The 288,358-nt window shown below is 44.8% G+C and overlaps 4 protein-coding genes and 2 pseudogenes across 5 annotated transcripts; 4 read left to right on the forward strand and 2 right to left on the reverse strand.

Moving 5' to 3' along the window:
• On the forward strand, positions 4,520-138,567 carry SCARA5 (scavenger receptor class A member 5). Its single transcript, XM_018051873.1, has 9 exons — positions 4,520-4,870; positions 8,877-8,997; positions 36,778-36,906; positions 83,169-83,843; positions 97,566-97,646; positions 100,408-100,506; positions 102,368-102,424; positions 126,013-126,207; positions 136,467-138,567. The coding sequence occupies exons 2-9, from the start codon at positions 8,883-8,885 to the stop codon at positions 136,601-136,603; spliced, it is 1,488 nt and encodes a 495-aa protein (XP_017907362.1). The 5' UTR covers positions 4,520-4,870; positions 8,877-8,882; the 3' UTR covers positions 136,604-138,567.
• Positions 162,099-192,251, forward strand: PBK (PDZ binding kinase). The gene is made up of 8 exons (XM_005683557.2): positions 162,099-162,292; positions 163,881-163,958; positions 166,046-166,139; positions 177,188-177,330; positions 179,539-179,708; positions 181,318-181,447; positions 190,518-190,697; positions 191,239-192,251. Exons 2-8 carry the CDS (start codon positions 163,901-163,903, stop codon positions 191,436-191,438), a joined length of 975 nt encoding a protein of 324 aa, XP_005683614.2. The 5' UTR covers positions 162,099-162,292; positions 163,881-163,900; the 3' UTR covers positions 191,439-192,251.
• LOC102184905 lies at positions 165,071-165,897 on the reverse strand (annotated as a pseudogene).
• LOC108636537 lies at positions 187,456-189,229 on the forward strand (annotated as a pseudogene). The gene has a single exon (XR_001918416.1). The product of XR_001918416.1 is annotated as an elongation factor 1-alpha 1 pseudogene (transcript).
• Positions 197,567-225,795, reverse strand: ESCO2 (establishment of sister chromatid cohesion N-acetyltransferase 2). Its single transcript, XM_005683558.3, has 11 exons — positions 225,311-225,795; positions 223,888-223,948; positions 222,323-223,148; positions 219,849-219,942; positions 216,765-216,822; positions 213,360-213,486; positions 212,075-212,206; positions 210,916-211,005; positions 210,096-210,239; positions 202,203-202,378; positions 197,567-198,863 (listed from the first exon to the last, which is right to left on the reverse strand). The coding sequence occupies exons 1-11, from the start codon at positions 225,702-225,704 to the stop codon at positions 198,731-198,733; spliced, it is 2,235 nt and encodes a 744-aa protein (XP_005683615.2). The 5' UTR covers positions 225,705-225,795; the 3' UTR covers positions 197,567-198,730.
• On the forward strand, positions 227,339-261,288 carry CCDC25 (coiled-coil domain containing 25). The gene is made up of 9 exons (XM_013965862.2): positions 227,339-227,470; positions 232,651-232,698; positions 235,885-235,924; positions 239,208-239,259; positions 245,271-245,346; positions 249,565-249,668; positions 249,860-250,062; positions 254,053-254,098; positions 258,045-261,288. The coding sequence occupies exons 1-9, from the start codon at positions 227,443-227,445 to the stop codon at positions 258,072-258,074; spliced, it is 627 nt and encodes a 208-aa protein (XP_013821316.1). The 5' UTR covers positions 227,339-227,442; the 3' UTR covers positions 258,075-261,288.

Here is a 288,358-nt window from a genome sequence, read left to right on the forward strand (position 1 = left end):
TACTACTGAAGCTAGACATATGGTGAATGACTCCATGTATATGAAGTTCAAAAACCGGCAGAATCACCTATAGTGATGGAATATGGGATGGTGGTGACCAGTGTTGGGGGGATTAGGAACCAGGAGGGCCAGAGAGGAACTTCTGAGGAAGGGTCTGTTCTGCTCTTGACTCAGGTGTTGGCTCCTATTCAGTTTGTGAAGAATGTACAAATTGGATTATGTTTTGTCCATTTTTCCTTAGCTACGTTAAACTTTTAAGATTTTTTTTTTTTTTTTGGTTGGGGAAAAAAAGAATCTCTTGGGTGGAGGCGGGGTGGGGGGGAAACAAAGTCAGGCCTGAGGGTGAAGGTCTGAGGTTCACCTAGCCTGAAGCCATGAGGAACCGCTTGAAGGTTGCCAGGCTGTGATTCCCGGCTCTCAGACCTTCTCTCCCCCTGGACTGAGATCCTGAAGGAAAGCGCTAGGTCCAACTCATGTTTGTGAAAACATTCAGGATATGCTGCAAGAAGGTTACACAACAGATGTCTGTCGAATGAATAACTGAGTGGATGGAAGGAATTTCTACAGACGAAGAGGCTCCAGAGTAGAGGACCGCTGTGGATGTTGCGTCTGAGAGCCTAGCATTGTGACCTTCAGTTTCAGCATTGCTGGGTTTCTCCATATGAAAACTGAGGATGGTAACGCTCCACCTCCACCCTAGAGGGTTGTTGGGACAATCAAATGAAATCATTCAAAGAAAGCGGGAAGCGCTTGAGCACACTAATGGACCTCCCTGTCTTCCACATCCATAGACGCAGCTACTTCAGTTTATCCCACTCTCCTTCAGGGCAAGCAGTTTCATAATACTGTCTGGGTGGAGAAATCCCTATTATAAATGCCTTCTATGGGGCTTCCCTTGTGGTCCAGTGGCTTGAACTATGAGCTCCCCATGCAGGGGGCCTGGGGGTTCGATCCCTGGTCAGGGAACTAGATCCCGAATGTAGCAACTAAGAGATCCCACAAGCCGAAATGAAGATGGAAGATCTTGCATGCTGCAACTAAGACTTGGTGCAGCCGAAAAAAAAAGAGCAACTGGAACTCTCATATTCTACTATAAACAAATAAATAAATAAATGCGTTCTGTGATTAAATGGAAGCAAGCCATGTTGTGGACCATGCTGATTTCAGGTGACAAGAAGTTATCATCTGAGCTAAGAGCTGCCTATGAAGGACTCTCACCCACTCGAAATCTTGCCTCACAGGTCATTCCTATACTTAACGATGGAAAGCTCTTTGCTGTTTGGGTGGCTTTATTCATAAGAGACAAAAATTAGAAACAACCCAAAAGCCCATCAAAAGGAGAATGGATAAACAAATCATGCTCTGTGCATAAAATGGAATGTTACTCAGCCATAAAGAAGAAACTAGAATGAGCTACTGCTCCAGGCTACCATACAGACTACTCTTATCACTGGAAGAAGGGAAACGAATCAGAAACGAACAAAGGAAAGGCACCTCCTCTTGCCTGAAGCTGAGTGTAAAAGGCTAAGCTTCATTCTTCCTGCAATTTTATAGCTTAAAGGTTCTACATCCACTGCTGGGTCTCACTTGCAGAGAACTCCATGTCTGTGTCATCAATTGCCAATGGTAAAGGAAGGCTCAGCCAAGAGCCTGGGCTACACTGGGGTCCCCATTCTTCCCTTTCTCTATGGCCAGGGCACAGCAGTGTAGGAGTGTTAAGAAAAATGCTTTGTATCCTTGTACACTGTTGGTAGGATTGTAAATTGGTGCAACCACTATAGAGAACAGTAAGGAGATTCCTTAAAAAAACTAAACATAGACTTACCATATTCTCCACCAATCCCACTCCTGGGCATACGTCCAGTAAAAAACAAAAACTCTAATTCAAAAAGATACATTCTCCCCAATGTTCATAGCAGCAGTATTTATAATAGCCAAGACATGGAAGAACTGAAATGTCCATCAACAGATGAATGGATAAAGACGACGTCGTGTTATATGTGTGTGTGTATACACACATGGCCGTGTGATGGAATATTACTCAGCCATAAAAAAGAATGAAATAATGCCATTTGCAGCAACATGGATGAACCTAGAGATTATTATACTAAGTGAAGTCAGAAAGAAAAAGACAAATACCATATGATGCCACTTACATGTGGAATATAAAACAGGACACAAATGAACTTATTTTTGAAGTAGAAATGGATTCGCAGACATAGAAAACAAATTTATGGTTACCAAAGGGGAAAGGGAGTGGGGAAGGGATAAATCAGCAATTTGGGACTAGCAGATGCATACTATATATATAATAGATAAACAAGAAGGATCGGGGTGCTTTTTCTGCCCCTTTCTGATGCCTGTGTCGGAAGCTTTCTCTATCTCCTTTATACTTAAGTAAAACTTAAAAAAAACAACAACAACAAGGATCTACTGTATAGCACAAGGAACTCCATTCAATATCTTATAATGTATAATGGAAATGATTCTAAAAGAATATACATGTATAAATGAATCATTTCGCTGTACACCTGAAACACTGTAAATAAACTATATTTCAGTAAAAATAAAGAACGCTTTATTTCACATAAAGTAGGACATCACCAGGGTCTCACCAATCACTGCATTTATTGCTGATCAATACATCCTCTACAATGAGATGCTCGGAGACAACACTTTGAGCACATTTCCTGCTATTTGTAGAATGACATTCCTAGGGACACTGGTGACTTGATGGGTGACTGAAACACACTCTTTTTCATCAGAGGCAGTTAGGGGAGTGGTCAGGGGCACAGACTCTACAGTCACACTGCCTGGAGTAGGATCGAGCTCTGGCACTTGCAGACAAATCACCTATTTCCTCTGTCTCTATAAAATGGGAATAATAGCAGTGCCTGGGCTTCCCTGGTGGTTTACTGGTAAAGAATCTGCCTGCAATGCCAGTGATGCTGGTTTGATCCCTGCGGAAGGGAAGAGTCCCTGGAGAAGAAATGGCAACCCACTGGAAATGGCACTCCAGTATTCTTGCCTGGAGAATTCCACAGACAGAGGAGCCTTGTGGGCTACAGTCCATGGGATTGCAAGCATCGAACATGACTTAGTGGCTAAACCACCAGCAATAGCAGTGCCTACCTGACAGGGTTGCCATCAAGGTTAAATGAGTTAATATATGAAAAGCACTTGGAATTGCCTGGCACAGGGAACATGTGATGAAATGTTTTCCTCTCACTTCCCCTTTCGCCTCCTCCTCCTCCTCTTTCTCCCCATCCTCTCCCCTCCTCCCTCTTCCTTATCCTCCAATTATAATTATCATCATCATTACGATATAATTACTGCTTTTTCCAGTAAAACGGAGCCTCGGAGCCCCACACTGTAGCTCCCTCCCAGGGACGGTCAAGAGGCAGTTACTGACAGTGACTAAGACTTCTGTGACTCAGCTGTGGTTTGGTGGGATGGGGGGTAGAGCTGAGCCCTGGCAGACTGTTCTCAGGTACAAGGTCTGACGCTCCAGTGCTAAGGCTGAATTTGTAACCAAGAAACAGGCATATGTTTATGAACGTGACCTTCAGCGCTCTGTCTCTGGGGTGGGAGGTGGGGGAAGGGCCACACATACAAACTGACCATGTACCATGGTTCAGATTGTTTTCAGAATTTCTCTGATGCTTCTCCCATCACCATCTCAACCTGAATGAAGGTAATCACCCCCTCAACATTTTGGTGAGAGCTCCTGTTTTTACACATTGAATATAGCTATGCTGAGGTTTACAGGTGTGTGGTCAGACGCTCAGTTGTGTCCCACTCTTTGTGACCCATGGACTGTAGCCTGCCAGGCTCCTCTTTCCATGGGATTCTCCAGGCAAGAATACTAGAGTGGGGTGCCATGCCCTCCTGCAGGGGATCTTTCCAACCCAGGGATCAAGCCTGTGTCTCTTATGTCTCCTAGGTTCCTTACCACTAGCGCCACAGTTATCTGTGTCCAAGCCTGCCTCTCAGCCTGGGTTGCGACCCCCTAAGGACAGCAGCCTCCTCTCACTCACCCCTGTAGCCTAACCCTTGTACAACGTCGGGGCTCCAGAAACCCTGGCTTCCTTGATGAATTGCATTGAACCTGACTTTGGGAAGTTCCTTCAGCACCCTCAGAGTCCTCTTCTGAATCTCCCTGGTGTGGGCAATCTGTGTCCCTTACGGGTAGATACGCCTCCAAGAAAACACAGAACGTAGTAATTCTACCCCAAGTTTGGTGAATGAACTGAGCAATGCCAATTCTGTCCTATAAATAAATTTACAAGGCTGGGTTCCTTGCGCAGCTCCTAAGCCAGGTCTAGCTGCCATTCCGCTAGAAGCTTTCCAAAAAGTATCTTGAGCAGAGCCTTTAGAACAGGAGGGTGGAGTCCCAAGACCAAGACGCAGCAGGCATGCCTGTGTGAAGCTGTAATGCTGAGATTGGCCACTAGAGGGAGGATGCGTTCTCGGCCCCAGGGGAGCCTCGCAGTTGCTCCAAGAACTTTATAAAGCCTGGCGGCCAGTGCAGCTGCAGTTCACAGCTCAGTCAGTACCTAGCGGAGCCGCTGGTGCCTCCACAGAACATCTCGAGCGCTGCCCAAGGCTGAACGAGGCCAGACACCAAGACAGGGACTCCCACCTGGGCACAAGGTTGAGTCTTGCCTTCTGATCCTCCTGGAGAAGTGACCCCCGAGACCCTGGGCACCGGGCAGTCTCTATGACTCCGTCTGGATTCGGCTGGCTGTGGGGACAAGCTCTGAGGGGCTGCCTGGGTCTCAGGGTGGGGGCAGTGGCCAGCTCTCCAGCCACCATGGCAAATGCCAGGAACTGAGGGGACAGGTTCTGCAGCTTCACTGGGGGCACTCAGGTGAGTCTGGGCACTGACTGTCCTAGCACCTGGGCATGGCTTCCTAAAGGCAGCCGGAGGTCACAGGGCACAGGTTTGGGCATCGCGGGGAGGTGCAGGTCCTGGGAGGGGAGGTCATTACTGTCAACCTGGGGGATCTGCCGGATTTTCATCCATCTGTCTGGGCTGGTGAGTGTGGGCATTTGGGAGCCAGAGAAAGTGATCGCCTTAGTGGCAACTCTGCCATCCATCTGTCTGGGCTGGTGAGTGTGGGCATTTGGGAGCCAGAGAAAGTGATCGCCTTAGTGGCAACTCTGCCTGGCTTGTGTCAGAGCTCCAGAGCCTCTTCAGGGAGCAGATGGTACAGGTGACAGTCTCTCCACGCGTGTGGTGAATGTGTGTGCATGCGTGTGCCTGTGGGTGTGCCCAGCAGTGGAACGTAGGAAGGCAGAGCTTGTTTATAAACCATCTGCACCTCTCTAGTTCTGAGTGATGCTTCAGACGATCTGAGTACAGTTAGAGGAGGAAAGGGCTCAAAGCCTCCTTAGCAAGGTCCAGAGAGGACCTTGTTCACGGTGATCCCTATCTGATTTTGAGGAGTTACGAGCCCTGTAGCGTTAAATGCTGGAACCCAGCAAGGCTGGGGCCACCACCCCTCTGCAGGAAGAACTGATTGAGTCCTGCTGCTGCCTGGAGGGGGGCTTTGAGAATCAAGGTACGGCTCTCAGGTCTGGTCTGCATTCACGATTGCTTTCGCAAAGGGGTCCAAATGGGATTGTTTCTGGGACTAGCTAGGTGGGAGGGAGGCCGAGGGAATCCAGAGACCCCTGTGCCAGGCTGCTTGGCAGGATCAGAAGATGCTGGGGGGCCGTGGGTGGTTACCAGGCTCCACCACCATCTCCCTACCTGCCCCATCCATACAGCCCTCCCATGTGCCCTGATCCACGTGAGACTCACAGAGACCTTGTAGCTGGGAGGTGTGTCCTCCCCATCGCAAAGGCTGAGGCTGGATGTGTTAGCTGACAGACCGAGCTCCCCGGGGATAAGATGTGGCGCCAGCTTGGGACCCCATGTCCTCTGAGCCCCCGCTCCCCACAGGTCACTTTGGTGTCTACACCCTGCCTGGGTTTCCATGGCACTGGCCCCCTCCCTTCCAGCTCTCTTAGCTCCAGGGTCCCCACCTGGCCCTCTTCCCTGCATCACTGTGGGACCAAAAGGTGGCCTCTGAAAGGGACATGCATCCTGGCCAGAGCAGCCTCGTGCGGAGCCAATGCCCTGGGTGGGGTTAAATGCTGGAGGACCTCCTCTCTGACATTCTTCAGTTCCTGCTCCTCTGGGCTTCACTTGGCTTATCTTTAGAATGGGAAAAACGGACCAATGCCACCTGCCCCCTTGCAGTGCCCCTGGGAGGTGGGGAGCTCCAGATGGCGAGGATCTGTATGGTGTGGGAGGAACATACTCCAGGTCATGCTCCAGGGGTGGAGGTGGAGGGTGGAGGCTTTGCTCTATCATCACCACACTTGGCAGTCAGTTGCTCAGACTTGGTCCAAAGGCTATACAACCAATGATTGGAAGGTCTAAATTCCTGCCCCCTATTCCTCAAGAAAGAAAAACAGCACCAAATAAAACCTGGGGCAGACAGAAAGCTCTTAGGTTTCATTCCCCAGTAACACACATTAGCAGAGTCGGCTGAGCACTTCCCATCTCAGCGTGCTCACATCTGGCCCCTCTCCCTCTCCCCCGCCCCCAGGCTCCAGCTCCACCAGCTGAGGGGTGGGGAGGGGGTGCTGGGAGGGGCCCGACAGACACATTCCAGATAAGGAGCCCCGCCTTCCAGCTCTGGTCCAGGAGCTGATGGGCAGAGAGAGAAGGCGGAAAGGCAGATGGGGAAACTGGAGCAAGCCCAGCTCTGCATCTCCTCCCCTGGCACTCGGTGCCCCCACAGGCTCTGGGCAGCAGCTGCTGTTGCCTTTGGCAGAGAGCGGGTTCCCCCTCTCAGAGGAGACACTGGCCTCCTGCTTCCCCGCTCCCCAGGACTGAGGCCAGAGGGTGGGGTGCCGCACAGAGCACTCGTGAAATGAGGGCGTGTCCTCTGTAGCTTAGCAGCAGTGGAGCAGCCTGGGGCCCCACCTCGAGGCCCTCCCTGGGTGGAGGACTTGGACGAATGACTGGTGTGGAGGAAGGGCCCACAGGGTCTAGGAACACCCTGAGTGGGCAGGTGCATACAGGCGTAGGTGTGTACACGTGTGCGAGGCATGTGGCTTCTCATCACTGGAGGTCAAAAGCAGACACCTCATCTGTCCCTCCAGGGCCAGTGGAAAGACAGGTGGATGGCCACTGTAGGCTCTGGCCTCCTCTTAGCCCTGAGGTCATAGGTCCCTGGAAAGAAAGGTCAGGTTACGAAAATAGGGGATTTGTGTTTGCTGCATCTGGCAGAGGGATCTAGCCAGCCTCTTCCTTTACTGTCCCCGTTTACTGGAATGGGGGTTGCCTCTTCCCTTCAGTCAGTGGCCGGTGTCCCCTTCCGGCCACCTGCCAGGCCCTACCCCCTCTCCCAGTCGGCTCTCTGGTCCTCAGGGTCGAGTTGGCTCCATGCTGGGCCTAGGACCCACCCCCACCCCCCCTGCCCCCTGCCATCCTCCCAGGGCACTTATCTTCCAAAGAATTCACTCTTTAAAAGTGGATTTTTGGGTTCAATATCCACATAGCTATGGGCTTTCCTGGTGACTCAGTGGTTAAGAATCTACCTTCAAAGCAGGAGACCTGGGTTTGATCCCTGGGTTGGGACTATCCCCTGGTAGAGGGCATGGCTGCCTGCTCTGGTATTCTTGCCTGGAGAATTCCATGTACAGGTGAACCTAGTGGGCTACAGTCCATGGGGATGCAAACAGTTGGACACAGCTTAGTGACTAAACAGTAACAATCTACAGAAAGAGTATCAGAACTGAAAGTCAACATAAACTAATGACTGGAAATGAGCTAAAAGCAGAGAGTCATTTGTGAAATCACTGAGCGTCTATGCAGGAAAAGGATATCCAGTATTTTATGTAAATAAACACTTTGTGATCCAGCCCCACAAATGAATTCTTCTGATTATACAAAGAACGCAAACATATCGTAGAAAACCCCCAAAACACAGAAAACAAAACTAAGCGCAAATCCCCACAAGCCCCACCAGATTCCTGTAACACGTCTCACCCGGAGAAGCCCAGAACATCTCCGCATATAATCTCCCGTCGTGCACTCTGGAATGTGTAGACACTGCAAAATGGAATCGTGTGGTGCACGCTTGTGTAAACGGGGCTGGGTCATTTCAAACAGCGTGGCACTTCCCCATGTCGAGGGGGCATTCCGGGAATTCCACGGGGTCAACTCCAAGCCCCAGCCACCCAGGAGACCATCCGGACAGCAGAGCCCTCTCCTGGTCTAGGGCTGTACAGGCCTTGGTGTCTAGGGGACCCCACCAAGGCCTCCTGCTCCCCAGGCTCCCATGGGGGTCAGTCCTGCCTGTGGCCCCCTGAACCCAGCTCCTCTGACCATGCCAGCCAAGTTTGGGAACAGTTCTGGTTCTAGCTATGTTGGCTGGTGGTCTCTATACTCTGTTTCATGCCTAGTTCCCCCCCATTTCCAACACAGAGCAGAATCCCCAGTCACCCTACCGTGCCCAGGACTCCAGAAGCTTGGAGAGTATTCTGTTTGGGTCAGGAGGTTTGGCTCCTTCCGGCCCCACCTGGCATGGCCCCTGGTGCCCTCCCCCGCCAGCTCAGGGCTCCAGCCCCACCCAGAGATATGAGAGGGAGAGGATAGATAGATCAGAAAGGTCCCCAGGACCGTGACCGCTCCAAGCCAAGGAAATTGAGGAAGGGATTGGGATCCTGGTGGCTGACGCCTACCGATGAGGAAGGGTCCCTGTGTTCAGGCTCGAGGTCGTCATGGTGATGCCTTGCTCTACAGATTTATTTCCATCTCCAACTACAGCTTTTACTCTCCCCCACCCCCATATCTGCTCTCTCCTCTCCTGTTGCAGGACGCGATGGAGAACAAAGCCATGTACCTGCACGCCACCGTGAGCGACCGCGACTCCAGCTCCATCTTTGAGGAGCCCTTTGATGGCAGGAGCTTGTCCAAGCTGAACCTGTGTGAGGATGGTGAGTGCCGTGGGCTCGGTCTTGGCTGTGAGGTCAGCCCTGACCACCCCTACCCTCCTACCCCACCCCACACCGCCACCTAATACTGCATAGGTTGAACTTTGTGCTTGGAAAGGTCTTTTCTCATTCATGCATCTCAACACACCTATGTGACCACAAAATGAGACCCATTTCACAGATGAGCTAGTGGACTCTGAGAAAAGCATTTGGCATCACACAGCTCGGGCTTCCCTGGTGGCCCAGGGTTAAAAAACCCTCCTACCAATGTAGGAGACCCAAGTTTGATCCCTGGGCCAGGAAGATCCCCTGGAGAAGGGACTGGCAACTCACTCCAGTATTCCTTTTTTTTTAAGAAATCAAATAATGAATGGTGTCACCTTTAGTGGTAAAATAAGGAAACAGCAAAATACAACAGCAAAGATAGAGTTTCACATCATAATGGTAATTTCCCTTAACATAAATAACAAACCACAGGCCATCCAACTTGGCAAAAGGAAAGTATGGGTTATTACTCAACCATTTTAGATTTAAATTTGTTACTACTGTACACTGCTGCACACTAATGTTGATTGATCCTGATACATTCTTTGGTAGTGCTGAGGTTTTTGTATTTTTTTTTTCATGGTAAGACTTTTTCTGCTGTTATAGAACCCATCACTCAGTCATGTCCGACTCCTTGCAACCCCATGGAATGTAGCCTACCAGCCTCCTCCGTCCATGGGATTTTCCAGGCAAGTGTACTGGAGTGGACTGCCATTTCCTTCTCCTCACTCCAGTATTCTTGCCTGGAGAGTCCCCTTGGTCAGAAGAGCCTGGTGCGCTACAGTCAACAGGGTCACAAAGAGTCTGATGTGACTGAGCAACTAAATGACCACGATCATGCAGCCCATCAGTCACAGAGCAGCCCCAGCACTGAGTCTTCTCACTCCTAGCCCAGTCCTTTTGCCTCTCTGCCATCCTCTCCTCTTCAGTGAGGCTGCGGGCACGCAAAAGGCAACTGAACCAAGAAGCCCAGACCCCTTCCGGTGACAGATCTTCAATCCGCTTCCCAGGGCTTTTGCAAGGAGGGATGCACCTCTCCAGGGTGCTCATCCTCCCCTGAGACTAAGGCCCCAGTTCATGGCGCAGAAAGGGACCCCCTCTCAGTGCACGGCACTGCATCTCTGGGGGCTAAAACCCTGGAGCAAATGGATGCAGTGTCCTCCTGAGGAGCTCGGGGCATCTCGCCAACAGCTGACTCCTCTACATCCAACACGAGATCCACACTGAGTAGCTGCTTAATAAAGGCTTGTTGTCTGAATGAACACACTCCTCTTTGCAGTTAGTATAGGAGAAGAGAGCTTCATCCTCACTTCAATGATGAACTGAAGGAAACTCACGTGAGAGTTTTGTGAAGCTTTGTGATCAGTGAGATGGAGACTGGCTATCTCAGTTAGGCTTCCCCAGGGAAACAGAACCAGTATGATGTCTACACTTATGAAGAGACCGATTATGAGGAATTGACTCACCTGGCTATGGAGGATGGGAAGTCCCATGATCTTCCCTCTGTAGGCTGGAGACCCAGGAAAGCAGGTGGTGTAGTTTAGTCTGAGTCAGAAGGCCTGAAAATCAGAGAAACCAATGGTGTCAGTCACAGTCTGAGGGCCAGAGAGGATGAGATGCTATGTCCCAGCTCCAGCAAGCAGACGGGAAGTAAAAAGCCAATCCCGCCATCTTTTGTTGTATTCAGACCCTCCCACCCACATTGAGGAGAACAGTCTGCTCTGATTCCACCAATTTAAAAGCTAATCTCATCCAGAAACACCCTCAGAGACACCCAGAATGTTTATTCTGGGCATCCCACAGCCAACCAAGTTGACATAAAATCAACCATTCCAGATGCCTTTATTCAAACTTTCTCTCGAGCGCTATGTTTCATTGTGCTCCACTCTGCCAGCTGCCTTCGTCTTGAAATTCCTCAAAATTAGAAATGACTCCTCATTCAGCCCCATCTTTGCTCCCACCAGGTGCTGAGAGCAGGGAGGGAAGTTGGGTGGCTCAGGTAGGGATCGGGGATTGTCTCAGCAGGGAGAAGAGAGAGGAGATCTGGGCTCCTTTCCAGGTGGTGCTAGTGGTAAAGAATCCGTCTGCCAATGCAGGAGACATAAGACACTCCGGTTTGATCCTTTGGTCGGGAAGATCCCCTGGAGGAGGGCATGGCAACCCACCCCTGTATTCTTGCCTGGAGAATCCCAGGGACAGAGGAGCCTGGCGGGCTACAGTCCATGGGGTCTCAAAGAGTTGGGCACGACTGAAGCGACTTAGCACGCACACACCTGGCCTAGTAAACTTCCCACCATCAGAACTGTTTCTCTGGATTCCAGTTAACAGACACATTTTGAGGACCCACAATGTGTCAAGTTATGGGTTAGATGCCAGAGATGCTCCAGAGAGAAATTAAACCATTCTTGCCTTCTAAGGGCTTCTGATCCCAGTGGAAGGGACTGGTATGGAGACAGTCACTCACCATGTAAAGAAGGTAAAAATATGTGATTATTAAAGTCAAGAAGGATGAACACTTTCTGGTAAAGGCCTTAAAGACTGAATACCATTTTGTAAGAGAAGAGGTAGATGGGAAAAATATTACCAGCTGAGCTGCACTGAGATGGGCCAGTGTTTCTGTCAAGTTAATGACACCTGGGAAGAGATGAAGGACCTCGGGGTGTTGATTCACTAGTCAGTGATCAGCTGTTCCCTATCATCACATCCACAAAGGTCAAGGTGGCTTTTACAGCCTTCAACTACCCTCTCTCCCCACCAGCCCATCAATAAACAGGCCTGGTTTGGCAAGAAAGAACTGGGGTACAGCTCAGAGGGGTAATTGTAGGACCATGAGGACCAGTATTGGATACCAATGGGGAAAGTCATGGCAGGGAGACCCTGGGGTGGGAAGAGGCCTGGGGGGCTGTTGTTGGGTCATCATCTCTCCTTTTGACCTCATCATACCCCCCCTTTACTGAACCTGGGATTTAAAAGGCCATTTGGGGCTTCCTTGATACCTCAGATGGTAAAGAATCTGCCTGCAGTGTGGGAGAGCCGGGTTCAGTTGCTAGATTGGGAAGATCCCCTGGAGAAGGAAATGGCAACCGGCTCCAGTTGCCTGGAAAATTCCATGGACAGAGGAGCCTGGTCGGCTACAGTCCATGGGGTTGCAAAGAGTTGGACACGACTGAGTGACTGAGTACATGGATGAACAAAGACAGGGATCTTTGAAATCTAAAGAAGGCGGAACAAATCACTTCTAAACCTGATTTGCACATTGTCTGGGTCTCCTCCACACTCATTCCTGGATGCCAGACATGGGGTGGGGGCGTGAGGATGCGAGAAAGACCGGAGTATTGAGATGAAACAGCCACCTAAAAGCTCCTGGGTTTCTTGGATTTCCCCCTTCCCTGTCATTTCTAAGAGGGAAATGGTGAGCTCTGACTTGGGGAAATTCAAGCCAGATTTGGTCTGTTTCCCCAGCACTTGGCTTCTTTGACCCTCATCTCTGGAGAGGGAGGAAGGGGTGGAGCTGGCAGGGGCAGAGAGAGGTGGATGGGAGAGCAGAGGTGGACAGAGGTGGGGACCAGCCCGCCCCCCAGGCTTTGAGTAAATGAAAAGCAGAGTCGCTGGGGCTCCAAGTCCCTCCCCGTACTTTCCCCTTGAAAGCAGGGAGGTGGGAAGAGAGGCAGTGCCTCCCCTGGGCCCCACGGATCTTAGGATCAGCGGAAACAAGCTGAAAAACTGCAGCCTAGATACTGAGGTATGCGTGCGTGTCTCTTTGTGACCCCATAGACTGTAGCCTGCCAGGCTCCCCTGTCCATGGGGATGCTCCAGGCAAGAATACTGGAGTGGGTTGCCATGCCCTCTTCCAGGAGATCTTCCCAACCCAGGTATTGAACCCATGTCTTCTGTGTAGGACTCAGGATTTAACGCAGGAGGGACTTTAAGGTGTTAGGCTGTACATGTCTTATTTTCAGGCACTGGCAAACCCTCCCCACTCTCCTCCTGTACTTTCCTCTCCATCTGTCTTTTCCTCCTACCCTGCCTCCATCCCTTCCCTTCTGTTCACAGACCAGGTAGGAAGCTGAGGGGCTATTCAGGCTCCCCATCCCCGCCATGACCCCCTCTGGCGTGGTGCCTCCCACATCCTTCCAGGCTCTCTCCCTTGCACCCTCAGCTCCATGGTGCCACCTTGGGGAGCTCTCCGTCCTCTGCACCCCGTGGCCGGGCCCCCTCTTAGGACCCCACCTGCCTCCTCCCTGTGTCTGAGCCCCACTGCGGACAGGAAGGCGCCCAGGGCAGGGGCCTCCTCACCTCCGGGTCTCCAGTGGGGAACCCCATGGGTTTCACCTGTGTGGTTGGAATTCATGGGCAGGCTCATGGCAGAACGTGACCTCCAAGGTCTTCCAGCCAAACCCTCTCTGACCTTGGTGCCCGCTGACGCCTCCCACGGAGGAGAAACCCACAGCGAGGCAGGCTGGGCCTCGGCGCCTCCTGCCCCAGCTCCCTCTGTGCCTGCCCCTTCACTCGCTTACCTCCGGGATCCGGCCCTTCTCTTCCCGCCTGAGCAGCTGAAGCCTCTCCTGTCTGGCGCCAGTAGGCGGAGGGCTGGGCGTGGGTGATGTTTGGCAGGGCCTGGCTCTTCCACGGCCCTCTCCATGGGCCAGCGAGAGGTGTTAGTGTCAGAAAAATATTGCAGTCATGCTCACCCCGCGGCCTCGGGCCCTCCACCACGCTCTGAGCATCATCCACTGGCTGCAAATGGGCGGCCCGCGGAGGTAATGAGTTACACATGCTACGCCTGCAGCCAGGCCGCTTGCTGAGTGTAGGGTCCGAACTCCCTGTTCCCGCGTCCCTGCCCCATAAAATTAAATTATTCTCCTCAGGGAACCCCCACGTCTGCTTTCTCAGCCATCAAACCTCCTCGGTTCATCCAGCGTAGCTGAGGGCTGGTGGGCAGCTGCCCAAGGGTGGGAGTGGATTTCCAGGGAGGCCCCCAGCTATCTTGGTTCCGCCCCCTCCCCAGGTTGCAGAATCAGGCACCCAGGCGGGAGAGCAGAGATGTTAACTCGTGCGGTGCCGCGTTACGGTGCGCTCAGTTCGGTGCGCTCTGACTCCGGCTGCGCTCTCTCGGGCTGGTGGGCAGCTGCGATCCCCGGTGTCTCTGGCCCCATTCTTTCCACAAGAGGGAAGGACAGCCAGGGAAGGTGCCAGGAGCCTGGAGAGTGAACTTCGCCCAGCCTAGGATCTGTGCAGGGTGTCTTCCATTGCCCCTCCACGGCCACCCCCTGCCACTCAGCTATCGGCCTTGTGGGGAGCCACCGTAGCATTGAAGATGGGAGATGGGCGTGTTTATTTCCAGATCCTGCTCTATGGGGTCACCTTGGGCTGCTGTGTCCTTCCGCCTGAGTTCACAGCTCCTTGTAACCACGCCCTCCACGTGGCTTTCTGCTTCCAGGCTCCCGTAAGTGCTGCCCTGGTGGGCTCTGAGAGGCCGAGACATAAGGCTGAGGACACCACTGTGACCCTTGTGGGCGTCTCACACCTTTGGCTACACCTTTGCGCATATTCCCTTTTTTAAATCCTGTGACATTCTCTGATTTGAGCGGGCTGTCTGCCTCACTGGGGTCCTGACGCCCTCATCCTCAGTGTTCCCATCTGCAAAATGGGCATAACGTTACTCAGCTCTTGGGACCTTGGAGGAATCAGGTGATATAACCTGAGTGAAGCATTTCGGACCTCGTACACCCTCAGGACACAGATACTTCACCTCCCTGCCCTTTGGGGAGTCCCCTGAACACCTTGGGGAACTGGAGAAGGACAGGGGAGACAGAAAGGCCAGGAGCAGCAGCTGTCACCCAGGGCCTCCCAGGAAGCACCCATGCCACTTCTCAGAGACCCCCGGCCCAAACAGTGTTTTAAGGTTGGTTCCTCCCTTTTCTTAAAGAAAGCGGGGTTTGGGTTAGTGGGCTTCCCCCTGAAGCCTAGATTCTCAAGGAAACCGAGCAGTTTCTTTTAGTCCTATTCTCCGAGTAGTAGAATCTGTAAGGAATATTCTGGGTCCCCAGGGCACCTGGGTCTGTGGCAAGTCCGTGTCTATCCATTCCCCACCTCTGTCAAAGTCACTAGGTCCCTGAGGTTGCCTACTGGAAGAGTTAGGGGTGTGTTTCACGGTCCCTGGCTGGAAGCTGGTTTTGCTTCAGACCCACGGCCTTGCTCGCCCTGGGCACCTGGGGGCACATGTAACATCTCTAACATCCATAGTAGTCTGCCTCATCCGTCACAGGGATGATGGCCCCGCATGACGGCAAGAAGCACTGGCCTTGGAGTCCCATGGACAGGGCTCCATGTCAAGCTCTTGACAGTTGCAGCCTCTGTAATCCTGATCGGGGGCTTCCCATGTATCTCAGGAGTAAAGAATTCACCTGCCAAGGCGGGAGACACAGGAGATGTGGGTTCGATCCCTAGGACAGGAAGATCCCCTGGAGGAGGGCATGGCAACTCACTGCAGTATTCTTGCCTGGAGAATCCCATAGACAGAGGAGCCTGGCGGGCTACAGTCCATGGGGTCGCAAAGAGTTGGACACGACTGAGCGAGCAGCACACAACCCTGTTTGAGTTCTCAGCTCCCTCTCCTCTGTAAAATGGAATAATAACGGCTCAAGACTCAGGGTCCTTGCCAAGCGACATGAGTTACTCCACAGTTAGTGCTTGCAGCACCTGGTGTGTGCTGAATGCTCCTGACCATTAGATCTTAGGTCGCATGTGGTCGCAGCCTTTCTGTCTGCCTGGGTCCACCCTGGGGCCCACCCAAGGCGCCCCAGTTCCTCCTCATGCTCTGTTTTCAGTCTTCAGGACAGAGAGCTTCATCCCTTCCTCATTCTAGGTTTATCTGGGGTTGATTCCTGGTGTCAGATAACAAGCAGTGGGATGGACGCCGCCTGGCTTTTCTCCATGTCTTTCCCGGGCCATCCACCTGGCCTCCCTGGCCCCTGTCAGCCTGTCCATCCACAGTCATGCTGAGCTGTGTGTCCCAAGTTCCCTCTGGCTGGCACTGCATGCTTTGGGCTCATCCAAATGTCCCAATACCCAGCGCTGTGTCTTGCCCATAGAAGGTATCTTGACGTGCTGAATGGCCAACCACATCCTTGTTCACCAAGCGCAGAAGTGCCAGGGTAAAGGAGGGCTGAGAGAGTTGAGTTTAAGACATAAGGAAAGTGAAAGTGAAGTCGCTCAGTCATGTCCAACTCTTTGTGACCCCATGGACTGCAGCCTATCAGGCTCCTCCGTCCATGGGATTTTCCAGACAAGAGTGCTGGAGTGGATTGTCATTTCCTTCTCCAGGGGATCTTCCCGACCCAGGAATCGAACCCTGGTCTCCCACATCAGGCAGACGCTTTACCGTCTGAGCCACCAGGGAAGCCCCCATAAGGAACTGGGACTTAAGTCATCCAAAGAGGACAGGGTTTTGTAGTGCTGCTGATGCGAACAGAAGTGAAAGATCTTGGGTCCTGCCTTCAAGGGGCTCAAAGTCCCCAGAAGAATTCGCCTGCCAAGACGGGAGACGCATTGACTGCTGACAGACCCTGCCTTACAGTGTGATTCATTCCCTAATGGAAGTGCAGTTAGAGGGGAGAATTTCACAGTCTACCTGGGGGAGAGAGGATGTTCTCCTGTGACATAAGAGTGTGGAGGCGTGGACAGGAGCAGTTTTGGAAAGGCAGTGGGGTTCACAGTTAGTAGGTCCTGGTGAGATCAGGGAAGCCTGAGGGGATGACAGCACCAGGAAGACGGGAGGGGCAGCTCTCACCTGGGATGTGTGAAGTCAGGATTAAGAAAGGGCCTCGCTTATTGGTAGAGCCAATCAGACTGTAGTGTGAGCCACACGAGCAATTCTAAATTTTCTAGTAGCCACACAGAAAGATAAAGAGATAAATCTGAAAAAAAAATTAAATACAGGAACATATTTAATCTAATATATTCAAAATAGTTGGTTGGGCTTCTCAGGTGGTGTTAGTGGTAAAGAACCCGCCTGCCAATGCAGGACATGTAAGAGACATGGGTTCAATCCCTGGGTCGGGAAGATCCTCCGGAGAAGGACATGGCAACCCAATCCAGTATTCTTGCCTGGAGAATCCCATGGACAGAGGAGCCTGGTGTGTTAGGTCCATAGGACTGCAAAGAGTCAGACATGACTGAAGCAACTTAACACACAGCACACATTCAAAATATTATCAATTTGATTTGTAATCACTGTAAAAGTGCTGTAGATATTTGTATATTCTTACTCAGGCTGAGCCTTCAAAATCCAGCATGCATTTTTGCATTCTGAGCCTGGCTTATCTTTGGCCACATTTCAAGTGGGTCAGAAAAGATGTGACTTCAGAAGAGAAAGAGTCAGAGGTGGAGACTGAGAGACAGCAACAGTGATTGCAGAGAGGGGTAGGGGAGCAGTGTCCTTTAGCAATGAGGAAAAAGTGTACAGTTGTGTGATGTGGGAGGTGGGGCTTTTAGGAAGAAGAGAAAGTTCTGGAAGTAACAATGAGGAGCAAAGAAAAGTACCCCCTGCACCTTTAGGTTGCTTGCATGAGCAGAGGAAAAAGAAATCTACACTTAAGGGAAGCAGGTTTCAGTTAAAAAAAAAGAAAAAAAAAAAAGAAAAGAGATCTTCCAAGCAGAGGTTGGGGGAATCAGGAATTTTTCAGATGACTGGCTGGAAGGTCCGGGACCACAGTGGGAAGTTTTCAGCAGACTGGGAGGGAGATGTTAAGGAGGATAAACAGGGCTGCCTGAGGATTACAGTGGGTGATGGGGAACCCTGGGGCTTCATGCAGCTGGTAGAAGCCAGGACCGTGGCTGGGATGCTGGTCTTGAGGCGGAGCTGCTGGCAAAGCTGAATGTTGGTGATGGGGGTCTTGGCAGGAGTGCACAGAGTCCTAGAACTCCAGCACCCCCTCCCTGGTGTGTGTGGGCCAGGGAGGGAGGGGTCTTGTCCTGGAGCACCAGGAGCCCTGGAGATCATTTTGGCTTTCGTGGAGGCAGGGAGATCGGGGGAGGCCAGGGCAGGTGATGGGAGGATGGCAGGGGTCCAATAGAAGTGATGACCCAGTGTGATATATGCAAACTATCTCAGCGCAGTGGCTCCCCTGGATGCAGCTCGTGGCGCAGGCAGGCACTGTACCTGGGGCTTCAATACATTGTCTGCGTTAAACCTCAGCTTGTATTGTTAGTCCCAGTTTGTCAATGAAAAGACGAAGTCTTAGATGAAGTTAATTGCCCAAAGTCACCCAGCTAGTCAGAGGCAGAGCCTGGATTCCAGTCCATAGCTCTCTGATCCTTAAAATGCTGCCCCTCAGCACAGCTCACCTGGTTCACTGCAGTTCCAGGACTCAGAGACCCTGTGCATTCAAGAACCAGGCTGCTCGTGGTGAAGGGCTCTCAGCGGATTCTTGGGAGTTTCAGAGGTGGAGCTGTCCTGGGTTATGACATAGCTAGGGCAGGGCCGTGGGAATAAATGGCTGTGATGCAGGAGACAGATGGAATGAATTATTCTAAAAGGTGCCGCTGGCAGGAAATAGATATAAACTCAAATAGGTTTGGACAAGAGCATAAGGACGGAGTCTTAAGTGGCTTTGGCGGGAAGCCTGGGACAGTAACCTCTATGGACATTAGGTCAGAAAAATGCCCCTCCCTCCCCTTTCACTCCACCATCTCCTGGGGCTTCTGGAGTCCAACCTGCCCGTGCAGAGTTCAGCAGGAGGATTGGGAAGACATAAATAAAGCCATGAAGAGGGGGCCCAAAGAGGTAGGGTTGGCGGGGACCCTGCCCTGCAGACACATATGCTGGCTAACCTAAGATCCAGCCACAGAGCTGGTGGGGACATGTGATGGTCCCAGCCTTCGGCATGGCATCCTGAAGCCCACCTGCTCCCTGGTGCTTTCCCACTTCCAGTTATCTGGCTTGAGGTTGAGTTCAAGTCAGGATAACCAAGATGTTCACAGCAGGCAGAAGAAGCCTTGTCTTTAGGAAATCTTGTTAAAAGAGTCTGTCACACACAGTGAAATAAGTCAGAAAGACAAATATGGTATATTAACCCATATATGTGAAATCCAGAAAAATGGTAAAGTTAAATTTATTTGCAGGGTAAGAATAGAGACACAGACACAGAGAATGGACTTGTGGACCCAACAGGGGAAGGAGAGGGTGGGAGAAAATGAGAAAGTAGCATTGACCTTAATATGTACACTTGGAATTCTCCAGGCAAGAATGCTGGAGTGGGTTGCCATTCCCTTCTCCAGGGGATCTTCCCGATCCAGGAATCAAACCTAGGTCTCCCATACTGCAGGCAAATTTTTTACTGTCTGAGCCACCAGGGAAGCCCCTAACACATATGCTATCATGTGTAAAATAGATAGCCAGTGGGACCCTGCTGATTAGCAGAGGGAGCTCAGCCCGATGCTCTATGATGTCCTAGAGCAGTGGGACGGGGGTGGGTGCAAGGGAGACTCAAAAGGGAGGGGATATATGCATATATACATATAACTGATTCACTTCGTTGTACAGCAGAAACAAACCCGACATTGTAAAGCGATTGTATCCCAATTAAAAATAAAAGAGAGAGAGAGGCAGCTGCAGGGATGGGGCTGGCTCTAATCTCGGGGACGCAACAGTGAGTGGTGGCGTGAAGCAAGATCTTAATTTCTCTGCCTGGGAATTGAACCTGGATAGCCTGGATGGAAACCAGGAATTCTAGCCTTCAGATTAGCAAGGACTAGAGGCTAGAAGCTGTTTTTCCTTGGATCTTTGCCACCAGTGAAAAATGCATTTATCATGGAGGCAGAAACTGTAACCTGCCTGCCTGCTAAGTTGCTTCAGTCATGTCTAACTCTTTGCAACCCCATGGACTGTGGCCCACCAGGCTCCTCTGTCCATGGGATTCTCCAGGCAAGAACACTGGAGTGGGTTGCCATGTCCTCCTGCAGGGGATCTTCCCGACCCAGGGATCAAACCCACCTCTCTCACATCGCCTGCATTGGCAGGCAGGTTCTTTACCACTGGCGCCACCTGAGAAGCTCTAGAAACTGTAAATGCAGGTATGAAGTTTATCATTAGAGACACAGCACACCAGCAAGTGGGAGAGAACATAGGGAAATGGCTTGCTTAGTTAAGAGGCAGAAGCAAGGCAGAGGTGCGCACAGAGAGAGAAAGGGTGTGGGGTCCCCCTGGTGAGAAGGAGCCCAGTAAAGAGGCAGTTAAGTCATTTATACAGGGCAGTTCTTCCGAGTCTTTGTCTTCCTTCAGGCCGATTATCTGGCTTCTTTTTCCACACCTGACCTACCCTGGGACACTCCCTGGGTGCACACATACCCCCTCAGGCAAGATGCATCTCGAAGTGAAGGCTTCTAAGAGGAGTAAGGCTCATTATAGTAAATAGTAGTAAATGTTGCTCAGTCATGTCCAACTCTTTGCGACCCCATGGACTGTAGCCTACCAGGTTCCTCTGTCCATGGGATTTTCCAGGCAGGAGTACTGGAGTGGGTTGCCATTTCCTTCTCCAGGAGACCTTCCAAACCCAGGGATCGAACCCAGGTGTCCCGCTTTGTAGGCAGACGCTTTACCTGGCCTGGTGTTATCCGTTGACTTTGGGCCCACAAGGAGCCTTTCTGCACAAGTATAATGTCTCCTTCTCCCAAAAGAGGAGGGAGCAAAAAGTCCTTTAACCCTTGACTCAGTCAGGGTCTTGCCCCTCTTTGTCCCTGCCATCACTATTGCCTTGACTATCACCTTAAGGTGTTCACAAGAGACAAAGCCTGGCTATTTACCCTGTTTCTGTTGTCACTTCCATTTCGGAGGGCAAACAGGAGGCTGATTATAAATGCCTTAATGGAGCCCACCTATCTCAAGAAATGCTGACAGTTGTAAGTACCCAGCCTGAAGATCACTTCTTCCTTCCCCATGAAATGCAAACAGGAGGCCAGTTGTAAATGTCTAACCTGGAGCCCATCTGTTTCCTACATCAGCTCTGGTCTCCTCTCCTGGCACTCAGTGGAGGTTAGTTTCTATCATCCATGGTCACCTTGGGGAGCACCGGGAATCCAACCAGTGGAGGAGGGAGTTGGAAGATAGACAGTACCAGGGTCAGGGGGCAGAGGGCAGCAGTCGGGTCGTGAGGTGCAGACTGAAGAGGATACTGAGCGTAAGGGGAGACCGGGCAAGCTTCCTGTCTGCAGCTTGCAGGAACCCTTTGGTTTCCTTTTGCCCTGCTCTCCCTGCATGTTGATTCATTCAGCACTATTCACTTTTTTTTATTTTTCGAACTTTTTATTTTGCATTGGGGTATAGCAGGTGGCTCAGTGATGAAGCATCTGCCTGACAATGCAGAAGACTCAGGTTCGATCCCTGGGTCTGGAAGATCCCTTGGAGGAGGGCATGGCAACCCATTCCAGTATTCTTGCCTGGAAAATTCCATGGACAGAGGAGCCTGGTGGGCTACAGACCATGGGATTGCAAGAGTCGGACACAACTGAATGATTGAGCAGGAAATAGTCAGTTTTTAACAAACAATGTTGTGACAGTTTCAAGTGAACAAGGAAGAACATATCCATTCTCCTCTAAACTCCCCTCCCATCCAGGCTGCCACATCACATCGAGCAGAGTTCCCTGGAGCACTATGCACTGTTAACAGTGTCTCTGAAAATGATCTTATAGTTTGTCTACAAGTAACAGTGAGCTTGACCTTGTCCCTTTGCCAGGCAAGTTCTGTCTTGGCATCTTAGCTCTCTGGCCCTTTTCTGACCTCAGTGTACGCTGCCAAATGTACGAATTCACTCCTTCCTTCTGGAGCTGGAAGGATGAAGGCCTTCCTGATGTCCAAACCTGGATGAAAGATGACGTCCCAACCCTAAGGGCGGCTATTAAAATGTAAATGTGACATCTTAAGTATTCTAAGCATTTCCAGGACATCCAAGGGGAGCTGCCTTTTGTGTGTAGGTTTATGGGGCTGGAGATGGGGGTCTCTGAAAGATGCTGACAGACTGAAGGTGAAAAGGACACTGCCTTGCCAGGGGGTGGAAGAAAAACCAGCCTTCCAGGAGCCTCAGCTTATGGGGTATGTCCTTTCCCTGCCCTCTGTGAATGGCCTTCCTGCTAAAGGCATTTTGTTTTGTGATCAGGAGTATAAAAATGGTTGTTCTGGTTAAGTCTTCAAAGCCCAAAGTTATTTCTGGATAGTTTAGACCCTAGAGAGCTTCCTTGGTGTTTCAGATGGTAAAGAATCTGCCTGCAATGCAGGAGACCTAGGTTCAATCCCTGGTTTGGGAAGATCCCCTGGAGAAGGGAATGGCAACCCATTCCAGTATTCTTACCTGGAGAATTCTATGGACAGAGGAGCCTGGCAGGCTACAGTCCATGGGGTCGCAGAATAGTTGGACACAACTGAGTGACTGAACAACAACAATTAAAAATACAGTGAAAAATAAAAGAAACAGCACAATACCTGGATATAAAGATGAACTGTGTGTGAAGAGGAAGCTGTTTCTTATCCCAAGGCCCCAAGATGTGGAAGTATCAAATACAGAAACTAGAATACACATTTTAAATTTTGTTTTATTTGTTTTTAATTTGGCTGTGTTGGGTCTTAGTTGTGGCACTCAGGATTACTTGCCCCTCGGCATGTGAACTGTTGGTTCCCTTACCAGGGATCGAACCCACATCCGTGCACTGGAAGGTGAAGTCTTAAGCACCTGACCACCAGGGAAGTCCCTGAATACATGGTTATTGCAAAAGCCTAAACAGTGGCTTGGAGGGCCCAATGTGTTTGTGTTTGTTTACTAGACTCTCTTATCTACACATAGCCAACAGATGTTGACTGAGTGTCTGCTACATGCCAGGACCTGGGGGATCCAGAGATGAATCATAGATCTCATAGACCCTGCCCTCTGGGAGCTGACTTAGGACAAATCTGTATTTCCGTTCACTGATGAGTGCGATTCTGTTCCCATTATTAGCTGTCTGATCACTGGCCATCCGCCAGTGCAGCTCTATACATGACAACTGTTGGTTCCAGCCCTTACCAGGGGGCAAAGGTTCAGTGGGTCTGAGGACCGTCATCTTTGCTCAGACTCACTGAACTTCCTTCAGTGGCCCAGCCTCTACTGTTTCCTGTGCAGAGGTCAGAGCAGGGGTGCTTCTGAGCCTGGAGGCCTCAGAGATGGTTCCAGTTCAGTTCCATACAGGTGATATGGGCTGTGGCCCTAGGCTTCCTGTCTTCAAAACTAGATCCCCAAGCACCCTACATGTCCATCGACAGAGGGATGGATAAAGAAGCTGTGGAACATGTACATAATGGAATATTCGGTTCAGTTCAGTCGCTCAGTCATGTCCGACTCTTTGCGACCCCATGATTCGCAGCATGCCAGGCCTCCCTGTCCATCACCAACCCCCGGAGTTTACCCAAACTCATGTCCATTGAGTCAGTGATGTTATCAACCATTTCATCCTCTGTCGTCCCCTTCTCCTCCTGCCCCCAGTCCCTCCCAGCATCAGGGTCTTTTCCGATCAGTCAACTCTTCACATGACGTGGCCAAAGTATTAGAGTTTCAGCCTCAGCATCAGTCCTTCCAAGGAACACCCAGGACTGATCTCCTTTAGGATGGACTGGTTGGATCTCCTTGCAGTCCAAGGGACTCTCAAGAGTCTTCTCCAACACCACAGTTCAAAAGCATCAATTCTTCAGCACTCGGCTTTCTTCACAGTCCAACTCTTAAATCCATACATGCCCAATGGAAAAACTGTAGCCTTGACTAGATGGACCTTTGTTGGCAAAGTAATGTCTCTGCTTTTGAATATGCTGTCTAGGTTGGTCGTAACTTTCCTTCCAAGGAGTAAGTGTCTTTTAATTTCATGGCTGCAGTCACCATCTGCAGTGATTTTGGAGCCCCAAAAAATAGTCTGGCACTGTTTCCACTATTTCCCCATCTATTTGCCATAAAGTGATGGGACCGGATGCCATGATCTTCGTTTTCTGAATATTACTCAGCCATAAAAAGTAACACGTCTGAGTCAATTCTAGTGAGAGGGATGAACCTAGAGCGTGTTATACAGAGTGAAGTCAGAAAAAGAAAAACAAGCATCGTATATTAACACATATGTGTGGAATGCAGAAAAACGGTACTGATGAACCTATTTTCAGGGAAGGAATGGAAGCGCAGAGGCAGAGAACACACTTGTGGACACAGTGGGGAAGGAGAGGGTGGGATGCACCGAGAGAGTGGCATTAAGATGAATGCATTACCATATGTAAAACAGATAGCTAGTGGGAAGCTGCTATAAAACACAGGGAGCTCAACTCAGTGCTCTGTGATGACCTAGGGGGTGGGAGGGAGGTTCAAGAGGGAGGGGACATGTATACACAAGCTGAAACTAACACAGCATTGTAAAGAAGTTGTCCTCCAATTGAAATGAAAACAGAACCCCCCCTCCTCACCCCCACCAGATAAATGGCCCTTCCAACTCAATTGGTGGCAGGAGTTGAGGGAGTGAGATGGGTGAGGGTGGGATATTAAAGGTATCCATTCCTGTCCGGAGGACTCATTGATTCTTCAGACCAAGGCAGAACAGGGCATGGGCTGGATGTTGCTCTAGCAGCCAGGAAAGAGTAATGATTTAAGTGTGGAAATAGCTGAGCCCTGGCCTCCACGTTCAGATGATTTATTTCCTCTGATGCGGTGCCAGGAGAGGAATTGGGAATCTTTTCAAGAGGGATTCCAGGGTCACTCCATTGGAGGAGCGTCTCTGGCCCCAATTTAGACCGAACACTGAGCCCACTGTTGTTATATATAAGTTTATTTATCTATTTTTGGCTGTGCTGAGCCTTCTTTGCTTCTAGGACTTTTCTCTAGTTGCTGAGAGTGGGGGCTTCTCATTGCAGTGGCTTCTCTTGTTGCCGAGCATGGACTCCAGGTGCTTGGGCTTCAGTAGTTAGAGCTCCCAGGCTCTGCAGCACAGGCTCAGCAGCTGTGGTGCACAGGCTTAGTTGCTCTGTGGCTTGTGGGATCTTCCGGATTGTGGACTGAACCCATGTCTCCTGCATTGGCTGGTGGATTCTTTACCACTGAGCCACCAGGGAACCCCAAACCCTCACCTTCACTGCCTTTGTTGTTTTGAGTCTCTCTGCATTGACACAGCCTTCCTTCCAACCACGTACTGCCCATGATGGATAAGAGTACAGGCATCTCTCCTGAGCCCCAGGACCTCATTCTTTTCCTGGCCCCTCCCCTCCTGCTGGGTTACAGTGACCAGCCAGCTTACCTTGACTGCCCTCTGTCCCCTCCCACCTGGCTTTCTCTCTCAGTCCCTCAGCCCCGGTTGCAAAATTATATGCACATCAGCCAGAGTCTCTTCCCACTGATGCAAAATAAGCACACAAGCCCCTAATTGTTCTCAAAAATTTTCATGCAGAGTAACTTGAGAAACAGACAGGGCCGGAGAAAAATAACAAATATTGCAAGGAAGTTACAAAATATCTCTAGGAGTACTTGGAGAAACTGTCCTAGGCCATCATAACATCTAAATTGAATTAGCTCCACCATCCCTCCCCCTCCCTTTCTTAGAAATGGGATCCCATCAGATCACATGGAATACTGTAGTTTCCTTCGTCTCTTGCCCTCACAGGGCTGTCTGCCTCGAAGACTCAGGCGTGTGGGCCAGTGGGCCAGTTGGTGCTGGGTGCTCACCCGGACCCCACTGGTGGTGTGGGACCCTCCCAGACTCAGGTCAGATGAAACTGCTCTGCCATGCCCTTGCCTCACACCCTCTCCTCGCTTTATTGAGGGAAAGTAAACAGAGGTCCCCGTGAAAGCCAGAAAGCCAGCTGTGGCGGCTTCAAAGACAGAGGTCATTTGGGGCTCTCTATTATGATGAACAATGTGGGTGATGAGTAACCAGAGTGAGGATGATGAAATCAGCCTTGGGTTTAACAAGATCCTTCGATGAAACGAGTGCCAAGGTCCCTCCCAGCCATAAAATCCTTATCTCCACCTGCTGTGTAGGAGCCGTGGGACCACTGAGAACAAAAGAGAAAAAGGCTGTGTGTTGTGTGTGCGTGGGCTCTGCCGCTTTAGTCAGGTCTGACTCTGCGACCTGTGGATGGTAGCCCGCCAGGCTCCTCTGTCCATGGGACTCTCCAGGCAAGAACACTGGAGTGGGTTGCTGGCTCTCCTCCAGGGGATCTTCCTGACCCAGGGATCCAACCTGTATCTCCTGCATTGCAGGCAGGTTCTTTACCCACTGAGCCACCGTTGTTGTTGCTGAAACTCAAGTAGGTGTCAGTTGAATCATTTCATTCTGTTTTATTTTATTTTTTTATATTATTTAGACTCAGATTCTTTCGGAAGAAGTTAATACCCACTTTTTTTCTGTTTTTTTTTTTTTAATTTTAATATATATTTTAAAAATTTACAATGTTATGTTGGTTTCCGCCATACAATAATGCAAATAATACCCATTTTTGGTCAAATGCAATTTGTGAGTACTTTTTCAAATTGGAGGCAAATAAATTCAAAATAACTCCCCAAATGCCTTAAAGTTATAGTTAAGAAATTGAAAATAAGGGACTTCCTTGCGGTCCAGTGGTTAAGACTTTGCCTTCCAATGCAGGAGGCAATCCATGATTGGGGGAACTAAGAGCCCACATGCCCCATGGCCAAAATACCAAAACATAAAACTGAAACAATATTGTTAACAAATTCAATCAAGAGTTTAAAAAATGGTCCACATCAAACAAAATCTTACAAGAAAAAAAAAAAGAAACTGAAAAATCAGTTTTGCAAAGAAAGGCTAAATTGATGCAGGGGCTGCCTCAGAATGCTTTCTCAGGCTCTCCCAGCCAGTATGAAACAGAGGCAGGCTTTGAATCAGCCTGCTCAGAGCCCCATACCCATGTTTGTATCCTTGAGAGTGTCAGGAACCCTCACTGCCTAATACAATACGTCCTCCAGGAAACAAAGGCCCTGTGGTTCCGGGGCTCCCACTGACATCGGGGGACCATCTCCAGACTCTTCCTCAGCTCAACCGTTTGGGGCTGAGTAGTTTTCAGATAAATTTTCCTTTTCTGTTCTTTAATCTTTGCTCCTAATCACCTCCCTGCCCTCAGCAGGCAGTATTTTAGCAAAAGCTCTTTAGGGTGCCTCTTATTCCCATGATTAAAAGGGATGCTTCACAATTTTAACCTCAGGGAATAATAAATAGTTTTAGGCAACCCCCTTTTGTGTGTGTCCTGTTAAAGAGAAATTAAAGTTTTAAAATGAAGCTCTGATAATAGTGAGACTTCATTGATTTTCCAAAAATATGTCTTCATGTTGTTTGATAATGACAAATGCCTTACTCCAGAACTGGGTACCTGTTGCCATAGATACGTGATTTCATCATTGACTTGGAATTAGGACATCCAGGGGAACAGCTCAGGCTTCTAGATGTCTAAGAAGAGCCATGCCTGATGATGCTACTCAGCCAGGATTAAATGTCAATTCAGTTCCAATGAATTTCTCCCACAATTCACCTCTATAAGCACTAAGTAGCAATTCCAAATCATGGGTGAATAAGGAAAGCCAAGATTTTATTTTTTGGGACCAAAATTTTGCTCAAAAAATATGTTTTGCAGCCAACAGAAATGTGTCAACTATTTGCATACAGTAACTTTGAGAACCAGTCTTTGCACCAAAAATGAATGGATTACACATGTCTTTGTTCTTGCAAAGAAACTTATTGAGATGGTTCTGTTGTGTGCTGGTTGATGGATAGGGAGATGTGTGAGTCTCAGGAGACCTTTGGAAGACAGAGATGGAAATCAACAATTGTGAATAATGAGATTAGTACCAAAGATAAGGGCAAGGTTCTGACATGGTTATTTCAGTGGCACTTTCTCTTCAACATTCTACCTTCTGGATTACTATCATGAACATACAAAATGTTTTGTTTTGCTTCTCAATAAGAGAAGTCTTCTGTGAAGTGCATCAACATTTTTTCCCCTGCAACTTTCACTGAACTGTGATTTAATTACTTTTACTAACATCAGTGATTCTCAGAATTCAAAGTGATCTATGGTGTGAATTTGCTGTTTTAATAATTAGATATTTATTTTAATGGAATAAATATCATTTACTTATTCCATTATTAGTCCATTCAGTTCAGTTCAGTCACTCAGTTGTATCCGACTCTTTGCGACTCCATGAACCGCAGCACGCCAGGCCTCCCTGTCCATCACCAACTCCCGGAGTAGTCCACTGAAACCCGTATCCATCAAGTCGGTGATGCCATCCAACCATCTCATCCTCTGTTGTCCTCTTCTCCTCCTGCCCTCAATCTTTCCTAGCATCAGGGTCTTTTCAAATGAGTCAGTTCTTCGTATCAGGTGGCCAAAGTATTGGAGTTTCAGCTTTAGCATCAGTCCTTCCAATGAACACCCAGGACTGATCTCCTTTAGGATGGACTGGTTGGATCTCCTTGCAGTCCAAGAAACTCTCAAGGGTCTTCTCCAGCACCACAGTTCAAAACCATCAATTCTTCGGCGCTCAGCCTTCTTCACAGTCCAACTCTCACATCCATACATGCCCAGTGGAAAAACCATAGCCTTGACTAGACGGACCTTTGTTGGCAAAGTAATGTCTCTGCTTTTGAATATGCTGTCTAGGTTGGTCATAACTTTCTTTCCAAGGAGTAAGCGTCTTTTAATTTCATGGCTGCAGTCACCATCTGCAGTGATTTTGGAGCCCAGAAAAATAAAATCTGACACTGTTTCCACCATTTCCCCATCTATTCGCCGTGAAGTGATGGAACCAGATGCCATGATCTTAGGTTTCTGAATGTTGAGCTTTAAGCCAACTTTTTCACTCTCCTGTTTCACTTTCATCAAGAGGCTCTTTAGTTCTTCTTCACTTTCTGCCATAAGGGTGGTGTCATCTGCATATCTGAGGTTATTGATATTTCTTCATTAGTAATAGTATAATAAGAAGACACTAATTTTTCTGCTTATGAAGATGATAGAAAATTCCCTTCTTACATAAATTTCAGTTTAAGAAAAGTGGAGTGAGGGCTTCCCCGGTGGTCCAGTGGTTAAGAATCCATCTTGCGATGCAAAGGTCACTGGTTCGACCCCTGATCGGAAAGATCCCACATGCCCCAGAGCGGCTAAGCCCACAAGTCACAGCTCCTGATGCCAGTGCGTCTAGAGCTTGTGCTCCAAAACAAGAAAGGCCACTGCAGTGAGAACCCCGCACACCCAACAGAGTAGCTCCCATCCGCTGCAACTAGAGAAGGCCCTCCTGAGGCAACAGAGACTCACAACAGCCAATACATAAATGTTTAAAAATGGGGCTTCCCTGGTGGCTCAGATGGTAAAGAATCTGCCTGTAATTCGGGAGACCCAAGTTTGATCCCTGTGTTGGGAAGATCCCCTGAAGAAGGGAATGCAACCCACTCCAGTACTCTTGCCTGGGAAACCCCATGGACAGAGCAGCCTGGCGGGCTGCAGTGCATGGAGTCGCAAAGAGTCAGACACGACTGAGTGACTAACACACACGCGCAGTAGAAAAAGGAAATAATCCCAGGAATACTCAGCTCTGGCAAAATTGTGCAGGCTTCATGTGGATGCAATGTGCAGAGTCTGAGAAACCATCCACTGACTACTTCCAGCCATTCATCAGGAAGCATGACTCCCCACTGAGATAAACAACATCTCCCAGCCTGCCATGCAGAATCCATTCTGCACATAACTTGGTACTTATTTTTGAGTTGCTCTTTGCTCTTTTGAAGCCACGGTCTTCTTTTAAGGCTCTTGAGCCTCCTTCTCTTGTCTTCTTGATCTCCTGAGATGACACCCTCCTTTCTGGAGGCCATCAAGAGGTGAAAAACCTTTCCCTTGATTCTCCTAGACCTTGGAAGAGCTTTTGCTTTGTTTTGGTGGCACTCTTCTCTCTCTAGATCTGGTTTTTTGTGTAACCAAACAACTATGTTTAATAACTAACAGCTTTGTCTGGTACATTCCTCAGAACTGTTCTCATATGGAGGAAGAAAGTTTTCTTCTTAAAGTCATATGTTCAATCGCTCAGTCATGTCCAACTCTCTGTGACTCCATGAACGATAGCCCAGAAGGCTCCACTGTCCATGGGATTCTCCAGGCAACCCACTCTCCAGGAGTGGGTTGTCATTTCCTGCTCCAGGGGATCTTCTGACCCAGGGATCGAACCCTCTTCTCCTGTGTCACCTGCCTTGGCAGGTAGATTCTTTGCCACTGAGCCACCTGGGGAGCCCCTATTCTTGTCTTCTATAAACCTACATCTTAAAGTCATAGTTTTCAAATTTAAAAATAAGATGATCATGCTAGAGAAAAAGAGTAAATTTCAGCCCATCTATGAAGGCCTGGGCTTCAAAGCCTTGAGTTATTGCCTCCTCCAGGCAGACCCTGGGATGAGCTGCTGACACGAAGAATCATTGCCTCTGCAGTACCACACTTGGCTTGTGCCTTATCACCCCACTATACTACTTAATTCCACCTCTGTAATAGTTATCTGTTTATACATCTTCCCCTCAGATGTGAGCATCTGAAAGGCAGTGATTTTATCTTCATCTCTCATTCAACACGTTTTCTGAATGCCTACTATATGCCGGCACTGGTTTAGGAATTGAAAAGTTGGACATAAATGATACTGACAAAAATCTTTCCCTCAAGCAGCTTGCTGTCTTTGTGTTTCCCACTGCCTATCATAGTGTATTAGTTATCTACTGCTGTGGAACAAATTGCCCCAAACCTTAGCAGCTTAAAGCAACAAAAATTTATTGTCTCACCCTGTTTCTGAGAAAGCCATGGGGGTGAAAGGACACCTAAGATTCTTTTTTTCAGATCCAAAATGTTGCTCAGAAATATGTGTATATACATATTTATAATCCCATATATTTAATTTGTATATGTATAATCCTATTTGGCAGTAGTCTGGGAGCAACTTAGCTGGGTTGTCCTGGCTCTGGGTCTCTCATAAGACTGCTGTCGAGATCTCAGCCAGAGTGTAGTCATCTGATGTCCTGATTTGGCTGGAGAAACTACTTCCAGACTCACTCACGTGGCTGTTGGCTGAAGGCCTCAGTTCCTTAGCTTGTAGCCTCTCCATAGTGTATTCATGACATAGAGGCTGGCTTCCCCCCAAATGAATATTCCAAGAGAGATAAAGAGCAAGCAAGGAGGGAACAGCAGTGTCTTTTGTCTCATCTCAGAAGTGACACGCTATCACTTGTGCCATATTCTATTGGTCACACAAACCAATCCTGTAGAGTGCAGAAAGTGACTGTGCAAGGGGGTGGGATCCTCTGGAGCCATCCTGAAAGATGGCTGCCACAGCAGGACAGTGGATGCTTAATAAAAGTCTGTTAGAGTTTTTACTGTTCTTGGGTTTTCTCAAGGCAAGAATACTGGAGTGGTTTGCCATTCCCTCCTCCAGTGAACCACGTTTTGTCAGATGCAAAGAACTGACTCATTGGAAAAGACCCTGATGCTGGGAAAGACTGAGGGCAGGAGGAAAAGGGAGCAATGGAGGATGACATGGTTGGATGGCATCACTGACTCAGCGGACATGAATTTGAGCAAACTAGCTCAGTTGGTAAAGAATCCACCGGCAATGCAGGAGACCCTGGTTTGATTCCTGGGTCGCGAAGATCTGCTGGAGAAGGGATAGGCTACCCACTCCAGTATTCTGGCCTGGAGAATTCCATGGACTATACTCCATGGGGTCGCAAAGAGTCAGACACAACTGAGCAATGTTCACTTTTCTTCTTCTGGGAGATGGCGAAGGACAGGGAAGCCTGGCATGCTGCAGTCCATGGCATCGCAGAGTTGGACGCAACTTAGTGAGTGAACAGCAACAGAACTTTTATCTCAATGATCCATAAGTCAAAACCTTTCCTTTTTTTTAGTAGACTAATTTTTAGTGCCGTTTTAGGTTTTACAGTAAAATCCAGTGGAAACTACAGAGAGTTCCCACATGCCCCCTGCCCCACACATGCACAGCCCCCCTTACAATCAACATCCCCCACTAGGGAGGTACACCTGTCACAACTGACGAACCTACGTTGACATCATTATCATCCAAAGTCCATGGTTTACATTAGGATTCCCTCTTGCTGCTCTGCACAAATGTGCAGTGTTACAGGCAAATGTGCATTGATACGCATCCATCATTATGGTATCGTACAGACTGGTTTTACTGCCCTAGAAGTCCTCTGTGCTCTACCTATTCATCCCTCCCCACTCCCGGCCTTTGGCATCCACTGATCTTATAATTGTTCTCATAGTTTTGCCTTTTCCAGAATGTCATACAGCTGGAATGATACAGTAAGTAGCCTTTTCAGGTTGGCATCTTTTACTTGCTAATATGGGCTTTCCAGATGGTGCCATCAGCAAAGAAGCAGCCTGCCAGTGCAGGAGACATAAGAGATGTGGGGGTTGGTCCCTGGGTCGGGAAGATCCCTTGGAGGAGGGCATGGCAACCCACTCTAGTATTCTTGCCTGCAGGATTGCATGGACGGAGGAGCCTGGCAGGCTACAGTCCACGTGGTTGTAAAGAGTCGGACACGACTGAAATGACTTTGCACACATGCACACAGTTACTAATAGGCACTTAAGTTTCCTCTTATCTTTTCATGGCTTGATGGCTCATTTCTTTTACTTTTTAAAAAAGCAAATAAGTGAATATATTACTGATTGCATGGTCTCGGAGCATTTTCAATCTTCCACTAAACTTAAATAATTTGGACGGTTTACTTAGCTAACATGCTGCTGCCATACTACATTAAAAAATTAATAAATGTGTTTTGGGCAGACTTAGTAACTTGTCTTTACCCTATATTGTCTTCTTTCTTTCCCTTACAATCCTTTTCACTAGCCATCTTGCCAGAATCATTCAGTGGAGTTCCGCTTGTCTAACCATTGGTGGAAAATCTCTGTTTGAAACCCTTGTTCTGTTTAAAACAGATTTTGTGTGATGTACAAAGTAATAGTTTTTTAAAAGAACTGAGCTCTCTCAGAGGAAGTTCTGTGTCGTGTGTGTTTGTGGACTAAGGGACCTGTCACCAGTGGCACTTATGAGACAGAAGCCTCGGGTAGAGGAGAAGGGAGCTACTCTTTTTGTTTTTTTAATTAAAAAAAGTTTTTTGACCAGGCTATGCACCATGCTGGATCTTAATTCCTTGACCAGACATCAAACTTGTGCCCCGTGCAGTGTTTAAGTGTGGAGTCTTAACCACTGGACCAACAGGGAATTCTCTCCACTCTTTTTTTGATGGGAAAAAATTAGAACTGTATCACTGAAGTTTGACCCACTCTTACAGTGAGCTAGAAACAAACACGCAACAGCAAAACAAGATGCAAGTCCGTAGTCTTCTTGGCTCTGTGATTTTCCTCCCCTCATTTTGCCAACATTGAAGGTCAGCACAGACTTGACAATCAAGGGATGATGTTCTAATTAGTGGGAGTAAAAGAGAAGAAGCTTTGCCCTCGTAACTCATTGGTTTAGGAAAATGTTTTCATCACTAGAGGAAGGAAGAGGTCCCGATTATTTTGTTTTCCTTCTCAAGCTGAAAAATTTCAAACTGAATGGCAATTAGCACTAACACATCCCTTTATAAATCATGAAGTAGCCTCACTGGTCAATCCATGACTCTGTATTGTTTGCACTTAATCTTTTACTGTATTAATGCTCAGCTTACTCAATGGACTTCCTCAAGCTCAGGCAGGAGAAGGCAGTGGCACCCCACTCCAGTACTCTTGCCTGGACAATCCCATGGACAGAGGAGCCTGGTGGGCTGCAGTCCATGGGGTCGCTAAGAGTCAGACACAACTGAGCGACTTCACTTTCACTTTTCACTTTCATGCATTGGAGAAGGAAATGGCAACCCACTCCAGTGTTCTTGCCTGGAGAATCCAAGAGACGGAGGAGCCTGGTGGGCTGCCGTCTATGGGGTCGCAGAGAGTCGGACACGACTGAAGTGACTTGGCAGCAAGCTCAGGCAAGGTATAATGTAAGTGTTGTGCCTTAGTAAAAAAGTTATGTGCAAAAAAAATTATATCAACATCTTTTTGAGATAATAGATTCTTTTTATAATGAACATATAATTGTCCAGTGAAATTGGAACGGTTAACAGCACATGGTTAAACTTAATTAAACCTTCAAGAGAAATAGGAAGGGGTCAAACAAAGCCAACAAATGGAGAAGCCCAAGATGAATCTGGGATAAACGTAAGGATAATGGCATTTCAGCCTGGGTATCTTCTGGTCCCTCCCAATAGCTAGGCTGCCATCCTTCTCATCATCATCTCAGGAGGAAGCAGGGCTTAGAGCAGGAGAGCTGATACTAATATTTAGGGACTTCCCTGGCGGTTCAGTGGTTAAGACTGCGCCTTCCAATGCAAGGCTGTGGATTCGATCCCTGGTCGCAGAGCTAAGATCCCACATGCCTTGGGACCAAGAAACCAAAACATAAACAACAGAAACAATATTGCCACAAGTTCAATAAAGGCTTTAAATTTTTGTTGAAAAATAGTTGTGCAATACATGATGCTATGCCTATGTTCCTGAGGGAAATAAACTCAGGTTCCTGAGGGAAATAAACTTTTCTCTACTGAGTTGCAACTGGCCAGCCAGCTGTTCTCATGAGAAACAAACAAAAGCGACAAAATGCTACAAGAAGCTTGCATATTTAGGAGCAAAACAGGTTATAGATCATACTGTGTGGGAAAAGATAGAACATTCTGGAAAAGAACATTTAGGGTACATTAGAAAGATGTACTTTGCGCAAGACTTAGTGGAAAATCAGGTTAACTCTTCAAAATTTGCTAACATTTGAGGGTTGACGAGAATGGTAATTGAATTTGTATTTCTCGACAATGTGTTCCAAGTCGTACCCGATGTTTTATAGAAGTATTATGTAAGAGTTCTACTTAGCTGTTTTAGCAACAGTATTTTCAATAAAATAGAATAAATGAGTGGGAAAATGTTCCTCACTGAACAGTACCTCTGGTGAGCTATGGCAATGCTACCTGATAGGTAATAAGGAGCCCCCGAAGCACCTCCCTGGTGAATCCCAAGGTACCAAGGATCACAAACATCTCAGCATCTTTTTTTTCTTAATTCTAAAAAAATTGGATATCTTTTGGCTGTGCCTCATGGCATGTGGGATCCTAGTTCCCTGATCAGGGATTGAACCTGTGTGCCCTGCCTTGGAAGCATGGAGTCTTTATCACTGGACCGCTAGGAAGTCCTATCACAGCATCTCTACAAATGTTTTTGAATACCAATTATTTCAACATCTATTGTCAACCTTTTCTGGCTCCCACATCTGCCCCCCTGTGCAATGAACAGTTCTCTAGTTGGCAATACTCTCCCTTGCAGGGGGTGGGGATTGAACATAATACGTGCACGTTATGAAAAAAAAAAAGCTCCATCATTTCTTATTTGCCATGCTGGGAGTCAGGGCAGAATGGCATCTCTTCTTCTCTGTCAGTCAACTGAGTAGGTGGAGACAGGTGAGCTTGCTGGCCTCTGTAGCAGTCGTCTGAAGGAGGCTGGAAGAAGAATTCTCGTGGAAAGATGACCTGGAATCAGGACCTGGCGTCCTCACCCCAGGGTCTGTCCCTTACATTTGACAACCTTTATCTATTAACCGAAGGGATTGAACTAGACAATCCGTGGGGTCCATTGTGCTCAGACACTCAGTCGTGACTGACTCTTTGAAGCTCCATGGACTGTAGCCAGCCAGACTCCTCTGTCCATGGGATATTTCAGGCAAGAATACCGGAGTGGGGTGCCATTTCCTCCTCCAGGGGATCTTCCCAACCCAAGGATCGAACCCGTGTCTTTTGCCTCTCCTGAGTTGGCAGGTGTCTTCTTTGTCGCTAATGCCACCTGGGAGGTCCCAAGGTCCATTAGAACTCTGGTATTTTGCTGTTCCATTTTGACCAGAACCTGGTGAGCCTTGAATAGTTTCACAGGATGGAGTTCTGTACTATGTTTTCCTGTAAATCTGAACCCAAGGTTGTAAACTGGTGGTCAGCCCTGCCATATAAATGTGTTTTATTTTGTTTACATTCCCTAGTGGTTTTTTCTTTCCTTTGTCTTTTTTTCCCCCCTAATTAGTTGTCAACACATAAAAAAGGGAGATTTCATTTCTGGCTTGTCTTAAAATTTTTGGACCTGTCAACACCTGGCCCTCGTTCCGACATAGCAACCGCTTCCAGATGGGGCATGCACTCTTGGGTTCCCCAGATCCACCTGGCCCACCTCCCTTCCCTGCCACTGTTAGAAGCTGGAGTTTGCAACCTCTTTTTAAAATGCTCTCCATCTTCTCCTGATCACGTGGGACAATAACATTTGTAAAGGGCAGCCTATACTGGCTTTCTCTGTTACTTGCACTGGCTCCAGGAGGGTGGGTTTGTGTGGCCATGTGAGCTGTTGGGATGCCTTCTGGCTCATTCATGAGCAGAGGTTAGGAGGAGAGAGAGAGAAGCTGAAAAGCTTATCACAGTTCTGAGACGCTCCCTACCATTCCACCTGCATTACAGATGTGCAGAAGGTGTGTGTGGTGGGGGGCGGGGGGGTGGGGAGCCCTGCCGCATGAACATCCACGTGCATCAGGGAGAGATGAGACCAAAAGAGCAAAGCGGCTTTGGGAATTTTCAAATGCCTTTTCCCCTCTTCTTCCCACCCTTATTGTTAGGTCCATGCCACAAAGGACGAGCAGGTGGCTGCTGTACCCAGCTGGGCTCCCTGTCGGCCCTGAAGCATGCAGTCCTCGGGCTCTACCTGCTGGTCTTCCTGATTCTCGTGGGCATCTTCATCTTAGCAGGTAAGAGCATCCTTTGCCACCCTGGCCTTTAAGTGAGCAGGAGATGAGAGTGGATGGGAAATGGGGAGGGGGAGCCTCTGCTGTTCATTCTCACAGTCAGGAGTCCAAACACCACCCTTGTTACCATGGAAACCACAAAGGGGGAAGCTGGCTGGTCTTTCTGACCAGGCATGATCCTGAACAGCACTGCTCATGTCGTGTTGGATGAGTTGGCAGGGGCTATGTGAGGGTGGGAAATCTCCAAGTCCCGGAGCAGAGACCTAGCCACTCTCAAGAGGCTTCTGCCTTGTCCTGACTCATCGTGTCGACACTGTGCGTTACACTGGGCCTCCCCAGAGCTCTGTGCTGTGGTTTGCACTGAGCAGGCTGGTTCCCCTGTCCTGGGATATGATGGAAATAGTTACAAGACACTTCATTGCTGAGGTTAATCAGGGTTGTGGTCAACCTGCTGCCCCTCTGTGATTCCTGGGGGTGGGATGAATTTGCCCCAGGTCAGCCGGGCTCTTCTCCCCAGTTTCTGCTTATAGAATAGGCTGGTGATGGTCTGGATTTTGGACCACGTTCTCTAACCAGGAAGAAGCAGAGCTAATGGACTCAGGAAGGGATCAGGTGGAGGATCCCATACTTTGAGCAGTCCAGCTCACACACAGGTCATCCCACTGTGATGGAGATGGTGGAACACAGGCACGGAGGCCATGGTGGTCTCTCCTGACTCCCACCCGAAGGGAGAGATGCTCAATTCCCACCTATCTCTATGGAGATATGAAAGGCTTGACAAAGTGAGGCCAAGGCATCAACTCATGTCAGCATCATTCATCTTACATGAGTGCCTCCTTTGTGTCAGATTCCATGCTAGGATCGGAGATACTGATAAATAAGACCCAGGAGCTCCCCTCCAGGAGGTCCCAGTCTAGGGGACAAGGCAGGAGCACAGAGGCAGAGTCCTGTCTCATGGCAGAATGCAACAGGGACTGTGATGGTGCCTGTGAAGTTGACACACAAGTGCTATGGTGATCCAGTGGAGATGCAGACAGAGGAAGTGAGGATGCTGCATGGAGATCCTGGTGGGGAGTGTGTGAGGGGTTAGTCAAAGAAAGTGTCCTGCAACACAGAGCTGACTTGGAGTGCTGAGTGGAGTCCTTGACTTAAATCTTAATTCCTGCCCTTAACTCTGGGAGGGAAACGCAGGAAAAGGGAGGCTAAACTCTTGCAGATGACCCCTCAGGAGCGAGTCCTGGTCTTGTGTCACCTTCTGTCAATGAGTCTAATCACTTGGACCCTGTGCTGGGATATTCAGTGCTGCCTTTGCCCTGTGATTTCCACACTCGGAGCAGAGGGTATCACTAGGGGTGGTATCTGTCTCATCAACCATCAACTTTGACCTGGGGGGAGCAGCCAAGAGCAACAATGAAAGAAACTTATGATTCATCCCAGGGACCAAGAGATGATGTCCAGCCAAAGGGTTTTCTTTTTTTTTTTTTTTGCACATGTTCTTGGGCTGCTCAGTGAGAGATTGGGATTTGGGTTTTGTGGGCTTGGCAGCCATGACCATAACAGATTTCCAGAATTTTTGGAAAGTGTTTCAGCGCAGCAGGAAAGCTGAGCTATGGTGTTACAACTACTCAGCTTAGTGAGAAATTTTAGGTGATGGAAGAGGGTCTAGAGGTGAGAGCCAGGCTGGTGGGGACCCTGGGGCAGATCCCTGGAAGGCCTGGGAGGCCTGGAAGGGCATCGTCTCTTGTGCAGAGAAGGGTTGCTGGGGAACGAAGATTCCCTTCTGGTGTCTGACAGGCTGCCAGGTGGGAAAGGGTGGGCAGAGTTCTGTGTGGTCTCAGAGGGTAGAACTAAGTGAATGGGTGGATTTTGTAACGAGACAAATTCCCATTCAAAACAGAGGAGGGTTTCTAACCAGAAGGGCTACCCAGCTCGACACAGAGAGTTGTTTTTTTCTCCTGGCTTGGAAGTTGAATGGGATTTACGATGACCATTCTGGAAGTTTCAGAAGGGGAGGCGGCACATGGTTTCCTAATCTCATGGAAAAGTTGCCTTGCTCCCTTAGTTATTCCGTGTGAAAACCTGGGGAGGATTTTGATCATCATGATTACCTTTGAACCCGAAGTTCATGAGTACCACAGTGCCTCTGGGGATGAAGATTTAGGGGTGGATTGGAAGCAATCTGATGAAGCAGAGTGTTGGGCTTTATCTCTTGGCTCTGTAGCCTGGCCGCTGTCACCTCCCCAGGTTCTTGTCTGGAAAATCATGTGGGCCTCTGGATGGGTTTCCCAGGTGACTCAGTGGTAAGGAATTTGCCTGCCAAGCAGCAGACTCATGTTCGATGCCTGGGTGGGGAAGATCCCCTGGAGAAGGAAATGGCAACCTCTTGCCTGGGAAATTCCATGGACAGTCCACGGGGTCGCAAAACAGTTGGACACAACAACTAAACAACAACAACCGCCAATAAAGGACTACCGCCCCCAGCTGCCTCTCCCTTGGAGAGGGGACTTAGGAATGTGATGGGTAAGCCTGCGGTTCTTCAAAGGGGCTCTGCCTGAGCTTCAGTAGGAAGTTTCTTCCAACTGTCCTGATTGAAGACCTCCAGGGATGCTCCGTTTAAATACCAAGGTGATGGGAGATTTATGGTTCCGAGTAAACCAGAACTAGCCTGGCCTTCTGGTAGATGTCCTGCTGGAGCTGCTTCCTCTTTTGGGACAGAATGTGTTCTCCAGTGCCCTGCAGAGGTCACCTGGCACAAGATGGGCTATGGACTGAATTGTGTCCCTTCCAAAATGTATGCATGAAGCTCTAACCCCCAGTGTGATGGTATTTGGACAGTGGGGCTCCAGGGAGCTAATTAGGTCGTGAGGATGGGGCTCTCATGATGGGATTGGTGACCATATAGGAAAGGAGAGAGACACAGAAAGAGAAAGATGGAGATCTCTGCTAAGTGGGGACAGGGAGACAGGGCCCTCTGAAGCCAATAACAGAGCCCTCACCAACAACCAAATCTGCCTGGGCTTTTTTTTGGCTGCCCTGGGTCTTTGTTGCTGCACAAGGTCTTTCTCCAGCTGAGGCATGTGGCTTCTCCGAGCACTGCAAAGCATGGACTTTAAGGACATGCAGGCTCAGCAGGCGCAGACTGTGGGCTCTAGACCACGGGCTCAGCAGTTGTGGCGTAGGAGCTTAGCTGCTCCATAGCACGTGGACTCTTCCCAGGCCAGGTGAAACTGGTGTCCCCTGCATTGGCAGTGAAATTCTTAACCACTGGGCCACCAAGGAAGTCCTGCCTACACTTTGATCTTGGACTTCCCAGGCTCTACAACTGTGACAAACGAATGTCGGCTGCTTAAACCACTGGCCTGTGTTATTTTGTTATGGCAGCCCTAGCTGACTAAGACAAGAGGCGTTCTGTTTGAACCACTCTTAGGCTTCAAAACCTCCTCATTGACACAAAGCTTATACAACTGACAACTGGATGCTAAAATCATCCGCTGCAGGAAGTGCCATGTCTGAATACCTGACGGATAATATCTGATTGTAGAACAAATGCTTGTTCTTACTTCAATATTACAAAATTAAAACCTCATTACAGAAATTATTACTCTTTTTTTTAAAGGTTTTTCCAACGTGGACCACTTTCAAAGTCTTCACTGAATTTGTTACAATGTTATTCTGTTTCATGTTTTGATTTTTTGGCCATGAGGCATGTGGGATCTTAGCTGCCTGACCAGGGATCGAACCTACACCCCCTTCATTGGAAGGCAAAGTCTACTGGACTGCCAGGGAAGTCCCTATAAAATAGTATTCTTATAAAAATTCTCATGGGCTTCTCTCAACTTCTTGGTTTATCCAAGTATTCAAAATAAAAGGCAAATACTGCACCTGTGGCTATGCAACATCTCAGCATCCCCTCTCAGAAGGTTAATCCAGCCATTACCCAAATTTTGTTCTCAACTGAGCTTTCTACCCAATCTACCTAACTATCCATCCCCCACCAGCATCCTCTTGGGAGCTTTCCTCTGATTCTCCCACACCGTCGCTGGGTTCTATACCCATGGGATTCCATCATTTCCCAAGGAACCAGCATCAGGCCATTCTTCCCAAATTCCTCTAAGTCTTTCTATGTCTTCAACTCATTTTATTATCTGGACTGGTGGTTCCCCTGTTATGTTTCCATTCTGTTCTGGGTTCATGTTTTAGACAGTACGGACTATCAGGCTTTAAGTTCATGAACAAGAGAATTGAGACTAGACGTTCATGTGCTCAGAAACTCCTCCAATTAGCCCTTTAGGGAAGATGTCCCCTGTGATGGAGTTCAGGAGTTAGAGGAGGTTCGCCCTTATCCATGACGGTTGTGAGAGCACTGTGATGATAAAGGGTGGTCATCAGGACCTATGTCTTCTTCCCCTTGTCTGTCATGCCTCCACCGAGAAATCTGAATTCCCATCACGGCAATGATACAGCAGAAAGGGGGACATCTGGGGATCTAGTCTGGTGGAAAGAGGGAGCGTTACAGCAATGCGGACTGCAGAACTGAACCAGCAAGAGCTCCTGGTGAAATATGGGCTCCTCTCTTGCCTTAACTGAATCCTTTCTGAACAGCAGCAGTTATTGCCATCAACAGCCTCAGGAAGTGCTTAACTTGCACATGAGTGCTTAGTAATTGCAGGACACCAGAGTAAGCCCTGGCGTCTTTAGTCCGTTCAGGCTGCCATGACAAACTACCACAGACCAGATGGTTTAAAAGACAAGCATTATGGCAGGCTGAGGGGGATAGGCAGGGAAGGAGAAGGTGAGAAGAACTGAGAGAGTAGCACTAAAACGTATGCATTACGATGTGTAAAACTATTTGGTTGGTGCAAAAGTAATTTCGGTTTGCAATGTTGAACTTTGCCAGTTGATATTGGAACACATTCTTAAATAAATGTGGTTCTGTTATTCAAAAAAGAAGAAGAAAAGAGCAAATTAAACCCAAAGTAAGGAGCAAAAAAAAAAAAAACCATTAATTTCTCACCGTCCTGGAGGCTAGGTAGTTTGAATTCAAGGTGGTGGAACATTCTGTCTGATGAGAGCTCACTTCTGATTAATAGGTGGCTGTCTTCTTGCTGTGTCCTCATGTGGAGGAAAGAGCAAGGAATTTCTCCAGGGTCTCTTTTATAAAGGCACTAATCCCATCCAGAGGACCCCACCCTCATGACTTAATTACCTTCCCAAGGCCCTACCTCCTTGATGGTAATACCTTCACTTTGGGGGTTAGGATTTCAACATATGACTTTGGGAGGAACACAAACATTTGTCTATAGCTGGGGAATAAAAGATGTAAGTTTTGCTCTGGGAGGATTTAAAAACATAACACACACATGCATTAGAACAGTATGATGTAGTATCTTATGCTCCATGCCAAATTCTGCAAAGGAGAGCCTGGTTCTGGAGAGCTGGAGGGTTGGGGCAGTGTCGGCTTGAGAGAGCTGAACACCAGCTCACCCAAATGCTGTTTAAACTGAGCACTCCTTTTCTTTTTAACTTTTTATATTGGAGTATCGCCAATTAACGGGGCTTCCTTGGTGGCCCAGTGTAAAAAATCTGCCTGTCAATGCAGGAGACGTTGGTTTGATCCCTGGGTTGGGAAGATCCCCTGCAGAAGGCAATGGGAACCCACTTAAGTATTCTTGCCTGGGAAATCCCAAGGACAGAGGAACCTAGCAGGCTACAGTCCCTAGTGACTACACAATAATAGCCAACTAACACTGTTGTGATAGTTTCAGGTGGACAGCAAAGGGACTCAGCCATTCATACACATGTAGCCTTTCTCCTTTGAACTCCCCTCCCATCCATGCTGCCACATAACGTTGAGCAGAGTTCCCTTTGCTATACAGTATAGGACCTTGCTGGTTATCCATTTTAATACAGCAACGTGTACATGTACGTCCCAAACTCCCTAACTATCCCTTCCTTACATCCTTCCCACCCAACCCACTGCAACCATAAGTTCCTTCTCAAAGTCTGTGTGTTTCTGTTTTGTAAATAAGCTCATTTGTATCATTTCTTTCTAGATTGTACATATAAAGGATATCATATTGCTCCTTCTTTATCTGACTTGCTTCAATCAGTATGACAGTCTCTAGGTTTATCCATGATGCTGTAAATGGCATTATTTCATTCTTTTTTTTTAAAATGTTTTATTTATTTATTTGACTGTGCTGGGTCTTCGTTGCTGCACAGACTTTTTCTCTAGTGATGGAGAGTAGTGACTACTCTCTGATTGTGGTGCCCAGGCTTCTCAATACAGTGGCTTCTCTTGCTGCAGAGCAGGAGGGGCTCTAGGGCAGGAGGGCTGCAGTAGTCATGGCTCATGGGCTCTAGAGCACAGGGTTAATAGTTGTGATGCATGGGCTTAGTTGCTTTGTGGCATGTGGGATCTTCCTGGACCAGGGATCTAACCCATATCCCCTGCATTGGCAGGTGGATTTTTTTTTTACCACTGAGCCACCTGGGAAGCCCTATTTCATTCTTTTTTATGGCTGAGTGATATTCCATTGTATATATGTGCCAAGTCTTCTTTATAGAGTCCTCTGTCAATGGAAATTTAGGCAGCTTCCATGCCTTGGCTGCAAAGAACCTTGGGTTGCACCTCTTTTTAGATCACTTTGTTTCAAGCAAGTCTGTCTCTGACTTTGCAACCAGAGAACAGTGTGCTCAGAGCCCATACCCCTTTATACCACAGATGACTGATACCATCACGCATCTTGGAATTTAAAGCATGATGCCCTCAACCTTCCCTGGGACACTGGCAGGAACAGCATGCGCAGTGCCATCCTGTGCTCTCTGTGAGGCTGCCTTTGAGGACCGTGTTTGTTCTGTCACATAATGTCCATGAAGAGGGCCTGGAGAGAGGGGTTTTCTGCCTTAGTCTCAGAAGGAGAAGTACATATCCTGAGGAATGAGTTTGTTTTCATCCGAAGGAGGCTGTGGATCTTAAAGTAATTAAAATCACTTTCAGGGAGGCAGTTAACGCAAACTGAGAGCTGCTGTCACCGCCTTGTAGGATGTGTGAATTTGTAGGCAATTAAAATGGGAACCTGGAGACCTTTATGGTCCACCCACAGCCAGTGTACTGACTTCCTGGAAAGTGTTTTTTCTGCTAGTCTCATTTTTGCTTTCATTTAGCGTCTCCAACTTGTTCTTCCTTTATATTGGTCTCATCTCCTGTTATTTAAGAGTATTTCACGTATCCTCATAAACTGCCTTAATCCTTTTTTGGAACAAGGTAGGGTGTTATGCCCAGTTTGGTCTCTTAAAGATAATTCTGGGGACTTCCCTGGTGGTCCCGTGGTTAATATTCTATATTTCCAATGCAGAGGGTTCAGGTCTGATCCCTGGTTGGGGAACTAAGATCCCACATGTGGCGAGGTGCTGCCAAAAGGAAAAAGTAATGATCTTACCTACTATATTCAGTGCTGCAAGTGCACATTGTCTTAAATATGTGGATGAGTGAATGAATGAGAGACAAGGCAACTTGGACGGGATCTTATTTGTGCAAAAAAGATGGTTTTTCTGTTTGAGCCAAGTGTCTAAAGGACATGGTAAATATAGAGTTACTGTCCAAGACCATGCCTCGTGGAAGAAGTAAGTATATAGGTATGCTATATTCAGATACACACTTCATGGTGTCTACTGTGCTGGCATCACAGCCTTCAGGGAGAATATTAGGACAGACAGGGCCATGCAGCTCTTCATTCTGGTTAATGCCATGGACTCTGAAGCCAGCATGTCTGGGTTTGAATCTCCCATTCTCTGTTACCAGCTATGTTGCCCAAGGGACCTGAACTTTCTCTACCTGAGTTTCTTCATCTGAAAATGAGAGAAATAATTATACCTGCCTCATTGCGTTGTTCAGTTCAGTTGCTCAGTCGTGTCCGACTCTTTGCGACCCCATGGAGTGCAGCATGCCAGGCCTCCCTGTCTATCAGCAACTCCCAGAGCTTGCTCAAACTTGTGTCCATCGAATCAGTGATGCCATCCAGCCATCTCACCCTCTGTCGTCCCCTTCTCCTCCTGCCCTCAGTCTTTCCCAGCATCAGGGTCTTTTCCAGTGACTCAGTTCTTCACATCAAGTGGCCAAAGTATTGGAGTTTCAGCCTCAGCATCAGCCCTTCCAGTGAATATTCAGGATTGATTTCCTTTAGGATGGACTGGTTGGATCTCCTTGCAGTCCAAGGGACTCTCAAGAGTCTTCTCCAACACCACAGTTCAAAAGCATCAGTTCTTCAGTGCTCAGCTTTCTTTATAGTCCAGCTCTCATATCCATACATGACTACTGGAAAAACCATAGCTAGATGGTTTTGACTAGATGGACCTTTGTTGGCAAAGTAATGTCTCTGCTTTTTAATATGCTGTTTGGGTTGGTCATAGCTTTTCTTCCAAGGAGCAAGCGTCTTTTAATTTCATGGCTGAAGTCACCATCTGCTGTGATTTTGGAGCCTAAAAAATAAAGTCTGTCACTGTTTCCATTGTTTCTGCCTCTGTTTGCCATGAAGTGATGGAACCAGTTGCCATGATCGTAGTTTTTTGAATGCCGGTTTTTAAGCCAACTTTTTCATTCTCCTCTTTCACTGTCATCAAGAGGCTCTGTAGTTCTTCCCTGCTTTCTGCTATGAGGGTGGTGTCATCTGCATGTCTGAGGTTATTGATATTTCTCCCAGCAATCTTGATTCCAGCTTGGGCTTCATCCAGCCTGGCATTTCGCATGATGTACTCTGCATAGAAGTTAAATAAGTAGGGTGACAATCTACAGCCTTGATGTACTCCTTTCCTGATTTGGAACCAGTCTGTTGTTCCATGTCCAGTTCTAACTGTTATTTCTTGACCTGCATACAGGTTTCTCAGTAGGCAGGTCAGGTGGTCTGGTATTTCCATCTCTTGAAGAATTGTTGTGATCACACAGTCAAAGGCTTTGGTGTAGTCAATAAAGCAGAAATAGATGTTTCTCTGAAACTCTCTTGCTTTTCCTATGATTCAACAGATGTAGCAATTTGATCTCTGGTTCCTCTGCCTTTTCTAAATCCACCTTGAACATCTGGAAGTTCATAGTTCATGTACTGTTGAAGCCTGGCTTGGAGAATTTTGAGCATTACTTTGCTCTTGTGTGAGATGAGTGCAATTGTGTGGTAGTTTGAACATTCTTTGGCATTGCCTTTCTTTGGGATTGGAATGTGTTGTTATGAGAGTTAATAATATAAATCTAAAGCTTTTAGACAAGTGCCTGGCACACATAAGACATGATAAAAGTGTGGGATGAATTGGGAGATTGGGACTCATACATATACACTATTGATACTATGCGTGAAATCAATAACTAGTGAGAACCTACTGTATAGCTCAGGGAACTCTACTCAGTGCTTTGTGGTGACCTAAATGGGAAGGAAATCCAAAAAGAGGGGATATATGTATAGGTATAGCTGATCCACTTTGCTGTGCAGCAGAAACTAACACAACATTGCAAAGCAACTATACTCTGATAAAAAGACAAACACAATAAAAGTAGTAGTTACTGTAACTGCTATTATAGTAATACTGCCCTTGGTGGCTCAGATGGTAAAGAATCTGCCTGCAATGCAGGAGACACAGGAGATGCAGATTCGATCCCTGGGTCAGGAAGATCCCCTGGAGAAGGGAATAGCAACTTCCCTTCTCCACTCCAGTATTCTTGCCTGGAGAATCCCATGGACAGAGGAGCCTGGTGGCTTAGTCTGTGAGGTTACAAAGAGTCAGGAACGACTGAGCGACTGACGCACACACAAAACACAGTATTACCGCTACTATCAGTATTATTGCTCTTGCCTTTTCTTGTTTTCTTTGCAGTCAGTTAAGCTTGATAATATAAACTGAGAGTCAGAAAAACTTGGGTTTAGCCCCATGTCCTTCACTAATACCCTGTGATTGTGGAAAAAAATCACTTTGCCATCTGAACCTTTGTACACTCATTTATAAAATGAGCAGATTGGACTAGACCAATGTTTCTCAAACTTTGACGGTTACCTGCATTAACAAATACATTTTACATGACAAGTAGTTCACACATATGTTCATAACGGAAATGATCTTAAATGGTGATGAATACTGATGAATTTCTATTCTATTCTGTTCATTTAGCAAAAGATGGTCACAACCCATATATTTTTTATGACCCACAAATGGGGTACAAACCTAAATCTGAAAAACAGTTGGCTAAAGGAGAGTTCTGTTGGTCTGTGTATCTTTCAAACATTCTACGACAAGTTATATTCTCTTCAGTATAAGCGCTTCCCAGATGCCTCAAAGAATCCACCTGCAAGGCAAGAGATGCAGATGTGGGTTTGATCCCTAGGTCAGTGATATACCCTGGAAGAGGATATGGCAGCCCACTCCAGTATCCTTGCCTGGGATATCCCATGGACAGAGGAACCTGGCAGGTTACATGGGGTCGCAAAGAGTGGGACATGACCGAGCACTTCAGTATATGGATTTTGAGAGAAAATTTCTGAGTTCAAGTCCAGGCTGTGTCTCTGAAGGTATCTATAATCTCAAGGCAAATCATTTAACCTTTCAAATCCTCAGTTTCCTCTTCTATCAAATAGGATAACAATGGTACCTCCCCGCTAGGACTGTTGTGAAGATGAAATTAATTCATGCATGAAAACTCTTAGTGCCCGGCACATAGAAAGTGATCAATAAATATTAGATATGATTTTGGTTTTACTATTATCATCATCATCATTATTGGAACAAGCAGAGGGATTTTGCTGTCAGAATAGCAAAGGATTAGAAACCTCTTCGTTTTGCCTGTGCACGCAGTGGCTTTGTGTATAAACAGAGGGAACTAGGTGTGCCCAGTGCCGTGGGAGGCGATGTGCTCAGAGTCCACATGGTTTCAATAAACTCACTGGGGTAGGAAGCCTGGAGACCCTGAGGGGCCCTGGACTTGCAAAGGCAACGATGGGGTCAGGATGCCGAGAAACAGAACAATGTCTCCGGCAGTGCGGGTGAGCCAGCTCTGCAGTGCCACTTGGGAGCTGAGCCTTGGAAGGGGTCTCAGGGGGATGCCATGAACACCCTCCCTCCCAGGGCAGGAACCTCCCTCCTGACTTCCAGATGGAGGAGGCAGTGTGCTCTTAAGAACAGCCATGGACAGACCCACCACAAGCTCCTGCTCTTACGGACAGGAGCCACAATCCTAGTCACCCTCGACTGTCCCATACTCGCTGTTTCTCATTTCTCAGGCAGGAACAATTCACAGTGAGGCTCTTCCCTCACCCTCATGATTATTCTTCAGTGAGTTGGAAACACCAGGCTCAACAAGCCCCATTCCTTCAACAGTCATTCGTGAGACCTGGTTTGCAGATCTCTGTGAGATTCCCTGGTCTTGCACATTACAAGTTAGAGTTTATGTGCCTGCTACAACCCACTCCAGTGTTCTTGCCTGGAGAATCACAGGGACAGGGGAGCCTGGTGGGCTGCCATCTATGGGGTCGCACAAAGTCAGACACAACTGAAGCGACTTAGCAGCAGCAACAGCTCCCCTTCAAGGACTTCCCAGGTAGTGCTAGTGGTAAAGAACCCACCTGCCAATGCAGGAGACATAAGAGACACGGATTTGATCCCTGGCTTGGGAAGATCCCCTGGAGAAGGGAATGGCAACTACTCCAGTATTTGCCTGGAGAATCCCATGGACAGAGGAGCCTGGTGGGCTACAGTCCATGGGGTCACAAAGAGTCAGACATGACTGAATTGACTTAACATCATCTTGAGCGCCCCCTTTTAGTCCAAAAGAAAGCTCTTTCACGGTAAGGCACTGTGTCTTGTTTGTCTTTGCATTCCCAGTGCCTAATGTAATACCCTGCACACATAGTAGGTGCTCATTTAATGTGTGGCCTAAACTGAATACCTCAATATAATGGCCATCCTCCCAACAAGCATGCATGCTCAGTTGTTCAGTTGTGTCTGACTCTTTGAGACCCCATGGACTGTAGCCTGCCAGGCTCCTCTGTCCATGGGATTTCCCAGGCAAGAATACTGGAGTGGGTTGTTATTTCCTTCCCCAGGGATTAAACTCGTGTCTCTTGTGTCTCCTGCACTGGCAGGTGGATTCTTTACCACTAATGCCACCTAGGAATACCACAGGTTTTAGTGGTAAACAGCCTTAAACCACGGGACTCCTGGTGTGGTCTGGCCAGGGTGGGGTGTGCTGGGCTGTGATCAACATTGTTTCTGTTTTGGCTGTACCACATGGCATTTGGGATCTTAGTTCCTTGACCAGGGATTGAACCCGTGCCCCTTGTGGAAGCTCAGATTCCTAACCCCTGGACTGCCAGGGAATTCCCAGATCACCTTTGATCTGGACCCTCTGTGTATGCTGATGTAGCCTAAATTTGCATGAACCTTCTTGGCAGTAACTCACTGTAACACACGACACCACCTCCAAGTGATGGAGGGCTGGGCAGTCACGAATAATCAGGTCCTCTGCCCACCCACCCCAAGCCCAGATTTCTCTAAAAAGGAACACTGCCTCCTGAGGGCTCCTCCATCCCACATCAGTACAGCTGGCTTTTGGTGGCTTGGTTGTTGCCTTTACTTAAACACAGATCTTGTTAGTGATCCCAGTTCAATGTCATCACACTGCTTTCTGCCAAGTGTTGGAGCCTGTTGGGTGAGTTTGAATCCGGAGTCAGACATCTGTCACTGAGCTTTGCCTTTCAGCAGGGTGTCATCAGTCATTTCTGGGCCAGCATCACAAGCCGCTCCCCTCCCTACAGCCTGCCGCCACGTGGACGGCTCCCAGGAAGACCGGACCCAAGGCGCGCCAGCCCAGGCGCACGAGCTGCTGTCCCGTGAGGTGAGGCAGGGAACACCTCACAGACCCCCACCAACCTTCAGCCTTAAACCTAAACCTTCCCCTCCTGAGAGACCACCTTTCTCCTTCATCACACGTTGGGCTTCCCAACTTCTCACGCCGTCAGGGCTCCCCTGGAAGTACTCCAGCCTCACCTTAGCTCCAGGGCAGAAGGATAAAAAGCAGGAAGAGATTTTACATCATACAGCTCCACACAAGATGCCACTGGATGGGGGAACTTTATGTCTCTCTGACTCTGACGGAGGCTAACCATCCCTGAGATGAGAAAAGTGGGCCCCCAGGAAGGTCACCTACAAATTTGACAATATGCTTTCTTGGTCTTTAGTCAAATTGTTACAAAAACTGGATGGGACAGGGCAGAGGACCTGTCTCAGCTATATCCCCTAGACTTCTTCTTCTAGATGAAGTGCCAAATCCAGCCACTGCCTGTTTCTGTCAATAAAGTTTTATTGGCACACAGTTACACCCATTACTTTATGTCTTATCTACAGATGCTTTTGTACTACCAGGGCAGAGTTGAATGGTTAGTTCAGAGACCAGGGGTTTCCCCTATAGCTCAGCAGGAGACACAGGTTCAATACGTGGGTTCGAAAGATCCCCTGGAGAAGGCAGTGACAACCCACTCAGGTCTTCTTGTCTGGGAAATCCCATGGACAGAGGAGCCTGGTGGGCTACAGTCCATGGGGTCACAAGAGTCAGACACGACTGAGTACAGCAACAACAGAGACTAGACTGCCTGCAAAGCTAAAGATAATTACTCCCTGGCCCCTTACAAAAGTTTGCCGACCCCTCCCCGGGCTTGTCCTGACCACTAGCAAACCTTTCATCATTCGCTTCTGGGTCGGGCTTCATGGTTTTCAAAGAATTTTCACATATGCAATGTCATTTAATCCTTCGGATAATTGAAGGACTCCAGAAAACAGTTATCAGTATCTGGATGAGGAACCAAGCTCAGGGCAGTTGCCTGTGCTGGCCTGTGGACCCCGCCAGGCAGCAGGAACCTGGACCAGGACAGCAGATACGGGTGAATCTGGGACTGCTCGCACCCCAGACGCCAGCTTGTGGCACCACCTACTGCTCAGCATCCAAGTCACAGGGGCTAGAGGTAGACTGCCAGGGTACTGATCTTGGCTTTGCCATGTACTGTGTGACCTTGGGCGGGTTACTCAAGCTTCCTGAGTCTTGGTTTCCCCGTCTATAGAGTGGCAGTGGTAACACTCTCACTTTACAGTGCTGTGGTGAGGCTTATGTTAATCCATCCATATAAACTGCTTACACTAGCCTATGGCATGTGAAAGTGAAAGTGAAGTCGTTCAGTCGTGTCCGACTCTGCGACCCCATGGACTGTAGCCTACCAGGCTCCTCCCTCCATGGGATTCTCCAGGCAAGAGTACTGGAGTGGGTTGCCATTTCCTTCTCTAGGGGATCTTCCCAACCCAGGGATCGAACCCAGGTCTCCTGCATTCCAGGCAGACGCTTTAACCTCTGAGCCACCAGGGAATAGCCTATGGCATGTAGTTATGAGTAAATATCACCAGTTCTGTTAAATGATTGTAATCAAGAATAACGCCCATCAACTGGGGAATTCCCTGGTGATCCAGTGTTTAAGACTTGAGCTGTCATTACCCAGGGCCCAGGTTCAATCCCTGGCCTGGGAACTAAGATCCCACAAACTGCAGGGTGTGGCCAAAAACCAGCTAACCAACCAAAACAAAACAAAAAAACCTCCCATCAACTGTACCACAATCCAGCCCTCATTTCACATGGTTCTGGAGAAGACTCCTGAGAGTCCCTTGGACAGCAAGGAGATCAAACCAGTCAACCCTAAAGGAAATCATCCCTGAATATTCATTGGAAGGACTGAAATTCCAGTATTTTGGTCATCTGATGAGAACAGCTGACTCAATGCAAGAGTCCTTGATGCTGGGAAAGATTGAAGACAGAAGGAGAAGACGGTCTCAGAGGATGAGATGACTGGATGACGTCACTGGTGCAATGGACATGAACTTGGGCAAACTTCAGGAGATGGTGAAGGACAGAGAGGCGTGGTGTGCTGCAGTCCATAGGGTCCCAAAGAGTCAGACATGACTGGGTGACTGAGCAACAACAATACAGAAAGTATTGAGAGAGACTTGTGAATTGTTTTGATTTCTCTCCCAGAAGCCAGGATTGGAGGAAACTTTAGAGGCACTGTAACACAGCAGCCAGGTCTTGCTAAGAAAAGAGCTTACTTATTTAAGCAAATAAGCTTGCTTGAGTAAGGCTATTGCTTCCTTCTTCAGCTTTTAACCCCCTCTTCATGGCTCAGTATTTGCACCTGTGAAGCCTACCTTTCCGTCTGCTTTCTGGTTCTATCTTCTGCTGTGCGTGCCCTGAGTTATCATGTAGATCTCATCACTAACTGATGACTAGGAGAGTGGTCTGGGATTGAAGCTGAGCCACTATCTCTTGTTCTCTGCACTTTTGGAGAAAAGTTATAAACTCTGGGAATTTTTTGCAATGATTCTAGGCGTTATGCCTCATCTGCCCCTGCCCAGGGGCTTGGAGCCCTCTGGCATCAAATCCAAAACAACAAATGCTTGTTCAGTGGCAACAGCATGCCTGAGCACTGTGTTAGACACAGCAAGATGTCAAGAGGGATGAGGAGAGGCACTGGCCATAAAGATCATACCAACTGGAAGAGCAGATGTGTACAGATAAACTGTAAAACACAGCGTAGAGCAAAGAACAAAAGTTTTGGAACCAGGCAAACCTGAGTTCAAATATCAGTTGATCATTTATGAGCTGTGATCTGGGAAAATTATTTAAACCTCATTTTAAAAAAACATTAAATTGGGGGTAATAACGATCACTTGACTGCAGGCATGGGATTAAAAGACACTTGCTCCTTGGAAGAAATGCTATGACCAACCTAAATAGCCTATTAAAAAGCAGAGACATTACTTTGCCAACAAAGGTCCGTATAGTCAAAGCCATGGTTTTTCCAGTGGTCATGTATGTGTCATGTATGGATGCTGTGCCATGTATGGATGTATGTGGATGTGAAAGTTGGACCTTAAAGAAGGCTGAACGCAGAAGAATTGATGCTTTTGAACTGTGATGTTGGAGAAGACTCTTGAGAGTCCCTAGGACTGCAGTGAGATCAAACCAGTCCATCCTAAAGGAAATCCTGAATATTCATTGGAAGGACTGATGCTGAAGCTGAAATTCCAATACTTTGGCCACCTGATGTGAAGAACTGACTCATTGGAAAAGACCCTGATGCTGGGAAAGATTGAAGGCAGTAGGAGAAGGGGATGACAGAGGATGAGATGGCTGGAGGGCATCACTGACTCAATGAGTTGAAGCAAGTTCCAGGAGATGGTGAAGGACAAGGAAGCCTGGTGCACTGCAGTCCATGGGGTTGCAAAGAGTCGTTTGAGACTGAGTGAGTGAACAACAACCAGTGTTATGAGGATTCAGTGAAATAACATTAAGTGTCTTGCATGATTGATCCTGGTTTAGGGGCTCCCTGCTATTGTCTCTAAGAAATCCCTCAGAGCTGGGAAACTGAGTTTTTTGGCCCCAGCTGTCCTTCCAGCTGAGCAGCCCAGCATGATCTGATGGCTGGCAGGCATCTCTGTGCTCCTTTGTGAGATCGTTTTAGGAACAAACCAAAGGATGCAAGGAATTGGGGCAGTGTGTGGGCTCAGTCACTCAGTCGTGTATGACGCTCTGAGGCTCCATGGACTGTAACCCTCCAGCTGTCCATGGATTTCCTAGGCAAGAACACTGGAGTGGGTTGTCATTTCCTCCTCCAAGCGATCTTCCCAACCCAAGGATCGAACCCCCATCTCCTGCACTGGCGGGCAGGTTCTTAACCACTGAACCACCTGGGAAGCCTGTAATTAGGGCAGAGGGTGGGTTACGGCCCCTTTGTGTGTTGTCGGCTCGCCCTGCTGGGGTGGTCTCATTCTGCAGCCTCCCCTCCTCGGGAAATCCCTTAAGAGAGGCAGGTTGGGCTCTGCTCCAGCTTAGGGCACATGGGTGGCCTCTCCCAGTAGTCCCTCACCACACTCCTCTCTGATGAGAGCATCACTCAGGGCTCAGCTGTCATTCTGGGGGCTACCTGGAGGCAGCTCTCCTTTTCTCAAGATCTCCTCTCTGTGTGGGGTCTTTGGAATCTCCACCCTGACTTAGCACCTTCATGAACATGGAGGAGGGCAGCGAAGGTGTCTGAAGTGACTTCTAGGAGGTGATGGTGCCAGTTCCAAGGGCGGAGAAGTTGGGAATCCTTCAAGGTCCTGGCCATGCTGAGTCACCCTGGGAGGGATTCCTTCTACAAAAGTGCTTTGTTTCTCTTTCTTGCTGTTGTCAACGACAACGGGGTCTGGCCAGTTATCCTCAGACTAACAGACTAACGTTTCAGCATACTATCTGCCAGGGTTTTGGAAAAAACACATCTTTCTGGGAGGAGTGGGGCAAAGGCGTCTCTGGTTTTACCAGTTAACACCTGTCTCCTGGCCACTAGCAGCCCTGGAGGCTGAATAAACAAGCAGATTGCCTTGGGGAAATCAATGCCCTTTCAGGATCTATAAAAGCAGTGAGTACCCTTTGGCTCTGAAATCTACTGCTTGACTCAGTGCAATGATTTCAAAGGAAAACGGCAGGTGTCCAGAAGTCCTAGTATGTTATCACTCAAAACTAGAGAAAACTTGAACGTCCAACCTTAAGGGATTGTTTCGCTAAACGACTGTAAATCAACACAAAGGAATAGTACACAGCCATTCCGAATGATAACTATGAAGCAACACGGAGAAGTGTTTATGAAATTGTGTGTCAAGGGAGAAAAGACTGCCCAGTTGCGTGTGTAGGCTCCAGTGCGATTGGGCAAGTAGATGTGTGTATGAAAGGAGAAAGGGTGGAAGGGAACTTGGAAGAACGAAAACAACTGTGGTAGAGCAAGGCTTATTGGTACACATTCTTTCTCAATTTCCTCTAATGTTGTTGGTGATTTAATAAAACCACCCTTTAAAAAAGCCACCGGAATCCTGTAACCCGGGGAACACAACACCCAGCTCCCAGCGTCCTTTTATTGTTGTTTAGTTGCTAAGCTTATCTGACTCTTTTGCAAGACCCCATGGACGGTAGCCCACCAGTCTCCTCTGTCCATGAGATTTCCCCGGCAAGAGTACTGGAGTGGGTTGCCATTTCCCTCTCCAGGGGATCTTCCTGAACCAGGGATCAAACCTGCGTCTCGTGCATTGGCAGGCAGGTTCTTTACTGCTGAGCCACCTGGGATGATTAGGACAGAGGAAAATTGTCTGCACAGGCCAGAGAGAGAAGCTGTGGCTCTGGGTGGGTTAGTTTGTATTGGGTTGGGCTCTTACTATCACCTCCAAGGAGGCTACCCAGGGAGGGTCTGTCTCTTCCCAGCCAGGAAGAGATGTCAGAACATTGAAATATACAGAAAATTAAACACATAGACAATACACAGCCTCCCATGGGGAAGAGGAAGGACCTGGCTTCCTTGGTCTCAGCTCACGTACCCCAGTGCAGTGTCCCCAAGGACGGGGGGCAGCACTGGTGGGGGGCACTCACGTTCTAGGTTGGGCTCCGTCTTCGGTCTCTCCTGGGCAAGTCAGCAGCCCCCCTTGGAGGACAGGTCTCCACACCATGGTCCAGCCCCTGGCGCTTGGTCTTAACACCACCACTAGCTGTATGGCCGGGGTCGGGGGGCAGGCCTTGCCCTGGGGAGCCTGGAAACCTGATCCTTTGGTTCATCAGTGGTTATCAGCTGTTGGCTACCTAGAAAACCTATTTCTACACTTGAGGCTCTTTAGAGGTTATATCGGGGTCTCCAGGTTGATCATGTCTGGACTAGACCTTCGACATCTTACCAGCTCGGAAAAGTTCCCCCGATCCCATGACTGTACCCTCTTTGCATCCACTTAGCCCATCTTTCCCCTCACTCTTGTATTAAGGCTGCTGGTTTCTGCCACTCACCACTAAACCATGACCTGTGAGGGCCACATGTGAATACCTTTGAATCAAGCACACTAGATTTTGAAGTTACACAGACTTGGACTCGAGTCCCAATCTGTTCTTTTTCACTCTGTGACTTCTGGCAAATCACTTAACCTCTCTGAGCTGCAGTTTGCTTCTTAGCAAGTGGTGATCCCCATGCCATCCTCTGAGTGATGTGGTGACCCTTGGATTGAGGCCGTGTATTGAAGCGCCCACCGTTTCTCTTGGGAAGGAGTCCCAGTACACCATACATTACGGTAATTCTTGGCATGGCCCACATCATAAGCTATTTAGGCCATACGAACCTATTTTTTTCTCTTAGAGCTGAGCGCTCAAATAGGTATTTTGTAAGAGATCTAAGTGCGGTTGATTGAGTGGGTGTATCCAGGGTATCTCTTATATTCCAGGGAAAGAGTCAGCATCAGTGTTTTGGGTGTTGCTGAGATGGATGAAGTTATCACCACTTTGAGACCCAGGCTCCTGGCTTGGAGCCCCTGCCCTGCCCCCATACTTTAGAGAGCCCCCTCCATCCCTCCGCTGACCACATCACTTCCCACAAGGCGAGGAACCCTGGGGACCAAGAGAATGTGACCGCCTGGAGCCCTTAACTTGTCCCCCCTGGTTTCTGCACCAGGGACCTGGCACTGAGAAATTTCCTGCCCCGAAGGTCCAGATCTCTTCCAGGGCTTTTGGACCATTTGCTGAGGGCAAATCACATTGTTGGCCAGAGGGTGGCAAAGCCGGAGCTGTTTGCAGATGTTGAGGGGATGGGAGGGTGGAATCGGGATGTCGGGGTGTCCCCAGGCATGGGCGTGAGGCACACTGTGGTACACGGCCGCTCGGGGGTGGGAGGGTGAGGGTCCCCTCACTAGACGGGGCCCTGGACCAGGTTCTGGGAAGGCGTACATGTTCTCTGGCTCTTGTCAAATCCCAGGTGTGGGTGAGTTCATGGCTACAGATGTGCTGGTGTCACTGCCTCAGACCCCGAGACTGCCTCCACTCGGCAGTGGCCATGTGCTAAGCCCAGCCACTTCTTGGGGGCTCTGGACCTCTGCTGGCTGCAGGGACTCTGCTCAGAGACAGTGGGAGCAGGATGAGGCAGGGGCTGATGCTCTCAGCCCAGGCCTCACAGGGAGGAAGGGTACTCAGAGAGCCACACGTACTCCCTGAGCCTTCCAGGTCTCTGCTGGGGGCCCTGTTGACACCCTCAGACTTGCGCAGGACCAGCCTGCTGGCCCAGCTCTTGTTCTTTCAATGGCAGCTCTGCTCCCGTCAGCTGGGGCAGTGTCCACCCCGCCACCGCCCCCCGTCCCTCTGCAGGAGCCATGCCTGTGCCCACTGGCCGTCTTCACCAGGCCGCCTGCCGTGGAGGGTGCAGACCCAAAGCACTGCCAGGCTTCAGGCAGGGTGGCTCCCCTCTGGCTCCAGTCCCTGTGAGCATAATAATTGGTTTCTCCCATGACGAGCTCTTTAAAGGGCTGTGGTCAATGCGGAAGGGGGAGTGGATGATTTATCACTGCTATGCTGCCCTCTTCTCGCCTTCTTTGCTCTCTGAGCTTTCACGTGGCAACTACAGCCTGATGCCCAGATACCCAGTTTGTGGTGCCCGAAGCCCCCGCCTCCCCACAGGGCAGCTGCCACCCTCACCACTACAGCCGCCACCACGTCACCATCACGTTCTATTTTACATCCACCATTTCACTTGGTGAGGTGAATATCGTCCCCATTTACAGATGAGAAAACCGAGGCTCATGAGACTGCTGGTTCCCACAGGTGACTAAGTTTCCATTAAGTTTATTATTTATTTATGAATTTATTTTTTACTGTGACGCACAGCGTGGGAGGCCTTAGTTCCCCGACCAGGGATTGAACCCACGTCCCCTGCATTGGAAGGTGGAGTCTTAACCACTGGACCACAGAGGAAGTACCTTCATTAAGTTTAATTGGCACCTGTGGCAGGAGTCAGAGCTGGGCTCAGCCTGGGGTTTCCCAACCAAGAGCTGGTTCTACATACCCGTGCTACCTCCGCGCGGTTTCTACCCGCCCCCAGTGAGGGGAGGAAGCTCAGCTTGGAAGCAGAGTTCTGTCCACAGCTCAGGTCTCCCTGAATTCACCATGGCTTCCCCACGGCTCACAGCCTCTGGGTAAGAAGTAGATAGAGAAACGGAGGCATCTGGTTATGAAGGGCAAGGAGGATGGGTTTTCACGAAGAAGGCTATTTCCAAGTCAATCCACAGTTCCATCCATTTGAAACTGTTCCCATAGCCTGGCGATGCAGGTTTTTTTTTTTTTTTTTTTAATATAACGTCTGCTTTTTTAGCACACAGGATACAAACAGACCCACAGAGCGGGTTGTAACGTATCATAAATGACAGTAAAAAGCATGAACTCTCGAGGATGAATTTTAAATTTTTCTTGATAACACAGGGGGTGATGGAGACATTCCTCCTTTCTGCGTCCCAGTGCTTTTGATTTAACTAGGCATTTGGACTGGAATAGTTGTTTTTTTTCCCCCCTCCTCTCAATCTTGGAAAATGTCTCACAGCTGTAGCCGCCTGCTCTCAGCTGTTTGTTTTTCTTCCTTGGAGAGGGACTTGGGAAGGTTACCCACCAAACCCCAGGGGAAAAGGCAGTTTGAAGGCGCACCAACCCCTGAACACGTGGGGCCTAGGCTGCACTCTGTATCCCAATGAGCAGAAAAGCTGCTCGGGTCTCCTGACCGCCCTCAGAGTGGGGCTGGCTGCAGGCCCCTCCTCCTTTACATTTGACGGCAGAGAAAGTGGGGGAAGGGGAGAAGGTTCCAGCCCACGGGCCCCAGGCCAGGCCCTGAAACTTCAGTTGTAAAAGCTGAGCTGGGGCTGCATCAGTGGCTCCCAGTCGGCCCATTTATCATCTGGTCTTGGGTGGGACTGACCAGAGCCTGAGTAATGTTTGCCTGGGGCGCGTGTGTGGACCCAGCGGGACACGCCCCTCAGCCCCACCCTCACCCCAGGGGACGGGTCCCCAGACCCAGCGGAGGCTTCTTCCATCTTCCTGCCCCCACCCCACCCCAGCTCCTCTCTTTAGGCTTCTTCCATCTTCCTGCCCCCACCCCACCCCACCCCAGTTCCTCTCTTTAGTTCCCCTTAAGAATTTTTTTTAAAAATGTGGTAAAATAGACCTAAAGTAAAACTTAGCATCTCAACCATTTTAAAGTGTACGGTTCCGTGGCATTAAGTACATCCACATTGTTGTACAACCATCTCTACCATCCATCTCCAGATTTCTTCTCAAACTGAAACTCTGTAGCCTTGAAACATCAACTATCCATTTCCCCTACCCCTTGCCCCTGGCTCCCACACTTCTGCTTTCTGTCTCAACAAATTTGACTATTCTAGGGACCTGGGGTGCTAAGAGTCAGACACAACTGAGCAACTTCACTTTCACTTTTCACTTTCATGCATTGAAGAAGGAAATGGCAACCCACTCCAGTGTTCTAGCCTGGAGAATCCCAGGGACGGGGGAGCCTGGTGGGCTGCCATCTATGGGGTTGCACAGAGTCAGACACGACTGAAGTGACTTAGCAGTAGCAGGGACCTCATATATGTGAGACCTACAGTATTTGTCCTGTTGTGACTGGCTGATTTCACTTAGCATAGTTAATAGCCTCAAGTGTCATCCATTTTATAGCATGTGATAGGACTGCCTTCCTTTTTTAAGGCTGAGTAATATTCCTTTGTGTGTGTCTATATATTTTGATGCTGGGAAAGATTGAAGGCAATAGAAGGGAGCAACAGAGGATAAGATGGTTGGATGGCATCACTGATACAATGGATGTGAGTTTGAGCAAACTCCAGGAGATAGGGGAGGGCAGGAAAGCCTGGTGTGTTGCAGTCCATAGGGTTGCATAGAGTCAGACACAGCTTAGCAACTGAACAACAAACATTCCTTTGTGTGTGTCTGTATATACCTTGCTTTCTGTTTATCCATTCACCTATCAGTGGATGCTTGCTGCTGCCGCTGCTAAGTCATTTCAGTCGTGTCCGACTCTGTGTGACCACATAGATGGCAGCCCACCAGGCTCCCCCGTCCCTGGGATTCTCCAGGCAAGAGCACTGGAGTGGGTTGCCATTTCCTTCTCCAGTGCATGAAAGTGAAAAGTGAAAGGGAAGTTGCTCAGTTGTGTCTGACTCTTAGCGACCCCATGGACTGCAGCCGACCAGGCTCCTCCGTCCACGGGATTTTCCAGGCAAGAGTACTGGAGTGGGGTGGATACTTGAGTTGCTTCCAACTTTTGGCTGCTGTAAGTAAAGAGTATAGCTGTGCAGATAACCATTCAAGTCTCTGTTTTCAGTTCTGTTAGGGGTGTCCCCCTAAGTAGAAATGGCTTACCATTTGGATTTTTGTACTTGAAATTTCCACAAGACAGTCTCACCACCTGAGACCTCTGTTTGCTGGGAGAGACAGCAGAGATTGAAGGAAATTTGAGAAGAAAACCAAAAGCCACAGAGATAATAAACTTACATCCTCCCACATCTCTCAGCACAGTGATGTCACTGAAATAGAAATGGGACAGGGTTGTTATTAGAAATGCAGACTGCCAAGGCTCAGTGTGTGTAAGTCGCTCAGTCATGTCTGACTCTTTGTGACCCCACAAACTGTAGTCCACCAGGCTCCTCTGTCCATGGGATTCTCCAGGCAAGAATACTGGATGGGTTGCCATGCCCTCCTCCAAGGGATCTTGAACCCAGGTCTCCTGCGGTGCAGGCGGATTCTTTACTATCTGAGCAACCAGGGAAGCCAGGGTTCATCCCATCCCTAAATCGGAATATCTCCAGGCTATCGTCTCAGAGTGACTTGTGTGCTTCTGATTTGCAGCGAGTCTTAGAGCCACTGCCTGTGGACGTTCCACTTACCGGGCTGAAGATGGTTAAAAGGACCTCGTGAGATCCTCTGTGGTCCCGGGCACACTTGGAGTGTGGATAACCGCCAGTCTGCCATACCCGGTGTACTGATTGCCAGATCCTTAGCCATAGCAGCCTGAACCCTCCCTGGCTGGGCCGACTGCAACAGTCAGTTCAGGCTGCCATAACAAAATACTGCAGGTCGGGTAGGTTAAACAACAAAAATTTATTGTCTCATGGCTCTGGAGACTGGACGTCCAGGGTTAAGGTGATGGAAGGGTTGGTTTCTCTTGAGTCCTCTCTCCTTGGCTTTTGAAATTTTTTAATTAATTTTTTTTAATTAGTGGCTTCATCTTGACTGCCTTCACTTCTGCGTGGACTCTTCTCTAGTTGCCGTGAGCGGGGTGCGGGTGGGGCGCTTTACCCTTTAGTTGCCGTTGGAGCGCTTCTCGTTGTGGCGGCTTCTCTTGGTGCAGAGCACAGGCTGTAAGGTATGTGGGCTTCAATAGTTGCGGCTCCCAGGCTCAATAGCTGTTGAGCTTAATAACTGCTCTTCGCTATGTGTGATCTTCCCGGACCAGGAATCAAACGTGCACCTCCTGCATTGGCAGGCAGATTTGTTTTACCGCTGAGCCACCGGGGAAACCCCTCTTGGTGCCTTTTGACAAGATCATATGCCCCTGGTCTCTTTCTTCTTATGAGGACACAAGTCAAATTGGATCCAGGTTCCACCCTCATGGCCTCATTTGAGCTTACCTCTTTACAAACTTTACCTCCAAATACAGTTAACATTCTAAGGTCCTGGGAGTTAGGACTTCAGCACATGAACTTGGGGGGCAGGGACACGGTTTAGCCTATAGCTCAATCCTTCCCTCCTTTACTCAATAGATGATTATTTTATCTTTTTTTTTTTTAGGGAAACACATAGAGTATTTATTAAGAGGGAAAAATAGTACAATACGTGTGGTTAGACACAAGGGCAGACTCAGAGAGAGAGAGAGTGGTATCCTTGTGGTAGTTTGAGTCACTTTTATGGGACATTTCTTCCGGGTTTCCTCTGGCTGATCGTTCTAAGTTGTCTGGTTCAGAGTCTGTATTTGGTATACCTCCGTGTCCTCCCATGTATGTGTGCTCATCAATAGATGATTGTTTTAAAAATTTTTACTTTGCTCAAACGTAACAATACCATCAGAAAATAGGATAAATATTACTCATAATTCTACCACGAAAAAATCAGTTATTTTTAAGCATCCCAGTTTTGATCCTTAGATATGTGTGTGTAGATGCTTAATTTTAAAGCAGGTGGACTTCCCACGTTGTTGCATGATAGACCTCAGAACTGTCATTTTTAGGTCATCATCAAAGTCCACCTAGTGGATATACAACTAGGAAATTATTCCTAAATGGATCAGCCACAGCTTTCCCCGGTTTTTCACTCCTACAGATAAGAATACAATGAATTTCTTTGTGCTACTCCGTTTCCCTTCTTTTGGACTTTTCCTCAGGGTAAATTCCCAAGTGTGAGATTATTGGACAAAGGATGTGAACATTTTTGTGGCTCTTGATACATTTTGCCAAATTGTTTTCCAAAAGTATTTGACACTGTCATCAGCAGCGTATAAACACACAAGATTTCACCCGATTCTTGCCAGCATGATGTAGCACTGTCCCATTATTTTTAGAGAGTTTTCATTTTATTTTGCATTTCTTTGATAATGAATCATCTCATAAAGTTTTTTTATATATTGGATTATTAACTGTATCATCTCTTAAGAAACTGCCTCGTTAAGGCTTTTTCTAGCTTACCTATGTGGCTAAATAAGTAACTACTACATGCTCATGGGGGACTAGGGAAGTTTAAGGCATAGTTCTTACCTTCCAGAAGCCTAAAATCAGCAATCACATTTAGTCATTGCTGATTTCTTTGTACTCAGTCCACTGCTTTGCACATTTTCTGTGTTCAATAAAAATTTTGTTGCATGTAGTTTAATCCCAGGTAACATGTTTATTTTTTGCAGTTCAGAGATCTGTATTCCATTCAAAGAAATGCAGGCTCTGAATCCCAGAGAGATAGCCTGGACCTGATAATCTTACATGCGTAAGGGTAGGGTCCTGTGCTCCAGCATAGGGAAGGTGTGCTTGACAGTAATTTTAGAGCAAGATTCAGGGTTTGAGGTTGGCAGAATGAGTAACTATGTGATACCGCTGCTCATCAAAAGCTATCGCAATCAAAGCCATATTAATAGAGGGGCAATGTGTAGAATAAGGGAGCTGACAGTCCCATCTAGACAGCTCCTCGGTGTCATTTTTCTTTCTCTTTTCAGTTTTTTATTTTGAAAACCATTTTAAACCTACATTGTATTATGAGTGTCTATGTACCCTTCACCTTGGGCCATCAATTGTTAACATTTGGCTGCTTTTCCTTCTCTCTCCCATCCTCTCTCATTGTTATTACTATTTTTGTTTTATTGTGGAACCATTTGAAAATAAGTTGTAAACTTCACTCCTAAATACTTCCATATGAATTTCCAAGAACAAGGAAGTTTTCCTATATCACCACTTAGGGTTTTTACATTTAGAAATTTAGTATAGGAACAGTACAATCATAAATATATAGTCCATAATTAACTTTCTTCAATTGCCCCAGTAGCTGAAGCTCCAATACTTTGGTGACTTGACACGAAGAGCCGACTCATTGGAAAAGACCCTGATGCTGGGAAAGATTGAGAGCAGGAGGAGAAGGGGGCAACAGAGAATGAGATGGTTGGATGGCATCACTGAATTCATGGACATGAGTTTGAGCAAACTCTGGGAGATAGTGAAGAACAGGGAAGCCTGGCGTGCTACAGTCTATGGGGTCTCAGAGAGCCGGACACCACTTAGCGACCGAACAACATCCTTTATAGCAATTTTTTAAACCTACTGCAGGATCCAAGCTTCTGCTGAAACTCAGCATCTGAATAGAAACTCAGAGAGAAAGTCTTGGGTGAAGTAGAGAAGAGTAGCTTTTCTTGCTTTGCCAGGCAAAGGGGGCCATAGTGTGCTAATGCCGTCAAGACAGTGTGGCCCCCCCGGGGGCGGTCAGTGAGGAGGTTTACGGTGCTCAAGGAGCAGAGCATGATCAGCTCATGGAGAGTTCTAGGACTGGTTGGCATCAAGGTGAAGTTGCAGGCATCATCCACCCTCTGGCTTCAGCCAGTCTAGGGCCCATGCTCCTGGGGTCAGCAGTTTTCATCTGGAGGGGTTGGTCTGCTTCCCGTAAAAACAGCTCGGGAATGTGTGTCAGGCCTTTCTATCTTTCAGGGACGGGGTGTTTGGTGACTCTGCTCTGTGGCAGATTTATAGTCTAGGTCATTACTAGTTCCTCGCCCCAACGGCTATTCTTTGTTTAAACATCTTCCCTTTTCCCAATCATTAACGCTCGAATCAGCATTTTACTTCAGAAGACAAGGACGCAGGGGCTTGTACGCAGTTTCAGCCAGGACTGCTCATTCAGTTACCGTGTTCCTTTAGCCTTTCTTTTCTCTAAAATCACTCCTAGCCATTGACTGTTTTTCATGACAAGGATATTTTTGAAGAACACTGGTCTGGTGCTTGGCATAATATCTCTGTTTGAGTTTGTTTCTTTCTCTGTGATTAGATATCAGTTAAACATTCATGGCAGGACCATTTCATAAACCTTGTTCAGTGAATCCCACTGAGGGAGTATTATGTCATTTTGTTCCTTATTGATGACGCTGACTTTGATCACTTGGTTGAGGGCTTCATTTACTGTAAAGGTACCTTTTATTTCTTTTCTAATTCAAAGTGGTGGAGACTCTTTGGTACTGTCTAGATATACTGTACATATACAACAGTGTCTCACTTAATCATTTCATCATCCACTGATAATTCTTGCCTGAATCAGTTATCACGAGTCTGGTCATAAAATGGTATTTTTCCTAGCCCACGCCAGTGGCACTAGAGTGGACGCAGACCCTGGAGTGCTGAGGCTGGCTTCAGTTATGTGTATCTTTCTTCAGTTATGAATTGTGATGTCAATAGCTTGATGTTGGCCATAGTGAGAGTATTTGTTAATACACCTCAGAAGTTGGCAAGCACTACAAAGTGGGATTTCTGCTTTTCCCTCGGAGAACTGGTTGTTAAACATTTACTGTGGAATGCAGATAAGCTGAGACACATTCAAGGGAGAATGGTTTTGGTGGTGAGGGAATTTGAAACCTTAAGGAAAGGGAATCTGTAAAACTATTATATTAATTTAAAAGTAATAATAAAAGGAGGGACTTCCCTGGTGGTCCAGTGGTTAAGACTTCACCTTCCAATGTAGGGGGTATGGGTTCGATCCCTGGTCAGGGAACTAAGATCCCACATGGCGTGTGGCCAAAAAAAAAAAAAAAAAAAAGAAGCTATATTGTAACAAATTCAATAAACACTAAAAATTGTCCACATCAAAAAAAAAAATCTTAAAAACAAAAGGAAAGGGAATCTGTCTTCAAATCTTAAAATGATGACCTTGTGGGAAATCTTTGTTATTGAGGAGAGAAGACAAAGCTAGTGCAGGTGATGGAATTCCAGTTGAGCTATTTCAAATCCTGAAAGATGATGCTATGAAAGTGCTACACTCAATATGCCAGCAAATTTGAAAAACTCAGCAGTGGCCACAGGACTGGAAAAGGTCAGTTTTCATTCCAATCCCAAAGAAAGGCAATGCCAAAGAATGCTCAAACTACCGCACAATTGTACTCATCTCACATGCTAGTAAAGTAATGCTCAAAATTCTCCAAGCCAGGCTTCAGCAATATGTGAACCGTGAACTTCCTGATGTTCAAGCTGGTTTTAGAAAAGGCAGAGGAACCAGAGATCAAATTGCCAACATCCGCTGGATCGTTGAAAAAGCAAGAGAGTTCCAGAAAAACATCTATTTCTGCTTTATGGACTATGCCAAAGCCTTTGACTGTGTGGATCACAATAAACTGTGGAAAATTCTGAAAGAGATGGGAATACCAGACCACCTGACCTGCCTCTTGAGAAACTTATATGCAGGTCAGGAAGAAACAGTTAGAACTGGACATGGAACAACAGACTGGTTCCAAATAGGAAAAGGAGTACGTCAAGGCTGTATATTGTCACCCTACTTATTTAACTTATATGCAGAGTACAGCATGAGAAACGCTGAGCTGCAAGAAGCACAAGCTGGAATGAAGATTGCTGGGAGAAATATCAATAAGCTCAGATATGCAGATGACACCACCCTTATGGCAGAGAGTGAAGAGGAACTAAAAAGCCTCTTGATGAAAGTGAAAGAGGAGAGTGAAAAAGTTGGCTTAAAGCTCAACATTCAGAAAACGAAGATCATGGCATCCGGTCCCATCACTTCATGGGAAATAGATGGGGAAACAGTGGAAACAGTGTCAGACTATTTTTTGGGCTCCAAAATCACTGCAGATGGTGACTGCAACCATGAAATTAAAAGACGCTTCCTCCTTGGAAGAAAAGTTATGACCAACCTATATAGCATATTCAAAAGCAGAGATATTACTTTGCCGACTAAGGTCCGTCTAGTCAAGGCTATGGTTTTTCCAGTGGTCATGTATGGATGTGAGAGTGGGACTATGAAGAAGGCTGAGCGCTGAAGAATTGATGCTTTTGAACTGTGGTGTTGGAGAAGACTCTTGAGAGTCACTTGGACTGCAAGGAGATCCAACCAGTCCATTCTGAAGGAGATCAGCCCTGGGATTTCTTTGGAAGGACTGATGGTAAAGCTGAAACTCCAGTACTTTGGCCACCTCATGCGAAGAGTTGACTCATTGGAAAAGACTCTGATGCTGGGAGGGATTGGGGGCAGGAGGAGAAGGGGACGACAGAGGATGAGATGGCTGGATGGCATCACTGACTCGATGGACGTGAATCTGAGTGAACTCTGGGAGTTGGTGATGGACAGGGAGGCCTGGCGTGCTGCGATTCATGGGGTTGCAAAGAGTGGGACACGACTGAGCGACTGAACTGAGAGAAGGGAACCCATTAACACCCCAGGCAGTGTGCATCCCCACCACTCACTCACCTTCCAGCAGAGCTGAGGGGCGTGGCACCAGAGGGCAGAGGTGGGTGGGGGAGGGGAAGCTTCTCACTCTGGTCTTGGAGGAAACAGTGTGGATGCAGGTCTGCGAGGTGCAGAGGACACAGAGCTCATGGCTCTCATATCCTTGGTAAAGTGGGCACAGAGTTACTTCTAAGGATGATGGGTAAAGCAGGCCTGGGTGTGAAAGAACATGAAGACAGTTTTGAATAGCAGCTAAGGGGATTTCTTCCAACCTACCAACCCACACAAGCAGATCGATGCCAGGTATATTCCGACAGCGCAGGGATGGGCCAGGTCAGCACAATTCTTCTCTGAGGTCCAAGAGGTTAAAGCAAGGGAAGGAGGGTGATGGAGCTGCCCGGGGTTTGTCATTGATGAGTACAAAGTAGGAGAACTCCCTAGAGGCCCCCGGCATTTGAAAGTAGTTCTGACTCCCAGTGCAGCCGTGAATCAGGCATAGCTGGAGGAGGTCGGGAGGAGGTTGAGTTACCAGGATCAATGTGCCTATTGACAGTGGCAGGTCCCCTCTTGATGGGAAGCTGACAAGCTTGGTGGTGCTGGTGGTAGGAGAGAGGGGAGTCAGTGTTCGATTTCTTTGGAAAGCATCCAGTGATTACCAGGTCCCAGGGGAAGTGGTAGGGAAGGGTCATCACCCTCTTCATCCCGCAGGGCCCCAGTGGGTGAAGAACCGTGGGTTCAGAGTGCCAGTGAGTCACAAACAGGAGGAAGATGAGGGATAAAAGGTGTGTGGGACTGGGTGTCGCTGGCTGACGGTGGAGAAGACGTTTCTTTTCACTGCCCTCGGTTCTTCATTTAATGTAAATGAGGATTCCATGCTGGTGAAAGGATAAAATTAGGTAAGGCACACAGCAGTGTTTTGTACATGTCAAGCTCTATACAACTCTTCAAAGTACCATCTTGACTATTAATGTCAAGTTTTTTGATAATCAGTGAAGGAAGAGAAGGTACCTAGAGTAGAAGGTTACCTGAATACCAGTAGTGTGAATTTGACTAGGACTTCTCCATAGATCTGGGGGTTTCTTTTCACATGTTTGATTTCCTCAAATGAGATGACATTTACATAAAACACATAGGAGGGTGCCTGGCCAGTAGTAAGCGCTCAAATAGAGTTTACCCTCATCTTCAATCTCACAACCACCTCCTGAGATAGATGTTAATTCTATTTTTAGAGGAAAAGGGGGAAACTCAGAACAATAACTTATCTTGTCTAAGAGCAGCAAGGGAAATCGTGGACAGGATTCAAACCCAGGCCTTTGCACTCTTAAGCTTGGTATCCCTTCCTTTCTAATCTACGTGTGAGGACCCATCCAATTTCAGAGTCTATGAAATCCTCAAATCTACTTCCTGTATATAATCTGCACTTCATACTCAGATGTCAATTTTTGAAGAACTGTACACGTGAGGTGCATGCAGTGTTCTTTTTAAAATTACAGCATGTTACAAATTGTCATTAAAATCGTCTCCTTTTGTAGAAAAGACTCTGAACCTACATAATCCCACATCGTGATTGGTGATTGTCACTGGCACAATTTTCATATGACTCTTTCACAATACTAAATAATTTTGCAGTACTAAAGATATCCAGTCTAATCACGCTGGATACTCTGGGGACCAATTAATATTTCAAAATAATTCATACTCGTGGAGTAAATGTTTTTAATTGGAAAAAATCTGCCTCTTTGGGTAAAATGCTTTTCCATTATTATCAGTGGTGATTCGCATGGATGGGTGGATGGATGGGTGGATGGGTGTTTTGACCAAAAAAAGATGCATAATGTGTGAGAGCTGTGATTTGTTTTATTCGGGGGCAAAATGAGGACTGCAGCCCAGGAAACAGCACCTCAGATAGCTCTGAGAGACTGCTCCAAAGAAGCAGTGGGGGAAGGTCAGTATATAAGATTTTAATGAAGGGAGAGTTTAAAATAATCAAGTCCTTACTTTCGAAAGGGTTTTCTGCTAGTCACGAGGAGCTGATATCACCGTGAGGGATTTAGTGCTTTTCTAGATATGAGGTGATGCAAGGATTGGGATCATGAGACCAATTCCTAAAACTATCTATCTAAAGACCTATGCCACCAGCTTCCCTGGAGCACAGAGTGCTTCACTCTCCACCCTGAATTCCCTTCAGGGCGTGTTGAAGGTTGGCAGCTGCAGCAGCAAAGGGTTCAATCTCTGCAGGGGCAGATGGCAAATGCGCTTGGCAACCACCAGTGTATAGTTGACAGGTGGATGGATGGGTGGGTTGATAACACATTCTGGTTTCCTGGACAGCAGTGTGATACCATATCGATAGAAAGAGATAGGAACTGGGTCTTATGATACGTGAGCCCAAGCCCTGATTCTGCCACCAACTATTAGATGACCTGGGACATTTCCATATCACCTTTATCAGCCTTTGTCTCCTCTTGTGAAACTGGGAAGTACATGATTCTTAAGGTCACTTTTAGGTCAAAGCATCCATGATCTAACTGTGCCAGGAGTCTGAATTCTCAAGAACAAAGATACGAGAGATCTGACACGTTGGCTGCAAACGTCATGTTCTGAAAAAGGAAACCCAGTAAAGTGCTGAGATTCCTGGCAAGTCTGGCCCAGATTCCTCACGTGCTTTTTTGTGAGAATAATTTCCAACCTCCTTAAAATACTCTGACAGGCTCAAGAAGCAAAGAAAGATGGATCTGAGGAAACCTGCCAGTGGGAAGAGTTCACATCACTCCAACCAAAAGCCGTGTGGAAACCCTAGGGGACTGATCCTGAGCTGTTTGAAAACAAGCACTGATGGAACAGATTGTCCAGAAAGATAGAAACACAGAAACATCCTCGCTGCCTTCGCTGATTTCAGACGATGGCCTCATGTGACTGCTGCTGGGGAGGCAGGCTGGAGAGATGGAGGGGAGCATCAGGAGGGCCCCATTGGAGCCGGGGAATGATCCATGCATAGAATACAGCAGAAAGTCACATAGTATTTTGTATTATTATCCGTGATAATTCACATGGATGTGTGGATGGATGGATGGATGGGTGGGTGGGTTGATGGATGAATGGATGGGTGGATGGATGGATGGATGGGTGGATGGATGGATGGATGGGTGGATGGATGGATGTGTGGATGGATGGATGGATGGGTGGGTGGGTTGATGGATGAATGGATGGGTGGATGGATGGATGGATGGGTGGATGGATGGATGGATGGGTGGATGGATGGATGTGTGGATGGATGGATGGATGAGTGGGTGGGTAGGTGGGTAGGTGGGTAGATGAATGGGTGGATGGATGGATGGATGGATGAATGGATTCAATCTGGATTTGCCATTCACTAGTAGTGTTTTTTTGAACAAGCCACTCAATCTCTCTAAGCTTCATCTGCAGAACTGGGCATATGAACATGTCATGTATTCTTTTCTGAAATGGCCAGGTGGATGTGGCCCTGAGAGGAGACAGGTTCAGGCCGAGTTTCTTGTGCTCACAGATACCAGAGACGGGAGACACGCAGGCCACACAGAACCTCGTGGGGAAGGGGGGTCAGAAGGCAGAAGACAGGAGTGAGGGGAACAGTCGGGCCCCAGCCTTTATTGGGATTTCTGTGAGAAAGACAAGGCAGTTCTAGCTAGTTTGAATAATTTTGGTGGACTGTGGGCTATAGAGGTGTTCTCTAGTTGCCTTGGTACCCAACCTAGGGAAGATTGAGGCAGAGAAATATTGTTTCTTGGGGGCAGAGAAAAGAAGTGTGGCTCCAGATTGGATAGAAAAGGTCCCTTTGCATCTCTGAGAATTGGCTAGCTTCAGGAGGAGCAGTCTCTCCCCAGCCAGAAAAGTTTCTTAAGATGTCAGAATATCATAATACACAGAAAATCATTATGTATACAGACATACCTCAGAGATCATGTGGGTCTGGGTCCAGACTACCACAATAAAGTGAATTTTGCAATAAAGTGCATCACATGAATTGTTGGGTTTCCCATGTGTATAAAAGTTATGTTTACACTGTCCTGTAGTGTATTAAGTATGCAATGGCATTGCATCTAAAAAAACAACGTACATACCTTAATTTAAAAATACTTCATTGCTAAAAAATGCTAGGACTTCCCTGGTGGTCCTGTGGTTAGGATTCTGTGCACTCCCACTGCAAGGGGCATGAGTTCAATCCCTGGTCAGGGAACTGAGATCTCACAATGTTCATGGTGTGGGCAAAATAATAAAATAAAATAAAATAATGCTCACCATCATCTAAGCCTTCAGAGAGTCATAATCTTTTTGCTGGCAGGGCAGGGGAAGAAGAGAGAAGGATTGAAATATGGCAAGAATCACCAAAAAGCGATGCAGAGACGCAAAATGAGCAAACGTTGGGAAAATGACACTTGCTTGATGAAGGGTTACCACAAACCTGGAATTTGTACAAAGCACAGTATCTGCGAAGTGCAGTAGAGCAAGGGGTGATAAAACAAGGCATGCCTGTACGTACACACACACATACAATACAAGACACATCCCATCTGAGAAACTAGATCTTTGACTGGTGATCTCAAAGGATCTCAAAAGTTAAAATATATGACAACACCCAAATTAAAAGATTGAAAATATTAATTTATTTTTGGCTGTGCTGGGTCTTCGTTGCAGTGCAGGCTTTCTCTAGTTGCAGCGAGCAGGGGCTACTCTCTACTTGCAGGCCATGGCTTTCTCATTGTGGTGGCTTCTCTTGTTGCAGACCATGGGCTTTTGGCACGAGGGCTTCAGTAGTTGCAGCACGTGGGCTCAGTAGTTGCAGCTTCTGGGTTCTAGAGCTCAGACTTGGAAGCTGTGGCCCACAGGCTTAGTTACTTCTCAGTATATGGGATCTTCCCGGACAAGGGATCGAACCTGTGTTCTCTGCATGGGCAGGTGGATTCCTATCCACTGGACCACTTGGGAAGCCCAGGTTTTTATTTCTTTATAGCTATGTTCCATTAATAAGTCTTTGAGGGCCACTTTCTAGAAATAACTGCAATAAAGGGTGTAACAGGGGCTTGGAAATCACCTGCTTTTACTGTCCACCCCAACTTCTTTCCAGTTAATCTCTAGTAAAGGGCCTCACTTATATGGGTTAAATTGCATCCCCTCAACATTCAAGTGTTGAAGTCCTAACCCCCAGTACCCCAGACTATGACTGTATTTGGAGACAGGCCTTTTAAAGAGGTGATTAGAGTCAGATGAGGTCACCAGGTTGGGCCCTAAATCAATATGATTAGTGTCTTTATAAGGAAAGGAGATTAGGACACAGACATGCACAGAAGGAAGGCCACGAAAGACACAGGATGAATAAAGCCAGCTACAAGCCAAGGCGACAGGCCTCCAGGAGAAATCAGACCTGCTGACACCTTGATCTTGGACTTACAGCCTCCAGAACTATGAGACAACTGGTTTTTAATTTCTGTTATTTAAGCCATGGAGTCTGTGCTATTTTGTTATGGTAGCCCCAGCAAAGTAATATACCACTTATTTGGTTTTTTTTTAAAAAATACATTTTAAAAAGAAGGAAAAAATAAGGACAGATAAAGGGATAGTTAGGGAGTTTGGAATGGACAGGTGCACACTGCTATATTTAAAATAGAACCAACAAGGACCTACTGTACAGCACAGAGAGCCCTGCTCAGTGTTACGTAGCAGCCTGGATGGGAGGGAGTTTGGGGGAGAATGGATACATGTATATGTACGGCTGAGCCCCTTTGCTGGACACCTAAAACTGTCATAACATTGTTAATGGGCTATATTCCAATATAAAATAAAAAGTTTTTAAAAAGACCCATAAAAGGAAGAAAGGAAACAATAATAACAAAAAGCATACCCACGTGTAGAACGGTTTTTAGATCTGCTTCTCTCAGGATGGGGCTTCCCGTGTGGCGCTGATGGTAAAGAATCTGCATGCCAATGCAAGAGACACAGGAGAAGTGGGTTCGCTCTCTGGGTGGGGAAGATCCCCCTGAAGAACAGAATGACTACCCACGCCAGTATCCTTGCCTGGAGAATTCCATGGATGGAGGAGCCTGGCAGACTACAGTCTATGCGGTCACATAGAGTCGGACACGACTGAGCGACTAACGACACACGCATGCACCCCATCAAAATGCTGGACTTCCTGACATTGCTCGTAATGATTTCAGATACTCTGGCCTCTGAAGTGAGGGTCCTGGGAACAGCTTCCTCAAGAAGAGCCTTTTTCATCACAATTTGTCTTGGATCCCATTTCCACGGTCATCAAGACTGAATTATCAGAGACTCCGTTGGCTTGGACCACCAAAGGGAACGCTTGTGCCAGGAGCACAGAGCACCCAGCACACCTCTGGGGAAAGTAACCGACATATTGGTGGGGTTTTTCTTCCTCTGAGGTTGTGCCAGGCCATCCTAATGTGGATATCCATGGCTGTCCACTGGCCGGCAGTCAGCCTCCGCTCCGTGTATCCCCCAGTTCAGCGTCTGTGATCCTCCATGGGCCAGAGACAGGTCTATGTATAAAGGCTGGGCATCTGGGTTGCGCCATTTCAGAGATGCCATCTGCATCCTTCATGCTTGTTTCCTGGATCCTACCTGAAGGACCTAAAATTGGCCACTGGACTTACTCAGGGAGCCCTCTCGTCCCAGAACTGACAAAGGCCACTGCACACAGGCATTCGGGACAGCACACCCAAGTGGGTAAAGCGTGTGGCCCTGGGAGCCGCTGGTTGATGAGTCTTCAGGTGAACAGAGCATCAGAAAGCTCTGGCCACCTGGGCAAAGACTTCTGGTTTCCTTCTCAAAGGCCTCCTGCTGCTCTGAGCTGGGGCTGCAAGCTCCCGGCTGTCTTCTGTGTGAGTGCAGGGGATGGTGGGCTGCAGATAAAGAAGCCAGTCTCCAGCCTGTAGACGCTGATCCAGGACGTACCGCTGAGTGAGCTCGGAGCGGGGACGTGTAATACTGGGCAGGCCAGAAAGGTTTTCAGGTTTTTCCAAAACAGCTTACCGAACAATCTGAATCAAATTTTAAGCCAATCCAGTACTTTAAAAAAAGTGAATAAGCTCACCCCAAATTTACCAGCGTGGCTCAGATGGTAAAGAATCTGTCTGCAATGCAGGAGACTTAGGTTCGATTCTTGGGTTGGGAAGGTCCCCTGGAGAAGGGGCTTCTGGGCTACCCAGTCCCATATTCTTCCCTGGAGAATCCCATGGATAGAGGAGCCTGGCGGGCTGCAGTCCATGGGGTCACAGAGTCAGGCATGACTGAGCGACTAACACACTTTCAAACTTACCAATCTGCTGCTTCCCTCTTTGGGTCCTTATACATGTCCTCTCATACCTCACCTCCCCCGTCTGCTTCATTTCCCCTGCCTCTGCCCTTCATTTACAAAACACACATTCAAAAATAAAATAATCCAAAATTTCCAGAGAGCGAGAGCAGGGCAGTACAGCCCCAAGCATGGGGCCCTTTCGCATGTGGGGCCTTGTCACACACCACAGGCTGGCCCTGGTTTCCTCCTACCTCTTGGAAACTGGGGAGCCCTAGTGAAAATGTGCATCAGTTTAAGTGCTAAAGATCTACCAATAACCTCTCTAATATGCAATTTGGAATGAGCATTATGGTCCACTTTTAAATGAATTTTCTATTAAAGTCACATGTATCCAGATCTCAGGAAATCCAGCCCAGTGTTACAGACTTCCTGAAAGAAAGCCCCCTTTCTTGTCTCTTTCTTGGTGCTTAAATTGAGGTGCCTGACTTGCAGTTTCGTTTCAGCCCCATCTTTCCCCAGCTCTGCCCTCAATGTGTCTCCGTGCATGCTCAGTTGTGTCCGACTCTTTGCGACCCCAGGGACTGTAGCCCACCAGGCACTTCCGTCCATGGGATTCTCTAGGCAAGAATACTGGAGTACGTTGCCATTTCCTTCTCCAGGGGATTTTCCCGACCCAGGGATCAAACCCTCATCTCCTTCGTCTCCTGCATTGGCAGGCGGATTCTTTTACCATTAAGACATCTGGGACGCCCCTTAACATGACGCTCTGTGAACTCTGATACCCACCTTCCTCCCATCAGCATCATGAGCCTAAATGAGGACAAGGCCAGGATGGCTGCATAGGACCGTGAAACAGCCAGGCAGGTCCACCTCCTACTCACAGATGGACTTGAGTTACTCACTGCGTCGCTTCAGTTTCAATTTTTCATCTGTGAAATGGTGATACCATCTGCCTGTAGGCTTGGGAGGACCACACAGTTATATGGCCCCTGACCGCATTCTAGAATCTGCTCCCCTCCTCCACCGGCCTTCTCCATCAGACTAGGATACCAGTTCTCCATGCCCCCCACCCCTCGACACCCAAACCACTAACAGTTCCCTCTCACTTCTAAGGCTGATGCAGGACTTCTGCTCAGGTGGCCTAGAAAAAAGGGGGAGAGATACTTTCTGCTGTTTGTTTTGTCTAAGGGTGGGACCAGCAGGGCCTTCATAAACTAAGCATCTTGAGCTTCCTTTCACTCTTTCCTACCTTCTGAAGCTCCTTCATCTGAACACAGGCAGAATTCCTACTTCACAAGTGTGCTGGGAAGATGAAACGAAGTCACTCCTAACAAGAGACTGAAGCTGAGTTTGGCATATTTTTGTTCAATCGCTGAGTCATATCCGACTCTTTGTGACCCCACAGTCTACAGCATTGTCCTTCACTATCTTCTGGAATTTCCTCAAACTCATGTCCGTTGAGTCGGTGATGCCATCCAACCATCTCTTCCTCTGTTGCCCCCCTTCTCCTCCTGTCCTCAGTCTTTCCCAGCATCAGGGTCTTTTCCAAGGAGTCGGCTCTTTGCATCAGGTGGCCAAAGTATTGGAGCTTCAGCTTCAGCATGTGGTAGGTGCTTAATAAATGTCATCTTAGGAGATGACATTTCCTCAAGTAGACTTTGGAGTTCAGTATGGGGCTGACCACCCCTGCAGCAGGTATGGAGGACAGAAGACTGGATAATGGGACTGATGACCCCAATCCATCCTTATTTATGCTTCTGGCATCTCTGGACTTCTCTGAGCCTCTTTAATTTTTGCTTTTTGAGGATATTAGGAATTCCTGCAGCACTGCCTACCTCCCAAGATGAATTATATTTAAAATTAAGGGAGATAATGAGTGTGAAACTTTATATAAAGATTAAAGGATTATTAACACAAGTGCTCAAGGCTTAGGACTCCAAACCTCAAACAGAACTCTTTGCTTTTCTTCCTCCAGCTCACAGGTACCTCCCCTGCTCTGCTGGCACAGTGGGTGTGTCTGATGTGTTTGGGGAACGCAGCCTCTCTGGTCAGTCTGGAGCACCTTGACTTCACCAGCATATGCTTGTTTTTTAATGAGCATAAAAGATGATTATGAAAAAAAAAAGATGATTATGAAACTGGGAGCCAGCCCAGGACTGGGGTCTGGGTGGGAAGGCTGCAGGAGATGTGTTTGTGTGACTCACCTAGCCCAGGGTGTGGCCTGACAGATATTCATCCATCAATCAAACATTATTACAAAGTGTACATGAACACATTCATTAAGATTCAGCAATTAGTACTGAATCAGAATCTGAATTAGAATCCATGATTCCTGCCAAGCAGCCTGACTCCCACCTGGGTTTATGATGGGGAACTCACTAACCTTCAAAGCTTATTCCCTATTTGTGCGTCTCTGTTAAAAAGTGTATTCTAGGGACTTCCCCGGTGGTGAAGACTCCATGTTTGCACTGCAGGGGGTGTAGGTTAGATCCGTAGCTGGGAAAAAATAAGATCCTGCATGCCACGTGATGTGGCCAAAAATAAATAAATAAATAATAAAATAAATTAAAAGTTTATTCTGTGCTTTCGATCCTTTCGGTTCAGTTCAGTTGCTCAGTCGTGTCTGACTCTCTGCGACCCCGTGGCTTGCAGCATGCCAGGTATCCCTGTCCATCACCAACTCCCAGAGTTTACCCAAACTCATGTCCATTGAGTTAGTGATGCCATCCAACCATCTCATCCTCTGTTGTCCCCTTCTCTTTCCCTCAGTCTTTTCCAGCATCAGGGTCTTTTCCAAAGAATCAGTTCTTCGCATCAGGTGACCAAAGTACTGGAGTTTCAGCTTCAGCATCAGTCCTTCCAATGAACATTCAGGACTGATGGTGTCACAAAGGGAGCTCTGAACCCCAGTGACCTGAATCTAAAGTCAGTCTCCTCTGTCTACCAACTGTGTGACCTTGTGAGTTACTCGACCACTGTGTGCCTCAGTTGCCTCGTTTGGAATATAAAGATCATAACAACACTTACAGGCTTATTATGGAATTAAATGCATTAATATGGGAAGTACTTAGAACATGTCTGGCACAGAGTAAGGACTTGGGAGATGCCAGTAATTATTGTTACTCTATGATTTATCTCCCCTTTGTGAAAGTATGAAAGCTAAAGAATAGTTAGAGCAATTAAAAGTAAATACAGCAGGCAGAGAGATAAATGAACTGTTTGCATAAACATGAATTAAGAGTCACACTCAAGGAAGAATTGTTCCCTGTTGAGGACAGCAAACATCTGGAAGGGATTAAATGGGGCTAAGAGGGGGTGGGGCAGTGTGAGCCGAGAACACACTGTGACTGTTGCAAGGAGATAATTCATTGCTGGGGTGGGGGGGGGGCGCGGTAAGTGATCCCGAAAGAGGGAGGCTGCTCTGGGCTTCTACAGCATCACTGGATGCCCAAAGAGTATTTACTCCTTCAACTAATTTTGTTCTGATTAGACTGAGTACCTAAAATACCTATATCATTAATTTGAGCTAATTCATTAAATTAAAAAAAAACAAACCAGAAATCAAATTGTAAAGATAGGTAATGCATTGCCTTGAGAAAGTCACTTCTAAAATACAAGTATACTAACATAAAATAACAGGCTACCATTTTGTATCTGTGACATTAACCATATGAAAATTGTAATACTCAGTGCATTGAGGTTTTATTGAAACTGGCACATTTAAAAATCTATAATGTACATGTATGTGTGTGTGCTAAGTCACTTCAGTCGTGTCCGACTCTTTGTGACCCCATGGACTGTAGCCTGCCAGGCTCCTCTGTCCATAAGATTTTCTAGGCAAGAACACTGGAGTGGGTTGCCATTTCCTCCTCCAGGCGATCTTCCCAACCCAGGGATCGAACCTGAGTCTCTTATGTCTTCGGTATTGGCAGCTGGGTTCTTTACCACTAGTGCCACCTGGAAAGCCTACAATGTAATTACAAATAGGTATCACTTCTGGGAAGTGATTTGGCTAGAATTTTTTTCTTTTTGTGATTTGGTTGGAATTTTTAAGAGTTATAAAAATGTCTATAACTTTGGCTCTACTAATCCAGCTTCTAGGAATTTATTGGTAGGAAAAAATTCAAGAGAAGGAGGGACCTTTCTGCACTTGTTTTCCATGATTGAGAGTGGGTAAATTACCAGGCATCTCCCTCATGGGCTCTTAGGCAGCCATCAGAAGGATAATTATAAAGGACAGATGGGGAAAGTGTGAAATAATCATTCATAAATTTAAAAAGCACAGAAATTGAATTGTAAAGACTGGGTATGCATTTGGATGGAACTAGAAGAAAATGGAAAGGAAACCAGTGTTCTTTGTGGGAGGTTGTGAGATGGTGGAAGAATTTTTTTTCTTTCTTTCATTTCAGTTTATGTTAAAATAGGTTGTGCAATGAAAATTAATCAAAGACTCAGATGGACTCTCTAGGAAGGGGTAGCTGATTGTCAACCTTCACCATACGGGCGAGTTTCAGTCCAGTTTTCTGAGAGAGACGGGGTCTCAGATCTGAAAGCTGGGGGCTGACAGGCAAGGCGGGGGACCTCCTAGGGCACAGGGACCACCTGCAGAGGGAGGGAGGGGCTGGTGGGAGCTGGCAGAGAGTGGCTTTAAGGGAAACTGCCTCCTTCACAGTGTTGCCTCTAACAGGCCTGAGCTAATGAGCATTAAAGTCACGTAGTTGCATTGTTCCTCTTAGTCACTCGCAATCCGAGTGTAAAAGTCAGAATTAACAAACCTGGTGTTTACTGCTTCTGATGAGCTGCGGTGTTTCTCTGAATCTCAGAGCATCAAGAGCACAGGCTGACACTAAAATATCAGGCTTTCTGGTTTCCAGCTGCTCTGTCTCAAATACTTGTCAATCAATCTGGTTGAATATCGGACAAACACAATCAGGTCCTGGCCTGCGATGACTTCTTAGGCAGACAATTCCTGTGGTTACTTGGGTTGTGATTGCATCATGGATTCATTTCCCCAGAACCTTTACTTCTATTGACAACTCTTTTAAAAAAATATTTCTTTATTTGGCTGCATAAGGTGTTATTTGCAGCAGGAAGAATCTTTCGTTGTGCCCCGTGGGCTTTCTAGTTGTGGCTCAGGCTTAGTTGCTCTTCAGCATGTAGGATCTCAGTTCCCTGGCCAGGGGTCAAACTCATGTCCCTTGAATTGCAAGGTGGATTCTTAACCACTGGACCTTTCCAGGGAAATCCCTTGACAACTCTTTCACTAACTTTTCAGAGTAGTGGGGCAGTGAAGGGAACCACTGGACCAGGAGTCAGGAAGCATGCCATTTCGCGTGATGTACTCTGCATAGAAGTTAAATAAGTAGGGTGACAATATACAGCCTTGACGTACTCCTTTTCCTATTTGGAACCAGTCTGTTGTTCCATGTCCAGTTCTAACTGTTGCTTCCTGACCTGCATATAGGTTTCTCAAGAGGCAGGTCAGGTGGTCTGGTATTCCCATCTCTTTCAGAATTTTCCACAGTTTATTGTGATCCACACAGTCAAAGGCTTTGGCATAGTCAATAAAGCAGAAAGAGATGTTTTTCTGGAACTCTCTTGCTTTTTTGATGATCCAGTGGATGTTGGCAATTTGATCTCTGGTTCCTCTGCCTTTTCTAAAACCAGCTTGAACATCTGGACGTTCACGGTTCACGTATTGCTAAAGCCTGGCTTGGAGAATTTTGAGCATTACTTTACTAGCGTGTGAGATGAGTGCAATTGTGCAGTAGTTTGAGCATTCTTTGGCATTGCCTTTCTTTGGAATTGGAATGAAAACTGACCTTTTCCAGTCCTGTGGCCACTGCTGAGTTTTTCAAATTTGCTGGCATATTGAGTGTAGCACTTTCATAGCATCATCTTTCAGGATTTGAAATAGCTCAACTAGAATTCTATCACCTCCACTAGCTTTGTTCATAGTGATGCTTTCTAAGGCCCACTTGACTTCACATTGCTGCAGAGTTCCAAAGAATAGCAAGAAGAGATAAGAAAGACTTCCTCAGCGATCAATGCAAATAAATAGAGGAAAACAACAGAATGGGAAAGACTAGAGAGCTCTTCAAGAAAAGTAGAGATACCAAGGGAACATTTCATGCAAAGATGGTCTCGATAAAGGACAGAAATGGTCTGGACCTAACAGAAGCAGAAGATATTAAGAAGAGGTGGCAAGAATACACAGAAGAACTGCACAAAAAAGATCTTCACAACCAAGATAGGTCATAAATATGCTCATGGCTTCAGTCTCTTTATCTGTAAAATGGGGAAACTTTTTACCAAAGACTGCCTAGACTCCAAGTCAGTGATGCAAGTCTGAAAAACTCAGTTTGGTCCATAGTAGAGAGTCTTCTGCCCAGAATGAAGTTGAAGACCCCTCTTCCAAACTTCGCCCAGTCTTTATACACCATGGAAAAAACAAATTTAGATCAAGCCCTACCCTGTAAGGGGATGTTGACACCCTGTTATGTGCAGAAGAGGTTAGCCAGGAGGTATGGAGGCTCAGAAGCTAGTCAAGAGATAGCTGATGAAGGAACTGCTGACTTTAACCAGAAGCATTGTTACATAGCCAGGATGTGATCACTGTCTTTGAGATTCTGAAGAGCTGTTTTGTGGGAAAAGTAAAATTCACTCGCTTTCTGTGACCTCAGAGGGCAAAATCAGTGGTTAGAGAGTACAGGGAGGCAAATTTCAAGTCTGAACAGAATACAGAACATTCCAGCACTTAGAACTAACTGAAAGTGGAGAAAATGGGTATGAGCAGAGGTTGGGCATATGATTTTCTTGGAGATTAAAGTGCTGAGTGAACACTTTAATTTTGTTGACTATTTTCATTTTTTTGTTTCTGGGTGTGCCATGTGGGATGCAGGATCTTAGTTCCCAGACCACGGATCGAACCCTGCCCCCTGCAGTGGTAGCACTGGACTGCCAGGGATGTCTCAAGGGAGAATTTGAAGTGGGGCTCAAATGCCCCTCTAATGCTGTGAGCCTCTGGATGTAATCTGAGATGACTTACATCCTCTAGGGCGGCCACCATAAATGCAGTGCACTGGGAGAAGCATCAGCTCCAGCACCCACAAAAGCACCTTCCTCCGTCCCAGCTTGAGGTTCAGGAAAGAGCTAGTGTATATGGATCCTCTCATCACTTGAACAACCTGTGTACCAGATTCCCCGGCTCTCTCCATCCCAAGATTTGCAAGGCAGAATTCCCTCTGTGCCTCCTTCGCCTCCACCTCCTACTCTGCCCCGCCCCCACTAACTAGTTTCCATTTTTCTGGTGTGTAGATCAGAGAGGGAGACAAAGCTGTGGACAGTGCACAGCCGGTAGACCAGCATTCCTAGACATCCCAGGATGTACCAGGGTTTGCTGTGTCCCTAAGTGCTCCATGAGCATGCTGGAGACACCGGATGCTAGATGATAATGACTCAGAGGCACGCCCCTCCCCTTCATACTGTGAACTAGCTGCTTATAATCAAGAAGAGGAAACCTCTTTTTCAAGAGAAAAGGGTGGGAGACCATTGAGGTGGTTGTTTGCCTGAGGGAAAAGCACACGTGCTAACTCACTCAGTTGTGTCTGACTCTTTGCGACCCCATACTGTAGCCTGCCCGGCTCCTCTGTCCATGGGATTCTTTAGGCAAGAATACTGAGTGGGTTGCCATGCCCTCCTCCAGGGGATATTCTCCACCCAGGGATCAACCTGAGTCTCTTATGTCTCCTGCACTGGCAGATGGGTTCTTTACCACTAGCGCCATCTGGGAAGCCCCAGAGAAGGGAAGGTATGGATGTAAAAAAGCATCTTCCCCAGCCTAGAGGGAATGGGACCCCGAATTGAGGAGTAGGAATTACCAATGCTGCCCGGAGCCTGGCTGAGTCTGCTGCTGGCATGGTCCCTTTAGGCAGTTCCAGAGCAGACTTGGAGGGCAGCATCTGGGTTCCAGAGCACGTAAGCCCTCTGGGTTGGAATCTTGTCTCCATGTCTTACTTGCTGTGCTGCCTGGGGCAAAGGTAACATCTTTAGCCCTAAAGGGGGGGGGGGGAGTAAATAAGGGCCCTTTGGGGCTCTTTAGTTGCTCAATCGTGTCCGACTCTTTGCAACCCCACAGACTGTGTAGCCTGCCAGGCTCCTCTGTCCATGAGATTTCCCAGGCAAGAATACTGGAACGAATTGCCGTTTCCTTCTCCAGGGGATAAGGGTACCTCCCTTCTAAAGTGGAGAGGATGACACACAATATTGGAGGGTAAACCTCGTGGAACTGCTGATGTCTGATCCTTTCCAAAATTTAAAAAAAAAAAAGAGAGAGAGAGAGAGAGACCGGTTCCTACGGATCAACCTCATCCATAGATAAGTCTGTGCGTGCATGCGTGCGTGCGTGCGTGCATGCTAAGTCGATTCAGTCCTGTCGGACTCTTTGTGATCCCGTGGACTGTAGCCCGCCAGGCTCCTCTGTCCATGGAATTCTCCAGGCTAGAATACTGGAGTGGGTCGTCAGGCCCATCTCCAGGGGATCTTCCCAACTCAGGGATGAAACCTGCATCTTTTACGTCTCCTGCATTGGCAGGCGGGTTCTTTACCACCTGGGAAGCCCATACATGAGTCCAGGGGTTCCCAAACTCAACCGCATCTTATAATTACCCTGGGCTCTTGTTAAAATTCCAAGGCCTGGGTCACCTCCCAGACCCATCCAATCACAATTTCTACAGGTGGGATCCCTGGCCGGGTGATTCTCACGGGCAGACGTGTTTGGGGACCACTGGCTGAACACTGTTTAGGGGATGTGTGAAGGCGCTTCCCTGGTGGCTGAGAGGTTACAGTGTCTGCCTGCAATGCGGGAGACCCGGGTTCGATCCCTGGATCAGGAAGATCTCATGGAGAAGGAAATGGCAACCCACTCCAGTACTCTTGCCTGGAGAATTCCATGGACGGAGGAGCCTGGTAGGCTACAGTCCACGGGGTCGCAAAGAGTCGGACACGACTGAGCAACTTCACTAAGGCGCTCAGCCTTAGCCACTTCTGCTTTTCCTTCCTCTCATTGAGCGTCTCCTGCCGGGGCGGGGGTTGGTGGAGGATCTCCGCAGCCGTCTCATCTCTCCCCCTCCTCCTTCTCCTTCATCTCCGCAGTGTCCAGGCCCCGGAGCTCCCCGGACGACCTGAAGGCGCTGACTCGGAACGTGAACCGGCTGAACGAGAGCTTCCGGGACTTGCAGCTGCGGCTGCTGCAGGCCCCGCTGCAAGGGGAGCTGAGCGAGCAGGTGTGGAAGGCGCACGACGCGCTGCAGAACCAGTCGGACTCGCTGCTGGCGCTGGCGGGCGCGGTGCAGCGCCTGGAGGGGGCGCTGTGGGGGCTGCAGGCCCAGGCGGCGCAGAGCGAGCAGGCGGTGGTCTTGCTGCGGGAGCGCGCTGCCCAGCAGAGCGACGCGGCGCAGCTGGAGCTCTACCAGCTGCAGGTGGACAGCAACCGCAGCCAGCTGCTGCTGCGGCGCCACGCCGGCCTGCTGGACGGGCTGGCGAGCCGGGTGGGCGCCCTGAGCGACGAGCTGGCGGACGTGGGTGGCGCGCTGCGCGGCCTCAACCTCAGCCTGTCCTACGACGTGGCCCTGCAGGGCACGCGGCTGCGGGACCTGCGCGTGCTGGTGAGCAACGCCAGCGAGGACGCGCGCCGCCTGCGCCTGGCGCACCGGGGCTTGGAGCTGCAGCTCAAGCAGGAGCTGGCCGTGCTCAACGGTGTCACCGAGGACCTACGCCTCAAGGACTGGGAGCACTCCATCACTCTGCGCAACATCTCCCTGGCCAAAGGTACTCCCCTCTCCGCCACCCACCAGGCCCTCGGGGACTGCGAGGGCCCCTCCCTCTCAGCGCTTCTTCCCACATGATGCACATGACTCCCCCAGGCCTTGAAGTCCCGCTCCCTCCCCAAGCTCCACACCTCCTTTATTAAGTCTTGCCCTCAAAGACCCTGGAGTGTCCCATCGAAATGGATTATGCGCATTTCCAGGCCTGCACAGGATAAAGGTCCTCCGTGCCACCCCGCTCCTCCCCCCAGACAGCACACACTCAGTGTTCACACCCCGAGCCATGAGAATGGCCAGGGGTGGCTCCCGGGGCCCTGGGTGGTCAGAGCCTTGGATGTGCCAGCTGGAGCCTCCAGGAGTTTGGGGGTGGGGAGGAAAGCAGGGCTCCAACTGGGGATAGGGAGGTGCTCCCCCAGTGTCCTGGTGCTTCCATTGTGTTGGGTTGCATCCCAGACATCTACAAGGCCTGCACTTGCCCAGCTTTAAGATCAAAGAGAGAGCCTGGAGTCAGCAACAGGAACATGGGTGGCTTACCGGAAAGGGGAGCTGGTAAGTCTGAAGCAAGGTTCTGGAGCGACTCCTCACTGTGTGTGGCAGACATCTGGCAGGTCCTGGCAGTGGTCTTTGCTCCTGGGGGCAGGGGAGATTGCCAGTTATAGGGGGATTTGATGTGGGGTGGGCTCATTGGTTACCACGGAAACCAGCATAGAGGCACGCCCCTCACCTCCCCTTTGATAAGCTGTCACTAGCTAGGGCCCAAGGCGAGTATGTAGAAGGTCAATGATGTGAGTAGGTGTGGGTGAAGCAGGCATCGGTCAGGTGGGGGATGGACAGAGAGCAAGAGAACAGCCATCTTGGGTGGCTTGACCGTACACAGGTGGAGCTACAAAAAGTGGGAGAATTCCAAATTTGAACCTGCCCTTCCAGGCTGTTATAAAGCCATAGTTCATCCAGGTAGAAGATATTTTATTTTCTTTAACAGTGTGTTAGCTTCATTTTCCACTCTTACATATAATGGCAAAAATGTGCAGGCCTCCATTCGACCTGTTGCTCCAGGTCCACAAACATCAGCATCTTTACAGCCAACCTGCCTCTCTTGCAAACCTGACTGACTGCACCCCTACTCACCTCTCCCCAATTCCTTCCCACTGCTGTCCACCCTGCACATCATTGTCAGAAGCACAGTTAGTGAAATGTACTTTTCCTGCACGAGCCGCTGCTCAGAACCTGCCATGACTGCTCTGGAGTCTGCCAGATTCACCAAAAGTCCTTAGGCTGACAGTGGACAGTGATAATACCACTTTGGACACCAGCTCTGTTGGGTACCAGGCCAAGGGTAATTGATAGAATGTCTTTTGTAAACAATCACGAGATTCAGGAAGCTGCTCACAGTGGCAGTCTGGGAGGTGATGGGCCAGGATTTGAACCCCAGCTTTTCTGACTGCAGAGACGATGTGCTTTCTGCGGCATCCCTGTCCCCAGCCTGTCTTTCCTGCCGTCTCCTCCACCTGGTCCCCTGTATCAGAGCTCAGTCTGCAGGGGCCAGTCGAGCAATGTCAATGCGTACAGTGACTTTGGTGTCAGGGGAATAGTAAAGGTTATGACAGGTCTGGCCCATTTTGGCCTTGGCCTAGACAAGGTCTTCCCATTTTTTCCAGAGAAACCAGAAATGTGGAATGTTCTAGAAATTTTTTAATTGTTTAACTCTGTGGGCCAAATACAACATATCTGTGGTTCCTGTGTGGTCCGCAGACAGCCAGCTTACACCTGCTGCCCCGTGTGAAGCATCCAGTCCAGTGGGACGTGTCTTGTCCCTGCCCTGGAGACACACCCCTCCTTGCCCACTCCCCCGGCTTTCCTCCAGCCATTCCTCCCACTGCAAAGCCCCCTTCTTCTTCCTCCTCATCCAGACCCCACTGCTCCTTCCCATCTCACTCAGACCCACCTCCTCCAGGAGCCCCCTGGCCTCTCTAGTTCACTGAAGTCTCCCTCCTCTGAGATTCTGTATTTATCAGAGCAGAAAGTAGTCATGATGGAGACTTCTACTTGCATAAAACTTTCCAAGTCCGGTTTATAATAATAAAACATCATTTGGTTTTAAAGTGGGTCCCCATCACCAGCTGTGAGCTTGGTTGAAGACAGGGTTCACTGGAGAGCCAATAGGATTTCTGCAGAGAAGCAGCTGAGGCTCCTCCAGGAAAAAGTACCTGGCTTACTCCAGGCCACACAATTAGAAATGATCCGACCTAGGGCTTTTGTTTTCAACAGCTTTAGAAAGGTATAGTTTGCATGGCTTTCCTAGTGGCTTGCTCAGATGGTAGAGAATCTGCCTGCAATGCAGGAGACCTGGCTTTGATCCCTAGGTTGGGAAGATCCCCTGGAGAAGGAAATGGCAACCCACTTCAGTATTCTTGCCTGGAGAATCCCATGGAGAGCCCATGTCATCAGAGGACTGGTTTTCTTTCCTTGGGTGACTTTGGGTTTCACGTTTCAGAAATCAAAGAACAGGAGGCAGCGTGTCTTCTTCCAAATCCACACCCTTGGGGTCTCAGCTTTTCGTTTCCTTGACCTCCCCGGTCTGCATGCTACGTTGTTTCAGTCGTGTCCAACTCTTTGCGACCCCATGGACTGTAGCCTGGCAGGCTGCTCTGTCCATGGGATTCTCCAGGCAGGAATACTGGAGTGGGTTACCATGTCCTCCTCCAGGTATCTTCCCGACGTAGGGATCGAACCCACGTTGGGTTATGCCTCCTGCATTGGCAGGCAGGTTCTTTACCACTAGCACCACCTGGGAAGCACCACCCCAATCTGGTCAGTACTTAGTAACAGCAGTGATTCTGAATCATAACCTACAGTGAACCTACAGTTGAACAGAAATTTTGTCAACATTAATTCTCTACATGGATATTAATGACTGCTGATCCTCACATCCTGCAAAAAGGGTGTTATTGAACCCATTTTATCTTTTTTTTTTTTTTTTGGCCATGCCACGTGGCATGTGAGATCTTAGTTTCCCAAACAGGGATTGAGCCTGAGCCCTCTGCAGTGGAAGCACAGAATCCTAACCACTAGACTGCCAGGGAAGTCCCTGAATCCATTTTATAGTTGAGAAACTAATGAATTTCCCAATGTTTATTACAGTTGGCAAGTGACAAAGTGACAAAGCCAAGGTTCAGAGTGGGTCCTTCTGGCTCAAAAAAGCATGTTTTTGTCACTAACTGTGGTACTTTCCAGGGTGGAGAGGGGCTGGCTAGGAGCCAGGAAGACAGAAGACAGAGTGGGCCCTCAGGTCTGTCCCTGTATTTGGGAGGTAATCACTCCTATTTGGGCTTTCCTGTGGCTCAGATGGTAAAGATTCTGCCTCCAGTGCAGGAGACCCAGGTTCTATCCCTGGGTCAGGAAGATCCCCTGAAGAAGAGAATGGCAACCCACTCTAGTATTCTTGCCTGGAGAATCCCATGGACAGAGGAGCCTGGCAGGCTACAGTCCATGGGGTCCCAAAGAGTCAGACATTACTAACACTTTCAGGGCACTCCCCCTTCCTTCCTCTTCCGGTCCACAGATGATGTCCCCATGCTTCTTGCTGGTGCAGCCTCCTTGGCCTTACCAAGCGTTTCACATCTTTAGTGTCTGAGTCCACTCTCCTTTTGGCTCAAGCTAAAACAGCTCCAGATCACCCATTTGCCACGGTTCTTTGGTGGAATCCTCCAAGTAGTCTTTCTTTGGTTCTGAAACTAAGTTCCACACTTGCTTCCCTTATACCGAAGTTTCCTCTTAGCTCTGCCCAGGACTGCCTTGCAGTCTTCAAGCTTTGCATTTTTTTTAAAATCGGTGTTTATTTATTTACTTTTGGCTGTGCTGGGTCTTCGTTGCTGCACCCGGGCTTTGTCTAGTTGTGGTGCACGGGCTCCTCATTGTGGTGACTTCCCTTGTTGCGGAGCCCGGGCGCTAGACCACAGGCTCAGCACGAGGGCTTAGTTGCCCCGTGGCATGTGGCATCTTCCTGGACCAGGGATCAAACCCCCTGAACTGGCAGGAGGATTCTTTACCGCTGAGCCACCAGGGACATCCCAAGCTTTGCATTCTTGATGGGCTGCTGGCTCTTCAGAGATGAGCACCATTTGGCCCCTGCCCCTCCCAGGACCTCTACTATGCTGTCTCCCTGTCCCTCCTCCCTCACTCATGGTTGCTGGGGACCCAAATGGTGTGATTAAAGAGAATTCTCTTTGGCACAGTGGAGTATAATTACCATGTTACTGCAACAACACAGAACTCTACCCTGGCTTTTGGATAAGGGATTTTTTAGCAGATAAGCTTTGCTGAATTTGTATCTTGTGGTCTGAGTGGCTTTTCTTTACTAGTTTTGTTCAGTTCCACTCAGTCTTTAAACACGCACATACCGCACACCCTCCCCATCCGGCTTTTCCTGGCTCAGAATCCACAGATGCTCCACTGTGTATACTTTTGTATATATGAACTTGTTTATGTTATTCTTGAGCGTGACCCCAAACGGTTGCATTCTCTCGCTTTGTTCCACAGTTTTTTAGGGGTTTTGCCTCTGGCTTGTCTTTTGTGTACGTTCACGGTGGCGCTCTCTGTTTTCCTGCTTTGCGTTCTCAGCACTGATCAGGTCTGTTGAAATCTCTCTGCGGCGCTGAAAGAAGCAGAGAACCTAGATGATCAGGCAGGCGAGGCGTTCCAGGAGGAGGAAAGCTAACCAGAGAGGGGAGGCTCCCAGAAGGGGTAGTGTGTGAGCAGGGGCCTGACGGCAAGACTCTGCAGCCACATGTTCAGCTGCAGCAGGCTTTGTTCGCTACGTGGATGTTCATAGACTCCCAGAAGGTTAGAGTGACGAAGGGGCTCTGAAATCAACTAGCTCATCCCTCATTTTGTAGTTAAGGCCCTGGAAGCTCAGAGCAGAGAAATGACCTGCCGACATCGAATCCCCAGCCAGTGGCCCTGCTGGGCGAGAAGATTCATCTCTCAGTTCATGAAAGCAAGTTGGCAAAGCATACTTATCCGTGGGCTGCTTTTTTGAGGAAAAAAAATAGACCATCTAGTAGAGAGTCCCATTCAACAAATGTTCATATGTGGGGACTGTGTCTCCCCCTCCCGCCACAGCGAGTGGCAGGGGGCTCTGTTGTTTCTGGGAGGGGAATGGAGCAGATAACATTTGAATGAGCTTTCTTTTTTTTTTTTAAGTGTTTATTTATTTTTGGCTACCCTGCGTCTTCTGTAGGCTCCTTGTTGCTGTGTGCAGTCCTTTCTCTAGTCGCAGTGGGTGGGTTAATCATGCGGCTTCTCTTGTTTGGAGCACAGGTTCTAGGGTGCAGGGGCTTCGGTAGTTGCGACACACGGGCTTAGTTGCCCTGTGACATGTGGGATCTTTGTTCGCAGGGATTGAATCCATGTCCCCTGCAGGCAGGCGGATTCTTAACCACTGGACCACCAGCGAAGTCCCCTGAATGAGCTTTAAGCTTCTCCCCGTTCGCGCTGTCACGGTCTCATCTTCTCTGTTTCATTGGAACAGGTCAGAGCAGAGGTGAGCTGAGGCTCTGCTGGGGCAGGAGGGGAGTGCATGCTGTGGAAGTCATTAGTTGCACCCAGCCTTGCGCACTGACCCTTTGCCTGAGGCTCTGGGGAAAGCTGGCTTTGCAGGCTGGCCACAGGCTGGTGCATACAGCCGGGGCCCCAGAGAGGGTACAGGAAATGAGGCCTGAGAGCTCATGACAGTGTAAATGTCAGTGTAAACGTCAGTGGTGAGAATCCGGAGCCCCAGTGACATCAGGGAAGGGGAAGCAGAGCCCTTAGTTGCGGGACCCCACCTCCAGCAGCTGGCCTGGGATTAGCATACTTCTGCTGCAGTGTTTACGTTACAGTCTCGGGTCGCTGTTTCGCTGGCTTCAGGCCTGCTGCATCAGCTACCAATGAACATTTGTTCTTGGCAGGTCATTGGCTAGATTCCAGCACCCATGGGCCCCCCACCCCATCTCTCATTCCAGGATCCCGGAAGGGAGAACGGATTGCCTTTCCCTTCCCGTTGGCCGATCCCCAGAAGAGCCCTGGTGTTTCTGCCCAGTGCGTGTGTGCTCAGTTGCTCACTTGTATCTGACTCTTCGCGACCACGTGGACTGTAGCCTGCCAGTCTTCCCCGTCCATGGGGTTGTCCAGGCAAGAATCCTGGAGTGGGTAGCCAGGCCCTCCTCCAAGGGATCTTCCCGACCCAGGGATCGAACCCAGGTCTCCCACATTGCAGGTGGATTCTTTACCATCTGTGCCACCAGGGAAGGCCTTCTCCCCAGTCCCCAAATCCTTTGTTCTGCTCTGGAGTTGCTTCCAGCCGGAGCGGCTCAGGGCAGCCGGGTGAGTGCAGAGCTGCGCTGGGGGGTGGGCTAGACCGGTGGACAGGCAGGGACCTAGGCATGGGGCTGCTCTGCTCCCACTTCCCCTGCCCTCTGTGGCAGGAGCTGGGAGAAGAATGCTGACACCAGGCCAGAAGCACAGTGAGGGGCTTTGGTCTGTTCCTGTGATTGAGGAGAAGTGGACTCTGCTCCTCCTGTCCCAGCTTACCTCTGTTCCGACCTGCTCCAGTGGTAGAAAAGATGAGAGGGCAATGATGTAGATGGTGAGAATCTTAGAACTCATCCGAATATTACTCAAAAAGAATGAAATGATGCATTTACAAGAACATGAATGGGCCTAAAGACGATCATACTAAGTGAAGTAAATCAGACAAAGACAGATATCATATGATGTCACTTACATGTGGAATCTGAAGTATGATACAGATCAACATGTCTATGAAACAGAAGCAGACTCGGAGATACAGAAGACAGACTTGTGATTGCCTTGGTGGAGGGGGAGAAAGGGAGGGATGGATTGGGAGTTTGGGATTAGATATAGAATGGATAAACAAAGCATTAGATATAGAATGGATAAACAACATGGTCCTACTATGTAGCACAGAAACTATATTCAGTATACTGTGGTAAACCATAATGGAAAATATTAAATACGTCAATTCAGTTCAGTCACTAGGTTGTGTCTGACTGTGACACCATGAACTGCAGCACGCCAGGCTTCCCTGTCCTTCACTATCTTCCAGAGCTTGCTCAAACTCATGTCCATTGAGTCAGTGATGCCATCCAACTATCTCATCCTCTATCGTCCCCTTCTCTTCCCGCCTTCAGTCTTTCCCAGCATCAGGGTCTTTTGTCAGTTCTTCGCATTAGGTGGCCAAAGTGTTGGAATTTCAACTTCAGCATCTGTCCTTCCAGTGAATATTCAGGACTGATTTCCTTTAGGATGGACTGGTTTGATCTCCTTGCAGTCCAAGGGACTCTCAAGAGTCTTCTCCAACGCCACGGTTCAAAAGCATCGATTCTTTGATGCTCAGCCCTCTTTACAGTCCAAGTCTCACACCCGTACATGACTCCTGAAAGCCTACCTCGGGGTCTGACTACTCAGGACCTGGCTTGATGTCATTTTCTCAGGAAGCCAGGCTGACAGTCTGGAGCTTGCTCAGACTCCTCCCTTTCCGCTGCCCTGCCCCCTTCACGGCTCTCATCCAGGTGATTCCCGAGGCTTGTCTCCCCCTCCTTCCTCACTGCCTCCCTCGTTGGGGTCCTCCCAGCCTCCCTTCCTGGATCCGGCTTCTCTCTCTGACCCACTGTTGCTGTCTGATTGACCCCATCAGCGCTCAGCCTTCTTTACAATCCAACTCTCTCATCCATACATGACTACTGGAAAAACCATAGCTTTGACTAGACAGACTTTGTTGCCATATTGTAAATATAAAAGTATTATATATATATAACTGAGTCACTTTGCTATATAGAAGAAATTAGCACAGCATTGTAAATCAACTATACTACAATAAAATTAAAAACAATGCTCATGCAGGGACCACTGGGATGGCTGACACCATGTAACAGCTTCCACAACTCCCCAGAAGTCATTCCTTGAATCTTACCCATGTGCTGGATGCTGTGTGAGGCCCAGGGCCATGGAGAGCAGGGTTCTAGCCCCACAGGTAGGCCTGTCCTCCTTGGGGACCACAGTCTGAGAGGTGTGACAGTGACAGGCACGTGGGTATAGGGTGGCCTGTCCAGACTCGGATGCTTCCCTGGGGAATCTGTGCACAGTGATGCTCGTGGCTCCTCCCAGCTCTGAGATGTGGGGGTTCCGCCCTGGTGCCCTCTGAGATCAGAGGGGTGAGTGTGAAGGTGAGCTTCAGAGCTGAGAGCAATGGGCCTCTGAGAAGGGAAAGGACTTGGCTAATATTTGGGGACACCATGAGGAGAAAGCTTTGGCTGAGGTGGAGGAGAATTTGTATCGAGAAACATCAGACTGTGAGTTTGCAGAAGAAGGGGTCAGGTTGGGAATGATTTGCAGGAGTCTCCAACAGAGAGGGCTGCTCATTGTAGTGTGAGGGGCTTCCGAGGGCCCTGAGTTCACCTGATTCTGATGGGGTCAATCAGAGAGCAACAGTGGGTCGGAGAGAGAAGCTGGAGCCCGGAAGGGAGGCTGGGAGGACCTCTATGAGGGAGGCAGTGAGGAAGGAGGGAGAGACAAGCCTCGGGAATCACCTGGATGAGAGCCGTGAAGGGGGCAGGGCAGAGGAAAGGGAGGAGTCCAAGCAAGCTCCAGACTGTCAGCTTGGCTTCCTGAGAAAATGACATCAAGTCAGGTCCCGAGTAGTCAGACCCCGAGGTAGGCTTTCAGGAGTCATGTACGGGTGTGAGACTTGGACTGTAAAGAGGGCTGAGCATCAAAGAATCGATGCTTTTGAACTGTGTTGGAGAAGACTCTTGAGAGTTCCTTGGACTGCAAGGAGATCAAACTAGTCCATCCTAAAGGAAATCAGTCGTGAATATTCATTGGAAGGACAGATGCTGAAACTGAAGCTCTACTACTTTGGTCACCTGATACAAACAGCTGACTCACTGGAGGAGACCTTGATGCTGGGAAACATTGAGGGCAGGAGGAGAAGGAGATAACAGGATGAGATGGTTGGATGACATCACCAACTCAATAGACATGAACTTGGGTGAACTCTGGGAGCTGGTGAGGGACAGGGAGGCCTGACGTGCTGCCGTCCATGGGGTCACAAAGAATCAGACATGACTTAGCGACTGAACAGGAACAGATAGATCCCAAGAATGCATCACCAGCAGTCAGCTCTGATTTGAAGAAGTGCTTGGTCCTCAGAGCTCCAGACAGCCTGGCCCCTTGAGACCCAGACTGGCCACATTCCAGGCTCCTCTGAGTCAGCCTGGCTAGTACCACCCGAGGACACGACTAAGCCCTGGAAATCAGCACCTGCCTTTACTAGCCACCCTGGCTTCTTCCCAGTTAATCTCTAGTAAAGGTCTTCACTAACCACTTGCTGTTGTTTAGTCTCTCAATCATGTCTGGCTCTTCACGACTTCATGGAGTATAGCCCACCAGGCTCCTCTTTCCATGACATTCCCCAAGCAAGAATACTGGAGTAGATTACCATTTCCTTCTCCAGGGGATCTTCCCAACCCAGACACTGGCAGGCGGATTCTCTACCACTGAGCCTCCAGGGAAGCCCACACTAAGCACTTAGCTGTATCTTAAAAACTCTGTCCACATGTAGGATATTTTTAGAATCTGGCTCTTATTGAACTGGCAGGGGGGTTTCAGATGGGGCTATTCTAATAGCCATCCTCAGTAATCTCAGCATAGTTCTGATGAAGCATTTTGAAGAGTGGGGTACAGATGGTCAGGGACAGTCTTGCCACTCACAGGTTCTCAAGCCCGTTTATATCCACCATGTCACTGAGTTCCCTTACTCCTCACTGCAAACACCTGAGGAAGGAATTTCTACTTAGATTTTACAGACCAAGAATATGAACCCAAGATCTCCATCCTCCAACCCCACCTTCCAAGTGATCTCTGCCCCCTTGATGCCTCTCCATCAGAGTTAGTCCAGTGGGTAGCATCCTGTTTTTGCCAGAACTACTGCTGGGAAGGTCCATGTGTTGGGTCACACCCACCTTGGAGTGAGTAGAAGAATTGGAGGATGTGGTCCATAGCACCGTTGACCTGCTTGAGCCCAGGGTGCTGAGTTTCCCATGGGGAGGGCAGGAAGGAGCAGGGAAGAGTGAGAAGGGTGGAGTGGTCTGGGGGCAGGGGAGGGTGACAGCCGTGTGACAACCAGTGATGGGCAGAGATTCAGGAACTGCATCAGCAACCTTTGCTGCAGCCTTGACCTGGTCAGGGGATTGCTGGCGTGGGCATTGTAAAGCTCACTTGCTTCTTGCCCCGGTCTTTCTCTGCTGTATAAATCTTAGGCGTGTTCCCAACAGGTGTGGTGTCTCAGTCCTATTGTCTGAAAGCTGAGGTCCACATGGCCAGTCTTACTTTGTTCTTCTTCCTAGAAAAGAGGAGTGCAAGTTGCTCAGTCGTGTCTGACTCTTTGCAACCCCTGGCTGTACAGTCCATAGGTTTCTCCAGGCCAGAATACTGGAGTAGGTAGTAGTAGCAGCTGTTCCCTTCTCCGGAGGATCTTCCCAACCCAGGGATCGAACCCAGGTCTCCCGCATTGCAGGCGGATTCTTTACCGGCCAAGCCACCAGGGAAGCCCTGGTGAAGAGAGGAAGATGATTACAAACCGCGGTCCTCCTCACATGATCTGTGCCTTGTTTAATGATTTCTGCACTTTTCAATTGTTGATTCCTTCTTTCCTCTATTCTCATGCCATTGAATTCTTAAACCGCTGTCAACTTTGGTTAGGGTCTGAGGACAGTGCCAACTTGGGGAATGTATCAGTACATCTTGATCTTGGCTGCCTGGCTGTTTTGTGTGTCTTAACGCCCTCTGATCTCATATACTCATTCATTCGGCAAATATGTATTGTGCAAGCATGACTACTAGGGGGCAAGTATACATGTTTTGGTTTCCTAGGGCTGCATGGCAGAGCACCACAACTTGGGTGGCTTTTTGTTGTTTAGCTACTCAGTTGTGTCTAGCTCTTTGCGACCCCTTGGACAGGCTCCTCTGTCCGTGGGATTTCCCGGGCAAGAATACTGGAGTAGGTTGCCATTTCCTCCTCCAGGGGATCTTCTTGATCCAGGGACCGAACCCAAGTCTCCTGCATTGGCAGGAGGATTCTTTACCACTGAGCCACGAGGGAAGCACCTGGGTGACTTGAAACAACAGAAATCGATCTTCTCACTGTTCTGCAGGCTGGAAGTCTGAGATCCAGGTGTGCATAGGGCCATCCTCCCTCTAAAAGCTCTGGGGGAGGATCTTTCTTGGCCTCTTTCTCTACTTCTGATGTTGCTGGCTATCCGTGGTATTCCTTGGCCTGTAGACGCATCATTCCAGCCTCGGCCTCCGTGGTCACCTGGCCTTCTGCCCGTGTGTCTGTCTGTCAGGACACCAGAAATTGGGTTAGGACCCACCCTACTCCAATCTGATCTCATCTTAACTAATTATAGCAGCCAAGACTCTGTTTTTAAAGAAAGTCGTATTCTGAGGTCCCAGGTGGACGTAAAATAGGCAGGGACAGTTTGACCCAGTGCAGTACAGTTTGGGCATTTTCCTTGGTCCTCTTTTTTGTCTCACTGAGCAGCCAGAATGGAGAGTTTAGAATCTGGGTCTTCACAGCCAGTACAGGGATGCCAAGGGTGTGGTCCTGTCTCAGGGAGCTGGCCATTTTATTAGGAAAAAGAGAACATCTACCCTTGTGACTACAGGACAGGGCAGTGTGGGATAAGTACCAAGGACATGTGTTCAAACAGGCCGTGCCCGCATGTGGCAGGAATGAAGCATCAGAGAAGGCTTGGTCATGAGAGTGGCTACGAGCAGCCTTGGTGGGGCAGGTAGTGGTAGGAGATTGATGGAGAGGGGCCCCTGGCTCGCCAGCCTGGGAAGAGCAGGCTGCAGGGCGTGAAGGGACAGGTCTCGTCTGGGAATGATGTGACGTCTAGCATGATGAGCGAGGCAGGGTTGATGGGGCCAGACAGCCCTGAGCTGATCCACGGCTCGCTCACTCATTAGCTAGCTGCCTGTGTGGTCATCTGAAGCCAGCATGTGTGGACTGACTTGGGTCACACAGGCTAGAATCCCTGCCATGCTGGAGCCTCACTGTGGAAGGAGGCCCCACTAAGGAGCATTTAGAAACCGCTTCTTCCATCCAGGTGCTCAAGCTAGAAATCTGAACCTGATCCTGGCTGCCTCCTCTCCTTTCACCTACATTAGCCAAGGTCTGTCTCTTCTACTTCTTAACAGCCACTGACATCCCTCCTCATGGCTACTTCCCTAATTCAGGGCTCCCCCACCTCTCAGCTGGGTGCAGCCTCCTCCTTAGCCTCCCTGCCTTTATTTCCCCCTGTTCCCATCCCTTTTCTGACACCGCAGCCCGAGCACTCTTCCTTGTATGCAGATCTGGCCACACTTGTGTTTCAGGTCCCTTCTGTGGCTTCTGGTGCCCTTGGGGTCAAGTTCAACACTTAAACCAGGCCTCAGAGACCCTCCACTTTCTCACCCTTCTTACCCCATCATGTGTCCCCCCGGCTTCCAATCCTACCAACTCTCACAGATCTTTAAGCTCTTATGGGGATTGTTCTCTGCCTGGAACTTTCCCCTTTCACTGTGTCTTAGATAGTTAAGGCTGTTATAACAATACCACGGGCTTCCCTGGTGGCTCAGTGATAAAAAATCCACCTGCCAGTGCAGGAGACTTGGGTTTGATCCCTGAGTCAGGAAGGTCCCCTGGAGAAGGAAACGGCAACCCACTCCAGTATTCTTGCCTGGGAGATCCCATGGACAGAGAAGCCCGTAGTCCATGGGATCACAGAGAGTCAGAACTTAGCAACTTAACCAACAATACCACAGACTGGGTGGACGGCTTAAAAGGCAGAGATTTCTTTCTCACCATTCTGGAAGCTGGAAGTCTGAGACCAGGATTGGGTTCAGATGCAAGCCTTCATCCTGGCAATGGCTGCCTTCTTGCCAGATCCTCCTATAGCAGAGAAAGCATGCTTGCCAGTACAAGTGTGAGGAAGGGATGGAGAGAGACTGCTCTCAGAGGTCTCTTCTTATAAGGGCACTAATCCCATTATGGGGGCCCCACCCTCATGACCTCATCTAACCTTAATCACCTCCCAAAAGGCCCCAACTCCAAACACCATCACATAGGAGGGTAGGGCTTCAACACATACATTTGATGTTGGAATGAGGGAGCCACAGGCATTTAGTCCATAACACACTCCCACTCCTCCCTTTGCTTAGCCACTTCTGTTCCTTCTTGCAATTTCTTTGTGGATGTTACTTCTTCCAGGAAGGTTTCCCTGATTTCTGCCTCCACCACCCACAACACACACATGCGAAGGTGGATGAAGTAGAGCCCCATGTGCCTCCAAAGCATATTTTTGACTCTCCCTTTCTGTAGGAGTGAGGTTTTTTCTTTTTAATATTTATTTATTTGGCTGCATCGGGGCTTAATTGCAGCACAGGGAATCTCTCACTGTGGCCTGTGGGCTCAGTAGTTGTGGCCTGAGGGCTTAGCTGCTCTGCATCAAGTGGAACCTTAGTTCCCTGACCAGGAATCAAACCCGTGTAGCTGCATTGCAAGACAGATTCTTAACAGCTGACCCACCAGGGAAGTCCCTCAGAGGGAGTTTTTGTTTCCTCTGCAGGCGACCTGCTCCAGAAAGCCGTCCTCTAACCTTAGTGCTGTGTGTCACCCTTTCAGGACCACCAGGCCCCAAAGGTGATCCGGGGGATGCAGGGAAAGACGGCAAGCCTGGAATCCCTGGACTACCTGGACTTCGAGGTAATGGGGCCCCGGGAGGGACCTGGACATACCAGGAAGGGAAGCGGCTCCCCCATCCATCCCTGACTTTCTGTTTTATCGTTGGTGTCGGTGATGGGGCTCTCAGGACAGTCCGCAATCGACTCAGCTTCAGATGCCCTATTCTGTTAAAAGACTAAGAGGTTGTTGGTGTAACACTGTGTGTTTTAGTCTCTCAGTCGTGTCTGACTCTTTGTGACCTTGTGGACTATAGCTATCAAGCCCCTTTGTCCATGGGATTTCCCAAGTAAGAATACTGAAGGGGGTTGCCATGCTCTTCTTCAGGAGCGCTTCCTCACCCAGGGATCAAACCCAGGTCTTCCACGTAGCAAGCAGATTCTTGACCATCTGAGTCACCAGGAAAGCCCTGCTGTTAATATAAGTCAGTTAAAAAAATCTTTCTGATTTGGAAAGCTTAAAACATTTTTAAAGTAGTGTAACACTAAGGTGGAGCAAATCCTTTTCCACAGAAAGTACCAGGGTCTGAAGGAAAAGAGTGCACAGGAGTCTTATAGTTCCCTGAAGCCACTCCCCACCCCAGGAGTCAGGGCCCCTGAGACCAGGATCATCAGAAAGAATTGAGGGTGTCCTCTGATCCAGAGCAACCCTTCAAGTATGCCGCGCCCCCTCGGCATTTCCTGAGTCTCCAGCACTTGACCCCTTGCTTCTGAGGAGACCACCCCAGTCAGTAGATACCTGTCCTCTCCTGCCCTTTGCTACCTGCCCTAGTGACAGCCTGGAAGGTCCAATCACTGATAGGAGGGTACTTGGGGATCTTCTGGAAAGAATGTGTTCTCCTAAGATGCCTTTCTCAGGAGTTCCTGTTCCATTGCCTTATCAAACTTTGCATCCCGGCCTGTCAATTCTGGAGCCTCTGCTGTGAGCAGCATTTAGGAGAGTGTGGAGTCTTCTTGGGACTTCCCAGGTGGCTCAGTGGGTGAAGAGTCTGCCTGGGATGCAGGAGACAAAGGAGAAATGGGTTTGATTCCTGGATTGGGAAGATCCCCAGGGGGAGGGCACAGCAACCCACTCCAGTATTCTTGCCTGGAGAATCCCATGGACAAGAGGAGCCTGGAAGGCTATTGTCCATAGGTCAAAAAGAGTCAAACATAACTGGAATGACAGAACATGCATGCGCCTAGAGTCTTCTAAGTCAGCAGTCCCCAACCTTCTCGGCACCAGGGACCAATTTCATGGGAGACAATTTTTCCATGAACGGTGAGGTGGGGAGATAGTTTTGGGATGAGTCAAGTGCTTGAAATTTACTGTGCACTTTTTTCCATTATTATTACTTCAGCTCCGCCTCAGATCATCAGGCATTAGATCCCAGAAGTTGGGGACCCCTATTCTAAGTGATTTAAGAAAAGGGGAGGCTTATCGGGGTAAAGGTATCTGCTTATTTATGTCAGGAATTACACCTCTAAACCCTCTCCTTCCTAAATCTCTAAGGAGGCTGCAAACAGGGAAGGAGGCAGAGGCTGGTGGAGGCGGAGCTCGGAGCCTGGCCTTCACTCCTGGCCTCCGCCTCTCAGCGCAGCTCCCTTAACTCAGAAGTTAAGGATGCCCAAGGGCTTCCAGAGCAGTTGAACCTCTTTTTCTCCCTCAGTCAGTGATGGGATGGGGACCCCTGGGCATATCCTGCATGAGATTCAGAATTCCATGACAGCAGGGCTGTTGGCCTACAGGAATGTTATATTGGGCGGGGAGGGGGAAGGAATCAAGCCCTTTTCTGAGGTCCTTCCACCCTCTTGGGACCCTGGTCATTTGGTGTTTGCTGTAGAGGAATCATAAGTGAAAGGCAGATTTCTTCATGTCTTGGAAAAAGGCCAAAGAAAATGAACTAACATTCAGAGCAGGAAAGAACAATTAATTAGTTAATCAGAGTGCCCTGCTTTGCAGAGATAACTTTAGGCTTAGGTCAGGCCTCCAGGGGTGGAGGCCTCACTGGATAAAAGCAATTGTTGACTTCCGGTCTCCATGGTGACCTGTGGCTGGTGTCGCGGGCCTTGTGGCCAGGAGCCCTGGGGCCTGATAGATCCACAGGCTATCTCGCCCCAATTATTGAGCTTTGGACTTCCTCCCTCCTTGTCAGCCTGCCATCCCCTTCTCTACACTTCCCTGTGTTTGCTGCAGGGAAGGGACCTTTCTATTTTTTTTTTCCTTTGGAATGAGGAGTGATTTCATCTTCTTCCTACCCTAAGTACCAATAAGCCCTTTTCATCCAGCCTGAGATGAAGCCAGCCCATCAGGGCTAAGATCCTGTCTCCAACAGTGTCTGCTGTGTGACCTTGGGCAGACTGCCTCACCTCCCTGGGCCTCAGTTTTCTCATTGGTAATACAGGTGGAAAAACACCTCAGATTATGGGGGGGGATTAAATAAGATACTTAATGAAAAGCATTCAAGAAAGTGCGTGGCACATTCAAAAGGCTCAAAGTTTTTTTGCAAATCTAAATCTCTAGCATAGGTAGAGCTAACGAGAGCGTGCCCAAATGAGCTTGGCGCCTCCAACATTGCTCACAATAGACTTGGACCTTTGTTGGGGAGGGATCCAGACTCATTGGGTTAAAGGTGCTGATGGGGAGAGTTTGTGTTGGCCTTTTGGGCTCTGTTTTTGCAGCATCTTTAACTGAAAAAAATCAAGAAGCAGACGCAACAGGAAGATGCAAGGTTGAGCCAGACCGTGGTCACTGAGGGCCCTTCCAGTTCTGAGTCTGAGGCCCCAAAACTTTCTTGTCTCCCTAGGTCTGCCAGGGGAGAGAGGGACCCCAGGACTGCCTGGCCCCAAGGGTGATGAAGGGAAGCTGGGAGCCACTGGACCAATGGGCATGCGTGGCTTCAAAGGTAACACTGCATCTCAGAGCTTGCTTGCTCACCACCTGCCCCTGCACACCAGCGTGGGTCCTGGAGTGTGGACCGGATGCAAATTCTGGTGCTGCCACTGACCCACTAAGTGACCTTGAGCAAGTCACTGAATCTCTTTAAGCATCTGCTGCTTTTCTTCCTTTTGTTTTTTCTTTTTGGCCGTGCCATGTGACATGCAAGATCTTACTTCCTAGACAAAGGATCGAACTCATGCCCCCTGCGGTGGAAGCGTGGAGTCCTAACCACTGAACCACCAGGGAATTCCCATTAAGCATCAGTTCCTCCATCCCCAAACTAGAAATCCTCGTGATGCCATATTTCACAGGGCTCTCATGAGGGTTACATGGGATGTGTATGAGTGAAAACATGGTCAACTCTAAAGCACTATAGAAATGCAAGGGAGTGTTCCTGTGCTTGCAGTTCAGTGACGTGATGAGAGGAAACCGGGCCAGGAGAACGGAGACTGCAAGCCCAGGCTAGCCCCTCCCGCCAGTACTGCCAGATTCCTTGCAGTTTGTCATATTCTTCTGATCCCCGAAATAGTTAAAACTTGAACCAGTTCTCAGATTTCTGCCGTCAATAGTGTTTCTTCTGACTTGTTTTCCTTCGTGTTAATAGTCACCTTGTTCATTTTCAGGGGAGCCTACTTTATAGTCATTCCCATCTTTTCATGTTCGTTTCAAGTGTCCAAACCTCCTAGCGCTATTGCAGAAGAAGACGTCTGACACTCTTTCCCTGGCCTTTGCCTCCTCACATGTTCTCACCCTACAGCAAGGATGACCTGTTAATCTTGGATCACTGGGAATTTTTATTCTACTTTCTGACTGGTGATTAAACAGACTGAGGTTTTCCTTCCTCTTATATCCACATTTTAAAAAATTGATTTTTAAAACACATTACAAAAGCAGTGCATGCTTACGAAAAACAATTTAACAATACAGAAATGTATGAAGTCTAAAGTAAACAGTGAGTGCCCTCCTTCGTGGTCTCTTACATGCTTCCTCTTCAGAGTAACTACTGTAAACACTTTGGAGCACATCCTGCCAGACTTTTTCCCCAAAACACATTCATATTTACATATATGGTTGCTTTTTTTTTTTTTTTTCCCAAAACTTAGATCACACAAGGCATCTTCCCCTGGAACTTGCTGGCTTCCTTTTTTTCATGAGAGAATTTGCCATAGGCTTTCGATTTGCAGTTGTCTTTCTGGAGGCACTTGGATGGAATCCCTGGTCTTTTTAATGTCCCCTTGAGTGGTGTCAGGACCTTTCAACTTCTTTGTAGAGTGAGATGTTAGCTGAGAAAAGAGCTCTGTTCTTTTAACCATATCCCGGGAAGGAAATGCCACAATTCCCTGGAAACTCTTCCTCGTGTTGTATAGCCTCTCCCACCAAAAAAATCTGCCTGATGTAGACCCTGTGTTTTTCCTTGTAACTGAAGACCCTCCCTGCTTCCTTTTCTCCCTGCAGGCTTATTAGAGCAACCTTGGATTTGAGCTTCTAAAATTTTGGCTATTTAATAGGAATATCTTTTCTTTGTCTTCTCCCTGTGGGATACCATGCACTCCTTTAAGTCTGTGCTGCGATGCTCCTCTGTGTTTTAATTAAGAGGGAAGGAAACTTCTCGGCTTGGTGCCCACCCACCCTGCTCGCAAGGAGGACTGGACAGATAGCATAACTGACTCGAGCTCTTACCCTTCCTGCCATACATGCCCTGCAGGTCTGCGGGCTCCTGCCTCAGCATTTCTCTGGTTTGGGGTTAATGGCTCTTGGTGATAAGACTTTGTTCACCATGCGGATTTATTTCCATTTCTAATGTGGGTTTTCCTCCTCTGTTCTAGGTGATCGAGGCCCAAAAGGGGAGAAAGGAGAGAAAGGAGACAGAACAGTGGATGCCAGTAAGGAAATTCTGTTGGGGTCACTGGGATTCTGGGTCAGCACGGGTGTGGCTGTTGCCCCAAGCAGCCCCACAAGTTTTGGGGTCTGGGAGATGGAGCCATTGGCCCCGACTCCAGTGTCAAAGAAGCTACCTACCTGCTCCAGGGCTCAGTTTGTCCAGCAAGAGAGAATTATACCCCAGGGGCGCAGGCTATGTTTCCAGTGGTTGTGTGGAAGGGTCTGGAGGCAGACTGCCCAGGCGTCTTTCTGGTTGCCTCACTATGTAATGTGTGCCTCAGTTTTCTCATCTATAGAATGGGAATAAAAAGTGTTCTTACATCATAGAGTCATTGTGAGAATTAAATGAGTCAATCCATGTAACTGGTGGTTAGGACACATGGTTAGGACTCAGTATTAATTATTAGTATCCTATGTAATACACAATTCAGACAGACTTTCTCAAATCATCAGAGATGCTTGCTAAAATTCAGTTACTGACTTCCTTAAAGAGCTTGACCTACCTGGGTAGTTATATGGGGAAAGGTGTTGAGGCTAAGCAGAATCCTGTTTGTTTTTTTCCTCTGCCACTAACTGAGCAGTGATGCTGGAGATCTCATTTGGCAGACCACTGAGTCCAGAAATGGATGTCTCTCCAACCAGGGTCCTTCCTACAATGTTTACGAGGAAAGTCAGCTTATCTAGTTATAACAGTCTTTTCCAGGGCTGACTTCCACTATGAAGGGCTCCATGTAGAACCTTGGAGAGATCGCCAGAGAAGAGCGAGCCTCCAAGCCAAGTTTCAATGAATAGAACTTTCTAGCCAAGTTAAAAAAATGGTACCAGCGCATAGTATTCTGGGGGCTCTAAAATCTACCATCTGCGTAAAGGCTCAAGCTGTTTACCCTCTTCTAAGGCATAGGGGCTCTGGTGTGGGCTCTCCAGGAATCCAGGGCCTGGGGAAATGGACAGACACCACTGTAGATGCACCCTTTGGACCCAGCGTGAGGTTTTCTGAAGGCTGATGCTTGGTTTCAGTGGACACTTCCATCCAAGCTATACAGGGCCAAGAGACCTTGCTCTTGAATAATACCTTCTCCAAAGTCCCTGAACCTTTATCTTGCCTCCTACTTCCTCTGCCCTTTCCTTTCCTAGGACAGTGATTAAGGATCCAATAGGAGAAATGTACGTGATAGCTTTTTGTCTCTCTAAAGCGATGGGTGTACCTGAGGACAGGTATGCCCATATCTACAGGGACTCCATACGCTCATCTTCCCTTGCTGTGCCATGCCAGGTTGCTTCAGTCATTTCCGAATCTTTGCAACCCCATGGACCACAGCCCGCCAGGCTCCTCTGTCCATTGGATTCTCCAGGCAAGAATACTGGAGTGGGCTGCTGTGTCCTTCTCCACACCTTACCTTGGATGCTATAATCCACAAGCAATCTATATGCTTTCTAGCATTATCTAGAGTCCCTTTCAAGGACAGCCAAGGGCTTGACTGGGAATGTCTCAGCTAGAAGAGATGTGTTGGACCGTGCAGGAGCCAAAAAAAAAAAAAAAAATTGAAGGCAAAGGAAGGGAGTCTAGGTCTGATCTAGGATGTCAGTGATATATCTGAGTCCCATTTCTTTGAGAGCTGGGCAAACTACTTTGTCTCTTGAACACTGCCTTCTACAGCTCTTTGTTGACTGTTGACTTTTGGTAGAACAGTGCCAAGGCAGCTGAGAAGGACCCTGACATTCCCCTGTGAAATGGAGAAGTCCTGATGGGGTGGTGGGAAAGGAGGGACGGTGGAAAGATGACCTCTGAGAGGGATAGCAGAGACACTGCCCACCCAGTGTGTACCCACGGGCGCTTGTCAGGCTCTTTGGCAGCTTCTCCTGCTGACTCAAGAGCAGGGGCTGGGCTGCGCTGGGCAAGCCTGGAAGAGCTGTGGGCCGTCAGTCACCATGCAGCCCACAGGGATCTCTGTTTACCTTGCCTCGGTGGGCCTGGCTGGGTGGGCTTTGCAGTCGGATTGGGCCCCGAAGCTGGAGGCACAGTGTACGGGGGGATGGGTGTGGGAGAGAGCTGAGTCGCAGAGGTTGGGGGCTTCCCTAGGCATGGGCAGGGAGCCTGGGGGAAGGGCATCGAATCTACTTGGCCCTGGAGCCTCTATTCTGCACTCAGAGGCTGGCCAGCCCCTTTTCAGGCACTGCTGGTGTTCTTTTTTGCCCTGAAGGGGCTGTACCCTCCCTGGAGCCCAGAGCTCAGGTAACTGCCCCTGACAAGGCCCCAAAATGTCTCCATCGGTGATGAAGCAGGAAAGTGGGGTGGCTTTGCAGGTTCAACCCCATCGACAGGGGACCGTACATGCAGCATGCAAGGCATGAAAGACACACATAAGACACACACAACATTGCAGACCCGCCAGGCTGAACGGCCTTGTCCATTTCCCGTTCTGAGAGGCCTGGAGTGGGGGAGGAGAGACTATCAGGGCAAGGAGCAGAGGCAGGGCAGAACACCCAGGCCTCGGCCCTCTCTGATTCTGGAATGAGAGGAAGGCCTCTGGTTTTTTTTTTTTGCCTGTACTGGGTCTTCTATGCTGCACGTGGACCTTCTCTCGTTGCTGCGAGTGAGGGCTACTCTCTAGCTGTGGTGCTCAGGCTTCTCTCGTTGCAGAGCACGGGCTCTAGGGTGCATGGGCTTCCATCGCTATGGCTCCCGGGCTGCAGGGCACAGGCTCAATAGTTGCGGTGCACAGGCTTGGTTGCTCCTTAGCACGTGGGATCTTCCTGGATCAGGGAGGGAACCCGAATCTCCTGCATTGGCATGCGGGTTCTTTACCACTGAACCAGCAGGGAAGCGTCCCCACCGCTGCGCCTTTTTTTGGTGCACCTCAAAGCTTGTGGGATCTTAGGTCCCTGACACAAGGATTGAACTCACGCCCTTGGCAGTGAAAGTATGGAGTCCTAACCACTGGACCACCAGGGAATTCCCAGGCCCCTGGTCTTGAAGAGGAGGAGTGGGCTCCTTAAATAACTTCGAGGAACCCCCACCTGGAGATAGGGGTTACAGGGCCTGAGGCTGAAGGAGGGCGACTGAAGCTCTTCCGGGCTGAGACCTGCGCCTTCCCACGGCCTCCACCCACCAGGCTGCCTCTGCTCACACCAAACCCACACTGTAGTCAGACTCCTGGTTATGTTTCCACGGAACTCTGGTCCCAGAGGCATTCACTGGATCCCTGGGACTGAGGTTCTGAGGAGGGGCCAGGAGATCATCTTACAGAAAAGTGAGGAAATTCTGACACATGCTGAGTGCCTACTTCTGGGGGAGTTTCTTAGTCATTCCTCCAGCCCAGGGCAGCCCCGCCATGAGTTCCCAAGGGTGAAAGAAAAAGTTCTCAGTCCAGGGCTCCACCTTCCTTAAAAAAGGATGTGGTGAGGAGGAACCCTCCTCTAGGAACCCAGCTTGCCCCTGAGGCCTGGAACCTTTACCAAACACCTCCTACCCTGGTGGCACAGTGGTAAAGAATCTGCCTGCAATGCAGGATCCCCAGGTTCAATCCCTGGGAAAGGAAGATCCCCTGGAGTAGGAAATGGCTCCAGTATTCTTGCCTGGGAAATCCCATGGACAGAGGAGCCTGAAGGGCCTCAGTCCATGGGGTCCCAAGAATCCAAGATGACTTAGCAACAAAACGTCCACCACCGCCTCCCACCTTTAACAGCAAAAAGCTAAAACTCCAGCAGGTGGGGGTGTTACTACATTAAAAGGATTGATGAGAAAAAACATAGACCCCTCCTCAGGTCAGAATCAGAAGTTGGAGGTTTTCCTTTGAAGAAGGCATTATAGCAAAGACTTCTCAGGACCCATGTTTTAAGTCAATATTAAACTATTTTTCAGAACAAGATCTTGTAATTATTGATCCTTGTTTTGGCCTGGAGTCATAGGGTTTTAGAGTCTTAGGATTTTGGAGTCATAAGGGTTGGATGGTATTTCAAACCACCTCCTCTTCCACTCCAGACAGCTGGACAGAATTCCCACAGTTTCCCGGCTAGGTCATGGCTAAAGTGAGGCTAAACAGAATGCAGAGCTTCTGATTTCTGCTTGATGAGAGGTAAAGGTCTTTTGTTGTTGTTGTTTGTTTGTTTGAGGCAAGGCTGGTACCATGTTTGGCTTTTGAGAGTTTGGCCAAGAAAAAAAAGTTAGGTTTACACATCTCAAGACAGAAAGACATTTGTTTTACCCTCATCGATGGTCCATTTGCAAGAAAAATACACAGTATTTTTGCAGCGAGGGAGTAAGTAAAGGATCTGTGTTGTTTAAGCCCCACAGCGTGAATTTCAAGCAGGATGTAAATTCAGATTGTTTAAAAATGTTTCCTCAATTAGGATTCACATGGGAAAATGTACGCAGGAGGGGCCAGGGGTAAATTCCAAGTCAGAGCTTAGCAATAGCTATCAGTAGCATCTCAGAAAAATTGAAAAATGGTTAACACCTTGTGTGTGTGTTCAGTATGTAGGGAAATAGGTTTCTGTGTGTTTGGCAGGGTGGGGAACCAGTGGACACCCTAGCATGCAGATATAAGCTCAAAATAAGTGATCAGGATGGTGGTTTCTAGACAGTTCTTTTCCATTGCTGCTGGGATGTCTCTGTCTCTGCTTTAACCGATTCTCAATGTTTTGTTTTGTTTTCGGGCTATGCCTCACAGTATGTGAAATCTTAGTTCCCCGGTCAGGGTTTGAACCCATGCCTCCTGCCGTGAAAACTCAGAGTCTTAACTACTGGACCGCCAGAGAATTCCTTCTATCTCTCTTTTAGAACGTGTGTGTGTGTGTGTGTGTGTGTGTGTCGCACGCGCGCGCTCAGTTGCTTCAGTTGGATCTGACTCTTCAAGACGCTATGGACTATAGCCCTCCAGGCCCCTCCATCCATGGGACCCTCCAGGCAAGAATACTGCAGTGCGTTGCCATGCCTTCCTCCAGGGGATCTTTCTGACCCAAGTCTCTTTTGTCTCCCGCCTTGCAGGTGGGTTCTTTACCACTATCACCACCTGGAAAGCCTCTTTCAGAATATAGGATGCAAAGACCACCCACTGGAGTCTATGAATTGCCTTCCATCCATCCCTGTCCCTGGAGATGCCAGGGAACCTGTCTGGGATAGTGTAGCGCCAGAAGCTAGCATTCTTTCAGACCTGAGGGACAGAGCTACCCGACTTTTTATGTTTACTTGTATCTATTAGTCCAACTGTGTGCACGTTTTATGCCTGGTACAACTTTGCTACCTCAGCAACAGCATGATTTGAAAGTAAACCACATTTCCAAGTTGAAGTAGGCACTCACTCAGGACTGCTAACCAATCAGCACCTGGTACTCGGAGAAGTCAAGTGTCTGTGTCCCCCATTTCACTTAATTCTCCAGTCCTATCCAGGAGGCATAAATCGTGTGCCTGTTGGAAAGATGAGAAAGCTGAGGAAGAGGATAAGGAGGCCGCCCAGACCCAGAGGCATTCGTCCAGGGCAGAGCCAACACCCAAGGCGGGTCTGGAGTCCGCCAGCAGTCCTTGAGCCGCCATCTTGGATTCTCTGTTATTCTCGGAGTCATTCTCTCTGGCCTTTGACATGGGGGTCAGCATGGGGTCCTCGTGGGCCACTCTCCTTAGTGGGTTTAATATGAAATTGCTAATTTCTTCCTTACCAATGCTCATTGTTTAAAATCTATTTTTATAATTGAAGTTTAGTTGATATAAAATGTCATATGTTATAGATGTACAATATAATGGTTCATAGTGTTTAAACATTATACTCCATTTACAGTTATCACAAAATATTGGCTCTGCTCCCAAGCTGTACAGAACATCCCTATGTTATACCTAATAGTTTGTACCTCTTTATCCCCTACCCTTGCCTCGCCCCTCCCCTCTTCCCTCTCCCCACTGGCAACCACTTGTTTGTTCTCTATGTCATTGAGACCGCTTCTCTTCTGTTATACTCACTAGTTGTATTTTTTACCTATTTTTTTAGTTTTTAAAAAAGTTCTTGATGTGGATCATTTTTAAAGTCTTTACTGAATTTGTTGCAATATTGCTTCTGTTTCATGTTTTGGTTTTTTGGCCCCAAGGCATGTGGGTCTTAGCTTCCAACCGGGGATCAAACCTGCACCCGCTGCATTGGAAGGTGAAGTCTTCCCACTGGACCACCAGGGAAATCCCTAGTTGTACTTTTTTAGAGTCTCAGTTACTTTTAAGAGACTTTCCCCCATCTCAGAGTTTGTTCTTTATTTCACCAAGCCTTGACTGTCTCACCTACTTGGGGGCTTCTGGGATCAGCCACACTGAAGTTTTCATGCCTGGGATGGGGGCTCTGCCTCTGACAGCAACACTTCCCCCCTCACGGGCTTTTCCTGTTCTTCCTGACTGATTGTGTTCAGTTTCTGCCTTTGTTCATCCCTTCTCTTTATCCTCACATAGTGTCCCTGACAGATGCAAACACCACAGGGTGGTGGAGATGGAAAAGTATTTTTTAAATGTTTCTTCCCTTCCCTTTATTTTTGGTGACTGAAAATACACAGAGATTCAAAACTCACTCAGAAAAATTGTCTCGCAGCAAAGCAATGGTTTTTCCAGTAGTCATGTTCAGATGTGAGAGCTGGACCATAAAGAAGGCTGAGTGCCGAAGAACTGATACTTTCCAACTGTAGTGCTGGAAAAGACTCTTGAACAGTCCCTTGAACAGCAAGTCTTGAGAGTCCCTTGAACAGCAAGGAGATCCAACCAGTCACCCTGAAGAAATCAACCCTGAATATTCACTGGAAGGACTGATGCTGAAGCTCCAATACTTTGGCCACCTGATGCAAAGAGCCGACTCACTGGAAAAGATCCTCATGCTGGGAAAGATTGAGGGTAGGAGGAGAAGAGGGAGACAGAGGATGACATGGTTGGACATGAGTTTGAGCAAATTCTGGGAGATGGTGAAGGACAGGGAAGAGTGGGGTGCTGCAGTCCATGGGGTCACAAATAGTTGGACACAACTGAACAACTGGACAAGAAATACCCCTTCAGGTGCTGGCTGGAGCAGAGCAGGAGACACTTGAGAGAGAAATGAGCACAAGGACGGAAGATAAGGAGTGTTTGGAACCTGATAAGAACTGAGCAGGAACAGTAGAGGCCTGAAACCTGAAGGTCAGTAACCCAGCCAGCACAGCACAGAGCCAGCTTGGAAGGGAGTCAAGAGGGTGAGGGATTCGTCTTACTTCTGTCACAGAGAAAAGTTAGATGTGTGGAAGGAAAGAAACACTTAGGGAAGAGAATGTCAGTTATTCACTTACTTAGCGAACATTCCAGAGGAGGCAATGGCAGCCCACTCCAGTACTCTTGCCTGGAAAAATCCCATGGACGGAGGAGCCTGGTGGGCTGCAGTCCATGGGGTCACTAAGAGTTGGACACGACTGAGTGACTTCACTTTCACTTTTCACTTTCATGCATTGGAGAAGGACATGGCAACCCACTCCAGTGTTCTTGCCTGGAGAATCCCAGGGATGGGGGAGCCTGGTGGGCTGCCGTCTATGGGGTCGCACAGAGTCGGACACGACTGAAGCGACTTAGCAGCAGCAGCGAACATTCACTCGTCCTTCTCTGGAGACCAGGCCCTGGCTGAGGGCCCCATGAGGAAGACCTGTCCTCACCTTGGGGAGCTCAGAGGCCGGCAGTTGAGAGGGACAGGCAACATTCCTCAGAGAGCATGGTGGGGGCTGTAGGAGCCGAATGTACAAAGCGGGTCACTGGATGACGTGTCTTTGATCCAAGTCTTGAAGACCAAGTTGGTGTCCATCTGATGTCTGGAGAAGGTGAAGGAATTCAAGGTAGAGAACCTCACGTAAAACAGCAGAGCACTGTCTGATAAACCCAAAACGTTTGGTGCAGCAGCCAAGGTTTAGGAACAGGAATCAAAAACTGAGGCCAGGAAAGCAAGTGGGGATCTGTGGACAGGAGGTCGGGCTTGGTCTCTGGGCAGCCAGGATGAGCTGCAAGCGGCATGTGATGTGGCAGCAGTGGGAGGTGAACAGCCGGGTGGAGGCCCAGGCTAGAGGCGGGACCCGGGCCGGGACACTGGAGCCCCAGCTGTCCACAGTGGCCCTCGGCACCTCAGCTGGAGCTGGCGCCCGGCAGGCTGGCTGTTCCCCGGACGGAAAGGTCCACTTTGGGCCCAGGCTTCCCTGCTGCCACTGCTCTGCTCTCACTGAGCTACTTCCCTTAGAGAAAATCCCGTTTTGCAGAATCCCCGATTTCCTGAGAAGGAGAGGGGACAGGCGGGCTGCAGAGCAGCAATCCTGAGATCTGAGTGCCCTTCTGACCCAGCCTTGTGGCCTTGAGGTCACCCCCTGAACCTCTCCAACCGCAATTTCCTCTTTTCTCCTCTGCTCTGCGCACGATCTGGCCCCGTCGGCATTTCGCTTTGCCAAGAGCCTGTATTAAGCTTTCCGAAAACAAATCCAGTGACTTTTCCTGAAAGCTTCCAGCGACCCCTTCCAGGAGACCTTCAGATTGCTTGATGCAGAAAGCCGCTCAGTTCCGATGAATCCGAGCCGCCCTTGGTTTGATGGCTTTGAATAGATCCAAGAAGCCTAGGAAAAGCACAAAGCTGGGCTCCTTTAAGAAGCCAGGAGGTGAAGTGGGGGAGTGTAGTGGGAATAGGGGGCTGCCTGAGAGCCTCTGACATTCCCAGTCAAGAAAACAGAGAGGGAAGAGCTGAAGCTTGGGCCCTGGGGCAACGCAGCCCCCTTGGAGAATCCGAGATCTCACAGAGAATAGAGGATGCTGGGAGGTCACTAACAGGCCCACTGGGATTTGTGTTCTGGGCTTCCCAGGTGGCGCAGTGGTAAAGAATCCATTTGCCAGTGGAGGAGATATAGGAGACATGGGTTTGGTCCCTGGGTCAGGGAGAGCCCCCTCAGAAGGAAATGACAACTCACTCCAGTGTTCTTGCCTGGAGAATCCCGTGGACAGAGGAGCCTGGTGGCTATGGTCCATGGGGTCGCACGACAGTTGGAGACGATGTAGCCACTGAGCACACAGCATCTCTGTTTCTTGCATGAACCAAGTTCAGCTGACACCCATCCTCCTGGGGGCCTGGAGGACCACAGCATCCCCCCGTCCTTGGCAAACAGCTCGTGGTTTCTGGGATCTGCCCTGAAGAAAACTTTTAGTAATACAAACCTCAGACCAAAGGTGAGTGAGGCATTTTCTACAAAAACAGTGCCTTGGAACCACTGAAGAGTTGAAGTTTTAGTCTTTGATGTGGGTTTTGTTTGAAGAAAGCTTTAAGTTGAGACATACATTAAAACCAGGAATGGTTAACGTGTTTATTGAGAAAGCAACCCAACCAACTCAGGAATTGTTCGTAATCCCCATGACCCTGTACTCAGTCAATTTAGGTTGGGTGGAAAGATGCTGGAGGCAATAGCTTAAGCCAGGGAGGTCCCCACCACTGTGTCTTTTTGATGTAACTGGATCAGAGTTAGCTGCCACTGCGTTCATTTCACGGCTGCACTTGCCCTCAGGGATGTACTTGGAACCAATTGTTCAGATGGGCTTATTTCCCCTGGTGCTGAATTTCAGCCGCTCTTCCAAAGAGTACTGTTGTGGAATTCCGAGGGAACAAAGAGGTAGGCAGAGCCTGTGGATGCATCCCAGGAGGTCCTGTGGATACTGTGGTCGGGGAAGGATGGCTGGTTGATTCACTGATTTAGAGGCTGGGCGAGTCCCTTGCCCCGGTGCCTCTGTTCCCACCAGGATCCTGGGGGCTTATATGGCGAAGCGAAGGGAAGCGAAGCGAAGTCACTCGGTCATGTCCGACACTTTGCGATCCCGTGGACTGTAGCCTACCAGGCTCCTCAATCCATGGAATTCTCCAGGCAAGAATACTGGAGTGCATTGCCATTTCCTTCTCTAGGGGATCTTCCCGACCCAGGGATCAAACCTGGGTCTCCCGCATTGCAGGCAGACGCTTTACCTCTGAGCCACCAGCTCGGTACTATTTACTGAGAACTCACCACCACCACCTCCCACCCCGAGCTCCTCATATGTTCAGTTCAGTTCAGTTCAGTTGTTCAGTCATTTCCGACTCTTTGCAACCCCATGAATCGCGGCATGCCAGGCCTCCCTGTCCATCACCAACTCCCGGAGTTCACTCAGACTCACGTCCATCGAGTCAGTGATGCCATCCAGCCATCTCATCCTCTGTCATCCCCTTTTCCTCCTGCCCCCAATCCCTCCCAGCATCAGAGTCTTTTCCAGTGAGTCAACTCTTCGCATGAGGTGGCCAAAGTACTGGAGTTTCAGCTTCAGCATCATTCCTTCCAAAGAAATCCCAGGGCTGATCTCCTTCAGAATGGACTGGTTGGATCTCCTTGCAGTCCAAGGGACTCTCAAGAGTCTTCTCCAACACCACAGTTCAAAAGCATCAATTCTTCGGCACTCAGCCTTCTTCACAGTCCAACTCTCACATCCTTACAAGACCACTGGAAAAACCATAGCCTTGACTAGACGGACCTTTGTTGGCAAAGCAATGTCTCTGCTTTTGAATATGCTATCTAGGTTTTGAATATGCTGTCTAGGTTGGCCATAACTTTCCTTCTAAGGAGTAAGCGTCTTTTAATTTCATGGCTGCAGTCACCATCTGCAGTGATTTTGGAGCCCCCAAAAATAAAGTCTGACACTGTTTCCACTGTTTCCCATCTAGTTCCCATGAAGTGATGGGACTAGATGCCATGATCTTAGTTTTCTGAATGTTGAGCTTTAATCCGACTTTTTCACTCTCCTCTTTCACTTTCATCAAGAGGCTTTTTAGTTCCTCTTCACTTTCTGCCATAAGGGTGGTGTCATCTGCATATCTGAGGTTATTGATACTTCTCCCAGCAATCTTGATTCCACCTTGTGCTTCTTCCAGCCCAGCGTTTCTCATATGTTAGAAGAACTCTTTAAGGGGTATGTCATTGTCCCATTTAACAGATAGGGAAGCTGTTCTGAGAGGTTAAATTACTTGGCCAAGGTAGAGCCAGAAAGTGGTGGACCCACTGTGCAGGCAGGATTCAAGGGTTTAGAGGGACTTCCCTGGAGGTCTAGTGGTTAAGACTCCACACTCCCAGTGCAGGGGGCATGAGTTCAACCCCGGTCAGAGAACTAAGATTCTGCATGGTACAGCAAAACACAAACAAAAACAAAAGAAAAAAGAGAGCAAGAGAGAAATGAAGATATTTTGGAACTTCCTAGGTGGCCTAGTGGTTAAGACCCTACGCTGCCAATGCAGGGGGAATGTGGGTTTGTTCCCTGATTGGGGAACTGAGATCCCACTTGCTGCACACCCAAAAATAAAGGAAAACTAAAAACAAACAGCAAGGATTTAGAATACACAGATGGGAAAGCATTCCAGCCAAGCGTCTCAGACCTTGAACTTGAAAGAGAGCAGAATAGAGAGAGGAAACAGGGAAGGGTGGGGACAGGATGAGCGAAGCCAGAGGGTGTGAAAGAGCCTTTTTAGGAAAGGCCAACAGTCTTTTTTTCTTTTTTTTTAAATTAGACTATTTATTTTGTATTTGAGTATAGCCAGTTAACAGACAATGTTGTGATGGTTTCCGATGAACAGCAAAAGGATTCAGCCATTCATACACATGTATCTATTCTCCCCCCAGGGGCTTCCCTGGTGGCTCAGAGGTAAAGAATCTGCCTGCAGTGCAGGAGCTGCAGGAGACCTGGGTTCAATCCCTGAGTCAGGAAGATGCCCTGGAAAAGGGAATGGCAACCCACTCCAGTATTCTTGCCTGGGGTATCCCATGGATGGAGGAGCCTGGTGAGCTACGGTCCATGGGGTCGCAAAGAGTCGGACTTGACTGAAAAGACTTAGCACGCATGCATTCTCTCTCAGACTCCTCTCCCGTCCAGGCTGGAAAGGCCAATAGCATTGCTCATGAACCCTCGAGGTAAGGCAATGGTCTGTGAAAGCCTTAGAGGAATGCCGTGTGAACATCAGCACCTCCTCACAGTTATGTATGTAACAGAGTGGGGTTTTGGGATCATGGCCATTCTCCTGGCTCTACAGCTTTTCTTGCTATTTCTAAAGGCCTGTTGACCCTCTCTGACCTCTCACTGCCCTTTGAGAAGCCCAGGAACAAATGCAGAGCAAAGGACTCAGGTCTCTACCCGAGCTGCCCAGTAAATTCCTACAAATCCAGTTCCCGGCAGAGCTTCTGTTAGCAACATTCTCGAGCAGTGATGGGAGTGAACCGCTGCTTCAGGACTGGGCAGGGAAAGCGCTTCATTTATCATTTGATCAGACACATTTTTATTGAACACCTGCTGGGAGCCAGGCAGCCATGACTGGAGCGTCGTTGCTGTTCTTGTTCAGGCGCGCGGCCGAATCTGAGTCTTTGCAACCCCATGGACTGTAGCCAGCCAGGCTCCCCTGTCCATGGGATTTCCCAGACAAGAATACTGGCTGCTAAGTCGCTTCAGTCGTGTCCGACTCTGTGCAACTCCAGAGACAGAAGCCCACCAGGCTCTGCTGTCCCTGGGATCTCCAGGCAAGAACACTGGAGTGGGTTGCCATTTCCTTCTCCAGTGTATGAAAATGAAAAGTGAAAGTGAAGTCGCTCAGTTGTGTCTGACTCTTAGCGACCCCGTGAACTGCAGCCTACCAGGCTCCTCCGTCCATGGGGTTCTCCAGGCAAGAGTACTGGAGTGGGCTGCCATTGCCTTCTCATGGGTTGCTATTTCCTTCTTCAGGGGATCTTCTCGACTCAGGGGTTAAACTTGCATCTCCTGCATTGTAGGTGGATTCTTTCACTGCTGAGCCACTGCTGAAGCCCCATAGGGCATTAGAGAAACAAAATGAGCCAAGACAAATTCCTGGTTTCTGAAGATATGCAGTAGAGTTGAGGGGGCCAATGGGTGAGTCAACAGTTAAGAAAAAATAATCCCGCATAAAAAGGACGGTGATAATTGGGAGATATTTCTGCTATTCTTTCTGCCCAGTAAGTAAACCCCACCCCCTCAATCAAAGACACAGTACAGTGACCTGTGGGACTGCTGGACTGGAGACCACGTGTGGCCACTATCACATAACCTTGAGGAAGTCACTTTCCTTCTGAGTCTCAGTTTCCTCATCTGTATAATGGGTATCATACCCACCACTCCAGAGGAGGACTGCAAAGATCAAATGAGACCTAACAAAAATGCTTTGAGGAGGCATAAAGCATCATATTTAGAGTCAGTTAGGGTTTAATTCCTGGGTCAGGAAGATCCCTTGACCTTCCTGGGCATGGCATGGGCCTGGCAACTCACTCCAGTATTCTTGCCTAGAGAATCCCCGTGGACAGAGGAGCCTGGACAGCTACGGTCTATAGGGTCACAGAGTTGGATACGACTGAAGCAACTTAGCACGCACGCCCACACCATTAGGAAATAGCATTTCATAAAGTGCACCCACAGGCCAGACCACAGTTTAAAAGCAATGCCCTCCAGCAGAGCCTGGCTGGAAATTCCTTAGGCTTGTGGAATGGCTCCTGTCCTTCACATACGGACCACATTTGCCGTGGATGTCAGGGGAAAGAGCAGTGCCCTGTCTGGGCGGCATAGAGCCCTCGTGCTGCAGGCTGGCTGGGGGGCACCGGGAGTTCTTTCTTCACAGAAGGAAAGTTCAGTCTCCTTAAAGGGCAGCCGGTCTAGATTATCCCTGGGGCTCCACTCTGCAGCTGCAGAGTATCAGAGCCTATTTTCCCAGCCCCATGTGTTTATTTCTGTTCCCCACAACCTCCTGTCTTTTGACTTGTTTTGCTTTGGCAGGGTCTGGAAGGCAAGATAAACACACCTAAAGGAGCTGTGAGATTTCAGGATTATGCCTGGTTTCCCCTCCTCTTGTCTCATGAGAAGCAAAGTTTCCTGGACTTTTGGGCCCTTCTGATGCATATCCCAGCAGGGTCTGGGGTTCTTAGGGATTGGTTCTGTTCTGGGAGCCCCTCATCCATTCATTTATCCACTCACTCACTCACTTAGTACCACTTGTTGATGGCAGCATGCCAGGTTTCTGCCTGCAAGTGAGGCTACGAGTGGGAACCACAAGGATGTTGAATGCCTGTCTTCTCCAGAGCTGACTATGGTGGGGGCATGGGGGCTGGCTGAGGGAACAGTGCTAGGCTATTTCTCATGTGTGGGAGCCATGGGTCAGGGAGGCCCTCCTGGAGGAGGTGATGTTGATGTGCCTAACAGCAGGGGTCCCCAGCTTCCAGGATCTAATGCCTGATGACTGGAGGTGGAGCTGATGTAATAATAATGGAAATAAAGCACACAATAAATGTAATGTGCTTGAATCATCCTGAGACCATCCTCTCCCTCCTCCCAGTCTGTGGAAAAATTGTCATCCATGAAACAGGTCCCTGGTGCAAAGGCATGGCAACCCTCTCCAGTATTCTTGTCTGGAGAATCCCCATGGACAGAGGAGCCTGGTGGGCTATAATCCATGGGGTCCCAAAGAGTCAGACACGACTGAAGCGACATAGCACGCATGCCTGCACCATTAGGAAATAGCATTTTATAAGGTGCATCCACAGGCCAGACTACAGTTTAGAAGTGATGGCCTGCAGCAGAGCCTGGCTGGAAAAAGGTTAAGGACCACTGCAGAAGACCCAGCTACTGTGAAATTGCGTAGCCCAGGCTTGATCCTAGGTCTGTCCCCTACAGCAGTGCTTTTAGCCCTGGCTGGACATTTACAACACCTGCCATCTGTTCAGAAATGTCCCTTCCCCACTTTCCCACTGGTTGATCTTTTTTAAAAAAAACTTTTTATTTTATACAGAGGTATAGATGGTTAATAATGTTATGATAGTTTCAGGTATACAGCGAAGGGACTCAGCCAACCATATATATGTATCCATTCTCCCCCAAACTCCCCTCCCATCCAGGCTGCCACATGACATTGAGCAGAGTTCCTTGTGCTAGACAGCAGGTCCTTGTTGGTTATCCATTTTAAATATAGCACCTCCTGGTTGATTTTGAAGCACTCAGGTGGTTCTTAGAGACAGCCCATGGCCAGGAACTGCTGAAGTCCCAGGCTCTTTGTCTTACTCCTCGAGACATGCTTTCCTGCAGCTCCAGAGGACTGCTGGGAGACAGATGAAAGGCACTTTTCGTGTAAAGAGGGAAATACTTGTCTTCAGTGTTCAGCTGGCTCTGTGGTTTGAAAATGAAGGGCCTTTGCTCTTCCTCCCCGGCTCCACTTCGGAGCAGCTGTGTGACCCTAGGCAAGTTATTTGACTCTTCCGGGCCCATTTCTCTGTTCAGTGAAGGTCATAATGACTAACTCATGGAGCCATTGAGAAAAGTAAATGAGCAAAGCCGTGGGTAGAGCGCTCTGCCCCGGGCCTGACATGCCGCCCCACGCAGGTGCTAGGTGTCCATGAGTTCCCTTCGTCATCCATCCTTGATTTGAAATCTCTCCCTGGCAGAATCCGCCTTTGTTGTCGCTGAGGTCAGGGTGGTTCTAAGCCAGGTGCAGACAAGCCCCATAGGCAGTGGGTAGTTCTAAAGGGTCCCCTAGCTCTCAAAACCAGTTCCAAGATGGTAGCTACTGGTTGTTAAACTGTCCTCCCACGCCCACGGAGAGGCCGAATATTGCAGCCACTCCCTCGGCTGTGCTCCCACCAGACGCTAGAGAAAGATATTCGGCATCTTGCCCCCTCAATTATAACCCTGAAACCCAAAGTAAATAGAGTAAAGTAAGGTAGGGAATAATTGGATGAAAAAAACCCTGGAGCCATCCAGAGATGCCAGCGCCCTGTGAGTGAAACCAGATGCAGGTTTTAAAATCCTGGAATGGATTCCCCAGAGATACTGTCAAGTTCCCTTCCATTCCCAGAGGCAGAATGAGCAGCTGTCAGGCCTGATACAGAGTGGAGAGGAATGCTGTATATGCAGTGGGGGCAGGGGGTGGGTTCAAGGCCAACATTGACATTCAATGCCAAGGCCAGGGCACCTGGGGTAGACCCAGCCTGCTTTGTCTAGGACCTTGCTTTTCCTATCTATATGTCTACAAGGCAAAGAGAGCAAGCATTTGTTTTGAAAACAGAATCCCTACATACTAGATTTGTGCTGGGAGCCCCTGAGTGGCCTCAGCCCTGGCTCACATTCCTAGACCGTTCTGGAGCAGTCTTGCCTAACGAATCACATCCAGCTTGCATTAGTGAGTAGAATCTTGCTGACAGCAGGAGCCAGTCTTCTGCTGACGCCCCTGTCCCCCTCCCCTCCCAGGCTAAGAAGCCAGGAACTGAGCCCTGGGGAGAGCAGAGGAAGTTAGGAGGAGATTAATCCAATTGGAGGGCTGAGCCTGCCCCCCACCCCACCCACCATTTCCCCCACTCCGCAAGCAGCAAGCTTGCTTTGCAACAAGACTCTCAAGAGTATATCTTGGGGACTTCCCCGGCAGTACAGTGGTTAAGACCAATGCTCTCAATGCAGGGGGCACGGGTTCGATTTCTGGTTAGGGACTAAGATTTTCCATGCTTCACTGCATGGCCTTTTTTTGGTTGTTATTAAAAAGGATATATCCCTGATGGGGCTACTGGTACCCAAGCCATCCTCACAAGGCATGAAGATGCCTCAGAGCTGACCACAGGTTGCTGGGCAAAGTGCAGGCTGGTGGGGCTGGGGCTCACAGTGGTGGGTGTCCATGACGAGCCAAGTCCTTGACATGCATACTTGCTCCAACCATCACCATTTTCCCCATTGTAAGAAGAGTTAAGTATAGAGCGGTCCCATCGGGTCTTTAGTGGAGCCGGAATTGAAACCCTGTTTCTAAGTCCAGAATCAGCCTCAAGCCACTGTCCCCTGCTGCCTCCCCACAGGAATCACCATGCTTCCCTCCATCTGAGTTCCCCTCCCCACTCAACACCCAAGAGGCGAGTAGCTAACCAGCCCTTCGATGGGTGCATGGGATCACAGGTGCTGTCTTTGGGCATTTTTGGTAACACAGACCAGAGACTCACTGGGTCAGTTCAGGTAATGTGGGTATATAGTAAGGACACCCGGGAAGACTTCAGAAGACTAGGGCTTGTAATACTAAGGCTTGCAGAGCTTGGAACAAGAAGGTCTTCAGAATCCAAGGCAGTTCTGGTGGCCTCAGGACCAGGGCTCATGTCTTCACTCTAGGGTCTCATGTCCAACATGGCTTATTCATTCCACCTTCTTTGCTTCTTTATGCTTCTGCTCAGCTCTCTGTTACCCCTTCTAGGTTTCTGCATTATTTGTGGTGGTTTGTTGGTGGTGGTCAGTTGCTAAATCATGTCTGACTCTTTTCGACCCCATGGACTGCAGCGTGCCAGGCTCCCCTGTCCTTCACTGTCTCCTGGAGTTTGCTCAAATTCAGGTCATTGAGTCAGTGATGCCATTCAACCATCTCATCCTCTGCCACCCACTTTTCCTCCTGGCCTCAGTCTTTCCCAGCATCAGGTTCTTTTCCAATGAGTTGGCTCTTTGCATCAGGTGGCCAAAGTATTGGAGCTTTAGCTTCAGCACCAGTCCTTCCAATGAATATTTAGAATTGACTTCCTTTAGGATTGACCGATTTGATCTCCTTGTGATGGTTAGAAAAGCCCAAAGACACTGTGGCGATTACCTAGAAGTAGCTGCATGTGTCAAACAGTGGTGACATCTGTAACCCACAACTAAGTGTGAAGAAGTTGTTGCTAGAGGTGTCGCCAGAAAATGCAGAGGCTTCTTCATCCATATATCATATTTTGTTCTTCTTCACAGTCTGACCTCATCTGTGCCTGAGGGGCCACCCTGAGGGGCCACCGTTTAACTGAGGGGCTAAGAGCGTACCTGAGGTCTTGCTTCAGGAGGGTGGATGAGAGCCTCATTGTCAATCCCAGGAGTGGCCTGGGTAGTGGGCAGGGTCAGCAGAGCAGGTCAGAGAATGAGGAGGTGGGTTCTATGGTCTGGCCCTGCAGCTAGGCAGAAAGCTCCCAGCAGGGCTTAGAACTATTGAAGCACTGGAAAACTTGCTGGTGAAATGATTGAACCCTTTGATCTGGGAGAGAGAAAGCAGCTTACCCAGCCAGAAAGGGCCAGTCTCCTGCCCTGGGTTTCCTATATCAGCTTCCTCTCCTGTGATTACCCAGCCAGACAAAAAGTGATGCTGCTGTGTGAGGTTGTGATGGAAGGGACTCTTTCTGTCCGCTGCCTTGTATAAAAAGGCAGATCTGGGACTTTTCTGGTGGTGTAGTGGATAGGAATCTCCCTGCCAATGCAGGGGGCACAGGTTCGATCCCTGGTCCAGGAAGATTCCACATACTGAGGAGCAGCTAAGCCCATGCCCCACAGCGACTGAAGCCTGTGCAGCTAGGGCCTGTGTTCTGTAACAAGGGAAGCCACTGCAGCGAGAAGCCTGTACACCATGATGAAGAGTAGCCCCCACTCACCGCAGTTAGAGAAAGCCTGTGCAGAGCAGCAAAGACTCAGAAAAAAGAAGCAGAGGAGAACCTGTGACCCCAGATCTGGAGCTGTAGGGGAAACAGCAGTGCAGTGTCCGTGCTAAGAGTGGTAGCCAGGAAAAACTCTGCCCAGGACTTAGTGGCCAAGGGCTTGGGACAGGCTGTCGAGTCAGCAACTCCCCATTCATCCTCCAGGTGTTCAGTGAGGAGCGGCGCTCGGTCTTTCTCTTGAGCCCGGGTCTCCCAGAGCAGAGGTGGAGTGTGGGCGGAACTCTTCCTGCAGATAGCAGGGTGGGGAACCCAGTGGTGGTCCCTACTCTCCACCTGCAAACCGTGGGCACATGTCCAGGTAGATTCCAGTCTGCAGAGTAGACTGAACAAGAGGGCGAGTGTCATATCCTCTTCACTCGGGGGGTTCCCATTGTGAATCAAGCTCAGATATCCACATGGGAACTGCTTGGGCGTGGTGAGTTCTTCAGGGTTGCATGCCAACATTTTGCTCAGGAAGGACTTCCTGGGGCTTCACTGCGATGGGAGGTGAAGAAGGAAGTGGAGACGTGAAGAAGGAAGTGGGCAGCTGTTTCGGGAGGCAACAGGAAGCTGTGAAAGCATGCGGACCTTTGCCCCCAGCTGAGCCATCCCCTCTGTCTACTGGCTTAGGCGTGTCTGGGTTTTATTTTCTATAAGATTTTCTTTTTATGTGGACCATTTTTAATGTCTTTAGTGAACTTGTTACAATACAGCTTCTGTTTTATGTTTTGTTTTTTTGGCCCCAAGCCATGTGGGATCTTCGCTCCCCGACCAGGGATCAAACCTGAACCTCCTACCTTGAAAGGCCAGGTCTTAACCACTGGACCACCAGGAAAGTCCCAGTGCCAGGGTTTTGAACAATCTGAACCACTGCCTTCCACCTCCCTCTACTGTCCTGTGCAAAGAGAGGCACCTCCTCAACCCCAAATAGCCAGGCACACTCCATGGAGACTGCTCTGGGTGGATGTCTAAGGAATTAGCTCCCTGGACTTACAGGAAGTATAATGGGGCATGCAGGGTGAGGGGCGTTGGGCACAAACCAGGCTGACACAGCCTCCTAGACACTGCCTCTCATTCTGTGGGGCTGACACAGCTGTGGGGTGAGCGCATTTCCCAGTGGTGGTGGTTTGCTTGGTGGGAAAGCATTGCTCTAGGGCAGAAACTGCTGGGAAAAGGCAGAGTTTACACCCTCTGCCCACAGAAACCCAAACCTCTTAGCAAGTTGTGACGTTCGTCTCAGGCTGGAGAGGAAGTCAGTGTTGGCATCATTGGGTGGTTCCCCAAGCAGGTTCCCCAAGCGGGTTCCCAAAGGTGGCATGACTGCTTGGCCTGGGAACGGCCTGCCTCCGGCCGCCCCTGTAGCTCTTAGGGCAAAGCAGGCCAGGCCTATTGTTCGTGGGACTGCCCCTTTAGACTGTCTGAGTCCCTCATTGGGGCAGTTAGCATCATAATCAGATCAAATCTCAGCTTATGGTTTTCCTCAGGGAGGTAGCCACAGGGATGCGCTCTTGTTAGGGGGAAGAAAGGATTAAAAAATTTTAGCTTAGAGACCTGCCTGGCAGTCCTGTTCTTAAGATTTCACCTTCCAATGCAGGGGGTGTGGGTTTGATTCCTGGTTGGGGAGGTAAGCTCCCACATACCTCGAGTCCAAAAAACCAGAACAGAATACGGAAGCGATATTGTAACAAATTCAATAAAGACTTTAAAAATGGTCCACATTAAAAATATATATATATTAGCTTAGTGCTATGTTCCATAAGATGGTGCTAGATCGAAATTTGCCTCATTGATTCTTTTGGGGCCTGCAGTGGCTGCTGACCCCGTGGCCAAGGGACTGTGTTCAGCCTCCATCGTAGGGAGAAGTCCTGAAACTGGGGGACCTGGGAGCTTGTGACCAGGGACAGGCTTCAGTGCTTGATGAATCAACTCTGGTGTCTGGTGTCTGGGTGTGTGTGGGTTGGGGGACACATATCCCCGGGACTGATGCAGGCTGTGACCTTGCTTGGCGTGTGGGGAGCCTGGGGCAGAAACAGCCTTGAACTTGACGCTCTGAGCCCCATAATTATGGTTACCGTATGCTTCCAATGTTTTGAAGTTGTCCTGTTTCCAGATATTCTTTTGCCACTTCCATATACATTGAAGCCTCCTGGGAATTCTAACGTTTCAGCATCCAAGTGACGCTCTCCGGACTTCCTTCAGCACTCACTATAATCGCACGTCCGACCACATCCTTGTTTTCTCATGTAGAATGTACGGACATCGAGCCAACAGCTCGAGTTCCGGGTCCAGAGCCCTGGGGTCGTCCTACCGAAAGAAGATGTCAGTGAGGGGAGTGAGTAGAAGAGCCTGAGCTGTAGTAAGGAGGGTGTTGGAAACACTGGTAGCCGTGGTGCTGACTCTCCGTTCAGGCTCCCACCCGAGTCACTGGCTGTGTCCACTAGACAGGACCTGCCCCCCGGGGTGCATGCTCTCCGACTGTGCGTGCTTTCACTGGGCCCAGCCTGGGCACGTCGAGGTACCAGGCGCTGTATCAGGCTCTATGACCTGACCTTGGAATTCTCCCAATGTCCTAAAAGGGTAGATAGGCAACTGTTACATGAAGTGATAAGATACGTCCACAGATGGGGGCTTGGATGGGAGCGGGTGACCGCAGGAGGCTTTTTCTGGCAGATGTGCCATCCAAGCTTGAGATTTAAAGGATGTGAAAACGTTAGGCCAGAGTACAGAGCGGGGTTTTTCTAAGATAGAGGGGTCCGTGTTCTCCCTCAGCTCTTTCGGGTCTCCACTCGAGGTCTTCCTTGTCTCCCCATCTGAGATGGTGCCCCCTCAAGCTCCGTTCCCCTCCTTGTCTTCTTGTCTGACGGCACCCTCTGCCCAGCCCCTTCCCTGTCTCCCCGTCTAAGACGGTGCCCCCCACCCTCCACGCCTCTCCTGTGTCGCCAACCACAATGGCGCCTCCGTGCTCCCTTCCCTTGCTGTGTGTCTGTTCTTGTCTGCGCCATCACTACGTGGCCATAGTTATATGTGAATTTGTTTCCCAGCTCTGTGACTAGTCTCCTCCACTGCAATATAGTCCATGAGGGCAGAGACTTTGTTCACGGATCTGTCCATCGCTCCTGCAACGGGACCAGGCTCCTAACAGATGGTCAGTCACTTATTTGGCAAGATAAAGAAGTGAGTCTAGCGTGAGTGAGGCAGGCCAGAACGGAGGATAAGGGGGCATCTCTGAATGTCAACTGCGCTTCCTGTACCGCACCAGACTTCTTCCTGTTATTTGGACCTTGAACTCGGCCTCGCCTGCTCTGGGACGCACAGCTTCCTCCTGCCACTCTCCGTCTACTGATGACCCCACACGGAGACTGCCGTTGGCAGCCTCCTGGCCTGGCGTGGCCCATGGCCACGGTGACAGGGTGCTGACAGAGGCGAGGCAGGTCTGGGAGAACTCAAGACCGACGTCTCAGCCTCAGCCGACACACCAGGGCCAGACGCCCAGCCCGGGCCGGGCTGTGTTTGCGGCTGCCGGCTCCAGGTTGGCTTGTCACGACGGCTCCCGGGTGGCGTCTCTGTCTCAGATCTGGCCTCTGAGTCCCGCTGCGCTCCTTGTTTTCCATCTGGAGGAGTCTCTGCTCTCTTGCTCATCCTCAGCCTCTTCTAATAACCTGGCTGGAGCTTATAAACTCATGTGCGAAGAATAGTCGGCAATGATGGATGCACGAGGTGCTCAGCTGCTCAGTCATGTCCGACTCTTGGTGACCAGTATGAACTATAGCCCACCAGGCTCCCCTGTCCATGGGACCTTCCAGGCAAGAATACTGGAATGGGTTGCCATTCCCTTCTCCAGAGGATCTTCCTGACCCAGGGATCGAACCCGCATCTCTTTCATCTCTTGCACTGGCAGGAGATTCTTTACCAGCTGAGCCATCAGGGAACACCTCCTTATTGGTATTTACTCAAATGAATTGAAAACTTATGTCTATATAGTAACCGGAACATGAATGTTTGTAGCAGCCTTATTCATAATTCCTTCCAAGATGCCCTTCATTGGGTGAATGGATAGTTAAGCCGTAGTACATCCAGACATTGGAACATTATTTGGTGGTAGAAAGAAATGAGCTATCCAGCCATGGAAAGAGGAGCTTTAAATGCATATTACTGCGTGAAAGAAACCAATCTGAAAAGGCTACATACTGTATGATCCCAACTATATGGCATTATGGGAAAGGCAAAGCTATGGAGACAGGAAAAAGATCAGTGTTTGCCAGGGGCTAAGGGGTGGGTGTGGGGATGAAGGGATGGAGCACAGAGGAGTTTTTGGGTAGTGAAACCATTCTATAGGATACTATGTTGGTGAATACATATCATTATACATTTGTTCAAACCACAGAATGGACAATACCAAGAGTGAACCCTGGTGTAATCTCTTGACTCTGGGTGGTTACGACATGTCTCTGTGTGTTCATAGATTATAACAAAGGTACCATTCTGGAGGCAGATGTTGATAGTTGGGGAGGAAGCTATCCATGTTAGGGGTGGGGGGGTCTATACCTTCTTTTTTTTTTTTAAGTTTTTCCTTTTCTCGTTTCATAGGATATCTGGTGTCACCAACTGTAAAGGGGAAAGCCAGTTCTCACATTTTTATTTAGTGCTATGATTACTGAATGTGGATTTCACCTTGATCTTCAATAAAGTGATTAAATAATGATCAGTAGTAATTAGCAAGAATTTATGCAATCCATGCTGAAATTTGTATTCGATTTCTATAGTAGCTGTAAAAAAAATTATGGAATGCTTCATGAATTCACTTGTCATCCTTGCTAGTCTTCCCTGTATCATCCCAGTTTTAGTGCCTGCACTGCCAAAGCCAGCACTGTTTCTGCTTTTCGATTTTGCTATGAACCTAAAACTACTCTGAAAATAAAAGTAATAAAAAAGGTGGAGAGAAGGGCAGGGGTGATAACGGGCAGGGGTGACACCATGGTTTCTGCTGGCTGCCTGTGTGGCCTTCACTGGAGCCCCAGCGCCCCTCCCCATGCCGGGTGGTGCTGAGGAGCTGGGGAGGGTTCCTGGGGGCACTGCTGTGTCCAGGCTCGGGGGAGTGACCGTGACCCTGCGTTGCTCCTGGCAGGTGGCGTGGAGGCGGTGATGGTACGGCTGGTGAACGGCTCGGGCCCGCACCAGGGCCGTGTGGAGGTGTACCACGAGCGGCGCTGGGGCACCGTGTGTGACGACGGCTGGGACAAGAAGGACGGAGACGTGGTGTGCCGCATGCTGGGTTTCCCCGGCGCGGAGGATGTGCACCGAACCGCTCAGTTCGGACAAGGTAGGGCGCCCACCAGAGGAGAACGTGGGGCGAGGGACCGAGTCCTAGGCCTGCCCTCCCATCCAGGGTCCCCTCGACGGCAGTCCTGCCGCGTGTCACCCGGCCTCCACCTGGGTCCTTCCCACCTTGGGGGGCTCGCAGCCTCCAGTCACCCGGCCTCCACCTGGGTCCTTCCCACCTTGCGGGGCTCGCAGCCTCCAGCCATCCTTCTCCAGACAGTTCTGACCATTAGAACATTCCTTCCTTCCCTCGAATTGGACTCCCTTTCTCTTTGTCTCCTGCTGGCCTCCACTGTTGTGGACTGAATGTCTGTGTCCCCACTACCCCATCCCTCCCCAGCCAAATCCATATGGGCGTCCCTGGCGGCTCAGCGGTGGAGAATCCGCCAGCAATGCAGGAGACACAGGTTCCATCTCTGGGTCAGGAAGATCCCCTGGAGAAGGAAATGGCAGCCCACTCCAGCATTCTTGTCTGGAGAATCCCGTGGACAGAGGAGCCTGGTGGGCTCTAGTCCATGGGGCTGCAAAGAGTCAGACACGACTGCGTGACCACACAACAACATGTTCATATGTCAAAATCCTGACCTCCAGTGTGATGGTATTAGGAGGTGGGGCCTTTGAGGAGGTGTCCAGGTCACAAGTGCAGCTCTCATAATGGGACCTTAGTAAAGGAACCTAAGGGTGTTCTGCCCGCTTCCGTGAGGACACACAGGAGCCTCCTAGTCGGAAGGGGGCTCTCCCTAGAACCGCAGCATCTGAGCACACAGGCGCTCTGATCTTGGACTCGCATCCCCCGGATCTGTGAGAAATAAACGTCTCTTGTTTACAAGCCGCCCAGTCTGAGCCCATGAAGACAATCGCGCTCACTGAAGCGCTCTTGTGAAATCTGTTGTGACAGCTGGTGGAGAGCAGCCGACTGACCCCAGCGTCCTGGCCTCTGGACTGAAAGGCCCAGTGCGCAGGGAGTTCAAAGGGTCCAGCTCCACAGAGCACAGCCCACCGGGGGCGAGTGCTTCCCTCCCGCCTGAAGCTGTGCCCTGGGTCTCAGCCTGTTTTCTGCAAGGAAAGCTGCCATCTTTGTTTGCAGGAGAAACAGAAATGGGGAATCAGTCCTTACTTTTCCATTTTCAGCTCTGATGAGGACTTCTCCCTAATATGTGGAAGCAAAACGTTTTAGGGGGAAAAGTCATACATTCTTTTAGAAGAGCCACACTAGGTCGTTTGACTGTCATAGGCAGGGTTAGCCTAAAACTCTTCCATCCTCCCTTGATTTAAAAAAAAATATTGTTTTTAAATTATGAAAGTCTGATAACACTTTTACAGGAGACTTGGAAAATACAGAACCAGATTATATATAGTTCTACTTTATTTTTTACTTTATTTTTTAAAGTAGATAAATTAAGATGTTTAGAGTTTCAATATCAAACTCAAAAAATGAATAGAACAAATATATAGAGAAGTAGAAGGATATAATAGATCTGAAAAGCACTGTGAAACCAGTTCAACATAATTAACACTTATACAATTTTCACACAAAAGTCGGATACAAATTCGAGTTCCCATAGAATATAAACTAGGAGACACTGGAACATATCTGGTTTCCCTGATTGCTCAGACGGTAAGGAATCTGCCTACAATGCAGGAGATCCTTCCTTGATGTTTGTATCATATGGCATGACGGGAAACCCTACAATTGCCACTCAAGCCTTTTTAAAATTAATTTTTATCAGAGTGTAGTGGCTTTACAATGTTGTGTCAGTTTCTGCTGCTGCTGCTGCTGTCGCTTCAGTCGTGTCCGACTCTGTGCAGTCCCATAGACGGCAGCCCACCAGGCTCCCCCGTCCCTGGGATTCTCCAGGCAAGAACACTGGAGTGGGTTGCCATTTCCTTCTCCAGTGCATGAAAGTGAAAAGTGAAAGTGAAGTCACTCAGTTGTGTCCAACTCTTTGTGACCCCACGGACTGTAGCCTACCAGGCTCCTCTGTCCATGGGATTTCCTAGGCAACAGTACTGGAGTGGGGTGCCACTGCCTTCTCCAATACGTATACATATGTCCCCTCTTTTTTGGATTTCCTTCCCATTTAGGTCACCACAGAGCGCTGAGTGCAGTTCCCTGTGCTACACAATAGGTTCTCATTGGTTATCTGCTTTATGTATAGTATCAGTAGTCATATATATGTCACTCATGCTAAGTCACTTCAGTCTTGTCCAACTTTTTGAGACCTACAGACTGTAGCCCGCCAGTCCAGGACAATCCTCTGTTCATGAGATTCTCCAGGCAAGAACACTAGAGCAGGTTGCCATGCCCTCCTCCAGGGGATCTTCCTGATCCAGGGATCGAACCTGCAAGCCTTACATCTCCTGCATTGGCAGGCGGGTTCTTTACCACTGGGGCCATGTGGGAAGCCCTTATATATGTCAATCATAATTTCCCAATTCCTCCCACCCACTCCTCTTTCCTTCTTGGTATTCATACGTTTGTTCATTACATCTGTATCTTTATTTCTGCTTTCAATAGGATCATCTATACAATTCTTCTAGATTCCACATATATAAAAATATTGTATATTAATGCCACTGGAGTCTTTACATCAGGTGGTGGGAAGCCAGACTCGACTCTGCATTTGCATCAGATTGGCACCATTAAATATGAATATGAAGTGGCTCAGTTGTGTCTGACTTTTTGCAACCCAGTGGACTGTAGCTCGCCAGGCTCCTCTGTCCATGGGATTTTCCAGGCAAGAATACTGGGGTGGGTTTCCATTTCCTTCTCCAGGGGATCTTCCCGACCCAGAGTTCCAACCTGGGTCTGCTGTGCTGCAGGCAGACTACTGTCTGAGCTACCAGGGAAGCCGTAAAAGTGAACTGTGGCCCGACATCCCCATCACTGTGGCCCGACATCCCCATCACTGTCCAGTAGCCTAGGTCATGTGATATTTGAGACCTGGGCAGGTAGGCAGGCTGTTACTCACAGGTCCACAGCGGGAAATGGGGCCTTCTGTCCCAGCTGCACTTCCTTCTTCCCAGGAGCCAGCTTCTGGCTCCTTCCATGGGCAGGCACTAGGCTCAGCGCTGGGGCGTGGAGTTGGGTCAACATAGTCTCTGACCTCAGCATGTTCAGTTTAAGGGGAGGCGGACATGTTCACAGATTCTAAACAGCGTGGGAAGGGCTCGCCTGCCCTGCTAACTGTGGGGCGGGGCGGGGAATGCCCACCTCTCCTGGCAGAGGGCGGGTTGCGCCTCAGGTCCAGATGCCCCTCTGACCACAGATTCCCTTCAGGCAGGTGCCCAGACTCCCGACCCCAGTCAGCTCACCCTCAGCCTCACGGAGTCTCCCAGGCCCCCAGCCCCAGCCCCACCTTCCACCGTCTCTGTTTCTCTTACGGATGTGCTTTCTGTCCTTCCAGGCGGGACTGCAGACCTGTCCCTCCCCTTCCCCTCACTCACTCCCCTGTCCCTTCTCTGCTGAGTCCCTGGGTCCTACAGATTCTACCCATGTCGACCTCTTGGGCCCTTGACTCTGTCCCCTCCTCTTTGTTCTTACTGTTCTTAGGAACTCAGGCTGGGTAGGGCAGTGGCTCAGAGCTCAGGCTCTAGGTCAGAGCCTAGCTAGCATCCCATATCTGCCACTTACTGGTTGGTGTCCTGGAGCAGACTTCCTAACCTCCCCAGGCTTCAGCCCTACCACTTTTGCAGGAGGATGGCGAAAGAAAAATGAGATCGCTTATGGCAAGCAATTAGCACAGCGCAGGCCCAGTGGTGCAGTCATTGGCTGCTTGTTGGGAGGAGGTGGGGCACCCTCCAGGAGCTCCTTCCCGCACGCCCTGCTCCCCACCTCCTCTTCCAGGCCTTCCTCTTCCTGGCTACCAGGGCTCTTTCTAAAACGGTCTCTGGCTTATCACTCCCCTGCCCAACGCTCAGTGGGTCTTTACTGCTCTCAGGATCAAGTCTGGTTTCTCAGCTTAGTGCAGCAAGGTCTGTCCTAAAGTGCCTCACTCCTCGGCGGAGCATCCTTCAGCCACATGCACCCAGATGTGGGCTCTGAGCTCATACAGCTGTTTTTGATCTTCGTGTCCTATCGCCTGCTCTTCCTCAGGTTTGCAATGCCTTTCCCGCCTCTTCACCTAGCTAATTCCTTTTCAGTTTATTTGCTGTTGTTCAGTGGCAAAGTCGTGTCTGACTCTTTGCAACCCCAAGGACAGCATTCCAGGCTTCCCTGTCCTTCACTATTTCCTGGAGTTTGCTCAAGCACATGTCCAATGAGCCGATGATGCCATTCAACCATCTCATCCTGTCATCCCCTTCTCCTCCTGCCTTCGAGCTTGCCCAGTCAGAGTCTTTTCCAATGAGTGATAGGTACTGCATAAAGTGGCTACAATCCTTTGGCCACCTGATGGGAAGACCTAACTCATTAGAAAGACCCTGATGCTGGGAAAGATTGAGGGCAGGAGGAGAAGGGGATGAAAGACGATGAGATGGTTGGATGGCATCACTGATTCGCTGGACATGAGTTTGAGCAAACTCTGGGAGTTGGTGACGGACAGGGAAGCCTGGCGTGCTGCAGTCTATGGGGTCACAAAGAGTCAGATACAACTGAGCAACTGAACTGAACTGAAAGTGGGAGGGAGGAAGGAGGAACAGGAGGAGAGTGTGAGGAGAGAAGGAAGGAAGAAACTTGTGTGCCTGCAGAATTTTCATCCTCCCCGAGCCATACAAGAAACTGCCGAGCCTGGCATGCTCTTGGTGGTTTGGCACCATAAAAGTTTTCCTGGCCAGGGCTCAATAATTAAATGATCAGTGTCCCTGGGAAAAAAAAAGCAAGGAAAGACCCAAGTGAGGAAGACTTGGAGATGATTTTTTTTTTAAATTTTAAATTGGTCCAAGAGCTGTTGGAGAGGGAGGGAGTACAGTTGGAAAAGATGGAGGTGATGGCTGGAATAGGGTCCAGAAAGAGATGGAGGGGTTAAGACCAGGGCAGTATCCAGGGAACTGGTCCTGGATACTAAGAAAATCTGTGAAACATGCAGACAGACAAAGGAGGTGAGGGTGGGTACAAATGCAGGTGGATTTGTAGGTGGGGGTGGATGGATGGATTGAGAGTGTCCATTCTAATTATATTATCATCAGCATTTTTGCTCTTTTTTTTCTTAAGATCAAATTTAAATACTGGGAGGTGGCTTAGTGCAAGGGTCAGCAAATGTTAAAGGGTCAGCCAGAAGTAAATATTTTAGGCTTTGTGGGCTAGATGGTCTGTCTCACAACTATTCAACTCTGCAGTTGTAGCACCAAAGTAACTGCAGACGAAAGTAACTGCAGTCTACAAGGTAGATGTTCCAATAAAACTTTATTTACAAAAGCAAGAAGTGGGCTGAATTTTTTTGCCACCTCTGAACTTAGTGACCCATAAAGTGCACTGGATATGTGCTTCTGCAAGGAACAGGGACTAGACTGGCTGGACATCAGAGGTCACTATCTCCTCCTCCCGTAATCGTTGTGGGACAGGTCTGCTAACCTTTCTGGGGCCTCAGTTTTTCTTTCCCTTAAATATCTATTTGATAGCTGTCCTGCCTGCCTCTGTGTGGTGCTCTGATGGCAGCCCTTAGGATTCAGTGTAACTCATCCCTTCGATTAATATTACTCCAAATAAACATGCAGCAGCTGAAATGTTAGTTCCATGAAGCTGAGATTTTTTTGTTTTTTCTTGTTTTGTTTTTGTACCATTTTTAAAGATTACTTTCCTGTTACAGTTATAACAAAACGTTGGCTATAGTCCCCACGTTGTACAGTACATCTTTGTAGCCTATCTTACACCCAGTTGTTTGTACCTCCCGGTTCCCCACCCATGTGTTGCCCCTTCCCCTTCACTGGTGCCCACTAATTTGTTCTCTGTACATACGCATTTTTTGGTATAGGCATTAGTTTGTCATGTTATCTTAGATTCCTCCTGCAAGTGATATCATAAAGTATTTGACTTTTCTGACTTATTTTGCTTAGAGTAATGCCCTCCAGGTTCATTCATGTTACTGCAGATAGCAAAGTTTTGTTCTTTTCTGTGGCTGAGTAGTATCCCGTTGTATATATAATATATATCACGTCTTCTTTATCTACTCCTCTGTTGATGAACACTGGTTGCTCTCCTGTCTTGGCAACTGTATAATTATGGTGCTGCTGTGAACATTGGGGTGCATGTATCTTCTTGAATTAGTTTTTGTTTCTTGTGGATATGTGCCTTGAAGTGGGATTGCTGAATCATATGGTAATTCTATTTTTCGTTTTTTGAGAAACCTCCATACTATTGTCCACCAATTTATATTCTTACCAGCAGTGGGTTTTTTTAAAAATCATTTTCTGTTCACTAAGGTAGCCCAAACACCCAGAATAGCGCTGAGCATGGAGTAGACACTTAAATATTGAATGAATGAATGGTGAGAATAAAATAAAATCTCTGCTTACTCATCCCAACCATCCCCTCACATTCCAACAGCCCCTGAGGCTCCAAGTGTCAGAAGACCTGGCCTCTGGTCTCAGTTTTGCCTCCATAAGATAAAACCTCACCGTGTAGCTTCAGTTTTCTGACTCTAAAGTGGGGAAACAGAGAACCCCCTTCCTGCTTCATAATGGGGCTTGTTATGGAGCTCAGGGAGAGAACCAGCATGGAGGAGCAGGCCTACTCTAGAGCAGGGCTCTCAGACTTGAAGGCATGCTGACTGGTGGAGGTGCTGTTAAGATACAGTGTGTTAGTTGCTTCAGTCATGTCCGACTGTTTGTGACTGTAGCCCCCAGGCTCCTCTGTCCATGGGATTCTCCAGGCAAGAATACTGGAGTGGGTTGCCGTGCTCTCCTCCAGGGGATATTCCCAACGCAGGAATCAAACCCAGCTTCAGGTTGCAGTGGGCCCAAGACTCTGCATTGCTGATGAGCTCCCGGGTGATACTGACCTCCTGGTGCTCAGGCCACACAATGAGTGTCAAGTGTCAGCTCTCATGGATGTCAACTGACACAATGATTGGTATCTGGACTCATGAGAGTTCTAGCCTCTCTGACTCGCGGGGAGCAGAGATGATCTGTGAGTTCACTGGCCCCTTTAGTGATGTCCCAATAACTGCAGATATGAGCATTGCTGATTTAACAACCCTGTCCTCATTTTATTAGCTCTTCCATCACTGAACTCCCTAACCAACCCCCAGCTAGAGTTTGGAGTTTCGTGATCCTGTGGACGCGTTAGGACTGGTAACCTCGGGCCTGTTTTGTATTTGTCAGTCTCCTTCATTTGCTGCTTTATTTGTTTTGGGTGTGACTAATCCCACGGAGCTCTTGGGTCTGCAGCCTTTTCCTGGGTAATTTGTAAACTGATGTGTTTTCCAGAAGACATTTAATCTGAGAATTTTTGCTCAGCCTCAAAGGGCTTATTGTGTAAGAGGTACACTGTATCCGGCCAGGGAAGAGGCTGTGATGAACAAATAACATTAACAAAGACAGCAGAAAGAGATCTCTCCTCCCAGCCCTGTCCCCTAGTTCACTGCTCGGCAATCCCTTGAGCGGATGATGAATATCTCAGCCTAACAAAAATATGTCCAAACCACTAAGTCCTTGCAATCAATTTGTTGTTGCTCAGTCGCTCGGTCATGCCCGATTCTGTCACCCGGTGGACTGCAGCACCCCAGGCTTCCCTGTCCTTCACTATCTCCCGGAGCTTGCTCAAACTCATGTCCATGGAGTCAGTGATGCCATCTAACCATCTCATCCTCAGCCACCCCCTTCTCCTGTCCTCAATCTTTCCCTGCATCAGAGTCTTTTCCAAAGGGTTGGCTCTTTGTATCAGTGGCCAAAATATTGGAGCTTCTTACTGGGCAGCAAAATGGCTTAGTTATTCCCTGGATGTGCTTTGTAAAAGGATTTCACATGCAGTCCAAGGGTGACAGGTTTTAAGGATTTTAATACTCAAAGAGTCAGACATGATTTAACAACTAAACAACAACAATACCCGACAATTCCTCTAAAAGGAGAGGTTGTCTGGCTGCCGAGAGACGGGACAAGGAGGCATGGTGCTAGGATCAAATGCTAGGATCCCTGAACTGCCTTTCGTGTAGGGTTTTGATGCATTTCAAAGCCCTTTAAAATACAGGAACTGTTACTTCGTTTGGGCTTCCTTTGTGGTTCAGCAGTGAAGAATCTGCCTGCCAAGGCAGGAGACTCGGGTTCAATCCCTCGGTCAGGAAGATCCCCTGGAGAAGGAAATGGCAACCCACTCCAGTATTCTTGCCTGGGCGATCCCATGAACAGAGGAGCCTGGTGGGCTACAGTCCAAGAGGTTGCAAAGAGTTGGATACTACATAGCGGCTAAACAACAACTACCTCGTTTAACTTGCCCAGATTGAATGGCAATATTGGAACGCAGTTTCTGACCTTCAACCCCATGATTTCTGGTACCAGCTCTTGAATGTAACAAATAAGTTTACCCAGTAGGTTCTCAGTTTACTTAGCTTCAGCACCAAAAGTCTCACATCCTGGGAATCCCCTCCTACTTTTACAACTGACATGGTCCTCCTGGATGGGCTGAGACTTGAGATTTGTCCTGCTTGTTGTAAAGCCCTATTTCTGCTGTACCAGTGCTTCTCAAACTTCAGTGCAGGACCACTTGGTTCAAATGTAGATTCTGGTTCAGTAGGTCCTGGGCAGGGCATGAGGTTGTGTATTTTTAACAAACTCTGATGCTACTGATCTAGGATCACACTTTGAGTAGCGAAGCTCTGAGATAAAGACTCCATGGGAGATGGGAGCCCTGAAGCTCAGGCAGCATTCCAGAGGGCTCCTGAGTGAGCTCCCACCATTAAAGATGTGGCTTGGCCATCAGCCCAGAGAACCCACCAGAACATGGTTGATGGCCCTGCCAGTTCATCAGTGGGGGCTCCAGGTGACTTCTCCCCTCTCCGCTGACCCCGTCTGACCCCAAACAAGCCCTCTCCATTCCCTTGAAGCCACACCCAGCTGACCTATTCCCTTGACGTTCATTGAAGACCTCAATGCCAAGTCTGTGTCTCTTGAGACTCGGGTACAATCCTGGGAAAACCAACTAAAGACTCCCTGCATGGGCACCTTCAGACCATCAGGTTGGTCCTCGTAAGAGCTGAGTGAACAAGGTGCAGTGAACAGGTGGGCAAAACTCAGCTGGATTGTCTTAGGGACCTTGTATTTTGGGAACTGACCTAGTTGCTTATGGTTATGGATGCTTCCGCCTGTCATAACATATATGTGTGGTGATAATGTTAATTTCTGAGATCTGCTGTCATTCCAAGGACTACTGTTTGAAGCTCACTGTGTGAGACCATCAGCTTAAAATTTTAAAATACTGGAGGTGATGTTGACACAGATATTTGGTTATGGGGTGCTGGATCTATCTGAGTTAGATCTCTCTGACATTGTCCCTCTGATTATGTCTTGTCTGAATATTCGGCAGCAAAGGCTGCGAGATACATCTCAACAGAGGGGACTTCCCTGGTGGTCTAGTGCTAAGACTCTGTGCTTTCATTGCAGGGGGCACAGGTTTGATCCCTGGTCAGGGAACTAAGAGCCCACAGGTTATGTGGCATGGCCAAAATCTCAAAAGCTATTAAGCATCTTGTATAAAGTGTGGGCCTGAGAGGCAGCAAGACTTGGGCTTGAGTTCAGACTCTGCCACTTACAAGCTGAGCAACCTTGCACCACTTGCTTTCTGAACCTCAGTTTTCCCATCTAGAAAAAGGGTTATTCATGCCCATCTCACAGCACCATGGTGAGAATGGACGAAGATCATATACGTAAGAGGCCCGACACATAGGAGCTGCTCAGTAAATGCCATCGTGGTTATTGTTTACTCACTAATTCGTGTCTGACTCTTTGTGACCCCATGGATTGTAGCCCACCAGACTCCTCTATCCGTGGGATTCTTCAGGCAAGAGCACTGGGGTGGGTTGCTATTTCTTCCTCCAGGGAATCTTCCTGACCCAGGGATTGAACCCACGACTCTTACGTCTCCCGCATTGGCAGGTGGGTTCTTTACCACTGAGCCACCAGGGAAACCCATCCTCACTGTCCGGTATTGTTATTCTGCTTTCCAGAAACTGAGCCTAGAGAAGATGCATTGGTCTTGGTGGAGCGGAGAAGGCAGGGGAACCACTCGACTAGAGAACTGGCAGCAGAGCTCGGGGCAGACGGCAGTGCTCCCGTCTGTCCTGCGCTCCTGCGTCTCTGCTAAGACATCGTGTCCGCTTGTCTCCACAGGTACAGGGAGAATTTGGATGGACGATGTTGCCTGCAAGGGCACCGAGGAAAGCATCTTCCGCTGCAGCTTCTCCAAGTGGGGGGTGACAAACTGCGGGCACGCCGAGGATGCCGGCGTGACGTGCAAGAGACACTAACAGTGGGCCCAGCCCGAGGTTGGGCCCAGCTGCCGAGCCTCCTTCCTGCATTCCTGGGGTGGGGGCAATGAACGCCTCTGCCCTCTGCGCCCAGCCCGGCACCCCCAGACCCCTGTAATTCCCATCCCAGGACCATGGTGACCTGTCACCCTCCTCCTCTTGGACATCTATTCCAAAGCACAACTCTGGGATCCACTGCCTGTCTCTCCCTTCCACCACGGTTCCTGCATGGAGCCCTGGTCGACTGGATCTCCTTTTTCCGGAGTCTTCTAAACACTGTGCCTTCAGGGCCACCTGTCCGTGTTCTCTGTGATCTGTGAGTTACAGATGGGTCCTGGCCACCAGTGTAGCAGTGAGGATGGGCAGGAGGCGTCCCAGGTCGATTACTCTGCAGGTCATTCCCAAACCTCAGGCCAAGAGTTTTGACCAGCAAGAGACGATACTGAGTGATTCGCCTCCCCCCCTTCACTCTGCCTCTGCACAGCGTTTGTTAGTTCGGGAAAGTGACATAGAGGAGGGGCGGCTCTAGGAGTGAGAGGGAGATGCCAGCCTCCTGCAGGAACCAGTCTGGAGTCCGAGAAGGCAAGTGAAAGGAACATTTACTGAGTGACTGCCACGTGTGCTACGTAGTATCTCGGGTGCTCAATTCATGTATCACTTTGCAGCTCTCCTGCAAGTCATGCTGGCTTGGGTACCACTTGACCTCCAGGTAGCACTCAACTGACCCATTCACCTAGCCTAGCAGTCAGATGGAGAATGAGACCATTGTTTCGACCTGAACTCTCATTACGTCTTTGCTTAGATTCAAGCAAGAAGCTGGCGTGCAGCACAAGTGTGGCTAGAAGATGACATACTCCAAATCCCATAGGGTGTAAGTTCAAGGTTGGATGTAACTGGCTTCCAAGGCGGCCATCCGCATAGGAGGATGGATTTGGAGGGTGACATGGGAGCTCTCTGGGTTAAACCAAGGCCAACCCTCAGTCATCTGGCAATCAGGGTTAAAGCCACGTTGCCTGTGTCTCAGAGCTGTCTGGAGGCGATGATACAGAACCTTCCAGGCCTCTTTGGGTGTCATCCTGTGGTCAAGAAAACACATGTCCTGATGGAGCCTATTAAGACTGAAAGGAAGTGCGGATTCCCTACTACATCCCGGGGGAGAGGAGGCTGTGGGCCTCTGGGAGCCCCAAGTCTGCACCCCTTTCCTAGTGATGGGGAGATCAGAGTCTGCTTTTGACATGAGGAGGAGGTCATGCTGGGCATTTCTGTGTTCCAGGCCTGGGGAGCTTCATGATAGCGCGTGAGCATAGGCCCACCGACCCTGGGGGAGTCACAGACTCAGACACGCCTCAGATACACAATCACCTGTCCTACCTGGTAAGCATCGCCTGCCCGGGGAAAGCGATGGCTGGGACCCTCTGGGGATGAGACCAGCAAAGCTCCTGGCTGACAACTAAACCAGTACATGCTATTGGTTGCTCTTTACTTATGATATGCTTATTATCTGCTATGTCTACATAACGTGCATGTACTCATGCATCTTTTTCCAGAGCCAATATATGTGTGCAGATATGGACACGGCCCTCTTTACTACATAGCTCAGTACATCGCAAATTTGCATTTAAAAAAAGGAACATACTCAAGGTGGAAGAAGGTCACATTAAGTGAAATAAGTCCCCAAGTCTGTTCTGACAAAGAATCCAGCTATCCCACCAAGGAAGACCCATGTAACTTTCTTACCTGGTCTTTTCATTCGGGAAAACATAAGTCTTGCTTTACATCAGTGAAAAACCATGGTGATATGTGTTCGAACTTTAAAAGCAAAGTCTACTAGTTTACATTCCTACTTAAAAGGACGTGGAAATAGCCATGATCCTGTATTTCAGGGACTAAAGGAAATTAGGCCAGGCCTAAAATACATCAGACCTTTTGTAAGAATTTCAATAAAGCTGAAAACACGATGCTAACAAGTTTCCCTCACATTCTTTCTCATGGAAAACTCGGTGAGCATGGGAAGGGGGTGGTCAAAAATTGGATAGGTCTGATCATTTTTCAGCAGGAATTGGTAGAATGGACAGCTTATGAGAAGCTGCCTTAATACTTCCAGAGGATGATAAACAGTCTAGAGCAAGAACTTGATGGCATATGAAGTCTTAAGCCCTATTAGGTAACCTAAGGAAAGGATCTCAAGCAAACGAATGATAATTAAGATCCAGCTTATAAGAGAATTGCTTTTGTATTCACGAAAGGAAAGGCCACTTGTCAATTTACTCACTTCTACAGAGCTATTAGCAGACAGTAAAGAACCTCCCTGCAATGCAGGAGACCCAAGTTCTATCCCTGGGACAAGAAGATCCCCTGGAGTAGGAAATGGCAACCCACTCCAGTATTCTTGCCTGGGGAATTCCATGGACAGAGGAGCCGGGTGGGGTCACAGAGTCAAACATGACTGCATTCTTACTTGAGGAGGTGCTTTCATCCAGAGTTCCATTCACACAGAGAAGACCACCCAAGGTCTGTGAACCCACCGGGCCTCATCACCCAGTGAGAGGCAGGAGCCCCCAGGCCCAGGACCCGGGCAATGTGTGGGGTGACCCGGGTCACTGGATAGTCCCGGTCACACGCTCATAGCTGCACCTCTGGGAGAACCTCTTGGCCCCAGGCTGGCTGTGGGCCCTAATAATTTGCCAAAGGAGGTCAAAAAATAGACTTTCTGGAAACACACCAGAGGCATTGTGGTTTCCTCTAAAAAGCTGGGTGATGCCCACCCCCAAAGCACTGTGGCTCCCACTCTATATTCAGGCCGTGTGGCGAAGGGGACTTCTCCCCTCTAATGTCTACAAGGCCCCATGTTTCCCTGGTCTCAAATACCCGAGGACCCATGGTGCCTGTGTGGGTTGTAGTCAAGCCGACAGCTATGGTGGGTTTGAGTCACAGAAGAAGTTACAGCACTCTGCACCATAGCCACCTGGTGGCTTCTTCAGCCTCATTGTTTCCTGATGGGTATTCTGACATTTCCATGAGATGTCAACTGTGTGAAGCCCCTGTCTTTCTCTTCTTGGAACAGCTCTCCCTCAGCCTTCCACTTAACACCTTTCCCATCCCTCCTTTTCTCTTCTCCTGCACCTTTCGATGCTGGGAGCTGAGGTGAGTTCTGACTGAGGGGAGCTTTGTCACTGAATACTCCACCAGCTCACCCCCCAGCTGGAACAGGCTAAGGAGTTTTCCAGGAGGACTCTTGGTCCCCTAGGGTAGTGGTCTCCAATCTTTTCAGCACCAGGGATCAGTTTTGTGGAAGACAATTTTTCCATGGACTGGGTGGTGGGGGGAGGAGGTTTCAGGATGATTCAAGTGCATGACCTTTATTGTGCACTTTATCTGTATTATTATTACCTTGTGATATATAATGAAATATATACAGCTCACCATCTTGCAGAATCAGTGGGAGCCCTGAGCTTGTTTCCCTGCAAATGGATGGTCCCATCTGGGGGTGAGGCAGTGGCAGCCGCTCCCCATTGCTAACACCACCACCTCAGACTGTCAAGCATTCGATTCTTACAAGGAACGTGCAACCTGTATCCCTCCCTTGCATAGTTCACAGTACACCTTGAGTGCCTACAGAATCTGACGCCTCTGCTGATCTGACAGGAGGTGGAGCTCAGGCGGTAATGCGAGCAATGGGGAGCCGCTGTAAAACCAGATGAAGCTTCTCTCGCTCACCCACCGCTCACCTCCAGCTGTGCGGCCTGGTTCCTGACAGCCACCCGCCAGTATCCGCCTGTGGCTCTGGGGACTGGGGACCCCTGCCCTACATGGGGACCTCCCACCCCAGCTGGAGGGAACTTGAACAGCTCTCACTGTGAGCTCTGCTGCCAGTGCTTTCCTCAGAAATTGTTCTACCCGCCTCCCAGGGTTCACACAGATTCAGCAGACAATGCGAGGGAACCCTGTGCACTTTTCTGGAACTTTCTTTACGTGGCTCCCTAGTCTCAGATGCTGTGCCCAGCAAATTCCAGCCACCTTGGCCTTCCCAGCCTCCAGTCTCTGTCTCCTCACCTCATCAAGTTTTGGCAGAGAGCCTAGGCCAGTGCAGGCTGACCTCATGGGCTGTCTTTTTCTCAAGGAGCACAGACTTGTGCTATTGAGGTCTAAGGTCTAAAGATATTTTGTCCAGTATTTTGACTCCCTAAGTCGTGTCTGGCTCTTTGCGATCTCATGAACTGTAGCTGGTCAGGCTCCTTTGTCCGTATGATTTCTCAGGCTAGAATACTGGAGCGGGTTTCCATTGCTTTCTCCAGGGGATCTTCCACACCCAGGAATTGAACCCAGGTCTCCTGAGGTGCAGGTAGTCTCCTGCATTACAGGCAGATTCTTTACCACTGGTGCTTCCTGGATCCAAGTCTTATTTTCACAAATTACTAGATGAACTTCCAGCTTTCAGGACCATCACCTATAACTCAGAGTATCCTACACACCTAATGTTACAAATATTTTTCAAGAATATGTTAAATTAAAAGTGTTTTAAAAATCTAAAGCGTTATGTAAATTGTTTTTGTTCAGTCACTAAGTTGTGTCTGACTCTTTGCAGCCCCATGGACTGTAGTACTGCAGGCTTCCCTGTCCTCCACTATCTCCCAGAGTTTGCTCAAATTCATGTTCATTGAGATGCTATCCAACCATCTCATCCTCTGTCGCCTCCTCCTCCTTTTGCCTTCAATGTCCCCCAGCATCAGGGTCTTTTCCAATGAGTTGCCTCTTCGAATTAGGTGGTCTAACATGGAAGACTTTGACCTTTGGTTTACTGGAAAGATGGTCATTATAATTTAAAATTTTAAGAATTGATCAAGACAAGACAAATACCTTAATAAATAAATTCTGGGACCAAAATAAAGTATAGTTCATTATAGTATCATATTGTCAGAGTATCTGCCACAGATTTATCTGAATTGTCAAGGAAACACAGAATCTGGGCTTTTAAAAAATCACTCTGTGGGAGTCTGCTCATGAGACAGAAGGGCCTCTAAGTCCAGTTCTTTTCTGGAAGGGCAGACAATGAAGTGTCCGTGATGTGAACAGCTTCAAAATACATTTTGCAGCCCATTTCTCCAGTTTTACTGGGTAACAGGCCAGAGCGTACAGGAACTTGAAGGGCAGAACAGACAGGAGAAATGGGAATAAAAACTTTCTGTAGTTCCCACCGCTCCAGAAAGCCCACTGTTAGCTCTCTGGTGACATCTGCAGGCTAACAAGAGAATGACACATTTGAAAGCCTTCCAGGAAGAATACTCCCTCTAGGGTCAAATCAACCAGGTAATTCTAAAGCTGAGTCTAACGTGCATAGGAATCACCTGGGGATTTGGTTCAAACTCAGATTCTTATTTAGTAGGTCTGATTTGGACCCGAGATTCTGAAGGTCTATTTCCTGGGTGATGCCCAAGGCTGCCTGGCCACCTCACCTGATTGAATGTCAGAGTTGGGAAGGGTATCAAAAGTCATCTGTTCAACCTCCTTATTTGACAGGTGAGGAGGCATGAGAACAAGGGGAGAAGGCAGGCACCCCCACAAATATAAGTAATGTAGGATGTTTCATTTCTCTCAGTCTGCCTTCCATGTCTATAGTAATAAACTACATGAGCTCAGAAAGGTTTTCCAGCTCTTATGCTTAGTGATGACATTACTTGCTCAAGGCCACAGGTCTTTGCCTCTTCCGACAAGCTCAAGAGATCAGGTTGGATGGCAGAGGCCCCTGAAGATTAATCCAATTACCAAGTGCCTTGGGCATAAAAAAATGGCTGTTTTGTACAATTGAATGATTTTTTTTTTCCTGTTTCTCCTTGACTTCCTTGTGCTCCTGGCTGGGAAAGTAACTGGTTCTAGATGAAGTAGAAGATCTTCCTGGTTTCCAAATGAAAGTGATATTTTCCAGATGGTAAGAGACCAGTCCAGATTGCAGACGGGGAGTCCAGGGTCAGAAATCACAGAAATTCTTCCCCTGTCATCTCTAGCTGCAGTTACAAAGAAAGGGCACCTCCCAAAACAATCGCTTCGGCACGTCACCCACCAGGTTACAGCAGGGTTACCTCAAGCCTGAGCCTCCCGTTCCCCACTGTACCCACCTCTCCAGGTTCTGTGGAATCCCCCTCCCACCCTCACCCGATGTCACAGTTGCTCCCTGCAGCTGTGCTGTGGGAAAAACAAACAGGACTGTAGATTTTTAATTCAAGGACCTTTAGAGACAAATCCAGCTGACTCTGAACAACATTAGGTATCCTTGATCCAAGTTTTGGAGTGAATTACCTTGAAAGAAACAAAAAACAAAAAACAGCTGACACTGCATTTTACAATTCAAGGCCTTAGAGTAAATTACCCCCAAACCACGATTAATTGGCAGAATATGAAAATAAGTGCTGACTCATGGAATTCATTAACATTACCATTTAAAGTAGTAGTTCAGCTATATGAAATTAGAAATGCAAGAATTGGATGGACACTTGTGTGTATGCTCTGGCATGGAGCAGTGGAAAATTCCCTGAATTGGGAAGCAGAAGATAGGGGATTTATTTCTGAATCTGCCACTTACTAGATATATGTCCTTGGGCAAGGTATGTAGCCTCTTTGGGACCCAAATTCCTACATTTGTAAGATGAAAGGACTGTGTTAGATATTCTCTCAGTTCCCTTCCAGCTCTGATTTTTTTCGACCTCAAAATCTGTATGCTTGCTTGCTTGCTAAGTCGCTTTAGTCGTGTCTGACTCTTCTCAACTCTATGGCTTCACAACCCTAGCCCGCCAGGCTCCTCCGTCCATGGGATTCTTCAGGCAAGAATACTGGAGTGAGTTGCCATGCCCTCCTCCAGGGCATCTTCCCAACCCAGGGATTGAACCCACGTCTCTTACATCTCCTGCACTGCAGTCGGATTCTTTACCACTGAGCCACAGAGGAAGCCCCCAAGCCTGTAAAGGTTTCACAAATTCTACGAAGACGAATGCCAGCAAGGGCTCTCTTACACCTTCATGTCACACACAGAACTGTCTCTCCTGCTCAGGAACTGTATACAGTCATCCCTCAGTATCCACAGGGAATTAGTTCTAGGATCTCCCATGGAGACCAAAATCCAAGAATGCTCAAGTAGCTTATATTAAATGGTGTAATATTTGCATGTTCACATCCTCCCAGATATTATAAGTCATCTCTAGGTTACCTATAACACCGAATCCAACGTAAATGCCAGGTAAATACAGTTGACCCTTGAACAACTTGGGGGTTAGGGATGCCAACCGTCCTCGAACTAAAAAATTGGCAGTGAACTTGACAGTTAGCCCTCCATATTTGAAGCTCCACTTCTGCACATGTACGACCTTGGGTTGTGTAGTACTGTAGTATATATTGAAAAAAACTGGTGTATAAGTGCATCTGCACACTTCAAACCCATGTCTTCAAGGGTCAACAGGAGTCGCTGGTTTGGGCAGATTCAAGGTTTGCCTTTTGGAATGTTCTGGATTTAGGGGGAATATTTTTCACACATGGTTGGTTGAACGGCAGACTCCAGAAATTCAAAGGCCCACAGATGCAGGTCAACTGTATACAGCTAGTTGTTTGTCATCTAGGACCTTGATCATATTCAGTTGTGTTTCCTTACCGCATAGTAGGACCTCATAAACGTTGAGTACAATGTTTAATGAAAGGAGTAAAGTCTTAAGTTAGAACTTTAAAATTCTGGCAAGGCTTAAGAACATAATTTTCTTGGTCATACTTCCAGTTATTGTCCCATGTACTCCTCTTTAAAGCCAAATGTTATGAGACCACAGCTGACTCCATTTCCTCTCTTCCTCCTGACACCTACCCCTTGAGGGACACTGAAAGAGTTCAAAGCTCACCAATGATTTCTGTGTTTGAGTGATATTGTGAAATGTGTTCACTTGATCTTGGCACTGGTTCCTGGGACAGAATTCCTAAAACCCTTGTAATTTCCTTGTGATGAGGATAAGAGAGGAGCTTAGAGACGAACTGGGAGAAGGCAATGGCACCCCACTCCAGTACTCTTGCCTGGACAATCCCATGGACAGAGGAGCTTGGCAGGCTGCTCTCCATGGGGTCGCTAAGAGTCGGACATGACTGAGCGACTTCACTTTCACTTTTCACTTTCATGCATTGGAGAAGGAAATGGCAACCCACTCCAGTGTTCTTGCCTGGAGAATCCCAGGGGCAGGGGAGCCTGGTGGGCTGCCGTCTATGGGGTCGCACAGAGTCGGACACGACTGAAGTGACTTAGCAGCAGCAGCAGCAGTAGAGACGAACTGAGAGAGTAGCGCTGACATACGTACGCTATCGTGTAAAACGGGTAGCTAGCGGGACGCTGCTGAATAGCACCGGGAGCTCAGCTTGGTGCTCTGCAATGACCTGAAGGGGTGGGATGCGGGGGTGGGAGGAAGGTTCAAGAGGGAGGGCGTATATGTGTACCTATAGCTGATTCACTTTGTTGTACACCAGAAACTATTACAATATTGAAAAGCAATTATACTCCAATTTTTTAAAAAGGATAATTTGCTTGAATAACCACGCTTCCTTAAGCCAGCCAGTTATTTGTGGCCAGTTGCTGACTCACCATGATGGATGATCATCATCAATAAAAATAAACCCTTACATTTTCATGCTGCTGCCGCTGCTAAGTCGCTTCAGTCGTGTCCGACTCTGTGTGACCCCATAGACGGCAGCCCACCAGGGTCCCCCATCCCTGGGATTCTCCAGACAAGAACACTGGAGTGGGTTGCCATTTCCTTCTCCAATGCATGAAAGTGAAAATTGAAAGGGAAGTCGCTCATTTGTGTCCAACTCCTAGCGACCCCATGGACTGCAGCCTACCAGGCTCCTCCATCCATGGGATTGTCCAGGCAGGAGTACTGGAGTGGGCTGCCATTGGCTAATTGAAGGCAGCTTTACATGTCGTCTGATTTGGCTTTTGTCATTGCTCTGTGAGGTGGTCACGGCTGTCATTATTATGAGTATGTAGGTGGAGCCATAGGGGCACAGCCAGTTTAGGGACTTTGCCTGAAGTCATATCGCTGGTCCTAGCATCTGAATTTTTGTGCCTCCTTCCCAGATTTGTATGTTGAATCCATAATGCATAATTAACTTAGTGGTATGAAAAGGCAATAGATGTGTCTGGCAAGTAGAATCTAAGGTAAGAGGCAATTGCAGTGATCCAGGAGAGAGAACAGGGTTATGGAGAAAGGAAATAGCTTTAGACATGGACAATGAGGGCCCTCCCTGGTATCCAGCAGCTAAGACTCTGCGTTCCCAATGCAGGGGGTCTGGGGTGGATCCCTGGTTAGGGAACTAGATGCCACATATTGCAATTAAAGATCCCGCATGCTGCAAAAAGACCCAAAGCAACAAAATAAATATATTGTTTTACAAATAGAAAAGGATGGTGAGGACCAAATTCTAGATGTATTAAGAAAGAAGAATTGATAGGAGTTGACTGGCTTGAGGTAGAAGGTGCAGAAGAGGTTTCTGAAAGCATCAACAGAAAAACATCAGAGAGGGAGCAATTCTTTCAATATGGAGGGAGTGGATGGAGGTGGGAGGAACACACAGATTCAGTCTGAGTCATGCCTAGATTCCCGATCCATGGAAAATATGAGCTAAAAATGGGGTATATAGGTTTTTCACAAACACTTTTATGCACGTGTAATACAATTCCCCCACTTGAAGTGTACAATTCAGTGGTTCTTCTTCTCTTCACAATATTGTGAAGCCATCACCACAGTCAATTTTGTAATATGTTCATTGGCCCCAAAAGAAAGCCCATACATTTCAGCAGTCACCCATCTTTCTTCTATTTCACCAGACCGAGGCTACCACTAAGCTACTTTCTCTATAAATTTGTCTTCTAGACATTTTGTAAAAATGGAATCATGTAATATGTGGTCTCTTGTGACTGGTTTCTTTCACCTAGCATAATGTTTTCAAGGTTTATCCATATTGTGGCATATGTGTTTCATTTCTTTTAAATTGCTGAATAATATGCCATTGTGTGGATAGACCACTTAGCTATGTATGCTCAGTCATGTCTGGATTCTTTGCGACATCATGGACTGTGTAGCCCACCAGGCTCTTCTGTCCATGGGATTTTCCAGAATATTGGAGTGGATTGCCATTTCCTCCTCCAGGGGATCTTCCCCAACCAGGGGTCAAACCTGAGTCTCTTGTGTCTCCTGCATTGGCAGCTGGATTCTTTACCACCTGGAAGACTACATTTGATACCTACTCATCAACTGATGAGTGTCTGTTGTTTCTACCTTTTGGTTCTTAGAAATAACGCTGCTATGAATATTTGCACAAGAGCTTTTGGGTGGGCATAAGTTTTCATTTCTCTTGGGTTTATGTGCTGGAGTGGAATTGCTGGGCCATCCGATAAATCTATGATTAAACTTTTGAGGATGTGCCAAACTGTTTCCCAAGGCAGGATTTCTACCAGCCGTGTATGAGGTTTCCAGTCTCTCAGTCTCCTTACCAATGTGTCTCAGGGGCTGATGAAAACTTCTGGTGGCCTACCTCTTCCAGGAAGATACCATATCCCTTAAGTAAGAGTTGGGAGGAGAAGGAGCCCTGTGTCCTTGACTTCACCTTCCTGGAATAGAGTTTCTGTTGCACTGACATGGATGAGTCACGGTTCAAATGCTACAGACCCTCACTGTTCTTACCAAATTTTACTATGTTTTCGGAAATAAGTATTTCTTTAGGTTCTGTATACCCTAAGGACAATTTCCAGAGACTTTAAATGTTAGGATTTAAAAAATAATTTTCACTAGTTATGCTTGTTTTGCTGGAGGCTGCAGAGCATTTTTCACTGTCATCCTGGAAAAGGAAACTAAATGTTTGTCATTTATAGCTGCTTAAGACTGTGGTAATTTACATGCAGCATGGAAAACTGTTACACAGGGAACTCGTGTTCTATGAAATTGACTTTGAGAAGCACTGATGTAGGCTAATCAAGCACTACAATAAACGGAAAATTAGATGAATTTGAAAGGGATAATATTTAATTGTTAGTGGAAATATATTGTCCACACCCCGTTCAACAGTGGGATATTCTTTTTTTTTTGGATATTCTTATTTTTAACAATTTAATTATTTGTTGTATTTGGTTGCGCTGGGTCTTTGTTGCTGTGCAGGCTTCTCTCTAGCTATGGCGAGCAGGGGCTACTGTTTGTTGCAATGTTCAGTCTTCTCATTGCAGTGGTTTCTCTTGTTGTGGCGCATGGGCTTCAGCAGTTGCGGCACGTGGGCTCAGTAGTTGCGGTTCCCTGACTCCAGAGCACAGGCTCAATAGTTGTCGGGCACAGGCTTAGTTGCTCCAGGCATATGGTATCTTCCCAGACCAGGGATCAAACCCGTGTCTCCCGAATTGGCAAGCAAATTCTTTGCTACTAAGCCCCCAGGGAAGCCCCAGAATATTTTTATTTTTACTCTCAAAAGGAAAATCATATTTATCTCCTTCCATAAATTATGTATAGCCAAAACACTCCAGTACCTAATTCCCTTACAGGCAAAGACATTCTAGAAGTTTGAGTAAACCACCAGATCCTATGTCTCTGAGTTTCATGGATCAGTTAATTTCCAAAAAATATTGGGAGGCTGTTTTTAATATTTGCCGCATAAGGTCATCTTTGAAAAACCATTTACACAAACCATTAACATTTCAGATCTGAGAGGGCATTTAAGCATTAGTAAAAAGAATGTCATAATCAAGATTATGAAGGAAAATCTTTTAAATAGAATACATTTAGCCTTCTAAAATGTCATTTATTCCCCCTTTTTAGTCTTTTAATGGTGGTCCTGTGGTGACATTGTTACAGACAGATTAGAAATTTGGCATTTTGGAACCATCAAAATTTGTAAGCTGAACAAAGAAAAATGGCAAATTTAATGGGCTCCCTTATTTTTGCAAGGCAGTGCTACCCCAGTCCTACATTTGGACCTAGACTTAATTCCTATCCATATGGAAAAATCAAAATAAACTGAGTGACTAGTCACTTTACCAAAGCATTTAATAAACAGTCTTCTAAATACATAGCTATTAGACATTTACATCTTTTCTATTCAAGTACTTGTCAAAGAAGCTTGGAGAAGAATTAAAAGACAATAGTATGTATTAACATACGTAAAATAGATAGCCAGTGGGAATTTGCTATAAGACTCAGGGAATTCAAAGGGGCTCTGTAACAACCTAGAGGGGTGGGATGGGGAGGGAGGTGGGAGGGAGGTTCAAGAGGGAGGGGATGTTGGTATACCTATGGCTGACTCATGTTGAGGTTTGGCAGACACCAACACAATACTGTAAAGCAATCATCCTTCAATTAGAAATAAATACATAAAAAAAGATAACAGTATGTACATTGACATCAGCCATTATTGGAGATTCAGTGTTCTGGATATTGTAATTATTGAATGGGGAAGTAAGAGGGGGTATGAGATGTCAGATTTATACAATTTTCAGAAATAGAGCTATTTTGTAAAACAAGGAACACTTACATTCGTTATTGTAAGGGTTAAATCTCAGGGTGCTTTTCTGTTAGCATAATATATCTCTGAGACATTCTCCTGCCCTTGAAGAGCAGTACAGCTGCTGTGGGCTCCATCCAACTTAGGCTAATACCTCTGTAATTCTTTATACGGCTAATAAAGTGTTTGGAACCTTCTTACTGTGATTAAACACTAACTAAGGCCTTGCCAAAGACACTTAGCAAAGAACTGGCATTGTAGGTTTCCAGTAACAGAATGACCACGGGCAGTCATAGTATGATCAGAATCAAATCCTCTGGAAATTATGTCACATTTGAAAATAAGGAGTTGGCATTCATTTCTGGCACCATGGATTTTGTGGTCAATGCATCCCCCATGTAGTGTGTGCTGGAGGTGAACAGAATATGTCACTGGTGCCTCCTTTTCCATTTTTAATTCCATATTGCTTCCCCAGAGAATCACAAGAATTATTTCTCTCTCCTTTTTTCCTTTTCACAAGAGATATCAAGTAATCCACTCATCCCACTAATTATTTGGAAGATGAGGAAAAGCTCAGGCAAAGCAAAATAACTTCCAAACCAAATAATGTGTCTTTTTGTCTCTTCTTCAGAATATGAAACGTTTTGAAATAAATAACAATTCTGGAAAAAATCTCCTCCCTGGACTTTAGAGTTGGGGAACAGAGCTCAGCTTCCTTCAGACCCAAGGAACTCTGGCTTGATGACATCCCATGCTTTATAGATCAGAACGGTCCTTTCCTAAAGCTTTCTTTCTGTCTGAGCAGACCTACCTGCCTTAAAAGTCAGTGCATTCAGGGCTTGCTCAACTAAAGGGTTGTTGCAGATTACCGTTGACCAGTTGCCTCATCAAGGAATCTGGGTTCTAGATTAAGCTTTGGTGACTGGTCCATAGGAAAGTTCATAAGCAAGAAATGGTTCTAACGTGAGAGAATCAGAAAATCTGGATCACAGATGTGTGTTGAAACGCAGGTTCAGGATCTAAAACTGAGATGATGCAGCGATTGTCAGGGAATATATGAGGCAAAGTCGGAGAAAGAAGAGAAATGAAAAGTGTCTAGGAAAAACTCATCCAGCGTATCCTGGACTGACCCGTCTTGTCACAAAGCGAGCCCAAGAGAGGACACTGTTCTTCCACAAATGTTTCCTAAGGAGTAATAATGGTTAGATGTGAACCAGGGATACAAAGATCAAGAAGAGACTTTCAGAACTAAAAAATGAGAAAGAAAGCACATGTACTTTCTTTCACTTCCTCCTCTAGGTCAGAATACTAGAGTGGGTAGCTATTTCATTCTCCAGGGGATCTTCCCAACCCAGGGATCGAACTCAAGTCTCCCATATTGCAGGCAGATTCTTTACCAGCGGAACCACCTGGGAAGCCCAAGAATACTGGAGTGGGTAGCCTATCCCTTCTACAGTGGATCTTCCTGACCCAGGAATCTTACTGGGGTCTCCTGCATTGCAGGTGGATTCTTTACCAGCTGGGCTACCAGGAAAGCTGGGGAGAGAAGGCTATGGAATTTCCCTAATGTTTAGGACCTAGTGGCAATTATAACTTTTGAGAGGGAGGGGGGTGTGAAGGTGTGGCTAACATTGGAAAATCGGTTGCATGTCTGTTTCAGAAACAGTTAGACCTAGAAACAGTGACCGAACCAAAAGCAACATTCATCCCTAGCACCCAGATTGTGGTATTGAAATATCCTACTTTAAAAAGAAAAATGTAGGGTCTTTTTGAAGAAATGGCTGATACCAAGTCAGTGGCAAGAAATGTACAAGATGAATGTAAAACATTTTGTCGTATTAATTGAAAATGAAACTGGGAAAAACTATTACGTTCATGTAAACAGGAATCAGGAGTCGACTTGAAAAGACTGTTGCTTGTTATTGTTTAGATGCTAAGTTGTATCTGATTGTTGTGCAACCCCATGGATTGTTGCCCACCAGGCTCTTCTGTTCATGAGATTTCCCAGTCAAGAATACTGGAGTGGGTTGCCATTTCCTTTCCCAGGGGATCTTCCCAACCCAGGGATCAAACCCGAGTTTCCTGCATTGACAGGCGGATTCTTTACCACTGAGCCACCAGGAGTATATTTAACAAAAGACATGCAAAACCGTAAGGCATTGATGGGAAGACCTAAAATAATGGAGAGGTGTACCTTGTTTATGAACATGAAGACTCAATATTACTAAGAAGTCAAATTGCTCTATGGATTCAACACAATAGAATTAAATACCAACACTTTTTTTGTTTATACTGATAAGATGATTCTGAAATATATGTGAAAAATCAAAGCACCTAGTATAGTCAAAACAATATTGAAAAAAAAAATACAGTTGGAAGACTTCTACTACTTGATTCAGAGATTCGCTATAGTATGCTAATCAAGCCAATATGATTTTGTCATAAGGACAAGCGAACAGATCAAAAGAACATATTAGAAAGTTCAAAAATATAACCACATATATACTATCAATTGGTATTCAACAAAATCACGAAGGGAAAAATCTTTTCAATGAACAGTGCAGAAAGAACTGGAGGAGGGGTTCGGGCGGGATGGGGGATGAACTTTGACCCCATCTCCTGCAATACCCCAAAACTGAGATGACTATAAACCCAAATTAAAAGCTAAAATTGTGCTGTGGTGACCTAGAGGGCTGCAATTGGTGGGGAGTGGGGTTAGGGTGAGAGGCAACCTCAAGAGAAAGGATATATGTATACTTATAGCTGATTCATGTTGCTGTGCAGCAGAAACCAACACATCACTGTAAAGCAATGAACTAAAAATAAATTAAAAATAAATAAATTAAAAATAAATTAAATAAATAAAAAAATAAATTAAAAAAATAATTAAATAAAAATAAATTAAAAAAAAAACTTTGAGAGAATTTGTAATGATGTTTCTATTTTTAATGCACTAAAGCTAAAGATTTTTATTTTACAAATTAACATTCTAGGACTAGCTTTCTAAGAACTCTGTACCTGTCTATTATAACACGCTATACACTGTAGGAGTTTTTAACCATCCAAAATTGAGATATCACTAAGTTATGGAATTTTACTACTAGAGAATCTATACTATCATTCGATCTTAGATGACTTGTGTTAGATAACATATCTGAAGTGCTTAGTATTGGGAAAATATTAGAGATAAAGTTTTTAAGTTATAGGTTTAGAGTGGCCTTGATAATTTATTTAGTACCCTGATCTGGAATAAATTCTAAGATATCTAGTATAGGCCAAGAACAATATTCAAAAGAACTGACAATGGGAAAATAAATCTGTAGACGTGAAGAAAACAACAACAACAAACCCAAGACAACAAAGCTTCTAGAAGAAAACTTAGGACTTCCCTGGTGGTCCAGTGGTTGAGAGTCCACCTGGGAATACAGGAGGCCCAGGTTTGCTCCCTGCTCTCGGAAGATCCCTCATGCCTCAGGGCCACTAAGCCCATCAGCCACAACAACCGAAGCCCGAGCTCTGTAATAAGAGAAGCCACTGAAATGGGAAGCCTGGGCACTGCAACTGGAGAAAGCCTGCAGGCAGCAACGAAGACCCCGGGCAGTCAAAATTAATAAACTTATTTTTTAAAAAAGAAAGGACATAAAAAGCACTAACCATGAAAAGTTGCTAACTTTGACCTCATAAAAGGTTTAAAAATCTGTTCATCAAAAGATGTCAAGAAAATCAAAAGACAAGTCAAAGACTGGGAGAAGATATTTACATTACCTACAACAAATGAAATATTTGTGTGCCGAGTGTATAAATAACTTGTACAACTCAGTAATAAAAAGACACCCAACCCAACTGAAAAATGGACTAACCATTTCAACAGACACTTTGAAAAAGAAGTAATATGATCACCAGGCATATGAAAGGATGCTCAACATTATTAGTCCTCAGAGAAATAGAAATTAAAAGCACAGTATAATACCACTTTGCACTAGAAATAAAAGCATACATTGTGAGTGGCAGTGTAAAATTGGAAAAATGGTTTGGCAGTGCCTTATAGAGTTAAATATACACATGCCCCATGACCTAGAAATTCCAGTTTAAATATTTATCCAAGACTAATGAAAACATATAGCCACAAAAAGACTTGTACAAGAATATTTATACCAGTTGTATTCACAGAAGAGCCCCAAATTAGAAACAGGTCTAATATCCATCAGCAGAAAAAAACAGCAACAAATTGTGACATATTAACTCAGTAAAAAAAAAAAAAAAAAGTACATATTGTATGGCTTCTTTTATATGAACTTCAAGGATGAATAAAACTAATTAGATGATGGAAATCAGAACAGTTGTTACCTATGAGTAGCGGAGATTGATTTTGACTGCAGTGTTTATTACCTAGATGTACTCATTTGTGTACTGTGTGTGAAATAAGTGAAAATTTTCAACTGTATATATAAAACCTATGCATTTCACTGTAGATGAATTTTTTTTTCCTTTTTTTTTTTGGCCACATTCCATGGCATGCAGGATCTGAGTCCCATGAACAGGGATCGAATCCATGCCCCCTGCAATTGAAGCATAGAATCCTAACCACTAGACCACCAGGGAAGTTCCATGTATGTGAATTTTGATTCAACACACATTAAAATAAATATATTGTCCAAAGTAGTCTTTTTTAAAAAAGGAACTTGCAGAAGATACAAACAAGTAAAAAGCAAAACTAAAAACATGTCTTCAGTCTTGATCTGGCCTGAAATTTATAACTCTATTCTATTGGATTTTTAGGTGTAAACCACAAGGTGAACTCAAAGTGCTGTCCATTCAGCATAGTGGATGCCTCTCCTAGCTTCCTTGCCTCCCAGCTCCCTGTCTGTCCCCCACCTCAGAGGAGCAATATCCCAGCAAGTCCTTTTGGCTTTTTTTCATTTGACTAGCTTCCGATAGTCTTCTTGAGGGACTAACTTCCTTTTGTTTTGGTGATGGGCCTCTAAAGGCCTCACACTTTTTACAGATTGAAGTGTTAGTTGCTCAATTATGTCTGACTCTTTGGGATCCCAGGGACTATAGCCTGCCAAGCTTCTCTGTCCATGGGATTTCCCAGGCAAGAATACTGGAGTGGGTTGCCATTTCCTTCTCCAGGGGATCTTCCCTACCAGGGATCAAACCCGGGTCTCCTACTTTGCAGGCAGATTCTTTACAACTGAGCCACCTAGAAAGCCCACATATGAAAATATATGTGATTTTTTTTCAATTTTTTTAAACCTGGCCAAGGATCACTTTTTCAATAAATAACTGAATGAATTGATCCAATTCTGGAATGTTCATGAACCGTTCTTAAAGTGAAACCCCTGGGGAAAGCCTCATCAAAGACCACAAGTTCAGGCTTACAATCTAAATAAATAAACAAGTGAATAAATAAAAGCTCCTTCCCTCTCTCCCTCCATCCAGCAGTCATTTTAATAAGCTACATACCTAACTTAGGACTGGTCTCTGGTTCAGGATTTCTGCTGAAAATATTAATAGGTACATGAAGGCCAATAGGTATTGAGGTCTTGGGGGCCTTTTCCTTCTGATACTTAGCTCTTCATCTGACAAGCAACCATTAAAAAAAAAAATCAACAACAACAACAAAAAAACAATGTATCATGTTGCTGGAAAAGTGCTTTCTGGTTAAGGGCAGCCTGCTGGTAATAAGCTCTGGGCTTGTTTTTATGGCTCTGTTTCATGGGATTTAATATATGGTACGTGCGTACAGCCCGACCAGCTTCTCCATTTAACTAGGTCCCCAGAGGAAAGGGCCTGAACCTATGATTTTCTTATGTCTTGAGAACATCTGGTTTATTCTCTTCACTCAGTCTATTTAGTATATGCTGTTGCCTTAGCGGCAGGATAATTTCCAACAGCATGCCGTAAGCAGGATTTGCATTTCATCTAAACTCTCTATGCATTCCACATAGGTATTGGGTAGTTGAAGTGTAAACCATCAAAACCTCTTTCCTGTTTCCCACTGTATTGATTCACCCTAAAAGGCTGAGAATCAAAATGCTTTCTGGCTGAATTCGAAAGCAAAGAACATCAGAGAGCAAAAACAACGGCAGGGTGCCGAGATTGTGGCCAGATGTCAGAACCAGCTCAGAAGTCTTACACAATCACTGAGGATGGAATACTCATCTTTGTTAGGCATTAAGTAGGCGTCTTCCCTGAGGGAGGGTTCGAATTCCCTGTTCCATCTTCCCAGTGTGCTGGACCACAATGGAGGAAGGAACTCATTAATTACAGACCATTCAGATCCCAGCACATTTTTCCAAAGCACTTCTTGTTTTTCAGGCCCCATATTCCCAGAACAAGCAAAATTTCATTTCTTGTTGGGTGGTAGGAAAAGTCAGAGCTGCAAGTGGAAATCTTTAGCCATTGAGGATGAGTAAAGGCTGGTGGAGTTCAGTCTTCCTAACAGGCAGTTGTGTGGAGGGCTTCCCAGCTCCTACTCGGCTCCAAGCTTGCAGCTGCACTCCCGACCCCAGATCCCCAGTGTTAGGAAGCTGCTCCAGACAAAAATATTTCCTCCTAGAATTCACCCATATTCCTGTTCCTATTTTCTGTCTCTCTCTTTTAAAAAAAATATTTATTTATTTATTTATTTATTGGCTGCAAAAATAAGTATTTTATTCTTAGTTGCAACATGTGCTTCTTGCTAGTCATGACCTGTGGGCTCTGTAGTCGCTATGCACAGGCTTAGTTGCCCCACAGCTTGTGGGATATTAGTTCCCGGACAAGGGATCAAACCCACGTCCCCTGCATTGGAAGGCAGATTCTTAACCACTGATCCATCAGGGAAGTCCCTGTTTTTTCTTTTCAGCTTAAAAAGAGAGAAACCTTAAATGTTTCCAGCTCGTGATCACCATCCATCTGAACTGACATACCCTTTTGCTATCCTTTGAGGGAGTGGGAGAGACCGGAGCATGAAGCCACAAGTAATTAAACTGCAATAAGATGTCATGTTTGCCCAGTAGTTTAGCTTTTTCCTACTTCCTCAGGTGCATACATGAGGCAGATGATAAAAAATTAGACCAAAAGTGGTTTCTCCGTGACATTAAGGGGGAAGGGTCATAGTCAGAAACATTGTCTAAGAGGCAGGTGTTCGGATCATTGTGGAATGAAGAGTATATGAGTGAAGTGACTAGGGGATAACCCGTCCTTTGCCTCTTCCAGCTTCTGGTGATTGTCAGCATTCCTTGGTTTGTGGCCACATGACCATCTCTTTAAGGTCAATATCCTCAAATCTCCTGCTCCCTCTTTGCACTTCCTTCTCCCCTGTGTGTCTGCGTTAGTCTCCTCTGCTTCCTCTTCTAAAGATCCATGTGGCTGCATTTAGATCCCACTGGATAATCCAGGATGATATCCTCATTTCAACATCCTTTAACTTAATCCAATCTGCAAAGACTCTATTTCCAAAAGAGCTAACATTTACAGATTCCAGAGATTAGAACCCCATGTCTTTGGGGGCCAGTCCCTTGGACAGCCAGATCAAACCAGTCAATCCTAAAAGAAACCAACCCTGAGTATTCACTGGAAGGACTGATGCTGAAGCTGAAACTGCAATACTTTGGCCACCTGATGCAAAGAGCTGACACACTGGAAAAGACCCTGATGCTGCGAAAGATTGAAGGCAGGAGGAGAAGGGGACAACAGAGGATGAGATGGTTGGATGGCATCGCTGACTCAATGGACATGAGTTTGAGCAAACTCTGGGAGATGGTGAAGGACAGGAAATCTGGTATGCTGCAGTCCATGGGGTTGCAAAGATTCAGACATGCTTTAGCAACTGAACAACAACAACATTCAGCCTATTACAATGTCTTTTGCCCATTTTCAGTCCGGATTGATTTCTCAACCGCTGCATTTTAGTTCTTTACGTAATAGTCTAGAATTAAATCCTTTGAGGACACGTGGTTCACAAACATTTTCTTTGGTTCTGTAGCTTGTTGCTACATCTTCACAGCATCTTTTGTAGAATTAAAGTTTTATAATGAGGTTCAATTTATTGATTTTTCTTTTTTAAAAAGCTATTTATTTACTTATTTGACTATGCTGTTTCTTAGCTGTAGCACATGGGATCTTTAGTTACAGCATGCAAGCTCTTTGTTGTGGCACAAGAGAATCTAATTCTCTGACCAGGGACCGAACCCTGGCCCCTGCATTGGGAGCACAGTCTTAGCTACTCCAGCACCAGAGAAGTCCCAAGTTTTATTTTCACAGAGCATGCCTTTAATGCGGAGTCTATAAACTCTTTACCTAGTCCTTTGTTCTGAAATTTTTCTTTAAGTATCACCAGTGTATTTCTAAATTTTTTATAGTTTTGTTTTATACTTTTTTTTCCTAAAAGTTTTATTTTTGTTGTTGTTTAGTCTCTGTGTCTGACTCTTTGCAACCCCAAGAACTGTAGCCCTCCAGGTTCCTCTGTCCATAGGATTTCTCAGGCAAGAATCCTGGAATGGATTGCCATTTCCTCCTCCAGGGGATCTTCCCAATCCAGGAATCAAACCCTCATCTCCCACATTGCAGGGGGATTCTTTACTACTGAGCCCCCAGAGAATTGTATGCTTTACATTTTATATTTTATATTTTTTCTGTAAGTTTTATGTTTAGTATTTTACATTTAAGTCCACATTTTCCTGGCTGTTTGCCAGGATGGGTTTTATTACACAGTTGTGAAGATTCCTTGGACACTGTGGTGGACTGTGTTACTGTTCGTGTTATTCATCTTCTCTTTATGAGCTTTCTATATCTGTTCCCATTGCCAGGCAGGAAACTAGAAATGCCATGTTCAAGAACATCCACTGTAAGTCTGATCCAGGGGTCAAGAGACCACCACTGTCACTGCAGACATCTTTCAGTGGCCACAGAGTGAGTGAGCAGGTACCAGAACACAGCTACTGAAACCTCAAACTCCACAACTCTGCTTGCCATGTGATGTAGGTGAAAGGGATTCCATCTCATTCTGCGTTCCAAATCGCACCCAGTACATCTCACTGACAATTTCCAATTTAACAGCAGAGCCCCTCACTGTGTCCACTGCACAGGCTCCAACATATGGGAGTTTTAGGGGGACACAAACATTCAGTCCATAACAGCCAGCAAACACTGATTCAGGGGCTATGGCTAAGGCATTTAAGTTGCCAGCTCAGACTGGATTCCCAGACAAATTGGCATTCTGTGTCACTGAAGGAAAGAGAAATTCTCTGTGCAACAGTGTTTATCTCGTCATTCACCGGATATTCACCGAACATTTCTGAGCACTCATCTACGCAGGTAGGAGAGGGCTATGGAGCTGACATTCTAGTGGAGGAAGACAGAAGGAGAGAGAAAATTCCACTGGGGTACATGTTGGGATAGAGAGAAGTGGAAGGCATTCTGGGAGCATAGAGGAGAAATCACATAGACTGGGGCCATTAGAGAGTGTGTCCTGGGGCAGGCAGCACTAGCTGAGAGCCGAAGGATCAGTAGATGCTGAGCCAGTTGAAAAGTGGGGGAGGGCTTTCCTGGCAGAGGGGGATTCATGTGCACATGGTGGAGACATGAGAAAACATGTGTGTTCCAGGAACTACCTTAACTCAGTGTAAGAGGAGACCAGATTGAGAGCTAGAGGAACCCAAGCTAGAGACACTCAGTCAGAAGCTAAGGGGAGGTGTTTTTCACCCTGAACTTGATGAGGAACCCTGAAGGACTGCAAACAGGGGAGTGCCATGCCTAGATTTACATTTCAGGAAGATTAATGAGGCAGCAAAGTGGAAATCAGGGATTCCTAGGTGACACAGTGGTAAAGCAACAGACGCTGGAGATGCAGGTTTGATCCCTGGGTCAGGGAAGATCTCCTGGAGGAGAAAATGGCAATCCACTCCTGTATTCTTGCCTGGAGAATCTCATGGACAGAGGAACTTGGTGGGGTACAGCCCACGGGGTCAAAAAGCGTTGGTCACGACTAAACTGACTTAGCATGCACACAGTGTGAAAATCAACTGGAAGAAAGGAGTGACAGGAAGAGGGGGCAAATTAGGAGTCATCAGTAGAGACAAGTGAGAGTTTATAGTCCAAGGTGGAACAGGGAGGAGGACAGAGATTTAAGAGATCCACAAGGAAGAGTTGTCAGAACTTGGAGGGATAAAGGAGAAGAGAAGCTCCTGGCTCAGGCCATGGGGACAGATGGAGGAGCCACTCACTAAAACTGGGGCACAGAAGCACAGCACTAAGATGGGGCGTGGGGTGGGAGATTCAAGTGGTCTTAGCTGTGGACCCAGTGGCTTTAGGATGCCAGTACAGCACCCTAGGGACATGTTGACTGGTTGGATACACAGATAGAAGAACAAATTTTGAAATTTTCTTTTTTTTTCTTCCTCTTCCCTAAATGTTCTCATCATTCTTCTAGCCAATCAGCAGTATCCATATGGCCTCAAAGAAAATTGAAATGCAATAGCAGTAGAAAAGAGGGGGAAAAATTAATATCCTTTTTCCCCCTCTTTAAACTAGTTTCAAAAGGGGAGGCGATGAAAGGAGCAGAAGTTGAAGTCTGTGCCATAAAAAGATGAGGATGCAAACGTTCCTGTGTGCACAGCCAACCAAGAATCAAATACAGAGTTTGGGTCTCTGGCTCAGAGGGTAAAGCGCCTGCATGCAATGCGGGAGACCCAGGTTCGATCCCTGGGTCGGGAAGTTCCCCTGGAGAAGGAAATGGCAACCCACTCCAGTATGCTTGCCTGGAGAATCCCATGGATGGAAGAGCCTGGCAAGCTACAGTCCATGGGGTCGCAGAGTCGGACACGACTGAGCGAGCTCACTTCACTTCACTTCACTTTGCCTAAACCAGGGAATCCAGGCCACTTATACTCTGGGAGAAATGACCGATTCAGGTTGGAAACTGTTTCCTATGACAACTGACTGGGGTGCAAGATTTTGAGATTAATGATTACACTTTACGGGCAATAACATTAAGCTTGTGAAGTTCAGATGTTTCTTCTGATAATCTCTGGAGGTGCTTTTATAGTTATGAGATGGGGAACAGGAGGGTTATAAGTCTTTACCCAGGGACCTTCATTTCGGTCACTATTTTCTGCTTCCTCTTACACCTGTGTCAATATCCTCATCTCCCTAGGGTTTCTTTGCACAGGCAGTGCTTAATTAAGACGCTGTCAGGCTCTGACTTTATTAGCCATAAGAATAGAAAACAGAGAGCTTGTAAAATTATAGAACTTAATAAAAAGCATAGCAAATTATAGGCATTTTTAAAAAGATGATGAGGTGTGTATTATGCCTCTGCAAAAAATATCAGAGAGAAGGTACTTGCCAGGTGGCTTAAATGATAAAAAACCCACCTGCAAATTCAGGAGTTGCAGTTCGATCCCTGGGTTGGGAAGATGCCCTGAAGGAGGAAATGGCAACGCACTGCAGTGTTCTTGTCTGGAACATTCCAGAGGAGCCTGGTGGGGTATAGTCCATGGGGTTACAAAGAATGGGACACGGCTGAGCAACTGAAAACACACAAAGAGACCATCTCTGCTTAGGAGAGGGTGGCCAAAAATGGGAGGGCCCTGAAGGTGGAGACATGTGTGTGTGGTGTGTGTAAGATGGAAGAGGTTTTGAACATGTTTGTTAAAGAGGAACTCTAAATTAAGCATGAGTTCAAATCCTGAGTCTACCATCTACTGGCTCTGTGACTTTAGGCAAATTACTTAACCTCTCTGTGCCATTTGGGTTTCCTCATTTGCAAAAAGATGGGCTTTACAACTATAGTTACCTACATTATAGTCTCCTTTGTATTGTGTTGTGTGTGTGTTTCTTTCTTTGGACACTTCCCTACCCTTCCCTCATCCCCCTCTGCCTAAGCTCCTCCTGAGCAGGAGCGGGTTCTGTGACTTAATCATCTTTGTGTCTCTTTCAGTGATTGCTAGAGTATTATCTTCTGCAGTGGGCATTCGACACACATCCGGCACATAGTAGGTGCTCTCTGGGCTTTCCTGGTGGCTCAGACAGTAAAGAATCTGCCTGCAAAGCAGGTGACTTGCGTTCGATTCCTGGGAGGGGAAGATCTCCCCGAGAAGGGGAAGATGCTGTCTAAATATTTGTTGAATAAATGAACACATCCCTTTGTGGCTCAGCTGGAAAAGAATCCGCCTGCAATGCGGGAGACCCGGGTTCGATCCCTGGGTTGGGAAGATCCCCTGGAGACTGGAAAGGCTACCCACTCCAGTATTCTGGCTTGGAGAATTCCATGGACTGTATAGTCAATCCATGGGCTCGCAAAGAGTCGGACACGACTGAACTGAACGTAGTGATTACAAGAGGTAGCAAAATTTCTGAGTATCTATGTTTCTTCTCAGTCAAAAACGATTGCTACTCAAGACAGGGGCATTTTTAGTTACAGTGTTTCAAGGCCAAATTTGTAGTAAAAAAGACAAAACAGCCATCACACATTCTGGGCACAGCCGTCGTAATTGGGAAAAGATTTCAGTCTAAATACAGGCATATATTTTCTTTTTAACTGGAGTTGTCCCTCAGAAGGGCTGACAGTGGCTGCAAAAGTCAGTTCGTCCTTTGCTGCGCTTCTCTACCTTTTATTTGGCTTCAAAGCATCCCTATTGGGTAGTAAGGGAGAAGGAAATGGCAACCCACTCCAGTATTCTTGCCTGGAGAATTCCAGGGACAGAGGAGCCTGGCGGGCTGCTGTCTATGGGGTCGCACAGAGCTGGACACGACTGAAATGATTTAACAGCAGCAGCAGCAGCAGCCGTGTATGGGGTCGCACAGAGCCGGACACGACTGAAGTGATTTAGCAGCAGCAGCAGCAGCAGCAGCAGCAGCAGCAGCAGCACCACCACCACCACCACCACCACCACCACCACTGGGTAGTAAGGTGGGATCTATAAACAGAGTGGAAGGCCTGAAAGGAACAGGAACGGCGAATCCGGCTTAGTGTGTCCTTTGCGCCTCCCCGTAGTTCGCGATCGACGTAGGGGCGGTGCGTGCGTGGTTTTGAAAGCCCGGCGGGTTCCCGTAGGAACAACGGTTGCCGAGTCCCTGTGTTGGCAGGTCGGACCCCACCCCTCACCCCAGGGGGCCGCGGAGCGTTGGGGGCCACTCAGGACCAGTTTTCAAGACAGCCTTTCCCTGGACGTCTCGTCGTCCTCCCTCGTGGCTCTGGTAAGGAGAGAGCTTTTAGGGGTCCTGCCGCGAGTGGGCCTGGCCGGGAGTCCCGCGCCCCTCGAGCCGCGGCCTCTACCTTTTTGACAACTTGGGGCCTGGAAGGAAGGAGGAAGATGTTGGGAATATGCATTAAATTGAGAATTATCTTAGGAAGCATCTTGGTGACCCGCGTGCGCATCAGACTTACGGGGTACGGTGAGGATTCGAAGAAAGAAATCGCTCTTTTCTTAAATCAGAGCTTGACACTCTGTACTTTTGATGGAAGCGCCGTAGGAACCCGCTAGGCTCCTTTGTCCATGGGATTCTTCAGGCAAGAATACTGGAGTGGGTTGCCGTTTTCTCCTCCAGGGGATCTTCCCGACCCAGGGATCGAACCTCCTGCATTGGCAAGCAGATACTTTACCACTCATGCCACATGGGACGCCCAGGTGCTGTTTTTTAAGGGATATTAAGTGGCTCTATGCAGCATTTAAGCAAATGTCCTCTCTTCCTCTCAGTTTTTTATGGACAATTCAAACGAGCTTACAGACAGGTAGTAACAGTTTGCTTTACAGTAAATCTAATACAAAACCAAACCTTTTTTCAAAAGAGTAGTAATCTTTTTTAATAAAAAAGATTTTTAAGGAAATATGTTACAGAAGAAAAAAAAAGCCTGTATTAACTTGCTTGCGTATACAGTATGTACATTGTATTTTCATAGATAATTTTAAACTAATAGTTTATTGAGATGTAATCAACATATCATGAAATTCACTCTTTTGAAAGTGTTAAGTGGTTTTTGGAATAGAGTTGAATATATTAAACCACTACCTAATTTTAGAACATTTTTATCACCCCAAAAAAGGTGGCATACACCCACTAGCAGTCACTCCACATTCTCTCTTCCCTTCAGCCCACAGCAACTACTCATTTATTTTGTCCATGGATTTGCCTCTTCTAGATATTGTGTGGAAAAACAATCATATAAGTGGCCTATCGTGTCTGCTTTCTTTCACTTGGCATAAGCTTTTTAAGATTCTTTCATGTTGTAGTATACCTGAGTACTTCATTCCTTTTAATGACTAAATAATATTCCCTATGTAAAATATATACTCTGTCGAATAATATTTTATTGTGTGTAGTATATGCCATCTTTTCTTTATCCATTCATCATCTGATAGCTATTTCTGTTTCCTTTTTTTGGCTATTATGAATAATACTGCTTACAAAGCTAAGCTCTTAAAAGCATATAAAAGATCTGTTAATAACTACTCCTGGGAAGTGTGTGTGGGGGGGTACTAGGTGATTTTTTTTTTTTTTGACCAAGTGCGTATATTATTTTTTAAATAAAACAAAAATCCATAATCATTAATAGCATGACCTTGGGTATGTAATTTTACTTATCTTTAATTTTACTTTCTCTTTCTCCCTCTCTGGGTTTCCGTTTTCTCATTGTAAATACAATTGGACTAAATATTTGTCATGGTCTTTTTCAGTTCTCAAATTTTTTGTAAATAAGTGATAGTATTATAGGAATTTTTTCTTCATGAATGAAAGATGTATTCTTTATAACTGCAGTGTACCTTTCTATTCATTTTTATCATAGGACCTTAAGCAATTATTACAATGGAAGAAACCAATAATTTCAAGACACCAAGCAGATTATCTGAAAAAAGGAAATCTGGTAATCTATAAAACCTTTCTTCATTGTTACTGATATCAGAAATGTCTTCATAGTATTACAGTTAAATCCTTTTATTGTTATCTATCACACAAGAACAGTTTTAATATAAGTCGTCTTTATAATGTTGATCTTAAGAAATAAGACTTCTTTTATAGGTCAGAGTTTGGTCATCTGTGATCTAATTTTATTGACATTCTAGCAGATTTGTAGGTTCTCCCTGGTGAAGAAGCAATTTAACTTGAACCTCAAAGGAACTACTTTATCTTTCCCCCTCTATATATGGGAAGGGTATTTTCCAAGGCAATTCAATAGACAGAGGGTAATTTGTCACTTCAATTTGACAAGAGCTTTGGGCTTCGTTTCTTTGTGCTGCAGCCTGGAAAGTGTCTCTAGGCAGTAAGTTAGGGCAGTGATAGGACTCATCTCATTAGTTTCTCTCCTCTCAGAGTTTATAGTCCTGCCCTGTCTATTGTGAAGTATGTGAAAGCCATTATATTTTGTCAAATTTTCTAGTTGTTAATGGCAAAAGGGCAATCCAAGAGCAGTTAATTGTTCATGAGCAAAAGTAGGACTACTATATCTCATCTCTTTTAATAACTTTATACTACTCTGTAATATAGATGTGCTGTAATTATGACTCTAATGATAATTACTTAGGCTTTTATCTCTCTCTCTTTTTTTTTTTTGTAGCTCTAAAACCAGACCCCACTATTTGCATGCGTACGTTCACGTGTGTATATGGTATCTTTGGCTGCATGCCGTAGTGCAGGCACTAGCAAACTTTTTGTAAATGGCAGAGAGTAAATGGTTTAGGCTTTGTGGGTCATATAGGAACCCTTCTGGCATAGTCTTCTTCCTTTCTTCTTTCTTCCTTGCCTGCCTCCCTCCCTTCCTTTCTTCTTTCCTTGATTTTTGCCTAAATTAGTCATTACTGTGATTGCTGAAAAATGGTATTAATAAATTTATTTTCTCTGTGATGCTTTGTATGTGTCTCTGTCACCTGAAGTCTTGTTTACTATCTCCAGAAGGCTCAGCTCCTGGAGAAGCTGAAGGTGTGTTTAGAAGGGTATGTTCCAGGAAGAGTTAGAGGTTTGGAGTCCAGACTAATGTAATCAAGTACACTGAATCTGTCTCTGTTTCCCCTGTTCTGGCTCCAGAGAAATAAGACAGTCACTGGTGAGACTGCTGCCATTCTGTGTAGTTTCTATACCTTGAATTCTCTCATCTCCAGGATCCTGTCCCTAATTGTCTTTGTTCTGAGGCCTCCTCGGGTTCTTTTCTTTCCTGGACATGGAATCTAGTTCTTCTGTTTTGAAACCAGATTTGAATTCTTGACTCAGTAACCCTGGCTTCTTAAGCAAGTTGCTCTCTGGAATCAATTCCATGATAAGAGTTATGCATAAGTGCCTTGAAGAGGGTGTGTAATTGGGAGGGGTGCAGCTGATATGACACTGTCTGTCTTTTCTACTTTGAATCTGCTCTTAAGGGTGATCTTGGTGTTGGCTTGATTCTAAGTCATCCTCAGTTTCTGATCTTTTCTGGAATCAGTTCTAGCTCTTTGATTCTAAAACCAAATCTGGGTTCTAGGCTCTTCAGTGTTATTAAGGGCAAGTCTTCATTTGGTAGCGTAATCTGGATAAGGTTTTTAGTTAAAAGTGTTGATGAGGGTTTTCAGTTGATCTGTGAATTTGGTATAGCTTCTGTCTATACTTTGTTGCCATGGTGTTGTCTGGAGAGTTGTCTTAGGCCATGTTGGAAGAGAGTCATGAAGTCTAAGGATTCAAGAGACTTTCTTTATCTATTTTTTAACAACCCTTTTAAAATGTAAAAATCAATTCTTAGCTTACGGGTCATATAAAAACAGGCTGTTTTGCTGACCCCTGTTTAAGTGTTTCTGTAGAATAGAGCTCCAAAAGTAGACTTGTTCAAAGGTATCCATTGAAAGTTAGGACACATAGTGTCAAATTGCTCTGCAAGACTTTGCCAGTTAATTCTGTTAACAATGATTTATTGAGAACGTTAGGATGCAACTGTGGAGGTCTTTTCAAATACTAATTTTATCTTTTATTTCTCTTTCTGACATTTAGCATTATGTTTAACTCCATGTATAAATATTCCTGCCTCTCCATTTATGCAGAAGCTTGGCTTTGGTACTGGGGTAAATGTCTATCTTATGCAAAGGTGAGTATAAGATTTCACGTTAACATTTTTACATGGAACCATAGTTCCACTGTACTTGGAGACAAAAAGGAATGTGAAAATGCAAATATTTAGATGTGGGGTATGTTCATATTTTTGCCAGAGCTCTACCTGGTACATCTTTCTCCTAGCTTCCTCTTAATGGGTTGTTAAAGGAGAGGTAATTTGTAATTTTTCCTTGGCTTGTGTAGGAGGGGAAAAAGACAGAGGAAAGGGATTCCTGTGTGATAATAACACAGGATTCTCAATAAGAAAACTTCAAAGAGGATGCCAGTGTTGGGAGATATCAGTGACTATTAATCCCTTCTATCTGGAGAGTTGCCTTCTCAGGATATTCTCTTCTAAAGAAGTAAATATTTTTATTTTATTTATGTCATCATTAAGTGAGAAGGGCGAATACCTGATTCTAAAGTAGGAAAGTTGTATTAACAGAAAAATGGAATACTAGAATAGATGCTTATAGCTAATAATATTACATGTGGCAACAAACACATTATTACAAAGTTGTTTCTTATATTCATACCTAGTTTCATGTTTATTAAGTGGCAAACAATTATGTACTGTTTAGTGCTCCCTAGGAATTAGCCTGATTAGTCCAGGGCAGCATATCATTAGCTTTTCTAGGTTTACGTTGTTTCCAAATAGAAATACTTCCTCAAATAAAAAGCTGGTGAATCTAGACTCGTATAGCGGTTATGTATAAGTGGGTCTTCTTGAAGTGTCTTTGCACCTTAAACACCCCCTTTTGTGTGTTTGTCCGCTGTTAGTTTTGTGAACTTCCATTTTTTAATGTCTAAAATTCTTAAGTTATTTTGAAAGAAAAAACTTACCACAATTGTGGCTAGTCTCATTTTTTCTTCCTTAAGCTTTTTTTTAGAATGTGAAGTGTGTTGTTAACAAAGTTATACTGTATGTGACTTAATTAGAAAACTTCATTGGAAATAGCAGTTCCCGCCTGACCCTCCCAGTCCTCGATGTGGCTCTGTTAGCCTGGGATTTTCCTTTAGGAGCCTAGAGATTTCCTTTGCCTCTCTGGTGAATTGGATCCTCTATTTTTCTTGTTTCATGTCTTAGTATTTCTTGGTTTACCTCTCATTCTGGTTGAAGACATTTGTTAGTGCCCCATGAGAAGATGCACAGAAGATACATTTTTGAAAATTTACTTTTCTAAAAATGTTTTCATTTTATGCTTGTACTTGAGTGGCCTTTTTTGTTTTACTGGGTTAGAATTCTCATTCAGAAGTATGTTCTCCCCAGAATTTTGAAAACATTGTTCAATTGCTGCTGTTGAGAATTCTGAAGGCACTCTGACTGCTGAGTCTTTATGTTTCTGTTCTATGTTATCTCCTCCTCCTGCTGTCTTGTAACCTTATACAGTCTTTTGTTTGTTACCACTGTCCTGAATTTCACAGTAACATGCATGGGTATGGGCCTCTTGGAGCCTGAAAATTCCTATTAAGTTTTTGAGAGGTTATTTTTAAAAATTACTTTATTGATCATTTTCACCCCTTTTTTTCTGTTCTCTGTCTTGGAACTCCTGTTATTTGGATGTGGGATTTACTGGCCCAATCTTTGATCTACCTTTATTTTATGTTATTTTTGGTCTGTTTTTCTATGTTCTCTTTTTGTTCTATTAATATTTTCTGGGGAATTTTCCCAACTTCATTTTCTGATACTTCTATTTAGTTTTTCATTTTTGTCTATCTTGTTTTTTATCTGAAAGTTTTCCTTTTTAAAAAAAATATTTATTTATTTTAATTGGAGGCTAATTACTTTACAATATTGTGGTTTTGCTATACAGTGACATGAATCCGCAATGGGTGTACACGTGTTCCCCATCCTGAACCCCCTTCCCAACTCCTTCCCCATCCCATCCCTTAGGGTTATCCCAGTGCACCAGCCCTGAGCACCCTGTCTCATGCATTGAACCTGGACTGGTGATCCATTTCACATATGATAATATACATGTTTCAGTGCCATTCTCCCAAATCATCCCACTCTCGCCCTCTCCCACAGAGTCCAAAAGACTGTTCTATACATCTGTGTCTCTTTTGCTGTCTTGCATATAGGGTTATTGTTACAATTTTTCTAAATTCCATATATAAATACATTAGTATTCTGTATTGGTGTTTTTCTTTCTGGCTTACTTCCCTTTGTATAATAGGCTCCAGTTTCATCCACCTCATTAGAACTGATTCACATGTATTCTTTTTAATGGCTGAGTAATATTCCATTGTGTATATGTACCACAGCTTTCTTGTTCATTCGTCTGCTGATGGACATCTAGGCTGCTTCCATGTCCTGGCTATTATAAACAGTGCTGCGATGAACTTTGGGTTACACGTGTCTCTTTCAGTTCTGGTTTCCTCAGTGTGTATGCCCAGCAGTGGGATTGCTGGGTCGTATGGCAGTTCTCTTTCCAGTTTTTTAAGGAATCTCCACACTGTTCTCCATAGTGGCTATACTAGTTTGCATTCCCACCCACAGTGTAAGAGGGTTCCCTTTTCTCCACAGACTTGGATAGCAGCCATTCTGACTGGCATGAAATGGTACCTCTTTGTGGTTTTGATTTGCATTTCTCTGATAATGAGTGATGTTGAGCATCTTTTCATGTGTTTGTTAGCCATCTGTATGTCTTCTTTGGAGAAATGTCTGTTTAGTTCTTTGGCCCATTTTTTGATTGGGTCGTTTATTTTTCTGGAATTGAGCTGCAGGAGTTGCTTGTATATTTTTGAGATTAATTCTTTGTCAGTTGCTTCATTTGCTATTATTTTCTCCCATTCTGAAGGCTGTCTTTTCACCTTGCTTATAGTTTCCTTTGTTGTGCAAAAGCTTTTAATTTTAATTAGGTCTCATTTGTTTATTTTTGCTTTTATTTCCAATATTCTGGGAGGTGGGTCATAGAGGATCCTGCTGTGATTTATGTCGGAGAGTGTTTTGCCTGTGTTTTCCTGTAGAAATTTTAGTTTCTGCCCTTATGTTTAGATCTTTAATCTATTTTGAGTTTATTTTTGTGTATGGTGTTAGAAAGTGTGCTATTGCTGCTGCTAAGTCGCTTCAGTCGTGTCCGACTCTGTGTGACCCCAGAGATGGCAGCCCACCAGGCTCCCCTGTCCCTGGGATTCTCCAGGCAAGAACACCAGAATGGGTTGCCATTTCCTTCTCCAGTGCATGAAAGTGAAGAGTGAAGTTGCTCAGTTGTGTGCGACTCTTAGCAACCCCATGGACTGCAGCCTACCAGGCTCCTCCATCCATGGGATTTTCCAGGCAAGAGACTGGAGTGGGGTGCCATTGCCTTCTCTGAGAAAGTGTTCTAGTTTCATTCTTTCACAAGTGGTTGATCAGTTTTCCCAGCATCACTTGTTAAAGAGATTGTCTTCTCTCCATTGTATATTCTTGCCTCCTTTGTCAAAGATAAGGTGTCCATAGGTGCATGAATTTATCTTTGGGTGCTCTGTTTTGTTCCATTGATCTATATTTCTGTCTTTGTGCCAGTACCATACTCTCTTGAAGACTTTAGCTTTGTAGTAGAGCCTGAAGTCAAGCAGGTTGATTCCTCCAGTTCTATTCTTCTTTGTCAATATTGTTTTGGCTATTCGAGGTTTTTTGTATCTCCATACAAATTGTGAAATTATTTGTTCTAGCTCTGTGAAAAATACCATTGGTAGCTAGATAGGGATTGCAATGAATCTATAGATTGCTTTGAGTAGTATACTCATTTTCACTATATTGATTATTTCAATCCATGAACATGGTATATTTCTCCATCTATTTGTGTCCTCTTTGATTTCTTTCACTAGTGTTTTATAGTTTTCTATATATAGGTCTTTTGTTTCTTTAGGTAGATATTTTCCTAAGTATTTTATTCTTTTCCTTGCAGTGGTGAATGGAATTGTTTCCTTAACTTATCTTTCTATTTTCTCATTATTAGTGTATAGGAATGCAAGGGATTTCTGTGTGTTGATTTTATATCTTGCAACTTTACTATATTCATTGATTAGCTCTAGTAATTTTCGGTGGAGTCTTTAGGGTTTTCTATGTAGAGGATCATGTCATCTGCAAACAGTGAGAGTTTTACTTCTTCTTTTCCAATCTGGATTCCTTTTATTTCTTTTTCTGCTCTGATTGCTGTGGCCAAAATTTCCAGAACTATGTTGAATAGTAGTGGTGAGAGTGGGCACTCTTGTCTTGTTCCTGACTTTAGGGGAAATGCTTTCAGTTTTTCACCATTGAGGGTAATGTTTGCTGTGGGTTTGTCATAGATAGCTTTTATTATGTTGAGGTATGTTCCTTCTATTCCTGCTTTCTGGAGAGTTTTTTGTCATAAATGGATGTTGAATTTTGTCAAAGGCTTTCTCTGTATCTATTGAGATAATCATATGGCTTTTATTTTTCAATTTGTTAATGTGATGTATTACATTGATTGATTTGCAGATACTGAAGAATCCTTGCATCCCTGGGATAAAGCCCACTTAATCATGGTGTATGATCTTTTTAATGTGTTGTTGGCTTCTGTTTGCTAGAATTTTGTTAAGGATTTTTGCATCTATGTTCATCAGTGATATTGGCCTGTAGTTTTCTTTTTTGTGTGGCATTTTTGTCTGGTTTTGGTATTAGGGTGATGGTGGCCTCATAGAATGAGTTTGGAAGTTTACCTTCCTCTGCAATTTTCTGGAAGAGTTTGACTAGGATAGGTGTTAGCTCTTCTCGAAATTTTTGGTAGAATTCAGCTGTGAAGCCGTCTGGACCTGGGCTTTTATTTGCTGGAAGATTTCTGATTAAAGTTTCAATTTCTGTGCTTGTGATGGGTCTGTTAAGATTTTCTATTTCTTCCTGCTTCAGTTTTGGAAAGTTGTACTTTTCTAAGAATTTGTCCATTTCTTCCAAATTGTTCATTTTATTGGCATATAGTTGCTGATAGTAGTCTCATGATCCTTTGTATTTCTGTGTTGTCTGTTGTGATCTCTGCATTTTCATTTCTAATTTTGTTGATTTTATTTTTCTCCTTTTGTTTCTTGATGAGTCTGGCTAATGGTTTGTCAATTTTATTTATCCTTTCAAAGAACCAGCTTTTGGCTTTGTTGATTTTTACTATGGTCTCTTTTTGTTTCTTTTGCATTTATTTCTGCCCTAATTTTTAAGATTTCTTTCCTTCTGCTAACCCTGGGCTTCTTCATTTCTTCCTTTTCTAGTTGCTTTAGGTGTAGAGTTAGGTTATCTATTTGACTTTTTTCTTGTTTCTTGAGGTATGCCTGTATTGCTATGGACCTTCCCCTTAGCACTGCTTTTACAGTGTCCCACAGGTTTTGGGTTGTTGTGTTTTCACTTTCATTCGTTTCTATGCATATTTTGATTCCTTTTTTGATTTCTTCTATGATTTGTTGGTTATTCAACAGCGTGTTGTTCAGCTTCCATATGTTCGAATTTTTAAAGGTTTTTCTTCTGTAATTGACATCTAATCTTACTGCATTGTGGTCAGAAAAGATGCTTGGAATGATCAATTTTTTGAATTTACCAAGGCTAGATTATGGCCCAGGATGTGATCTATCCTGGAGAAGGTTCCATGTGCACCTGAGAAAAAGGTGAAATTCATTGTTTTGGGGTGAAATGTCCTATAGATATCAGTTAGGTCTAACTGGTCAATTGTATCATTTAAAGTTTGTGTTTCCTTGTTAATTTTCTGTTTAGTTGATCTATCCATAGGTGTGAGTGGAGTATTAAAGTCTCCCACTATTATTGTGTTATTGTTAATTTCCTCTTTCATACTTGTTAGCATTTGCCTTACATATTGCAGTGCTCCTATGTTGGGTGCATATATATTTCTAATTATTATATCTTCTTGGATTGATCCTTTGATCATTATCCAGTGTCCTTCTTTGTCTCTTTTCACAGCCTTTGTTTTAAAGTCTATTTTATCTGATATGAGTATTTCTACTCCTGCTTTCGTTTGGTCTCTATTTGCATGGAATATCTTTTTCCAGCCCTTCACTTTCAGTCTGTATGCGTCCCTTGTTTTGAGGTGGTCTCTTGTAGACAGCATATATAGGGGTCTTATTTTTGTATCCATTCAGCCAGTCCTTATCTTTTGGTTGGGGCATTCAACCTATTTACATTTAAGGTAATTATTGATAAGTATGATCCCATTGCCATTTACTTTGTTGTTTTGAGTTCAAGTTTATACACCCTTTCTGTGTTTCCTGTTTAGAGAAGATCCTTTAGCATTTGTTGGAGAGCTGGTTTGGTGGTGCTGAATTCTCTCAGCTTTTGCTTGTCTGTAAAGCTTTTGATTTCTCCTTCATGTTTGAATGAGATCCTTGCTGGGTACAGTAATCTGGGTTGTAGGTTTTTCTCTTTAATCACTTTAGGTATGTCCTGCCTTCCCTTCTGTCATAAAGAGATTCTGTTGAAAGATCAGCTGTTTTCCTTATGGGAATCCTCGTGTGTGTTGTTTGTTGTTTTTCCCTTGATGCTTTTAATATTTGTTCTTTGTGTTTGATCTTTGTTAATTTGATTAATATGTGTCTTGGGGTGTTTTGACTTGTGTTTATCTTCTTTGGGACTCTCTGGGTTTCTTGGACTTGGGTGACGTTTTTCCCCCATTTTAGGGATGTTTTCAACTATTATCTCCTCAAATGTTTTCTCATGGTCTTTCTTTTTGTCATCTTCTTCTGGGACTCCACGATTTGAATGTTGGGGCATTTAACGTTGTCCCAGAGGTCTCTGAGGTTGTCCTCATTTCTTTTAATTCTTTTTTCCTCTCTGATTCATTTATTTCTACCATGCTATCTTCTACCTCACTTATCCTGTCTTCTGTTATTCTACTGTTGGTTCCCTCCAGAGTGTTTCTGATCTCATTTATTGCATTATTCATTATATATTGACTTTTATTTCTTCTAGGTCCTTGTTAAACATTTCTTGCATCTTCTCAATCCTTGTCACCAGGCTGTTTATCTGTAACTCCATTTTGTTTTCAAGATTTTAGATCATTTTCACTATCATTATTTGGAATTCTTTATCAGGTAGATTCCCTATCTCTTCCTCTTTTGTTTGGTTTGGTGGGCATTTATCCTGTTCCTTTACCTGCTGGGTATTCCTCTGTCTCTTCATCTTGTTTATATTGCTGTGTTTGGGGTGGCTTTTCTGTATTCTGGCAGTTTGTGGAATTCTCTTTATTGTGGAGTTTCCTCGCTGTGGGTGGGGTTGGATGGGTGGCTTGTCAAGGTTTCCTGGTTAGGGAAGCTTGTGTCAGTGTTCTGATGGGTGGAGCTGGATTTCTTCTCTCTGGAGTGCAAAGAAGTGTCCAGTAATGAGTTTTGAGATGTCTGTGGGTTTGGTGTGACTTTGGGCAGCCTGTATATTGAAGCTCAGGGCTGTGTTCCTGTGTTGCTGGAGAATTTGCATGGTATGTCTTGTTCTGGAGCTTGTTGGCTCTTGGGTGGTGCTTGTTTCAGTGTAGGTATGGAGGCGTTTGATGAGTTCCTATCGATTAATGTTCCCTGTAGTCAGGAGTTCTCTGGTGTTCTCAGGTTTTGGACTTAAGCCTCCTGCCTCTGGTTTTCAGTCTTATTCTTACAGTAGCCTCAAGACTTCCCCATCTGTTGCTTCCAAAGTGGTTCCCTCTTTTTATTTTAGCTTCTTCTGTTTGCTGGTCTCTTCTGTGTCTAATTTCCACCCTGACACAAGGGGGCGATGGTGGTCACTTTTTTAGGCTCACTAGTTCAGTCGTGCTGTGGGGAGGGAGGAACACTGCAAAGCAATATCAGGGGCGTGTGTGGGGAGCGCTCGCTGGTCTGTACTTCTCAGGCTGCTCTGCTGGAACTGTCTGAGGCCCGCCCTGGGTTGCCTGCACCTCCTAGGCCTAAGCCACTCAGGTTCGGGTTCTCGGGTACTCCACAAAGGCACAGACTTGTTTGGGCCTGTGTTTTGTGCCCTTCCCAGGTCCGAGCAGCTCAGGTGACCAGGTGCTTGGTGAGCGCAGTCACCCCCAGGTGGGGGTGTGTGTCTTATCACCCCCTGCATCCCAGCCGCTCGATTTTCTGGGTGTACAACAGTCGCGCCTTCTTAGGTGTGCCGTGTGTCTCTTCCGGGGAGCTGATCTCTGGCTGTGACTCTCTCAGCAGACGTCAACCATCCAGAATCCCAGGAAGTCCTGGTTAGCAACGAAGCCTGCTTGCAGTTTGGTAGAGGATGCCCCTCTGGGGCCGTGATTGCCCCCTTCCTGCTGTGGCTGCCCTCGCCTGCCTGTCTCCGGTGGGGGATGGGCTGGCCCGTAGCCGCCTAGCTCTGCTCAGTCCTTTGTTCTGTGAGTGGGCCTGACCATGTCTTAGGTTAGGGCTTCTAGCGGGATAGTACCCCCACCTAAACCTCTCCTTGGCCATAGTCTGGGTTGCTCTCTCCCGTTAGCTCCCTTAGATTGCCCCAAGGCATTCAGGCCCTGTCCTTACCCTAAGCAATGCAGCCTGCGCCTCCCTGTCCAGTCCCCGCTTATTAGTGATGGATGTGAGTGTCTGGGCTGCTTCTCCGCTGGGAGTTGCCATTGTGCACGTAATCTGTGGGTTTTATTTATTTATTTATTTTTCGTCCCGGTTATGTTGCCCTCTGAGATTCCAAGACTCACCACAGACCTGCTGGTGAGAGTGTTTCCTGGTATTTGGAAACTTCTCTCATTTTTAAGACTCCCTTCCTGGGACAGATCTCTGTCCCTACCTCTTTTGTCTCTCTTTTTATCTTTTATATTTTGTCCTACCTCCTTTCGAAGACAGTGGGCTGCCTTTCTGGGTGCCTGATGTCCTCTGCCAGCACTCAGAAGTTGTTTTGTGGAATTTGCTCAGCATTCTAATGTTCTTTTGATGAATTTGTGGGGGAGAAAGTGGTCTCCCCGTCCTATTCCTCCACCATCTTAGAACCACCCCTCAAGTTTTCCTTTTTAAGATGGCATACCATATCTTGTGGGAATGCTAGACATGTATATCTTGAACCTGGATGTTGATAACACAGGTATGTTCACATGTGAAAACTCACTGAGCACTTCAGGCACATTTGGTCGTGAATTACTCTGTCCCTACATAGACCGCAGGTTCTCAACTGTGTCAGTCTACCTCAGGCTAAATACCTTCTGCTTTTTCCCTTTCAAAGTCAGTCTTCAGTCTTCAAACTGAAGTTTTTATTTCAGTGGTACCTAAGAGGGATCAAATTTATATGTATATAATCATTTTAATTCAGAGTATATATTATTTACTGTTAAATTTGCATTGCTGGATTAAACCCAACATAGTTGTGACGTATTATTATTTTTTAATAACCTGATAGAATAATTTTGCTATTGTTTAGAATTTTGCATCTGTAAGTAAAATTGGCTTGTGATTTTTCTTTTTCTGTTGTCCTGTATGATTTTTGTTGTTTTTAATTAAAGTTATACTAGACTCATAGTCCCTTTTCATTCTGTTCCCTGGAATGGTTTGTATGAAATAGAATGATATGTTTCTTTACAGTTTAGTAAACTCAACTCTAAAATTATCTGTGTTTTGTATTTCTTGTTGGAAGATTTTTAAACTCTTGATTATGTTTCTTCTTCCATCAGTTTTCTTGACTTTTTTTTAAAGAATTTGTCCATTTTACCTTTTTATTGGCTTAAAAGTTTTAATATTCACTTGGATATTTTAAAAATCTCTGGTGTTTATGTCCCCATTTTTGTTGGCAGTATTGTTTGTGTCTCCTTTTGTTTTTTTCCTTGTGCAGTCTCAACAGAAATTTGACTGTTGTATTAGCATTTTCTGTGAACCATCTTTTACCTTGGCAACATTTTATTCAGATTTCATAATAATATTCTTCTCATTCTGTAACCTATAGGTTAGGATAGGATGTAGGTAGGTTAGGATATATGGAAAAGGTGAAGATGGACTGGCTCACTGAATTATAAATAATCAAGAGCTATGGGGTACCCCTTGAAACTTGAAAAATAAATTTTTATATTAAATGAACATGAAAGAGGTTATTCCCAAATGCTATTGTTATCTAAAACTGGAGGTTTAAGAATAGTTTAAGTAAACTTAGGCATGATAGATGTATATGAACTGAGAAATCTAGTGATCCTTTGAATACATGTTTTCTGATGTTAAAAAACGGTTCTGCAGTCACAGAGCTGTGCTCATGAGGTAGTAGAGAGCTAAACAGATTCTTGGTTCCATCTCGTTTTATGTTCTTATGGCTGAACTTTGCAATCTTTAACTTTTGAGGCTATTTGGCTTTTGTGCCCAAATGCTGCCTACACTTTGTTTTTGTAATTGGCCATACTCATAAATGCCTGCCTTATGGGCTGAACAAACCTTTCCCTGACTTCATGTTACCTGTTTGTTTATTTAGGCCTCAAAACAGGTATACCTTAAATGTTCTTCAACAGCTGCATCTTCCTAGAAAATAGACAATTTACATTGTTTTTCCTATTAGTATGTTTATTATTTTCTCCCTAAACACATGTATATGGTGAGAAGTGTATAAGATGAATTGGTTTGTCCATTAGAGGCATAATATTTGTTAGTAAATAACAGTCTGTTATTTGCATGATTACACATGAGCCAAATGTATTTTGTACATCTCTTCTTTAAATTGTTTCTTAGACATTAATGTTTATTGCTTTAACATTCTGTAATTTATATCTGGTACATATAGTTAAATGCTTTTTAAGTAGTTGATAGTTTGACATGATTGAGTGAAAAAATTAGAAAATACTATAGAGATTTTGAAGTTTAAAATCTATAATATTTCGTCTTTTTCCTTCTAGTTTTCTCTTTTCAACCCTTCCCTTCCAAAGATATAAGACTTCTCTTGTAATCAGTAGATTTATCAGCTGTATGTACACAGTTAAAAAGGATGTATAACAGAAATGTTGATAGTCTAAAATACTTGAAAATTAAAAAAAAAAACTAAAATACTATCAAGTCTTTTTCAAAATGTGGAAGTTCTTATTAGTCATTTGAACTGTATTATGGTTATTAATCTTTCTGTACGTTTTTGGTTACTTATTTTTTAAGATCTCCAAGAGGTTTGTCTCATTCTCCTTGGGCTGTGAAAAAGATTAATCCTAGGTGTAATGATGATTATCAGAGTATGTATCAAAAGAGACTAACTGATGAAGCTAAGATTTTGAAAAGCCTCAATCATCCAAACATTATAGGTAAGTTCACATATTACTTAATAACAGTATCTGGTATAGTATCTTGTTTATCCGAAATGGTTTACATAATATCTTAACTGTTTTCGCTAATAAAAAGTGAAGAAAGGTGTGATGGAGTTTGTCAAGAATCCAATTAATGTGAACATTCTGAAATAAAAATTAGTGGGACTTCCCTGGCAATCCAGTGATTAGGACTCTGTGCTTCAACTGCTGGGGGGCATGGGTTTGATTCCTGGTAAGGGACCTAAGATCCTATAAGCCACGTGGCTTGGCCAGAAAAAAAAAATAGTATTTTTAGATGCAACAAATTTGGAAAACTCAGCATTGGCCACAGGACTGGAAAGGTCAGTTTTCATTCCAATCCCAAAGAAAGGAAATGCCAAAGAATGCTCAAACTGCTGCACAGTTGCACTCATCTCACATGCTAGCAAAGTGATGCTCAAAATTCTACAAGCCAGGCTTCCACAGTATGTGAACCATGAACTTCCAGATGTTTAAACTGGATTTAGAAAAGGCTGAGAAACCAGAGATCAAATTGCCAACATCTGTTGGATCATCGAAAAAGCAAGAGAATTCCGGAAAAACATCTATTTCTGCTTTATTGACTATGCCAAAGCCTTTGACTGTGTAGATCACAACAAATTGTGGAAAATTCTTGAGGAGATGGGTATATCAGACCACCCGACCTACCTCCTGAGAAATCTGTATGCAGGTCAGGAATCAACAGTTAGGACTGGACATGGAACAACAGACTGGTTCCACGTTGGGAAAGGAGTGCGTCAAGGCTGTATATTGTCACCCTGCTTATTTAACTTATATGCAGAGTACATCATGAGAAATGCTGGGCTGGATGAAGCACAAGCTAGAATCAAGATTGCTGGGAGAAATATCAATAACCTCAGATATGCAGGTGATACCACCCTTATGGCAGGAAGCGAAGAAGAACTAAAGAGCCTCTTGATGAAAGTGAAAGAGGAGAGTGAAAAAGTTGGCTTAAAGCTCAGCATTCAGAAAACTAAGATCGTGGCATCCAGTCCTATCACTTCATGGCAAATAGATGGGGAAACATGACAGACTTATTTTTTGGGCTCCAAAATCACTGCAGATGGTGACTGCAGCCATGAAATTAAAAGACTCCTGCTCCTTGGAAGAAAAGTTACGACCAATCTAGACAGCATATTGAAAAGCAGAGGCATTACTTTGCCAACAAAGGTCCATCTAGTCAAAGTTAGGGTTTTTCCAGTAGTCATGTATGTGAGAGTTGGACCATAAAGAAAGCTGAGTGCTAAGGAATTGATGCTTTTGAACTGTGGTATTGGAGAAGACTCTTGAGAGTCCCTTGGACTCCAGGGAGATCCAACCAGTCCATCCTAATGGAGATCAGTCCTGAATATTCATTGGAAGGACTGATGTTGAAGCTGAAACTCCAGTACTTTGGCTACCTGATGTGAAGAACTGACTCATTTGAAAAGACCCTGGTGCTGGGAAGATTGAAGGTGGGAGGAGAAGGAGATAACAGAGGATGAGATGGTTGGATAACATCACCAACTCAATGGACATGATGAGTTTGAGTAAACTCTGGGAGTTGGTGATTGACAGGGAGCCTGGCTTTATGGGGTCACAAAGAATTGGACACAACTAAGCAACTGAACTGAACTGAAATATATATTTAAAAACTTCATGGGAATAGATACTGTCATGGTATTGGTACCATGCAGAATTCAGGAATGTAAAATCCTCATTTATATAATTTCCTTTTTTCGTTTTTAATGGGAGGGATTGGGGGCAGGAGGAGAAGGGGACAACCCAGGATGAGATGGCTGGATGGCATCACGGACTCGATGTACGTGAGTCTGAGTGAACTCCAGGAGATGGTGATGGACAGGGAGGCCTGGTGTGCTGTGATTCATGGGGTCGCAAAGAGTCGAACACGACTGAGCGACTGAACTGAACTGAACTGAACTGAAGTCTGGTGAAACCATTATATTTAGGAAGGCATAGAGTGTTAAAAACATTTCAATTTGTGATATTGTTGGCCAACACTGAAGGCATTTAAAATTAGATCTAAATAAGTTTTGTAAGCATTAGCTGTTTCATTTTGTATTTGACAGTGTTGATCTAGATCTGTTTTCAGTCACATTATTGTAAAAGAATTAAATACTTTTGTTCTTCTCTACTCCAGTAAGAAAATGACGTGTTTTCTTTAAGGTTACCGTGCTTTCACTAAAGCTAGCGATGGCAGTCTGTGTCTTGCTATGGAGTATGGAGGTGAAAAGTCTCTGAATGACTTAATAGAAGAACGAAATAAAGATAGCCGAGATCCTTTTCCAGCAGCCATAATCTTAAAAGTTGCTTTGAACATGGCAAGAGGGTTAAAGGTAACTATGCTATTATGTTTTGAATGAGTTTTGTGGAACCTAAAAACGAAATACTTACTCCACATGGAAGTGATATCATATGGTATTTGTCTTTCTGGCTTAGTATGACTAAATCCATCCATGTTGTTGGAAATGACATTGTTTCATTCTTTTTAATGGCTGAGTAATACTCCATTGTGTGTGTGTGTGTGTGTGTGTGTGTGTGTGTGTGTGTGTGTATCCCCCATTTTCTTTATCTATTCATCTATTGATGAACAGATACTAATATACCTAGTTACAAGGTGAAAATTTTTTTTTCCGAGAGAGTGAGTTGCCTTAAATCTTTATAGAATCTTTCATATTGAAGAGTGTACTGTTTTGATCAACAAAGTATTGTTAGAGGCCTTCACACGTCCACATGGCCTGAAATAATCCAAGTCAGGAAGTTTTGCTTATAAAGATTGCATGTTAGATTTAGTTAATTGGACTGTTTAGTCATTATTCCTGGGGGTGTATTCTAACCCTCTGTTGCTGTAAACGAGCCTTTCAAAGATTTCTTTGTGGGGTGTTATTAGACATTGTGAATATACATCTATAGGTCAAATGAAAGAAATCCTCTCAGGGTTATACAAATAAATTATTATATCTTTGAATTAGACATACTGTTAGAAATAAAAATTCCATATCTTGAATAACTTAAGTAATCATGGCTCCAGAAAATTGTTGGATGACTCAGAAAAACACATTATGTAATGCAGTGATGTCAAGAATTGCATGTTGAGTTCAAATAAAGTTGATTCATGAAATGTAAAACTGGAAAAAGGCACTATTTCTAAATATATATATGTATTTTAAATATGTTTTAATATTTTATAGAAAAACCTATTTTAAGTAGGTTGGAAAAGCTAATAATTTGAATCACTTAATTATTTTAATTGTATAATGGAATTAATAAATTACATTATAAATATATTTGAGCATATTCAATTTATGGTTAACAATATTTAAATAAGCACAGTAAGTGTTTCAAGTTCAATACCAAGAATTATTTCTTCATCTTTTGCAGGCCCAGGTCATAGAGTGTAGATGCTTAAATGCTGATGAATGAAAAAATAACTTTTGTAAGGTGTTTTTGATTATGGATGAATATTATCACTTCTCATTTCTAAGAAAGGGTTAAAATAAAGCCTTAGATTACATTACTGCTTCCTCTTTTCCTTGTGAAGTATGTGTAGCATTATCTCAACAATTTGTTTGAGATAACTGTGTCATTATGAAGGTTACAAAATTATTTCTAAAATAATTGTCTGTTTTACAAAATTGTGGTATATTTTGAAATCTGCAGTATCATGTTTGATGTATAAGTATGTTAGGTTGGTTGGAAAATTAAAAGTTGGCTTATCTGTAAGTAGACATCAATTTCCAAAGAATCTTTCAGGTTTCTGGTCAGTATGGTAGACTAAGAGATAGCATGGGATGGTTCCTTCTCTAGCATCAAACAGTCTGAAATGATAGACACAAGTCTGTATGTTAGGCAGGGAGTTCAGGTTGTTCTTTTTGTTTGAAAGTTATATACTTTTTTATTAGTTTGTATTTTTGCTCAGATATTTAAAAATTTTCACTATTTTAGTATCTGCACCAAGATAAGAAACTGCTCCATGGAGATATAAAGTCTTCAAATGTTGTTATTAAAGGTGATTTTGAAACAATTAAAATCTGTGATGTAGGAGTCTCTCTTCCATTGGATGAAAATATGACTGGTAAGCAGAATTCTAATTTTTAAAATGGTTTCTGTACAGTTTTTAAGTTTCTATTAATTACATATTTAAAAATAACAAGTTCACATTCTTCAGAAGTCAAAAAGTATTAATAAAAAGTGTGTAATAAAAAATATCCCTTTTCTGTCTCTGTTCTACTCAGCCTCCAGCTCCTTCCCTTGCCACATAAACAACATAAATTATTGGTTTCCCACTAGTATAATTTTAATTGAAAAAATGTGGAGAAGTGGTAAAAGATCTGGGAATAGAAAATAAAATTTTTATAAGGTTTTATAAAGAAATTCATTTAGCATCAGTATAATGACAAGATTTAGGAAACTGGTAGAAGAAAGTGGAGTGGGAGTAGGAAAGAGGATTACTAACTAAGGCCAGTCTTCTGCCCCTTGGCCCACCCAACCTCATTCTTCTCTTTACTGTGAATACTAACCATTCTCTTTTCAGGGAATTTAAGATATGTTCTTTCTTTCTTCTTCTTTTATTTTCACTACATTCTTTTTTAAAATATTCTTTTCTATTATGATTTATCTTAGGGTGTTGAATACAGTTCTCTGCTGTACAATAGGACCTTGTTGTTTATCCATTCTATATATAAAATTTTACGTTTGCTCACCCCAATGCCCACTCCATCCCTTCCCCAACCCGCTCCCCCTTGGCAACCACTACTGTGTCTTCTCTACCAATGATTCTGTTCATGGGTAGGTACCTTTGTCTCATACTTTAGATTCCACATGTAAGTGATATCATATGGTATTTGTCTTTTTCTCTTACTTCCCTTAGCATGATAATCTCTAGTTGCGTCCATGTTGCTACAGATGGCATTATTTCTTTGTTTTATGACTGACTGATACTCCATCGCATATATGTACCATGTCTTCTTATCCATTCGTCTGTCAGTGGTCATTTAGGTTATTTCCATAACATGGCTATGGTGAACAGTGCTGCTGTGAGCATGGTGGGGCATGTGTCTCTTTGAATTCTGTTTTGGTCTGGATATATGCCCAGGACTGGGATTACTGGATCATAGTTTTAGTTTCCCTGAGAAACCCCGATACTGTTTTCCACAGTGACTGTACCATCTTACATTCCCACCAACAGTGTAGGAGGGTTCCCTTTTTTCCACGTCCTCTCTAGCATCTGTTATTTGTAGGCATTTTAATAATGGCCACCCTGACCCGTGTGAAGGTGGTACCTCGTCGTAGCTTTGATTTTCATTTCTCCAATAGTGATGTCGATCATCTTTCCACGTGCCTGTTGGCCATTTGTACTTTTTATTTGGAGAAATGTCGGTCTGTTTAGGTCGTCTTCCCATTTTTCTATTGGGTTTGTTTTTGTTGTTGTTGAGTTGTATGAGCTGTGTGTGTGTTTTGGAAATTAATCCCTTGTGAGTTTCATTGTTTGCAAATATTTTCTTCCATTCTATGGGTTGTCTTTTCATTTTGCTTATGATTTTTGCTGTGCAAAAGCTTGTAAGTTTGATTAGGTCCCATTTGTTTATTTTTTTTATTTTTATCACTCTGGGAGACTGACCTAAGAAAACATTGGTGATTTATGTCAGAGAACGTTTTGCCTATGATCTCGTCTAAGAGTTTTATGGTGTCTTATGGTGTTAAGTCTCTAATGCATTTTGAGTTTTGTGGATGGTGAGGGGGTGTGTTCTAACTTCATTGATTTACATAGGACTGTACAACTTTCCTAGCACCACTTGCTGGAGAAACTGTAGGGAATTTAAGATATATTCTTGATGAGGAACAGAGCCAAAATCCAGAAGCCTCAAAGAAAACCACTGCTTTCAACATATTATTTAATAAATAACATTTAAATTTGCCTGTTTATATAAATATAAGGTAGGGTGTGTGTGTGTGTGTGTGTGTGTGTGTGTGTGTGTGTGTGTGTGTGTGTGTGTGTGTGTGTGTGTGTGTGTGTGTGTGTGTGTGTGTGTGTGTGTGTGTGTGTGTGTGTGTGTGTGTGTCGCTCAGTCATCTCCGACTCTTTGCGACCCCATGGACCATAGCCTGACAGTCTCCTCTGTCCATTCTTCTGGCAAGAATACTGGAGTGGATGAGGTATAGGGGAGGCTAATACTGTTTAGAGCTTATGTACATCTTAATTTCCAGTTAAAGTCTATAAGTTGAATTGAAGGAAAACACCAAGATAAACAGATTGACTTCATAATAATGTCTGTAATCAATAAAGGTAGAACTGGATGAACCCTTAGGCCAAATAACTGGTATGAGGTTGTAACTTTAGCAAATAAAAGGAGAAATTGTCAAAAAGAATAAAAATAAGATTTTAGCATAATTGTCTCAATCATTAATAGATCTAATAGACAAACTAAGATGTAGATGTGTGAAGTTGCTCAGTCGTGTCTGACTCTATGTGACCCCATGGGCTGTAGCCTACCAGGCTCCTTAGTCCGTGGAATTTTCCAGGCAAGAGTACTGGAGTGGGTTGCCATTTCCTTCTGCATTAGAATATTTATTAAAATTGACTAGTTAGGTTACAAAAGAAAACCTCAAGTTACAAAAGTAGGAATAGGCCAAAGGTTAACATTCATTATCTTCAGAGCTATAAATACAGAAATTCATGTCCAGTTGGAAATAAAAACTCAGTTTTTTCAGGAATTTAAAATATTTGTAAATAGTTCTTAGCTGAGAAGTAGTGAAATTCCAGTTACACATTATTTAGAGAATAATAAGAATGTAAGTTCAGTTCAGTTCAGTTGCTCAGTCATGTCCGACTCTTTGCAACCCCATGAATCGCAGCACGCCAGGCCTCCCTGTCCATCACCAACTCCTGGAGTTCACTCAGACTCACGTCCATTGAGTCCGTGATGCCATCCAGCCGTCTCATCCTGGGTCATCCCCTTCTCCTCCTGCCCCCAATCCCTCCGAGCATCAGGGTCTTTTCCAATGAGTCACCTCTTTGCATGAGGTGGCCTAAGTACTGGAGTTTCAGCTTTAGTATCATTCCTTCCAAAGAAATCCCAGGGTTGATCTCCTTCAGAATGGACTGGTTGGATCTCCTTGCAGTCCAAGGGGCTCTAAAGAGTCTTCTCCAACACCACAGTTCAAAAGCATCGATTCTTCGGCACTCAGCTTTCTTCACAGTCCAACTCTCACATCCATACATGACCACAGGAAAAATGTAAGAGCAAATCAAAACCTATTTGATATGGTCCAAAAGTACTCAAAGGAAAACACTGTCATTATTTAACCTTTATGAAATTGAGTTTTCAGCTGAAATTAGAAAAAAATGAAACCATGAAAGAAAAAAGCAGAAATGAATTAAAGATTTAAAAATTTTGAAATATCCCAGTATGATCTATGTTATTTTAGAACATGTCAAAGAGAATATAGAGATTATCCTTGAGGATACATGTTCAAACACAGCTAGGAAAATTCTATGAAAAAGTGTTGAGTAGGAATTTTCTTGATGAGATGTTAAGTATTATGAAACTGTAGTAATTAAAGCAGTGACACTAATGCCAAACTAGACAGAAAATTTCAACATGAGTCAAAAGATAGTTCCTAGATATATGAAATTTGTTATATGATAAAGGTGACATTTTTGTATTAGTGGAAAAGAGGTAGTTGAATTAGTAAATGATGGTATCTGTTTATTTTAGAGAAAGTTGTTTTCTGTTCTCACACTCTAATCTCTGTAGACTGAAGATTTTTTAAAAAGTAGTAGAAAAAATTGTTGGTAAAGATTTCCTTAATGTTGGGCTTAAGAAGGACATGAGAGGTAGAAACCACCTTTTAAAAGAAGTCATGACTACTAAAAAAGTCATTGAAAAATTTCCCCATTCTAGTATGAGCAAGAGTATAGGTTAACATACTCTCATGAACTAAATAGAAGTTGTAATTTATCATTCAGGTTAAGATCAGTTTTGCTATGGTAACATAAACCCTCAAAAACCTCAGTACCTTAAAACAAGCAAGGCTATTTTTCAAGCTGCATGTCCACTAGGCTTGTGTTCCATTCCATGTCATTCTCACGTTAGGACCTAACATGCTAGGATGTCTGTTGTATGGAATACTGCCATCATTGTGTCCATTGTTGTGTGGAAGGAAAAAAAGCTCTAGAGCCGCACTGTCCACTACAGGTTTTTTGGTTGTTGTTTAGTCTCTCAGTCATGTCCAGCTCATTGTGACCCTATGGACAGTAGCCTGCCAGGCTCCTATCTCCATGGGATTTCCCAGGTGAGAATACTAGAGTGGGTTACCATTTCCTTCTCCAGGGGATCTTCCTGAACCAGGAATTGAACCCACATCTCCTGCATTGCAGGCAGATTCTTTACTACTGAGGTACCAGGAAGCCTGTCTACTACAGTAGCCACTAGCTAGGTATGGCTATTTAAATTAATTAATATATTAAAAATTCTTTAAATTCATTCTCTCAGCCACCTTAGCCACATTTCAAGTGCTCAGTAGCTATGTGTGGTTAGTGACTACCATACTGAGATAAATAACATTTTTATCATCACCAAAGTTCTGTTGTACAGTGCCACCCTAGAAAGTCTTGCCCTGAAAATTAAATGCTCCAGTTCAGAAATGAGACAAGTCACTTCTTTCACAAGTCACTGCCCTGTACTAGTCAAATGGCTTTACCCAAAAACATGACAGGCCAGAAAGTGTGGTCCTTCTGTGTGTCTAGAAGGTAGTCCTTCTGTGTACATAGATGGTGAGGAATAGCAATAGTAAATACCACAGTGTGTAGCTTTTTCAGAGGGCACTTTAGATATATGTAGTTTCTCTGAAAAACAACCCTTAAAAATGTTTATGCCCTTTAGTCCTGTAATTCCATTCCCAAGAACACATTCCAAAAAAATAATTGGGCAGTATGGGTATTGTTTACATTAATCTGTTACATTAATTTCTGCAAAAGTCAAAAGCTAGGACTAGACTTACAGAAGAGTTGTAACAGAAGAATCAAAACCCATGCAACCTTGAAAACAAAGCATACTAAAAACAGCAACAATCTCAGTAAAAATGCGAACACCTTAGATTTTCACTGCCAGGCCAGCATCAGTGCTGTACAGCCATGAGCTCTCTGTCTGTGCTTCCTTGAAGGTAAATATGGTGGCATTTACTGTCAATAAATAAAAAGTTATATTAAAATTTTGATTTGGCTTTCTTAGCAAAGTATGATATCACTTATATGTGGACTCTTCCCTGGTGACTCACTTGTAAAGAATCCGCTTGCCAATGCAGGAGACACAGGAGACACAAGTTCAATCCCTTGGGTTGGGAAGATCCCCTGAAGAAGGAAATGGCAATCCATTCCAGTATTCTTGCCTGTAGATTGGCGGGCTACAGTCCATGGGGTCACAGAGTTGACAGGACCAAGCAACTGAGCACACACTTATGAAATCTAAAAAATGAACAAGTGACTATCACAAAAAAGAAATAGATATGGAGAACAAACTGGTGATTACTGGTGGGGAGAGGGAAGTAACAAGAAAAGGATAGGGAACTAAGAGATATACACTACTATGTATGAAATAAATAAGCTACAAGGATATACTGTTGCTGCTGTTCAGTCAGTAAACCGTGTCTGACTCTGCTACCCCATGGAGCGCAGCACACCAGGCTCCTCTGTCCTTCACTATCTCCTGGAGTTTGCTCAAATTCATGTCCATTCAGTTGGTGGTGCTATCTATCCATCTCATCCCCTGCTGCCCCCTTGTCCTTTTGCCTTCAATCTTTTCCTCATGAAAAGCCCATATGTTAATGGTAGTAATTTCTGGGTTGATTATTTACCAAATATTTTCAATACTATGTATAGTCAGGCACTGTGCTAGTAATGATATACAGGAAAAAAGGACACAGTCCTTACCCTTTAAAGATTCCTAATCTAGATAGAAGGTCCCTCAGCAGCCAACCTTGGTTATCAGATGACTGTTGCCGATATGGCAGTGCTTAAGTTCAGGCAACCCTTAATAATGTTGCCAAAGTGTATGGTGATGCTGGCAATTCAGATGTGCCAAAGAAAAGCCATAAAGTGCTTTCTTTTTCGCAACGGGTTTGCCGCCAGGACACAGGTGTCGTGAAAACCACCGTTAAACCTAAGCCAAAATGGGAAAGGAGAAGACCCACATCAACATCGTTGTCATTGGGCACGTAGATTCAGGGAAGTCTACCACGACTGGCCATCTGATCTACAAATGTGGCGGGATTGACAAGAGAACAATTGAAAAGTTCGAGAAGGAGGCTGCCGAGATGGGAAAGGGCTCCTTCAAATATGCCCAGGTCTTGGACAAACTGAAAGCTGAACGTGAGCGTGGTATTACCATTGATATCTCCCTGTGGAAATTTGAGACCAGCAAGTACTATGTTACCATCATTGATGCCCCAGGACACAGAGACTTCATCAAAAACATGATTACAGGCACATCCCAGGCTGACTGTGCTGTCCTGATTGTTGCTGCTGGTGTTGGTGAATTTGAAGCCGGTATCTCCAAGAACGGGCAGACCCGTGAGCATGCCCTTCTGGCTTACACCCTGGGTGTGAAACAACTAATTGCTGGCGTTAACAAAGTGGATTCCACGGAGCCACCCCATAGCCAGAAGAGATACGAGGAAATTGTTAAGGAAGTCAGCACCTACATTAAGAAAATTGGCTACAACCCCGACACAGTAGCATTTGTGCCAATTTCTGGCTGGAATGGTGACAACATGCTGGAGCCAAGTGCTAATATGCCATGGTTCAAGGGATGGAAAGTCACCCGTAAGGACGGCAATGCCAGTGGAACCACCCTGCTTGAAGCTCTGGATTGCATCCTGCCACCAACTCGCCCAACTGACAAACCCTTGCGTTGCCTCTCCAGGATGTCTATAAAATTGGTGGTATTGGTACCGTCCCTGTGGGTCGTGTGGAGACTGGTGCTCTCAGACCCGGCATGGTGGTCACCTTTGCTCCAGTCAACGTAACAACGGAGGTGAAGTCTGTAGAAATGCACCGTGAAGCACTGAGTGAAGCCCTTCCTGGGGACACTGTGGGCTTCAGTGTCAAGAACGTGTCTGTCAAAGATGTCCGTCGTGGCAATGTGGCTGGTGACAGCAAAAATGACCCACCCATGGAAGCTGCTGGCTTCACAGCTCAGGTGATTATTTTGAACCATCCAGGCCAAATCAGTGCTGGATACGCACCTGTGCTGGATTGTCACACAGCTCACATTGCTTGCAAGTTTGCTGAGCTGAAGGAGAAGATTGATCGTCGTTCTGGGAAAAAGCTGGAAGATGGCCCTAAATTCTTGAAATCTGGTGACGCTGCCATCGTTGATATGGTTCCTGGCAAGCCTATGTGTGTCGAGAGCTTTTCTGATTATCCTCCCCTGGGCCGTTTTGCTGTGCGTGACATGAAACAGACAGTCGCTGTGGGTGTCATCAAAGCAGTGGACAAGAAGGCAGCTGGAGCTGGCAAGGTCACCAAGTCTGCCCAGAAAGCTCAGAAGGCTAAATGAATATTATCCCCAATACCTGCCACCCCAGTCTTAATCAGTGGTGGAAGAACAGTCTCAGAACTGTTTGTCTCAATTGGCCATTTAAGTTTAATAGTAAAAGACTGGTTAATGATAACAATGCATCGTAAAACCTTCAGAAGGAAAGGAGAATGTTTTTGTGGACCATATGTTTTGTGTGTGGCAGTTTAAGTTATTAGTTTTTAAAATCAGTACTTTTTAATGAAAACAACTTGACCAAAAATCTGTCACAGAATTTGAGACCCATTAAAAAAAGTTTAATGAGAAAAAAAAAAAAAAAAGGAAAAGCCATAAAGTGCTTCCTTTAAGTGAAAAAGTGAAAGCTCTAGACTTAATAAGGAAAGAAAAAAAAATGGATGCTGAGTTTGCGGAGATCTACTGCAACTTCTATCTGAAATTTTGAAGTAGGAAAATATTCATACTAGTTTTGCTATTACACCTCAACCCTTAAAAGTTATGGCCACAGTGTGTGGTGAGTGCATGGTTGGGAAGAAGGCTCACATTTGCACAGTAAGATAATTTTGAGAGTGACTACATTCTCATAACTTTTATGACAGTATATTGTAATTGTTCTATCTTATTATGTTATCTTTGTTGTTACTCTTATAGTGCCTAATTTATAAAGTTTATTAAAGATGTGCACATATAGAAAAAATAGTGTATATATATATATACATATACTATATAAATATATATATATATTTATATAAATACTGTGTATACATATATGGTTTGGTACTGTCCTTAGTTTCAGGCATCCACTGGGATCCAGGAATGTATCCCCTAGGGATAAATGAGAGGAGGTGGGAGGGTGCTACACCAAAAAGCATAAAATAATTGAAGAATAAGTCGAACCAAAAGTCTGACCTTTTTATTGAACACCATAAAACTTCACTGAGAGCATTAAGATGTTAAGTGAGTGAGAGATCATGATTATGGATTGACAATACTGTTAAGATGTTAATTCTTCCCAGATTGATCTAATGATTCAATCTAATCCCAGTTTCAGCTAGAAAGCTGGCCTTCTCATGAAAATTGAGGTGTTGCCTCTAACATTTAAGTGGAAACACGAGTGGACCTGTGTCATTCCTGGGCAGAGAAGCTTTAAGAGCCTCTGCGTAATTCCACCTGTCCCCTCTTCCCTGATCTGGCAATCCTAGATGCAGGGAAGTGGTTGTGTCTCAGCTGAAAGACAGTTTAGTTTGAAAAAGGAAGAAATGGAGGCAAAGAGATTAGGTGATCTGTTCAGGGTCACAGAGTTTGCACAGGTCTTTGAAACCGGGTGAGGCAATCTGGCTCAAGTCTGTACTCCAGACATCCACAATCTACGTTTATGCCCCTTTCTAAGAGAATTGTTTCTCTACACCCTTGCCTACTGACTAGGTTTTTGAATGTTTAACAGTCTGATAGAGAAAACCTATTTACGAGGTTGAATGTATTTTCATGTTTACTGGCTATAGTAACCTTTAAACTGTTAAATAACTTGCCCATTTTTCTTTGGGTTGTTTGCCTTTCTTAGTGGTTTCTGGTGCTTGCGCTTTTGATAAGTTTGCCTGTATTTTGTTTCAGTGACTGACCCTGAGGCCTGTTACATTGGCACTGAGCCTTGGAAACCTAAGGAAGCTCTGGAGGAGGACGGTATTATTACTGACAAGGCAGACATATTTGCCTTTGGTCTTACTCTGTGGGAAATGATGACTTTATGTATTCCACACATTAATCTTCCAGATGATGATGATGATGATGAAGGTATAACTACTTATTTTTAACATAAATCCCAATCTCTCAGTTTGAACTAAGGAATAATTTATAAATTGGGGCTTCCCTGGTAGCTCAGATGGTAAAGAATCTGCCTGCAATGTGGGAGACCTGGGTTCTCCCCCTCTAGGGAAGATCCTCTGGGATCTTCTTAAACTTTAAGAAGGGAATGGCTACCCACTCCAGTGTTCTTACCTGGAGAACACTGGTTTAATCTCATACAAATGAGATGTAGATTGAGAACAGGGAGATAAACTGAGAAAATCCAGAGGAGCAAGAAATTACCTTAAAAACTCCTCTTGCCTGAGAAAATGATTGGAAAGCTACCCTAGTAAGGGGGTTGGGGTGGCTAACCTTTAAATTCCTGACAATAATTAATCTACACCATGGCAGGACAGGTGAAGAGACTGCCTGTGTAAAATGAAACGCATATTGGAAGATGAATTATTTCAGGACAGTGAGTTTGAGCAGTTGCTGAACTTTTCCATGATTTAAAGTGATTTTAAATTGTTTCTAACTCCTTCATGAGCAGATAAAACTTTTGATGAAAGTGACTTTGATGATGACGCATACTATGCAGCTTTGGGAACTAGGCCACCTGTTAATATGGAGGAACTGGATGAAACATACCAGAAAGTAATTGAGCTCTTCTCCGTATGCACTAATGAAGATCCTAAAGACCGTCCTTCTGCTGCGTGCATTGTTGAGGCTTTAGAAGTGGATGTCCTGTGATCACCTCATACCCATGACTGCTGGAGCCTCAAGTATGGCTCATGTATATAGTTGTTCTCTTTACCATGATACATTTATGTAGTTATTATGATGATCCATAATTATTAGATGGAAGTGGCCTATTTTAGGACCACAGATAGCACCTTATTAACATTTGAACAACTGTTTCTATTATAAAGGTAGTTCATGTATGCTTATGTTAATAAGTATTAGAAATTATAGAGGGTTTTCTATAAAGTTTAAGAAACTACTAAAAAATTTGAACTTGTTTATATAGATTAAAAATAGTGCTGTAAAAACAGATGTCTAACATTAATTTGGGCTGAGTGACTTTTATTGATGATCTTTCTCAGATGTTCTCTATTTTAATGGATCTACTGAAATTAGCACTTTGTGTGTTACAAAATAAGTCTATATGTGCTTACCTCTTAAAACCTTTTGCTGGCCTTTCTTGGTTGACCTGCTTATAGGGTCACTGAGATCAGAGACCTGGGATATGGCTCGCAAGAGGAGTTCCCTGGGTATATCCAAACATTTTTGGTTAAGGCTTGTTTTGTTCCAGAGCTTTGGTTTTTGCTTTAATTTATTGAGTGAATTTTCTGTACTGGTATCTTTAATATTTTTATTTACTAATCTATATCTTAAGCATATCATAGTATTGGTGTAAATAAAACTCTAATAGGACAACATAAAATAAAGGACATGTCAGTTACCCGAAGGTGCGTTATCCTATTTTGTACTCCATTGTATTGAGTGTTGTCCTTAAACTTATTGAGTGTGAGTATTGTCATTAAACTTATTGAGTGAAAGTTAGCAGGTTTTTTCCTCTTTCTTGGCTTTATTTTGTTAATCTGTAAAATGAGAGTGATTTGAATCCTAATTTTCTATCTGTGAGCCACATCTCCCTGGGATTTTTCAAGTACTGAATTGTGCTTGTGAATCTACTGAACCAGGGTAAAAATTACTGTGATGTGGGGGATCTTAGATTAAGAACCACTGCACTCTGGGCTTTAAGCAATTCTGGAATTCAACAGAAGGTTCCTTTTAGTATGAGATTGTACCAAGCAATACTATACAGATCATTAATGGCTTATCTTCTGTTAAAAGATCATTAAAGTGTCAAGAAAGTGAATGGAAAACTATGTATAAAAAGCATGCTGCTGAAGTTGTGCTTATATGTTATAGTCCTAAGAATCTAGGAAAAACTAAGATTCCTTTGCAATAGCAAATAAATGAGCAGAAATTTTAAAGCAAAACCTATCATAGAAAATAGAAAACAAGCATAATAGGGTCAACAATGCCAAAAGTTGGGTTTTTTAAAATCTGAAAGATTGATAAGCCCCTGTCAGGTCTCATCTAGAGAGCAAAAAAGACATGTCAAGATGGAAACATCACTGCAGATCCTGTACATACCCAATCTCATTCATAAACATCTGAAAAATCCCAAACAAACCCAAACTGATAATATAAAAGGGAAAAACTTCATCACGACCAAGTTGGATCTATTTCAGGAAGGCTAGGTTGGTTTAACATTTAAACAACCATATTGCTATAAGAAAAATCAAAGGATGGAATACAAATTTTGATAAAGTTCAGAATCTCTTCAAGATGTTTAAAGGAGTCTTAGAAACCTGGAGACAGAAAGGAACTTCTTAATATAAGGAAAGGGTCCATATCTAACAAAATCTATAGTAAACATCATTTTACACTAGCTATGGATTGGAAGTGAACATTCCACTGAAAGTCATATGTTGACATCAAATCCCCAATGTGTTTGTATCTGGAAGTGGGGCCTTTGGAAGGTGACTGCAAGAGGGTGAAGCCCTCACAAATGGGATTAGTGCCCCTATAAAAAAGATGTGAAATAAAATTTGTATTTTACGGCAAGACAAAAACAAAAACAACGTTCTCTGCTCTTAGGCTTCCTCTCTGTTCCCCTATGCACTATGTACCTGCATTATGCATTAACCAAACCTCTCCATCAGCAGAAATACCTGCCAAGACATAGATGGCTAACAGGCACATGAAAAGGTGCTCAACATCCCTAATTAGAGAAACTCAAAACTACAATAAGGTATCATCTCATACAGTTCAGAATGGCTATCATCAAAAATCTACAAATAATGTTCAATAATTACATAAATGCATAAATAATACAAACTGCATAAGTAAGAAATGCATCAATAACTACAAATAAAGGGAGAGGGTGTGGACAAAAGGGAGCCCTCCTGCAATAGGTGGGAATATAAATTGGTGCAGCCACTATGGAGAACAGTATGGAAATTCTTTAAAAGATTTACCACCTGATCCAGCAATCTCATACCTAGGCATATATCCAGAGAGGACAAAAACTACTTAAAAACAAGTACCCTAGTGGTCACTGCAGCACTATTTACAATAGTGAAGACATGGAAGCAACATAGATGTCCATCAACAAATGAATGGATAAAGTATACATATATCATGGTATATATTCATATATATGAATATTAGCCATAAAAAACTGAAATAATGCCATTGGCAGCAACATGGATGGACCTAGAGATATCATACTATGTCAAAGAAGGAAAAATATATCACTTATATGTGGAATCCTAAAAATGAAACAAGTGAACTTTAAAAAACAAAAACAGACTTACACAAAATACAGATTTATAGTTACCAATGGGGAAAGGAAGGGGGATAAGTAAATATGAAGTAACAGATACATACTCCTATATACGAAATAGATAACCAACAAGGACTACTATAAAACACAGGGAACTATATTCAATGTCTTGTAGTCTATAATGGAAAAGGATCTGAAAAAGAAATATACAACTGAATCACTTTGCTATATACCTGAAACACTGTAAATAAAGTATGGGAAAGTTGCTCAGTTGTGTCTCTTTGTGACCCCATTAACTATACAGTCCATGGAATTCTACAGGCCAGAATACTGGAAGTGGGTAGCCTTTCCCTTCTCCACAGATCTTCCCAACCCAGGAATCAAACCCAGGTCTCCCACATTGCGGGCAGATTCTTTACCAGCTGAGCCACAAGGGAAGCCCAAAATCAAGTATACTTCAGTAAAATAAATAAAATGAGAAGAAAGATTTAATAAAAAGTAAGAGCTAACACCCAAAAAAGATGTCCTTTCCATTACAGGGGACTGGAATGCAAAAGTAGAAAGTCAAGAAACACCTGGAGTAACAGGCAAATTTGGCCTTGGAATACAGAATGAAGCAGGGCAAAGGCTAATAGAGTTTTGCCAAGAGAACGCACTGGTCATAGCAAACACTCTCTTCCAACAACACAAGAGAAGACTCTACACATGGACATCACCAGATGTTCAACACCAAAATCAGACTGATTATATTTTTTGCAGCTAAAGATGGAGAAGCTCTATACAGTCAGCAAAAACAAGACTGGGAGCTGACGGTGGCTCAGATCATGAGCTCCTTATTGCCAAATTCAGACTTAAATTGAAGAAAGTAGGGAAAACCACTAGACCATTCAGGTATGACCTAAATCAAATCCCTTATGATTATCCAGTGGAAGTGAGAAATAGATTTAAGGGACTAGATCTGATAGAGTGCCTGATGAACTATGAATGGAGGTTCATGACATTGTACAGGAGACAGGGATCAAGACCATCCTCAAGAAAAAGAAATGCAAGAAAGCAAAATGGCTGGCTGAGGAGGCTTTACAAATAGCTGTGAAAAGAGAAGTGAAAAACGAAGGAGGAAAGGAAAGATATAAGCATCTGAAGGCAGAGTTCAAAGAATAGCAAGGAGAGATAAGAAAGCCTTCCTCAGCGAACAATGCAAAGAAATAGAGGAAAACAGAATGGGAAAGACGAGATCTCTTCAAGAAAATTAGAGATACCAAGGGAACATTTCGTGCAAAGATGGGCTCGATAAAGGACAGAAATGGTATGAACCTAACAGAAGCAGAAGACATTAAGAGGCTGCAAGAATACACAGAAGAACTGTACAAAAAAGATTTTCACGACCCAGATAATCACAATGGTGTGATCACTCACCTAGAGCCAGACATCCTGGAATGTGAAGTCAAGTGGGCCTTAGAAAGCATCACTATGAACAAAGCTCGTGGAGGTGATGGAATCCCAGTTGAGCTATTTCAAATCCTGAAATATGATGCTACGAAAGTGCTGCACTCAATATGCCAGCAAATTTGGGAAACTCAGCAGTGGCCACAGGACTGGAAAAGGTCAGTTTTCATTCCAATTCCAAAGAAAGGCAATGACAAAGAATGCTCAAACTACTGCACAATTGCACTCATCTCACATGCTAGTAAAGTTATGCTCAAAATTCTCCAAGCCAGGCTTTAGCAATATGTGAACCGTGAACGTCCAGATGTTCAAGCTGGTTTTAGAAAAGGCAGAGGAACCAGAGATCAAATTGCCAACATCCTCTGGATCATCAAAAAAGCAAGAGAGTTCCAGAAAAACATCTATTTCTGCTTTATTGACTATGCCAAAGCCTTTGACTGTGTGGATCACAATAAACTGTGGAAAATTCTGAGAGATGGGAATACCAGACCACCTGACCTGCCTCTTGATAAAGTTATATGCAGGTCAGGAAGCAACAGTTAGAACTGGACATGGAACAACAGACTGATTCCAAATAGGAAAAGGAGTACATCAAGGCTGTATATTTTCACCTTGCTTATTTAACTTATATGCAGAGTATATCATGCGGAATGCCAGGCTGGATGAAGCCCAAGCTGGAATTGAGATTGCCGGGAGAAATATCAATAACCCCAGATATGCAGATGACACCACCCTTATGTCAAAAAGTGAAGAGGAACTAAAAAGCCCCTGTTAAAAGTGAAAGAGGAGAGTGAAAAAGTTGGCTTAAAGCTCAACATTCAGAAAACAAAGATCATGGCATCTGGTCCCATCACTTCATGAGAAATAGATGGGGAAACAGTGGAAATGGTAGCTGACTTTATTTTGGGGGGCTCCAAAATCACTGCAGATGGTGACTGCAGCCATGAAATTAAAAGACGCTTACTTCTTGGAAGAAAAGTTATGATCAACCTAGATAGCATATTCAAAAGCAGAGACATTACTTTGCTAACAAAGGTCTGTCTAGTCAAGGCTATGGTTTTTCCAGTGGTCATGTATGGATGTGAGAGTTGGACTGTGTAGAAAGCTGAGCACCAAAGAATTGATGCTTTTGAACTGTAATGCTGGAGAAGTCTTGAGAGTCCCTTGGACTGCAAGGAGATCCAACCAGTCCATTCTAAACGAGATCAGTCCTGGATGTGCATTGGAAGGACTGATGTTAAAGCTGAAACTCCAGTACTTTTGGCACCTCATGCGAAGAGTTGACTCACTGGAAAAGACCCTGATGCTGGGAGGGATTGGGGGCAGGAGGAGAAGGGGACGACAGAGGATGAGATGGCTGGATGGCATCGTCGACTTGATGGACGTGAGTTTGAATCAACTCTGGGAGTTGGTGATGGACAGGGAGGCCTGGAGTGCTGCGATTCATGGGGTCGCAAAGAGTTGGACACGACTGAGTGACTGACTGAACTGACTGAATGATGTTATCAATATGTAGATTATTTTAGAATTTTTTTCATATAATTTTGTGTGACAAAAATAAAATTTATTGTGGAAACAAATTTCTAATCAAAATAAAATCACTATTAAAGAAATAAAGTTGCAAGATTAGAAGGGGGAGCTCTCATGCATGCCCTATGAAGACAGCAGAGCCCAACAAGCAGTGGACTTTCTCACCTGGCAACAGCTCAGCCAATGAGACATGGTCACAACTCACCCAATGCTAAGTGCAGTCCTCCCTTAGCTAAGGGAGGACTGTTGCCCTCCCAACTTCCTCTTTCTCTCTTTTAAGAGTTTTCTCCATGTTTTTGCTGAGGACTCGAACATGGTCAATATGGCTGCAGACCCTGAAGTGTAATTCTTTGCTGATGTTGAATAAACTCATTTTCGCTAGAAAGCTAAGTGGCAGTCTATATGTTTTAGGTCAACAGCTGCTAAAAGTATCTGTGCAGTTTGTTGTGTAGATATAATTTTTTTATAAAGAACATGTACTATTTTTACAACCACAAACTAAAATGAAAATCAGTACATTCAACTAAATAAGAGACTAGAAAAATAATACAGAAAAGAATTTTAATTGATTCATCATAAAGGTATTGAGCAAAATAATGTTAATAAAGTTTTAAAATAAAATATTTCTGACAATTTTTAAACAGCAGTACAGAAACTAGCATTAAAATGTTTGGAAAATTTACACACATTTCAACACTTTCACAGTCTTTTTAGAAACCAAGCTTTAAAATTTTAGAACTATTAACTTAGAGGCAAATAAAAGAGTGTAGAGGAACAGATTCTACAGTTACGATCTGGACACTACTTCCCTAGAGTCTTACTGCCAGAATGAAGCTACATGACTTTATTATAATAAAAAAAGCTGAATAATTATTTGTTTTTCAAAGTAAGTATCCATGAATTATATTAGAAAAATGTATCCATATTTAGGTATATTTACATAAAGTCATCATGTTCTGTGGCCCATCAGCCTAGACATATTTATTAACCTTGGTTCTGTTAAATTTTAAATCTGTTAGATTTAAAATCTAACCATATGAATCATCTAATCCAACTGGGTATCCATTTTGTTAGACACCAATCACCAGTAATAAGTTCACTAAAGAAAAGTAGCACAAACACCAAAAATTAATGAAATGACAATAGTGCAATTACAAAGTTTAATTTTAATTATTTCTGAAGTGTGCTTTCTGAATAATGATTTTTAAAATGAAAAAATATTTAGCTATAAATTCTGTTCTATACAAAAGAACATGGAAATCTTATTCCTTACATCTTTCCCTGGTACAAATTGGGAATTCAGAATACTTTAACTATACTCAAACTGAGTTGCTACAGCCAAGAACCTATAAAATGAGAATTTTGTGTATAAAGTCAGGAGTTACTTTTAAAAAATGGGGATGGAAATTTGCCTATCTTTAAACTTTCTGATCAGGCATGAAGTAATTCTGGCCTCAAAGTGTACTTTATAAATAACTGGTCAAATTTCTGTGAAAAACCAATGTTCTTACACAGAAGAGAAATAATTTTCCAGCTATAGCTCCAAAGTTTCATAATTAAGGATTCAGAGTCCTAGTCAGTATACATTAAAGATTTTTCCTTTCTTTGTATCCCTGGATACTTGCTATTTGTTAAATAGTTTGTATTTTATGATAATAGGCTGTCAGAACTCATTCACACAGTAATTGTTCTATAGTTGAAATTGGTTTCAACTATTAAAATTATATACAAGGAAATTAGGTGTGTTGCAGTACTTGGTTGCAAATAACTTGCCATCTGGTGTTGGGTCAGAAAATGCTATTTCATTAGTGCTGAGAAAACAGCCAAACATGAAGCAATTCCTAAAAAGAGAGGAAAAGACAATTTAACAATGGAACCAACTTTAAATTTTGATTAAACATGAGCACAATATTTTAAAGCAATCTAGTTAAAAAAAACTTCAATCTCTTTGTATTTCAGTCACTAAGTCGTGTCTAACTTCTTTGCGACCCCATGGACTGTAGCCCTCCATGCTCCTCTGTCCATGGGATTTCCCAGGCAATCCTGGAGTGGATTCACATTTCCTACTCCAGGGGATCTTCCTGACCCAGGTATCAACCTCCTGTCTCCTGCATTGGCAGGAATGAGTTAAAAAAAAAAACCAAAAACCCACTGAGTCACCTGGGAAGCCCCTCAATCTTTTTAAATATTCTTAGTTAAAATCATTTTATTAAATGGTAAAATGACTCAATGTCTTATATTTTAGGGGGTGGAAGTTTAATGGTATCATTTCACAGGTGAGAAAACTAAGGCCCATAAAAAGTTCTGCTGAGAGGCAAAGAGAACCATATAAACCATCCAGTTGACTCTAGGTGATCCATGGTAATAATAAGCCACTGATATGAAAAAGTATTGCTAATTAAAAGCCACTGCTGCTGCTGCTGCTAAGTCGCTTCGGTCGTGTCCGACTCTGTGTGACCCCATAGACGGCAGCCCACCAGGCTCCCCCATCCCTGGGATTCTCTAGGCAAGAATACTGGAGTGGGTTGCCATTTCCTTCCCCAATGCATGAAAGTGGAAAGTCAAAGTGAAGTCGCTCAGTTGTGTCCGACTCTTAGCGACCCCATGGACTGCAGCCTACCAGGCTCCTCCGTCCATGGGATTTTCCAGGCAAGAGTACTGGAGTGGGGTGCCAATGCCTTCTCCAATTAAAAGCCACAGATAATTACAAAAAAAAAACACCAACAATTTTAACCAATAACTATCTTCTTTTTAACTATATCACACAATCAGAGCTTTAAGAAGGCAAAACCTAATTTTGCCTTTTGACTACATTTTGACTACAACTCTCCTTGATCCAGCTCAACTGGGATTAAAGGCAATAAACTGAAATAGCTGAAAGAATCCAACAAAACTGAAGGGTATTCTATGAAACAACTGGCCTTAGTCTTCAAATGCGTCTAGGTCCTAAAAGACAAAGAAAGGCTAAATAACTTACAGGTTAAGGAAGATGAAGACTAAAGAGATTATGACTAAAAGCAATATGTAATCCTGAAGAGGAAAAAAAAAGCTATGAAGGGCATTTGAGACAAATAACAAAACTGAAATATGGACTATACATTAGATATTAAATATCCCAAATTTGGTAACTGAGCTGTTCTTATGTATGAGAATATACTTGAACATACTGAAGTACTAAGGGGGTAAAGAGGCATATTATATGTAACTTAATTTAAAATAATTCAGGAAGAAAATAAAAAAGAATCTGGACAAAGATACTGAGGGTGTTCTTTTTACTTTTCTTCCTATTCTTTCATATGTGAAATTACTTCAAAATAAAAAAGAATTGGATTCAATGAGAAGACATCAGCTTCAAGTATACTTACTATATATAATTGAATAAAAGCGTATTGCTATATATACTAGACTCCAAAGCAAAATATTGATTAAGCAGTTCTCTGTGTCTTCATGAACGATGGTATGAGCTACAGAAAGAGGATTATTAGATCTGTGGCTGAGTCCTAACTCTCCTTTTACTATCTCCATCACTGTAACCTGTACTAATAATCCTATCTGAGCCTCAGCTGCTTGTGATGCAAAACAATTAGGAATAATACTGTTCACTTGGGAGGATTTAAAACATACACTGCCTGTAGAGAAAGATGATTAGGCTCCTCATATACAGGAAAGCTGCCAATTATGTTACCTGTATCTCCAACCCAAGAGTGTGAGAAGATATGTTCTCAAATGATTGTTTTATATTTCTCCTTTACAACTTTATTCTTATCACTGCTTACAATCTATTGCCTTAGTATTCAAAGTATTACCTACATACCAGTAACATTCAGCATCAGCCAAGAGCTTGTTAGAAATGCAGCATCTCAGGCCCACCCCAATCTACTGAATCACACCTGCATTTGAGCAAGATCCCCAAGTTGTTCACAGGCACTTTCACATTTGAGAAGCACTGGACTATTGCCTGGAAGAACCAGGTTGAATACTGGTATTCTCCATGGCCTTCCCTGGTGGCTCAGATGGTTGTGTTCCTGCAGTGCAGGAAACCTGGGTTCAATCCCTGGGTTGGGAAGATCCCCTGGAGAAGGGAATGGCTAACCCAGTCCAGTATTCTTGCCTGGAGAATCCCATGGACAGAGGAGTCTGGCGGGCTCCATAGGGTCGTTAAGAGTTGGACAAAACTGAGTGGCACACACACACTCTCTCTCTCTCTCTCCACACACACGCTCTCTCTCTCTACACACACACACACACACACACACACACACACACACACACACACACACACTCTCTCTCTCTCTCTCCACACACACGCTCTCTCTCTCTACACACACACACACACACACACACACACACACACACTCTCTCTCTCTCTCTCCACACACACGCTCTCTCTCTCTCCACACACACACACACACACACACACACACACACACACTCTCTCTCTCTCTCTCTCTCTCTCTCTACACACACACTTTCTCTCTCCCCCCATACCAAATCTATGTATCTCAATAAAAAATAAAGAAAATGGAGGTTATTTCACCATTAACTACAAACAAAAATCTTCACAGACACCAACTTTTCTCACTGCTCCCCTTTTAAAGAATGTGTGGGTGAGAGGTCTCTTATATATGTTAGATATACTAGACTTTTACTCATTAGATAAATGATTTGTAAATAACTACTCTCTGGGTTGTCTTGCTAATTCACTTTTACATTTAGTTACATTTGTGTTATAGTAAGTCTCTATTAATCATCTAGTCACACATCAATAAACATACAATTTCTACAATTCTTTTTAAAACCTCTCTTTGTTTTTATAGGTTATATTAATTTAAATTAATTTTACATTTGTTGAATCTAATAAAAAGTTGGACTTGTATTTTCCATTTGTTTGCCTTCTTTTTCATTTCCTACCAACTTATCTTTATCTTATTAATGTGTTGGTCTATAACAAAATCCAGTCTTTGACTACAGGTAGTTTGAAAAGCACTGGTCTAGAATATTTCACACTTGGAATACTGTGTGCAAAATTGAGTATGCCTAGTAGTTTTTTTTCTTTTCCGTGTCAGCACTGCCTCAGCCTGACTTTGGTAGTATTTACAGACCAACATCTTTCCCTCTGGCTCATGAGCCAGGAAAGCTTCTGGAGAGCTTACCTGGGTCTAAGCACTTTTACTTCTTACCTGAGCGTGTCTACCAGGCGTCGCGCAATGCGCTTTCTTCTTTTCAGTCTGAAGACCCAGATTCTACTTATCCCACACACTGCAGGTTCCGGTACATCTGAACATTGCCAAGCCCTCTGACATTCTTTAGAGCTTGGGGTTTCTGGGCCAGTTGGTTCAGACATGACACGAAAGGCCTGCAGTGATGCACAGAGGCATTAACATAATGGTACAGCTGAGTTCACATTTCATTTTAAACAAAACTTAAGAATCTAAAATAAATCTTATTCCACCTTCACAAAAGTGTGTAAGTTCTTTGCTATTTCTTGAATTCTTGCCCAATTATATTCACTTAATGCAGAAAAATGATAGTGGTGTTGAGATATTCCCATATACTAGTGTATTATACCAATGTGAAACTTCCTTCTTCTATTGATTTAAAAAAATAATAAAATTCAGACTCTTAATAAAGCACATAAGCTTCTCCCATTCTTTGCATCCTAAAGTGTATATATGATATCCTGAAAAAATTAATAACACTAAAGGCTCTTGCATATCAATTATGAAATTGGTATTTTAAGTTTTTTTAATCCTTATTTTGAAATAATCGTAGATTCAGAGGAAGTTGACAAATGGCACAGACAGGACGTGTATGCTTCACCCTATTTCCCCCAATGGTTACATCTTCCATAATTGTAGTACAATACCAAAACTGAGAAATTAACATGGGAACAATGTGGGTGGGACAGTTCTGTGATAATTCATTGTATCTGAATATTGATTTAACCATCACTACAACCAAAATATAAAGCTACTGCATTATCATGAAGCTCTTCCTCTTGCTACCTCTCTATAATCACACCCATTTTCTCCCCTCCACCACTGCTAAGCTGTGCAACCACAATCTGTTCTCTGTCTCTAAAATTCTGATATTTTGCTGCTGCTGCTGCTGCTGCGTCGCTTCAGTTGTGTCCGACTCTGTGCGACCCCATAGATGGTAGCCACCCAGGCTCCCCCATCCCTGGGATTCTCCAGGTAAGAACACTGGAGTGGGTTGCCATTTCCTTCTCCAATGCATGAAAGTGAAAAGTGAAAGTGAAGTCACTGAATCGTGTCCAACTCTCAGTGACCCCATGGACTGCAGCACACCAGGCTCCTCTGTCCATGGGATTTTCCAGGCAAGAGGACTGAAATGGGGTGCCATTGCCTTCTCCTCAAGAATATCATATAAATGGACTCATACAGCACGTGACCTTTTGAGAATGGATCTTTTTCACTCAGCAATATGCTCCTGATAACCTGTCCAAGTTGTTGCATGTATCAAGTTTGTTCCTTTTCATTGCCAAGTAATATTCCACTGTACGGATATACCAGTGTTTAATCACTCACTTACTGAAGGACACTTAGGTTGTTTCCAGCTATTGGCTATTACAAATAAAGCTGTTATAAACATTCAGCTATGCGTTTTTGTGTAGACATAAGTTTTCATTTCTGGAATAAATGCCCAGGACTATGATTGCTGAGTCATATGGTAAATGTATAATTAATTTTTTAAGAAACTGCCAAGCTGTTCCCAGTGTCTGTAATATTTTACATTCCTTCCAACAATGAATGAAAAAAACCTCCTTTCCCTGCACCCACACCAGCACTTGCTATTGTCACTGTTTTACACTGTAGCTGTTCTTAGGTGTATGTGAACTTTAACTTCCGTCAAGAACACTTTGCTTCTGAAATGAGAATGAACAGAAGAGTACATGTACCAGTCAGTTGGCTATACAGATATTCCTCAACTTACAGTTACATCCTGATAAACATAGGTTATAAGCTGAAAACATTGTACCTTGAAAAGGAGTGCATTTAATACACCTAACCTGTGAAACCTCATAGTTTAGCCTGTTGCTGCTGCTGCTAAGTCGCTCAGTCATGTCTGACTCTGTGCAACCCCATAGAGGGCAGCCCGCCAGGCTCCCCTGTCCCTGGGATTCTCCAGGCAAGAACATTGGAGTGGGTTGCCATTTCCTTCTCCAATGCATGAAAGTGAAAAGTCAAAGTGAAGTCACTCAGTTGTGTCTGACTCTTAGCGACCCCATGGACTGCAGCCTACCAGGCTCCTCTGCCCATGGGATTTGGTTTAGACTAGCTTACCTTAAATATGCTAAGAGTGCTTACATTAGACTACAGTTTGGCAAAATCATCGAACACAAAGCCTAATTTATAATAAAGTGCTGGAACTTCCCTGGTGGTCCACTGTCTGAGACTCTGAGCTGCCAATGTAGGGGGCCTGGGCTGGATCCCTGGTCAGGGAACTAGATCCCAGATGCTACAACTCTCAGCTGTAGCATCAACTGTACAACTCTCACATCATGCACTAAAGATTCCTCATGCGACAACTAAGAGCTGGCACAGCCAAATAAATATCAAATTGATAATTTTAAAAAAGGAATAAAAAGCGCTGAATATCTCATGTAATTTACTGGATACTGTACTAAAAATGAAAAACAAAATGGCTGTATGCAGAGAACAGTTGTTAAGTATACTGTTTGTTTACCCTTATGATTGCCTAGTAGACTAGAGCTGCCATTCTCTGCTGCTGCCCAGCATCACAAAAGTGCATATGGCTAGCCCTGGAAAATATGAAAACTTGAAGAAGTTTCTGCTGAATGTCTATGGTTTTCACACCATTGCAGAATTGAAAAGTTGTAAATCAGAGACAATCTGTATTGCCCATTATCACTACATAAACAGTGCACTTAAGACCAAAGAAAGAAAAGGGCCAAATTGATTACTTTTACAGACCATAATACAAACCAACTGCTTTTCTTTCTCTACTCATATATATGTATGAGATGAAAAGCAGAAAAAAACAAAAAAGGAAAATAAGAGAAAGATGGTAGAAATGAAGGGGGAACAGGGAAAAGGGAGGCATCTATAAAAATGAGTAAGACCAATTTATGCTAGCATCATTTCAAGGTGTCTTAAAACAAGTATGTATTTTTAAAAGTAAAGGAACATAAGTGTGGGATATTATAGTCAGGTTAAAAGAACACATTTGAGCTATAATTCTCTCTAGCTTAAGACTACCCTGTAAGCTCCTTGAAGGGCAAAAACTAGTATCTCTATTTGAGAACAAGGGTTGGCAAACTTTTTCTGTTTGGGACCAGACTGTAAATACTTTAGGCTCTTTGGCCCATGTGGTCTCTGTTGCACCTACTCAACCCTGCCACTGTTGCACAAAAGCAACCATAGATAATATGAAGAGGAATGAGCATGGCTCTGGGGCAATAAAAGTTTATTTACAAAAAAGAGGAAGGCCACACTTAGACCATGGGTTATTATTTGTTAGCTCCTCTGCCAGAACACTGCTAATTAGTGTCCAAAGTAGATTCTAATTATGGGACAAGTAACAACAACTTTCCAATTTCCTGTTGATGGGTGGGGCTGTGTTCTCTCCCTGTTGTTTGACCTGACCCCAAACTATGGTGGAGGTAAGGAAGATAATGGCGACCTCCTTCAAAAGGTCCTAGGTAAGCACTGCTGCACTCAGTGCCCCCAACTCTGCAGGAGACCACCACCAACCCAGCCTCTGCCGGAGACTCCTGGACACTTACAGGCAAGTCTGGGTCAGTCTCTTACGGGGTCACTGCTCCTTTCCCTTGGATCCTGGTGCACACAAGGTTTTGTGCAAACAAGTTTGTTTGCCCAGTCCTGTTTAAGTTCTGTAATCAAATCCCACTGGTCTCCAAAGTCAAAATCCCTGGGGCTTCTCATTCCCTTTGCTAGATCCCCAGGTTGGGCAATCTGTTGTGGGTCCTAGAACTCAACAGTGCGAGAATTTCTTTGGTGTAATTGTTCTGCAGCGTGTGGGGCGTCTGCTCAGTGGCTCTCTGGTGGGGTTAATGGCGACCTCCTCCAAGAGGGCTTACGCCACAGGCTGTGTGACCCAGGTCTGCTGCATGCAGAGCCCCTGCCACTGTGGCAAGCCACTGCTGGCCCGTACCTCCACAGTAGACACAAACACTCTTAAGGGCAGGTCTGGCTCAGTCTCTGTGGGGTCTCTGGATCCTGGTGCGCACAAGGTTTTGTTTGAGCCTTCCAAGGGTCTCTGGTGAGTATGGAGTTTGCTTCTAAACACGATTTCACCCCTTCTACCGTCTTGCTGGGGCTTTTCGTTTGCCCTTGGACACGGGGTATCCTTTTTTGGTGGGATCCAACCAAAAAATGTCGATGCTTGTTCAGCAGCGAGTTGTAATTTTGGAGTTCTCGCAGAGAAGATGAGCACATGTCCTTCTATTTTCCCATCTTTACTAAGCATGGCCCCACCCATCAGAACAAGACCCAGTTTGCCCCACCGTCAGTTTCTCCCATCAGGAAGCTTCCAAAAGTCTCTTATCCTTATCCATCAGAGAGCAAGCACCCAGAATGAAAACCATAATCACAGAAAACTAATCAAACTGATCACATGGACCACAGCCTTATCTAACTCAATGAAACTATGAGCTATGCTGTGTAGGGCCACCCAAGATGGACAGGTCATAATGGAAGGTCCTGACAAAATGTGGTCCACTGGAGAAGCGAATGGCAAACCACTTCAGTATTCTTGCCTTGAGAACCCCAAGAACAGTATTAATAGGCAAAAAGATATGACACTGAAAGATATGATACTGAACTTCCCAGCTCGTCAGGTGCCCAATATGCTACTGGAGATCAGTGGAGAAATAACTCCAAAAAGAATGAAGGGATGGAGCCAAAGCAAAAACAATACCCAGTTGCGAATGGGACTGGTGATGGAAGCAGGGTTCGATGCTGTAAAGAGCAATATTACATAGGAACCTGGAATGTTAGGTCCATGAATCAAGATAAATTGGAAGTGGTCAAACAGGAGATGGCAAGAGTGAACAATGACATTCTAGGTATCAGTGAACTAAAATGGACTGGAATGGGTGAATTTAACTCAGATGACCATTATATCTACTACTGCGGGCAGGAATCCCTCAGAAGAAATGGAGCAGCCTTCATAGCCAACAAAAGAGTCTGAAATGCAGTATTTGGGTACAATCTCAAAACAGAATGAACTCTATTCGTTTCCGAGGCAAACCATTCAATATCACAGTAATCCAAGTCTATGCCCCAACCAGTAATGCTGAAGAAGCTGAAGTTGAACAGTTCTATGAAGACCTACAAGGCCTTCTAGAACTAACACCCCAAAAAGATGTCCTTTTCATCACAGGGGACTGGAATGCAAAAGTAGAAAGTCAAGAGATACCCGGAGTAACAGGCAAAAATTTGGCCTTGGAGTACAAAATGAAGCAAGGCAAAGGCTAACAGAGTTTTGCCAAAAGAACGCACTGGTCATAGCAAACACCCTATTGCAACAACACAAGAGAAGACTCTACACATGGACATCACCAGATGGCCAACATCGAAATCAGATTGATTATATTCTTTGCAGCCAAAGATGGAGAAGCTCTATAAAGTCAGCAAAAAGAAGACGGGGAGCTGACTGTGGCTCAGATCATGCGCTCCTTATTGCCAAATTCAGACTTATATTGAAAAAAGTAGGGAAAACCACTAGACCATTTAGGTATGACCTAAATCAAATCCTATACGATTATACAGTGGAAGTGACAAATAAGACTCAAGGGATTACGTCTGAAAGACAGAGTGCCTGAAGAGCTATGGACGGAGGTTTGTAACATGGTATAGGAGGCAGGGATCAAGACCATCCCCAAGAAAAAGAAATGCAAAAAGAGAAAACAGTTGTCTGAGGAGGCTTTACAAATAGCTGAAAAAAGAAGAGACGCTAAAGGCAAAGGAGAAAAGGAAAGATATACCCATTTTAATGCAGAGAATAGCAAGGAGAGATAAGAAAGCCTTCCTCAGTGATCAATGTAAAGAAATAGAGGAAAACAATAGAATGGGAAAAACTAGAGATCTCTTTAAGAAAATTAGTAATACCAAGGGAACACTGCATGCAAAAATGGGCACAATAAAGGACAGAAATGGTATGGACCTAACAGAAGCAGAAGATATTAAGAGGTGGCAAGAATACACAGAACTATTAAGATCTCATGACCCCCAGATAACCACGATGGTGTGATCACTCACCTAAAGCCAGACATACTGGAATGCAAAGTCAAGTGGGCCTTAGGAAGCTTCACTATGAACAAAGCTAGTGGAGATGGAATCCCAGGTGAGCTATTTCAAATTCTAAAAGATGATGCTGTTGAAGTGCTGCACTCAATATGCCAGCAAATTTGGGAAACTCAGCAGTGGCCACAGGACTGGAAAAGGTCAGTTTTCATTCCAATCCCAAAGAAAGGCAATGCCAAAGAATGTTCAAACTACCACACAATTGTACTCATCTCGCACACTAGCAAAGTAATGCTCAAAATTCTTTAAGCCAGGCTTCAACAGTACATGAACCATGTATTATTTTCCAGATGTTTAAGCTGGATTTAGAAAAGGCAGAGGAACCAGAGATCAAATTGCCAACATCTACTGGATCACAGAAAAAGCAATAGAGTTTGAGAAAAACATCTACTTCTGCTTTATTGACTATGCCAAAGCCTTTGACTGTGTGATCACAACAAATTGTGGAAAATTCTTCAAGAGATGGGAATACCAGACCACCTAACCTGTTCCTGAGAAATCTGTATGCAGGTCGAGATGCAACAGTTAGAACCAGACATGGAACAACAGACTGGTTCCAAACTGGGAAAGGAGTATGTCAAGGCTGTATATTGTCACTCTGCTTATTTAGCTTATATGTAGAGTACATCATGCGAAATGCCAGGCTAGATGAAGCACAAGCTGGAATCAAGATTGCTCGGAGAAATATCAATAACCTCAGATATGCAGATGACAACACTCTTATGGCAGAAAGCGAAGAACTAAAGAGCCTTGTGATGAAAGTGAAAGAGGAGAATGGAAAAGCTGGATTTAAACTTCACATTAAAAAAATGAAGATCACGGCATCCGGTCCCATCACGTCGTGGCAAATAGATAGGGAAACAATGGAAACAGTGATAGACTGTTTTCTTGGGCTCCAAAAATCACTGCAGACAGTGACTGCAGCCATGAAATTAAAAGACACTTGCTCCTTGGAAGAAAAGCTATGACCAACCTAGACAGCATATTAAAAAGCAGAGACATTACTTTGCCAACAAAGGTCTGTCTAGTCAAAGCTATGGTCTTTCCAGTAGTCATGTATGGATGTGAGAGTTGGACTGTATAGAAAGCTGAGCACCAAAGAACTGATGCTTTTGAACTGTGGTGCTGGAGAAGACTCTTAAGAGTCCCTTAGACTACAAGGAGATCAAACCATTTAATCCTAAAGGAAATCAGTCCTGAATATTCACTGGAAGGACTGATGTTGAAGCTGAAACTCCAATACTTTGGTCACCTGATGGAAAAGACCCTGATGCTAGGAAAGACTGAAGGCAGGAGAAAGGGATGACAGAGGATGAGATGGTTGTATAGCATCACTGACTCAAGGGACATGAGTTTGAGCAAGCTCTGGGAGTTGGTGATAGGCAGGGAAGCCTGGCAGGGAAGCCAGTCCAAGGGGTCACAAAAAGTTGGACATGACTGAGCGACTGAACTGAACAACCATTTTGCCAAATATATTAACCTGCACTAAGCCACATGTTCAATAACTGAGCTTGTTTAAAATACTACACTTTATAGCCCAAGTATATAAAAGACTATATGAGCTTAAGACTGACTAATCCTGCTTATATAAGGCAAAATATCAGACATAATAGAAATAAATGACTTCAATTATCTAGATGGTCAAGGATATTTTAGAAGGAAAAAGATCATTAATGGTAGCCTTCTTAAATGCTTGAGACTTCTCCCAACTACTTCACTTTGCTCAAAAGTTACTCCAGTAATTTGTAAGACAGCATACCATACCTGTTTGATGGGCTCTGCAATTAAACACCCAACTACTTTCTTTTCATCAGAGATAAAGAGCAAGGTTTTGGTTTTGTTTGGATATTTGGGAACAACTTGCTGGAAGCCCAATTCATTATCAACAAGTTCCTGGACATCTTCAACCTAACGATGTCAAAAACCGAAAGAGATGAATTTGTTTTTAAAAATATAACAGAATATATATATATATATATAAGTATGCTTATCAGTTTAACCTCTTTTGTCTCTATTTCTTAAATTTTCACAATCCCCAAATTATTCCACTACTGAGGCATGTTTCTGCCACTCCGGAAACAGGGTTTTAAGAAACTATTTTAAACATCACTTTCACCACCCTTGAGTGGAACAGGGAGTAAGGAAGATTCTGTTTCAGCTTTATCCCTTGTCTACTGGGGTGAACCATCCAGCCCAAGAAACAAAGGCAATACCAACCTAAGAATTAGACCTTGGAGCTGTTAATTTCTCAACCTTATAAAGTTTAGTTTATTTTTCACAAATGGAAGATGTAGGCAAGCAATACAGTATGGACTCAATCTATTTTCTTTAATCTCTTCTTGACACACCTTTACTTGTTTTGTAATTTGTAAGTTTAATTTTGTATGAACTACTTTGAACGTCATCCTAACACCTGTACCAATGTACAGTGATTATCCATAAGCAAAGGTGTTTTATATAATACTTCAATATAGGTCGATTTTTTGGTGGACAATGGGGAGAGCAGAAGGAAAACAAAGACTGAAAAGCTAATATTGTAAAGCAACTATACTTCAATTAAAAAAGAAAAACTAACGTTTCATACCTTTCTGATAGCATAACTCGGGTCACGCGGCAGGACCAACACAATTTTCCCATCCCAAAACTCTGCTACAACACGTTCTTTTTTCCAGCCCTGCCAAAGCGGGAGAAAAAAATCACATTTTGATCTAAAGCAGAAAAAAAATTAAATGTTGTCTGGAGAAGACAAAAAAGATGAACAAATGAGAGAAATAAAAAAGATAAAATTCGACTACATGAATGTGGTAAGGGAAATAAAAGATGACTGAAACAAAGCTCCTGTCCTGAAGGGGCTGATATACTGTTAGGAGACCACGTAAATAATCTATTATAAAAGAAAGTGAAAGTTGCTCAGTCATGTTCAACTTTTTGAGACCCCACAGTCCACGGAATTCTCTAGGCCAGAATAGTAGAGTGGGTAGCCTTTCCTTTCTCCAGGGGATCTTCCCAATCCAGGGATCCAACCCAGGTGTCCCGCATTGCAGGCAGATTCTTTACCAGCTGAGCCACAAGGGAAGCCCATTATAAAACAAGGAGAAGTCAAATAAGAGCCCCTTGTAGAAATACAGAGAAAAAAACCACGAATTAGCAGTGTGAAAGTGGGGGAGGGGCAGGATAAGAAAATTTTAATAAATCAGGCTAAAAATATTATGAAGGCATGAATTATAGCAATAAAAACGTGAAAAACGGGCATGCATTTGAGTAGCAGGTATAATCATAAAGATAAGGCCAACAACACGCTGTATATGGAGTAGGAAGGTATTTCATGAAGGTGCTTCATAAAGAGCAAAGAAATACCCTGGAGGAGTCAAAGAAAGCTGTTTTTCTAAGGTTATCTAGAAAGAAGAAACTGGAGTGAGAAAAGGGGAAACTCCTCAAGTCTTTGAGTTTTCTACCTTGACTTTTCAGCTCTGCTCCAAAAGCTAGAGGTAAGGATGCAGGGTGTTCATTCAACCAAGAGCAGTAACTTCTCTTATATTAGCACATGAAGTTTGAAATGGCACATCTATTAAAACTAAAATACCATCAGTCTCAAATATTAAACACACAACAAAATTACAGATGATAAAATATTTCTGGATATGTAAATCTTTCTATATTTAGGCAAAACGAATGTCTCTTTTAAAGCATTTTTACTTTTAGAACAAATGGAAACAAGCTTTTTTTTTTTTTTAAATACTTACTGTATATTTGATTCCCTCCACAAATCGGTGGTGATGCTGAACATGCTGCAGTTCGTCTTCGGGGTTGGAAGCAGCATAGATCATGCCACAGGACTTACACATGGTGGCTCCGAAATATTTCTGACCTGCATCCTACAATTGGAAGAGGAAAAATAGCCAATCTAAACACATCACAGATAGCTCTACCTTTAGTTCATGTAAATTTGTCTATTCATTCAAATTTGTCCTTATTTTTCTTTTATGCTGGTATAGCTGAAACATAAATGAAAGTCTGGTTACTCTTTCTCTCTACCCATCAACAAAATAGAATGAAAAGAGCCTAACATTGCCATCACAATAAAAGTGAAATTGCCTCTTTGAAGGGACAGCAGAAAAAAAACACACCAAGATTCTTTAGCTCGACCCATAGTTCTAAGAAGGAATAAGAGGAAATCATAAATATTATAGCTAAGATGAAAAATGGAACATCCTTATTAAGCTCTTATATGAGAGGCCTAAAAAAGCCTTATTTCAAAGAAGCAGGGCAAAATTTCAGGACGTATATATTCATTAGATAGCATTTTTTCCTTAAATGGTTAGGAAAAATTAATTTTAATTAAATTTTAAATAAATTAACATATTAATAAAATTAAAATTAAATATTAAAATTCTTTTCCCCAAGAGTTGATAAAAATAAAGTATAATACATAGTAAAAGTTCAAGAAAAGCATAGATAAATTAATGAATATAGAGAATTCAGGGATATTCAATGTCAAGGCTTATTAATTCCTATTCTGTCTCATAAGGCATTGCTTAAGGCTACTGAAAACACCAAATTTTGAACTGTCTATATAGGTGTTTGCAAATTTTCTGCCAAGGGCCAGATAGTAAACATTTTAGGCTTTGCAGGCCACATATATTCTTCTCCTTTTCTTCCCAACCTTTTAAGAATATAAACACCATTAGTTCAAAGGCCATGGTCCAACTTTGGCCAAACCCATATCTAATGCAGTGTAGCTCTTCTTGTTAAGTCTTTTTTTTTTTTTCTTGTTAAGTCTTTTATAGATTGACAATAATCTTCCTGATTCGGAGACAACTCATTCATCAGCATTCTACTAAACTGCCAGCACTTCCCAACACTATCTGTTCAAAAATATCCTTGACTAGCTGCCACAACAGCAAAGGTAGCAGTTACAAACTCAGAACATCTGTAACTCCTGATAACTAGGCTAAGACCACACATCAGACTTCAGGTTCTGTACGTGAGACCCATGTACAGGAGGAGCTTTGTTTTAAATTTACTCACAATGATGAGCTGGTCTTTTGTTTCTTTGTTTGAATCTCTGGTATTAGTATTCTTCTGTATGTTGATTTGTTTTAAGAAGTTAGTAGATGTGGTGGATCCCACAGAAGACTGTTCTTCAACTAGAGATCTTGAAATAGAAAGGTGGTAAGTGTTATTTAATAATTTTAACACGTTTGATAAATTATAATGAAAAGAAAACACATGTATATAACATTGCAGTTTTTAGTGCTTTCTATCAATAATAACTTGAAGTAATAGGGCTAGAAACAATGAGAAGCCTGAGGCCCACTCAGACAGGATCAGTAGTCAACTCAAAGTAAAGTAACTAGGGAAGAATGATGGAAAGACTCAAAATTCCTGTCTTCTAACTCCAAGTTCAAAGGATTTCATCTATAATATCAGATGCATTCAGAGGTAAAGAATCCACCTGCTAAGCAGGAGATGCAGGTTTGACCCCTGGGTCAGGAAGATCCTCTGAAGAAGGAAATGGCAACCCACTCCAGTATTACCTGGGAAATCCCATGGACAGAGGAGCCTGGGGGCTACAGTTCATGGGGTCACAAAGCATCAGACATGACTTAGTGACTAAACAACAACAATAAATCAAATGCATATACATAGGATTTCTTCGTAAGTTGATGTCACCTTTAAAAATTAATCTTTTCTTGCTTTTTAACACTTAAGACAATATTTACCCATGCAGGCATAAAGAAATTCATGGAATGCCACAGCAAATAAGTAGACGCTAATACTGGATCTCACAGACCCACAGGAAGTCAGTCACCAGCAACCAGCATATTACAATCCAACAACTTTTTACTGGGGCATGAGGCAGTGAGTGAGCTAATACACACCTAAAGTAACACCCTGCTGCTGCTGCTAAATCGCTTCAGTCGTGTCCGACTCTGTGCGACCCCATAGATGGCAGCCCACCAGGCTCCCCCGTCCCTGGGATTCTCCAGGCAAGAACGCTGGAGTGGGTTGCCATTTCCTTCTCCAGTGCATGAAAGTGAAATGTGAAAGTGAAGTCGCTCAGTCATGTCCAACTCTTCGCAACCCCATGGACTATAGCCTACCAGGCTACATGGGGTTTTCCTCCATCCATGGGATTTTCCAGGCAAGAGTACTGGAGTAGGGTGCCATTGCCTTCTCCGCACCCTTCTAGTCTCAAATTCTTAGACAAAAAAAAAATTTAGCTGGATAGATGCTGAGGCAATCTTTTCCGTTTAGGAGACAATGCTGGGGCTGGCTTATAGAGGTTGCAAACTGGAGCCCATAGGCCAAATCCAGCTAACAGATATTCTGATTGGCTCACATAGAGTTTGGATTGGCTACGAATATTTTAAAATCTAGAGATTTCACTTAAAAATGTGTATTTCCAATATTGCAAGAGACATTGGAAGGTCATTAGACCTGTTCATCAAGGAATCTAAGGGTTGGCGCTACTGGCACAGGCTCTTTTAGATGGGGTGTGCTTCTCCAGTTGGCTGCAGTCTCTGTAGGCACCAAGTTTGTAACCCTTGCCTTACAATGAAATGACCTTCTCCCAAAGATCAAAGAAATAGAAATCTCTAGAGTAGAGGCAAGGGGGTGGGGGTGGGGGAACAAGTACCCAAAGCAAGAAGTTCAAACAGAAACTCACATTGATAAATTTAAAAAAACTGGAAAAATACCCTATGTAATGCTTTATGCTAACCCAATCTGTCCTCTTATCATCTGACTAGAAAATAGCTTTTATAATGACTTGACAAACACATGGTGAGAAATATATTTCACATCATGACCAATAGATACACATACATAATGGGAAAAAAAGATTCACTAAATACACTTAGTATGTGAGAGATGTATTATTCTATTAAGAAAAAATGCTAGATGTGATGCCCTTAAATTTTTATCGATACGACAAACTATCGATACTAATGCCAACAGTATAAAAACACTTGTCTAGGTCACTAACCCCTCTATACCTTATACAACCTTTGCCAAATAACTCAGCGTTTCCCATCCTTGCATGCATTTTCACTTCCAGCCTAGCAATGTTAACACTTTATCATACACATCTGTTTAAATGTCTGTCCTCTTCTAACCATGACTTCCTTAACAGCAGAGCCATGCTGTACTTATCTTCACATCTCTAAAATTCAGTGTAGTTCAATATCACACAGCATTCTATAAATGTTCACCAAATGTAAGAGTACAAACCCAGACAATCTGTGATCTACCTAAAGTAAAAGTCAGATTAAGCCACAGGAAACTGATGATATCTGACTTTTTGGGTCCTACCTAATGAGCAAATTTCAAATGACTCAACCAACAGTCTAACATCTCCCTATGCTAGGTTGGTTTACACTGTTGGCTAATTGTGATAGGTTTTGATCCTCAATAAATAGAAGACAGATGAGAAAAGGGAAAGGTGAAAGAAATTAGGAATATGGTCTTAGAAGGGGAAAAACTACCCACCCGACCACATGGTGAGATGCCCTAAGAGCAGGAAAACTATACTAGGAAGTGCCCTGCTCATTATCTTCAGATGTTTATCATCAAACAGAGAAAAAGGAAACAAAGCTGCTTACTGAGCAGCTCCCTAGAGAAGGAAATGGCAACCCACTCCAGGATTCTTGCCTGGAGAATCCCATGGATAGAGGAGCCTGGTGGGTTATAGCCCATACGGTTGCAAAGAGTCGGACACGACTGAAGTGACTTAACACACTGCCTAGCAAGATGTTCCAACTGTAAGAAACTTCGTTCTCAGAGCTTTTTGGCGTATACTCATAAGCACCCATGCCTCCCCCAGTTCCAGTTTTAGTTTTGAGCAGCATAGTGTGTAGCTAGAGCTGGAAATTATAACAGCATTGAGTTGCTGCAAGTTACTTATTCCTCTGGCCAGTCTCCTCATCTGTAAAATGGGGTAATAACAGTATCCACACCATGAGATGCCAAGTGCCCATTAAACATGAACTATTATCAGTATGTTATCACACAGAGGAGGCAATACAGCCTAATGGGCTTTGATTAAATATGGATTCTAGTCCTGGCTTTGTCATCTAAGAGCTGTGCAACTGTGGCTGAAATACAAAGTTTTCTCTGCTGAAAATGGTAATAACAATATCAAGCTTCTGGGTTGTTGTGGGGATAAGTGAAATAGTGAATATAAATTATTATGGGTCAGGTATTATACAAAAATTGAAGAAATTACTGTTATTCCAGCCCATAAAGGTCTTTTCCTGCTCTTAATTCAAGTTCTTATGAAGTTTCTATGAGAGGGTCTGATTTCATCTCCTATTCTAAATATTTCAATGGAGAAGAGAAAAATGCTCTCCAAATTAAATAGTATAAGAAAAAAAGAGAGACCCAATGGACTCATAATTAAACCTTGAACATTAAAATAACAGCAACCCTTACCTTTTTGTGTTGACTGAAGACATAGTGAAGATGGGATAGACAATGGACTCAGGAGAAACTGGTAGGGGAAAAAAGTGAACAATAATTTGTATCACAGAATAAACTTAAAGCTTTACAGCATACGGTTTTAAAGATTAATAAAACAAAAATACAATATTTGATTTTAAGACTTAACAGTAATTAAGACAGTATGGTACTGACAAACAGATCAATGTAACAAAATAGAACCCCAAAACACCCACCACCCATGCATGTATAGTCAACTGATTTTTAACCAAGAGGCATAAGTTAATTCAACAGCAAAAAGATAGCCATCAAATTATGCTGGAACAATTTGACATCCATATACAGAAAGATGACAACGCTCACATAAAAATTAACTCAAAATGGATCACAGATCTAAATGCAAAATGTAAAACTATAAAACTTCTAGAAGAAAATTCCACATGAACCTGGGTTTGATAATAAGTTTTTACATACATCACCAAAAGTACTCCAGTAGCAATGAGCACATCAAGTCCAGAACCTGGTTTCCAAATAATATTCCCCAACAGAAGGGACCATGGTTCCTTGGAAAAATGGCTGAGTCTAGGACTAGGTTTGCAAGAGGAACCTATAGCCTTTGTAGTGCCAGAAAGTAATAAGGAAGTGCTCAAAAAGCAAAAAAAGGGGACATGTCAAAGAGAACTGACCCAATGGTCAAAGCTGGAACAATATGAACAACAGAATAAATCATGTACTATTAGACTTTAACCCCAAATATAAAATATTCATGAGTGCATACTGGTGAATATTCAGGAGTCTATTTATTTACTTAAAAACTGAGTAAATAAATGGGAGACAAGAGATAACTCTTCCTAACAGAAGGATTCCAAATAATATATGTGAAAATTTCCCCCTCCAGATGAAGCTTAATCCCCATCCCTCCCTGAAAGGGTAGGCTAGACTTAATGACTTACTTCCAAAGGACAGAGTCTGGCAAAGGAAAAAGGGTAACTTTTCCAGTGGAGAAATTGGGCAAACCTGACCAACCAAGTGATAGAGTTTAAGTTAACATCATCTATAATGTCATGTGGACATCACACCCAAAGTGGTGAGAATGGCATTAACCTCACTGGCATTCTTCCTCCAAACCTATAACCCTGGTCTAACGATGAGAAAAACATCAGACAAACCCAGGTGCAGGAACATCCTATAATATAACTGGCCAGTACTCCTCAAGAATGTCAAGGTCATGAAAACAAAGAAAAGACTGAGAAAATGTCACAGACAAGGGGAGACTATGGAGACCCGGCAACTAAATACAATGTGATCCCTAGGCTGGGTCCTACAACAAAAAGGGGATGTTAATGAAAGAAATCAGTCAATTCCAGATACAGCCTAGAGCTTATTTAATAATATACCAGATTAGTTTCTTAGTTTTGACAAAAAGTGTAATAGTCGTACAAGATGGTAACACCACCTTACCTGTCTCTGAGAAACCTGTATACAGGTCAAGAAGCAACAGTTAGAACAGGACATGGAACAAAGGGCTTGTTCAAAATTAGGAAAGGAGTATGACAAGGCTGTGTACTGTCACGCTACTTATTTAACTTCTATGCAGAGTACATCATGTAAAATGCTGGGTTGGATGAATCACAAGCTGGAATCAAGACTGCCAGGAGAAATATCAACAACCTCAGATATGCAGATAATACCACTCCAATGGTAGAAAGTGTAGAAGAACAAACGAGCCTCTTGATAAGGGTCAAAGAGGAGAGTGAAAAAGCTGGCTTTAACACTCAACATTAAAAAACTAAGATCATGGCATCTGGTCCCATCACCTCATGGCAAATAAAGGAGGAAAAAGTGGAAGCAGTGACAGATGTTATTTTCTTGGGCTCCAAAATCACTACAGATGATGACTGCAGCCATGAAATTAAAAGACATTTGCTCCTTGGAAGGAAAGCTATGACTAAACTAGACAGTGAATTAAAAAGCAGAGACATCACTTTGCGAACAAGGGTCTGTTTGGTTAAAAATATTGTTTTTCGAGTAGTCATGTATGAATATGAGAGCTGGACCATAAAGAAGGCTGAGCAATGAAGAAAACTGATGCTTTCAAAGACTCTCGAGTCCCTATGACAGCAAAGGGATCAAGCCAGTCAATCCTAAAGTAAATCAACCCTGAATATTCATCGGAAGGACTGATGCTGAAGCTCCAATACTTTGGCCACCTGATGCAAAGAACAGACTCAATGGAAAATAAGACCCTGATGCTGGGAAAGATTGAGGACAGGAGAAGGGGAGACACAGGATGAGATGGTTGGATGGCATCACTGACTCAATGGACATGAGTTTGAGCAAACTCCAGGAGACAGTGAAAGAAAGGGAAGCCTGGAGTGCTGCAGTCCATGGGGTCCCAAAAGAGTTGGACATGACTTAGTGACTGAACAACATGGTAAATGGGTTAAGACAGGTACAACTTCTCTGTAAATCTAAAATTACTACAAAATGAAAAGCTTATTTAAAAAAAGAAGTGGGACTTCCCTGGTGGTCCAGTGGTTACGATTCAGTTCTTTCATTGCCATGGCCTAGGTTCATTCCCTGGGTCCAACCTCTTACTTGAGAGATCTCTTCCCTAGATCACAGTTAATCACTGGCAGACCCAGACAAACCCCAAGACTCCTGATGCCAAATCCAGTGCCCTCTTACGGCTTAGTGAATTCTGCTTACAATTGGGCTTTGATCACAGATACATATTTTTTTCACTCCCTCCTATCATTTTGGCTAAACGCATAGGTATGATGAGAACACCTGGCTCTAGACAGCTTAAGTAACTGGGCCATATCTCACAGACCAAGTAATCAGAGTATTTTGTCTTAAGTTCTCACATAAGTTCTCCTTTTCTCTTCTTCAAACTGCACTGCACTGCTTATCATAGAAAACAGAGTTACCAAGAGCAACACAAACATACCAAGTCACGGATACTGAATTATTTTAAAAAGCCAAAACAGTATTGTATGTAATTTCATACTGACACATGTAATGAAGCATTATTACATGAAAAACACTCATTTTGAGAAGAAAAGTTCTCTTACTTACCTGTCTTGTTCTTACTGAAAGACTCCTCTGAAGGACAACTCTTATTTTCATCAGTTTTACATTCCCTTGAAGAAATGACTCCATCTGATGCATCCTGAAAATATTGAGTAAAATTAAAGAAACCTATAATTCTTAATCATTGCACATTTAGCCAATGAATCCCAAGAGATCCGTTTCTAAAACAAAATATGTGTTTTCATCATGAATTACATTTCATAATGACTTTAAATCCTCAATTTTCAGTCTGTTTTAAGGAAAATTTCCTCTATATTTACTAAATGTTATATTTTTAAAAGATAGAGTGTACATATTTAAGTTTATAATTTGTCATCCTGTCAAAAATGTATTTTTCCTGATAAAGATGACAGAATGAAAACTGTAGAACATCCCGTCTACAAAAATAAATTGAACAAGAGAAAAATCAGTAAAAATGGCAGAAATTTCCCTACTGCTGCTAAGTTGCTTCAGTCGTGTCTGACTCTGTGCGACCCCATAGATGGCAGCCCACTAGGCTCCCCCGTCCCTGGGATTCTCTAGGCAAGAACACTCGAGTGGGTTGCCATTGCCTTCTCCAATGCATGAAAAGTGAAAGGTGAAAGTGAAGTCGCTCAGTCGTGTCTGACCCTCAGCGACCCCATGGACTGCGGCCTACCAGGCTCCTCTGTCCATGGGATTTTCCAGGCAAGAGTACTGGAGTGGGGTGCCGTTGCCTTCTCCGAGAAATTTCCCAAGGAGTCGCCAAACTGAAAAGAACCAACCCTTTGTCACAAGCTTTAAAAACAGGGAGCAAAGGAGAGGAAAACATCCTGGAGTAGTTGGAGAGGCTTCTAACTCCCACTTTTTGGATAGCAGCAGAGAGGTGGGAAAAACAAAGTAGAAAAACTTATTACAAATTTCAGTAAACACTACTTATTTGATGAGACTTAAGAGAACATATAGCTTGGGGGAAAAGGAAAAAACTTTTGATTAAAGAACTCCTATTCAAAATCATAACTATCTCAGAAGAATGGGGGACAAGGCATCAGTTTGCCGTTTCTCAAGGCTCCACAGAGTTGGGAAAAGGTTATGCACTCTCTAATGAAAACAGGATTTACCCTTAGCTGTGCTGTGCTTGGTTACTCAGTCCTTTTGGACTCTTTGCAACCCCATGGACTGTAGGCTGCCAGGCTCCTCTGTTCTTGGGATTCTCCAGGCAGGAATACTGGAGTGGGTTGCCATGCCATCCTCCAGGGGATCTTCTCAACCCAGGGATCAAATCCATGTCTCTTATGTCTCCTGCACTAGCAGTCAGGTTCTTTACTGCTAGTGCCACATGGGAAGCCCCTAAAAACACTAACTATCAAATAAAAGTTAAGTTTCTCTGGACCACAGTCACAAAGGAACTTAAAGAGTTACCTCCATAATACCAAAACCATAATACCATAAAACCATATTACCAAAAAATGATGGTAGGTTTCATTAAGCCAAAAAAGGGAGGAAAATCCTATTTTCTACTCTGCCTTAAAATTCTTTATAATTATGATAGCATCTGGCTTCATAAAACCAGTCCTCCAGGCTGTAAACAAAATTTTGTTCCTGTATGGCAGTAATCTCAGGGAATAAAGTATCAGGCTACCACCTGACAGGTCTTCATTTCCTTCCACTAAATCAATGTATGGAAACATATCTAGATCAGACCAGTTTTGCTGCTAATTTTACTTACCTTGTAAATATTTAAGTTTGCAGTTCCCACTGTCAATGTTTTTTCCTGTCTATCAAGTATTGCCAAGTATATTGCTAAATGGAACATGTTCTTGCTTGCCTAAGCCATAAGAGCAATTCTACTAATTCTTTATATTGTTTCTGACAAAAAAACCACAACTATTTCTTGAAAGGGGTTTTGGTTACATGGTATGTGAGTTTATCAAAATTCAGACAATATATCTGCACAATTCACTGTATATAGATACATGTCAATTAAAAAAAATGTGGGGCACTGCTCAAGCTAAAATTAATTCTCAATCCATCAAAATAAGTGTGTATATATTGCGAGGGGGGGGTCTTCTGCATTTCTACCTATTCTTATTAGCCTTCTCCATGTCTATTTGATAATGAAAAGACAGTCTTGTTAAAATGACATGATTTCTCTGCAAGATTTCTTTCTTTTCTTAGCTTTAAGAGACTAGCTACCTAAACACATACATACTTACCCACCTACATACACACAGATACAGTTTTCCCTGGTAGCTCAGTCAATAAAGAATCTGCCTGCAATGTAGGAGACAGGGGTTTGATCCCTGGGTTGGGGAGATTCCTTGGAGAAGGAAATGGCAACCCACTCTAGTATTCTTGCCTGGGAAACACAATTGATAGAAGAGCCTGGCAGGCTACAATCCATGGGGTCACAAGAGTCAGACACGACTTAGCAACTAACCCACCACCACCATATACAGAGAGAGCCAACTTAGTTTTAGAAGCTATGTATTTCCATTTACCTTTATTAATTTATCTTCACTTTTACTTCTTTCACTCAACAGCTCAACGTTCAGTTCTTTTTCTACTAACACACACTTTGGCGCTTGCCTTGTCTCAAAACTTCTTTCAGTGACAGTCTCTCCATCAGATTCTTCAGTAACTTCTGATTTATTTTTCTGGGTGAGTCCCAGTAATGGCTTATCTTTCAGGGATGATTTTCTCAATGAGGGCTTTTTCCTACTAACAAAAAAAGCTGCTCCACCCTGGAGGGTAACTTGTGGTTTGACCTTCTGGCTTAGAACTCGAGGAGCATTCAGATTATTTTCAGCTGAGTAACAATTATTCTCCACAGTTGGCTTATAGGTCACTCGGTACTGCTTGGAATTTTTAGAATTCTTTGATACAGGCTTGATGCATTTATATCCCACTTGACACTTAGCAGTTAAACTCTTCTGTGGTTTTTTGTTCATCTTCTTGGAGCAGACTGGTTTTCCTTGCATTTTTTCTGTCATATAGGAATATGTTTTATCTTCATTATTAGTTTTTAGACCAATGGATCTACTCTCTTTTATCAGCTTTCTCTCCAATGGATTGAGGTACCACTTATCTTTGTTGTAAAAGGATACAGCAGACACAGCAGATTTAAATGGTGAACCCTGATTTGCAGATGGCAATCTATTTTCAGTCGTTTTGAGTGGACTTGAAATCAAATGGCCTTGTTGAGAGCAATGAATCTTTCCTTCATTTTTATCACTGGTTTGGCAAATGTGCTTTTTATTAGGTAATGGAAATACATTTTCAGTGAAGTCCAAAATTAATTTCTTTGATGGAATATCTGATAATGGGCTATGAAAAGAAACAGTCCATCGATAGTTATTTTGCTTCGGTTTTTATGTCAATTTACTACTAAGCAATAAACAACTTCACCTGGAAGACATATTAAAAATATATCTCCAAAAGCATCTATCTATATACACTATTAGATTAGCAGTAGAAATTCTCAATTTCTGTCTTTACAAAGTATTTGAGTATTTTTCAAAACTAAGACCCCAATAATGTCTGTGAAAACACTTTACAAAGAAGCTTTGAGAAATGTGTGTGTGTATGTGTGTTTTAAAACCTATTTCTAAGTTTTGGCCATATACTCTGAAACAAGTCCCTAAAATGATTAACTATACACAATAAACTGACCACTTAGGGCCTGTAATTTATCTCTGGTACAACATACACAGAGTACACAACTTTCTAGGATTGCTGTGTATATAATAGGATGAGCACCTATTTTATGCAAAACAGCATGTTAAATATTATATAAGAGAGCAGAAAGAAGCAAGGCAACAAAAGATCTGACACACATTTCCAAGCCATAGATAACAGCCCTTTTTCTGATTCCCTCCAAAGGCACTAAAGAATTAATTATAAAAGCTTATATTATTTCCAGACTAGAATTAGAATATAAAGTATTACTATAACTATAAGGAGTAGGAAATGAATGAATGGAAATATTTAGACATAGAAGAGAGAAGATAAAAAAAATTTAAGACGGTAGATTTTTTAAAGAATTTCCACTCAGGATGAGACTTACATGTCCCGGTTCAAAGAGCACTGCTTCCTTTTTGTTGGCGTTAAAGTTGACATCCTAACTCCTAAAAGCAACAGAACAATAACCAAATAAATCCAATGTGTATAAAAATCGCTATATCAAAACTACAATTCAGATGGGTGATGGTCCATTAAGATTTAAAAAAAAAAGGTTTTGTTTTTTTTTTTAAAGCAAATTACTTTGATAAAGGTTTAAAGCATGAAGGTAAAAAAAAAAAAATTAAAATCACTACCTCACAAAGAAAGTGAAGTCACTTAGTCGTGTCCAACTCTTTGCGACCCCATGGACTGGGGCCTACCAGGTTCCTCCATCCATGGGATTTTCCAGGCAAGAATATTGGAGTGGGTTGCCATTTTCCTTCTCCAAGAGATCTTCCCTACCCAGGGATTGAACCCGGGTCTCCAGCATTGTAGGCAAACGCTTTACCGTCTGAGCCAGCAGGGAAGCCCCCCACCCCCACCTCCGCTCCACCCCCTCCACTAATTAAGCAGAGACAGTACAATTTAAATTAAGCAGGAACAGTACAAATTTCAAGCTGGAAAATGGTCCTACCAAAGAGGAAGGATTTTACCCCATTTCAGGACACACTTTCCCAACTTCAATAGTCTGATGAATTCATCTCAAGTTTAATCACTCTATATCCTGGGCAGCTGTCCTTCCCATAACCCTCACCACCTGCCTCCCCCCAAATCCCAACAGCCCTCCTGCTGTTAGATGCTCTTGCCCTAGGCTTCCAATCCACCCTGCACTTTCTTGGTATTACATTTTGCGTATTTTCTCGCCTTTGGCTTGACAGTCTTTCCCTACAGCCTGCAGGTACAATGAAGGCACAGACCATCTCTAACTTTTTCATCAGAAGCCAGCAATAAAACAGGGAAGCATAATTCTCTCCCATTTTATTAGCTGAGGAGTCGCTTGTTTTCTTATTGACAAAATACTCTGACTTTCTAAGGCTGCGAGTAATAAACACAATCATGCATGTTAACTCTCAAGCAGATGGTATGTTGATCAATAAAATTTCCCTTCCCCTTCCTTTCGGATCAAGTGTATTTTTAATACACAAGCATAACTTTCAAGTTAAACAGAAAGACCTGAGTCTCTGGAAATTCGTGTAGAGCTGCAGCTGTAAAGATCCTTCTGAGGCTGAATGAGGAAAGACAGGGGAGAAAAGCGACCCTGTCCCCACACACTGTCAGGGCCAAAGGGCGAGAAAACTCAGCGTCAGAAAGATGGAAACCCGGAGACCTGGAAGCGCGGATACCAGCTCGCTAGCTCTGGTCTCCAGCCTAGAATGCGCCAAGCACAGAGCAAAAGCTCTCTTTCTTTGACATTTACTCCCACTCCCACAGAACCTCCTGGTCCCCTGGTTCTTCCACATCACGCCTCGGCCCCACGCAGCACTTACCTGGTAGCACCTCAGACAGGCGACCTCTCCTCAGCCGAGCCCGTGGTCCCCCACTGTGTTCAAATTCTCGCGCGCCAGTCCAGGCGAAAACCGCTGCGTTCCGATTCGCCGCTTCCCAGCGTATCCAAGGGCAGGGTCGACGATTGGTTGTGCACCAGCGCTTGCCCCGCCTCGGAGGAGGTGGTCTCCAAGAGTCTCCCGCCCTTGCAAGGCTGAAACTTCTCCCCTGGTGGCAACCACGTCTTCCAGAACCCCTTGCGGCAGCGCCGGGCTCCTTTCTGGAGGCCTTACCTAGGTGCATTCTGGGAGTTGTAGTTTTCCGCAGAATGAAGGCGTTCTCTGGTACTCGATATACTCTGAAGTCATTTGCTGTTAAGATTTTTTTTTTTTTCATAGCAGCCTAAGATTCTCAAGTTACTTTTCCCATTTGGAGCTATAATGTTGGTGATCAGTCGCTAAGTCGTATCCGACTCTTGCGACCGGATGGACTGTAGCCTGCCAGGCTCCTCTGTCCCTGGGATTCTCCAGGCAAGAATACTGGAGTAGCTTGTCATTTCCTTCTCCAGGGGATCTTCCCGACCCAGGAATCCAACCCAGGTCTCCTTCATTGCAGGCAGATTCTTTACCGACTGAGCTACGGTTACTTTTTTTTTTTTCCTAGTGATGTTAGGGGAAGCAATTAAAAAAATTTTTTTTCAAGTTAAATTAAATCACGCCAGTAACATCTACGTGCCAGGTATTCATGCACGTTTTAGTGTTTTATTTCATTCACCACAGTCTATGGGATATGTACCATCGTTCCCATTGTATAGAGAATAAAACTGAGGGCCTGAAAACAATTACTATTCATAGGACAATGTATATTCTTCCTTTGGAAAGCCCAAAAGTTCCTAAAGCACTCGTTTGTTATTAGCTACTGTTATGTTTGTGTACCAGCTCCTAGTACACTCTCTGGGCACATTTCTTAGTTCTAAAAAAATTTAGTTCAGTGATGTGCTTAACTTCACGTAATAAGATAATATAAATAATCAGGTTAAAGCGAAGTGCTGTTGGGAACTGAGTCAGATCATTCCCACTTTACAGCCGGAAGATTTGAGGTTCCCTCAGCCTCGTAGGTAACAGATGGCAGATCTTGGATTTAAAGGTAGAACAGTACGAGCCCAAACGCAGAGAGGCATACTGCCTCCGGTGAAACTAACTTTAATTCTAGATTGTTCACCACGTCCTAAACCTTTTACACCTATTAATTTACTTAACCTTGGCAAAATAACCTGTGAATTAACCGCTCCATTCATCCTCATTTTGCTGCTAAGTGCAGCAACCGAAAGCGCCCAACAAGTGATGGAGCTAGAAAGAGAATAGTGGAGGAATTTAGGTTCATTCAAATTTTAATGAGCTTCTATACTAAGTTCCGGAGAAGGCGATGGCACCCCACTGCAGTACTCTTGCTTGGAAAATCCCATGGACAGAGGAGCCTGGTAGGCTGCAGTCCATGGGGTCACAAAGAGTCGGACACCACTGAGTGACTTCACTTTCACTTTTCACTTTCAAGCACTGGAGAAGGAAATGGCAACCCACTCCAGTGTTCTTGCCTGGAGAATCCCAGGGACGGCGGAGCCTGGTGGGCTGCTGTCTGTGGGGTCGCACACAGTCGGACACGACTGAAGCGACTTAGCAGCAGCAGCGGCATACTAAGTTCCAAGTACCGTGATTAGTTCAGTGAAAGCGTAGCCGTGAAGAAGGCACAAGGTTTCTACTTTCGGCGAGCCCAGATGCGAGTGAAAAGCGGCAAGTGAAACCAACTTGATAGCCCACAGGGTGGAGGTTCTAAAAATAAAGCCAGGCTGTGGCATTTTTCTCTTAAGATAGTTCCCCGCATCGTTTTCCACCCACTAATCCTCCTGCCTCCATCCTCTCTCCTTTGACCCCCAAATGAGTTCCGAGCGCGCCGACACCGCCTCCTCAGCAGAATTGAAGATGGCGCTGGCGACAGGCGTTATGATGCGACCCGACGTCAGCCGGAAGTGCGTGAGCAGTTCCGGGGAACGCGGCCTCCGCGCTTCCGGTATCCTGAGCTTCCAGGTTTGAGTACTGCTGCTGGGCGCTGTAGTTGTCCCACCGCCGCTGGGATCATGGTGTTCTACTTCACCAGTAGTAGCGGTGAGTGGTCGCCGAGACCTTCCGGGTCCCTATCTTGACTGTGGGGCTCCGAAGCCGAGACCTCGAGGCCACCGCTAGCCTGGTCGTTAAGTGCCTTCTCGGCAGTGGGTGCCTCTTCCCTCGTCTTGATCGTCTCTCCACCGTGTCCGTCCCAGTCCTCCCAGTGTGCCTGCTCGTCAGTGCCTGGTTTGGGGAGAGGGGAGCGTAGAGGGACCATCCCCAGTGCTCTCTTTGCCTCCGGTCGGTCTTCTTTTCCCTCAATTAGAAAGACCTGTCGCTACCTGGAATCAGGCAGTTTGTGGACTTATTCACACTACATCGTGAAGTCTTCTCTTCCCCACCCACCCCCGTAACATTTAATCTTGCTGCTCTCTGGTAAGAAAGGAGACAGCTGCCAACAACTCTGCCGTACAGAAAGTGCGCCTTACCCTTCCAGGAAAGGGTTATTGGGTTTGGATGCTACCGAAAGACTCTGGAGTGGCGAGACATACACTCACTGGGCAGAGTTAATGTCCCAGATTTTGAAAAGTGACATGATAGTTTCTCATTTGTCTTTGGCAGGCAAGAAAAGGGTGTGTTTAGTCCCCAGGAACTGCAGTGTCTTCGTTTCTCTACTTATATTTTTCTCTTTGCCTTGAATCAACCCCCCAGTTAGCTGCTCCTCCCCAGAGACAGCCCTCGCCTATCTTTTACAAATGCCTTTTTTCTTTCCTTGTTCCCACCCCAGGATTGCTTATCTCTTGGGGGAATCCCCTTAACACAATGTATATGTTCAGCATTGCACGTGTCATTTGATGTTAAACTTTTGTCTGCTTGAGATAGAGTGTAAGCCCGTTGAGGGCAGGTACAGGCTCTCCTTGATCCGCTAGCATAGTGCCTGACTCTTAATAGGAACTCAGTAAATACTTACTGAATAAACGAATGCTATTTTTTGACTTCTAGCACACTCTATTCTATTGCTACTCTCTGCCTACTTGTTAAAGGTGAGATTTAAGTGAAACCAATAATAGTGGTTATGTGGGTTTGAACAGGGTGGCACTTGCTCTTTAGAGATGAGAAAGTTGAAGCCCAGGAAAGTTGTAGCTCAGAGCCCTCCTCTGCTACTCCATCACACTGTCACATCTCATTTTTCTCAATGGTTTAGGCTTCCACAGTGTGCTGTAAGCCATTTCTCTGTTTCTGTGGGCTTAGTTTTTTCTTATCCATATTATTAAAATTACTAGAAACAAAATTCAAACTAGCCTGAAAAATCATTCTAAGCTCCTAATTGCATTTTTATTTGCTGTCTGTCCTGTTCTGCCCCTCTGTCATAATATAACAGAAGCATCTTTTTGTAGCTTCTCCACTCAGGAGAGTCCTTGACAACATAGTTATCCATACAAGTCCAACAATGGAATGACAAATATAGGTAGGGCATGTTGTTGTCCTGCCTTAGTTGCTAACTCATGTCAGACTCTTTGAGACTCTGTGGACTGTAGCCCACCAGGCTCTTCTTCCCAGGCAAGAATACTGGGGTCAGTTGCCATTTCCTTCTCCAGGGGATCTTCACTGACCCAGGAGTCAATGTCTCCTGCATTGGCAGGCAGGTTCTTTACTGAGCCACGTGGGAAGCCCGAGGCAGGGCATATAGGTACTAAATGTATTTTATACAGGCTACGTTATTCTCCTTAAAGCGATTCTAAATTCTTTAAGTGCCAGTCATATACACGGAGATGCCCCTAAGAGAGCAGAGGGATTCAGTTGATTTGTGGGTCATTTTTTCCTCACTGGCTTACATTGTGGCATCAGAACTGCTTCCTGTCGGAAAAATATTTGGCCTCTTAATTCTAATAAATCTACAATTGTGCAGCTTTTAAAATTGCAGAGTAAAATAGTAGTAAATTTTACATATTCCAGTATGGAAAACAATTTGAACATACAGAATCTTCAGGAAATGACTTCATATAGATAGATAGCCAAGCTTTTCAACCAACTGATGGTTTACTGCAAAAAAAAAAAACCAAAAAACCCTTTAAAAAAATGGGCTGGAAATCACAATAGAAAATTTTTGCCTTCTCTTATTCTTTCATGCTCCCATAATAGATTAAGGAAACATTAACCTTGCTGTATTTTCAGTGTCAAATTCAAGATGCTCTGATTTATGGGTTCCTGCACATTAGTGCATTAAGCACGTTAAGTTCACTTATGTTTTTAGTATCTTTTACCAGTGTCCATCTCAATATAGATGGTTCTGTAATTATGAAATTATCACAACGCCTCAAAAGTTGGGTTGATTGCTATACCTGAGTCAGGAGTCTTCAAGACAACTAGTTCTCATACTCATCACATTATTTGGATGAGAGTTGCAAGAGTACTAGAATAATTCAGTTTACTCTTCCTTTATCCCTCTAACATGGAAAGGGAAAGTCGCTCAGTCGTGTCTGCTCTTTGTGACCCCATGGACTATACAGCCCATGAAATTCTCCAGGCCAGAATACTGGCATGGGTAGCCTTTCCCTTCTTCAGGGGGATCTTCCCAACCCAGGGATTGAACCCAGGTTTCCTACATTGCAAGTGGATTCTTTACCAGCTGAGCCACAAGGGAAACGCAAGAATACTGGTAGCCTATCCCTTCTCCAATGGGTCTTCCCAACCCAGGAATTGAACCGGGGTCTCCTGCATTACAGGTGGATTCTTTACCAACTGAGCTATCAGGGAAGCCACGGAGGAGAGCTTAATTGAGACTTCTTACTCAGAAGTCATGCTCCTTTTTTTTAAAATTTTATTTTCTATTTTGACATTTCAGTCTTTTGGAAAAGTTACAGGACTATTAAAAGATTTCCTTTAAAGCCTTCTCTCAGATTCCCCAAATCCTAACATTTTACCACACATGCCTTACCTCCTTTTCCCCGTTCTGCTTTTTCCACGTTTTCCATCTCCCCTTGCCCCACTCTCTCTCTGCACACACACAAACACACTCACAGGTTTTGTTTTTTTTTTCCCCGAACCATCTGGAAGTTGTGTCTTACCCTTAAATACCTCAGGGTATTTTTCTTAAAATCAAGGATATTCTGTTATCAGAAGGCATTGTTCACTATCCAAATTAGGAAATTAACATTGCAGTGCTACTATTACCTAGTCAGCAACTTTTATCCAGTTTTCATCAGAGTCCTCTGAATTTATCACAAAAGAAACCTGCAAATCAATTGTTGCATTCTGTTGTCATTCATTGCTCTCTGGAGTCTTCTGGTCAGAGCAATTGCTCAGTCTTTTTCTCTCATGACACTGTCTGTTGAAAAATTATTCTGTAGAATGCCCCTCAGTTTGGGGTTGTAGCAGTTATGTTATTAACCACCTCATTTTATAGGTCCGCCATCCATCATCTGTCATTCTCTTGGCAGGAGCTTAGCTAGCTTGCCCTGCAGAGACAGCTTTGTGTACTTCAATAATTTAAAAAAAAAAAAAAAACATTTTTTCTGATTACAAAAACCATCTATATATTTTGTAAGCAAGTAGGTAAGGTCACTGTTAACAGTTAAATATATATATATATCCTTCCATAGTATAAAGAAAATGGGTGTGTGTGTTAGAAACCTATGTAAGCATGTTTATATGTACAATTATTATTTCTTTTTACATATTGAATCTTACTGTTTGTAGATAACAGAAATACTGTGCTGCTAGTTATTCACCTACTCTTTCTTTTTAATGGATCCATGGCCTTTTGTCTATGTGTTCTCTGGTCTTAATTAACGCCTGTTCAGTTTGTATGAAGAGCTTCATTGCTTGGTGAAATGTTAGTTAGTAGGGTATGTACTCCTAGTGGTGACATTATAGGATCAAAAGGGTGTACAAATACAGTAGCGCCCCAAGTGAACATCTGAAACACTTTGTAGTTGTATTCCTACAGTTGGTATTTGTCCAATGCTGTGCAAAGGGCTTATCAGGATAATACAATACTTAACTATAGACAGATCTCTCTGTCAGTTAGGCAATACGAACATTCTCTCCTGTCAAACTCCTCTCAACTACTTCCAAGTAATTATGGATGGTCATCATAACTACTCACTGAAGGAATTGGGAGTCTTCTGTTCCCAAGAAGGGCAGCTGTGCTTGATCATTTAAGGAGCTTGTCATTTGGAAATTACAGGGAACCCTAAGTTTACCAATCTACAAATGAAGGAGTTCAGAGATCCACTTAATAAAGTAGTTCCAGCTCTGGAGCGACAGCCAGCAGACTGCCTAGCCCAACCTTAACACCTGTCAGCCAGGCTTTGTAGACAGAGACCCAGTGGCTGTTAATTCAGAAGTCTAGATCCAAATGGGGTCTAACAGATTTTGGTAGACTAGCTCAAAAACTCAGGACCCAGTTACGATTTCAATTACAAAACCTAACTGATTGCAGATGGAGGATTCACACAGCAAAACACGCTAGCTCAGGAAAGCCAATATCATTTCTAAGGTGAGCCATACCCGGAATATTCAGTTTGATTTAGGGTAGGAGCTCCTAACGCCAACTTCACATTAGAAATCGCTATTAAAAGAGATGTTTAAAAAAAAAAAACCCAATCCCCAGAGATTTGAATTTGGTTGGTCTTAAGTGGAGCTAGGGCAAAATTAGGTGATTCTATAAACAGGGTTCAGTGTCACTGATGAGAAGAAGCTTGAGAACCATGTTTCCCCTGAATGTGGTAGGGAGCCAGGTATGATTTGCAGCACCCCTGGAATGCAACTAAATCAAATCATAGAAGATAAACCTTACCTAGGTATAGAAACCTATTTTTAAATGGTTGAGGTGATGAGTTTGGGTGGTTTTTTTGGGGGGAAAAATATATATATAGATATAGAAGAAGGCAAAAGTAGATGATGGAACTGGAATTGTGTTGTGCTATCTCCCTGAGAAAGTAGGAAAGTAGCCGTTTTTAAGAGGGTTGGTCAACGTTTTACAAATGGTCAGTATTTTAGACTTTGTAAGCCACATAAGGTCTCTCTAGCTTATTCTTCTTCATTTTGCTGCTTTCAACCCTTTAAAAATGTAAGAATCATTCTAAGCTGAAGGGCTGTCCAAAAACAAGGCTGGATTTGGCCTATCAGCCATGTTTTGCCAACCCGTCATAAGCATTTCTCCCTTGTTTTTCCCACCAAATAGGTGTGTCTATAATGATGTTATCTAACTATGTCTTATTTTTGTTTTGTCTTAGTTAACTCATCTGCTTACACTATTTACATGGGAAAGGATAAATATGAAAGTAAGTTTTCAAAAGCATTTGATTTTGAAATTTTCAGCAGGTAAGTGTCAATTGCCTTTTCTGTCCATGGTTTGTTGGATGAGTTTTCAGTTAATGACTATAACCCATTAGAAGGAATTCCAAATGATTAATTTTCTTATAATGTATTGTATCCAGTGATAATTGAGAGAATTAGACCATTTGTTGCTAATTAGGAACTTACATAGTTTTGTGGTACCATTTGATTTAGGGGTGATGGGAATCAGAAGTTAACCTTTGCTGGTTTTCATCAAATAAAAATAATCTGTGGCTTAGACTTTTGCAAAGATCCTTTTCTGTACATTTTTACCTCATTTGAGAAACATATCTTGGTTTTTTTGAGGCAGAAGATGGTTCTTTTTGAGTTGAAATGTGAACAGTGTTTTGAAGCTTTCTTGACCACTGTCACACATATATCTATATCTTTTTATATATACATACACACACAGACACATCTATCACATAAAATGTATATAACATTATAAATATGATATGATAGTTATATAACAATATAATTATAAATCAGATCTGTACAACAGTTTTGAACCCTGCTATAATTATAAGCAGACTCAGTATAAGCAAGACTCTCACGTCCTAGCCAAGAGAAAAAAACCATATAGCATAACTCATTTTTAAACAGTTTTTTCCTTATAATGAATTTATGCCATTGACTCTGGGTGTGACTTAATGCAGAAGCAGTGTGCAGTGTATTAAAACTTGAGTTTTATATTTCTCCTTGTAATCCATGAATGTCCTGGGTAAATTTTCTCATAGCATCCTCCTGATGAACGTAACTGAGGATGTACTGATACCTCCCTGTATTACACTGAGCAATAATGTACAGTTATATCTCCTGGAGTTTGCTGAAACTCATATTCCTTGGGTCGGTGATGCCATCCAACCATCTCATCCTCTGTTGCCCTCTTCTCCTCCTGCCCTCAAGCTTTCCCAGCATCAGGGTCTTTTCTAATAAATTGACTCTTCACATCAGGTGGCCACAGTATTGGAGCTTCAGCTTCAGCATCTGTCCTTCCAGTGATTATTCAGGGTTGATTTCCTTTAAAATTGACTGGTTTGATCTCCTTGCAGTCCAAGGGACTCTACAAGAGTCTTCTCCAGCACCACAGTTGGAAAGCATTGATTCTTCGGCACTCAGCATTTATGGTCCAACTCTCACATCCGTATGTGACTACTGGAAAAACCCTAGCTTTGATTATACAGACCTTGTTGGCAAAGCGATGTGTCTGCTTTTTAATATGCTAAGTTTGCAATACCTTTTCTTCCAAGGAGCAAGCATCTTTTAATTTCATGATGGCAGTCACTGTCCACAGTGATTTTGGAGCCCAAGAAAATAACATCTGTTACTGTTTCCACCTTTTTCCCATCTGTTTTTTGGGACCAGAGTAGGGGTCAGTTTTTCTCCGAACCTAAAACTGCTCTGAAAAATAAAGTCTGTTAAACAAAAGCAATGCAAAATGAGATAATATTAATAGCAGACATACAGAGAGTGAATGTGATTAGGGAGAGCCAAGAAGGCTTCTTGGAGGAGTGGGTTAAAGTGGACTGGCCAGATTGTGGAATCCTTTAAACCTCAGTTGTAGGAATTTCTTTCTATAGATATAAATCTAGATACAGAGTTTACACCTCCGGATATAAATTTAGATTCTACCCAGACCCCACTGGAGTGGTGTTTCACTGTTGTTAAAGTATATGTAGGAAAAAATATCTGTTGTGTAGAACATTTTTTCCCCAGGTACTTTTAGAGTCATCCACTCTCCTAGTCTGCTGTTAAAATGGTATTACGTTTTTCAGGTGCTATGTTCTCTACTGTGCCTAGCACATCACATTTACTTCTAATAGTCTTGATGACTTCTGACAAAGGACTGGATGAAACAAAAAGGAATTTTAAGTTGGATAGTTTACTTTCACTAAAAAAGCTTTCTGATGTGACGCCAGCAGGTGTCACCAGGGAGCCAGACATTGCCCAAATGAAAAGAAGTTTTTATGATTTCCTTTTTCTCATCTTTCCGATTACTTGTTGGAGATTTGCTCCACTTTTTACTTGCACTTATAGAAAACTCTTCAGAAAACTCAGGGTGTATGCATTTGCTTAAAGTGCCCTCATCAGAGAGGGGATTCTATCATCTTTTTGCTTTTCTGGGCAATAAATACCTCATTCAAGTTAGATAGATTATACTTGAGTACATTTTAAATCTTCATATGTGAATCACTTTGTTTACCCTTTTTAAAAATCTTTTTATCTAATATCAATACCAAGTAATGCTTCTGTATTAAACACAGTTGCTAATTATTGACATGATTCATTGGCGGCATATATTAAAATAAAAGGTACACACATGGGAGTTCCCTGACAGTCCATTGGTTAGGTCTCTGCACTTACACTGCCATAGCCCAGGGTTCAATCCCTGGTAGGGGAACTGAGATCCCACAAGCCATGTGGTGTGGCTAAAATTAAAAAAAAAAAACAAACAAACAAAAAAAGGCATACAACTTAAACAAATACTTCACCTTTGTTCACTTCACCTTTTGAACAAATACGTCATGATTATAATTGTTCAATTGTAAAAACTGTTAAAAGTGTTTTTTAAAAAAAGAAGTTTAAGTGAAATATGCTAAAGTTTACTGTAAGTTGGGAAGGGGAAAAATACCAGTCTTTTCCACAAAACTTTTTCTCTCTCTTAATGAAGAAAAGAGTAATTCAAGAAGGCTTTGACGATGGAAAATGTGAAAAAGTTTTTTTGAACAGTTTTTGTTTTATTTAAAAATTATTTATTTTTTATTGAAGTATAGTTGATTTAAAATATTACTTTAGGGAATTCCCTGGCAGTCCAGGGTTAGGACTCAACACTTTCATTGCCAGAGCCTGGGTTCAGTCACTGGTTGGGGAACTAAGATCCTGAGAGCTGTATGGCATAGCCAAAAAAAAAAGAACCAAAGAATAATTTTAAAACTGAATTAAAATTTTAAAAATAAATATTAGTTTCATATGTACAACATAGTGATTAGGTATTTTTATAGATTGTACTCCATTTAAAGTTCTTACAAAGTAATAAAATTTAAAGTTATTACAGCTGTATTTCTCTGTGCTGAACAGTATATCTTGTTGCTTATTTGTTTCCTTTTCTTTGTTCTCTTCTGTCTCTCCAGATGAAGATCTGATAAAGTATGGCTGGCCTGAAGATATTTGGTAGGTAAAAAATTTTGGTTCTGCTGTTTACAGATCGTTATTTACTTTCTGAGACTTGGCCAACCACCTGGCTCCTGTGATTAAAACTACAACTCATGGTTTGCCATTTGTTTATGACTGTTTGGTGGTAAAAAGCTGACCACCAGCTCCCTTCACTTATAAGTACCACATTAACTGGGGAGGAGGTCTCAGAGATGGACCTCAGGCCTGACTGCAAAGGTCTTCAGAACATAGGCTTGCTTTTACTGCCTGTGTGTCTCCTCAGAGTAGGTGGCTGAGACCACCTCACTGAAGCCCCAGAGATCTCCAGATCTGTCATGCAAGAGATAAGAATGATTATATATGTTATGTAGTTACCTGCTGTAAGGTTTGGGGCAGACATACCTGCGGAGAAATGATTCCATATTCAGATGCACTATGAAAGGCAATTCACAACAGCCTTTTACCTGACATTAAAAGAAAAAAGTAAGTGGAAGAGAAATTTCCAACATTCAGCCTACATCTCCTGGAGTGCACTTACTGAACTGCTGTCTACAGATTGCCTGATACCCATTTCAACACTCTTGAGATTTAATGTCTTGTTGGAAGTGATCGACTAGTACTTCCAGAAGCTATTTGAGGTCTGATGTGAACTGGCATGGCCCTAAATTTCAAGACCTGTTCCAGTTCATAAACCATTAATCCTGGAAACATTCCGAGGCATGCAAAAAATGAATGAGTTGATCTGCATTCCAGGGCAGATTTTCAACCTGGGTCACCTTGACGTAGACTCTGGAACTGAACCTCTGGGAATGTCAACATCTGAGTTTATACTAGGAAACCTCCTACAGTGCTTGGAAGCAAAGAATTTTTCTAGGATTAAATGAGAATGGAACTAAACTCATTTTTTAAAGTCTTTATTGAATTTGTTGAAATATCGCTTCTGTTTTATGTTTGTGGTTTTTTTGGCTGTGAGGCATGTGGGATCTCAGCTCCCCAACCAGGAATCAAACCTGCACCCCCTGTATTGGAAGTGCAGAGTCTTAACACAGAAGTCCACCATGGAAGTCCCTAAATTCTTTTTAAACAAAGGAAAATAGAAAAATTGTGCGTTTACTGCCTCCAGACTCCCTAATGAGTAATCTATCCAGAGAGCCCACTTGAAGAAAGTAAAATTACCCAGCTTTGGGTGCTTTGCATCTCTACAGTGTCAGGTCAGGGATGCTCATACATTCAAGTTTCTAGTCTCTGTGCTCAGTGAAGGGTAATAGTGATTAAGCAGGGAGCGGAAAGTAACCGGAAGAGAGAGAACCAGGGAACTAGTGGGCATAATTTAAACTTGGAGTGAGCATTTGGGATGTTTGTTAAGCAAGCTTGCTCCAACTGGTTTACAGAGCTGACTTTTTTGTTTGTTTTACATTTCAACCAAAGCCCTGAATATCTGTACATTTCCCCTGCCCTTTGTAGAGGTGTGCCTATAAGCCTGAAGTTCATGCAGATCAGCAGTGGTATTCCTATGTGTGTGTTAGCACTTTGACTGCCTGTGTATGAACCCAGTATATATGTATGTTGAACTGTATATGTATTTCTATTGACAAAATTCCACATCAAGGACCTGTAAGGGAAGTGAGAATACAGTCAAGCTACTATGGGTATGTAGAAAAGAGTTGTTGTAAATAGAGAACTTTAAATTGGAATGGGAGAAGTTTTCTCAGTTGAGCTTGCTTATGAATGGGGTATTTTTCTAACATCCTCAAACAGGGTAGTGAGATATAATTTCTAGATTTCCAAGAAGCTTATTTTCTGGCTGTACAGTGCTGAACAGAAGAAAATCAGTAGGAATCTCTTACAAGAGAATGCAAATGAGTAAATGAACCTGAAGAAGAAAAATAAACCAAGATGTTATGTTCATTTCTGGCTGTCAGTATTTGTGAGGAGTAAAACCTAGAGTCATCATAGACTGCCAAAAAATGTGTAAAACTTTTTTGTGTTCAAAGTCACTAGCAAGATGCTCAACCTTTTTAAAGAGGGCATTACAAACAGCATAATCTTGACCTTTATATAGAATCACACTGTCTACATCTTGGACTGGGTATAAATGTGTAACCATTTTCAGTTCTAAAAAGTCCTTTAATGCTAATAAAATATCTAGGGAAATGCCTAATGGGCTGTGATGTTGTTCCCTTAAAATTTTACTGAACATTCTTCAGTCTTGAAAGGACTAAGGAAGAGAAGGCTGAAGTTAACAGAATCAGGAGTGACAGCTGTGTGTTACCATTGTTTGCTAGCATTCTGAAGTCATCTTTGGGTGTTGGGAAGAAAGATCCACCTCATTTGGTGATTTCTAAAGGTGAATAACCTAAAATCCCCAAATGTTGGGTTAGGTGGAAAAAGGACATTTTTTTAAAGATTTAATTAAATTAATGAATGATAGAGCCTTAATGAAAGGTAAATGCAGGACTTTGGGAGTAAGAGGGCTTTCTAATATTTTTAGGACAACATCATAAAGGGCAATCACCATGCTTTCCCAGGAATTGAGTATTAGTGTCATTGTTAGATGTAAGGCTAAATGAATTGGGTTTTGGAGTTTTTTTGGTTTTGTTTTTTCTTTTAAAATTAATTTTTTTAAATTAATTTTTACTGGAGTATAGTTGCTGGATGAATTGCTAGTCTGACCCCTAATGGGAGGTGGTCCACTTACTGCTTCAGTCCTTACTTGACTCTTCTGTCTCTGATTGACATTCTCTTTGGATTGTTTTGCCATTGCTTGAAACTCAGGATGTCCCAAACCAGACCTATCATCTTTCCCAGCTGGCTCCCTCTCCAGCTGTAAGATGTGTCTGTCAGTGGTCCTGCAGGTTTCCCAGGTTTGCAGCCCTGGAGTCTTGATGACTTCTTTCATTCCCTTCTCTTCCCTCCTAAAATTCCTTTCCCATGTTTGTATACATCCCATGCTTCAGCCTGAGACCCTCCAAATCTCAGTTCACCAGTGAATCCTGGGGTCACTGATAGTTCTTTCTCACTTGAAAAATCACACTTCCTGGGCACTTAATGTTCGTCACCTCCTGTACTCATCTTGACACTTAGTCTTGCACAGCTGCAGAACTCTCCTTGTTTTTCTCACCTCTGCCAGTTGAAAGTGAGCCCTTCAGAGGTGGTTGGCTGTGTTTTCTGCCCACCATGGTCCTCAGCATGCAGTAGGCAACTGAATTCATATTTTTGGCCTGGAGGGCTTTCAATGCAGGTGGCATGAGGAGATGGGTATCTTATACCTCTTGCTAAAAGTGGTTTTCATTCTTTGTAGGTTTCATGTGGACAAACTCTCTTCGGCTCATGTGTACCTTCGATTACATAAGGTAACTGGATTTAAACATGGATTCAAAATTTTTTTTCTTTGGTGATGAGCATCCTGTCTTGTCCTCTGTCCTTTTTTTTTTTGAAAATAAATTGCTTAGAGTAATAAATATGTACAAAAGTCTACAAATTAGCTGATGAAGAGATGTCTTCCCCTTACCTAGGAAATCACTAAGGGCAAATCTGGTAACTTGAGGTTTGGAAGGGGAGCACAGCACATACTATCCAGCTAGAAGCACTGTCTTGTCTCGCCAGCTGAGGTGTGCTGTGTGTCACCTCTGCTCTCTCTCCCTGTCATTTCAGTTGACACTTCTGGACTTCCTGTCTTCTTCTGGGGAGATCCCACTGTGGTTCCTTTTTCTCAGACTGGTGATTCTCCTGTCTCACCAAGGGCACATGTACCTGTTACCTGGGGTTTCTTCAGGAGGTTTAAAACAGCATTATCATAGTAAAGGGAAAAGATTCCATGTTCCCTAGTCACACAAAACTGTTTTTCTAATCTGTCTTTATATCCATATATTTTGTATAGTTGAATCATAGGGTATAGATAATTGTTATGTGGAGTTGGTGATGGACAGGGAGGCCTGGCGTGCTGTGATTCATGGGGTTGCAAAGAGTCGGACATGACTGAGCAACTGAACTGAACTGATATTTATTTGCGGATGATTTTAGATTTACAGAAAAGTCGCAAAGGTAGTGCAAGTTCCTGTACGCGCCATGTCCAGTTTTCCCCATTGCTAACATCTTACATTACCATGGTAGATTTGTCAGAACTAAGGAACCACGGGTGCAGCACTGTTCACTAACCTCTGGGCTCTGTTTCGATTTCTACAGTTTTCCCATTAACGTGCTTTTTCTGTTCCAGTATCTGGTCCAGGATCCCACATTGCGTTTTAGTTGTCGTATCTGCCTGGTCTCTTATCTGTGACAGTTTCTTACTCTTTCTCTGTTTGTCCTGACCTTGACAGTTTGAGAAATACTGCTCAGGTAGTTTATGGAATGGCACTCAGTGTGGGTTTTTCTCATGACTAGACTGGAGTTACGGGTTTAGGGAAAGAATAGCACAGAGGTGGAGTGCTCTTATCCCATCATGTCAGGGGTACGTCTATTCACAGGACTTAGCACTAATGTTGTTAACCTTGGTCTCCTGGCCAGGGTAATGGTTGCTGGGTTTTTCCACCAGAGAGTGGTATTTCTCCCTATGTCCATATTTCATTATTTGGAAGCAAGTCATAAGTCCATCCTGTACTCAAGCAGGGAGAGGATAGAACTAAGTCCCACGTCCTAGAGTAGAGAGTATTTGCATGTATTGTTTGGAATTCTTCTGTAAAGATTCGTCTCTTCTCCCCCATGTATTTAATTTAGTCGTTTACTTATGGACTGTGGCATTTTGTGGCTAAAATCGTCCCTACTTTGACTCTTCCACCTCAGCTCCTGTGTTCCTCTGACATGCTCCTGTCGTTTTGGTTTTGGAGCCCTTCCTTACTTTCTGACATTCCTAGAGGCTCCAGGCTCATGTATTTCCCTGCTCCAGCCCTAGAATCAGCCATTTCTCCAAAGGACCTTGGTTCCTTTTACTGAGAAACGGTATTTAGAAACCAAGACCTGGACTCTGGGAGTGCTCGTTGCTGCTGGAGTGGCATTGCTTCCAGGCTCTGTCACGTGACAGAGCTAGGAAACGTGTGTGTAAATATATATATTAACCCCTGTTAGTAATTTGTGTGGATAATTGTTTCTGTACCTACAGTAAGCGAAACATGAGCTCCTATTGATGTCTCTGGTGAATCCATTACTGTGGGGCCTTTCTCACCTTCCTTCCTTGCTCATCTGTTATTACTTCCTTCTTAGACAATGGGAAAGGAGACCTGGCTCCCACCGTCATTTGCTTATTTGAATCCAGCCTATGTGGAAGTGGTTTTAGATTTGGTGACCTGTATACCCATAAGAAACAACTTTGTCAACTAAAGTACAGTGTTTATGTGCAGTTATTTTTGGTTTCTGCCTTACAGTTGCCATTCAAAATGTTGTTTTTCAAAGTTACTTGTAAGCTGCTCTCTCCTCGATGCCTTGCAGTGATATTTGTCGTGCACTTAGATTCTTTTGTCTCAGTTTGCATTCCTCCTTGGCATCCCCTCGTTGATTGTATTACATGACCATAATATTTTTATTTTATTGTTTTGACTGGCTGCTTCGAGTTGACAGTATGCCACAGTTAATTTGAAAGCTCCCTGTCAGAATATAAGTTGTTTACAGCATTCAGTGTTATGAAACCCCAACAAGAAATATTTATGAACTATTTCCTTTTTTCTTTTGATTTTTTTTTGTAATTGAATCATATGTATATATTCTTTTTTTTTTTTTAGTTTTTTATTTTTAAATTTTAAAATCTTTAATTCTTACATGCGTTCCCAAACATGAACCCCCCTCCCACCTCCCTCCCCATAACATCTCTCTGGGTCATCCCCATGCACCAGCCCCAAGCATGCTGTATCCTGCGTCAGACATAGACTGGCGATTCAATTCTTACATGATAGTATACATGTTAGAATGCCATTCTCCCAAATGATCCCACCCTCTCCCTCTCCCTCTGAGTCCAAAAGTCCGTTATACACATTCTTTTGATTTTTTTTAAGCGTATTATTGGGTCAAAAGATATAAACATTTTAGTGTCTCCTTTTATGCCAGATTGCCCTTTGAAAATATTGTGCTGATTTAAAATGCCACCTGATATAGGTTTTCCAAAAACATTTTGGGGTTTTATAACTTAAGAGCAACCTTTTGACTATTTTTAATTAAAAAAAAAAAAGATTTCATTATGCTGATAATATTTACTTCTCAATGTATTAACAAGATAAAACATACTACTCCACCTTTACTTATTCTGCTTATGTTTTTGAGAACTGTATTGTAAAAAAAAATAAAAAAGTTTGTGAACTCTGTGCTGGAACAAAATTCTGAATTTTCCTAGGCAACTTCTTGCCATTCTGAAACTATTTTAAGTTTAGAGAAAATAAAGAATGGTGTTCCCAACTTTCCTTTTGGTTCAGATTAAGTTTTTTCCTTTGGGTTCTGCTGTGTCAGAAAATGGAAATAACGGTGATAGTTCCAAGTTCACCTTACCACCGTTTAGTACTTGTCTGAACAAGAGTTCCATTTCATTTTCTTTTGGAAGCCCATAATTGTGCTCGATAAAAATCTGTGCTCCTAAAGGAATTTCTGCCTGGTTGATGTCCTGCAGTAAAGGCCATCAGTTCAGTTGAGTTGCTCAGTCATGCCTGACTCTTTGCGACCCCATGGACTGCAGCATGCCAGGCCTCCCTGTCCATCACCAACTCCCGGAGTTTACTTAAACTCATGTTCATTGAGTTGGTGATGCCATCCAACCATCTCATCCTCTGTCATCCCCTTCTCCTCCTGCCTTCAATCTTTCCCAGCATCAGGGTCTTTTCCAATAAGTCAGTTCTTTGCATCAGGTGGCCAAAGTATTGGAGTTTCTGCTTCAGCATAGTCCTTCCAATGAACATTCAGAACTGATTTCCTTTAGGATGGACTGTTTGGATCTCCTTGCAGTCCAAGGGACTCTCAAGAGTGTTCTCCAACACCACAGTTCAAAAGCATCAATTCCTCAGTGCTCAGCTTTCTTTATAGTCCAACTCTCACATCCATACATGACCACTGGAAAAAGTAAAGGCCATAGCCCTTTGTATTAATTCGTAGGTACCAAGTAAGCGTTGGCGATGCAGTGAGACTAAATAATTCAGAACCTAGACTCTGGAGCTGGACTGCTGGCTTCAAATCCTGGCTCTGCTCATACCAGCTGTGCACCTCTGAGCAAGTTATTCAGCTGTGCCAGTTTCCTCTGTAAAAGGGAGCTCACAAGCCCCTGACTCACTGGGTCATTGTAAGGATTAAATGAGCTAGCATGACTGAAGTTTTGTGGTGTTTTTTTTTTTGTTTGTTTTTGCTGTACCATGCAAGATCTTAGTTCCCTGATCAGGAATCGAACCCTTGCTCCCTGCATTCAGAGCTCAGAGTCTTAACCACTGGACCACCAGGGAGGTCCCAACTAAAGCATTTCTAATAGTGCCTGGCACTTGCTTAGTGCTATGTGTGTTTATTCTTTTTTTTTTTTTTTTTTTGTTAATTTCAGGTGAATTCAACCCAGGCTTTAAAGCTTAAGGATATTCATCAAGTGTTTGGTTTTTTCCCCTACGCTTTTTTGATTTTTTTGAAAACCTATAGAAAAATCTCACTTATCAAGAGGTTTCTTATCTCATTAACACAGATGGCACAAAGCCTACAGTCAAAATTCTGGCCTTTACCTTAGACTCCCCATACATTTTGTTTACTCTGACTTAATGCATTCTACTAAGCCAAATTATTTTATTTTATTTGGTCTGCTCATATTATTAGAAGTAGCAAAACAAGAAGAGGGGATTGCTTCAAGAATAGCAGTAGCTTTAGGTAGTAAGGAGGAACATTGGTACATAACCTGATATTAAGGGCCAAGATAACATTTCCACAAAAAACTCCATAAGCACCATACTCTGGGGCCAGTTGTTAGAGCATGACTTTAGTCCTGGGTTCATCTCTCAGCTCTGACATATACAAGACATGGAGGATCTTGGCCCAGTTACTGAACCTCACTAAGCTTCATTTTCTTCATTGGTAAGGTAAGCATAATAATACTCTTCATTTCATATGTCTATTTACTTAGTGTTCCTAGCATTCAAAAAGTGAATATTCCTAAAGCAGTTCCTAATTTGTTCTTTATTATTCATTTGATATATTTAGTATAGGGTCAGTCAGCTTCTATGAATGTTAGAAGCCCCTGATGGCATCACCATCACTATATTGTAGCCTGGTGTAGTGGTGATATTAATGATGATGACCTTGTGTTAATCAAGTTGGTAAATTCAGAATCCTATGTTTAAGTGAATAAGTCTATTCACAGGATGAGATAGGGTTTAAGTAGTGACACTTAAATCACTTTTTTTTGGTCAAAATTTAGGTACTTGAGAGATTCCCATTTTGAAACATTAAGGGGAAAAAAGAATAAACTCAATTTTTCAAATATTTAGGTAGATAAAACCTTTCACACGTAGCAGAAGTGCTTCTGTAATCCCATGCCTAACAGCCAGTGCTGAGCTGATTTCCACTAGCTCTTGCCTCTGACATATTTTTGTTCCTTTGGAATGGTTTTGCTTATTTAGCTTTGACTTTGATACCATATCTATAAAGTGAATGAATCGATATTTTTTTCTCCCTTATGGTGGAAGGTTATATGTAACACACCAGGAGCTTGGTTCCTGACTAAAGCTGAGGGTAGATGACCTACCAGATGATTTGAGACCAAAAACTGTAAGATGCCTCGTGTGCACGCGCGCGCGCGCGCGTGTGTGTGTGTGTGTGTGTGTCAGTCGCTCAGTTGTGTCTGACTCTTTGTGACTCCATGGACTGTAGCGCGCCAGGCTGCTCTGTCTGTGGGGTTCTCCAGGCAAGAATACTGGAGTGGGTTGCTATTCTCTTCTCCAGGGATCTTCCCGACCCAGGGATTGAACCCAGGTCTTCTGGATTGCAGGCGGGTTCTTTACTGTCTGAGCCACTGTGGAAGCCCTTGAGAGGGGTGTCTCTTGAAAGGGAGGTTAGGGGCCTCAGCTAGGAAATCTTCCCACTGCCAAAAACAGACGCCACTTTTCCACAAGGTTTCTAAAAGTATGAATGAGAAGGAAGAAGGAACAAATTACTCAGACATAAAAACGCTTAATATTTTGGTGGTTTTCTTTTCATACCCTGTTTTTATTTACCTATTAAGTATTAGTATTTTCCATACTACTGCCTTCTCTTAAACATTTCCATAATTGACTTTGTTTTTCAGTGTCTTGAAATACAGTTGAAGAGCCCCTTGCTTTTAGTAAAATTGTGCCTAGTAAGGTAGCAAAGCCCTATAAAAGTGTTCCAGTATTGCTCAGAAACAAGGTGGTGGGCCATTTGGTTTATTTTTGTGTTTCAGGGAGAGAAAATAGAAGATATTCCAAAGGAGGTGCTGATGGACTGTGCCCATCTTGTGAAGGCCAATAGCATTCAAGGTCAGTTTTCCTAGAGGTGTTTTCAGAACTCACTTTGTGTCTGAAATGGATTACATCATCGAGAACATGTTACTGACTTTGGCTTGAGTCTAGAGAATGACATGTATGCCTTTCCCCTGTTTTGTTGTTTAAGATGGCAATCTCGCTACCTGTCAGAGAACTGAAGACTAATCTCCCCACCTCCCTAATGTTCATGGCCCATTTCAAGTCTTCTTTTTTTTTACCCTGTTTTCTTTCCCTTGAATAGAAAGTTGTCTAGACTGCCTACCCTTAAGGTTATTTGTGTAAAGACTTTTGGAAGTTAGGTTATATTAAAAGCCAGGTGATAGATGCGTCTCAGGTCTTTATTTGTAATGTTGTTGGATATCTTTATTTTCGTTATTTGTTACTGTTTTGTTGGCCAAAAAGTTCTTTGGAGGTTTTCCATAAGATGTTCTAGAAAAATCCAAATGAACTTTTGGCCAACCCAGTACATTCTAGATTTCAAGTCTCCCATTTGCTCTTTCCTACTTTTTCTTTCTTCTCTCCTTACAGACTTTTTTCTCCCTATGAATTTTACAGATATCAACCACTGATCTTGTCATCTCCCAGAGAATCTTAAATAATTGGTCTGGGGTGATATGTTAGAATCAGTATTTTTATAGTGCTCTCCAGATGTTTCCAGTGTGCAAAGAGTGTTGGGACAATCTGCCTCTGTATATAATATGCTTTTCCCCCTCCCCCACCTCTTTAAGTAGGACCTGTAATACTGGGCTTGGTGCTTGTTGAGTTCTACTGTACAGGATTTAATTTTTCAATGGTCACTGTAGGTCAAGAAGGACAATTAATGGAGTGGAGGTGGCAGTTATAAAGGAGTGTAGGGAGATGGTGTTCTGCTAAGAATGATTGAGCTGATAGACTGGATTTTAGTTGTAGGACATGGACCTAGATAGGGTTGAGGTAAGTTTGCGTTCCTTTGAAGTTGATCCAAAGGGTTGAGAAAAAATATGGTTTACATAGAAGATAAGCATGGGGCAGACACAGAGCTGACAGCAGGTCGCAGAGGTCGGTGATTACTGGAGAAGAGCTAGAAATGAGCCCCTCCCCCACCTTTTAGCCTGCGGATCTCAGACAGGCAGCTTTCCTGAGTCAGGGGCCTAGCCACAGAAACCGGGTATCTTGTCCTGTAGACCCACTCATCTTCAGCTCTATAAATCATTAAATTGTAATTCATTCTAGGACATTCCATTTTTATGAATAGAACCAAGTTCTGAAGATTTCCAGTTAAGGTCTCTGGTTACTGAAATAAAAATAATAAAAATTGAGACTGTTGTCATCCTCTTGCCTTGTGTGTTCCAACCTCTTTCACGTATTCTTGTCCCCTTCCCATGCCTCTGGCTAGCAGAGGCAACTTTGTTAAAAGAGCCTTGGCCCAGCCTCTTTCTCCTTAATCCCTTTGTAGTTTACTAGTTCTAGAGAAGACAGAAAAGAGAAGTCATTGAATCACTGAATTGTTAGCCTCTCCTCTTCAGCCTTCCACAGGAATGGCTCATTTAGCAGGGGAAGGAGCTGAGCCCAGGCATCTCATTGTCAGGAGTTAATAGCAGAGGATGCTGAGGAGTAAAGAAGATCGTCTTTGCTGTGGGATTTGCTGAGCGCACTCCATCCGTGTCACTGTGTCCTTAAAATATTTTCCTCCCTGGCTGACCACCTCCCATGCTGTTTGTCCTCATGGAATCTGGTCAGCCTCTTCTTTATTCACTTTATAATCTCTTGCCAGATTATACTGTCTGAAAGCCTGGACACTTTCCATGACACCCTACACCTTGTCTATACAGTTAAATCCAGACTTCTAAGCTGGCACTTAAGCATCTCAGATCTGACCACAGACTCTGTTTCCCTTCGTATATTTCACACTCCAGCCAAAGCAAATATCTGCTGTTTTCCTACCTTGTGCCTTTGCTTATATTGTTCCCTCTGCCCTCAATGTTATACTCCTGCTCCGTCATCACATGTCTGGATCCAAGCTAAGGCTGAGGGTTGACACAGTAGTTATAATAGTAAGAGCTGCTGCTGCTGCTAAGTCGCTTCAGTCGTGTCTGACTCTGTGCGACCCCATAGACGGCAGCCCACCAGGCTCCCACGTCCCTGGGATTCTCCAGGTAAGAACACTGGAGTGGGTTGCCATTTCCTTCTCCAATGCATGAAAGTGAAAAGTGAAAGTTAAGTTGCTCAGTCGTGTCCGACTCTTAGCGACCCCATGGATTGCAGCCTACCAGGCTCCTCCATCCGTGGGATTTTCCAGGCAAGAGTACTGGAGTGGGGTGCCGTTGCCTTCTCCAGTAAGAGCTGCTAACATTGAATGTTAATTACATGCCTGGTACTGTGCCAGAAACATTACACATTATTCCTTTGTCAACTCTACTGAATTAAGAACATTATTTTCATTTTATAGATGAGGAAGCCAAGATTAAACAATAATTAAGGAACTTAACCTCTCCTGTGGAATCTTGCCCTTTTTCCATCTTTGAGCTACCTCTACCCTCTCTGAACTGCCTTAGCGCTTTACCTATCTATATCTTTCCATATCACTTGACAACGTCCCATTTTACTTGAATTTATTTATCTGACTCAACAGAATGAGGTCGCGCAAACTCCAGGAGATAGTGAAGGACAGGGAACCCTGGAGTGCTGCCGTTCATGGAGTTGCAGAGTCGGACACAACTTAGTGACTTAACAAAAAACAAATGTATTTATCTGTCCTCTTTTAATCTTATTAGAGGACAGGACACATTGTCTGAACCATGTTTCTATCTCCCACAGTGCCTTGCATGTGGAGATTTTTTTAAACTTAATTTTGAAAAAAATTGCAAACCTGCAGAAAAGTTGCAAGAAAAATACAGCTCTCATCTGCCTTTCATTTAGAGTCAAGGAGTTTTTCCATATTTGTTTGCTCTCTCCCTATGATATACTCAATGGTTTTTTTTTTAGCTGAACCATTTGAAAGAAAATCATAGCCATCATGACCATTCAGTGTGTCCTAAGGACATTGCCTAAAGTAACTGTGTTACAGTGATTAAATTCAGGAACTGTAACGTGGGGAGAATACCGTTACTGATAGAGAGACCATATGTAAGTTTTGTCAGTAGTCCCACTTCTGTCACTTTATAGCATCTCTTTTTCCTGATCCAGGATCCTGTATTCTGTTCACTTGGCACGTCTCTCTGGTCGCCTTTAATCTGGACACTTCTTTGTCTTTCAGGACTTTGACACTTTTAGAGTGGAGGCCACTTTGGTTTGGTCTGATGCTTCCTGTTCAGTAGGATCAATTTTCTGGCAGGAATACTGTGCAAGTGAAGCCTCGTGCGTTACAGTCAGGAGGCACCTGCTGCCAGTTTGCCTTGTTCTTGGTGATGTTAACATTGATCGTTTAAATAGGGTTGTATTCCCCAGATTTCCCCAGTGTATGTGGTCATTGAATATAAACACTGACATGTATCACCATCAAATTCAGAAGGGCCTTCGGGAGCACTGGACCAGTGATTAAACTGGGATTCTTGGAGCTGCCTGGAAGGCTGTTGGCGTGGAGGGGCACATGAAGTGGGGGCGGGGAGGGCATAGGAGGCATGAACAAGGGCTCCTGGCACCCCTTTTGTCCAGAGCATCTTTGCTTTGACTACTTTGACATGTTTTCTTTGGTGAAAGACGTTCCACTGCTAAAAGAGACAAACAACAGGAACGCTACTAAACGAGTCCAGCTTCCTCATATTTCAGACAAGATTCCAGGAGCCATGGGGACTTGCCCAAAGTGAACCAGCTGGTTTGTGGTAATGCCGGGTAGGATCCTATCTCCTGAATTCCTTTATCTTGCTGCTTAATCTTCATGAGGTCAAGGGCTCCTTTGAGAATCTGAGAAAACCTGTTTGGCCCTTTTCTCTTTAAAAACATATACAGTAGATGTTGTTCAACTTTAGAAAGCCTCAGAGTCCCTGAAGCTGATCTCTAGACCCCTGCTTTCCATTGGAATACTTTAGCTTGAATTATTTGTGGGCTTTACCATTTGTCTTTATAGGGGGCTTCTATTTTAAAAAGACAAAATATTTTGTGGTTTGAAACACTCCGTGGCTTGTTCATTCTCAGCCTTTCCCCCTGTTGGATTATGGTGACTTAATCATGGGTGTGGGCACCCATTGCTCAGCGTCCCCCTGCCCACATGCTGAAGACAGTCTCTCTCGGCAGGCTGCAAGATGAACAATGTGAACGTGGTGTACACGCCGTGGTCTAACCTGAAGAAGACGGCTGACATGGACGTGGGCCAGATTGGCTTTCACAGGCAGAAGGATGTGAGTGTGCTGTCGCCGGAAGCGGTGGCGCCCTCGTGCTGAGGGGCGTCTGTCTCTGCTGCCGAGGGCTCCGCGTGTCTGTTTCCTCAAGGGAGTCCACCTGGGTGGCAGAGGAAAGCTTCTGCCCTATTCTGAGAGGGAGGGGGGAACCATAAAGATTAAGTATCTTTTTTCCTACATCTCCCTCAAAGGTGAAAATTGTGACAGTAGAGAAGAAAGTGAATGAGATCCTGAACCGATTGGAAAAGACCAAAATGGAGCGGTTCCCAGACCTAGAGGCAGAGAAGGAGCACAGAGACCATGAAGAGAGAAATGAGAAGAAGGCCCAGATTCAGGAAATGAAAAGGCGGGAAAAGGAAGAGGTGAAGAGGAAGAGGGAGGTGGACGAGCTGAGGTATGCTGGAGCCAAGACACTCACACTAACCTTGGACGAGTCCTCACTGCTGACCTAACTGGGAATTAACCCTTAGGAATGGTAGATTCAGTTTGTGGTACATGTACCAAAAAAGTTACTGATTCCTTTGGGAAGGGTATAGGATCAACATGAGCTGTCTTGCCCTGTCCTGACCTGGTTTCCTTGGAATACTCTGGATTATTAGCAAGATTGTTCGGCCAGAATGGAGGTATTATGATCAAGCTCTGGTATTATCGACATGCACATGTCCCTGTTGGGAGTTCTGCTAAAAATAGGTCGCATGGTCTCATTTATAATACAGTATTCACGTGGAGAAATCTGAAAGTGTTCCCCAGGTTATAACCTGCCAGCATGAGACAGACGATTGCAGAGACTTAAACATTCAGTTTGATGTAGAATTGTGAGTCTCTCTTGTGTTGTGAACGAAAGAACAATCAGCAGCATCATCGGTTTCAAAAATGGGTGTTTTGAGTGATGCGTGATTTAGACTATTCTTTTTGTTTTCAATGTGCAGTGGAAAATGGAAAACATACCTTTTTGTGCATTTTACAAATCTACCCTAATTTTGTTTAGAAACAACACTGTGTGTTAGAAATATGAGAAAAAGTGAAAATGTTAGTAGCTTAGTCGTTTCCGACTCTTTGCCACCACATGGACTGCAGGGACCCCATGGAGAATCCAAGCAAGAATACTGGAGTGGGTTGCCATTCCCTTCTCCAGGGGATCTTCCCAACCCAGGGATCAAACCTGAGTCTCCTGCATTGCAGGCGGATTCTTTACCATCTGAACGACCAGGGAAGCTCCCTTGATAATGTCACTTAATTTACATAGAATATTTAAGAAGAAAGGTTAGCTAACACCTTTGGATACTTGTCATCTTCCCAATACTGTATTGTGCTTAACTGCATTATCTCATTTAATCCTAACAATAGCCGTGTGAGGCAAATATTTTTTCTCATCTGCATTTTGTAGAAGAGGAAAATGAGAGACTGAGTAACTCACGCAGAGATATGCAGCTCATCTCCATCTGCTTCTCCACCTCACACACACGGTTTCCACTCTCTTCTGCCCTCTCTTCAGTCTGTTTCAGAGTTTTAGTGAAACTCCAACAACAAGCTCTAAGCTCAGATTTGTTTTATAACCTGTCGGTGCTAGTATCACTTTAATTCCTGTCTTTGACTCTTTGACCCAAGAGATTGAATGCTACGCCTACAAAATCTTCTCATTCTAAAGCCTTTCACTTGCCTTTCTGACATGGCAAATACCATTAAATTTCACCAACAGTGGATTCATTTACTTGGACCACCTGCTAAGAAACGTCTAGTTTAATTGCTGTGATAGCTGAAGAAACTGATGTTTGAATCTTTGGGGAATTCTACAGATAAAAGTGAGGAGACATTCTCACCCTGGACAGTATCCTCAGTGCTTCCAAACGGTTTCAGGGAGGAAGTCCTTCACAGCCTCATATCTTGGTGGTGCACAACTTCTTCCCAATTCTAATGCCATTGTTTAGACTCTAAACTCCCTTTTTCAACTTTCTAAACAAGAATGGCAATCAGCTTTTCATTTCTACTTTCTATCAGGAGAATAAAAAAGGATGGAATTGCCATTGTAAAGTCCAGGTTCTTTAAGCTCTAGTCAGGAGTCTATCCATCAGCCTTTAGCTCAGTTCAGTTCAGTTCAGTCGCTCAGTCGTGTCTGACTTTTTGTGACCCCATGAATCGCAGCACGCCAGGCCTCCCTGTCCATCACCAACTCCCAGAGTTCACTGAGACTTATGTCCATCGAGTCAGTGATGCCATCCAGCCATCTTATCCTCTGTCAGCCCCTTCTCCTCCTGCCCCCAATCCCTCCCAGCATCAGAGTCTTTTCCAATGAGTCAACTCTTCGCATGAGGTGCCCAAAGTACTGGAGTTTCAGCTTTAGCATCATTCCTTCCAAAGAAATCCCAGGGCTGATCTTCAGAATGGACTGGTTGGATCTCCTTGCAGTCCAAGGGACTCTCAAGAGTCTTCTCCAACACCACAATTCAAAAGCATCAATTCTTCGGCACTCAGCCTTCTTCACAGTCCAACTCTCACATCCATACATGACCATAGGAAAAACCATAGCCTTGACTAGATGGACCTTAGTCGGCAAAGTAATGTCTCTGCTTTTGAATATATTATCTAGGTTGGTCATAACTTTTCTTCCAAGAAGTAAGTGTCTTTTAATTTCATGGCTGCAGTCACCATCTGCAGTGATTTTAGCTCAGAACAGAGCAAAACCCATGACACAGAAGGAACCAGCTTCCTTCTCAGATGAAAAGAGCAGCAGTCCCTCAAGACAGAACTCCATGTTGTTCTTACAAATGAGTGCTTTACATACCCTGTCCTCAGTGTGCAGAAATTCCAGTGATCTGATATTCTGAATAGATCTACGTAAAGATCATTCTTTGAGGTAGTTTTCTTAAAGAAATATTTAGATTGTTGGGAGAATGCCGAACTGTGAAGCTTAAGTGGTAGCATTATATTTTGTTGTTGATTAGTCAGTAAGTCATCTCTCTCTGACCCCATGGACTGCAGCACACCAGGCCTCCCTGTCCATTACCAACTCCCGGAGTTTACTCAAACTCATGTCCATAGAGTCAGTGATGCTATCCAACCATTTCATCCTCTGTTGTCACCTTCTCCTCCTGCCTTCAGTCTTCCCCAGCATCAGGGTCTTTTCCATTGAGTCGACTCTTTGCATAAGGTGGCCAAAGTATCGGAGCTTCAGCATCAGTCCTTCTATTAACCATTTTATTCATTTATACAATAATGAAAAATTCCCCTTATTTAGACTCCACATGCTAATTCTCACTTGCCATCTTGTTCATTAGCTCTTTAGACAGCTTTTTTGGCGCACACTTGCCTTATAGCTTAGCATCTAATGGGATTTTTGTGTAGAGAATCTCTGTGCAGGGTTACCTGTAGAGAGGAAGGCTTGAGTGACATGTTCCTTCCTTACCTGCTGTGCTGTAAGCCACACTTAGAGTACGGATGCAGCAGAAGAAACACAGCCTAGGTTCTGAAAGTAGTCGGAGCCTTAGAAGTGACCTTGCTGGGAAAGTGAGAGAAGCAGAACAGCTCCTGCTCAATTTCATGTGGATTTTGGAGAGCCTTCAAACAGGTACCTGTGAGTCTCCCAGGGGACACCATCGTTTATTGACAAACACTGGAGAGGAGTGTCTGTAGTTCCCCCGCAGTGTGTCCAAGTCAGTGTCATCTCCGTAGTTGGCTTCCTGTTCATAGCCTGCTCACCTGCTCTGTTAGAACCTTGCATAACTTAACTTGGCTTTTGTGATATTGTAACAAACTTCTATTAACATTGAAATCTAGCTCACCGTGTAAACATTGAAACTGGAAGGAATAAGCAGCCATCAGAAAAGGAGTCAGTAGAGGAGAAGTGTGTGACAGATCAGAAAAGACCAAGGGTAGGACCTCAGTCTATCTAAGGTGGGGATGTTTCAGAGTTGGCAGCTTCAGAGATTGATTTGAAGCCCAAGGTTCAGGTGATTGAAGTTAGTAAAGAACAAGACCCCAGTGAGATGACAAGTCACAACTGCTCTCTGCTAAGTCACTTCAGTTGTGTCAAGCTCTGTGCGACCCCAGAGACGGCAGCCCACTAGGCCCCTCTGTCCCTGGGATTCTCCAGGTGAGAACACTGGAGTGGGTTGCCATTTCCTTCTCCGGTGCATGAAAGTGAAGTCGCTCAGTCATGTCCAACTCTTAGTGACCCCATGGACTGCAGCCTACCAGGCTCCTCCTTCCATGGGATTTTCCAGGCAAGAGTACTGAAGTGGGGTGCATTGCCTTCTCCGCAAGTCACAGCAGAGATGCTGTTTTCTTCAGAAGGCCCTCAGCATTGCTAGATACTTGGTAAATGTTCATGAAATACTGCCAGCCAGAAAATCTTACTTAAAATGTGTTTTGTTTTTTTTTCTTCTAGGAGCTATTCATCACTAATGAAAGTTGAGAATATGTCTTCAAATCAGGTACATTCAAGTTATTCACTCTAATTTTGTGCCTTGAAATAACTCACTAAGTTTGTAATGATTGAGTTTTTGGCCAGTGTTGGTTGACATGTCGCAGCTGGCTTGACAGCGTTTTGGCAATGATTGAACACTCAGGTGGATTCTATTAGACACTGCCCACCTTCCCTGTGGACTTCGTAGCGTGTTTGTTTTCAGGAACTTTTTCATTCCCTGTTTCCCTCTTTTCCGGCAGGCATGCCAAAAATGCCTTTATTTGTTAATGTTCTATAGTAATGTGACTGCAGATTCTATGTTTTAATTGAGCAAGGACAAAATTATCACCTTCAGTTAAATTAAATGAAAGATCTTAACTGTAGTCTAAGCACCAACATTGGTTGTCTTCATGTTCCTCAGGACCTAAGATACAGAGAGATGGTGATCCATGTTATATAGTGTAGAAGAGGTCTTCTTAGCATCAGCAAGCACATCATTATTTTATTGGAACCGTGGCAGGGACTTACTGTCCACAAGTGCTGTCTTGCCCAAAATTTATTTTGAAGTGGCTGGAAATAGCATAGTTAGGCCATTATTAAACAGTCTGTGCAAAAAAAAATGAAATTAGACAGGTATATTTGCTTCTATGTTGAGTGTTTATAGTATAGCATATGATGCTTTAGATGTGTTGTCCCGTGCACTGGGCACTCTTTGCATGAGGCTATTTAAATTACATTTAATTTTATTTAATTTAAAAACTCAGTGTCTCAGTCACACTAGCCATGTGTGTCTAGTGGCTACGCTATTGGATGGTGTAGAAGTAGGTCATTTCCATCACAGCAAAAAATACTATTAAGCAACACTGCTTTAGATGCTTAAAAATAACAGAACCTATTTCCTTAAAGGTCACCTCACCAAACCCCATATTCAATGCGTGAATTGTAATTGTTAATAGGATTTTACACCTTGTTCATCTGTAAATGTCCTAAAAATTGATAAGAACAGTAGTCTTATTCCTGTCCCTTTGGCGAACTAAAGTTACGGGGCTCCTTTATGAGTCAGAGATGTACCTTTATAATTTACTCGTGAAAAATTCCAGAGTAGTATTAGGTAATTAAATAGAGCTTTGACTTTGAAGTTCTGAGGCTTAAACTGCCATTTACTAATTGGATAAGACCTTAACCTCTCCGAGGGAGTATTCATCAGCAGTACAGAGAGACATATTATCTCATGGGGCTGTTCTAGAATTTAAAGAAGGTCATGTGTGTGAAAGTTCCTCCTTGACTTAGACACTCTATGAATATAACGGTCCTTATTATTTCTTATCCATATAGTCCTTGGTTGTTATTTATCCACGGAGCATCAGTATCAAGAGATAAGGTGTATTTAATCCCTTCTGGAAACTACTCTGAGAAAACAGTTTAACAGTTGAGCAGAAGTCGTTACCATAACCCAAGTCTGATGTCTTTGCTGTGGTTGTTGTTGCGATTGAAGTTTTTCGTTATTTAGAAACAACTTCCCAGCAGAAATCTGGCATGTATATTGTGTTATGACCTTAGCCATTTTCATTATGGATTTTCAAAGTTTGGATGTTGTTTTGGAATTAAGAAACACACATATGCACACACAAATATACATCTGTGTACAGACACTACCCGATTAGTGACATGTTAAAAGTTCCAGGATTAGAAAGTCAGGTTTGTAGACCAAAGGATTATTAACCTTCCTGCCTTTCCTCTCCCTCTGTCACTGCTGCTGCTGTTCTCATGCCCATGCCAGAACCAGGTTCAAACTTCCAAGAAAGTTCTGTGCTGGGTGTTTCTGTTCTCTCACAGTGCAAGGACTCACATAGCTCTTCCTCCTTCTTCAAAAGAATGGACTTTCATTCTTGCAACCATCTTCTGTTAAGGGGACGCAGACATTTTTGAATCCACAGCTTGGTCAGTTGATTTTCAGGCAAAGACTGATACTTAATTTTTAACTTAGCTTACACAAGTTCATCAGGAAAAATATTAGTCTTCTACTCTGAGATTGGTTTTAATTTTGAGTTTTTGCTGTCCTGTTTAGAATAAGTTTCTTCCATCTATCATTTCTTTCTAATTTCTAAATTTGGTATCAGGAACCATGGACCGTTTCTTGTGACATTTTATTTGCTTATCACTTTTTAAGTGGATGACGAGAAACCTGTTTTGCTACACTGAAAAGCATGTTGACTCTTGTTTAGTCACTAAATTGTGTCTGACTCTTTTGTGACCCCATGGACTGTAGCCCACCAGGCTCCTCTGCCTATGGGATTTCCCAGGTAAGAATGCTGGAGTAGGAGCCATTCCCTTCTCCAGGGAATCTTCCCCCAAAATATTTTGACTCTTAAAGGGAATCTAAAATACAGAAATTGTCCAAGTCAAGTCTTAGATTGCAGCTATTTATTTAAAAGTTACTGTAATCCCCAAAAAACACAGATCCCCTGACACATGGGAACTTCGAACATCTAACTCATAGGTTTTATCAGGAGTAGTTCACTTTGATTGGCACCAAGCCACATTATCTTAGTGAGTTTTGGGGACACAGATATCCTCAGATCATCTTTGGATCTCAAGCTGACCTTCGAAGATATAGGATGACTCTTTCAACATCTCTGATACTATTATTTCAGTGTAGAACTCTTGGGGAATTAGAGTTTGTGTGTGTGGATAGACTACAAACAGTAGTTTGCATTTTGTACAATTATCCAAGGCATTTTCACTGTGGCCTGAATTCCTTGTGCTAATTGAAGCGGGCACAGAGAAGCCTGCTGAATGGAAATCAAGCCAGACTTCCCAGAAACCACTGTTTTCTACCTTTTCCCCGGTTTCCCTGCCCATCTTTAACACAAGCTATTAAGGAGAAAAGCATGTCGCATACCTGTAAGCCTAAGTCCTCTCCCTCTCTATCAAGGCAGGTATAAAGCATGGGAAAGAGAGAGAAGCCAAAACAATGTTGTGTTCAGGTTAAACATGTTCATGCAAATGTATCAGAACTCACAGTATTAATGAATGTTGGCATCCAGAGCAGTCGTCTCAGGGTATGCAGTAGCTCAGAAAGGAACTTCACAGTGAAAGTCACTCGGCTGTGTCCAACTCTGCGATGCTCTGGACTTGAAGGAGCTGCCAGGCTCCTCTGTCCGTGGAATTCCCCAGGCGAGAATACTGGAGTGGGTTGCCATTACCTTCTCCAAGGCATCTTCCCGACTCAGGGATCGAACCTGGGCCTCCTGCGTTATGGCAGGCAGATGCTTTCCTGTCTGAGCCGCCAGGGAAGCCCAGAAAGGAGCTTCGGGGTTCGCTTTTGTGCTTGGTCTCCAGGGCTTGTCTATACACAATAAAATCAGTCCTTACACAGATACCACTGCCATGTGAGGATTTTTTTTTTAACAAAAACTTGGCAAGCTAGCTAACTTGGTAACTAGCTTGTAGCTTCTGGATGATTTTTTTCTATTAAAAAAAAAAGAGAGAGAGATGCCACCTTATGAAATAACAAATACATGATCCCCCGAGGCTCAAAATAATGGAATTTAAATCAAAAATATTTTTGCATATTTATAGCTTTGTTGGCATTAAAACATCGAGGCAGTGTTTGTTTTGTTTCATATTGTGGTCTGTTTGTTGAAGGAGGAGTCATGTTTTCTGCACCCTATAGTAAGTCGTTGGGCCTCACTTCACAGTGTGGGACTCATTGGTCTCTCATTGCCGGGCAATCCAGTGATGACATGCCGGGCCATGTAGTGATGACACCTTAGAGAACACAGCTGCTCTTGTCATTTTTCTAAACAACTAACAATTTAAGATAGAGAAGAAATGTCTGAATTTAATTATTTGATTTTTTAATTGAATTCTATAGTTTGCCATAAGGAAGCTTGTTACTTAATACTTTAAGTTTTTAAATTGAGCTACTTATTTTGAAGGCTTTTATGGTTTCACTGTTTTGTCTCTTACAGGATGGCAATGATTCAGACGAATTCATGTGAATGGAGAAAAGGACCCTTTAAAGATGTGAATTTGGGGCAGTGTGCAGAAGTTTTCATTTCATCTATGTTCTGAGTCATAAAAAAACAACCAACTAAAATTCTGCCTTCATAATATTCTACAAATATTACCAACTTCGGAGTTAAAAAAAAAAGTGTTCCCTTTTTTGCTGTCAGCAAAGGATCAGATGAATATATATGTATATATAAATGTGTATACAGTATAGTTGGACTTTAATACAGCATATAATTTTAGGAAAGTGAAAATATTTTTGCCAGAACATGCCTTGGAACCTCGCGAAAGTTGGCCACCCTTGTTCTTGGAATAGACTCTAGAACGAACCAACTCTGGAAAGTATTTCTATTACTGCGGTCTGTCCTGAAAACAGATGCCTTGAAAAGCTCCTCATATTCTTAAAATAGTCTCAGTTCTGTTAAGAAGAACATATTGATGAGCAATATAAGTGAATGTTCCTCTCACCCCTGACTCCCTGATTAAGGAAAAAAAAAAAAAGATCTGGGTTTTGAAAGTGATAGTGATATTTTCAGAAGATAACTGGCTTCGGTGGTCATATCCCATAGTGCCACCCGAGTCTGTTAATGGATCTGCCCTCATCTCTCAGCTTCTCCAGGCTTCCACCTGCTACATCCTTCCTTTTCCCATTGAGAGCCTCCACCCAGGCACCATCAGACTTAAGAAAAAGAATAGTCGATGTTAATCAGGGTTGGGCCTTATGGCAGTTTTTACCTGAGCCCCAAGTTGTATATTACAGCTTCCGGCTCCAGAGTCATTTCTCAGCAGTGAGGGAAGAAACAGGAAGGAGTGCTCTGTGAATTCCTTTGAAGATGTAGGTTACCTGGTTTCTGTCTTAGGATGTAGCATAAAGCCCAAGTCTACTTGGCAATTATGGTTTAGAAAGACTTAAGCATTTCACTTGCCAGCTGAGTAGTTTGTTATTTACTTTGAAATAATATTTGTTTTGAGTGGTAATCCCGGAGTTCAGATTCCTCAGTTGTAGACTCAGTAACTTAATAGGTAACAGTCCTGCTCCTCTGAACCACCTGCCTTCCAGGGTGATTCTGAATAGAAGAGAGATCTCTGTGACAATCTGTAAAGCAACTGCTATGGAAAGAGACAAAACAATGAAAAGGAAAGACACAAAGTCTGTGGGTCAGAAGGCAGAGAGGTTCACACTTTAACCACACCCAGAAGTCTTCAGCTCTGTTCCAACCCAGCAAAAGCGCCTCCTCCAACAGATATTCCACCTGTAATAGTAGAATAGAAACAAGACTTATTTCTGTTTATCCCAAGTTGGTGTATGGGGTTGAACTGGAAAACGTCTTGGGCCAAATTTTGAGAGAGGGTGGAGAAGATGACTGCATAGATTAGTGATTATCTCTGTATATATGTCTCATGATAGCCCGGAATTCTGTGAGTTGGAAATATAACAATACAGACTCATGTTTTATTTGGGAGGACAGTAATCTATAACTCCTTAGAATTTGCTCGTTAGTTCCCTCCCCAAGCTGGTTCTCAGGGTGATCAGGCTGTAAAACCCTTCTCTGTCACGTGGGCTTAATCTGACAGGTTCTACAGGGGTGATCTTCCTCCCTCACTGACAGATGTGTCTGTCCCAGATGCCAGTGGGGGCCAGAGTGGATGACCTTTCCCAGACACCTTCTTGAGTGAGTGTAAATCAGCAACTGTGCTTCTTCGATCGGCTAGCCCTCCCACCTGGTTCCTGTGAGCGAAGTGCTGCGGCTGTCTAGAGTGGGGAGCCTGCCTCTGGCGTTGCTTGCGTAACCTCATCTCTCTGCCCCATGTCACAGCATATACAGGGAGAACTTTGGAAGAATACATCTGTTTTTACTGTAGTGTGAGAGATCCTGGGGTCCACATGGTAAACTCTTGGCTGACACTGGTTCCAAATCCCTGGCCCTCGACCCTTTCCAGCTGCTCTTTGCTGATCGCCCCCCTTCCCCCTCTTTCTGTGCGATGGGCGGGGTTTTTGACTAGCTCCCATGGCCCCAGAGGAAGCATCCTCCTTTTCTTCTGAGAACACTGGCTCAGTACCAACAGGTCAAACTGTTGGCATTGAAGTCATCTCATTTCTGGCTATTGGCATGTTTCTCAGCTTTTTATAGGAAAATTCCAGACTCTCGGCATTTCTGTAAGCTGTGCCCTTGGTCAAATCACACACTGTGAGCATTTCTCTTTTCCCACTCCGCCTCCAGTCTCCCCACTCTAATCTGTGTGCAGGTCAGGGTTACATGATTATTTACTTAACAAACTGTCGTATTCCTGTAGCTTGAGAATTTATTTCTTATCCACCTTTTTTGACCCGGAGTCAATCTTTTGGGCAAGGGAAGTTTGTCACAGTGCTTGGGGTAGAACAGACTTGAGGAAGTTTACCAAAATAGGGAAGCTTTTGACCTTTGCAAAGTAGGCGCTCAGCTGTGGTGGAACCCCTTCGGTATCTGTTTTTGTTGCTGTGCTGTGTTGAACACTGGCTAAAGCCCAGATTTTGGCGAACCTTTGAACTGTTCAGTGCCAGTGGTTTCCCCCACTTGGGAAGGAAGGCGAGAGCCACACATGTAGCAAGATTAGAGAGGGAAGTAGGTTCTGGCCTCTTGTTTAAGACCAAAGCTGTTCCTCCCACATTTGTATCCATCAGAGACAGAAAGCTCTCCTCTTACAGGCTGGAACAGGTTACGGGAAAAGCTGAGCAGGATGGAGAAATGGAAAACATGTTCCAATTTTTCCTGACCTGTGGTCTTGAAGCCTGCTTTTCTCTGTTTGATTTGAAGGACAGCGTTGTGAATAATAAATCCCACACTCAGAATGATCACAGTAGAGTGAGTGGGCAACATCTTGATTCTGAAGTAGGCTGGGAAACAGTCCAGCTGTACTCAGCAGTGTAAAATTAGAAACATCAGTTCCAAGCTAAATGTCCATCTCAACCCATCTAACTCTAGGGAGTGTGTAAGAGCTGGGAAATGAGGACAGCACATCCAGTGCCCCAGCAGGCCACCGTTTAAGGTGGGCTTCATGAGAGCCCTTTCCTGCTGGTGCACGTGGGCCCAGCACAGGGCAAGTGACTTGTGTGCATCACGTCGTTTCATGTTGAGTATGAACAGTGCCACCCATACACTCGTCATGTTCTGGATGAATGACATGTAAAATAGAATAAAAGCTTATAGTTTGAGAAGAACCAAATGTGCGTGTGGGCTTTCACTTTCCTCCTTCATGACGCAGTCCCTTTGATGGGCTGTGTGTACTTACTTTAGGCAAGTAGGAAGAAGGAGGTTCCTGGCTACATGGGATGATGCCCTTCGAACAGTCAGATTTGCTCTTTAGCAGGAAGAAAAGAACAACTTAGAGCAAAGGGGAAATGCCCAGGGATTTCAGGAGGAGAACTGAAGACCTCGTAGTCTCGGGGCCGTCTTCACAGAATGTGAAGTCTACAACTCAGTTCCCCACCCCTCTAGAGTTCCTAGGGGTCTGCCTGAGACCCTGACCCCTGGATGAGGTGTGAACTGCAGACTCGCTGGAATGGTATCCTTGATGAATGTGGTAGCTCAGGGCCAGTGCTCTGTTCATAGAGCCACCCCTTCTGGGATCCTGTGTTGTCACTACTGACAACACACGTTACCCAGTGTGTTGGCAGGAGGTATCAGGGTAGGAGGAACCACAGAAACAGACTTCTCCCCCAGCTGTAAAAAGCATATTTGACTTCTTAAATGTTTATTAGAGCAGGGGCCCCCTTTGAGGAAGTCTGAGCACAGACTGGAAAAGAATTTCCAGACACACAGCATTTCAGAAAGAAGTGAGTTTGTTAGAACAAAGAGCAGAGGTAATGTGGGCTCTGTGAGTGCAGTAGGCCGACCTCCTGACAGACCAGGGAGAGCCATCGCTTTTTGTGGGTTAGCAACCAATTTTTATAGCCTCAATATAAAATTCCTGCTGGAAGGTTGGCATTAGGTGAAAGGTGCTGTAGGGTGACTACCGGGGTGGGCATTTTTGCTTAATTTGAAGTCGGGAATCCTGTTAGTGATGATCACAGGGGCTTTTGGCAATGATTACAGAGGGGCTTAGTCAGCTTTGGAGGTGAGTTTGGTTCTGGGCTCCACTTCTCTGGCCTTGGTGCAAAGCCTTGCACCTGTGTCCTTGGGGCAGGACTCAACAGCCCCCAACCCCTGGGATCTAATGCCTGGTGATCTGAGGTAGAACTGAAATGAGTGAGGGGCTTTCCTTGTGGCTCAGCTAATAAAGAATCTGCCTGCAATGTGGGAGGGTTCGATCCCTGGGTTGGGAAGATTCCCTGGAGAAGGGAAAGGCTACCCATTCCAGTATTCTGGCCTGGAGAATTCCATGAACTGTAAATAAACTGCACAATAAATGTAATGTGTTTGAATCATCCCAAAACTATCCCCCCACCCCATCCCATCCCAGTCCAAGGAAAAATCGTCTTCCATGAAACCAGTCCCTAGTGCCAAAAAAGGTCAAGGACTGCTACATTAGAGGATACTGGGTTCTGTTTCTCACTAGTCAAGGCAAACCTGCATTCTTTTGGTTTTAACTGCCTTAGCTACTAGAATTCTGGGGTTTAAGTTTTTGAGTCAGTCAACCTATCTGGGGAATGTAGGTGGAAACCAGAGTTTTCACATAGAAAAATGTAGAGATTCATTTATATTCTTACTGGACTCAAGAGTATACAAAATACTAATACCTGTCTAACTCTGTGTGTTAACCATGGCTTATCATTAGAATATACACACCGCTGTTTTTCTGTCTCACAACTGATTGCTTTGTTTTGTCTTACTGAATTCACGGTATCAGTTGTTGGAGGAATGCCAAGCTCTCCACCTTAGTGATGGTATCTACAGCTCTGCACTCTGCTGGATGAAATAAGAAACAGGTCTCTGTGTTGGCAAGCGCCAGTGGGCCCTGACTGGGCTTTTTCTGCCTTTGTTGACAGCCAAGGAATGGAGGCTGGGAAATGAACGCTCACCCTGGAATCCCATGTAGCTTTTGCTAGTTCCCAACCCTGGTGAGTGGGTGTCAGTATTTAAGGCTTAAAAAAAAAGGGGTTGGGGGGGGAATTCTCTAAACTCAGTATTGTTTTTCAATCCCACATCAACCCCATCCTTTGTAACCACTGCATTAAAAATATAAGATTAATGGCCTGACATTTTACATCCTGCCTAGATGAAGCCTTAGATGTCTGCATACTTGATGGTATTTTGGTTTCTGCCTCAGCGATTTGCCTTGTAAAAAGAAGGTCAACATTTGCTTATGATTTCTGGGATATGCTTATGAGAACAGGATTTTCCAGGTGTTGAGGGCTAGTCTGTTGATCTTGAACCGTTTTAGCTCTTAGTCAAAATGCACGGTCAACAGGTTAAAATTACAGACTGAGAAATATAAAGGGAAAATATTATTGGAGGCAGTGGTCTTTTATCCAGCTCAGCCTTACCAGAATTGTCTTCAGTTATGAAGTCCATTGCTTCATTATATTATTCAATACATCCCTTCAGAACTCTGAAATTTTTGTTCTTTGGTTAACATACTCAGCACCCAATAAGGTTTACATAACTTATTTCAACAATAGAATGGGAAAGACTAGAGATACCAAGGGAACATTTCATACGTAAATGGGCACAATAAAGGACAGAAATGGTATGGACCTAACGGAAGCAGAAAATATTAAGAAGAGGTGGCAAGAATATACAGAAGAACTGTACAAAAAAGATCTTCATGACCCAGATAATCACCATGGTGTGATCATTCACCTGGAGCCAGACATGCTGGAATGTGAAGTCAAGTGGGCCTTAGGAAGCTTCACTATGACCAAAGCTAGTGGAGGTGATGGAATTCCACTTGATCTATTTCAAATCCTGAAAGACGATGCTGTGAAAGTGCTGCACTCAATATGCCAGCAAATTTGGAAAACTTAGCAGTGGCCACAGGACTGGAAAAGGTCAGTTTTCATTCCAATTCCAAAGAAAGGCAATGCCAAAGAATGCTCAAACTACTGCACAATTGCACTCATCTCACATGCTAGTAAAGTAATGCTCAAAATTCTCCAAGCCAGGCTTCAGCATATGTGAACTGTGAAATTCCAGATGTTCAAGCTTGATTTAGAAAAGGCAGAGGAATCAGAGATCAAATTGCCAACATCTGTTGGATCAGCAAAAAAGCAAGAGAGTTCCAGAAAAACATCTATTTCTGCTTTATTGACTATGCCAAAGCCTTTGACTGTGTGGATCACAATAAACTGTGGAAAATTCTGAAAGAGGGGGGAATACCAGACCACCTGACTTGTCTCTTGAGAAATCTGTATGCAGGTCAGGAAGCAACAGTTAGAACTGAACATGGAACAACAGACTGGTTCCAAATAAGAAAAGGAGTGTGTCAAGGCTGTATATTGTCACCCTGCTTATTTAGCTTATGTGCAGAGTACATCATGAGAAATGCTGGGCTGGAGGAAGCACAAGCTGGGATCAAGATTGCCAGGAGAAATATCAATAGCCTCAGATATGCAGATGACACCACCCTTTATGGCAGAAAGCGAAGAAGAACTAAAGAGTCTTGATGAAAGTGAAAGAGGAGAGTGAAAAAGTTGGCTTAAAACTCAACATTCAGAAAATTAAGATCATGGCATCTGGTCCCATCACTTCATGGCAAATAGATGGGTAACAGTGGAAACAAGAAGGCTGAGCGCTGAAGAATTGATGCTTTTGAATTGTGGTGTTGGAGAAGACTCTTGAGAGTCCCTTGGACTGCAAGGAGATCCAACCAGTCCATTCTGAAGGAGATCAGCCCTGGGATTTCTTTGGAAGGAATGATGCTAAAGCTGAAACTCCAGTACTTTGGGCACCTCATGCGAAGAGTTGACTCATTGGAAAAGACTCTGATGCTGGGAGGGATTGAGGGCAGGAGGAGAAGGGGACGACAGAGGATGACATGGCTAGATGGCATCGCCGACTCGATGGACGTGAGTCTGAGTGAACTCCAGGAGTTGGTGATGGACAGGCAGGCCTGGCATGCTGCGATTCATGGGGTCGCAAAGAGTCGGACATGACTGAGCAACTGAACTGAACTGAAAATCACTACAGATGGTGATTCCAGCCATGAAATTAAAAGACTCCTTAGAGGAAAAGTTATGACATCACTCTGCCAACGAAAGTCTGTATAGTCAAAACTATGGTTTTTCCAGTAGTCATGTACAAATGTGTACAAATGCAGGACATAAACAAGGCTGAGAACTGAAGAACTGATGCTTTCAAATTGTGGTGCTGGAGAAGACTCTTGAGAGACCCTTGCACTACACGGAGATCAAACCAGTCACTCCTAAAGGAAATCAACTCTGAATATTCATTGGAAGGACTGATGCTGAAGCTCCAGTAGTTTGGCCACCTGTTGCAAAGAGCCAACTCATTGGAAAAGACCCTGATGGTGGGCAAAATTGAGGGCAGGAGGAGAAGGGGGCAATAGAAGGTGAGATGGTTGGAGGGCATCACAAACTCAATGGACATGAGTTTGAGCAAACTCCAGGAGATGGTGAAGGACAGGGAAGTCTGGCATGCTACAGTCCACGGTGTTGCAAAGAGTTAGACATGACTGAGCAACTGAACAACAGAGGGTAAAGGAAACCTACAGACCCTCCCTCGCTTCAGCATGCCCTCTCCTTCCTCCAAGCAGCTGTGAATTCCATGGATCTCCCAGGATTCTGAATTGGGAAGAATATTTTAAAAGTTTTCTTTGATATGAGTAGAAATTCAGAATTTGAAAGGAAAAGAACGGCACAGGTGTTTTAGGGCAGTGAAACTCTTTGGGATAGTACTCTAATGGTGGATACACCTCTTTATACATTTGTCCAAACTCAGAATGTCCAGCCCCTAGTGAACCCCAGAGTGAACACAACTGTAAACTGTACACTGTGGGTGATAATAACAAGTCCTGTAGCAAATGTACCCTCTGGTGTGGGAGGGTGTTGATAGTAGGGGAGGCTTTGTGTATGTGTGGGGGCAAGAGATACATGGGAAATCTCTGTATCTTCTCAATTTTGCAGTGAACCTGAAACTGCTCTAAAAACTAAAGTCTATTTAAAAGAGAAAAAGGGTATAGAGTGATAAATGTTCCCAGTTCCCCTTCTTGAAGGCAACCAGTAGTACCAGTTTGGTTGTTTTTTTTTATTAAAGGCAAATGTCTGAACCCGGACTTAGCTCAATTTGCCTGCTTCTTGGACTGGATGCAGCAGGGGCTCAGCGAAAGATGGTGTGTGTGTTTGGTGTGTATGTGTGTAGGGGTGTGTCGGGGCAGGGGTGCTTCTCTATGCTTTTGCCTCCTGGGGCATTTAATCCAAAAGAAAATGCCCAACCCCTTCCCAGAGTCACCCCTGGCTGGGGCCGAGGGAATGGTCAGGAGCTCAGAAATGGAGAGGAACAAGAGGGTGGGCAGTGTCCCGGTGTCCTCCCCCATGAAACAACCTCTGCCAGGACAAGGAGGTACAGGATGGGTTCCTCTCAGTGAACTCCCGTGTTCTAATTAAAATCTGACCTTAGTGGAGCACAAACAAAGGAAATGAAGACAGCTTCTTCATCACGGTTTATGCTTGGGGGTGGGGAGGAGGAGGGAACAGGACTGACTTCAGGCGTCTTGTGATGTCAGCGCCCCAGCCCCCGCTCTGGTTCTCTGCCCTCATCTTAATACCTTAGCCACCCGTCGCCCCAGTGCCTCTGCTTAGGGCTGCAGAAAGGATGGCGGGGAAGATCTAGTGTGGGTGAAGCGGGGGGAAGCCGTTCACCCTTTTCATCCTAGGTCTTACCTTCAGGAGTGTGGGTTTTAGGATATAACTCAGTTCCGTTTCTGTGTGACATGTCCCCCTCTGGGCCTTATGGTACCCAGGGGAAAAGGAATAGGGGCAAAGGAAGGACTCTAAATCCTAGCACTGTGGGGGACAGGCAAGTGAAGGGACTGAGGGCCCCTGGGGTGGGGTGGGCAAGTGTGTGTACAGCGCATGTGGGTAGCCCTTCTAAATGCGGGGGCAGGGGAGGGCTGCTGCTCAGCCCCACCTGAGAGTTCTCACGGGGAAATTGAGTTCCATAGGATAAGCCAATGAGTAACCGATTCATTGAAGGTTGAACTTGGCAGTATAGGGGAAAAGAAAGGGCTTTCCCTCCCTCCCCCCACCCCTGCAAGATTTTGGTGTTTTTTTGATGTGGCCCATTTTTTAAAGTCTATTGAATTTGTTACAATAGTGCTTCTGTTTTATGATTTGGTTTTTGGGCCATGAACCATGTTGGATCTTAGCTTTCCAACCAGGAAATGAACCCACACCCCCCTACATTGGCAGGCGGAGTCTTAACCGCTTACCCTACCCACCAAGGAAGTCCCAGGGCTTTTTATCTTCATCATTTCCAACAATGGTTTGATTTCCCTACTGTTGGTCGATACTTCGGATGAATAGGCCAGATTCTGTGATTTCTGACCCACTTCCCAGGATAAGAACAGTTCCATCCCTAAATGGCAATTTCCTTTTATATATTAAAAACTCCGGTCTTACATAGAATGGATATACAACAAGGTTCTACCACATAGCACAGGGAACTATATTCGATATCCTGTGATTAAACCATAATATGAAAAAGAATGTATAGATATATATAACTGACTCTTTGCTGCACAGCAGTAATTAACATTGTAATTCAACTCTACTTCAATAAAAAAATTTTTTTTAATTCCAGTCTCATTTAAATCCAAACTTTAATTACAAATAGGATTCCAAACTTCAGCCCACCTTCTGGTTCACATCTGATTCTCCCCTCTGCCTCTTCCAAATTCTCCATGCTCCCCTTGCCACCAGCAGCCAGCTCCTCTAGGGGTGGGGCCAAGGCTAGAAGACAGATTTTAGGAGGCTTTCTTATCTCTTGGTCTTCCTCTATGGTAGCCAAGAGGAAGGGGATAAGCACCATTGAAATCTGGCTATTGGAGCGTCTTGCAACTAGAAGGTGGATGTACTCAACTACTTACTGCTCTCAGTTTTGAGACTTCACGAATATCCAATAGCAAGTGACGTCACAAATCTCATTTTCAGTCAAATTTCCAGATGCGTATATGAGAGCTCAAAATTATTCACCACGCTGGATCCGATCAGGCCCGTCCATCACCCATGGGCTATGAGTTTGAAGGCTTTGGGTTAGAAGAGTTCTAAGGTCTCTTCCAGCCCTCATCATTTGTGAATTTATGCTTTTCCTAGATTTAGTAAGAGGCACTGGAAGTCATCCAAGCTTTTCCCCTTATAGGAAGGGTCCTTCCCTGGAAGGATTTCTGGGTGTCACATGGATACCTCCAACAATCTGGAAAAGCAGGAGGTAAAGGGAAGGGCCAGCAGGTGGCAGGAGAGAATAGCACAAGTCCCAGCTTCCGTCCATCAGTTGTGATTCCGGGGGTCGCTCTGAGCCCATCTTGTGTTCTTGCAGCTGGATGGGAGGTTGACACAGGACCCCAGGAATCTCTCCAGCACCAAGAATCTTGAAGCACATCTGGAAAAGTGATGTTTCTGTTGGTGGGGATAGGGTCTCAAAGCCCTAGGCGGTTGAAATCTGAGAAGTGCAAGGTACCAATACCATTTATTGATTTTAAAAGAAAGTGTCTGTCAACCAGGACCTACTGTATAGCACAGGGAACTCTGTGTTATGTGGCAGCCTGGATGGGAGGGGAGTTTGGGTTAGAATGGATACTTGCATATATATGGCTGAATCCCTGTGCTGTCCACCTGGAACTATCACAGCATTGTTAATCGGCTATACCCCAAAACAAAAAGTTTAAAAAGTCATGGAATAAAAAAAAATAAAAAGGAAGTGTTTGTCAAAACATAAGGCTTATATCTGAAAACAAATCTCTTTTGTTTTAGATTCAGCCTCTCACTTACCTTCCTAGACATAAAGCATAAGTCTCACAGAATCATGAAACTGCATAGAGTCAGAGCCTGCGGCAGTTGCAAGGGACCTGAAAGGTCATTTAAACCAATCGCACTCTTCTGTGTCCTTTCCAACTACCTGTTAACCGAACTCCCCCAGGCTCTGCATGAATACATCCAGAGATGGAAGTTACTTGATGGAGCCTCACAGTGGCTTCTACATCATTTTGTCTTCTGGAGCCTACCTGGGCAAGTTGAATTCCTCTTCTTGAATTCCTGTAACAGCTTGAAAGGTTTGGAGACAGCAGTCAACTACACCCGTGACTCCTCCTAAACTCGTATTAGCAGGAAAAGCAGGCATCTGAGGACAGACAATGAATCTTCACATCTCCTGGGTCAAATTCCCTTCCTCCCAGGGAAAGAGCAGCTCCTCGACTGTGCACGGTCCTTGGTCAGGACCCCAGTCAGTGGCTCTTGATCACCTGAGTCTTTGACTTCCGTTATCAACTAAGCCCCCTAACTCTTCCATACATCACATTGATTAGACTATTAGAACTTTGGGGTAGTTTTTTAGATCAGAGGACTGTAGATTTATTCCTTTCAAAAATTTTTTTACTGTAAAATGTAACAAACACTCAAAAGAATGCATTCATTTGCAAAGATAATATAAATACTGTGTTTCATCACCAAGGTCTTCCCAGTTGGCACTAGTGGTAAAGAACCCACTTGCCAATGCAAGAGACATAACAGACGTGGGTTTGACCCCTGGGTCGGGAAGATCCCCTGGAGGAGGGCATGGCAACCCACTCCAGTATTCTAGCCTGGAGAATCCAATGAACAGAGGAGGCTGGTGGGCTACAGTCCATTGGGTCGCAAAGAGTCAGACAGGGCTGAATCAACACTCCATCTTCCAAGGTGAGACATTACAAAGTATCCCCTACAGACCCTTTGTTCCTTTCACTGATCACGTCCCCTCTTCCCTTCCAACTTTCCTGGCTTCTCTGATGATCATTCCATTGCTTTTCTTCATGGTTTTTATCTCCTACATGTATTCCCCAAAACAATACACTGGTAAGTTCCACATATTTTCAACTATATATAGATGGAATCTTATTGTGATTTTTCTCTATGACTTGCTTCTTTCACTCAATATTACGTGTTTAATTTTCCCTATTAAAGATATCTTGTTACAGGCCAGTTAATTCTGGCTTTAATTATTTCCTCTAACATAATCGCCTTTATAGATATTATCTACATATTTGTAAGTATTCCTTCTATATTATCATCCAAAAAATCTGGGGCAGTATTGAATGGGTACGTCTCAGGGTAGTACCTTCAGCAAACTTCTGGAAACATACTTTCTGACTAAGATGAATCCATTATTTAATACTTTTTGAGTATACTCACCCAGTAATGAATTCTCCTAGTTTTACTTTAATTCAGACTTTATTTTTCTACTTGCTCAGATGATTATCAAAAAATGCCTTGCTGCTATATATAAAATAAATAGTAAGAACCTACTATGAAGCACAGGAAGTGATATTCTGGAAAAGAATATATATATATGGCTGAATGACTTTGCTGTACACCTGAAACTAAAAACATTGTAAATCAACTATATCTTTGATCTTAGTTTTTAAAAAAACAAAACCTTGCTTGAAATCCAGATAAACTATATTTATGGCATTTTCCTGATCTGCTGGTTCAGCAACCTCATAAAAATGTGTATTGGTTCCAAGTAATTGCTCTCCTGCTTTCTAAACAGCATAAAACAGTCTTGATTTTTATGTTTTTGTATGAGATTGAGAAATCTCTTATGCACAGGTCACAAAGCAACAGTTAGAACTGGACAGGAAACAACAGACTGGTTCCAAATAAGGAAAGGAGTGCATCAAGGCTGTATATTGTCTCCCTGCTTATTTAACTTATATGCAGAGTACATCGTGAGAAACGCTGGGCTGGAGGAAGCACAAGCTGGAATCAAGATTGCCAGGAGAAATATCAATAACCTCAGATATGCAGGTGACACCACCTTTATGGCAGAAAGTGAAGAAGAACTAAAAAGCCTCTTGATGAAAGTGAAAGAGGAGAGTGAAAAGTTGGCTTAAAACTCAACATTCAGAAAACTTAAGACCATGGCATCTGGTCCCATCTCTTCATGGCAAATAGATGGGGAAACAGTGGAAACAGTGACAGACTTTTTTGGGGGTGGGGGGCTCCAAAATCATTACAGCCATAAATTAAAAGACTTGGAAGGAAAGTTATGACCAACCTAGACAGCATATTCAAAAGCAGAGACATTACTTTGCCAACAAAGTTCCGTCTAGTCAAGGCTATGGTTTTTCCAGTAGTCATGTATGGATGTGAGAGTTGGACTATGAAGAAAGCTGAACACTGAAGAATTGATGCTTTTGAACTGTGGTGTTGGAGAAGACTCTTTGAGAGTCCCTTGAACTGCAAGGAGATCCAACCAGTCCATCCTAAAGGAAATCAGTCCTGAATATTCATTGGAAGGACTGATAGTGAAGCTGAAACTCCAATACTTTGGCCACCTGATGCGAAGAACTGACTCATTTGAAAAGACCCTGATGCTGGGAAAGATTGAAGGCAGGAGGAGAAGGGGATGACAGAGGATGAGATGGTTGGATGGCATCACCAACTCAATGGACATGAGTTTGAGTAAACTCTGGGAATTGGTGATGGACAAGGAGGCCTGGCGTGCTGCAGTCCATGGAGTTGCAAAGAGTTGCACACGATTGAGTGACTGAACTGAACTGAACTGTTGAGATTGATGGCAAGGTCACCAAGCCTATACTTGTAGGAAATTACCTTCAGCTTTGAAAAACCAGAATTATGTTTTCTGATCTGTTGCTTTCCATGATTTCTTGAAGTCCACAAACAGCACCAGGAGACCTCCATTCACACGTTTTCAGTACCTGGAGCACCTTTGACTTGGACCAGGAAGTTAGACTTGGAGAGACTCAGAGGCAGCTAATCCCCAGAGATAAGAAAGGCATGTTTACTGCAAAGAAGGAAAGAAGACAAAGCCCTTAAAGACTGGCCTCCATAAAGTGGTAAGTGAAGTAATTTTAAGAAATTGGCAGTAGGAGAAGTATTAAGAATTTGAGGTTGAAAGGCCAAGGTTGAGATAGTCCCAGGGTAATGAAAAGCATGTTTTTGCGGGGAAGGGATCAGATTGTGGAAAGGAAGTGGCAGAGTTAAAATGATTTTGTAGCTGGTCCATTTAGCATGGAATGATAGCTTTCTTCACCAATCAAAGGCCAGGAGAGGAGAGAAAGAAGACAGGACAGTTTGGGGCTGAGGGGCAAATTGAGATGAGTTTCCAGTACTTTGGCCACCTCATGCAAAGAGTTGACTCATTGGAAAAGACTTTGATGCTGGGAGGGATTGGGGGCAGGAGGAGAAGGGGACGACAGAGGATGAGATGGCTGGATGGCATCACGGACTCAATGGACGTGAGTCTGAGTGAACTCCGGGAGTTGGTGATGGACAGGGAGGCCTGGCGTGCTGCGATTCATGGGGTCCCAAAGAGTTGGACACGACTGAGCTACTGAACTCAACTGAACTGAAGGCCGTTGGCAAGGACTCCTTCCAAAAGGCTGACACCATCCAAAAGGCTGACACTATCCAAAAGGCTCCAGCCCCCAGGGAAAGGAAATCAGATGGCATGAAGATGGTGTGGCTGTGTCGGGGGTGGGGGGGAGATGGGACAGGTGGTATGACTGGGGGTCTGAGGAGAGGTGAATGGGTTGTGGTTATGGTAGGAAAGGGAAGCCACCGAGGGGCCAGGCAGATGGACGCACTGAGTAGGGTGATGATATGGTCCGTGGAAGGGGTGCTTCTTGCTGCCAGGTTCACCCCAGGGAGTGACATCAGGAGGGTAGGAGCAGGCTCAGGTGAGGCCTCCCCAGGCAGGTGAGTGTTGTGGACTAGGTCAGGGCACATGGCCCATGTTAGGTGCCAGAGCCTCTGGAGGTAAAGAGTAAAGGACAGAAATAGATGGCGTGAACTTCAGAGAAGGAGCAGAGGACGGTGATGGGCTTGGAGGCTGCCGTATGGGTGGAGGCCGAGTTCCCTACACGGCCATAGAGCGGGACGGGAGTGGAAGAAGCCCCCAGGGGATAGGGGAGAGCCGCTTTGCCTAAGAAGGAGGGCGAAGGAGAGGAAGGGTTTGAGAGTGAACGAAAATTCATTCTCGGAGGCACAGCCGGAAGGTCACGCTTGTTGACAGCAGCTCTGGGAGTCAGGCTTTTAGGAGTGGGGTGGGACCCAGAGGTGAGTTGCAGCTGTGACAGTGGAACTGGTGGGTTGTTTTTCAAGGAGTGCTCTGGATAATATCGATGAAGGCATCAAAAGTTGGGAGGTCTATGTGAGGACCAGGAGTGATGTTGCTAAAGCCTTAAACTCCCCTATGGGATAGTCCACGAATAGGATCTTCCTTCTAGAGACGTGGAAGCCCAGGGTAGATGTGAGCAAAAACAACGAGGGCTCTGCACCCAGGGCCTGTCTGGGTCTTCATTCAATTTCATGTCCACAGAGCACCTGCCTCAATGGGAGGTCATTATCAGGGAAGGTCACTCATTCAGCACAATTCCTCCAAGTTTTCCAGAGCAGACAAAAATGTATGAGACCTTTAAAAGCAGAGATGGGTGGGACTTGCCTGGCGGTCCAGTGGTTAAGACTTCGCCTTCCAGTGCAGGGGCAGGGTTCAATCTCTGATTTGGGAGCTAAGATTGCACATGCCTAGCGGCCAAAATACCAAAACAGAAAACAGAAGCAATGTTATAACAAATTCAATAAAGACTTTAGGGGGAAAAAAATGGTCCACATTAAAAAAAATAAAAAAATAAAAAGCATGGATGGGCTTCCAAATTCAGATAGAAACCAGCACATGAATACATGTTTAACTGATGTCTACAAATGTAATACTAGTTGCCATCCTTGTGCTTAGATATAGCATATAAAGATTTCGTTTCAAACTCCTAAGTTAGCAATGCACGTTGATGACTGAGAAATCACACCCAGCTGCAAACTATTTGAGTTAATCAAAGCCAAACAGCATCTGAATCATGCCTGAATGGAGATTTGAGCTTCAGAGTCCTGCGTGTGCTGGCAAGACCCCCAGTCTTGCTGACTTTTATCGTCAGAGGCCACCACTGATCCAGTTGTCTTTCATCCGTCATTACCGAAGGTCAAAACTGACTGCCACACCCCGGGGCCTTTATATGCAATGAACCAGCCCCAGCCCCATCTTTGGGGGCTTCCCAGATGCTGCTAGTGGTAAAGAATCTGCTTGCCATTGCAGAAGACTCAAGAGACACGGATTTGATCCCTGGGTTGGGAAGATCTTCTAGAGTAGGAAATGACTGCCCACTCCAGTATTCTTGCCTGGAAAATCCCATGGACAGAAGAGCCTGGTGGGCTACAGTCCAGAAGGTCACAAAGAGAGACACAACTGAAGTGACTTGGTATGCACCCATCCCCATCTTTGCTTTCTTTTTAAAATTTTTTCCTTTTTTTCTTTTAAATCTCTTGCTTTATTTTTCTCCATAGCACTTACCACCATGTGCCACAATATCTCATTTTTGTATCTGCTTGTTGGGCTCCATTCCACCTAGTTGCCATACAGTCAGGGGTTTTTGTTAACTCTGTATCCTAATATCTAGAACAGTGCCTGACTCTTCATGGCCTCGCAGTACATATGTGCTTAATGAATGACATTTCCCAAAGTGAAGAAAACACTTCACTTTGTAAAAACAACTTCAAATTTTACACAGCCAAATATATATTTAATGGGTTTATGTTCAATTAAATGGGCTTCTCTGGTGGCTCACGCGCTAAAGAATTCGCCTGCAATGCAGGAGACCCATGTTGGATTCCTGGGTCAGCAAGATCCCTGGGAGTATGAAACAGCAACTCACTCCAATATTCTTGCCTGGGAAATCCCATGGACAGAGGAGCCTGGTGGGCTACAGTCCATGGAGTCACAAGAGTCAGACATGACTTAGCAATTAAGCCACTGCCACCAGCATGTTTAATTAAATACATTTATTTAATGTGAGATGGACTAGAGTTTCCAAAAAAGAGAACAAGGGCTTGGTTGATTTTTTCAATGGCCATGTTCCTGAAGTGATGAAGGAATAAATCTGGAAAGCACCTTAGAGATCAGCCAGAACAGAGATATGCCCTGATCGGATTATTCAGGGCAGAGACTGGACTACAATCAGGGTCCTAGGCTTATACTTACTCTTTCTGCAACCCATCCTCACCCCACCCCACCCCACAGTGAGGGGAGGATGTGGCATGTGTCTTAGCAGAGAAAGGCTCACCATGAAACCAATGTTGTGTAGGGTCAGCTCACTTGCACAGAGCCCCTTCCAAGGTCTGTGTCAATTTTTGCATTTGTAAGGTTATGTTCTTCCTAAAGAGGCCCTCCTGGCAAATGGTATCAGCTTCAGACTGCCTCAAACTGAGATCTACCAGTTGTAGGCACAGACAGAAGGCCTACGCTCATCCCCCACTCCTCCCTGGTACACACCTCCATACATGATTGAACTGCCTTCCAGGCCTACCAGGCCCTACACTTGGAGAACAATACAAGATTCCCAACCACAGCTTAGAAAGGACCTGCAAGGACTTGACTGGAGAGGTTGAAAATAGGCCTCTTTGGGGAGGGGCAGAACTCTCTCTTCTTCCAGAGGAAAGGGTAACACCTTTGGCATTGCTGGAGAGATCCAGGAAAGGACAGGTCCTGACTAGTGCTGGGATTAAAACAGGGGAGAGCTAGGCAGCATACAACTTCTAAAAGAATGATGTAGTCCTGAGGATATGACATAAACTGATGAGAACCACTGAGGCCCAAGGTGCTGGAAGATTCAATTTCCAGGAGACCTTGAGCCTCATTATATACTCATTGCAGTGTATTAGCATATGCTAAGTGGCACACCCACAGCTGCTATGACGGTTCCAAGACTGACAATAGAAGGCCAAAAAGTGGGTGGTGGCCCTGTTCCTGGAGATCCTCGTCCCTTCTCCAAGGTGGTTGGAGTAATCCTCCCACTTGTTGGCCTATGAAATTACCCAGCCCATAAAAACTAGCCACCCTGTGTTTTGGGGCCATTCTCACCTTTTGAGATGGCTCATGCTCAGACGGAGCATGTATAGCTAGCTTAATAAATCTTTTTACATACAGACTTACTAGGTCTACAGTAAGTGATAAATGTTACATAATGGTGAAATATCCAATATATATTGGGAGGGCTTCCCTCGTAGCTTAACTTATTAGGATTCTGCCTGCCAGTGTAGGAGACAGATTCGATCCCTGGTCAGGGAATTAAGATCCCACAGGCCTCGGAGCAACTAAGCCTACGCACCACAATTATTAAGCCTGTGCCCTGGAGCCCAAGAACCGCAACCACTGAGCCCAGGTGCCGCAGCTACTGAATCCCAAGCACCTAGAGCCTGTACTCGGCAACAAGAGAAGCCTCCACACTGAGGAGCCCTCTCAGTGCAACTGGAGAGCAGCCCCTGCTCGCCCCAGCTAGAGAAGAGCCTGTCCAGCATCAAGGACACAGAACAGCCAAAGATAAATAGATAAATAAAGTTATTTCTTAGATTTGTAAATATATATTGGTAGATATTGGCTAGTTCCTCTCCAAAGACATTGTATGGTTTTTGTGGCTTTTTCAATCCTTTTCTATGAAAAGGACTAACTTTTGGAAACTCTCTCTTCTATCTTCCACCCATCCTGTTGTTTCTGCCAAAAATTATTACCAACTGAAATCTCTTTTTTCCTTCTAGAAGGGTATTAATCGCTCAGTTGTGTCCAGCTCTTTGCGACTCTGTGAACTTTAGCCCACCAGGCTCCTTTGTCCACAGAATTCTCCAGGCAAGCATACAGGAGTGGGTTGTCATTTCCATTTCTCCCTCTAATTATCCCTAAGATGCAAAAAAAAAAGAAAAAGAAAAAGAAAAAGAAATTAACAAGCATAATATACAACTGCATTTTGAGTTGGAGGTTTAACCACACTGAAAGTAATTACTTTAAACTACCTAAAACACAGTAATTTGACTGTACACTCTTAGTGGGAAATACCTTAGGATAAAAAGAACTTGCTTCATGGCAAACAGAAGGGGAAAAAGTGGAAGCAGTGACAGAATTTATTTTCTTGGGCTCCAAATGACTGTGGACAGTGACTGCAGCCATGAAATTAAATGACGCTTGCTCCTTGGAAGGAAAGCTATGACAAACTTAGACAGTATATTAAAAAGCAGAGACATCACTTGGCTGACAAAAGTCCGTACAGTTAAAGCTATATGGAATGGGTACCCAACTCCAATATTCTTGCCTGGAGAATCCCCATGGACAGAGGAGACTGGTGGGCTACAGTCCATGGGGGTCTCAGAGTCGGACAGGACAGAAGTGACTTAGCACAGCACAGCACAACCCAATAAATAAAGAGTGCTTGTGAGGCTCAAACGTCTGAGAAAATATATACAAAAGAGCCTGTATGTAGAAAATGATATGCAAATGTAAGGCAAGATTGTTTTTATTTTCAAACCCTTCTCCTAAATGGAATTTTTCTTGGTGCCAAGCCATAAGAATATAGGGAAAATGAGTATGATGGGATTATTCAAGCCTAAGAGAAGCCTCTCTTTGATTTTCTGCAGCCACATACCACTGAACTTGCTTACCCAGGGATCTTGATATCTGTGTCCTAGGGTGGACTGCCTGGACCAGTCCATCAACTGCCGGCAGGCAGAGAGGTCTGGAGGGAGGGAAGGAAGGAGAGGTTGGGGATGGGATCTTGTCCAAGTGATGAAGTGTTGAGTCCGAGTTGGCTGGAACCAGGCATCAACACTAGGTTGGCCACCCAAATGCCAGCTGGGTTGTCTGGCTCCAGTCCTGTGCCAACATCCCATGTCTCTGGGCACATTTTGGAGGGCATTTTGGGAAGCCAGGCAGCTGCCCACGTGACACAGAGAGCTCCACTGCTCCTCTGGGTCTGCGGGAATCCTAGGGTGGGCAGGTGAGTCTGAGCTGGACTTCATGGGTCTTGAAGCACCCGCTGCCCGAGCCCTGGATCTCAATCTGTCCTGTGAGGTACATGGTTGGAGCTTCCTGGACCGAATGGAGTACATTGAAGAGAAAACCTGGCTGGCCCAAGGGGGTGTGTGGAGGCCACAGTACTGTGGGAGGCTGGGCCCTCGACCAGTCACGCTTCTTCCTGGCCTGGTCACTTACTCCTCCCTGGGCCCCAGGGACTCTAGGTCTTGAGTCGGGCCCAGAAACCTTTTGTGAAATCTTCTCAGTGACTCTGATGATCACACAGGTTAGAAACCATGCACTTGAGGCTACACTGGTGGTCCAGTGACTGACTCCACGCTCTTAATGGAGTCAGGGGCCCAGGTTCAATCCTTAGTCAGGGAAGTAGATTCCATACGCAGCAGCTAGCACTTCGCATGCCACAATTAAAGATCCCACACACCAAAACCTAAAAAAAAAAAAAATAAAGATCTCATGTGCTTGGATCAGGAAGATCCCCTGGAAGGGAAATGGCAGCCCACTCCAGTATTCTTGACTTGGAAATTGGACAGAGGAGCCTGGCATGCTGCAGTCCATGAGGTCGCAAAAGCGACATGGTTGGACATGATTTAGCAACTAAACAACAGCAAAGACAAGCCATGTGCCACAGCTAAGACTTCACATGGCAAAACTGAGAATCTCACATGCCGCAATGAAGATCAAAGATCCCAAGCTTCGCGACTATTACTAAGACCTGGCACAGCCAAATAAATACATAATTTTTTTTTTCTCACATAAATATTTATTTATTTGGGCACACAGGCATGTGGGATCTTAGTTCCCCAACCAGGAATTGAACCCATGTCCCCTGCATTGGAGGTACAGAGTCTTAACCACTTGACCAGGGAAGTCCCTCAAATAAATATTTTAATTCATCCAGCACTAACCTTTCTCAGACACTCTGCAGTGCTACCTTTTTTTTTTTTTAAATTTTAAAATCTTTAATTCTTACGTGCGTTCCCAAACATGAACCCCCCTCCCACCTCCCTCCCCATAACATCTCTCTGGGTCATCCCCATGCACCAGCCCCAAGCATGCTGTATCCTGCGTCAGACATAGATTGGCGATTCGATTCTTACATGATAGTATACATGTTAGAATGCCATTCTCCCAAATGATCCCACCCTCTCCCTCTCCTTCTGAGTCCAAAAGTCCGTTATACACATCTGTGTCTTTTTTGCTGTCTTGCATACAGGGTCGTCATTGCCATCTTTCTAAATTCCATATATGTGTGTTAGTATACTGTATTGGTGTTTTCTTTCTGGCTTACTTCACTCTGTATAATCGGCTCCAGTTTCATCCATCTCATCAGAACTGATTCAAATGAATTCTTTTTAACAGCTGGGTAATACTCCATTGTGTATATGTACCACAGCTTTCTTATCCATTCGTCTCCTGATGGACATCTAGGTTGTTTCCATGTCCTGGCTATTATAAACAGTGCTGCGATGAACATTGGGGTACATGTGTCTCTTTCGATTCTGGTTTCCTCTTTTTAAAAAGAGAAAGAAACCACATACTCCTCCAAATGGTCACTAAATCATCTCACTTTGGTTTTTGGAGTCTGTTCCTGCCTGATCTTCTGCTTTTCTCTGAACTGTGTTCATTTAATTGAAAAACAAACAAACAAACAAACAAACCACCCATATATATGGGAAGTGCATATTCAAGTAGGGGAGGAAAGGAAAAACTGACATTTCTTGAGGAGGTCGTCTATACTGGGTGCTTGACCAAGGTCGCCTCTGTGTGTCCTGCCCGGAAGACAACTGTGGACTATAGATTTAGTAACTTGCCTTTCTCCCTTTTCCTGACTGTGACATGCAAGGGCCACTCTGCTAGGGAGCTCCTCACACTCTAAGAGAGGGAAATGAGATGGGAACTTACATTTATTTTTTGGCTTTTTTGTTTACATTTAACTTTTTAAAGCTAAAGCAATGTATAAAAGGAATATCTGTGTGTGTTTTTAAAGTCTGTAAATGAAAAATAGTGAGAGTTTACTTCTCACCACATTCAAAAAATTGTCCCCTTACCCATTACCCACATAACCACCTTTAGTCTTTTCTTTGGGCATTTGTTTCTATAATATGAAGATTACATGTTTATACTGCTTTCTTTCAGTTTTAGACATAGTGTATTTATTGATTTTTCTGTTATGATAATATATGAATATGAGCTTTCTTCCCACCACCTACCTGTTGTCTCCCCATTCCCTCCATATAGATGAATCACTATTTTTTATTTTATGGCAATAATCAGGGTTTACATCATTAAGACTTTATAAATCTTGTTATGACAAAGTCAAGTGGCACACAGCAATTGCATTCTTTTTCCAATATAGGTTTTATTTTTTCCTGGAGTTAATAATTGCTCTTCTTTTACTAGCATAATTTTCTGTACTTCCTTCTTTTTTTATTTGACTATGCTGGGTCTCAGTTGCAGCACGTGGGGTCTAGTTCCCTGACTAGGGATTGGACCTGGGCCCCCGGCACTGGGAGCATAGAGTCTTAACCACTGGGCCACCTAGCAAGTCCTTCCATACTTCTAAGTGCTTCATCATATAACCAACAATATTGTTTATGTTATTGAATCTAGGTATTTTCTAGAGAGCTCCTTTTCAGAGCCCTTCGTCCTTCTGCAGTCTGGACAGGTCACTCCCTAGGTGTGCTGTTCAAGTATCCTTTTAGATGTCTCTTCACTACTCCTCTGAGTTGCAACTTCATTTCTGGGAACTTGTGACTGATTCTGTCTGAGTTTACCTTTTTGTTTTGCTGATACCTATTGTCCCATAGTTTCCCAAGACAATGTGAATGGAACTGAATTTTCTGAGTCTTTGCATGTTTAGAAAAAATTTCTGCTTTTACACTTGGCTGATTGATTAACTGGGTGCAGAAACACAGACTGAAAATAATTTTATGTCATAATTTTAAGATATCAATACATTTGATCAGGAGAAATCGAATGTCATTCTTATTCCTTTGTGTGTAATTTTTTACTTTATTCTGTCTCTAGAAGCTTTACAATTCTTGGATTTATGCTTGGCATTCTGGAATTTTTGGATCAAAGACCTAGGTTTAGGTCCTTCAGAATTTTTTGTTCTTGTCCCTTGGCAGGTTCTTTTAATCCTGTGAATATACTCCTTAATTCTTGGAACATTTTCTATATTATTTATTTGATAATTTCTTCTTTTTCATTTTCTCTCTCTCTTTCTGGAATTTCTGTTAGTCTTTGAACCTCTTAGGTTGATCCCCTGATTTTCTTATCTTTTCTCTCTGATTTCTTATTCCTATGTTCTATTTTCTGGGGAATGTCCTCAATATTATCTTCTAACCCTTTAATTGAACGTTTTATTTTATCTGTTTATTTCCAAGAGCTCATTCCTGTTAAATAATCATTCCTTTCTCATAGCACCTTGTTCTTGTTTTATGGTCTCTCATGTTTCTATGAACATAAGAGATTGGTTGTTCATATTTAACAATGAAAAACTACTAAAGTTGATTGGAAACTCTGTGTTGCTTATCACTTTAAAGTGACTGGCTTGAGACTTGCCATTTCTGTGGAAGACTGCTCCCTCTGAATATTAGTATCTGGAGGCTCTTTTCTTGAGGACTATTCAGTTTCTCTAAAGAATCCTGTTTTCATGTGTGTGTGTGTGTGTGTGTGTGTGTGTGTGTGTGTGTATGCTCCGTCATGTTCAACTCTCTGTGACCCCATGGACTCTAGCCCACCAGATTCCTCTGTGCTTGGAATTTTCCAGGCAAAAATACTGGAGTGGGTTGCCATTTCCTACTGCAGGAGATCTTCCCAACCCAGGGGTCGAACCCACGTCACTTACGTCTCCTGCATTGGCAGGCAAATTCTTTACCACTGTTCTACCTGGAGAAAAGATTCCCATCAGACTGTCAGTTGATACTTCCTTTTTATCCCTGAATCTCACCCCTACAATTTGGTGCCTGGAGTCCCCAAGTTCATAACTGCTTCTGTTCTCTTTCTCCTAAGAATAAATCCTGTCTCATGCCTAAGGAGTAGGAATCTGGCTGCTCATGTTCTGAATGTAGGTATGTTTCCTACTTATGTCCCTCTTTTCCCCCCATACCTCACCTTACCCTCCTTCTTCAAGTTCTGAGCTTCTCCAGGGTCTATGAAATGAACTGGCTCTTTCCTCATAGATTCTCAGCTAGAATATTTCTCCTCCTCCTTGGTGCTAAAATAGTTACAACACCTCTCAGCATCCAAGCCTCCTCTTCTCCTGCAAGATCCATTCAGTCCCCCAGTTCCGCTGCTTCGTCCTCTCAAGACCTCTCACACTTCCATGCTTTCTTTCCCCTTCTCTCTATTGCCACCAGCACTAAACTCAGCTGCTCCTTCCTGGGCCTGCCAAGGTCCTGTCATGGCCTCCCAGCAGCCAAGTGCTTGTGATAAAGGGCAGCAGCCCCAGAAGGAGGCAGTTGCAGTCATCCTCGTTCAGTCCCAGGCTCCTTAGACCCACCTTCCTTCCCTCCTCAACCCACCTCAGCACTCATTTTCTCTACCTCTGATACCCCGAGGGACTCAGACCATGAGGATTTTCATGGCAGTGGCGGAGGGGAAGGAGGGGTGGAATGTGTAATTGGGACGCAGGAGGGAGGCAGCCCCCCTGGCACCGTCACTAATTGCTCCCTTAAGGAGCAGTGGTGTGGGTTCCATTTTGGCCCAGTTCAGAGGATACCGCCCTCTGGGGAGCAGTCTGGGGCTGAAAGTTCAGATTATTTTGCAGCTTTTGCAGCAAACATCCACTCAGAATACATGATGTCACCAAAGATGGCTTGCTTAGCCTGTAGGGTGCTGGCAGCAAAGATACCCAAACCCATATCCAGCATGTCTTCCCTCAGTAGGGAGACAAAAACATTCATTTCAAAGCAGGAATGGAGCTTCCGAAGGGAATTGGCCCAGTGTCTTTTGTGTGTGTGTGTGTGTGTGTGTGTGTGTGTGAGAGAGAGAGAGAGAGAGAGAGAGAGAGAGAGAGAGAGAGAGAGAGAGAGAGAGAGAGAGTGTGGGAGAGAAAGAGAGAGAGACCCAGAAACCAGAGATGAGAAACAAACCCCACACAGGGGCTGTTGAAAGGCATTGATGAACAATCTCTACAGCTATAACCACAGCCAGTTCAGGAAGCTTTCCCCCTAGGACAGCTCAGCCCAAGCTCTTTAGAGTTGACCCAGAAAGTGAAGGGGCCCCTGGCTAATATTTCTTCTGCTCCCCTAATGCCTTATTCTTTGAGAACCCAGCACGGGGCCCCAGGAATCTGCAAGGGGAATGGGAACTGTTCATGTCCGCACATTTTGGAGCTTCGCAGGTGGTGTGAGTGGTAAAGAATCCGCCTGCCAATGCTGAAGATGCAAGAGATGCAGGTTCGATCCCGGGGTCGGGAAGATCCCCTGGAGGAGGAAATGGCAAGCTGCTCCAGTATTCTTGCCTGGGAGACCCCTAGTGCAGAGGAGCACGGCCACTCGCCTCCCCTTGCTCCCTTCCTTCATTCAGTCCTCTTTTTCCTTTGATTCTTTCCTCATTCTGCATATTCCTCTTTATCCTTTTTCTTTTCCTCAGCTGCTTCCTCTCATCTCCTTCTCATGTTAAGCTAGTAACATCTAGCATTTATTTATCTGTGAGGAGGGGCCAGCCCCTCATTTTGCTAAACACCTTATGGGTAGTGTGTCATTTAACAAAAATTTTTTTCTTTAAATGTTTTACAAGAGTAACCCTTGCTTGTTGTAAAAAAGAAAAAAAGAAAAAAGAAAGAAAGAAAGCACAGGTGGACTAAAACCAAACAAAAAACAACAGCAAAAACTTAAAGTTCCCCTCCATAATCACGTCTTTGACATGGTGGTGTATATTCTCCCAGATTTTGCTGTAAGAACGTGCGTGTGTACATGTGTGCACACACAGTGGTGTCTGACTCTTCACAACCCCATGGACTGTAGTGCACCAAGCTCCTCTGTCCTTTGATTCTCCAGGGAAGAATACTGGACTGGTTTGCCATTTCCTCCTCCAGGGGACCTTCCCAACCCAGGGATCGAATCCTCATCTCTTGCGTCTCCTGCATTGCCAGATGGATTCTTTACTATTTGTGACACCTGGGAAGCCCAGTGTAAGAATGAACCCTTCCAGATCTACTAGGAGATTCTTTAGAAGAGAGGAGTCTGCTGCTGAAGCTCGGCCTTGAGTGAATCGCAGCCCCTTGGCCTTCTACTGGGGGCTCAGTGTCCCCAGGCTGTACCTGCATCTCAGGAAGAGGCCTGGCCCTGCCCGTTGGTACCACACCCAGGTCGAGAGACCAGATATTCTCTCAAGAAAGCTCCAGCCTGTTCCTTTAGCCGCCATTCCGAGGATCAGACCCAGATTCCTGGCGTGGCCACACATCTCCTCTGATACCCTTGAGCCACCCTGACTTCTTGGCTTTCCCTCTTTCTGCCAAGCCCTTGGCAACAGCAGGGCTCCTGTGTTCCCTCCACCTGCACCAACAGGCGGAAAGTGCTGGCCCAGCACTGTGTCCACGTGCTCAGCATCCTCTGCCAGGCCCAGGTGCACCATGGACCAAGTGCCCCCGGGAGGCTCCTCTTTGGGTGGCTCGGGGCTGTCTGTTCCCTGGCGTGTTACAGCCAAGTTTCCATGGCCCTGCGTGCGGGGCCCAGGGTCCAAGCCTGTGGGTGTGGGCAGCCTTGGGTTCCATGTGGGTTCTGGACAGGAAGAGCTTTCATGTGGATGCCAGCTGGACTCTTGAGCCCTGGCGGGGCCCGGAGGAGGGAGAGCTGCAGCGAGAAAAACACTTTGTGTTTGGGAGTCGATTGGTGGGAAGGAGGGACAGAGAGGCAAAGCATTTGTCCAGGCTGAGAGGACAGAGACCAGTGGGAAATGAGAGCCTCTTCCACTGAAGAAGTGGCCTTGGCAGAGACGCGGGGAAGGAACGTCTCCCCGGCGGGGATTTTCAAGCCTGCCTTTGCAGTCTCCTTCTCGCTGAGCCTAATCAGGTCAAGCGTCCAGCTCCTGCTGCCAGACAGGGTGGCATTGTTTCAATCCTCTACTCACACCCCTTCTCCCCTCCACTGAGAACCGAGTTCTGACAAAGGAGGCCCTGAGGAACAGGCCTGGGAGAGCAGAGCCCAAGGTCTGGGGAGGCGGGTCACTCCCTCGGTCTCCCTCCTCCCTACCGCTGGTTATTTTTCTCCCCCTGGGACTTAAGGAGGAAAACAAGGCTGCCTCTGGAAGACCTGAAGACTGTTTTTGTTGACATAAAGGCGCTTTCTGAGCAAACTGCTCCCTGAAAGGTCAGCCCTCATCCCAGGCAGCCTGGGACTCAGGGCAGGTTTGGGAGGTGTGGGGAGAGAGGAAACCGCGGGCCACTTGGGGTCAGATGACTTCACCGGAGTGGGGAGGGGAGCTTCCTGGAGACGGGGGCCCTGGGAGACTCTCGAGGCTCCTTAAAACTTAAATAAGGCTTGTTTATCTGTCTTCTAGAACACCCTGCAGCATGGCAGAGAGGCCAGAGCTGTGGGCAGGATGCAAGTGACCCTGGCATCTGGGCCTGTATCCACTGCCTCTGGCTTCCCGTCTTGGGGCCTCAGTTTGCATGAGGGCACCAAGTTGAAAAACCTTGAGGGACTTCCCTGGTGGTCCAGTGGCTAAGACTCTACGCTCCAAATGCAGGGGGCCTAGGTTTGATCCCTGGTCAGGGAACTAAATCCCACATGCTGCTGCTAAAAATCCTGCTTGCTGCAACAAAGACCCAGCACAGCCAAATAAATAATTAAAAACAAATATTAAAAAGAAGAAGAAGAACTTTGAGATCCCCTCAACCCAAAGATTCTAGGTGTTCAGTGAAAGTTTTCTGAGCATACACCCTTATCCCTGGCATAAAGCTAAACCCAAGTTCCCAGATCAAGAGACCTGGTTTGCCTGGGATTCTCTCAGTTTTAGTACTGAACACCTGGAGGCTTGGTCAGGCTAGCCCCACACCTCAAGCAGCTCATGATCTGGAAACAATGACAGTTGTGTAATAGCGTGTGACGAGGGGCCAAGGGAAGGACATACAAAGGCATGCAGCTCGGCGGAGGCACAGGCTAGCTCTCAGGACCAGAGCTGGGGAATTTTACCATGATGATATCTGTGAGCAATTAGGAGCTATGCATGGACTTCTTTTTTAATCAACTGTATTGAGGTATTATTTATACACAACACAATGTACATACTTCAATGTACAGTTCAACCAGTTTTAACAAATATATATTTTAACATATATGTATAATATATATCCATATCTATATCCATATATATATGGGCTTCCTTGATGGCTCAGCAGGTAAAGAATCTGCCTGCAGTGCAGGAGACACAGGAGACTTGGGATGGATCCCTAGATCAGGAAGATCCTCTGAGGAGGGCATGACTACCCACTCCAGTATTCTTGCCTGGAGAATCCCATAGACAGAGAAACCTGGTGGGCTATATCAATATAGTAAGTGTTAGTCACTTAGTTGTGTCCAGCTCTTTTGCGACCCCATGGACTGTAGCCCTCCAGGCTCCTCTGTGGGATTCTCCAGGCAAGAATACTGGAGTGGGCAGCCATTCCCTTCTCCAGGAAGTCTTTCCAACCCAGGAATCAAACCTGAGTCTCCTGCATTGCAGGCAAATTCTTTACCATCTGAGCCACAAGGGAAGCCCTATCCATATATAAATCCATGTAACTGTTATACCTGTCAGATATTTACATCGCTCCAGAATTTCCCCTGGTACTCCTTTGCAGTCAACCCCATTCTTTCCTTCCCATCTCAGGTAAGCATTTACCTGACTCCTAACCACAGATTAGTTTTACCTGTTTTAGAACTTTGTATGAAAGGAGTCACTCTCTTTATTGTTTTTATTTTGGGGCTGTGCTGTGCAACATGTGGGATCTTAGTTCCCCGACCAGGGATTGAACCTGCTTCTGCTGCAGTGGAGTGCTCAGAGTCTTAACCACTGGACTGCCAGGGAAGTCCCAGGAGTCACACTCTTTAGAGTCTGACTTCCTTTGTTCAACATCATGTTTTTGAGCTTCACTCAATGGATATACCACAGTTTGTTTATCCATTTACTAACTGATGAACATCCGAGTCCTTTCTAGTTTTTTTGTCATGATGAATATTACATACAAGTCTTTGTGTCTCTTGGGTAAATACCTACAAGTGGAACTGCTGGGTCATTTGTTAAGTACGTGTTCCTACCTATAGAAATTCTCCCACCTTCTCCAAAGTGGTTGTACTATTTTACGTTCACACCATCAACATCTGAGAGTCCCAGTTGCTACACAACCAACATTTGGTTTTGTAAGTCTAAAAATGTTTAGCCATTCTAACAATATCTCATCATAGTTTAATCTGCATTTCTCTGGTTAGTGAAGTTGAGTACTTTTCATGTACATCCATGTCATTCATCTATCTTATTTTGCAAAATGTCTGTTCAAGTCTTTTATCCCTTTTCAAACCAGGCTGTAAGTCTTTTAAAAATTTAATTGTAGAGTTATTTATATATCCTGAGTGCAAATCTTTTGTCTGATGCATCTATTGCAAATATTGCAAATACTACCTCCTGATCTGTGGTTTGCCTTTTTATTTTATTTTTTAAGGTTTATTTTGAAGAAGACAGGGCTTTCATTTTTATTTTAAGAAATCTTTGCTTACCACAAGGTCATGAAAATTATCTCTCATGTTTTCTTTTAGAAGTTTTATAGATTTAGTTCCAACATTTAGCTTTGTGGTCAATATCAGATAAATTTTTGTGGGAAAAAATCATTTGTTGAAAAGACTTTTCTTTATTTATTGAAATTCTTTGAGGAAAATCTATTAATAATATACAAGTGGCTCTATTTCTGTATTCTCTATTTGGTTCATTTAATGTATATATTTATCTTTACACTGTTATCACACTGTCTTGATTACTGTTACTTTAGTCTTGAAATCAAGACTTTAACTTCACTCTCCTTCAAAATTCTGTTGGCTTTTTAGGTCCTTTGCAATTTATACACACATTTTTTAGCATCAGTTTGTCAATTTCTACCAAAACATGTGCTGGAATTGTGTTGGGAATGTATAGAATCTATAGAATCAGAGGGAGAATGCACATCTTAATAATACTGAGTCTTCTTATATATGAACATAATATATATATCCACTTGTAAAGACCCTATAAAATTTCTCTCAGCAATGTTTTGTAATTTTCAGCATAAAGATCATATACATCTTTTGTACATTTCT

Source organism: Capra hircus, chromosome 8 (genome assembly GCF_001704415.2).
Source record: "Capra hircus breed San Clemente chromosome 8, ASM170441v1, whole genome shotgun sequence".
NCBI classification, from domain to species: Eukaryota; Metazoa; Chordata; class Mammalia; order Artiodactyla; family Bovidae; genus Capra; species Capra hircus.

Coding starts and splice junctions, on each gene's coding strand:
- SCARA5 (XM_018051873.1), top strand. CDS start 8,883: ATGGAGAACAAAGCCATGTACCTGCACGCCACCGTGAGCGACCGCGAC. Junction 8,998..36,777: donor GCTGAACCTGTGTGAGGATG/GTGAGTGCCGTG, acceptor CCTTATTGTTAG/GTCCATGCCACAAAGGACGA. Junction 100,507..102,367: donor GGGCATGCGTGGCTTCAAAG/GTAACACTGCAT, acceptor CCTCTGTTCTAG/GTGATCGAGGCCCAAAAGGG.
- PBK (XM_005683557.2), top strand. CDS start 163,901: ATGGAAGAAACCAATAATTTCAAGACACCAAGCAGATTATCTGAAAAA. Junction 181,448..190,517: donor ATTGGATGAAAATATGACTG/GTAAGCAGAATT, acceptor ATTTTGTTTCAG/TGACTGACCCTGAGGCCTGT. Junction 190,698..191,238: donor TGATGATGATGATGATGAAG/GTATAACTACTT, acceptor CTTCATGAGCAG/ATAAAACTTTTGATGAAAGT.
- ESCO2 (XM_005683558.3), bottom strand. CDS start 225,704: ATGAAAAAAAAAAAAATCTTAACAGCAAATGACTTCAGAGTATATCGA. Junction 223,949..225,310: donor CCTGTCTGAGGTGCTACCAG/GTAAGTGCTGCG, acceptor TGTTGCTTTTAG/GAGTTAGGATGTCAACTTTA. Junction 212,207..213,359: donor CAAAAGACCAGCTCATCATT/GTGAGTAAATTT, acceptor TTCCAATTGTAG/GATGCAGGTCAGAAATATTT.
- CCDC25 (XM_013965862.2), top strand. CDS start 227,443: ATGGTGTTCTACTTCACCAGTAGTAGCG. Junction 227,471..232,650: donor CTACTTCACCAGTAGTAGCG/GTGAGTGGTCGC, acceptor GTTTTGTCTTAG/TTAACTCATCTGCTTACACT. Junction 245,347..249,564: donor GAAGGCCAATAGCATTCAAG/GTCAGTTTTCCT, acceptor CTCTCTCGGCAG/GCTGCAAGATGAACAATGTG.